Source organism: Manis javanica, chromosome 6 (assembly GCF_040802235.1).
Source record: "Manis javanica isolate MJ-LG chromosome 6, MJ_LKY, whole genome shotgun sequence".
In the NCBI taxonomy this organism is placed as follows: Eukaryota; Metazoa; Chordata; class Mammalia; order Pholidota; family Manidae; genus Manis; species Manis javanica.
The window spans coordinates 105,624,922-105,868,714 of NC_133161.1; the positions used below are offsets into that span (position 1 = coordinate 105,624,922).

The 243,793-nt window shown below is 42.5% G+C and overlaps 4 protein-coding genes and 2 long non-coding RNA genes across 33 annotated transcripts in view; 4 read left to right on the forward strand and 2 right to left on the reverse strand.

Moving 5' to 3' along the window:
- Positions 1-2,403, forward strand: part of LOC140849956 (uncharacterized) — a 19,147-nt gene extending 16,744 nt beyond the window's left edge. The window contains exons 2-3 of the long non-coding RNA XR_012132424.1: positions 1,331-1,461; positions 2,064-2,403. This is a non-coding gene — a long non-coding RNA (uncharacterized lncRNA). The remainder of the gene's footprint in view (positions 1-1,330; positions 1,462-2,063) is intronic.
- Positions 2,404-47,638: 45,235 nt separating this feature from the next.
- On the reverse strand, positions 47,639-68,784 carry LOC108408176 (uncharacterized). 3 transcript variants are annotated; one of them, XR_012132425.1, is made up of 4 exons: positions 68,704-68,781; positions 55,258-55,325; positions 54,244-54,376; positions 47,639-52,787 (listed from the first exon to the last, which is right to left on the reverse strand). It is a non-coding gene; the product is annotated as an uncharacterized lncRNA (long non-coding RNA). The 3 variants fall into 3 exon arrangements; XR_012132426.1 differs by lacking the exon at positions 54,244-54,376 and having other exon boundaries at positions 68,704-68,784; XR_005059821.2 differs by lacking the exon at positions 68,704-68,781 and having other exon boundaries at positions 55,258-64,864.
- Positions 68,785-70,373: 1,589 nt separating this feature from the next.
- Positions 70,374-73,086, forward strand: LOC140850256 (putative spermatogenesis-associated protein 31C2). Its single transcript, XM_073240007.1, has 2 exons — positions 70,374-70,529; positions 71,744-73,086. The coding sequence occupies exons 1-2, from the start codon at positions 70,374-70,376 to the stop codon at positions 72,965-72,967; spliced, it is 1,380 nt and encodes a 459-aa protein (XP_073096108.1). The 3' UTR covers positions 72,968-73,086.
- A 13,686-nt stretch (positions 73,087-86,772) lies between these two features.
- On the forward strand, positions 86,773-235,991 carry LOC118974070 (putative spermatogenesis-associated protein 31C2). Of its 25 annotated transcripts, none has more exons than XR_012132429.1 (8): positions 87,087-87,591; positions 89,191-89,306; positions 93,053-93,266; positions 93,927-94,254; positions 105,301-105,398; positions 108,474-108,748; positions 114,427-114,705; positions 115,014-121,505. XR_012132429.1 is itself a non-coding variant. In XM_073239161.1 (5 exons), exon 5 carries the CDS (start codon positions 233,463-233,465, stop codon positions 235,068-235,070), a length of 1,608 nt encoding a protein of 535 aa, XP_073095262.1. In that variant the 5' UTR covers positions 86,773-86,898; positions 231,052-231,108; positions 231,695-231,748; positions 232,021-232,084; positions 233,298-233,462; the 3' UTR covers positions 235,071-235,991. The 25 variants fall into 25 exon arrangements, 6 of the variants coding, with proteins under 6 accessions (XP_073095262.1, XP_073095261.1, XP_073095260.1 ...); XR_012132427.1 differs by having other exon boundaries at positions 93,116-93,266; XR_012132436.1 differs by having other exon boundaries at positions 93,116-93,266; positions 115,782-121,505.
- On the reverse strand, positions 132,029-138,821 carry SEC61G (SEC61 translocon subunit gamma). 2 transcript variants are annotated; one of them, XM_017666037.3, is made up of 5 exons: positions 138,691-138,706; positions 137,633-137,730; positions 137,015-137,113; positions 135,611-135,713; positions 132,029-132,199 (listed from the first exon to the last, which is right to left on the reverse strand). In XM_017666037.3, exons 3-5 carry the CDS (start codon positions 137,106-137,108, stop codon positions 132,190-132,192), a joined length of 207 nt encoding a protein of 68 aa, XP_017521526.1. In that variant the 5' UTR covers positions 137,109-137,113; positions 137,633-137,730; positions 138,691-138,706; the 3' UTR covers positions 132,029-132,189. The 2 variants fall into 2 exon arrangements, with proteins under 2 accessions (XP_017521526.1, XP_017521525.1); XM_017666036.2 differs by lacking the exon at positions 137,633-137,730 and having other exon boundaries at positions 138,691-138,821.
- Positions 212,334-217,690, forward strand: LOC140850109 (spermatogenesis-associated protein 31A1-like). Its single transcript, XM_073239893.1, has 4 exons — positions 212,334-212,655; positions 213,238-213,298; positions 213,571-213,634; positions 214,846-217,690. The coding sequence occupies exon 4, from the start codon at positions 215,011-215,013 to the stop codon at positions 217,201-217,203; it is 2,193 nt and encodes a 730-aa protein (XP_073095994.1). The 5' UTR covers positions 212,334-212,655; positions 213,238-213,298; positions 213,571-213,634; positions 214,846-215,010; the 3' UTR covers positions 217,204-217,690.
- Positions 235,992-243,793: the final 7,802 nt, after the last annotated feature.

A 243,793-nucleotide genomic window follows, 5' to 3' on the forward strand; every position in this document is an offset into this window, starting at 1 on the left:
ACTCTCTGAGGGCTCTTGTTAGAGGCAGTTTATCTGTAGATGAAACTGAAAATTTTTATCTTTATTAGCACATCTTCCTATTTATAAATACAGTAAACACCTCCATTTATTTAAACCTTCTTTAATCTTAAATTATATATGATGTGCTTCTCACAAAACTGGAAATAGATTATTTTTTTCCTTAAGTAATTGTTTCTGTTCTAATTGTTGCTGCTATTATAAATGGCAGCCTTAAAGAATAAATTTCTAACTGTGGCATGCAGAAATACAATTGATTTTTTAATATCTTATATTGGACCAATAATAAAATTCTTATTAATGTTAATGTGTCTAAAGATTATTTTTAAATAAACATACCATCTAACAATAGTGACAACTTCATGTCTTTTCAAGACTCATACCCTTTATTTACTTCTTTTTATCTTAATGTACTGAGTAGTGTCTCCAATAAAATTTGGAATAGTACTGGTGATAGTGGACACTGTTGTCTCATCCCTGTAATGTCACAGAATAATTTTTGTGAGTTTTTAAATATTCTTTTCAAATTAAGCAAGAGTCCTTCTTTTTCTAGCTTGCAAAGAGTTCTTTTTTGATGATATACACATTCTGAATTTGACCAAATACTTTTTCCACATGTATTTATAAATATTTTCTCCTTTACATCTTTAATTTTGATGCATTATTTAATTAATTTTCTGACGTTAAATAATCTTTGCTTTCAAAAACACAAACAATTTGGTGACAGATTTCATTTTATATATTTTGGATATTTTGTTCTCAATGTTATTAATGTTGGACAATTTTGCATTTATGTTTATTAATAAAATTGGTCTCTAGTATTCTTTTTATGGATTTCATGGTTTGATATAAAGTTAAGCTCAACTCTTAGGATGAATTATGGTATAGTCTCTGTTTTCCATTTTCTAAAGTGTTGTAAGACACTGAATTATCTGTTCTTGGAACACTTGATAGACCTCTCCTATAAAGCATCTTTTAGGAAGATTTTTCAAACACTGATGCAATATTGTTAATGCTTTTTAACCATTTCAGATTTTATCTTTATAGCTTACGTTTTCCAGGAATTTGTCTTACTTTGTTTTAGTTTTTAATTCACCTCTCTTCAATATCCTCACATAATTAAAAATGAGGCACAGGTTAATAAAAGTCAGGCATGGAGACGCCTATTCTCACTCCTTTCTCAGTCATCATTCTTTATTCCTTGCTCCCAAATACAATTATTTTTATTAGTTGTTTTTTAATTTGCCCAGGGTTTCCTTTTGCAAACACAACATACACAAATTTATTTTTATTGTATCTGTTTCTTCAAAAGGTGTTTATGAACCCTACACTGTTGAGCTGTGTTACCGGCAGCAGTCTGAAGGCAGATGAGGGGAGAGGGAATGGCTAGAAGATATGCAAAGGGTCGGCTCCATGCAAAGATCATCAGCCCAGGAAGGGCAGGTAAGGCACAGAGAATGGGTGTAGTCTGGGTGGGGCCACCACACTGACCCGTGTAAATAGCTATTTTAAAACATAAATAACTATTTTAATTCTATACAATGCAAGCATCAGCAGCCGTGTGGGATCTAAGTGGTGATTTGGAGCCAGGGGACTACCACACATTACTTGGGAGGTCATGCCCCGTACAAGATGAAGCAGCCACCTCAGGCTTCCTCTTATTTGGGAGATCTTGCAAATTTTTGAATTTGTGTGAGAAGTGATGTAATGAAGGAGATGTTAGAGGAGAAAGAAATCATTGGTCAGGGATGACATCCTCAAAGAGCAATTGCTGCAGAGGAGGGAAGCTCCCAGCTTCCTGTTACCATTAACCTTGTGGTGTTGTGAGTTGTAAAGAGTCAGGGGCAAAAAATGAAAAGTGCACAATCAGATACTTTTAAAAAAACTTACAAGTCTATGGTAGGCAGAACAATGCCTTTCTCCCCCCTCAAAATATCTGCATATCTATAAATATCTGGAATCTGTAAATACTTTAGGTTGCATGGCATGGGGGAAATAAGATTGCAGATGGAATTAAGATTGCTGGTCAGCTGACTTATTATCAGATTTTCCTGGGTTATCTGTGTGAGTCTACAGTAATCAGAAGACTCCTTAGAAGTGGAAGAGGGAAGCAGAGGAGATTCAAAGGGAGATATGACCACAGAAGATCAGAGAAATGCAACGTGAGGGGCCTCAAAGGGCCATTGCTGGTTTTGAAGAGAAGGAAGGGCCGCCACCAGCCCAGGACTGTGGACAGCCTGTAGAAACTCAGACGGCAAGGAAACACGCTCTCCCAAAGAGCCTCCAGAGTGAGACCAGCCCAGTTGACCTCTTGATTATAGCCCAGGGAGAACTGTTTTGGACTTCCGCAGAAATGTAACATAATAAATTTGTTTTGTTTTAAGACATTAAGTCTGGGATAACTTGCTACAGCAACATGGGAAACTAATGCAAAGTCCTCTTTACATGTACTTGTATCTTAAAATAAACTTCTTTGCTTTGCATTTGAATTTTAACTTGTATTTCTGATTTACCCAAAAAGTATCCATCTAAAACTGTATCTGGGTATGATTAAGAAGTACACAGCATGAAAATGTGGATTTGGGGCCTAATGCTATGTTTTAGGATTATAAATTTGAATCAAAGCTGAGTCCCCACATAGTTAATACTAGTGAGGGGCCCCACCCAGAGTCTATTCACAAAGGAGGTTTCCTAGGACAAAATTAATTCTATAAAAAGAAGTTGGTCAGAAAAGCCTACAAATAAAATCATAGCAGGTGGTGAAGAAAGGCAATTTTGAGTATTGTGTAGCCTACATCACAATAATTTACTCAGCCTGGTCTATTGAGGGCTCCTATCTGATTTCCAGCGAGAAGGGGAAATGTAATTGAAAATGTAAATAGCTATTTTAACTATACAATGCAAGCATCAGTGTTCAAGCCAATATCACTTAGCTACCCCTCGAATTAAGCACAGCATAAAGGCAAGAGAAAATTCTTCCCCATTCCGTATAGAGCACATCATGTGTTCATTTGCAAATTCATTCAACTTTATTGAAAGTTCCAGTAATACAGTAACACTGTTTACACTTTGGCAAGTTTTAGCACATTGTGATATTTAGCACTTCTACAGGGCCAGTGGAGGTTGCAGGTAGCAGGGCAGAGGTGCCTGGCAGTAACAGAAGGACACAGACAATACTAGAAGACTGAGAAATGGGCAGCAACAGGATGTGGGCTCAGGACATTTCCACACACTGGGATGCAGTGTCCATGGCAGGAGTGGTCAGTGGGGCCAGAAAGGAGAGTGACACATTATACTCTTCCTTGACTGAGCAATTAATAACACCCTGGAACTGGAGAGAAACAACTGGATGATACTCTGATGCATCTGGATGATGCAGAGGGGTAGGGGAGCAAAGCTGAGGGGAGAATGTAGATGCCATGCAGCATCATATGGACACAACAGGTAAGTAACGTAGCTCAGTACTATCACTTATGTACTTCCTAGCCTTAAGCATGGATGAGGAAACATAGGTTGCATAGGTTTCTGGTTTTGTAGTGAATTTTAGTAATTATTTCATATTGTCCAAACCTGTGACAAACAGTTAGCTTTAAGGACTTTTGTCTCAATCTACCATTTTCCTTTGTCAAATCATGAAAGAATGGATTTAAATGTTTAAAGACTTTCCTATGAGCAGAGTAATATTTCCTTAGAAGCAGAGAAGTGGAAGAGCTGGTCAACAGCGCATATGTACAGATGCCTGTCAGTCAATCACAACAAAGATGATGTTCCCTCCTGCAGCTTTACCAATTGCTTTTCATGAATCTTAATGCTGTATATAGTTTATCTTTATTAAAATATTTCTCCTGATCTTTGTGGACAGAAAAAGAAATTGCCAGGTTAAATTCCACCACCTAAGTGTCACTGCGTTATTTGTTTGTGGGTATTGCACCCTCCAGCATTCAGAACCTCAGGAAGGTTTTATGCCTACATATTAACAATTTTACTCTTGACTTTGCACAGACACATCACACCAGTTTTTCTGAATTAGTTCTGCAGGTTAAAAAAACAAATTCAAAGACACAGAATCTGAGGATGTGTGAGGTGTTTTTTTGCACATCACCAAATATTACGTTTTTGAAGAAAACTTCATGAAAAAAAAAGGCACTTGGTCAAATAAAAATCCAAAGATCCAGAAAAATCAGATTGTTAAATTAAATTTTCTTTAAAAATTTTTTTCTGTCTTACCAATTTTGTATATTTAAATTATCCACCTTTTATTTGCATTTCTCATTATAAATAAATGTATTTTCTTTAATTTCAAATTTGAGCCACGCAAGTGGAAACAGAGATACACTCAGCAGCTATGACAAAAAATCAACCATTTTCAACATTTTGGCACATTTCTTTTAAATATTTTCCTGTACTGTTTACATAGCTAAACTCTATATTTAATGTATGTCCATGTATGTTATTGGCTCTGTTATTTTTAGCTAAATGTTATAAAACAGAATTTCTCCATGTTACTATAAATTCTTTATAAGCATGCTAGGTGCAATAATATCTTCAACTAGAATTCATTTCATTTTAATTTGTCAAACATACAATGTTCGGCCCCCTTATATTATATGTCTGCTAATAATTATGCTGAAATGTACTTTTTCTGCATCAAGATTTTTTTGCATTATTTACTTAGAATACTTTCTAGGATGTGGAATTATGGGGGGAAAGACAGAAATGTTTCTAAATTTCTTGCCAAATTGTTTTCTAATAAATTGAAATTAATTGGCATGCACATGAATGCCCACCCTCCACATCTTTTATGATCATCTCTTACCTTTTCATCATCATTTAAGGGGAAAACAATACTTTGCCAGTTTAATAGAGTCAAGATAGTTATGATTATTTTGTAACTTGATTAATTATCTGTTTCAAAAATTGCCAATGAGGACAACTATTTCCATTACATTTTTCACTAGCAGTTTGGCCTCCTGAGGCAAGGATGAAGGCTCTCCCAGGCTTCTTGGAAGGCACAGGCTCCGGGCAGCAAGTGGGAGACCTGAGGAGTATGAGGCCAGGGAAGATGCAAAGCAATGCCAGTGCTTGTCTGAAACACAGAAGCTGCCCATTGCAAGGAGGAAATCCACTTGTCATCCGTGGAAGAGAGAAAAGACAGAGGACTTGGCAGAAAGCCAGCACCCATGCGCCCACAGTTCCTGAGGCTGAAGGCGTGGACCAGGAGCTGGGAGGCAGCCTGCAGGAGGGAAGGTGCGGAGCAGGGACTCGGGCTCCCCAGGAGACACACCAGTATGTTGATGAATTTATGTGCCTGCCAATCACCTTATATTCTTTCACACTTCACCTGTTTGAATGTTTAGTGGGGGGAATGGATTGATGAAAAATGTTTAAGAATGAGACTCACTTCCATGTTTACTTTCCTCAGTCTAGACACCAGAAGACAATAGGTAATTTTACTGAGTTCTGAAGTGAAAGTCATGTAAACCTGGAGCTCTTTACCCAGGCCAAATGGAACCATCATGTCAAGGTGATAGGCAAATATTCTGAGATCCGAAAGAGTCAGAAAATGTATCAGACTCAAGCCCTTCCTGAAAACTTGGTGTGATCACCTTAAAGGGAACAGCACACAAATGTTAATTTTGACTATTTGGACTTATTTTCAGTTTTGTGGATCTGTACAGGCTTTTCTGCTAGGTGTCATTTTTTGGAATAATATTAAGATCAGATTTCTAAGTCTAATAGGATTTACCTACCCAGTGCCTCAGTCATTTTTTAAATGTTATTTTCAAAGATGAGCTATTAGACACTCTCTCTTCTAGTATCCTAATTTTTAAACATTTCATCTGTGCTTATACACCCTTATTTCAAACAAAATAACATTTTATAATCAGTCCTGTAGCTATATTGAGGATGATTCTTTGACATTTCTGCATTTTCATTGATTTCAATGTTTTTGGCTTTTCTTTTCCAATTATAATTTTCTCTTTCTTTTGTCGACATTGACTAATTTTTATTGTTCTGGAGAAAATGCTTCAGTCACTTGTTCATGAAGTACAGTTGTGTATTTGATACTCAACATCTGAAAACATTGTAGTTTTCTCCACAAACAAAGGTCTCTCGGCTACTACCTGGCTGACACTTGCTCCTTCTCAGATGTTGGCTTTCTCTCCAGTGCAACCCAGTTGCTGTTTTGGGGAGTTATGAGAACAATTTGCTTTCTGTTCCTTTATATGTAACCTGATTGTGTTTCTCTTTTTTAGAAGACTTTCTTAGATTTTTCTAATGTGTTCAGTGTACAAATACAATGCCTGTAGCTTCCATTACAACTGTAAATTCAAGAATCATATTCTTTAACTCTGTGGCTATAACAGCCATACCATTCATTCCTTTTTAGGTGCTCCTCACTGAGCCCAGACAATGTGCTGAGGGATATGTACCCAAGATCACAGAGACAGTGAGGAAAACTGAACCAATACGCTTAAACCAATCTGTCCAACTCAGAAGCCTGTGCCAAGATTAGCTTCCCTTGGATCATGGTATATTCATGGCATCTTTCTCTAGATCAGAGGTTCTGGTTTATTCTATGTAGCACTTGAACAGGGCCACAAGGTGCCCAGGTATTCGGTTACACATTATTCTGGGGTATCTGTGAAGATGCTTCTGGATGGGAGTAACCTTTGAATTGGTGAACTAATTACTGCAGATGGCCTTTCCCCGTGTGGGTGGGCCTCCCGCAGTGAGATGAGGTCTGAATAGAACAATAAGGAATTAAGGAAGAATTCTTTCTCTCTGTCTTCAGGCTGAGATATTGATCTTCTCCTGACTTTGGCCAGGGACTCAGACTGGCACTAACACTGCAGGGTCCCCTGGGTCTCCACTGTGCATATTTCAGAACTTGGGACTTCTCAGGCTCCATAATTGCATTAGTCAATTCATATATATGGGAATTAGTTCTGTTTCTCTGGAGGGCACAGACTAATACTGAGGTAATCTGGGATCAGTAGGTGAATTTTATGGAGGCTATAAAGGCCCATGTAATTTTATTCAAATATTTCTTGGGTAAATGTCATATGTATTTTTCTGGTTGAATATCCATAATTTTCATAAAATTCTCAAAGGATTCTCCTATTTAATAAATACTAAGAAACAATGCTGTAGATTCTATTTCCTTTTAAATCTGATTGAAGGCATAAATCTTGTGTTTTCTACACTTCCCTTTTCCTTTGAACAACCTGAGCCTACTGAAGACGCTGGCATTACAGAGGCAGTGTCCTATTTGAATCTGTAGCACTGTGTGCTTTTTCCCTTTAATCTATTGTCAAAAATATAGATTTACACTTATCCAGTTTGGACTTATATGTAACAGGAATTTAAAAGTGCTCTAAGGTCGTTTTAATGGTTACTCTACAGATTTTCATAGTGTTCATGTTGTTTCTTCTTGATATGGGTAGGAGGAATATAGAAAAATAAGTGGAGGCAGGCTCCCGTCTCAGTCCTGGGGTCCGAGGGGACTAAGGAGGGTTTCTCTAGGTGTTTTCCCTCCATGACAACCTAAGTGTGATACAGGTAAAGGCGCCACACTCCTGTGGTTTCTGCACTATTTATATAGACGCTTCTCTCAGAGTCTGCATACTGTCGCCGTACAATGTGCGCCCCGTCCCCCCTGCCCCCAGCTAGGCCCTGCCAGGGGCTTCCTCGGGGGCCGTCTTTTTCTTCCACTTCCTCCTCAGGCTTGTTATTTATTTCCCTTAGAGGGGCTTGTTCCTCAGCTTTGCATACCCTCAATTTTTAATTAATTTATTATTTTGTTGCAGTATATTTGACAGAATTTTATTAGTTTCACATGTACCACATACTGATTCAACATTTATATACATTATAAAATGCTCACCACTGTAAGTGTGGTCACCACCTGTCACCAATGTTATCACGGTATTATTGACTTTATTCCATATGCTGTTCTTTTCATCCTCATTACTTATTTATTTTATGCTGTAACTGAAAGTTATGTTCTTCATGATCCCTTTCACCTATTCCACCCATCCCCCAACCCTCTCCTCCCTGGTAACCTGTTCCTAAATACAGTCTACTCTCTGTATTTATGAGTCTGTTTCTGGGTTTGTATTTGTTTGCACATTTGCTTTGTTTTTTCAGTTCCACATCTAAGTGAAATCATATGGTATTTGTCTTTCTTTGACCTATTGTTTACCTCCAGTTTGACTCCATTGGCAGTAAAGGTAGCAGAAATGCTTTCTCCTTCCTGAAACAAGATGACAACTATTCCTGATGGCCGAAGTTGCTGAAGATTTTCCACCAAACAAATCTGTCTGTCATTTTAGTAAGCATTTGGGGGAAGACAGTAGCTGAGACATAGTCACACTCACTTTCACTGGTCCCCCCTCCTACTGCTGTGGAATCAAGAAGCCCATAGAATATACATTGCGTTTATTCAACAGTATTCCACCTTTGTGGGAGAGAAAAGTAAGCATTCCCTTGTCACTGTGAAGTACCCCTACACAATGCTTTTTTCAGTTCATATTTCTTTCCTAGTACTTGACCTCTAAGCAGAAAGACACTCATAAAGCTGGTTTTCCTCACCTTTGCTCAAGAGCAGTAGCTGTCTGAGTTAGGATTTGTTCAAGTAATGGAATCTTGACTGCCTTTTATGTTATCTTTGGTACACAGGCTGAAGGCTTTATCTTTATCTGTGTCATGATTCTAACAACAAAGTATCTCTAACTAACATATATTGACAGGTAAATCATTTAAAAACAATCAAACAAGAAGCTCTTTTCCACAGTGATTACCTTTCTTAATAGTAATTCCTAAACCTGTCCATTTTAATGATTCATGAAATCACTCCCTAATAGTATATAAAACATGTACCTTCAAGATTTTCAAATTTTATTGTGGTTATAAAACTGAAAAAAAAAATGTTTCCATCTCTCCTCTCACCTGGTAAAGAAATAACAGTTCGAGTTTATGCTGCCCATAAAATAAATAAAAACAGAAACCCACACACAACAGGAATCGATTCTTTTGTCATTTCAAGAGTAGCAATAATGCCTGAATTCAGGAAGGATATCTTACAACATCTGTTTGAGAAGATGCAGTCAGAATAAGTTAAGAATATAAATGATTTTCTCATCCTTGCAATAGTTTTACATAATTTTGTATATTTATCCTAATTTTTTCATTGGGAAGACATGACTGGAAATGCATATTGGGCTAACAAATGCTGAGTACAATCATTCATAATTATTGTCTAAGATCAGAGAAGACGAAAATCTAAATGCTTGCTAAAGAAGGTCTTCCTGTCTCTCAAACCAAAGGTCATTAGCTCAATCAATCCTTATTCTGAGTTCATTATGTATCAGTTGTTCTTTTAGATTCTGTAGATTTAAAGACAGTAAGATTCTTGGCTGGGATGAAGGCAGATTAAAGAAGAGAAGCAATGGCAGACTTGTGGCTAAATAATTGTACCAGAATATGGTGACTAAAATAATGGAAGTATGCAAATCCCATAGCAATACTACGCGGAAGTGCAAGTGATCATCACTTGAAGTGGTGAGTTGATATGACTACACAGAAGATCATTTCGTAAGTGTGAAGTTCTGAGACTTTCATTTTGAGGAAAGAGGGCAGGGATGACAGGCAATGTTTACAGGCAGATAGGCAAGGTCAGGTCATGAAAGTCATGTCAGAAGGCATCTAAGCGCTGGGAGCCATCAACTGGCTTTAAGCATGACATTGATTTAGTCATATGTGCATTTTATTGTAGTACGGAGATTGAATTAAAGGCCAAAGAAGTTAAACAAAAGGCAAAAGAATAACTTAATAGAGCATTGCTGTAGACAGGTAGGAAAAGATGAAATTTTGCAATAAAGTAATGACTGAGAATTAAAGACAAAATTGAATCAGCGATGGAAAGGCATTATAAACACAAGGAAGAAACTAACATTTCTATGATTGTGCAAACAATCTTTATTCAGAAAGAAAATACAGTAACTTGGGAATTACATTAAGAAATCTGTGGCACAACCAGGTCCAGATATGTTTTGCTTTGTTTTTATTTATAAATCTGAATGAGTGTGTTAATTTTCTGCAAACTTACACTTTGAGAAAAATAATAAAATTATTTAAAGCATCAATTTATGAATCCTAGCATACACTTTTTCATCTTTTCTGTGGAAATGTATGACCACTTCTTACAATAATAAAACACTAACCTAATTTTAACTGCATTAATTCAACTCAGCAAACATTTATTACAAACTTCCTGTGTTGTAGGGAATATGCTAGGGTAAAGAGATGCAGAGATAATTAAGAAATAGTCCTTCTCCCCAGAGAGCATTTTGTCTAGTGGGGAGAAAAAAAACATAAAAACAACCAGCAATACAATGTGTTAAGATCTGTAGGAAAATGCAAAGGGATCACAAAGGCATAGGCCCAGGGGAGGTCGTGGGTCGTAGGTGACCTGGATTCCCTCTGGCCATGCAGAGATGTGCACGCAATTTTCTGAGTGACTTAGATTCCAAGTCTCTTTATCAGGAAGCAGAGAGTGGAGCAATTGTGAAGCCTCTTGCTCTTGACTCCAAGTTCTCTCTTCATGAGGGAGCCAGGCTGCGCCAAGAGACGTGAGTACAGTAGGTTTGTTTAGGATCCATGTCCAGCTGGGAGGCTTTTTCCCACAATCTGGCATCAAGTTCCCCATTAGCCTGAGGCAGTAATGAGTTTGCATCTGTTTTCTTGTTTTCACAAGTATTTTAATGGAAGGCTTGTAAAGGCTGCTTTAAAAATATTTTTACACTGAATACATAATGTTTTTTTCCTAACATTTATATTGAAGTATAATTTTCATATAAAATTGTAGGATATTTAAACTGTACATGGTGGTGATTTGATATACATATACATTGTGAAAGGATTTTCACCATCTAGGTAATTAAGACATCTATCACCTCTCCTATTTATCTTTTTTCTTTTGATGATAATATTTAAGTTCTACCCATTTGGTAAATTTTAATTATTTAATACAGTGTTATTAACTATCATCCCCTGCTTTACGTAAGATCCTTAGACCTTACTCATCCTAATAGCTAAAAGTTTATGTCATTTTACCAAACTTTTTCTGCTTGCACCCCACCTGTTCCAGTTCCTGACAACCATCTTTCTACTCTGTTTCTATGAGTCTGACTTTTTAAAATTACACATACAATGTATAGCATGTAGCATTTGTCTTTCTGATTTACTGATTATACTGATACCATGATATCTTTCTCCGTCTAGATTATTTCACTGAGCGTAATACCCTAAAGGTCCATCCATGTTGTCACAAATTGTAGGATTTCCTTTTCTCCATTTCTAAAGAATACACCATTTTGTATAAATACTACATCTTTTTTATTCATTCTTCCACTGTAGACAGTTTGTTCCCATATTTTAGCCATTGCTAATAATGCTGCAATGAACATCAGAGCACAGAGAACTCTCCGATGTCCCGTTTTCATTTGCTTTGGATATATACCCAGAAGTGAGATTGCTGGATCATATGATAATTCTATTTTTAATTTTGGGGGTAACCTCCATACTGTTTCCCATAAAGGCTGTACCAGTTTATATTCCCACCAACAGTGTCCAAGGGTTCCTTTACTCCATATCCTCACCAATACTTGTTATCTCTTGTCTTTTTGATGATGGCCATTCTAAGAGTTGAAGGGGATATCTCACTGTGGTTTTGATTTACATTTCCCTGGTGATTAGGGATGTTTGTTTGGCACTTTCCATTTTCTTCTTGCCATTTGTATGTCTTCTTTGGAAAAATATCTGTTTCATTCCTCTGCCATTTACATTTTTTATTTGGATTGTTTGTGTTTTCTTATCCTGAGTTGTATGAGCTCTTCATATATGTTGGATATTTAGCCCTTATTAAATATGTGGTTTGCAAATATTTTCCCCCATTCTTTATGAATTTTCATTTTGTTGGTGTTTTCCTTGGCTGAAAAGAATCTTTTAACTTTGATGTCGCCCCACATGTTTATTTTTTCTTTTGTTGCCTTTGCTTTTGGTGTCAAATCCAAGAACATAATTGGCAACACCTATGTCAAGGAGTTTGCCCCCATGTGTTTTCTTGTAGGAGTTCTACAATATCAGGCATTATGTTTAACTTTTTAATCCATTTTGAGTTCATTTTTATTTATAGTGTAAGATAGTGGTCCAGTTTCATTCTTTTGTATGTAATATCTGATTTTCCCAACATCAATTATTGAAAAGACTATCCTTTTCCTATTACATATTTTTGTCTCCTTTGTCACAAATCAATTGACCATGTATTTATGGATTTAATTCTGTGCTCTCTATTCTTTCCATTGATCTATGGGTCTGTTTTCTGTGAATACCATACTGCTTGTCTATTTTGTTTATCTTTTTAAAAAACCACCTTTTAGTTTCAAGTTTCATTCATCTTTCTATTGTCTTTTATTCTGTGTCATTCTTGTCTTTGTTATTTCTTTCCTTCAACCAGTTTTGGATGTAGTTTGTTTTTTTTTATTTCCTTGAGGTATAAAGTTAGATTGTTTATCTGAATTTATTTTTTCTTAATACAGGTGTTTATCACTATGAACTTCCCTCTTAGAACTACTTTTGTGGCCGCCCATAATTTTTGGTATGTTGTATTTCTATTTTCATTTGCAATATGACATTCTTTTATTTCCCTTTTGATTTTTTTTCTTTGACCCATTTGTTGTTCAAGAACATGTTGTTTAATCTCTACATGTTTGTGTATTTTCCAGTTTCTTTCTTGTAAGTGGTTTCTAGTTTCATACCACTGTGGTCAGAAACAATGCTTGATATGATTTCAATTTCTTATATTTATTAGGTCTTGTTTTGTGACCTAATGTATGATTTATCTGAAGGATGTTCCATGCGCACTTGAGAAGAAGGTGCTGTTGGATGGACTGTTCTGTGAATGTCTGCTGAGTCCATCTGATCCACCGTGCAGTTTATATCCAATGTTTCCATACTGATCTTTCTGTCTGGATGATCTAGCCAATTTGAAAATGAGGTAGTGAAGTTCCCTAGGATTATTGTGTTGCTATCTTTTTCTTCCTTTAAGTCTGCTAGTATTTGCTTTATATATTTAAATGCTCCTATGTTGGAAGCATAAGTATTTACAAATATTATATCTTCTGCTGTACAGACCCATTTATCATTTTATAATGTCTTTCTTTGTCTATTGTTACAGTCTTTGACTGCTTAAGTCTCTTTTGTCTGATGTAAGTATAGCTACCCCTGTTTTATTGGTTTCCATTATTTTCCCCCTTTCACGTTCAGTCTGTGTGCTCCCAAAGCTGAAGTGAGTCTTTACTAGGCAGCCTATAGTTGGGTCTTGTTTTTTTATCCATTTAGTCACTCAATGTCTTTTGATTGGAGAATTTAGTCTACTTATACTGAAAATAGTTATTAATAAGTATGGAATTATTATGATGATTTTGTTAATTATTTTCTGACTGTTTTGTAGTTCCTTTGTTCCTTCCTTTTTCTCTTTGTCTCTTCCTTTGTGATTTGATGATTTTCTGCAGTGGTATGCTAAGATTCCTTTCTCTGTATCTTTTTTGTATCTGTTATGTTTTTGCTTTGTGGTTACCACAAGGCTTACGTAAAACACCTTCTATTTACAAGAGTCAATTTTAACCTGATAATCACTTCAAATTCATACTAAAGCTCTATACTTTACTCTTTCCCTCCTCACATTTTATATTTTTATGTCACAACTTACATTTTTATCCTGTGTGTTCACTCAAAATTATTATAGTTACAGTTATTTCTATTGCTTTAGTCTTTTAACCATGATGCTAGATTAATAAGTGATTTACCCACCACCATTACAATCTTAAAGTATTCTGAATGTAACTATATTGTTACCTTTACTGGTGATATTTATATTTTCATACTTTTTTGTTACTAAATAGTGTCTTTTTCTTTCAGCTTAAAGAAGTCTTGTTAACATGTCTTGTAAGGCCAGTCTAGAGGTGATGAACGCCTTAGCTTTTGCTTGTCTGGAAAACTCCTTATTTCCTCTTCAGTTCTGAAGGACAACTGTTCTGGGTAGAGTTAGTTGGCAGGTTTGTTTTCTTTCAGCATTTAAGTATGTCATGCTACTCCCTTCTGGCCTACAAAGTTTCTGCTGAAATATCTGCTGATAGTGTATCATGTACATGGGGAGTCCCCATGTACAAGTTGTTTCAGTTGCTGCTTGTAAGACTCTCTCCTCATCTTTCACTTTTGACAATTTAATGATAATGTGTATTGGTGTGGGTCTTTGCATTCATCTTATTTGTACTCTCTAGCTTTCTTGAACTGGATTTTTTTCCTTTCCCAGGTTAGGAAAGTTTCAAACACAATTTCTTCAAATAACTTTTCTGCCCTTCTCTCCTCTTATCTCCTTCTGGGACCCCTATATCAAATGTTGGTCCACTTGATATTGTTCCATAAACTAGACTCACTCTTTTGTCATCTTTTTCCTTTTTGCTGCTCTGCTTAGATGAATTCCACTGCCTGTCTTTGAGTTCACTGCTCCTTTCTCCCACTTCTTCTAATTTGCTATTGAATATCTCAATTGTGTTTTTCAGTGCAGTTATTGTATTCTTCAGCTCTGTGGTTTTTTGCTTGTTACTTTTTCATATTTTCCATGTTTTTGCAGAAATTCTTACTTTGCTCATACAATATCCTCCTTGCCTCACAGCATCTCTATGACCATTATTTTGAAACTTTTATCAGTTAAATCACTTAAGTCTGTTTCTGAAGATTTTTTCTTGTTCTTTGGTTTAGAACAGATTCCTCTACTTTTTTCATTTTCCTTGGCTTTCTGTGGTGGCTTCTGTGCATTAGTTAAAACAGCTGCCTTTCCCAGGCTTGAGGGACTGGTCTCATGTAGACGGTGAACATTATCTTTCAGCCTGGCCCTTGCTTTTGGTTTCTTTTAAACCTTTGTGATTATCCAAGCTGTCCATTTTGTTCTTAGTGGTTCCCAGCAGTTAAGAGTGTGCCAAGATCTGTCAGTGTCTTAAAAAGGAGGATCTCAGTCAGCAGTTTATGCAGATTGATGGAAGCTGGACCCTCAGACAGCAGATTTTTAAAGTATATGAATACATCTTCTTCAGGGGAAGTCTGGGAGATGGCATTTCTGTCTGCTCCCTCAGTGCTGAGTCCTTGAGGAGGATGTCTGGCTAAAAAGTCTTTCTCTGTTTGTCCTCTGGGTCCCACAAAAGCAAGCCCTGTTGGCCACCAGAAACAGGCAAGAAGTTTCTTACCGAGAAGGTCAGGGTACCAGATATGTGCTCAAGCCCTTTCCAGGGAGATAATGGTGACCTGAAGCTGACCAGAGGGAGAACAACAAGACGGAGCCAACAGGCGCCCCTGTCTTCCAGAGTGGGACAGGGAGACGTTACAGATGTGGCTCCTGTCAGCCTCCTCGTGCTCCAGGGACACTGAAGTCATCTCCTAGATGGATGCTAAATTAGGAGACTGACCCCAGGCTACAACTTTTAAGATATGTAAATAGGCCCTTTCAGGGAAAGACTGAAGAGGAACATTTCTGTCTGCAGCCTCTGCACTGGGACCCTCAGGGGACAGCCGCACAGAGCCCTCATGAGCCCATCAAGAACTGTTTCTCTGCTATAGTCTCACAGGACTCATGGGCACACACTCCACAGCTTTAAGAGCTAAGTGTTTCGGGGACCGATCCATCATGTAGAATTCTTAAAGGTTGGGACACTAGAAGTTGGATCTAAATCTTCTCCTCCTCAGGAAGAAGCTGGGATGTGTGAGTTCCCCCTTGATCCCACATCACTGTGCCAGGTGTAAGGTTTACCGTGAAGTGAAGCTCAGCCTCTCCTACCCATTCTGATGGGGATCTTGCTCTGCTTTGCCCAAGTAGGAGTAGGAGCCTAAGAGTCACTCAACCAGCTTCTGGATCTCTTTCAGAGGGAGTTTTCCATGTACAGCTGTAGAATTCTACTTATTTGTGGGAGGAAGTGAGTTCAAGAGCCTCCTATGTCACTAACTTGGACCAGATCCCTCATAACCTTTGATTTTAAAGTACTCTTAATCAGAAAAAAATTTTTAAATGTTAAATTCAATGCAAAAAACATAAAAGATTAACATGTGGTTACATTAGCATGAAACATGTTCATGCCATTGGTTAAAGAGTACAGATACTTTTTAAAAATATGTTAGTATCACTTATAAATAATATTCTCTTAAATCAACAAGAAAGCACTAAGTATTCTTATAATGTTTCAAAGGAGAAGACTCATGTCCAGGTTTCTGTCATGGAAAACTGGATGAATAATGGAGTCACATATCTAGATGGAGATTATAAGGGGGGAACAAAACTTGCATGAGGGAATGATAAATTCAGGTTTGATGATAAATTCAGGTTTGTTTAGGTTGAACGTGAAGATGTGAGCTTCTTCAGTTACAGATGAATTCTTAACCTGGATCCATACATCTCCAGAGGCTGAGAGCCCCTGTGCGGATGAGAGAAATCAGAAAATTGCGTGGATGTAAAATAGAACAAGGACAGAACACTAACACTGAAAATGCCAGGAAGAATTTGAGAACTTCATGGACATAAGGAGAAACAGAAAGAGCAAAGTCATGGGGCCCAGAGACACCCAGGAAGGGGTGACTGATGACAACACATGTATCAGAGAATTCGAGTGGAAAAGGCCCCCAAAATACCCAAGACATGTGAGAGTGAGGAAGCCCTTGATGACCTCAGTGAGTGTGATTTTAAAGAGATGCTATGATTATGATAACTGTAAGTTGAAATCCAGTCTGAATACATGCTATAAACAGCGTGATTTCAAATAGATATAGAAAAATGACTGAGAAAGAAAGCTATGTCATTAAGTAGTAATGCTTACCAAGTCTGAAATTAAGAGAATTTTGCTTCTTTACATTTTCTTTACATTCATAAATTCCACAAAACATATGAAATAGTTTAAAAACCATGACTCCTTTACAAAGAGGAAAAATAAAACAACAGTCCTGTGGACTGGGAATCACCAGTTAGAAATCATTGCCAACAACAGAAGACAAAAAATAGTTAATAAACCAAATAAATGGTGCATTGCTGCATTAGAAAATTAAACATCTTACTAAAAATAGATGGATTACTTGAATAAGAGAAAAGTTAATAAATAATCAAATAATACTTGGTCAAAGAATCAATAGTAATTATAAAACTGGAGTATTTGTGATTGAAATAACAACATATTCTATAAAATTAGGAAACGTGAAGACAGGCAAAACATTGATAATTGTTGCAACTAGGCTCAGGGTGCCTTAGCCCTTGATTTATGATTCTCTCTATTACTATGTAAACTATGCATGAAATTCCTATTATTAAAAGTAAAAATTTTAATATATGTTACGTTGCAAGAAGAAGAAATTGAGACCATGACAACTCAGACTCTCTAGGCTAGTCAAAGTGAATATATATTATTTTAAATAGCATTATTTAAACAAATTAATAAAAAAACTATTCAACACAAGAATACACAAAAACAAAAAATCCCGAGGTGATTAGAAAGAAGTAAACAATGTCTAAGCACAAAAAATGAAATAGACTGTAGACCTAAACACTATTTTGTAGAGAACCAGTTTTGGGTCAGTGAACCCAAAACTGGTTCTCTACAAAATAGAAAAACATCTGGGAAATGTATAAAATAAAAACAAAGCATTTTAAATAATGCAGATATTTTTTAACGAATTACACTCCACATTTGCATGCAGTTTACCTGGATATTAACAGCACACGGGAGAAAAACAATGTAATGAGACTGAAGCGATCACTGATCCTTACAGCAGAGCTCTTTCATCGGGCAGTTATGTCCTCTCCTTTCATCTCTCAACATGCAAAACACATCAGTCAGTCTGCTCAGACTTCATAAAAAGGGGTTCATTATCTGTTCTATTAATAGTTGCCAGGTTTTTTGAATCAAGAGTTGGTTGCTCAGAATAATAAATATTTAAATATGTTGTTTTCTCCCAGTTGAAACCAAGTTTGGAATAATAAATGCAGAGAAAGTATGCAGAAAAGCACACGGAAATGACCACTTTTCTTCAGTCATGTCCAAGAGTGTTTCTAGCTCTCCCTTGAGCAATGTGATTCTGAGTCATTTTAAATATGTTCCCAATTAACTCAATCTCTCTCCCTGTCAGCCCCCTAACCCCTTCCCTAGTATGCTGAGGCTTCATTTCCTTTTGTCACCTATGTAACGAGTACTGCCATCTGCACAGGGCCTATTTCTACCTGGCTATTGCTCTGTCTCCCTGAATATTCTGAAAACATCATGTAATTACCATTAAAGTAATAAAGTCCATAATTTGACAGTTGTCAATGTCCTCCCTCCCCCAGTGAATCTGTCCGCAGGGATGGCTTGTGTTCCTTCTGTGGCTTTATCTCATTAATTAGCCAGTAAAAATGAGGTAATATTTAATGGGGGATGATTATAGTGGTTTTTGTCACTTTACAGTAAATCTTCAAATTGCTTTTAGCAATGATACTACTGACATGTAATGACGTTGAAGAAATGCAGGAAGTATTGATTTGTCTTCTTTGATTTTGTTATGTATGACTTCTCTTTGTCTGCTGACAGATGAAAATAAACAGTAGTAATGCATATACACCAGGCTCCCATTCTAGAACATCCCAACTCCTTCGAAGACTCACTTGCTACCTCTCCTTCTTTGGTGGTACCAACTAAGGGAGAATCTAAGAATACAGAGTCAATCCCCAATAGTTACACTTAGATCCATTAACATCTTGGGTGTCTGAATCTTGAAGCCACAAGTCCAGTACAAAGTTAAGGGAATTCACATATCACTGGAGCTTGTAGAAGAAGAAGGATGCCTGGTGGGACTGGTCCTAGGCTGCCACTCCCCTATATGTAGTGCACCTGAACTAGCCCTGCTTTAGGTACTCCCAGGGCCAGGATTGGTGTAAGAAGACAAAAAAAGGAAAACAGGAGTCCCATGACTTTACTTTTTTTTTTCTCCCCTCTCTGATTCAGCAGGCAGAGGAGCTGCAATTCCAGATGCCATTCTTCCTGGACCCTTTCCCTTACCTGGGTCACCAACACAGGCAGGGTATTGTTTTCTTCTGCAGCGTGGTTACTCAACTTCCGCATTGTGACAGTATGGGGCACACGGTGGCATATTTGTTGATGGGACATCTAGCAGTATCCCTGGCCTCTGCCCATTAGATACCTGGAGCACCTCTTACCTCCCTCCCAACTTACCTGTAACACCAAAAACATCTCCAGATGTCTCCATCTTCCCCTGGGGGCAAAATTGTCTGTGGTGACACACTACTTTCTACAGCATGATGGAAACATGTCCCATTTTTCCCTTCTCATTTTGATTGTTCTCCTGTATCTTTCACCACTTTCAGTATATCAGTAATACCTGAAAATCTAATCAAGACTAAGGAAATGAAAAGCATCTTTTCATGGATGCCTGGGTGGATGAGCACAGGAACCCAGTACAACTGGCTCTGTAAATCTAAATCCTGGGGTCACCAAGGAGAATTTGAATGAAGAATTCCAACTATTGGAGAGTGAGGAGTCAATCTTTTGTGAGAAAAAGACAAATTTTAGCAAATATTTAAAAATACCTGATACCATAGCCATTTGAAGCTGATGAAAATTCTAAAAATATAAGCCAAGTAGGGAGGAAAATATATGCTATGACTCTACAATTAACACTTACTGTAATTCCTTGATTATTTGTCTCTAATTACTTGCTACAAAATAATTATTTTATACATTATTACATATCTTTCAAAACAACTTTTTGCTGATTAATTAATTTTAATACAAGTATTCTTAATCTTCACAGTTCATGGCTCTGATATAAGGCTTAAAGTGACTAAGTAGTGACATGAAGTGGTGCCTCTCTGTTTTTAAATACATACAAATCACCTAATGATCTTGTCTATTCTGCTTCTGTACATTGGGGGGGGCTTAAGATACTGAATTTCTAAGAAGCTCCCAGGTGAGGCCACGCGGCTGGTCCAAGCACGGCTCTGCAAAGCTCTCAGAACCTTTGACCTGAGGACCACATCCTCAGTTTTGTGTGGGCATCATATATTGTGCCAGTGTAGAGAAAGGAAGACTTCATTTTTAAATTCAGATTTCAACTGTTAAAACTCTCTTTTCAGCAAAAGATGCTGCAAACTCTGCCCATATTTAAAGAAAATACCAAGAGAAGGCAGCTTCCAGAGCTTAAGAACCCTGACAGAAGAGAGCCGTGGTCGGGCTCCAGGATGGCAGAGCCTGGGCGCTGCGCCCTGATGAGCCCCTTCAAGGGTAAACAAGCCACAGCCCCAGGACTCTTTGTTCCAGGTTAGAATAAGGCCACAACGCAAGCAGCCAATGTGCTAGCGAAGCTGGAAAAGAGAACACCCGAGGGGCTTCAAGAAGGCGACTCCCGTTAGACCAGCAGAGGAGCTGACCACATCTGCCAAGCGCCAAGGAGCCACTATCCATTCTTTATATTTCACTGTAGTCAACCAAATACAGAAAAAAATTTCAGCAAAAGCCATTTTCACAAAGTTCTAAGATAAGCAGCTACAATAACTGCAAAAAATGTTTACTGAAATAAATGAAATGATATAAAACATAAAATATGTAATTGTAACTATTAACATATACAGTATATATATAATATATAATAAAATACTTTTAAAATAATGTTTGTATTCTTTTATGAGATGATCAGTCAGCTTCAGTCACAAAAGAGGCTCAGAAAGACATACCCACAGGTCCCAGAGACAGGAGGTGGCAGGCCTGCAGGGCCACAGGGGAGAGGCCCTGGGTGTACAGAGCAGAGCACAGGGGCAAAGGGAAAGGGTAGGCCATGTCCTATCTTGGGGTTTTTGCAGGAAAGGCAAGCAGGTCGAACAGCCTAGGACTGGCCAGTTGAATAATTTTGGTGGCCTCAGAGCTATACGAGGGTCTTTAGTTGCCTGGCACCTGGCCCTGGGATAACAAAAGCAGAGGAAATCCTGCCTCGTGGGGCCACCTGGCCAGGCAGGGAAGATCTGGCTCTGAGTTATGCACATATCAAACACATGGTCCTGTCTGGTTGCTTTGCCATTTCTAAGAATTGGCTAGCCCATGGAGGGCATATCTCTCCCCAGCCCAGAGAGGTTTTTTTAAGATGTCAACACATCACACTACAGAGAAATTAAAAATATTTACAATACAAATAATGCCTGGATTGTCCAGCTCCTTCCTTATCTGTTGGGCCAGAATTTGGTGTTCAGAACCTCCTAGATACATTCTTTAACAAAGTTCAGTATTAATGTAGCTCATTTTTTACTAAGAATTCTCAGTGACACTCTCAATACACTCCATAAATACACAAAGGACATCTTATTCCCAGATGTCCATATCCCATTTTTCCTGTTATTTGTTATTAATATGCAGCGAAATAACCTTTAACATAAAACATGTCAGATTAATTCTGGTGTCACTTTGATAGAACTGTACAATTGTAGACCAGTTTTTGTTTGTTTGTTTTCTTACCTGCTTTTATATTTCTACAGTTAGGGCTAGAGGTGCATGTGTACATGCACAGGGGCCGGGAACAGCAGGGCACAGGACTGGAAAAGGTGGAGGGGAGCAGTCAACAGAGCATGCAGGGCGTGCAAACACAAGTGAATTCTGTAATCTGACCTACGCTACTGTTTCCAGGAATTAGTCAAGTGAAAACAGTGGGCTGGTTTTCCAAAGAAGGGTGGCTGGTGTTGGAAAGGCTCCCCTGTTGCTCAGGTCCTGATGCTGGTCGGCCATCGCATCTCTGAGCCTCTGAGGGCATTTGACAAGATGATTCTTAAAGTACCTCTCAATTCTATGATTCTATGACTTTAATGCTTTTAATATTGAGAAAATGTATATGATAATGTTTCCTCTCAGCACATCACCTAAAATAGGGCATGATTAAATTACAAAATGCCAGTTTTCACCTGCATGGTGTAATTTTTTTAATGTACTTTGAGACTAGATAATTGTTCTAAGATTTCATAGACATTAGTGTTTAAAAAAATTATTTTTTCTCACATGGTGCCCTTTGGAATAATTTATTCCTGGACTTCTTCTGTCATCATCTATCTGTGATCTTGTTCCAAAATATCACATTATCAGCACATAGATACAAGTATCCTGAACTCAGAAATCCAAAAATTACAATTAGTACTGAAATGGAAAATCAAGAAAACAATATATAAGTTCAAATTTCTATCACCTTACTGAAGAAAATTTTCTTCAAAATATTTAAATTGATTTTTGGAAGTATAAACTATCCTTTCATTGACTTATTTTTAATTTTCTGCCATGTCATCACAACTCTGAGAGTTGACCATAAGGCATTATTCAAATGAATTAAGTCAGAAGGTCGAACTCCAGCTGTGCCTGATTTACCTCCACTACAAGTAAACTTATGTTGGGACATTTCCATCTTCCTATGCACATTGTCATGCTGTTAATACTTTAACACACCATTCTGTGCTCTAAGTTTTCATTAATACATCACAAAGTATCTGTGTAATCAAGAAGCTGGGTTGAGCTTTTATCAAGTTGTCACTGCAGTCATATCCAATAGATTAGGACACACCAGCCTATTTGCCTTCTTCCATCTTGAGGGAAATTTAAAGTCACAGGGGTCCAAACTGGTCAGGTATTTTAGCAGAAAATGGGCGTGTTCTCCTCAAACAGCTGCCCCGCCACTCTGACCCACCCAGGGAGCATGGGCTCTCTGCAGTCTATAATGCTGCGTTCCATCGGCACTGGGGAAAAAACAGTTTCTCCTGAATATTGAACTAATTCTTATAAGGCGACCCTTATTTACAGTCACAGATTAGGGCGATTCCCTATTTTAAACTAAACTATTGGGAGTTTTATTTTTCTTTTTGTTGTCCCCATCCTACACCTCTGCTCCTAAAGCCCTCAGGCAGGGCTGATTTCTAAAGTAACTAGCATGCATTTTCAACATGGAGAGAGAAGTATTACACAATAGAGAATAGAAATAACGAGCATTGTTGACTTTTATACTTAACACGAATTGTAGGGGAAATAGCTGCTTCCAACAAGCAGATTTCTGCTATCACCACAAACTCAATTTCTACTTCAAATGTATAATAACTAACAAATAATACTGCTAAATGTTGGCTTTAAATCATCATTTGCCTATGTGAATCATGATGAATTCAGTGATCAGCAATGGCACTATCTATTGATTATTAAATGTCAGAATAAATATACGAATGGAGTCATGGAGAGAAATATCATAAGGGTGATTATTATGATTAGTTTGGCCAAATGCAGTCAAAAATCCAAAAGGCTCTGAAAATAAAGAAGGAAGCACCCATGACTACATCCATCATAATAATTCATCATAATCTTGACTCCGCTCAAAATGCATTTCCATGATAATACTGTGGGTATAAAATGCAATTTGTCATTCAAAAAGACACCCGGTGAACCTGCTGCTGAGCAGAAAAGAAGTTTGCTCCCCAGAAGCCTGGCGAATGATTCACAAGAACCAGAAAGTAAAACTTCTTCTCTGGGCAGTTTGTCTTGAGCACTTTCTCCAGGCATCAGACCAGCCTGCAAAGGAAGGTTTAAGGAAGCAGGTCTCCATTTTCATAGGTCAGGCAATGAAGGGTGAATTTGGAGCCAGGTCAATAAACTGAAAACTGGCAAAAGACAGTCTATGACTGACTCACAAAACATTTCCTGAGACCTTATCTATAATGCATGAAAAAATTTTTCTTCAAAGACAGGAGAAGGATTCCTTGGTTAATTATCCTTTCTATGTAAGAAATAATTCTGTCAATGTCATCTTGCCACTAGTAAGTTCTCAACAGAGCAGTCTGAGCTAAATCTGTACAAGCAAGAAGATGCACTTACAAATGTTTCCCTGCCTAGGGAGCTTGGCTCAGAAATTTAACAGACCCAACTTATCCCAAGGTCAAAATATACCCTGTAGTGGACCACAGTAACCCAAGACTAAATGTCTCCGAATGAAAGATTAATTATTTTTCTATATGGTATAAGGAGTAGGTACAAAGATTAGCAGTACTGTGGAAACTATTGCAAAGTCATTGAAATCAGTGAAACTACACAGTCTATAAAATATTGCATCTATATTTGGGCTTATTCTCTCACATTTTCTTCTTCCTTGAATAAGTAAGACAAATATCACAGTTTCTCCAAAGTAAAAGGAATCCAATAAATAAGTAAATAACATTACTATCATGTCTCAAAAACATTTTGGGGTAAAAATGTACTAATGAATATTCATAGAAGTTGTTTTTCTTGCACCTTTAGCAACATTAAATATGTAAAAAATTACACCTCTGTTTTCTTTTCCTATATTTCTTCCTGTTTCATTTCTAAGTCATCAACTTTTCCACCTTTTCCTCTTCAGTTATTTAAATAGTACAGTATGCTTGTTTTCAGCTAGTTTTAATTAAAATATTATCTATGAACAGTTTCTAGCTAGATTGTCATCATCACAACAAAGAACTGAAGCAATTTTTGAGAAAATTCAGTGCCAAATCAAATTACTTAGATGAATGGTTTAATTTTACTATTTTTCTTCAACTAACTTTAAAATACGTGGGTGACTATTCTATATAGGGATTCACGGGGTACAAAACAAATGAATAGCCAAATAAAATGCTGAGAGAAGATGGGGGAGAGAGCCCTGAGCCCCCGCACTCTCAACTCAATCAGGTGGGAGGTTTTCAGCACCTACTGTGTGCCCAGCATTGCCCCAGTTCTGCCAGAAACAAGACATCCAACACCCTTGCATGGCCTGCTTTGTAAAGGAGAAGACTATGGATAAAGATATAAATGATCAGTGAATAAACTTCAGGGAATGAGTGTTATGGATAAAATCAAACAGCGCAGGAGGGGGAGGAAAGGGATGGCCCTTTATTAATGATCGGGGCCCAGGTATCTGAATAACTTGAGACATTCCAAGACACTCAAAATGCTAGCAGCTCCCAGGCTAGGAGGCCTTGGGGCTCCGGACTCCTCAAGGAGTCCATGTGACTGGATCTCAGCAGGGAGGAGAGACCTCTATGCCAGGCGAGGTCAGGGAAGTAAACCTGGGGGCCTGCTCTGGCCAACTCCAGCTGTGCCCCATGATTGAAGCAGGTGGCCCTTGAGGCCAAAGGAAGGGGCCCACCCTGATCTTGTGGACATCCTTCTAGAGCACGCTGCAGTCCCTGGTCTTGAGAATTCCTGATCCAAAGAGGCAGTGGTGGAAGGAGTGGGTGGCAACGTGGTCGGAGTCTAGACAACAGACTGTTTCTAGACTGCCCATGAACTCCCAGCTAAGGATGTAGCTGGGGGCAGTGGGAGCTCTCTCTGCACACTTGCCCTCCCTCCCCCCAGCCCCTGCCAATGTGAGGTGCAGGCTTGGGGGCCCTGATCTCTTAGGACCTCGAAGGAGGGAACAGGAGTATGCCTGTATCCCTAGGGCAGTGGGAGGCCATAGTACTTATGCAGCAGGGGGACATGGGCTACCTTGACCTTGACTTCATACATTCATTCTGCAAACATGGTTTGCATGCCTGGCAAGTAGGAAGCACTGGAAACACAGCAGTGAGCATAGAATCACACCCTGGGCTCCCAGAGTTTACCACCGAGCAGGGAAGACAGGCTTAAAAAATGATTTCAAGTGTGGTGATCACTGTAGAAAAGATTGATTTAAAAGCACAGGGGATCTGACTGTGGCGGTGAGGGTGGGGGTGCCGTTCAGGAATAATGCACTGGGTAAAGGGTTAGGGTAGTGCCAGTCAAGCAGGACATTCCAGGTCTAGACAACAGCCTGGAAGCAGGAAGAACCTGGAGATTTCCAGAACCCAAAAACAACCCTCAACCAGGAATGTGGAGCATGAACTAAAGGAATCATGAGTATGTGAACCTGAAAGTGTATGTCAGACCAAAGCCCACACCCCTGCAGAGCACACCACGGATTCCATTTCATTCTAAAGGCAACAGAAAGAGTGATAAAAGGGCTTAACTGAGAATAACATGGTCAGGTTCCATTTTGAAAAGGTCACTGACTATAGTGTGGAAACAGATGCAGAAAGACAGGGTAGAAAGCTGCAGGAGGTAAAAGACAGGATGACTTAGGGTATGGCAAGGAAGTTGGGGAGGGAAGTAAGTTTCTCAGCAGTGTGTCTGGACATAAAGGAGACTCCATAAATACGTCTGAATGCTTTGATCCTCCCCACCATTGAAATCCAGGCCTTATTTTCCATTTTGCAATTTAGGAAACGAAGATTTCTAGGAGCAGCACAATGCCTGGGTTTGCAGAGCTGGTGATCCTAAAGGCCGGTATCTGAAAACCTGCAGCGAGATGTGCATGCCCTACCAGGATGCCCCATTCACAGCCCTGGAAAAGAGGGTGAATGATAAGAGCTAACCTTCCTGAGTGCTGTGTTTCCCAGGCACAGGGCACTTGGCATGCCTGATAGGGTTCTGCCTACTGCCTATTGTGCACAGGAGATTTCAAATACAGAGAACCTCTGCCCAAGAATGCAGGCAGGGATTCCGTGCAGGAACTCCAGCAGAAGGGCGCCTGGCCCCTTAACGGCTCTGCAATACCGCCACCTGCTGTCCTGACAAACCAGACTGCACGGAGCAGTGCTGGGCCCTCCCGGCTCAGACGTGGTTTGAATGGGGTTGAGAGCCTCTTCCACGAACAAGATTGTATCTGAACTCGGACGAGGGCGATCAGTAAATAGTGAAGAGGCAGTTGAGGGAAGAAATCAAACCAGAAAGCGTTCAGTCGGCAGAGTGCAGTGCCGGCGAGGAGGCTGAGACCATCACAGTTCTCAGCCCCTGAGGAAGGGGTGGCCTCCCTCCCCAAATAAGATCCGCTGGCCAGTTGTGCTAAGTCCCTGGTCTGCCCGGGCCTGTGACCAATATGGTGACATATCTGCCACAAATGTCGACTGGGGTCCGTTGGCCAACACGCTTGGGCTCATTTCTGAAGCAGAAAAGTGCAGACTTCAGCGGCCTGACAGCACATTTACTTCTCACTCTAACGCACCCAAGTCGGGTCACAGGATATTCCAGGAAATGATTAGGAACCCAGGCTCCTTCCATCTTTGTACCACCTTCAAACCGTGGCCTCCAAGTTCACCACCTAAGGAAAAAAGAATCCGGAAGCGTGAGTGAGATGTGGTGGCCGGGCCACGAACACGCTTCAGCGGCAGGGCCTCGCTCACGCACAAGTGTTGGGAGGTCTGTTAGCTCTGTGCCTCTGGTGCCCATAAGGGACTGTGGAACGCCAGGCGGCTTGGCCACACGCTCAGACACCTGGACGTTTTTCCCATGCATAGAACAGATCAGTCTCCCAAGAGAAGCCACCCAGGGTCCCACCAGCTGCTGCATCCAATTCAGCAGCCAAGACCTCTAGGCAATCCTGCTCCATCAGTCCTGCTGGGCCGGTCTTGGGGCTGCAGCCCACAAACTGGAGAAGCTCCCAGTCTGGGCAGCTCACCCCAGCTCAGGGCACAAGGACAGGGCAGCCAGTCAGAGGAAAGAGGGACACGCAGCCGCCGACCCGTGAGCATACCAGGCCTGCGAGCAGGCACCTTCAGGCCTCTCTCTGTGGCTTGGGGGACCCCTGGTCAGGCCCTCGTGCTGCCCTCTGGGAGGAGTCCGAGGTCTGGTTTTCTCAAACCCCTGTATCCTCCCTCCTGGGAGTTTTTCCTTTTCAGTTTTGCTCCCTTACATAATTGGGTGTCGGGCAGTTTTCTTTTATAGGATATATACAGCTCTGATCCCACGTTCTGCTCAAGACCCAGTCAAAGACCTCTTAGACTATGTTTGTAGTTTCTTTAGAAATGTAGTACCTCCCAGCTTTAGAAGGATCCTGGTCTATTTGCTTTCTAGCAGTTTCCTATGGCTCTCACCACACCCAAAGCATTTCTAGACAGTTGTCAAATTTTCTTTTTTCTTTTGTTTTTTTTTCTTTTTTCTTTCTCAAGCCCTTGCCTGTAACAGCTTAACAGTGAGGAAACAACTCTTTAACCTGAGCATTGTCATGAGGCTGAGTCATCATGTAGCTTATAACTCGAAGTCTTTTTATGTCATTGGCTCATTTCCTACTGTTTGTGTTCCAGAAGAGTTGGAATTTCCAACTCTTCACAGACCCAAATTCCTGGACTTTTTGTTTGCAAACTAGCCAGTTTTCTTCTGAGCTCTTCTCATTCTTTTAACAGCATGCCAACACAGTCAATTGTAGTAGAAACATTAACACTGATATTTTTCCAACTGCTTTTGCTAGAGGTGCAGAATACAATTGTTTCCAAAGATACTACAGGTAATAACTGCTAACTATTTCCTAGGCATAGATCACCAACTTCCTAGCCACCCAACTCTTTAAGTTGATGTCAGACATCAGACTTCTGTGACTACAGCCTTTCAAAGTGCCAATTATTTTTTATGTTAGTTTAATTGTTGTGACAATTCTAAAATCTCGGTGGCTTAACACAGTAAATGTTTCTTCTTCATATCATAGTCCAGTGAGAGTTGGCTATTCATCCTCCAAGCAGTGACTCAGGTACCCAAGTTCCTTCTACCTGTGGCATGTCCATATTTGACATGCAGCCTCAAGCTTGCTGCTGAGGGGAAAGAGCTGTCCTTGTGCAGGACAGAAGTGCTAACCCCTCACCCACCAGCCCCAGACAGGACAGTAAGATGGCCCAACTCACTGTAAGGGCTCCTTGAATCCATTTATCTGTGTTTCTAGAAACAGGGAAAAAAACAATATTGGAAAGCTCTGGCAATCTTGGCCATAATGTTTATAATAATCACAGATTGTTATTTTAGTCCTTTCCCTAGAAATTTGAAGAAGAAATATAATAAGCAAATAAAATTAAGAAGGGAGTGAGAATTTTGTACTCTCAAGATGCCATTTATATTTCAGGAAAAGTACCTGTCAATAGAATTGGTAGAATGTAGAACTAACGGTGTATGTGTGTGTTGCAAGGCAGGCAGGGAGAAGGATGGATACATTGATGCTCATACATCGCTGGTACTCGTATATGTTATTCATATTACAAACATTTCCTGAGTGACTGCTAAAGGCCAGTACAAACCTCCGAAAAGGGGGAGTGAATTGTTTCAGTCCCTGCTTTTGTGGTACTTACATTCTAATATAGGAAAGACAGATACACAGATAATCACCCACTTAGATAATAAATGATTGATTTAAAAAATGAACTGCATAACAAGTACAGGACAATGTAAGAAGGCAAAAAGATAGACCAATCTTGGGAATCCTAAGAGGTTCTAAAGCATGCAGCTGGGACCTGAAAGGTTAGGGATTAGTCAGATGAAGAGATAGGGAAGAAATACCAAGGTTTCTGGCTTTTGTGATTGGCTAGGGGATGGCACCACCCTGAGATAGGGAACACTGTGTTTGTGCACAGCAGCTCTGAATGGGAAGATCATAGTTTCATTTTAGGATACATTGAGGCCAAAGTCCCTTGAGATCTCCAAGTGGAGAAGTCAAGTAGGCAGTTGATATTCACGTGAAGAGCTAATCTGACAGTCTGGAGAAGCACTGTAACCTTGGGATATGTCTTAACTGATGTCAGAATTGATACTTTATTCTGTCCTCAAAGATGTGCCTTACTACCCTTTCCCTGAGTTCATTATCCATGGGGGAAGTGCCCAGTGGTTGCTACCTCCCATGCAGACCCTGTCATCTTAGCACTATGTGTCTCTAGAAGGATGAATTTTAAATGGAAGCATTTTCACAGTGAGACAGGGACCGTGGGCTTAGACAGAGTAGGGTGAGGGCCTCCAGACAAAGCAAGGCAAGATATTTACAAAGCAATATAACAATGTAAAGTCCCTGTCAAAACTCTTGTGCTCAGCATTATGCAAAGTCAAGGAGACTTTTTCTCTAATTCTCTAGAGTAAAGATACTAGACTAGGAATACAGACATCTTCAGTGAGATCAGTTAAAGGCCAAAAGGCCAGGAGCAACTTGGCCTGGAATATTTGAGTGTTCCACAAATAAAAAAGGGTAACTCAGCATAACCCATGACTTCACTGTAAACAGCCCTGGCAAACAGACAATAACCCAGGCCACCTTACGGTCATGGCAGGTGGTACAAGTCCCCACCCTAAGCCCTCAATTCTCAAAAATCCTCAACTGCCTATAAATTCCCTAGACAGTGCACCACCCTGGGCTCTCTTGTCCCCTCCTGGCTCACGCCAGGAGCTCTGTTTGCCCTCTCACTGTATCTCTCAGTAAAAGTCTCCCTGGCTCCCCTACCTTGACTGTTTGCTAAATTCATTCTTCAACTCCGCAAACAAGGACCTCAGCATCAACAGGAAGCTCAAAGATTTTGACAAATAGTAAATTAAGGCACAGTAACAAAGGTTTCTCATTTTGAAGTATCACTTCTCAGACCAGGATGGAGGAAAGCAACAGCATTACGGGCATCAGCCACAGAGTGCAACTCGCTATTGTAGAAGCCAGGATTCCACATTAACAAGAAAACACCCAGTGAGGGAAGAAGACAAGGAAAGGGACTTGCTTTTCTATTTTCCTTTTGCCTAGTTTGTTCAATACCTCAGGCAGTGAACACTGATTTAAAATTCACCTCTGAGTTGTTTTAAATGCGTATCTTTGCTTAAGAAATGAATTTTCATTGTATGTTCTGAATATGAATACATTAGTAAGAATACATTTATTTTAACTTATTTGGTGATGACTTTGCTAAAGCTTAGGATCTAGTGTCTCTGAAACTGTAGAAAATTATTTGCAGTGACTATTCAGATGAATGCAAATGCATGAAAAGAAAACTGGTTGAAGGTCATAATACAAAGAGGCCACACAAGCAGCAATAATTAAGAACAGGCATCTATTTTAATTTCTCAGGTGTGTGTTGATGAGGAGAATTAGAACTGTTTTAATTGTTAATCTCTGAAAGGAAGGAACACACCATGTTAATTAAATTCACCGATGATAGAAAAATTGGGGGTGGAATAATCACTTCTAAAGGCAGAACAATTTTCTTTAAAACCTAGTTTTACAAATAAGAACTGGAATTCACCAAAAGAGAACTCTGTGCTTAGGGAATGCACACATGCAAACACACACACACACACACCCTAACTCTCCCCAGTGCATAGACTGCAGTCTTTACAATTTTAAAGTTGTTTCAGAAGATGCAGCAATCACCGAAAAATGGCATCTCCAATTCACTCTCTGAACAAAAATGCACCAAGTACCTGATGTACACATAAAACCGTGGCTTGACTAGTGAAATAAATTAAATAAATGAACCTTAAATAAATGAACCTCTTCAACTACATGTTGGATCAGGAATGTTTCTATACAGTCTGTATATCAATCATTAGACACCAAATTCACTTTTCTGTGACATCTCAATAAGGTGGTACATCAAAAAAGCTTAAGGGAATGAAGAGCTGGATGTATCATTTTACTGACTAAAAATGTTAAGCTATAATCTCTAGGGAGGCTCAGATTTTTGTCTTATAAACAAAGATGAAAAAATAAGTAAAATACAAGAATTACGCAATCAAGTGCTAAACAGCAAAATGACTGGCTCTCCAGACTCCAATACTAGAAATATTACAATTATCAAAATCTAGACACAGAGCAAGCAGATACCCAGCTAGACTGGGAAGCAAGACTGCCACAGAGGTGAGAGGGGCTGAGAGGTGAAGCTATGGTGTGGTTAAGGGCTCCTACCACATTCCTTTGGGAGTACAGAATTTCTGTAAATTCTGTGTCCAAATTAGCAACTGGGACAGGTGATACAACTGACCCCACTGAACCGATCATGACCGCGAGAACCAGCCACTACCTGTGGCTTCAGATGAAAATTGCTTTGTTGGTGATCTCCCAGGTGGAGGCCAGGGTGCCTAACTGGAAGCAGCACCATAAAAAGAAAGCCACCAATGGAGGATGGAGTCTCATGGCCTCCTCAGTCCCTCCTGGCATCCGTGTATCTGCAGTTACCTGTCGCCTCCTGCTCCCCCTTCTCCTCCCTCTTTCCCAAGCATAAAAAGGAGATTGAAATCAACCCTGAGTTAAGATGGGCCTATCATCAAATAGTCTCTCATCTTCCAACCTGCTGACTGGTTGTATAAAGCTCTTCTTCTACTTGACACTGTTTCTGGGTTTACTGGCTGAATCGGGGGTCAAGGAGTCCAACATTCACAATTACAATATCCGCCCTGCAATCTTGACTTAGGAAGATAGTTTACCAGCCCTCTCAGCAACCCCTCAGACTGGAGAGCTCTATTTGTATAAGAATGACTGCATAGGTAAAACTTTTTTTTAAAATTAGGACACAAAACTCTATCTGCAGAATGACCCTATTTTATAAAAAACTAGAATGAAAACTTTTGTGCCTTAGCAATGACTATCTTTAAGTAGTAGATTTTAAACCATATATTTTTTTAATTCACATTACAAATTTTCCACATAGAACTTGCAATTGTTAGAGGGGGACATGTTGCTATTTTTTAAGAAGTGCAAAGCTTTCTGACACACAGGCATTATGTTTTTCCTTTCTCCAGACCTCGTTTTACCAAGTGAGGTGCTGTTTTTTCCAGGATTGTGTCTTAGAGGTGAAAAGGAATACAGCTAGCAGACTAGACTATGGAGCAACCAGCAAAGCTTTTAATGAGGAGTAAAAAGAAAAGGATTCCTGCTAATCAGGTGGAGCTCCAAAGAAGGATGTGATGAGGGCAGCAGTGTCTAGGGATTTATATAGCTTCTTGAAAGGAGGGAGTCTGGCCCCACAGACCTAATAGACAACTGAACTAATGACATCACAACTCATTTCTGATTGGCTGAAAAGTACAATGCTTCATTTGCACCCAGCATAACCAATCAGAGCTGAGGTCTAAGTGTACTATCAAATGGCTGAGTTGAGTGCAGCTTTAACGAAAGGAAGAAGCCCACATGATTGGCTAGGGTGGGGAGCTTATTGTAGGGCTGATCTGGGTTCAAAAACACAACCCCCTTATTTTTTCAGGCTGAATTTTCCAGATGTCCAGGTTGTGGCTTCTTGTTTGTGAAGCCTTGACCCTAGGTTCTCTCCTGACTGCAACTTACTGGGGCCTTGAACTCTTATCTGCCTCACTGGCATTGCTGCTGCTGTGAGTCAGAATAGCATTGTCCAATAGAACAACAAAATTTAGCCACACTTGGAGGGCATGTTCTCTTTTTCTGCTCTAGCAAATCAGCTGTCATAGATAAAATATGTTTGAGTCCAAAGAAGATAGTCAAACAATAGCCTTTCTTGTAAAGAGAAGCAGGAATTAAAAAACAAACCAAACAATAAAGGAGCTCATTGAGCCTTCTGCCTCTGGGGTAAGAAGAACTCATTGTGTGTGAGGTTGTGCTAAGTTTTCATATTTTCTCTCTGTCTTTGATTAGTTTCCTGGCTTTGCCTAACATATTAGTGCTTAGAACACAAGGGAATTTTGTTGTTTCCACAGATCTGTAACTGCCAGATTTATACTTTATACATAATTTGAATAATTGGAAATCTCTTTGAAATACATGTATGTTTATCTTTAGGAAACTACACTGGAGATCGGGAAAATCAAATTATATGCACAATGAAGAAGTGGCAATGATTTTCTTACACGTGATTGTCAATTTACTGCCCAAGGTAGAGGCTCTGGTCACCTCACTGACCCAGGACAGAATGTGTAAAATGAGCACAGGCACTTTTAAATTCACCCCAACTACTGAAATCTCCGATCAGGGGCTTATACTTTATCCTTTTCTTTTTTTCATTAAGCTTCCCTGTTTGCAAAACCATCCACATATTCTGACACAGAAGCCTACTGGAGGCCAGGGAGGTCAGTGGGTGTAGGGAAGCCCCCCCAACACTGCTTCACCCTGGATATGTCTGGCCTTGAGAAACCTTGAAAACACAGCGTGTCGTACCCAGGAGTAAGGAGCTAGATAAGGGCCGTGAAGGCCGGATCCCTGGCCATGAAGGCCACATGCATGTGCATCTTCAATACTCATGTAACCAAGAATTAGCACTATAGCAGTATAAAAAGCACAGCTTTATGCAGAATAAAGTGGCTTCTTTTAAACACCCTCCGTGACGACTCCCGCTGCCTTCTTTGCTCTTCATGCTGTCCCAAAACCTCACTGGGAACCCCGGAACCCATCAGCGGGATCCAAAGCCTAGCAGCTCTTGCGAAGTAGTGTACGCTCACAGGCATCGTGGCCTTCAGACAGAATCCACCCTCAACGATAAAATCAAAAAGAGGAGGCCAACTAGCAGAGTATCAGAGAGTGTATCATTTGGCAAGTGAATCAGGGAACTAAGCTAAAAGCCTGAGTTGAAATTAAAACACACACAAGAAGCCTGCCTCTCCATTCCCCCCTGGCATGAGAAGGCTGCAGCACACGGGTTCCAGCAACTTTCCTCTCTGGAGCACAGAACTGGCAACAGCTCTTGGCTATGAACACCGGTCATGGGGCCGAAGAGTGGGGTGTCCCTTCCAGGCTGGCCTGGGAAAGCCTTCCCCACAGGATCCTCCATGTCCTTCTCCCCATCCCCACCCCCATGCCCGCACCTCGGTGAACACGAACAGCTGACTGCAGAAGGCTGCTGAAGATGGCAGGTGCTCCTCCAGCCAATACTCCGAACCTCTGGGCCACAGAGACCCCTTTCTGGATTCTCTAAAAACAAAGAGCCATGCTTCTGAGCCACCATACATCTTGGAGACAGTTAGCATCCCTTACTAATTGAAGTATTTACACAGAAAGAACAGTTTGGTTTGTTTGGTGATTCAGCATGTTTAATAAGCTGTTGACCAAATAAAGGCAAAGCTGTAAAACAATTATTTGCTTTTATTTGACGTCCTAGGAATTACAATCTGGAAACAGATTCAGAAGGAAACTCAAATGTATGCTCTGAGGCAAGGAAAGGGTTTAGGGATTTTAAAGTCAAAATGGGGAATTTTGAGGCCACTTACTTGAGTTGCTTTGAAAGAACTACAATTTGCTGAAGGTTTTGTAACCTACACATAAGTGGTTGCTAAGGATGTTCACTAAGCCAAACGTCCACTTAGCTGCAGGTAGCAGATGTTCAGCCAGGACGTTTATGGTTTGACAGAATACAAAGTTTAACCTTCTTCTGAGAAGAGTCAGTCCCAGAGAAGATGGCCGGCATACACCCCGTTTCTGTAGTGACCCCCAAGTCTTTTACTTTACTCTCGTTGTCATTGTTAACTCCATTTTGTCTACATTTATAAAACCAAGTTCACTTTTTAGAAAAGTCATTAAATAGAGGCAGAATATGGATATTTTATAGGGTCAGTAAAAATATTAGCTGTAAGTTCCTAATATGTTGTTTGACAGTATTTTCAAGCCCCAGTTCTGAACTCAGTTGAACATGCCTACCTACACACTTGCATTTGTGTAAATACAGCCTAACCTTGAAAAATATGAGTTTGAACTGCCTGGGGGACACTGTGCGTAAATGGAAGTTTTTATTCAGAGTTTCCAGATCTCCCAACCTGGCCTTAGTCCATTACATACCAACGGATGTTTATCACAGCAGAGCCTCTGGTAGATCTGCGGCAAGGGATGGAGGGAAAATGGCCATTCTCTCCTGCTCTCTATTCCTGGTACATGATTGGTCCGGTGTTTGCTAGTCACCAAGGACCTGCCCATGGAGTTCTTCCAGGAGACAGAGTGCATGCTGCAGCCTGAGGGGACAAACAGTGTGGGACCCGGCTAGCAAACCTGAGCAGGCTGTGAGAAATAAACCCCTTTAACCCAACCTGTCCTTCCTCTTGTCTTCCTTCAGTTTCACCATGTTCACTGGGAACTTGTCCTGGGCAGGGAACGCCCCCTTATTCCTGGAGCTACACGTGGATCTTCTTCAATAAATACAGTATAGGACTGTAAATGTATTTTCTCTTCCTTATCATTTTCTTAATAACATTTTCTTTTCTGTAGCTTACTTTAGTGTAAGAATACAGTATATAATACATACAACATACAAAATATGTGTTAATCAAATGTTTATGTTATCAGTAATTCTTCCAATCAACAGTAGGCTATTAGTTAAGTTTTGGGGGGGTCAAAAGTTACATAAGGGTTTTGACTGTGCACCCTAACCCCTGCATTGTTCAAGGTCAACTATATATTTAAATACTATTCATCTAAAACAGTTTTGTTATGTGGTTGGTGGTGATTTGACAAGAGACCAATTCAGTTTTTAACCTATTTCACATAGCTTTCACTGAAAGTTTTGTGTATAACAAGTTTGCTACATTTCACATTTGTTTTTAATGTTTTCTCCCTCTATTCAGATTTCTTTCACTCTTATTTTTGGCAGGAACAAGATTTTTTCTACCTGTGCAAGCCCCCTTTCCCTTCCTCTCCCACTTCCCCTTGGACACACCTCACACTTTTCACTTGCAGGATCTTTTGTGATGTGGAACTGGAAAATAAAGGGGGAAGTGGCCTGAGAGGCTGGAGGAGGTAGTAGCATCTTTATGTGTGTTTATATATTTTAATTTTATTAATACTTGGATAATCCTATACTTCATGTGAAGCTGGGCAGTTGAGTTGGATGGGGAAAGAATGTCTTCATACTGACCTATCTCCTTTAAGTTCATCACAACTAGCTCCCAGTGAGTCCTTAAAATGCATAACTTTCTTAAACCACTTACTCTCCCACTCTGCCGGTTGACTATTACTCTTTTCTCTGTCTCTTCATACCTCACACACTTTCCTCCCATCCTTCTTCTCTGCTAATCTGACTTTTCCACTCAAAAAGTAGAAACAATTAAAGGGATGTATCCATAGCTCCCTTTCTCACACTTACCACCTACCTGAATCTATGGTGAGTCCCTTCCTTCTCCCTGATTATGAGGGATGAAACACTGCAGCCAGTTGCTCACCTCGCTCACTAGATCTCATTCCCTCAAGCCTACTCTCTCTCTGTTGCTCATTCCCCCCTGCATCAGTAGTTTTTCACATGCTGCTGGGTCACTCCCATCACTGTGTAAACAGTGTACTTCTCCCATCAAAAGAAATCCTTCTTTCAGTGCCACTGTGCCCTCCACCTGCTGCCTGACTTCTCAGCTCCCCTTTGAAGAAAATCTTCTCCAGGGCATTATCTTTACTATACACTTATTATTTCCAACTTTTCCCCTCCATTCTTTCCAAAATCCAGTCCAATCAGATTTTCATACTTTCTTCATCACCAGTGACCTCTATGTGGCTATAGGTTTTGAGTAAATCCTATAGCAGTTGACCCTACAGATCTTATACAATTGAGATTCTTTTCAAGTTCTGAAAATGAGCTTTCTGTGGTTCTTAATTTTTAGTGTGGTGCGTTTAGGAATTTTAGGGGGAAATTAAGGGAGTTTTCCTTGGCAGCTATACCTTAGGTGCTATTTTGAAACAAACCTTTTAGGTTATATCTATCTTTTTTCTTACTTTGCATTTAAGCATTTCATGGATTGTTTTATCAAATTACTTTATGGACACTGTTGCTTTAATTTTAAGCAACAAGTTAATTTCAAGATTTTTTAAACATTTATAATATTCTAAGACTATAAAATATTTAGGAAAATTTAATTATACTCAGAAAAAATGGATATAGATCAATTGTTATTTAGGAAAATAACTACAGGTGGTTATTTAAGTTTGACTTATGATTTTTCAGTTTTACAATGGAGCAAAAACAATATGCATTCAATAGAAGCCATACTATGAATTCCGCATTTTGCTCTGTTCCTGGGTCAGTAACATGAAGTGCAATACTCCCTGGTGATGCTGGCCGTGAGCCCCAGCTCCCAGTCAGCCACGGGATCAGGAGGGTAAACAACTGATAGACTTGCAACCATTCTGTGCTCAAACAACCATCCTGTTTGTTCACTTTCAGTACAGTATTCAATAAGTTACATGAGTTGTTTGACACTTTATTATAAATTAGGCTTTGGGTCAGATGATTTTGCCTAGCTGTAAGCTCATGTAATTGTTCTGAACACATTTAAAGGAACCTAGCTGAGCTATGTTTCACAGTTTAGATGTATTAAATGCATCTTTTACTTATGATATTTCCAACTTGCAGTGGATATATCAGGACTTAACCCAATTATAAGTCATGGAAAATCCATGTAGCCTATCAAAATGCACATCATCTATTACCCTTTGGGTGTCTCTGATGAATATTAAGACACAGGGACAAAAGAGAACAAATTTGACAATATAAATACATACACTTCCTCTGCTCACTACTGATACTGTTAGTTTATATTATTCAGGAAGTTCTAGCTAATAGAAAACATCCCATCACGTAAGTATAAATGTCATCAAAGAGAAAAATTTACAATATTTTCAAGATGACTTATTACTTTGAGTAGTCTTTGAGGCACTGTGCCAGGAGCCTCATTACCCCATCTCATCCATCTCATTACCCCAAAAGGATGAAGTGAAACTTTGGAGGTACTTTAGTGGGTTAGGCGGTGACAAGATAGGAAATAAATGCACAGACATCAATTGGTTTCATATTAATGTTCCAACAAAATAGCCCAGTCAGAAAACAGAGTGGGAAAATGGGAAAAGCTACGGTTCACATTCCCCACAGCTCAGCGCATGCTTCCTGTGCTCCTCGATGTGCAGACCACACACCATCCTCACCAGGATCAGAGAGCAGGGACTTGCGACACCCAGCCAAGACTTACTTGCTAACTAAAAGTCCAGGACCACAGGCCAAGGATCTCAAATGTGACCACTTTAGACCCCAGGTAGTTCTTTTGTTCTCTCAAATTGGAGCTCCCTGATATAAATGAGGAGACGTTGTGTGGATTTGAGCAAATCATTAATACACTTAAGCTTCAGTTTCTTTATCTCAACAAAGGGATAATGTTAATACCAACATCATAAGGACTTCAGAAGAATAAGTGAAATAATGTGGATGACGGGTTTAGGACACAGTAAGTACTCAGTTATTATTAAATACTGAAACAGGAATATAAAATATGTAGAAATAAGCTTTGAAAAGAGAGGTGCAGGCCTTAAGTGAAGAAAACAAACAAAACAGCTTAGCAATACTTTCTAAGCCATACAGATTGAGAGGCATACTATGTTTCTATTTTGGCAGAAATGGGGAAAAGGAGAATGCAATATTGTAAAAAAATCATTTTTCCAAAATTAATTTTTAGATGTCAAGTAGCTCTACACAAAATACCAAATAGACCCTTTTTATAATTCAACAAAATGAAACTGAGAGTCACCTTAAAGAACATGTAGTATAGAAAATATTACCCAGTCCTCCCATTACACACATATGAAAGAAAGAATATTTTGGGCCACTTTCATTGCCAGACAGCAAAATGTACTGTTACAATACTTTTAACTGTATAGTATCATTATCAAAATGGGCAGATACATTAATGAAACTGAAGAAAAAATACAGAAACTTAATTAAGGACAAAACTTAGAATTTCAGGTAGAGAAAATGGGAATTAGTCTATACATGGTAATTGGATTACTGATTAACTAATTAGAAAAAATAAGTTCACTCCAAATTCATTTCAAAATGGGTTAAAGAGTAAAATTAAACCATAAAAAAGAAAATTGGAGTATACAGAATAATTGTGTATCTGGAAGTGTTTTGTATATTATATTTATAGAAACAATATATAAGATTAGGGAGTTTAGGAAGCCATGCTTGATTAGAGATTTGTTCCATTCCCAATGCTCTTATTATGATGTCTAGCTTTGAGAAAGTAGCAATCCCCAGGAACCCACCATCCTACTTTCTATCTCTAGTAGAGAATTTGGTTGCTCTCGGTACCACTTATCTTTTTGTGACTGGCTGGTTTCACTCAGCATAATTTCCTCGATGTTCATCCATGTTTTAACATGTCAGAATTAAGCTTCCTCCAGTTTTGTTCTTTTTTGAGATTGTTTTGGCTATTCAATTTCCCTTGAGATTCCATATGAATTTTAGGATGGGTTTTCCCATTTCTGATTAATATTCAGAAATATTACAAGCCAAGCACTACTGCACTGTGAGTGCACACCACATTTTGCTTCTCCAGTCATCCAGTGATGGACTCGGGTTGCCTCTACGTCTTAGTCATGGTGAGTACTGCTACGATGAAACTGTGAACAAACAACTCTTAAAGACCTTACTTTCAATTACTTTCAATATAGAGACAGAAAAGGGATAGTGGAATCATAGAAATTCCATTTTAATTTCTCAGAGAAGCACCAGACTGTTTTCCACAGTAGCTCTCCACTTTACATCCCCACTACAAGGCACAAGGACTCCCCATTTCTCCATATCCTCACTACAACTTGTTTTCTGATTTTTTTTATAATAACCATCCTAGCAGGTGTGAGGTGATATCTCATCACAGTCTTCATTTGCATTTCCCTAATGATCAGTGAGCATTTTTTCATGTGCTTATTGGCCATTTGTATCTTTGGAGAAATGTCTGTTGAGGTCCTTTGCTTATTTTTGAATCAGGTTGTTTTGTTGTTCTTGTTGTTGAGTTTTAAGAGTTCTTTATATATTCTGGATTCCTTACCAGATATGTAGTTAGAATATTTTTTTTCTCCCATTCTGTTGGTTGCCTTTTTACTTCACTGATTGTGCCAAAAATTTTAAATATTCAATAAATTCAATTTGTCTCTGTCTTGGTACCTGTGCCTTTGGCATCATCCCCAAGAAATCATTGCCAAATCCATTGTCCTGAAGCTTCTATCCTGCGTATTTTTCCAAGAGTTTTATTATCCTAAGGTCTTATGTTTAGGTCTGTGATCTATTCTAAGTTACTTTTGTATAGGATTTTTGGTAGAAGTCCAACTTCATTCTTTTGAATGTGGATATCCAGTATTTCCTGCACCATTTGTTGAAAAGATTGTCCTTCCCCACTCCTGCCCCTGTATAGTCTTGACACCCTTGTCAAAAATCATTCATGAGGGTTTATTTCTGGATTCTCTATTCTATTTCATTGTTCTAGATGTCAGTCTTTATGTCAACACCACGTTGTTTTGATTGCTTTGTAGTAAGTTTGGCAATCAGAAAGTGTGAGTCCTTCAGTTTTGATCTTTTTTTAAAGATTGTTTTGATTATTGAAAGTTCTTCGAGATTCCATATGAACTTTAGGATGGGTTTTTCTATTTCTGCAAAAACATCATTGAGATTTTGATAGGAACTACTCTCTTAGTAGACTTATAATCTGATCATATGTTTCTATCCATTCTGTCAATCTCTATCTGTTGATTGGAGAGTTTAATCCATTTATATTTAGTAATTACTGATAAAAAAGGAGTTCTGTCATTTTGCTATATTTTTTTCTATATGGCTTATAGCTTTTTTGTCCCTCTTTGCCTACATTACTGTCTTCTTTTGTATGCAGTTGGTTTTTTGTTGTGAAATGTTGACATTTCTCACTCCCTTTTGTGTATATTCTATAACTATTTTCTTTGTGTTTTCCATGGGGATCCATTGAAGATCCTGAAGTTATAACACTTTAATTTGAATATATATCACTTAACTTCAATAACATACAAAAACTGTGCTCTGTTACAGCTCCATCCACATGTCTTTCAGTTTTGATGTCACAAAATTGCATCTTTATACACTGTGTGCCCAAAAACATACTGCCAATTATTTTAAATTCACTAGTCTCTCAAATTATACAGAAAACAAGATTTAGAGTTATACACCAAAGTTATAATAATACTAGATTTTAGATGAACTTTTTTCTTTAAATATATTAGTCTCTTGAATCGTGTACAATATGAAATGTGAAGTTATAATCCATTGTTACAATAATGTTGGCTTTTATAATTTCCCATATATTTACCTTTATTTAAATCTTGATTTCTCCATATGACTTTGAATCACTGTCTAGTGTCCTTTCATTTCACCTCATGAAACTCACTTGAGCATTTCTTGCAGGGCAAGTCTTGTGGTCACAAACTCTTATTTATATGAGAATGACTTAATTTCTCCCTCAGTTTTGAAAGAAAGTTTTTTTGGATATAGGATTCTTGATTGACATTTATTTTTCTTTTTGAACTTTGAACATATCATTCAAATGGCTTCTGGTTGAGTGTCTGATGAGAAAACTACTAATAACCATATAGAACAACTCTTGCATGTGACATTTTATTCTCGTTGCTTTCAAGATTCTCTTCGTGTTTGGCTTCAGAAACTTTGATTATAATGTGTCCCAGTGTAGGCCTCTTTTAATAACCTTGTTTTCTGAGCCTTTCCCTAGGCATGTACAGTCACTTCCCAATTTTTCTCTTTACTCAGTTGTTTTTGAATGTGCTAATCTTTACTGTGTGGCTCCCAAAAGGAAAAGAGAAAAGCTAGGGGAGGGAGGAGGGTGCTGGCCCTTTAAATCTCCTGGGAGTCACCTCAGTGAGAGAGGAAGAGATACGCAACAATGAGGGAAGATGCAAAGACTGCCCACCTCTCTGTCTGCACCTCTGTGACTGCAAGCAGCAATCAGCAATCAGAGCTGAACCCTGATATTTAGAGTACCTGTCCTTTTTTGCCCACTGGCTCTGCAAGCTTTGTGCAAGCTGCTCTAGGAACATGTACACAGATGCCTGCCATGTGGATGGGAGTGGATAATGAGTAGCTACTGTTGAGAGCTGAAACTGACTAAAATTAACTACACTTTAAGGTACAAGTCTTCCCCTGGAAGTTACAAGCCTTCAACATGCTCCAAATTCCAAAATAGTTATATCAGATAGATTCTGCCAGTGCAATTATTGTCTAGGTGGAGAGACAGATGCCTGGTGCTTCCTACTTCACCATCTTCCCAGAATTCTCTGTTGCAATTTCACTTTTAGTAATTTTTTAAAGATATCATTGCAGATATTTTAAAAGGTGGTTGTAGAAGACTGGGCATAATAGTACAAAAAAATACAAGTGAAGCAAACTGTGCTTTCAATATTAGAAAATGGTTCTAATTATGATACAACAATATAATACTGTGACATTGAAAATTATGCTAAAAATCAAGGCATTTTATACAGAAAAATACATCATGTGCATTCTAATTTTACAAAAAATAGGGTTAACTGGTTTACAAAACATTAAAAATAGTATGACTGAGCTCTTGTAAAATGAATGTGTACCACAAAACCAGTAAATTGTAACCTTTGTGCATAAGAAAAGCCAAAGTCTGACTGTAATCATAGTGCATGAGACATTACCGTGCACTGAGAGCCAATTGCCTTTCCCTATTTATTACATAGATGCAATTCAAGTTCTTACTTTAGAGGAAGGCCAGAAAATAACTTTTGTGTTTGGCTTGGTACAGGCTAAGAAATAAAGACCTCTAAAGTATTTTAGGGAATCTCGACCATAACAATTGAAAAGTTATAGGAGAAGGGTGGGCAAATGTGTAAGGAGCCAAGAGAATTTTGTGAGACAGCAGAAGAAAATTTCTTCCATTTGTTTTGAAATTCAGCGTTATGAGAAAATTCCCAGTGGGCCGAAGTAGCTCTGCAGGCAGCCTCCCAGAGCCCCTCAGAGGATGCTCACCATGTGAGAGGGAGGAAAACACTCTTGTAAATTGGACTGAACATGCAGGCAGAGCACACAGTGATGCTAACACTCCTGACCAGACCTACTTCTAATGCCTGTCCTCTGGACCCAAACTTATTGTTTGGGGAAGGTGCTGTTCTAAGTGCTGGAGAGGCAGCAAAACCTATGTGGATACTACTCTGAGTGTGTGTGTGTGTGTGTGTGTCTGTGTGTGTCTGTGTGTGTTTGCATGCTCATGGTGGTGTTTATGTTTATACATTTAAGGAGTTCTGTGGTGAAGCCTAACATGACAGAACAAAAGAGAAAGAAACAAAATGTACTGACAGTAATTTTCTTGAAGTAGTTAAATTATTGGTGAATTTGCTTGCTTTTAAGAACTTACTTTTCTGTGTGTTTGGAGAAAATTTTGGAGTAATGCCAGTTACACTGTGGATTACTCTCCCTCTTCATAACTTACAAGAAATAACATTCACAGTAATATTTTAATAATGAGCTCACAGAATGACTGAAGAAGCTTTTGGGCAAAGAGTTTTACTGTTTGGCTGACTGGTTTCTTTCCTCTCATTTCCACATTTTGAGAGTATTATTCTTCCTGCAGAACTGCTTTGGGAGAACAGTCATCATTTCTACTGACTGCTTTTTAGAACTGAATGCTTTGGGAGCAATACTAGAGAGAGAGAAGCTTCCAGGTTTCCATTTCAATAAATTGTGCAGACTTTGTAAAAACAGTCAGGATACCTACCACACACCTGCTTCCATGAATGTGGGAGTGTAATGCAGGGAAAAGGTCCCCTGGCAATGTGTGGTGGCCCTGGTCACTGCCCATTCCCTGGTCTGAGGAAGGCGGGGGAGACTCCCACCCGGGACACAGCAATAAGGGAAGGATTCCTGTCTCTTCCGGTCATGCAAATCCTCACTTTCCTTCTGTGCTTATTTATTTATTTTGTTTTTATGTTGGTTTTTCACCTTTTGTTGAGAATTTGGAAGTTATGTGCCAAACAGTAAAAGGTAAAGATAAAGTGAAACAAAATTCGATTGTGAAAGTGTTTACTCCTACTCATATCAGCCCTGGGTCTTTAAAATAAAACAAAATCAGGAGAATTCTGGTTAAAGTGGCAGACCACATATATGTTTTACTTTTCTCTCTCTCCAAAGTCTGCTAAAATGATGATAAAGGATGTTTTACAGGATCTTAACCCACAAAGACAAACATTACAAGAGAAGAGAACAGTAGGCAAGAGGTTTCAATTAATATTTTGAAAACCAAAAGTGGATGGAATTGGGGTAGCAGCTAAGGTGATCGATGGTGTACAGCTGAGCGCTTGCAAAGGGCACCGTGGAGATGACTACAGCCCCTCGTCTCCACAGAAACCCCAGGGCTGCAGCTCCTGGGGTAGCCAGGGACATATAAAGGATGAGCAAGGGCCTGACAAAGAGGAACCTGAAAGAGCAATCCCAGCCAATCCCACAGCAGCTTCAGCCTATCCCCACGCAGTAAGGCTGGGACCGAAAGTGTGCTACCTGAAAACACTCCAAACCACGGAACTGAAAGGAACTGGGGAACATGCACAAATGGAACCACAGAAACCTCAGCCAGCCAGAAGCCTCTCTGGCCCACCCCATCTCCACCCCTCCCCATTCCACAAGACACAGGCGTCTGAAGACAGTGAGCAGCCCTACAGAAAATGCCTTTGGGCACTGAAAATTCAGGGCCCCAGAGAAAAGCACTTCCCACCACTTAATCACCCAGTGTTTCCTTGTAGGTGCTGATGAATAACTGCATAATGAGCTTATTCATCCAGCAAGCATTAAATGGTCGCCTGCACGTCCTGTGTGCTGAGAATGAGGCAGTAACAAAGCCTCTCTTGGTGTAGCTTATGCTCTTGTAAGGGGATGACGGAACAAACCTACAAGTAGACACAGGGCAAATGATAGGCGGGTATAGAGGGAGCCATGGCAGGGCGCAGGCAGGCAGTGTCGGGGTGAAGAGCCCATCAGGACAGCATAGGGAGCTCCGGCCATGTGTGGTCTTTTTGGCAGGAGAAGCATTTTGCTTCCTGGGGTAGCAGGGAAGCTAGGTCTCCCACTCTCTCAGTGGTGCCAGGACCCCCTGTGCCGATTATAGGTTCTCCCGTGAGACACAGTCATCTGGGCTGGAACATCACCCCACTAGTATCTCCTGGGGGACAACTTCCCACAGCTCCCGCACTCTCCCATCACTAAGAACCTATTTCCAGTAGGGAAGCCCCTCTGTTTGAAATACCCAGAGTAGTTATGTTAGAGTAGGCAGTTAGTAAGACAGGAGTGGCAGAAAGAAAGGGAGATGTGGAAGCCAGTCACCTTTCTAGGTGGGTTTACACCCGTTCTTTACACCCATTCCTTGCCTAAAATGAGAAATAAGACAGAGCTAGGAAATCCCCCATGCTAATGCCTGCACAAAGGACACCAAGACATGTGTGAGGACTTTGGCCCATTCACGTGATCATTAGACTCCCCCTTCATGTTTCTCCTTCTGTATGCATTATGAGTAAGAGCATGCACAGAACCAGGACAGTTATATAATCTGAACCTGTCAATCAGCTAGCCCCACCTTAACCCACCCCTCTCACTTTCCTATAAACCAACAAGTATTCAGATAAGCAGGGCTGGTCCTGACATCTCAGGCTGCCTGCTCTCTCTTAGAAAGTGTGCTTCTGCCTTGCTAAATAAAGCTGTCTGCTAGCGTTCTCATCTTGCTGCATATTCCTTGTCCCCGTGTGCTGAAGGAGGGGTGAGAAAGAGCCCTCTCTGGAACAGTTACCACTGTCCTAACTGCACCTTGATTGAGACACAGGCAATTGCCAAAATCCAGGCAGGAAAACTGTCAAGGTCTGGGCTAGATTCCATGATTACAGAGCAAAACCAAAAAACAGAAAAACAGAGACTACCTGAGCACTGAGGGGAAAATTTCCAAAAAGTTATAATTACCCTCAGAGAGATACAGAAATATATATATATAAACAATAAAGAAGAACCCAATGCATGACAGGAAAGAAAAAGTAACATTTAAAATTAAAAATATAATAGATAAAACAAAAAATCAACAGGAGGGTGCAAAGTACTACATGTTTGTATCCTCCCCAAAATTCGTATGTTGAAGCTCTAACCCCCAATAAGATGGTAAAAGGAGGTGGGCCCTTGGGAGGCAAACAGATTGAGATGAGGTCCTGCTGGTAGGGTCTCCATGACAGGATTTAGTGCTCTTATAAGAAGAGGGAGACCAGAGACTTCTCTCTTGTGCAGAATAAGATCATTAACTGTCATAAGGGTAATAAGTAGGAGTCAAGGTTGCCTCTACAACTGGCAGTTGAACAGTAAAAAGTAAGGAAGTAGAATTAGGCATCCTATAAAGGAAACTTCAGGAATGATAAGACAAATTTTGGTAAACACAAAATTATTTTTCAAAAACAAAAAAAGACATATCAAAGAAAGAATATCACAGTAAAACACACACCCACATAACTGAATTCTGCCGACACATGAGCCTAAAAGAGGAGCCCACACCCTAGAAAGGAGCACAGCCTGGGAAACTGAAAGGAGGACCCAGCTGTGCCAGGACTGAACTGAACCACAGAAACCATGAGGTAATAAATGTGGTTGTTTTAGAGCACAAACTCTGTGGTAACTTGCTATACAGCAATAGAAAAAGAATACAGAAGTCTATAGAAAAATAAAATAAAATTGAACTGATTTTTATCAAGTGCCCAGAGAATACTAATATGCTTGAAGTAAAAATATTGGAATATGTGGGAGAAAATTGTATAAACAGAGAAATCAGCCAGTCAAAGGTGAGGGATATTAATACTAAGAATATAGTAAAGATTTTATAAGGAGAAATGTTAACCATGTGGCTCAAAACTACACTTTTGTACTGTTATAAATACTGATGTTGATTTAATCATAAATTATAATGCAACTATGTTAGGTGATGTGGATTGTAGGAGACCAATGCAGGATGTCAATATACTATGTCTGATATGAACAAATCAAGAAATAAAATAATACAGCCTTTTTTATTTTAAATGAGGAGCTGTACTAGTGGAGTCAAAGGAGTCAAAGCTGGCTGCCCCCTGGGAGTGGCGGAGCGGCAGGAAGAGTGGAATGAAGCATTGCTGTTCTCTGATAAGACATTAACACTTTTGCTTGAACTATAGTCATTACGCTTGGGATCTACCTCCAGTGCATAATAGTTCATTTTCAGGGTTTACATTTTCAGGCTTTTACATTTCACGGGGTATACATTTTCAGGAATCTTGCATGCCAGTTAGTAAACAAAGTGTCATTAAAAATTGAATTGTATAAACTTACAATTAAATAGATCATATTTAAAAGGTAATAAACACTCAAAATTCATCACTTCCTTATTATTTTATTGCATTTTAGTACCGGTATACTTTTCAGGTCACCTCTGTCCACCGCATTTATGCTGAAAACATGATATAACGCGGTGTGCTGCTATGCAGTTCCTCCCAATCCATGCCCACCAGTGTCACAGTGGTAGCCTGAACTGGCCATGGTGGAACTATTTACAGCATGGAAATAAGCACATGTCTCAATTCAGAGGTTAATTAATGCATTTTTAGTGTCTAAATTCATAAACTGATAAACAAAATGTTAATAATGGAGACTAAAATTAAAATTGTGCCATAGTCATACCTGCTATATTGTGAATAGCACAAAAAATCTTAAGAAATAGCCTTCCAGTGTTTGAAAACTATTATTCAGTTCAGCAGAGAAGCTCACCTACATGTGGAACGAACTTCTTCACTGTTTAACTTTTGTCTCACTTGTTACCACAAATGAAAACATCAACCAACATTCATGACAGAACTCTACTCTCTCATCAGTTGCAACCACAGATTGGCTACAGATACAAGAGTTTGGCAAAATATTCATGAAAGCCTTCTGTGAGCACCAACTGAGAATCTGGGATTTGCAATAAAGAATATTGTGTATTGTATTACTATTTGTAAATTAATGATACACATGTATATATGTACCTTATGTACATATATAATACATACATTTTTATCCACAACACCAGTAGGATAACTAACTGAGCTCTGTTCCAAGAACTCCATGTTCCCGCGTTTTCCTGTCTGCAATTATGTATAATTTTAAATAAATAAATTGGCACTGCCCTTTCCAGAATTAAAAATCATGAGACTTTAGATTGAAAGGGACCTACCAAAGATGAAACACAATAGTAATAAATGCAGAAACAAAGTTGCCTTATGTTTCCAGATCCTTAAAAATACTCAAAATTTTACCAAGTAACTATATATTTACATATAACTCATACTGGAAATTATTAGAAATATGAACAGTATCAGTATAATAAAATACTATCATTATTTACAAAAGTAAAATTGTGAAAAATTAAATATTTACATCTAAGTAAAGGCTAAAGTAATTATAATACATCTATGTGGTAAAGATTTTGTAATTAATAATGAGACTTACATATACTTTTTATGAAATTAGATACATTTACAATAAAATACTAAGAATGCATAAAGTGATATGAAAAAATCTTAAATATTCAAAAAAAGTGGACAGAAAGTTTTTTGGAAAAAATACCAGCATGTTTATTATTATTAGTGGGAGGAATTGTTATTTTTATTTTTGCATCTTTTCACATATCAGTGATTACCCAATTTCTCCAAAAGCACTTTCATAATGAAAAAAATATAAGGGTAACATAGAAAACTGCAAAAGGAAATTGAATAGAACATTATTTGACCCTTGGTGACAGAAGAATTTAGCTCTATTTAGAAACCATGAAGGGATGAAATTAGATAAACAGGCAAAGGACATAAACTAGTGATTCATTTTTTATAAGAATATGATTCAGTAAACAAACACATGGGAAAAAACCCAATCTCAGTAGCAAGGAGGAAAACAGTATATAATTAGTCTAATTAAGAATAAGACAATGTACGGACAAATGGAAATGAAACAGTAACAAAAATATTTGGACTATAAATTGGAATGAGGCCTTTTGAAAGTTTATATTTGCATTAATTTGTGTGTGTGTATGTATATGTACACATCCACATAGACATACGTACACCTTTAATCATTATTTCTAATCACTGATTGAACAATTTCAGTTCTAGATTCTATACTAAGAAACCAATTCCAAAGCAGATAAAGCTTTCTCACAGCACAAACTACAAGACAAAAAACAATGGTAGGCTGGGTCACATGCACCCAAACATACTCATACAACAGATACATTATACACCTAGCTAAATTATATTTAAATTTTTTCATTAAAATATTTATATATGAATGGGTAAAAAATATAGTGTCATGTGAAAAAAATACAAAATTGTGTAACCAAATAAAAAATAATAACCATTAAATACTGTATGTTGAACACTATGCTCATTGCTTCACACATTTAATTTTGTTTAATCTTCAGAACTGTGTAAGTAGATATAAGTATTACCCCAATTCTGTAAATGATGGAACTTCACAAACTAAAAATTACACATGATAAAAACTGAGATTAAGTATAACAAATGTTAATTGAGGATTATGTTCCAGATTATGAGTGAGTTCTTCTTATTTAATGTCCCTGTTTTTTTTCTGTGTCCTAGAAATGGAAATCTGTTCTATTTATACCTGGGATAAAAGCAATGCACGTAATTTTTAAAAATTGGTTATTTGACAATAAAAGCATAGATCTAATGAATATAGTATACAAGCGATAGGGAAATGTTGGATCTCTAGCAACAAAGGAAAACAAGTAGAGATCATAAACAGTGTAAGTGCATATTAAGATGTATGATTTGACCAATAGAATGTGGAGAACAAGTATACATTGAAATATCATTTAATAAGATAGTATTTTTAATGCCTAGCAATTGTGTAAGAATATTTAAGGTAAATTCAAACAAAATAACTTACAGACCAAACAAAAAAATAAAACTTTAAAAATCTAAAAAGAAAATCTACAAATAATAGAATATTTCTCAGATCCGTATCGAGAGCAATCTCAACTTTGAAGCAGTATAACAAAATCACAAAGGGAGAAACAAACATCTGAATATAAAATATTTACCACCTGCAGAAGGAAGAAAAAACAACTTAAAAAGCAACAACTAGAAAATAAATTTTTAAATATTACTATTGGGAAATAATCATATTTTTCGATTTAATTTTGCATTTCAACTGATCTTTATATTAACATCCCATTAGATATCTGAAAAAAAATTAGACTATCTCTCATTCAAAACTATACAGAGGTTTGCAAATAGTAAACAAGAGAAAATATAATCCTGAGTAATAACCAAAATGCAAATTAGAGCAAAAACTGTGTCTTTCACTTCATAGCAAAAAACATAAAGACGATGTAAGCACCCAGCAGGTGCGATCACCATGAGGCCATCATGGCTCGCTTTAAATCTTACAGCCTTTTATAAGACATTTTAGGCACAAAACAGTCTCACATTATTTCACTCCCCACCTCCAGTACGGGACTTTGATTTTCTGATTTTATCCTCAGCCCAGGGAATCTAGTACCTCATGCTGTTCTCACAGCCGCGCTGAGGAGCAGATGCCAGAGCCCCCGAGCGCGGCGCAGGAGAGGGCAGAGCTCGGGCCGGGTGGCGGCCGTCGGCGCGGTTCCCAGGCCTCCCGCTCGGAGTCTGGCGCGTCACTGCCGCGCCGTCAGGAGCCAGTGAGCGCCGCCACAGCCCCCTTTCGGTAGGCCTGCTGGACCCCCGAGGTCCGTCTGCAGGAGACACCACACCTGAGTGGGTTCGAGTGGTTTGTCGCTTACAGCAAAAGCAGAACAGCCTGAGCCCAGCTCCACTGCTCGGTTCCACGGGGGAGGCTGCGCCCGGGGTTGCGAGTGACAAGCAGCCTGGGTAGAGGGTCCTCAGCTTCTGAGGAGCTGACCCACTACAGCCCTGTGGCTGTATAGCCTGCAGCTGTCCCAAAGGGACATAAAGTTGATGACCCATGCTTTACTGATGCAGTGGCAGCCTCTGTGAGACGGGTGGGGTAAGCAAGCCGTCCTGACAGAGCACGCGGGGCAGCTGATACCTGCGCCCCAGTCATCACAGGCCGTTCTACAAAGACCTGGGCCTCTGTGGCTAAGCCTTTCCCTACCTGGCCTGTGTGGAGACCTGCAAGATCATCAGGGCACTGTGTGGAGCTAATCCCCACGTTGCTTTTTCCATGTTCCATATTCTGCAGTTGTTTCCCCAGAAGGACTATCTTTCCAGTATGTCCCCCAAATGGGGAGTGGGATCTGCATCCACTTGGGACTTCTGGGCCTGTCTCCATGCAGTGTAAGTGTTGCAGGGGAGGCATGCGTCTGCTTCTGGCAAGGCTGGCAGGCGTTGCTGAGGTCGGAGTGCAGGTTGGATGAGGTGGGTTAAATAGAATCACCGAACTGAGTAGGGCCTCTCCACCTGGAATATAGTTCGCTGTTCCAGTGGAAGAGACCCCATTACCACCACCACCACCACCACATTCCACAACTCCAGCCCCATCCACGGGGCGGGACGGGCTTTACCCAGGCACTGCTGGGTTCTCTTCGTCAGCAGCCCGTAAGGCAGGAGGACTTCAGACTCCGTGTGCGGGAAGGTCTCTTATGGCAGGTGTCCCTAACACCTCCTAATGAGGCATATGTGACACTTCTCTAGATGTTTTGTGTCCCGACACCTGGGAGGTAGAAATATCAAACAGTTCAGGGCAAAAAGGCCTTGGACTTCCCATGTTTTTCACATGTGGGTTCCAATGATCAAACTATATTAACAGCAGTTCACTGGACAAAGGTACTGTGTTAGTTTCCTAGAGCTGTGTAATGAATTATCACAAACTGGGGGACTTAAATGACAGAAATGTATTCTCTCACAGCGCTGGAGACTGGAAGTCTGAGATCCAGGTGTAGGCCAGTCTGGTTCCTTCTGGAGGTTCGGAGGCCCTAGGGAAGACCTGGTTAAATGCCTCTCACCTAACTTCTGGTGGCTGCCAACAATTTTGGGCATTTTTTTCCCCTGTAGACACATCACTCCAATCTCTGGTTCCATCTTCACATGGTGAATTAGCTAGGGTATGCCTGAGAAACAGAAATAGGGCATATATATGAAAGAAGATGTGACACACATGTTCTTTCTATTACCCAGCCATAAAAAATAATGAAATCTTGCCATTTACTACAATATGGATGGACCTAGAGGGTATTATGCTATGTGACATAAGTCAGATAAAGAAACACAAATAGCATATGATTTCACTTATATGTGTAATCTAAAAAGAAAACAAATGAACAAACAAAACAAAACAGAAAGACCCACAGATACAGGAAACAAACTGTTGGGTACCAGGGTGGGGAGAGTTTGGGGGAGTGGACAAAATAAGTGAAGGGGCACAAATTTTCAGTTATAAAATAAGTAAATCACAACAGTGTTGTGTAGCATAGGGAATATAGTCAATAACATTGTAATAATTAGTATGGTGACAGATGGTGATGACTTATCACCAGGTTTGTTTTATAACAATGTATATTTTGAATCACGATGATGTACACCTGAAACTAATAGGATATTGTATGTCAATTATACCTCAATAATAAAAAATGACCCAGAATAATGTTTTTAAAGCCCCAACATAGTATTGAAGAAGAAGAACGAAGCTGGAACACGGATAGTACGCAACCTCAAGACTTACAATAAAGCTAAGTAATCAAGATTGTATGGCAAAAGAATAGACAAGTAGGTCAATGGGACAGAATAGTGAGCTTATAAACAGATCAACTATATAAATATAGTCAACTGATCACTGACAAAGGAACAAAGGCAACACAATGCAGCCAAGATGGTCTGTCTTTTCAACAAATGCTTTTGAACAACTGGCCATCCACATGCAAAAATACCCTAGACATAGACTTTACATAATCTGAAAAACTAACTCAAATGGACCACAGAACTATATATAAAATGCAAAGCTATAAAACTCCTAGAAGATACCATAGAAAATGAGTTTGGTGATGACTTTTTAGATATACCAAAAGTTCAATCTATGGAAAAAAATAACTTATAAGCTGGACTTCATTAAAATTAAAACTTTCTGTTTTAGTAGATATTGTCAAGAAAATAAAAAGACAAGACACAGCTTGAAAGAAAATACCTGCAAAGACATCTGATAAAAGATGAAAATCCAAAATATGCAAAGAAATCTTAAAATTCAACAATAAGAAAATAAACAATCACACTTAAAATGAGACAAAGGCATTTAACTGACACCCCACAAAAGGAGATACGCAGATGGCATAGAAGCATGTGAAAAGGTGCTCCATATCGTATGTCATCAGGGAAATGCAAATTTACAAAAACAATGGGCTACAGCTCTGCATCTATTAGAATAGCCAAAATCTGGAACACTGATACCAAATGCTGGCAAAGATGTTAGCAACAAGAACAAGAACTCCTATTCACTGCTAGTGGGAGTACAAAATGGAAGGCCACTGTGGCAGACAATTTGGCTGTTTCTTACAAAACTGAGCATAGTCTTACCATATGTTCAGCTACAGCACTCCATGGTATTTATGCAAAGGTGTTGAAATCATGTCCACCCAAAAACCTGTGCATGGATGTTTATAGCAGCTTTATTTATAAGTGCCAAAACTTGGAGGCAACCAAGATGGATCTGTAGATGACAGGTAAATCAACTGTCATATAACAAGACAATGCACTAAAAAGAAATGAACTAGCAAGCCATGAAAAGACATGGAGGAAACTTAAGTGCATATTACCAAGTAAAAGAAGCCAATATGAGAAGGTCACATATTATCTGAGTCCAACTATACAGTAGCCTAGAAAAGGCAAAACTATGGAGACAGTAAAAAGAAAGTCAGTGGTTGCCAGGGGTTGGAGAGCGAGATGAGCAGGCAGAGCGCAGAGGGTTTTTAGGGCAGTGAAAATGTTCTGTATGTTACTACAATGATGGATATTTGCCATTATACATTTGTCAAGACCCACAGAATGTACAAGAGTGAATGTTAATGTAAACTATGGACTTTGGATGATAATGTAGCAATGTAGGCTTATCAATGTGACAAATGTAGCACTCTGTTGGAGGACGTTGATAATGGGGGATGCTGTGCCTGTGTCAGGAGACATGATATATGGGAATCTCTGTACCTTCTTCTCAATTTTTCTGTGAACCTAAAACTGCTCTAAAAATAACAGTCTTAAAATATAAAAAACAAAACGAGCATTTTAGGTTTTAGAGTTTGACCAAATCCCATAAGTTTTTATACAGCTTTTCATTAATTTCATTTTCTCAGTAAGCTATCATTACATTTTTTCATTCCCTTTCTGGCCTAAGAGCTATTTAGAATTTGCTGCGGGGTGGGGGGATTGCACCAGAAATATGAATCAGTGAATAAATCACCTGTTTTTCTAGTTTTAAACCTCATTTTCAGCTGTTCTGTATATACATTTACAACTATATGAACCATGAAAGAAAAGCCCCAACTCATCAGAGTCCCTATTTATCTGTCCTCAGGAAGAAACAAAAAATCCTACCTCAGCATGCTTCATAGCTGTTTCCTGTCTTTCACTGCTGATGAGTTCTTGGCTAAAATTCTCCATAGCTGTGAATACAACCAATAAAGTAATATGAGATTTTTTTAGTAATACATGCCTCCATTCCATAAGGTTCCTTTTATGCTATTTTTTTCTCCATCTTATATGTACTCTAACAATTCAAATTGAGAGGAGAAATAAAAGCACTTTGGGAAACTTATTTATATCTGTTTTATTAAATTCAAACTCAATCCACAAATGCAGTCAACAGTGCGCATCAGCGCCAGAAGCTACTTGGGGAAAATTTCTTCATTTTATCCTACTCCACATTGTTAGATTCACTAAAAATGTATTGAAGAAACAGGCAGGAACACTGAATGAATTTAAATCTATTTCAGCTGCTGATTTAATCTGATAAATATGTACGTCTCTTTAGAGAGTGAACTAAAAAATAGGTTCCACAATATGTGAAGTAAAAGGATAAAAGAAAAATGCCAACATGAATGTCAGTCATTACAGCCCTTCTACCAGCAGCCTTTTGTGAGCCATTTGGTGTAGAGGGCCCTCAGTGACTAAAATGAGCTGATAAGAAGGAAAAGTTAAAAATGGGCTTAATAGAGGTTTGGAAGAAAACCAAGCAGGTATCAGGGAGGTCTTCCCTCCAGACACGGTTTGATTTAAAACACTTGTTCTCAAAACTGGCCAAAAGCATCAGTTCTACCTGTGAGCTTGTTAGAAATGCAAATTCATGAGCCCCTCTGTGACTCAGAATCCCTGGGGATAGAGCCCAGAAAACTGTGTTTAAAGCTCTGCAGGATGAAACCATAAAACTCCTAGAAGAAAACACAGGCAGTAAACTTGAGCGTCAGCATTAGTGACTCTTCCTGGATATGTTTCCCCAGGCAAGGGAAACAAACACAAAAATAAAAGCAGGAGTACATCAAACTGAAAAGCTTTCGCACAGCAAAGGATGGCAGAATTAAAAAGCAACCTAAAGAGTGGGAGGATATATTTCCAAATGATGTTAAGGGGATAATATCCAAAGTATATAATGTACTCATACACCTCAACATCAAAAAATAAAGAATCTGACTTAAAAATGGGAAAGGATCTCAATAGACATTTTTCCAAAGAAGAGATACAGATAGCCAGCAGACATATGAAAAGACACTCCACATAACTAATTATCAGGGAAATACAAATGAAAACCACAGTGAGATATCACCTCACACCAGTCAGAATGGCCACCATCCAAAAGATGAGAAATAACAAGTGCTGGCAAGGATGCGGAGGAAAGGGAGTCTCCTGCACTGCTTCTCAGTTGCAAATCGGTGCAGCCACTATGGAAAGCTGTATGGAGTGTTCTCAAAAAACTAAAAATAAAAATACCATGTGGTCCAGCAATTCCATTTCTGGAAATTTACCAAAGAAAACAAAATCACTAATCTAGAAAGATACATAAACTCCTATGTTTATGGCAGCATTATTTACAATGGCCAAATATGGAAATAACATAAATGTTCAGATAGATAAATGGAAATAAAAGATGTACATATATACAATGGAAAATATTTAGCCATAAAAAAGAATGAAATCCTGCCATTTGTGACAGGGATGGACCTAGAGGGTATTATGCTCAGTTTAATAAATCAGACAGAGAAAGACAAATACGGTTTGATTTCACTTATATGTGGAATCTAAAAAGCAAAACAAATGAACAAACAAAAGCAAATCAGACACATAAGCAAAGAGAACAAACTGGTGGTTACCAAAGGGATGGGGATGAAGGAGTAGGGGAAATAGGTGAAGGGCAAAATATTAGTGAGAATGTTAAATATCTTGATCTGAGTGATGGTTACATGAAGGTATACACATGTCAAAAGCCATCAAGCTCTATGCTAAGATTTGCACATTTTATTGTGCATACTTCAGTATAAAATTTTTTAATTTAAAAAATAAAGTAAAAATAATTACAAAAATAAATTAAGATCTCCCAGAGATTCTTATGCATATTAAAGTTTGGGAACCACTGAGTAGAGGAAGAGTTTAAATTAGACAAATTTGGTAGAAGAAGAAATTCAAGGGGTCAGAACTAATTGGGAAAACACCTGGAAATAGTGACCTGGCTTCTGGGATTGGTATAGCCAGAGCAAGACCACAGCCCACAGATGGTAGAGAAAAGGCCCGGAGAGGAGGTATAGACTTTTGATTGGCAGAATTATTTGCAGGAATTATACAGGATTTGGGATCCTAGAAAAGCTAGGTGGTTTTAACAACTTTATTCTACTCTCAACAGGAAACTGAATTGTGAAATAGGTAAACCAAAATTTAAGTCCAGTCATAAAGGTCAGAAACAAATTAGAGTCTAATAGAATCGTTAGATAAATAGGGCAGGGAAAAAAATGAACACTGCTAAGACACATACTCTACAGGCATCTAGAGCTGATCTGCTATGTATACACAGCAGGTCCATTGTCAGCAACAGCTCAGGTCCTACTGCAAGAACAGGCTGAGGGCCGTGATGTGGTGCCTGCTTTGGGCTGCACTGACTTGAAGACTATTTCCATCGAGACAGTGGCAAGTGGAAGAAGGAGACAGCTGTAGAGGAAATAGAAAACTAACCTTCCTAATTTTAGCACTGAAAATCAAGATTCTGCCAAAACTCTCAGTTGTAGGAAAACTGAGGAGTTTGGTCACCCTACAGCCAAGTAAATTTCTAATTTTCAAAGGTAAATGTAGCATTTATAATGTAGTCTTCGGTATCTTGGCACCTTGTTAAGTTAAAAATATTACTTCAATAATAACTTTAATAATAATTCAAGAGATTCATGTGGCCAGGAAGTATGCATTTCCAAATTACATAACTATTGATGTTTTGTAAATGATGGACCAAAAAAGAATTGTAGGTGCACATTATGTGCAATAGATTTTCTTTGCAACACCACTATTCAAAAAAATGAACAGGTCATATTTTTAGCTCTTAATTAATGCTCACTAGGTGGGTGGGGCATTGAAGAGCTATGGGACACCTGGCCAGGCAATGCCACTGAAACTCAAGGACAAAACCTCGGAGCAGATGTGTTGTAAATTAATTACAAGTGGATGATCAAAATCACTGAATCACAAAGTACTGGGTACATAAAGGAGATTCCAAACAGGTGCAGGGTAAGACAACCAACTCTATAATCTATCACATTAAATTTGAGGGCTTATGTCATGTTATTAGAACCTTGTAAAGCAAACCAATTCCACTTAACTTGAAAAGAACATTTCAGCTCTTGTCTTATACCTTTGATATAAATCATTAATATTAGAATGGTTTCTGGAAAATCCTTCTGAAAATTACCAGATCTTTAAATTAATTAATTATATAAAATCTATTGATATATGTAGAGGACTTGGGACCCATTCCTCTGAATCATGAATGTGTAATTATGCACTCTAGTTCCTAAGTTACATAAACAAAATGCAAAAGCTAATTGGAACTAAAAGATGGTATTATCTCTTGCAGAGAATTCAGCTGCATGGACTCAGGAATACAATGATTTGAGGTCCTCTGAAAGGCAAAGAACTTTATAAGGATGGTGTTCAAAAGCACCCCTTTACCCCCCAACTCAACTTTGTGCAGTCTGTGAGAAAAAGAGAGTGAATAAAGATGACTTCTAGAGGAGACAATTGTCCTGATAATTTGTAGTCTAATTGTTTGGATATTCTTAAGCTATCTATTTACATAGCCCAAAAGTCTTTAGGAAAGGAATAAATGGGAAATCAGTAAATTTATTCTAAAATAGCCAGGGAAAAGTATGAAAGAAAAATCTGTTTTTAATGTCTGGGTCATGTTATTTTACTTTAAAACAACAATTCCTGGGGAAGGGAGAGAGACTGCCTGGGCTCTTCCACCCCTTAAATTGATTTCAGGCCTCTGAATGATTCTTAACAACACATTTCAACAATATGTCTTGGAACAGACAAAGAAATAACCAATAATTTTTTAAAGCAAGTTTTTTCAGTTTTTTTTAACATGACAAAGAATGTTTTGTAATGCTAAATGATTTTCAACATGGACTTATTAAAGTTTCTTACTATTGATGACTTGTGGTCACTACATATCCAATATGTGAATCTCCATCAGTCATAAGATCCTGGCTCTGCCCACAGGCTGAGTGTGTGTGCACAAGATTTACACAGGATAGAAGAAGAAAGAGCACTTCTTGAATGTGAGACTTTAAACTCTCTGATATGAGAGAGTCTCCAGGGTCAGTTACAGCAGTTTTAAATAAATAAGTAGAGGATGGGTGCTTTGGATTTAGATGGTGAATAGCTAACAAAGTCAATTTGTTAAATTGTTAGCTCTTGGTTAAATTGTTAAGGAAGGATGGATGAGTGCATGGATGGATGGATGGTTGGATGAGACAGATGGTAGATAATAGGTAGGTAGGTAGATAGATGATAGATGATTGAAAATTATTCAATGGGTGAAGAATTATTGATAAGAAACTTTAAGTTGTGAGTGGGTTTAGAGCAGGGAGCAGGTAATGCACGGGTAGTGAATGGATGTGCAGTGAGGGTTGGTAGTGAGTGGATAGAGTGAAGAATAGGTGCTGAGTAGTAAGGTTGGGGAATGATGAGTGAGCATGGGGTGTGAAGTAGATTGTGGATGGAATAGTAATGAGTAGGTATGGGGCAGGGGTAGGTATGAAAGGGTATGGAGAAGGAAGGCAGTAGAGGTGGAGGTGGGACAGGAAGTAGTTAATGAGTCTGTGTGGTTAGAAGGTAAATACCTTTAACCCTTTAACCTTGAGTGAGTTGTTGAGGGGGCTAAGGAAGTAAGTAGGTAAGGAGCGAATGTAGATTGTGAGTGGTTAGGCAGTTTGTATGATACACCGTACAGTTTTTAAGTGGATGTGAGGCAAGGTATTAAAAGCAAATAAGCAGGTAATGAGGGGTTTGGAGCAGGATGCAGATAGTAAGTAGTAAGTAGTGAACAGATATGGATACTGGACCTGGTCCTTGTGAGGAGATGTATCTAGTCCATTGGACCTGACCTTGGACATGAATTTGGTTTTGGAACTGTACTTTGGACATGAATCATAAACAAAAACTTTCAGTCTAAAGCTTTAACCTCTTCACTGGACATGGACTTTGGTGCTGAGTATTGGAACAGGCCTTTTACCTCAGGCCTGAACTTCAGCCTTGTCATTATACCTGGACTTAAACCAAATTTTTCATGGATGCCGGACCTGGGCCTTGAACCTAGACCTTTAATAACCATGTCTTGGACCTAGACCTTAAAAGTGGAAATTGGACCTTGTACCTGCACTTTGGGTGCAAACCTCAAACTTGGACTTTTGACCTAAATCTTGTGCTTGGGCCTGAACTCAGACCTTAGATCTGGACTTGTTTCTTGGATCTAGAAATTGAACCAAAATATGGATGTTTAACTTAGATCTTGAACCTTACTATGATCCTGACCTTAGGCATGAAAATAGGAAATGGACATGGATCTTGGACTTAGATCTTGGATCTAGACTTGGACTTTCGAATTAGATTTTTGGCCTTGGACCTGAACATCAAATTTCAGGTTTGATAAATCATGCTTTCATACCATGGATCTGACATGGAGGGTGGAGATTGGGCCTGGATATGTCCAGGATTTTAGATTTGAAATTAGTTCTTGATCTTGGACCCTGGTATTTTCCTTTTAGCTAGAGTTTACACCTTATCCTGTGGTTTTCTCATGTAAGGATCAACTGCCCACAAAATCAGTTCAGATGTCAAGACTGATTATGCCATGCATGCACCAAAAATGTACAAAAGGTTTATTACTCACATAGTAAGGCTTTCTAGAGAAAGCAGGGAGGTTCTCCAGGATGGTCTGAATGGCTCAGAAAGCAAGGAAGTGCAAATGGATTTGGATTTTACTTGACTACTGTCAGTAAAGGGATGGGGCCAGGGTGAGGGCGTGAGCCAGGACTTGCATTGTTTAAACTTACTGCTAGTGTCAAAGGAGGGAACACATGGACTCCCTTGTAGTCTTTCCAAATTATGGGGCAAGAGAGAAAGAGAGAGGTGGAACTTGAAAGCCATCACTATTCAAATGCTAAAGATGATGTCAGAATCTGTATCAATTCAACCTCAGTAATTGACTGATGGCTGAAACATGCTATATTTCACAAAACTGAATTTGAATTTGTTCAAGTAAGCCAATATGATGTTCTCTAAAGCCTATAGTTGGAGTCAAATAAGGGAAGTGAAATTTCCATTGAATACGTGCTCAGGAACCCAACATTGTGTATTTTGAGAAGTGAAATGAGTGTCTTGACTACTGTCAGTAATACCTAAGACTTTGAGAGGATGAGAAGTACTTTAGACGGGCTCTGCATTGCAGATTTAGTATATGCTGACACATGTGTGATCTTGATTCATGTTTTGGGTAGCTCTGAGGCAAGAAATCCCAAGAGTTCTTTACACTAAGATATTGGTCTTTGAAAAGGAAATGTTGCCATTGGCTAAACCTAATGGTCAGATTATGGATGGTTTCCAAGGGTCTATAAAATGTGTAGATATGACTAATTGTTGGGCAGGACACCCAGGGCTAATATGACTGCCTAAAGTTCAGCCTCTTGCACTGAACCTTGCCTCTGGACTTTACCAGGGGCATCTAGTTAAGGGATGGTCAGCAGCAGCTCTGCAGCAGACTCCCCCATATGTAATGCTGGTAGTGCCATCCATAGAGTGTACCGACTTACTTTACTCAGTTGTTACCAGTGGGGTTCTCAGGTAACCAATGAGTCCAGAAGAGGGGTACCTTCCTCCAAGACAATATAGCAAGGGACTGAGGACGATGGGAAGACACTTTCTCCGGCAAAGTAGATATGCCAGATGGCCTATATCTTGCTTTAGCCTAAAAATTTCATCTTGACTTTAGCAAGTTTTCAGTAGCCATGACAAATGTGCAGGCTGCTGCCTCCAAGACCAAAGATATGAAGGCAGCTGGGCACACAAGAGTCCAGACTCAAGGCACATGAGAGACTCCATTTGTAGGATCCAGTATATAATGATCAGTTTTCACTCAACCGGCATATAACATGGGACCTGGGAAGGCAGAAGCCCTTGGGCAATTTATGGTTATCCTGAGTTGTCCACAGACTCAAAGAGGCAGTAGAAGAGGTTACAAAAGCCTCTACAATAAAGGAATCTCTGAGGGAAATAATGGGAGTGTGTGTTATATTGCAATTTAGATAGATTTTAAAGTCTTTTGTTGTAGGGGACCCTATTCATAACATGTCAATTAGTGAGTAACAGAATAAATGGTCTAAAGTAAAATTATAAGTGGGTAAAATTTAAGTAAAACTGTAGATCTGTAATTATAAATTATAAATGTTACCTCCAAAACCCAAAATAACGTAAAAAATGCCATGCTGTTTAAATGTTGTAGGTGATGGCAGAGTGAATAGTTATTTGTTGACAGTGTCAGGAGTAGAATGGCCTTCAGTTGACCAAATAATGCCTAGAAAACTTGCTGAGATGGTGGGGCCATGTGCTATTTGTAGGACATCCCTTTCTCACGAGTGCCTTTGTGGATATCTGTATGCCTTGAATGAGTGTGCCAGAGGGAGATGTCATCAATGTAATGTCACACCTATGTTCCTGGAGAAAACTGGATGAGGTTAGGGTCTCTCCTGCAAAGATGTATAAAGGCAGGGCTGTTGAGGTACCCGATGGGTAGCAGGTTAAGGTGCACTGTGTTCCTTCAAAGGTAAAGGCAAATTAATACTGAGTCTGTTGAAATAGGCATTGAACAGAACATATTAGGCAAATATATGACTGCGAAGTAATTGCCAGTTTCTGGGGTAGAATCAATAATTTCAATATAACTGGGTACTGGAGACCTTGATATTGGGACCATAACATTAAATAATTCATTGTGAGGCATTATTCCTTCTTTCCATATTTAAGTACAAGCCAAAGGTGCCTAAATAATCTTTATAGAATAGGTTTCGATCCTTGAAATGTAATGAGCAGTTTTAATTTATTTTGGGCTGGGTCAACAATTATAATGTGTTGGGACAAATCTACAGAGTCCTGTGATGTCAAGACAATTTTAAATACCAAAGACTTAATTTAATTTTGATATTCATGAGGTCAGAACATCCATGCCTACTGTGGGATATTTTAGGTAAAATGGAATTATGACCATGGAGAATTTAGGCAAGGCAATAGTTCTTGTTATTAAGGAGAGGCATACCTATATTTCCTCAAATTTATATATATATATAGAGAGAGAGACAGAGACAGAGACAGAGAGAGACAGAGAGACAGAGAGAGGCAGAGAGAGAGAGTTTATATTTACAACTCCTCTAAGAGTATAGAAGATACCTTATTTAAACTTAGTGAGATTCCCCAGCTAGGAAAACTTATTTAAATTTAGTGTGGTCCCCAGGTATACCTCTCTAATTTGAGCTCCAATATAGATTAAAGTTATAAAGGTTTATGAGTTGTAGCAATTAAGCAGATATTAAAGTTAATTTAGAACTTATACTGTAGAGACACAAAAGGAAATCAGCACCTTTTTAATGTCCTTATCACATAATATGTTTAGTACATTTTCTATTTCCAATTAGGCCAAACTGTGGTTCAGAGGTTTTCTGTCCAAAGTATGAGTACAGGTCTAGTTCCAAGTCCAAAATCCAAATGCAAGGAATGGATCTAAGTGTAAGGTTAAGGTGATGTCCAAGAAAGTGGAAAAATTCCAGGTTCAAGTTTCATGTCCAACAGACATGTCCAAAGTTAGGCCCAGTTCCAAGTCTAACATCCAGATCTGAGTACCTGGCCTAAGACAAGAGAACCAGTTACAAGGTTTACCTCCATGGTCCTAGGAATAGTTCCAAAGTTTAGGTCTTGGTCCAGTTCCAAAGGCCAGGTCAAATCATTTACAAACCCATGTTTAACATCTAGTCCTAGTTCAGGTGCATAGTATAGGTCAAGGATGGAGGTGCCGGTGCAAGTTCCAGGTCCAAAGTTATGTTCAGATCCAGGTGTAAGATCCAAAATAGACTGCATAAGACCAGGTCCATGGTACAAGTCCATGACAATAACCAAGTCGAAGGTCAGACCCAAGGTTCTGGACATATCCAAGCCCAAGGTCGATGTCCTATATCCAAAGTCAAAGTCAAGGTCCATTGTTCAAACTGGAGTCTGACGTCCAGGTCTAAGTTTCATTTTCCAGATCATGGTCCATATCAGAAATACAGTCCAGGCAAAAGAAACAATATTTTCATGAGTTTCAGTTCTATTCCCTGAGTTCTATTTCTAAGAAATATCTCTACATCTGAAGTCCAGGAATAGGTCTGAATTCCATTATCAAAGCCCAAGTACAAAATCCAAAATCCAGTCTAAAGGTTTATTCCGATCTGAAATTTAAGTCCAAAATCCACGTCTATAGTCATGTCCAGGTCATAAATTCAGATCTGAGGCCCAATTATGAGATTAGAGGCTCAGTGCCAAGGATCAGATAAAAGGTCCAAGCATCCCTTCCAGCCGCCGCCGCCCGTCAAAGCGGGAACGAGCGAGGGAGCCCATCGGTCAAAGCCGCAGGGGAGCTAGGGCCCCGCAGCCCCCCCCCCCCCCCCCCCGCCGCGCTCACCACGGGTTCCTGCTCCCCGCTGTATCTATTCCTTATTTTTTTTAAACACACCTCTTAGTTAGGCTGAGTGTGATCACAAAGGGGATTGTTTAAAAACTAGAAAGCCCCAAATGAGTCTTTTGCCATGCACATCACAACAGCAAAGCAAGACAATTAGAGTTCCGACGTATTTCACGGATTCACCTTTTGACAATCTGAAATTTCCTGACCAGTGCTAATGAGGTGATCTGCATGATAAAAACCTGCCATTCCTTTTCCACCAAAAACAGGTCCTCGCCTGAAACAAACCCCTCCTTTCTTTTGTTAATAACTTTACATCCCATCGTTCTTCTTATAAACACCTTCTATTTTGTACAACTCCTCAGTGAATCACTTAATAAAGCCAATTAGATCTTAAGATTTAATGGGTTGAATTATTTTTTAGCCTTATGTTATTTATATTCTCTTTTGCAATTATCATAGTCTTCCATACTTTGTTGATAGGTTGATTTTGATCATGGAATCCCCAATGAATCTACAGCATGTTTGTTTGTTTGTTTGCTTTTTAACCACAGGTCAGGTGGCATGATGCAGTTTTTATGAATACAAATCGTGTGAATACACCTAAGCTTCCAAAAATCCAGGTTCTAAGAATTAAGAAGATAATTATCTTCTTTCCATTAACTGTTTGGAATCATGTCATTTTTAAATAACATACCATCAACTCTAAAATACACTTCTGAAAAGGGATGCAACTTACAATAGATATCATTTCAAATTCATAAAAATGTGGTAGTTCTCCTCAAATTTAGTACATAAAAGGTACATTATTTCTTACTCTCCAGTTTTACTTACCTTTATTTTTAATCATTAAAAAGAAATATAAGACATTTCTCATCACCAACAAAACCTAATTCCTCTTATTCTCCTTGACAAATGATTAATTTTGGACAGATAGCTTGCTAGGCTGGCTGCCAGCTGTCAGCATTCATTCCTTGGAAGTTCCAAGTATAAACCATACTTGGTTCTAATGACTGTCTCTTTCATTGTTTTCTTTCTTTTTTTTCAGTATGTGATACTTAATTTTCCTGTATACTTCAATGTCTCAAGAAGGTTTTAATTCCTTTCATACTGCACTGATATTTTAGTTAACTTTATAGTTGTAAAATGATTTATACTCTGTTTTGTAACATCCTAATGAAATGATGAAACGTCAGGTCATCCTTTAAAGAAAAATTGATTTTGATTGACATCTGGGTTTTCAACAGCAACATTGCAGATAAGAATACAAGGCAATAACATGTTTAAAAAATTGAAAGGAAAGAAGTTTTAAGCCTTTACATTTAGCCAAGGTCTTTTAAACATGAGGACACAGGAAAAAATGTCATCAGAAAATAAGACCTCAAAAGCATTATCTCACAGAAATCAGTTTGAACATTTTCTTACAGGAAATATTGCAGTAGGAAAAAAAATAAACCTAGGAATATGTTAATAGATTTGTGGAAATAAGGATTGATGTTAGTGATGTTTGTTGTATAATTTAAAAAATACATGAAAATGTAGCGTAGCCAAAATAACCCAGAAGTACAGCTTCAGGAAATATCCCCTTGAAATAAGGGCCATGATGATGGATAGAGCAAAATCAGAGGAGGTGAGAGGAGGTAAGAATACTTTCTTGGTTTGCTAAGATGATGCTAAAATTGACACATGTAAGAAACTGAGGAGGAAATTCACATAATAATGATATAGAACCATTACAATACTAAAAGTTTCCCAATTCAAACAGAAAAATACTTGATCTGTAAAAGGGAACATGCAAAAGGTGCAGGAAAAAAGACTAAAGTTTGGAAAATAAAGCATCAAATGAGGTGATAGAAATAAATCATAATAGAACAAGATAAAGGGAAAGATAGCTGGGCAAGATTTTTAAGTGGCATAAAAAATCCGATAAAATATATTAAAAATAGTTATGGAAAAAATAAAGAGGTCAAATATGCATATAAAAAAGACCTAAGTCCAAATTTTGACAAAAGGTTAAATTCAAGATGAGAACGTCATAAAGGAGGAAATAAATGATGTATAGGCCACAGAATCAACAGTAGGTGCAGAATGTGCTAATGACTGTGCACATTCATGACAATAAAACCAAATAAACTTGAATGCCATTCCCACCAGAGCTGTAGAAAAACATTATGAGCACCGAGCTGGGGATACACATTAAGTCCACATGGAGCATCAAGACACATTCACCACGTGAATCCCTCGGTGACTCCTGACTTACTGCCGCAGAGGGGACAGAGGATGGTACCATAAGGGAACACACAGATGACTCGAAGCTCCCTCTCTTTGTTGTTCAGGTTGGCCTTGAGGCTCCAGTGGTATGGAGGGGAGGGGAAGGGAAGCAAGGCTCACCCAGAAAAAAATATGCACACTAGGGATATCTGATGAGGCTGCTCAAGACCTGACTCAGCCCCGGGGTTTGACTCCTAGTCTCATCCTCCACCACGCAGACCTTAAGGGTCTGTACTTACCCATTCCTCTTAGCTCGCCCTCACCCATTCCCGGCTTCTGGGTGTAGCACATGTGCGTCTCTGAAGGTTTGTGACCTCCCAGGATTCCCAGGTTGAAATTCTAACTCCTCAAGATGTTGAGATGTGGGGCCATAGGCAGGTGATTCTCAGCCCTTATTCAGGGGAAGAGTGCCTCATAAAAGAGGCCCCTGGAGGTCCCTAACCCCCTCCCACTGGGAACACAGTGAGGAGACTCTGGCTATGAACCAGGAAGAGGGCTGTCACTAGAGGTGACCATACTGTGGCCTTGATCTGGACTTCCTGCCTCAGAGCTGTGAAAAGTGCATTTCTGTTGTTTTTAATTGATCCAGTCTGTGGCGTGTTGTGATGGCAGCCCCACTGTACTAAGACAACATGCTTCGAACTTGTATGGAAGGTGAGGACTATCTTTTGGCAGAATAAGAATAATAATACCCATCAAGACAAGATAGGAAAAAACATTTCTAAGTAGATAATTATGGATTCTTGGATTTGAAAAAACCGAATTAGTTTGTGAAAAGAAAAGTTTGTGTGTGTGTGTGTGTGTGTGTGTGTGTGTGTGTGTGTGTGTGTGTCTGCGCGTGTGCGTGTATTGCAAGTGCCAAGAGTACACATTTTAAAGCTTTATTAACACCATAATTTTAAATGCTACAAACTTACAAAAAAATCATTTCAAGAATTAACTACTTGTAATTCTTTCATGCGTAGATTTATGAATTTTGAATAATTATTTAATTTTTTGTGTCAGTCCATCTGATTGAAAATGGGACAACGCACTGTTCATAATTCAAAAACTAAATAAGTGTAAAATAAATTTAAGTTCTGTGCCTTGGTTTATACCAGACATAAACATTATGTGGGGAAGGTGGACAGAGGAAATCCTGAGTAAGGTGATTAGGGTTGGAAAGAAGAACCTAGAAGGCCCATTAGGGTGCAGAGCCCTGAGGGACTGAATGGCGAGGGAGGGGCTGTGGTCCCCACTGCTCCTCCTCTGTCCCCTCCCCCGCCCTCAGGAGCCCTTTGTGACCAGGCCACCCTCTGTGATGCGGGCCTACTGTGCTGTGCCCAAGCACAGGCCCAGTGGTCAGTTGCCTGAGGGCAGCAGTGCGGATCAGACTATGGAGTATCCTCTCCTATCTCTGAAAAGCATTCTAGATACCTGGCTGAGCTTCAGCTCCACTTCCTGGGGGTCTGCCATCATCACTGGCATCCTGTGCGGAGTGGGGCTCCTCCTCCTGTCACTCCACTTCCACCCAAGTGATCTATACTCACCACCACCTAGAAACATCAGGAAGGTAAGGCGCCCTTGGCGCAGGCCTGACAGAATGTGAGTCTCTCTCTTCTATGATTACTGCTGCTTTTTGGAGTCAGCTGTGGAGGCTCCTGGGATGGGAAAGAAGAGAACATCTATTCTCAGGAGAGAATAAAAGATCCTCCTTCTAGGCATAAGCCAGGCCCTGCATGAGTTCTCGCAGGAGGATCTTTCTGAAGATCCCAGACAGGATGCAGGTGGGCTAAAGGGCTCCAGGCCTAAATGCCAAACCCAGGGGCCAGCGGCTGCAGCAGGGATCCTAAGAATTTGATGCCTGCAGAAGGACAGGCCCCTGAGCACTGATCCCCCAGCTGCCTTCCTGGGGCAGGGGTCTGGGGTAGGGGTCTGGGGTGGGGCTTCCTCCAGGCCAAACCAAGGGCAGTGCTGAGCCCGCAGCACCTCTGAGCAGGGGCTGAAGCGGGGCGCAGCCTGGGGAGGCAGCATGCAGCCTGACAGAGCTCAGAGGGGCCTGTGGGTCTAAGCACGTGTGTGTTTCCTGGGCAGAGAAATACACTGATGCAAGAAATCCAGGGCAGGTCTCACATAGAAAATCCTTCTTTAAGTTCTTCAAGGAAGTAAAACTGAAAATATTTTTATCTACTTTAAAAGAGTACAAGAAAGGAAACCCCAAGGCCCATTAGTTACATGTAGACAGTAATGCTCATGGACTCTGAGATCCGCAGCTCATCTAGGGATTTGAGTGGGACTTGGCCCCAACTCGTCGTGATTTTGGGTTTTTGGTCCCTCAGTGTCACCTGCAGCCCAGGGAGAAGAACAGGAGGAGGAAGAGAGGGGCAGCTCTGAGAGGTGAGTGCATGCCCGCCGTCCCTGCCCACCAGAGGCAGCCTCCATCGCTGCCGCCCGAGGGCCCAGCTCTACAACACCCCTGAGGGTGCCCATGGCAGGGACTGTCCGTCCAGAAAGGGAGCCCGTGGGGAGGCTGCTGGGCAGGAGATCTGAGCCTGGAAGCTCCCCAGATTCTGGGCTGGAACAAAGCTGGGAGGGGCCAGAAGTGGGTGTCACCCAGCACGGATGGGGTGGGCTAGAGTGGCCCAAGAGTGCCAGGTCCACGTGTGGACGTGTTAAACTTCCCTCAGGAGCTTCTCTAAGTGACCCTTGCCCTGTCCCCCACAAAGAATGGTTATGAGGGTAGCTGTGAGGGCCACAGAGGGTAATGGATATGGAAGCCCCTTCCAAATGAGAAAGCGATCCCCGTCATGAGTCTTGCTATCGATATCAGGGATCCTGTGGCCTTGGGCATGGGGGCTTGGGCTCCAGACTCTAAGCTCCCCAAAGTCTCCCCTAAAGTGACATGGATATGGCACTAGACTCCTGTAAGACCCCTAGGTCGCTGCTTTCACTACCACAAACCTGTCTCCCACTTCCCAGTTTGCAGAGGTCGCCTGCGAGAACAGGAGCTGGCAAGCAGCCTGATATTACACGTAGAATGGTAATGAAGCTTACCCTTCTCTCTCTCGGGTCCTTCCTCCCAGAGCCTGTAATGGGACTCCAGGGCTGCCGCAGCCTGGGTCTGACTTGGGAGGGGCAGCCATGGGCACAGGGGTGGGTAAAGTCCTGGGGTGGGGACAGCAGGAGCACCATGAAGTCAGTGTGAGAGCTGCAGAGGGCCATGGGCCCCAGATGCCCACCTCTGCCTGTCCGCCTTGGCGCTCCTGGCTGCGTCTGCTCCTGGCTGCAGCTTGGGCCTCCTGTCTTCTTCAGCCACCAGAGCAGGAACCCTGACAGAAGACACGATCATCGATCACATCAGGACACCCCTGGTGAGGTATGCAAAGCACACACTACTGGAGCCCGTCTGCCATGCAGGGAGCTCGTAGGCAGTGTTCCTCCCACCATGTACCCTTCAGCCTCCAGACCCCCCTCATGAAGCAACCACTGCCCCTAGCCTCCACTGCTTCACCAGGCCCACCCGCCTCCACATGTTCTGTTCATCCACACTCCTCCCTGAGTGCCTCTCCACCATCAGAGCTCTTCCTTCCCCTGGACAGCCTTTCATCCTGCCCCTTCTTCCCCTGCACCCCTATTTCCCTCTGATTTGGAATTGCACCCTCCATCTCTGACAGCCTCCTTTGCCCCACCCCCCCAACCAGACTCCTCCCTGACGCTTCCTCAGTGTGACCCAACGGCACACCCACTGGGCACTGTCCCACAGAGCCTGTCCCCACACACCCCTGGAGCAGCTTCTCCTGCCCCAGTCACCTTGGGCCTTGGTCACCCCATTTTGGCCCTGTCCTGGTGGCAGGCGGCTGCCAAAGACTAAAGCCCCTCCACCTCCTCACAGGGTGGGTCCCAGGCAGTGGCCTCATTCTGGGGAGACCCAGGCCTACAGGTAGTGGCTGGTAACCCCTCTTTGCTAAGATGTGATGACCAGAATCTCCTGGAAATAGAAATTACAAAGAGAGTCAAGATCAAGATCTGCAAGGAGAAAGAAAAAGACATATCACATCCAAAACAAATGGGCTCAGCCTACCACCTGAATTCTTTGGGGAGCACATTGAAACCACTGGGTGCTGAGCAGGACACCACAACCCCCAGCTCTCCTGCAGCACAAAAGGCCAACCAGAACAGCTGCCTGGTCCTCAGCAGCTGTCAGATCCCAAAGTCTTGGAGGGCCACCTACAGCACACAACTAACCAGCTTTTCTGGGGTCTCCCTTCCCTACATAGTGAATCCCTTGGGGCCACTGCCTGGACCTCTGAGAGCCCTTCGGCACTACACTCGCCATCTTTTTTATTCAATGTAATCTCAAAACGTTACCCAGTTCAAATGCAGGCTAAAATTTCTCCACCGTCATTCCAGTCCCAGCCTCTGTCCCAACTGGAGTTCCAGTCTCCACACTCGATTCCAAGCTTACCTCAATTTGAGCCACCAGTTCTGGTTCATGTCCATATCCCAGCCTATCTCCAATCCCCTCTCCCAAACATACCACCTTGTCCACACCACATTAGGGCCTGTTGAGTAACTTGTTCTACTTTGCAGAATAAGCCACAATCTCTCATCCGGACTGAGATTCGACACCCAGAACGGCCCACATTGCAGAAGCAACTAGAAAGACAGCGGGCTCTATCCTCTGGAGTCAAAAGGCCTCAGGAAGTCTGCAGTGTCCCTACTTCCACCCGTCCTGAGGACAGCAGGGTGGCTGCGATGCTTCCTGAGAATTTGCCCATCAGTCCTGAGATGCGGAAGGTACTGGAGCAGCACCTCCAAGAGCAGTTCATTCGCCCCCCATGGGAGCTGCCTGGCAAGATCTGGAAGACTCTGGAACAAGTTCGGCTCCAGGGTGAGTTACCAGCCACAAGTCAGACACAGGAGCCTCACCGACCCTCACGGACCGTCACTTTCCCTCGTGAAAGCAACCCGGATTCCCAGAAGGTGGGACTGTGGCACAGCCAAGACCTGGGCAGAGGCCCAAGGGGCTTCACGGTGTGTGTCCCAGAAGATCTCTCCAGGGACTCAGGAAGCCCCCTATTGGGGTTGCAAGTGGTGAGCTCAGAGGAGTCAGAAAGTGACTTGAGTCTCCCGAGTCACGATTTACTAGGGGAATTAGATAAGAGTGTAGAAAACATCCCGAAAAGACACCCAAGAAGGACATTGAGGAAGACCGGTGAAGGTCTGAGCTTGATGAGTGGGCACACATCCCGGCTTGCTGACAGCTTTGCTTTTCCGAACTTGGACACACACTCAGAAACCGGGAATCAAGGAGTCTTAAAGGGCTGGAAACCCCGTATGAACACCTGCCACGGGACCCCCTTCCTTGAGCGGGACACGCGACAGATGCTGGAAGCACATACCACAAGGTTCCGGGCGAAGCACAGGTGGCGGGTACTCTTTAAGGTCCTGAAGACCGTAAATATCTTCAACCTCAAAAAGGCTCTACCCTTGCCCATTCTGCACTTGACCTCATCACCCCCAGGCACCTGTGTGTCTGGCATGCCTGCGATAGTCAAGTTTCCTGACTTTGTGAGAAAACCCCTTCAGGCCTTTGCAGAAGAGATGGTGGAAACAGGGGAGTCAGCTTCCACCATGGGGAGGCCTCCCCTCACTCCCCCACATGTGTGTGCGGAAAAGGTCTGGGGAGGAAGCCCATTCAGTGATGACCACAGGCGGCCCAAATCCTGTCCGACTGGGCAGGAGAGCAGGCCGCCTATTCAGCGCCTCACACTCAGCACCACGGGCAGAATCTGGTGTAATGGGACTGGGTAGCAGGCCACCTGCTGGAAGGTGACAGTACTGGAGGTGAGCTGAACATCACGGTCTTTGAGGGCCGCAGAGGCATGGGAGGCCACAGGGTTCCCAGCTCTCCAGCCACCATCTAGAGTCGGCTTGCAAACAAAACCGCAGACCTTAAACGTGCGTACAAGGATTTCAGAAGCTCCAGGGACCAGTCAAAGTCCCCCCATCCATAGAAAGTCTGTTACCCTGTGCCCAGTACAACCGTTTTCCAGCACAGAGGTTGTGAGTGAGCTGAAGCCCCAGGTGAAGGTACAGTCGGGGAACCATCTCCCAGACTGTCCCCAACACACACTGCTCATCAGAGGCCACGTGGCTTCTCAGGCACCCCTGTGCCGTCCCCAGAGAGGGCCTACGGGAAAGCACAGAGAGGTGTCTGGAGCACTGAGCCCACGTCAGGCTGTGACTACGGGCCAGCCTGCCCGGGTCCAGGGAGCAGTACACCCTGCTGGGAAGAGATGCCCCCAGTGCCCACCAGGGGAGGAACGGAGGCCTCCAGAAAGCTCCTTTGGAGGAAGGTTGAGGCTCTTCTTCCATAAGAAGTTTCACCATAAAAACAACGAACATCAGGATACTCTGCGCAAATCTAAACTCTCATCAGCCACCGCCCAGAGCCAGGGATCACGCCCAAGAAGATCAATTTTGAAGAACGCGGATCCTGAGGCTAAGGAGCTGATGAGAGCAGTCGGACAGACTTTAGATGAGAAAAGGGCAGTTCTCCGTGTACTTCACTCCACAAAGTTAAGTAAACATCAACAGGAATTCCAAGCCCCAGTACGTGGGTGTTACCACTCCCATGGGCAATTCCAAGCCCCAGTACGTGGGTGTTGCCACTTCCTTGGGCAATTCCAAGCCCCAGTCTGTGGGTTTTACCACTCACATGGGCAATTTCAGGCCCCAGTCTGTGCGTGTTGCCACTCCATGGGCAATTCCAAGCCCCAGTACATGGGGGTTGCCACTCCCATGGGCAATTCTAAGCCCCAGTACGTGGGTGTTGCCACTTCCTTCGGCAGCCTGGCTACTGAGAGCCAGTGAAAATTAGTCATACACACTGTGGTCACCAAGCCACCCAGCAGGGCCAGACTTGTCCTGTCAAGGAAAGTCAAGTCGAACACCAAGAGTCCTTGAAAAGAGTCATATTCAACAAGCAGCTGGACCTGAGGAGCTCCACGTCCTTGTACCACAAGAAGACTCTGTCTTCTCCAGTCTGTCACTGCCAGGGTGGATCGGCTGTGCCACGCGTCCCAGGCCAACAGACACACTACCTGCAGCACTGTCCTCTTTGCCGTCTAGGTGTCTAGTCTGGGCAACCCCAAGGTGCTGTAACCTTTCCTCATTCAAGTCTCCAAGAAAAAATGCAAACCTTTTTCTCATTAGCACATCCAACATATTTAAGCTCCCCAATAAACATGTTTTTTTCCCTCATAAAAGGATTGTGTATTGGCTCCTGTGCTCATGATGTGCTTTGGCTTGCAGAAGGGAGGGCAGGGAGAGAGGGATGTGGGATTCTGCAGGATCGCTCCTTACCCCACGTCTCTTCCTTGCCCATATTTTCATACCACTGTTATTACACAAACAACAAAAAACTGAAAATGAGGCAACTACCCTATGAAGGTCTCATTCTCTGCAGGGTCTATTTGACTGCATTTCTCCTGCTTCCATGCCACTTTGAACTCCAGGCGGCTGTGGAGGGCAGGTGTGTGGAGGCATTACAGAGCTGGGCATCCCTCTCAGGCTCCAGAAAGTATTAGAGCCACAAGAGTGTATGTCTGGGAGGGGGTTCTGGGTCCTGAGGTCAGAAGCAGGAGAAATCTGGCACCTGGATCTCTTGGAGGGAACAGATGACACCAGCCCCCTGGAGCCCCTTTTCTCTCTGATGAAGCCTGGATTGGGAGGTGCCCTGTGAAACTGACTTGGCATAGCTTTAAAGAAATGAATGTGCACCCAACCCCACCTCTCTTTCCCACACTTTAGAGCAGCCTCAGCTAGGATGGCACCGTCAGCTGGTGCACAGTGGGGGGTGGAGCATCAGGAAGGCTGCAGGGCCCTGGTCACTCCTGTCCGAAATGAATGAACGGCCATGCTCAGGGATCACCCACCTTCCCTTGTTAGTCCTAGAGAAGGAGTTCTGGAATGAATTAAAGAGGGCCTTGAGTGTGGTGTGGGGTAAAATTGCAGTATTTCAAGAATCTCTCCCCTGGCCTTAGTCTCTTTACATACACCGCTCAGCTTCTCGCAGACTCTGGGGGAAGGCGTGGAGAGAGGCTGTTCTCTCCTCCTGTTGTGTAACTGGTCTGGCACCTGTCAGTTGCCAGGGATCTGTTCTCAGAGTTTCACCTGAAAGGGGAGGGTGGGGCAGAGAGCCCCCCGAGGAGGAGAGAGAGAGCAGCAGCCCGAAGGGATAAATGGAGCCAGCCTCACTGTGAGCGATAAACGTGTTTCTCCCATAGACGCTGAGAGTCTAGCCTTTCTGTCACACTCGTTTATTCATCCCGGGCCAGGAACACTGTCCCCCCACAGCTTCACCATGTAGTGATTATCTGACAGCTGTACACTGTGAATCTCTGGGAGTGAAGATTTGAAAACGTGGGATTGGAGGAAGGAGGTGCCCATGAATGTGCAGAGAACAAGGAGCCCCCTGGGGTCCTCCCACCATCTGCAGAAGGAAAAGTTAAGAGCTCAGTGGCTCATCCCGGCCCCACCCTGGGGTCTTCACCCTGCTCCAGCTCTGAGATCACAGTCCTAGCTAAGCCATTGGCTCACAGGGAGGGGACCAAATGTCCAGGAGGAAAGCAAATCAGAGCAAGTTCATCCCTTGACAAAGTATTCCAAGCTTGCCCATCAATCCTTGAATTCTCTTGATTCTAGAAAAGATAGTTACACATAGGTGGGGGCACTGCACATGGACCCAGGAGGGAGACGTAGCACAGATGGTGATGCTGATAGAGCAGCAACAGGAAGGGGAAGCCCCTTTGCCCTCTCAGCTCAGGCTTCCACACCATGCAGTACAGCCAGAAGTGGAGAGGCGGGATGCACACAGGGACGGCACAGACCACTCAGAGACAGTTCTCCACAGAGACCTCTTAGACACCTTCCACAGAGGCCACGTGTCTCCCAGAGATGTTAAACCTCACACAGGGCCCTCACAGTGCATCACAGATCCTTAGACAGAAACCTCATGCAGATTCTCCACAGAGATCTATCAGCAAACCTCTCAAAGCCTTCTCAGAAGGGCTTCACTAAGACCTCATCCAGAGAGCTCCCCCAGATACCTCACATGCATTCACAGAAACCTCATCCAGGGGTGGAATACGGTGACGCACTATTGCACAGAAACTCAGAACACAATGTGCACAGAGACTTGCGTCCATTATTTGGAATCCACTGCCAATACCTGCTTCAGAAATGGGAACCTTCCCAGCAAACTGCAGTTCCCTGAGATGCTACGACGTCAGCACGGCACTCAGCACGGCTCTCTGCTTGGGAGAAATGGCTGGGAATTTCTGTTCTTCTGTAATGTCATTGCATCTGAACAAAACTGCAGATTTCACATCTAGGTTTGCAAAATGAATTGTTCCACAGGTCTTCATTCACTTGCAAAGCACAACTTTTAAACACAACTAAAACACTCAGTCACCAATGAGAAAAAATATCTTACTTGTCAGTTTTAGTGATTCCACCAAATGGCAACACTGTCCCATTTTTCATTTTTGGGGGGACAGGGCTTGAGACACATTTATTATATTAGTTACTAATATAAAATTGTTTACTTTGGAAGCTTAAAAAAGATTCACAGCAAATGGACTCTAAGAATGAAATGAACCAGGAAAGAAGCATCTGGACTCACACTGGCCTCCCAGAGGCTACATAACTATCATGTTGTTCAGCTCAGAACACGTGGCATCAGAGTTGTGGGGTTTATTTTGGAACAAGTGAACAATTGTGAGGATTTTTTATGAATAAGACAAATTCCTCGTAATATTCCTATTGGGTCATTTGGCAAAATTATACTTGTTATTATTCCTTAAAATGTAGTCATGAGTGCAAATGACACTACCATCCATATTTCCAGGATATGACACAGTCCTAATGCTCAACTAATATACTTAAACTGTCAGGCTGGTAAGAAGGGTTCATTTTTTAATCACTCTATGAAATGTACATTTTGTAACAAAAGCAGTCATCCCTTTTATATTAGTACAGGGCTAATAAGGACACACTGTTTTAAAATAGTTTTGAAACATTACAAAATATATCAGTTAATATATGCTTGAGATATTAATATGGCCTAATAAAATTATTGAGGAAGGGATATAATATTATCTGAATTGAAGACAGCATACATTTAATCAATGTATGTATTATAATAATGAATGTAAGGCCCCACTTATATGTCTGCCACTTTCCAAAGAGTGCACTTTGACAAAACTACGTATTTCTCACTGCTCATCAGCAGCAGCCTGCTATCCTTGCCATTGTAAAATCTCTGCTAATGATGACTGGCCGACAAGCCTGGGTCACACGTAGGTCTCTCAGGTTACCCACTGGTATGACAGCATCCATCACAGTCCTTTCCCTAAGAAGAACAGTGCTAGCTGAGCTCTTTTGGCCTATTCAACAATAAATTCAATTTTTCTATTTCCCCATCACTTAAAAATATTATAACTGTTCATTTTACTTCTTTACTGTGTTATGATTCAGTGACATCATAAGGGAATAAAAGTATGGCCATGGATCCATCTAATATTCTACCAGATCTTTTCTTTAGAGTGCTACTAATACAGGTAGACTGATAAGAACAAGAAGGAAAAAGGGAAAAGTTCATGTAGAAATATCCTTTGCAAGGTGACTATTTTAACAGGGTTAAAACAAACGATTCTTCTTCAGTCTTTTGAGGTCACTTAAGGTGGCCAGAACATCTGGAAAAATGAAAAATGTCCATAATTAACTTATTGCTATACCACATTGAATGTGCTGTTCCTCGCTAGCAAGTGATACTGCAGTAAGCAGTGCAAAACTACACTGAACCGTGTGCATTAAAGCAGTATTCTCATCAGTTGTAGCACATTCGTCAGTCATACATTGCCTCAGATGATTGGTGCATTTAATTTTCATGGAATAAGCTTGCACCTTTAGAGGGATCAATCTATTAAAAAGATACTACTAATATTTCCAGACTCTGTGGGCAACTGTATTTTACTTTTAGTAAAATTCACAGGGGCAAATCTTATAAATATTTTTACATTTATATATACTCAGACAAAATGCATATCAAAAGCTAGATCCCTCTTGTCTTAAAAAATGTTTACATCAAAACATTTTGCTGAAAAGGAAATGATTTTTAATCTATAGATAAAACACTCTCTACATGATATTTGGGATATATAACAAATTTGGATTTAAAGTAGATTTTTACTTAAAACAGGTCTCACACTGATTTTAACAAACTAGGAACCAAGTCCGGAGGGGATGATCCGGTCCCTTTCTAGCACAGAAGTTGTCCAACACTATATTTGAGTACAAAATATGTATCCGGAAGAATTTTCACAGAAGAGCAGTGGTGGGAGGGAAATGATGCCTTTGGGCCTTGCTAACAATATTCTTCCTTCACAATTTTGTTGTGGGCCCCCCAGGCCTTGTGGCTGCTGCCTTCCTGTCCCCAGGTCCCCAGGCTGTGGCCTTTGGTGTCAGGCTTAGGGCACCCAGGAAGCTGCTTCTCTGGCGGATGTGCTCCCATCTGCTGCGGTCCCCTGGCTGCCCAGGTGTACACACAGCCTCATCTCCAGCTGACAGGTGTTTATGAACTAGCTGTGTTTCATAGAGAACAAGGCGCACACTAGGGTAATGCTTACCCGTGCCTTCCATAAACTCAAGGGAAAAGCAATCAGTATTAAAATCACCTACTTGAAAAACAAAGTGTGAGTTCTTCCCCTCAGAGAAGTTCCACCGGTCTGCTGGGGCTCCTGTACCTAAACCCCGCAGAACAAGTGGCTTACAGAGCAGAAACGTACACGCTCACGGTGTTGGAGCCTGGAAGTCCAAGGCCAAGGTGTCAGCCGGCCTGGTTTCCCTGAGGCCTCCCTCCAGAGTCCTGCTCAGTTGGTCTCATCTCCTATAAGGATTCCAGTCATACTGGATTAGGGCCAAAATCCTCTTTTCAAATGCATTCACATTCTGAATTACTGGAAATTAGAAATTCAACATAAGAAATTTGAGTGTGGGAACAAAATTCAGCCATAACAGTGATCTGCCTGAGTTTACTAGTGAACTGAGTCTGTCAGGGAGACTCCACTCGAGGTCACAGGGCTTAAGAACTAAACATGAGGTCAGAGAGCTAACATTCCACTCCCATCGCAGAAAGGAGCAAAGCCCCTGCGTTTCAGGAAGGCCCAGAGGTTGCTGCTCAGAACCATGGCGTTTAAGAACACCTCCTCCAATCTGAGGGACCTTGAAAAGAAACTCTACCATCTAAGCTCCCAGTGTAGCAAATATGTACTGTGTTGTTCTCATGACAATAAATATGGGAAATAGCTTAAAAGTGGAATTATTGTGAAGGTAGGTAGGCTTATTTATTTAAAAGTAACATCACCTTAAAAATGTGTAGAATCTGAAAAGTAAACATTTGTCTACTTTTATTCTCTTTACATGGATGTGAATCTTCATTTTATGATCTTCTAGCTAACAGGTGACAGTGACTTGGTGATGGTGGACCGTGATCTATGTAGAGTGACATCAAAGGGCGCAATAAAGAATATTGTCTTTCCAAAAGATTCTGAGGTCAAAGAGCTTTGACAAACTTTGGGTTAAGCCAAACAAATAACATTTTATTCATTTTTTGCTAGTTAGACATTGTCGGAGGCTTCATGCATGATATATAAGATGGACATATGTGTCATAATATTCCTTAAACCTGTTTGAATCCCAAGACCTTGTTTTGCTTTATGGAGAAACTGTGAAACTTTATGGAAACGCTTTTTTTGAGCTTCACGGTCCTGGCACAGGCTTTCTCCTGGCTGTCTGGGAGGGCAGCTCAGTGCTAAGGACTGGCTCATGTGTATGTGCTCTGTTTCTGGCCACACCGTTCTCCTCCCTGGCTTCTAGGATCACTTTACTGTTCAGCGGAGGGCCCTGCAGGGAGAGTGAATGCAGGCCCAGCTCCAGGGCCAACCGTGCCCTGGTCACACGGTCCTCAGCAGGCACCCGAGGCCAAGACAGTCATGCATTCCCTGACTCCCCTGGGAGAGGGTTTTGTTCAATTTTTTTCTAATTCACTCTACAGGGAGGAAGCCCGAAGTAGCTTCTGAATGGCTCAGGGCTATGCCGCAGTTCAGGGTCAAGTCTCTTTCCAATGGGCCTTCAAGCCAGGGAGGCAGCCTGTCACAAGGGCCAGGGGCCCTGCCTCTGGAGTCCTGGAGTTGATGGCTGGAGGAAAGGCTGCAGCTCTGACTCAGGGGAATTCAAGGCCAGCAGACCCTAGCTTCTCCAAGGGTCTTTGGTAGTCTTCTGCAATGGATGCCAGTTAAAACAGTATTTCTTTACCCTATTCATTCATTCTTGTCATTTCTCATTTTACTTCATGACCCAATTATTATTTTTGATGATTATGGAAATCCAATGCTTTCAAAGATTCACCCTCAAGGACTGTCCCATTAACATTTTCCATGAACAGAAATGCTGTGTGTTCCAATATTTTATCCTCCATCATTTCCTGTTCTTCTCCAGGTCTTGACCTTGCTGCCTGGGACACTTGTCAGGGATGTTTCCAAGAGTGTGTGAATATTTGGCGCTGGGGTTCCTCTGAATGAAGTATAATCTCTGATGTCTTTCTCTGTTCAAACAATTTAGGAACAAAATGAAAATATGGGCAATATAAAATCAAAATGTATTTTAATTTCCCATTCTATTAACACCCCTTTTATATTTCCATAGAGCTAAATTAGTGGCCCCTGATGACTACATGTTGTCTTTATGGGTAAGTACAAAAGAAAATCACCTTAACAAAAATGCTCACATATTTCCCTAGTGTGAGGGAACAATCTTCCATCCTTCCACTGGCAAGGACAGTTCACAGGGAGCACGACAAAGGAACTTCTCACCATATACTTGTTCTTATGCATAATCAAGGAATGATGCTATCACAGGGACCCAGTGTAGCTTCACTATAAAAGAGCACAGCCACCAGGATACAGCACTCAGCCAGGATACAAGAGGCAGGGAGATGGGGCACTATTACAGAGATCACCTTAGTGTAATCATCACTCAAATTAAAACTACACTAGCCTAAGAGCTCTGTGTTCATTTCTGGATTCTCACCAACTAGTCCAATTTCTGGCTTATGAAAGTCCTTTAGTAAATATTTTCTTACTTACTAAAATGAGTGGGTGGCAATCTAGTGATTCTGACAATAACCTCATGATTCCAATGTATTATATTTTTACTAATATCATGAAGTAAATATTGAGGAATCTGAAAGGCTTGGAGTTCTTTAAAAGAACCAAACAAGGGTCTCTGTGACAAGATTGGTATGAAATTACAAATCAATTACAAGAATACTGGAAAGTTTACAAATATTTGAAAATTCTGAACAACTAGTGGGAGAAAAAAATTAAAAGAAAATTTTTAAATACCTTGGAGAAAATTTAAATGGAAACACAACATACTAAAATTTGTGAGATGCAGCAAAAGCAGTTCGATGAGGGAAGTTCATAAACACCTACATTAAGAAAAAAGAAACATCACAAATAAGAGATCTAACTGTACATTTTAAGGAACTAGATAAACCAATACTGTTGGCTAGTCTAATACTAAGCTAGATGATATATATACAGGGTATATCAACCCAGTGTACTTAATATATTTATTTTGTTCATTACTTTAAATCCTAGAATAATTTTTGGGAGAAAGAAAGCTTTTCAAGTCTGTCTCCTTTTCTTGGAAGTGAAATTTATAGTACTGAAAAATTAAAATAGCAGGTCACCATATAAAGGTCTGAGTTGTCAGAAACACATCTGATGAACAGAGTTGGTATTCTTTTGGCTGTAAATGGAAAAGACACAAATCAAACCTGCTTTCACTCATATAATGGAAGTGATCAAGCACAGGTGTCAGTCACAGCTGAACCCCAGGGACAAACCATAGCTCTAGGACTGGGTCTGTGGGTAAAATGGTAACATTTCCAGAATATCTCGCTTGGCTTTGATGCATTTGCATATCCTCAGGGGTGGAGAGAAGTTCATCTCCATGTCAATGGGTAATAACCAGGGCAACTGAGGGCATTTACCCTGAGAGGTTAAGGGGAAGGGCTTGCTTGCTTGGTTGCGTCTTCTGGAGTAGGGGAGAGAGATGCGCTGGGCTGCAGTTTGTAAGCAATAAATGGGTTTTAAACTTTATTCCTCCCTTTGACTGTTTTTAGAGGTATTGTGCCACAGGATTTCCTGTCCCTACACTTACAGGTCTTATCCCTTCCATCCCTGCCTCCTCTGGCTTGGTTCCATTTTGTTTGTTTCTTACAGTGATTCACATCTTCTGATAAAAGGAAGGAATCCTGGTGGACACTGACTTGTGCAGGAACACCCAGGGGGCTCTATCCCTAGAGATCGCCTCTGGGTATGGGTTTGCCCCTCTAGACACTGAGAATCACATCTTTCTCCCCAAAGCTTTTTTGTTTCTGAATCTCATCAAAGATGGTCCATTTTTTCTGATCTGAGTTGTTGCTCAATGAAGAGTTGCAGATACATACAGGGTCTGGTGGTATAATTGAAAAAGATTTTCTAGGGTGTCCATATTTTCTACGCGATAGTAGAGGCATTAGTCAATCTTCCTCCATTCACCTTCCTACAGAGTGCAGATAGCCTAATTTTTAAAGACTGTGGTTTACTTCTTCCTCACATAATAGACATTTTTAGTGCTTGCAAAAGATGAGTATCGTAGCCATGTTGCATCCACCCAGCTGTTCAATGAAAATAGTGACTTTCAAAAAATATTTCATATAAAACAACTGCACTAAATTCCAAAGGTGTATGGGAGACCATTAGAGTTTCTGAAGGAGCTCGGGTAAGCTGGTCTCAGAAGGCAGGGTGGCACGGCTCCCATAGGCTCCATGCCTGGGCAGCATGGGTGCTGGAAGTGCTGCCCCGCACCCTCCGCTCCCCTCAGTCTGAGCCTGGGAAGGACTGATGCCTGGGGAGGAGAATTCTCTCCTGGATATGGAGACTGTTCAAACACTGGGAGCTCATTGCTGCTGGGTGGGAACATGCGGGCAAGCCTCCCATCCTTTATCGACTCTCTGTGAATGAAGCTGTATGTACATCTCCAAGGACAGGAAGTGATGCAGAAGAGACAATTTCCCAGTGTGCGGTACTAGTGGCAGAGAAGCTCTTCGTTCCTCAGAGCACTTTCTAAACTACTTTGTGATAGTTGTGTGGGTGGTGGTGACAGTGTTGGATTCTCTAAGAGGAGGATGCCACCCCAAATCACTCACGGAAGGCGTCTCTTGATGCAACAAGAAGAGGAATTTATTCAGGAACCAGCTAGCTGGGGTCCAAGTGTCAGCCCGACGCAGCGGGTCTCAACAAGGACCCCGAGCACTCAAAGCCAAGGGTTTATATAGCATTTTCAAAACATTTAACTCATAGTAATTTTCCACAGCTGCACATTATTCTTGCAAGACATGCATCCTGGTGTTAGGCGAGAGCAAGATAAGACCACTCCTCAATTGTCAGGGAGGTTCTGCACGATAAGCTTGGTATGTAAGATAAGCTGACCACGGTTAGCTGACTAAAGGCCACAGCTGCCCACCACCTGGTGTTCATCATTAACTTATTTTTCAAGGCCTTACCCAGTTCCAGTTTTTCTTTCTAAGTCACATACTCAGAAAATGGCTTCTAGGCTCTTAAGATGGCTATGCTTATGCTAACCTGTTTCTATTCTCTTTTAATGCTTAGATTCTACAACAGAAAATGATTTCTGTAACTGGGTGTAATTCTGGGGAGAGGAAATCCCAGGGCAAAATACCTCTGAAAACTGAAATCAGTCAAAGGGAGAAATAAAGTTTAAAATCCATTTATTGTTTACAAACTGCAGTCCAGTGCCATCTCTCTCCCCTGCTCCAGAAGAAGCAGGCAAGCGTGCCCCTCCCCTTCACTTCTCAGGTTCAGACATGCTCTTACTTGCCCAAGTAATTACCCATTGACATGCAGATGAACTTCTCCCCCCCTCCCCCACCAGGATATGCAAATGCACCAACCAAAACCAGGAGAGATATTCTGGAAATACTGCAATTTTACCCACAAGCCACCCCTCCAGAAATCTCACCTTATAATCTACTTGTTCCCTTTTTCTGCAATAGTCCCTGGGCAAGAAAACTGGAGCACTGTGACCAGACTAATGACACAACAATAGCAACAGCAATAAAGTCATGACAGTCCTCAAGCTGGAGGATTCAGCTAGGTTCAAAGTCCTATGCAGATTCAGTCCATAGCTGGTCCATTCCATAGGCAGGCAGTAGCCGAGGGTTCAGAGCAATCATCATGCAGGAGTCGCACAGGGGCAGCCATTCAGGCCAAGAGGACTATAGGAGAAAAATAACATTAAGGGTGATAAGATACATGTTTTAATGACACCAGCATGGGCAAATCCTGTCCATCAGGTAGGATACATGCAAGAGAGTGGTCTTGTGATAGGACAGTGGCAGGAATGGGATCTCATCCTCATCTAGTATATGACACGTTCACCCCCCTCTCTGTGGGAGTTACAGATGGGTCAATATATAGGGCTAGGGGAGGCGCATGCACTGGTCATAAAGATAAAACTTCCCCGCAAGATGCTCTTACCTCCTGGATGTTTTGGGTACACTACCGTGACCTTTGGGGCCATTCAGCTGTTATTCCAGGAATACACAGGAGGCCAGCTTCCAGGCCTTTCACCCAAGGTGCCAGAAGGGCCAGCCATCACTGCTCCATGTGTCGAAATGTCCAGGGCCAGGTCCATTCAACAGTGTCTCAAGGACTTAATGAAGTTAGGGCTGGCAGCAGGATGTTGCTCCGCTGGCCATATCTTGGTTTCAATAACTTCTTTGGTTTGGATGTACAATTGTATAGGAGAGGCAGCAAGGTACGTGAGCATATAATACACAGGGCTCAAAGCTCCTTTACGTGGCTTCTCATTCAAACGCCGCAGCACTGTCCATAGGCGAACTGACCAACCTCATAGGCTATTGCTGTCTGACTTCAGGCCAGATTTCAACAAACCATTGTACCTCTCTATCGCGTGCCCCGGCAAGATTATATGCTACACGAAATTTCCACTTTATTCCTAATTGCTGCACCCATTCTTGCAATGCATGTCCAGCAAAATGGGTGCCTTGATCGCTCTCAATCAACTCTGTTCCACCATTGGCTGCAAAGAGAAGCTCTAGAGCTCTCTTGGTGGTTTGCTGATATGCACAATGTGCAGGAAAAGCAACCAATAGTCCAGTAGTCATGTCCACACAAGATATGGCATACTGATATTCTTCTGATATGGGCAGAGGCCCAATATAGTCTATTTGCCACCTGACAAGGGATATTGGCCCCGTCACTATTGCCCCTTGTTGCTGTGGGACTCTGTGTAAGTCCCTCTTGGAGCACACAAGGCACTCCTTCCCGGCACTGCTGACTTCTTCAAAGGTCAGTGGCAAGCCCCCTGATGGGCTACAGCCCACATTGTCTTTTGCACCACGTACAACAAACGCTGGTGTAGCCATTGGGTCACATCAGAGGCAGGCTTTCCTTCTAGCCAGAGAGCTGGCCAGAGGCCAGAGTCCCAAATCTTGTAAACAATGGTAGTATTAGAGTACCCCTAACAACAGCCTTTACTTCTTTTCCCAAATCGATACTCACTGTTCCTGGCTTACACTCGTTGTTCCTGGCTCACATCTTTTACTGAAAAGTAGAATGGAACCAAAGGGAATTAAATTTATTGGACCTTAGATTTATTCAAAGCCTGTGCAAAACAGCGATTAAGAACACGGGGATTGCAGTCAGATATATCAGGGTGTAAATTCCTGCTTAGCACTTAACTGCTGCAGTTTGGTAAGTAACTTAATCTCACTGTCCTCATCTGCAAAATGGGGGTAATAATACCACCTTTCAATTTTTCTTACAATTAAATAACAAATCTTAATGTCTGGAACAGACTAAGAAGGAAGTTTATACAGTAGTTAATTTATCAAGTCTCTTGCCATTTCCCGGGGCCAAGTGCTTTACACACTTATCAACCCTACACAATGGATTTAGGACTGAAAAATGTAGTCAGTGTACAGTAGCAGAAATTTATGTAGCAGTGGGAGTGTGTTCATAGCAGTATATTTCCCAACAATGATGCGAGACACACTTTTCTAGGTTGAAATTTGATAAAAGCTAGGTAGAAGAAAATCCCACACAGCAGGCTCTGATGAGCACCTTAAGCTGATACTCCTCGTTTCTGAATGAGGGAGGAGCACACCTCAGCATATGGTTTGGCCCAGGAGCTCCTTTGGCAGGACGCTGGTGCCTTTCTGGGACAGTTGGCTGGGAAGGGCCATCCACCTGCTGGAGCTGGAGGGCTGAGGACCATTTATTGGCTGTTGCCCTCTTGCTGAACTCCGTGCAGTAAGCACCGCGTACGTTCGTAGAGACTTTCGCGGATAGCCTGTGGCGCCTCTGTACGAGAGGAAAGCGGGGTCCCACGCACAGGTGCCACTGTCAATCCAACCTGATACCTCACATTCTCGTTCAGCTTTGTAGCTAACGCTGGACCCGAGGACACAGCAGCCAGTAAGGGGAGGCGCCTCCCTGTGGGGATTCTTGCAGAACCGAAGCCATTCCACAGCCTTGGAGGACTGCTTTCTCCTGCCTTTGCTGGACAGCCAATAGATGACTTGCCAGGTAAGGGCCGCCAGGGCCTGGGAACCTGGAGCTCAAGCCACAGGGCCTGGAGGAGGGAGGGGTGTAGGGAGCGGCGGGCGGGGCCCGGTGTGGTCTGTCGGGGTGGCTCCGGGGTCTTCGGGGGCGGGACCTGGAGCGATCGCTAGGCCCGGGGGCGGGGCTGGGCGTGCGCGCAGCGGCGTGCTCGAGACGGGGGCGGGGCAATAGCAGCAGGCTCACCCCGTTAACAGACAACATGGCGGCGGTTGCCGCCGTTCCTTCGTGGCCGCTTTCTGTGCGCGGCTCGGCCCCGGGTGGAGGCTGCCGGGCTCCTGCACGAATCCGCGCGCGATGTGGGCCCGGGGCTGTGCCTGCGGCCGGGGGGTGGCGGCTCCGCGAAGGAGCTACAGCCCTGAGGTGAAGACCGCAGACGAGCTGCGGGTGCGGCACCTGGAGGAGACCCGAAGTGAGGGGCGCGGCGCTGGCGGCCGCCGGTCCTAGGAAGGGGTCGCGAGGTCGAGTGTCGGGCCTGCCGTCAGGGTCCGCCGGGCTGCCCGGTGGAGGCCGCTCCCCTCTTCCCAGCCGCCTCGCGCCTCTTTAGCGCTTCCTGTGCCTAAAGGGGTGCTACGGGGCAGCCCGCCTGCCCTATGGTGCGGCCTCACTCCGCGCCGAGGACAGAAATGCGCTTTGCGCCCTCACCTGTAGACGGCCAAGGTCAGTCAACCGGTGTGTGATATTTGCTTCCAGGCTTTGTCCTTCCTTTGTCATTGTTTTCTGTCAACTCGTATCTGGGCGAGAGTTTTAGAAGCTGCAGAGAGAATGCACTTTATGATTCCGTACAATCGTACACTGAAAGCTGAGCAGCTTTTCCCCCTTGTTTAGCGGGAAGAAGTTTTTCCCTTGTGCATTTTATATTAGAAAGTTAGTTTTGGGAGAATATTCCACTTAAGTTAAAACATTTTGAAACTTTTTTTCTCTTTGAGTTTCCTCTCTGAGCCCTGGAGATGTTTTTGTGGATGATACTGATCTTGCCTTTGAGCAACGTACATTGGGAGGAGACCGAGGAATTAGCAACACAATACAGGAGAAAAACTTGGGAAGGAGGGTGCTTGCCCTTTGGGAAAGATCACTGACCTTCATTCCTTTTCACTTGACGCGTTGGGAAAAGCTAAAGGGATCCTGAAAGGAGAAGTAACATTTTGCCCTTAGGCCAGTCGTTTAATTTGACATGCAGTTAATTGAGCACCTATGATCTGTTAGGCCGAAGTGCGAAATGCGTTAGGTCATGATTGCTGTCCTTAAGCAGCTGTGAGTATAGTGAAGCATATAATGGTCATCAAAAGGCTATGCTAACTTTAAAGATTCGTTGAGAGCACGTGATCATTTATATCTGGGGAGATTGAAACAGGAAAGGAGATGCTGAGGGTCAGGTTAGGGTTTTGCCAGATAAAATGGGTTCCAAGACACTGCTTACTTAGGCACTGGAATTTGACATCAGTGAGGGTTTTTAAACTAGTTTTGCCTCACTTTCTCATGTGTGAAATAGGAAAAATATCACCAACTTTGTATGGTTGCTGTGACGATTAGATGAGAACATAAATATAAATTGCTCTCTAGGTTTAGATCATAGTGGGTACTCCAGAGTATGTCACTTCATTATTTATTTATTTCAGACAGAGACCAGAGCATGGTCAAAGGCATGGGATGTGAATACGTGTGACGTTTTTGGAAAATAACCTAAGAGGAGTGTAGCTGTAGTGCGGCATGACAAGCAGAATAGTGAGAAATGCAAGCAGAAAGCAGGTGGACACTGGGGTGATTAGAGATGTGAATGCCATGATCTTTTGGCTAAGCTTGGTCTTGCTGGGATTTCAATTATATTAGGTGTATCAACAGTACATTAGATACAAAGGGAACGCAAATACAGTTGGTAATGTGCACATACTCAGTTTTGTTGTCGTTATGATCTAAGTACAGATTGAAAGAAAATTTTCATAAAGTATCTGGCAAGTCCTTAAGTTAGGATCCAAATGAAAAGAGAAGAAATCAGAGCATACAAAACAGTTTAATTAAATTCAGATGTTTTCAGTTACCTGAAATGTAAAAATCAGCTATTAGGACATCCTCATTTCATAAGGAAATTGACCCAGCTTCCTCTGAGGATCCTCAAGAATGACAGCTGAGGCTTGGCTAACATTATGAACGTGCTTTGCTTTGTTACCTAACCAGCAGTAAGCAGTGCAAAGGAAAACATGAGGTGTCAAAGGATACCGCAGGTGGAGGCGTCTCCCTGAGCCTTTGCTTCTCACACAGGCGGGTCCAAACTTCAGTGCTCTCAGCAGCCTGCCGAGAAGATGAGAACTGTCCCGGGTCAGAGGAGCCCCAAACTGCCGTCTGCTCCCTAGGCCTCTTTAGGCTGGTGGATGTAGGTGAGTGCAGAACACATCAGCCCTCATCCGTTGCCTGGGTTCCATATTTGTAATTTGTTGTGGAGGCAACAAAGTGATTTAGTTATATAATCACTAAAGTTTACTTAGTGGTTATTCTTGCAGTGTTACCCAGCCTAGTTGGAGTTTCATGGCCGCAGTCCTGGGCATGGTTTAAAGGTTTTTCCTGGTGTCTTACAGTGAATGAGTGGCCTCCTTTATAGGTCAACTGCTCTCTGATCGCTATCCTTCGTGCTTTAATCTTCACGCAGTGCTGGGGTTACCTTTTTTCAAGGCCTAGACTTCCATGCTCTGTGGAAAACCTCTAGTGGCTCCCTGTTTTCTGTAAGCCTCCCGTACAGCTGGCAGGCCTTCACAGTCTGCCCGTCTTCCTGCAGTCGCACCTCTTCCTTCCCTACCAACCTTCTCCCAAGTCTGGGAAGATTCTACTCGTAATTGTGACCCACTGCAAAGATCATCTTTGTGAACCAGGTCAGAAGACCAGGCAGAAATAGAACACACAAGCAAATGCATAGTAGGGCAGATCGTCCTTGATACCTACTGCTTCTCAGCATTCACATCTAGATTAGTAAGTCTTCCTGAGTGTCTCTGAAATTGTTTTACTCTCCTTCATTTTCTTTACCAGCACCACTCTTGTCCAAGCCAGCATCATGTCTAAAGTGGACTGCTGTAGAGGCCTGCTAGCTGGACTTACTACATATCCTCGCTTTTCTTTTCGGACAGGTTGATTTCTTTCATGTTTTTTCCCTCATGTTTTAAAAATAAATTTTCGTATATTTTATGGCAGTGAATTATATATTGATGAAGATATGTTTATTGAGATAGATATATTTATTTTTAAATTGTTATTGAGGTATCATCCACATACCCTAAAATTCAAAATGTACAGTTGTTTTTAGCACATTTGCAAAGTTGTGTAACCATCACCACACTCCAATTTTAGAGCATTTTTATCAATCCAAAAAAGAGACCCTGTCCTCTTTAGCACTTACTTCCCATTCTCACACTTACCCTTCATTCAAAATAAGACCTATTTTTCTACTTAATAGATTTGTATACTGTGGACATTTCATATAAAGAAATCATATAGTGGCATTTGTGACTTCCTTCACTTAGCATGATGTTTTCAAGATTAATCTATGTTGTAGCATGTATCAGTACTTCATTTCTTTTTATGGCTGAATCATTCCATTGTATGGATATTCCACATTGTGTTTATCTGTTCATTGTTGTTTCCACAACATTTGAGTTGTTTCCACTTTTTGGATACTGTGAACAGTGCTGCTTAGAACATTCCTGTGTAAATTTTTGTGGACATCTCTTTGCATTTCCACTTAGTAGTGGGATTGCTGGATGATATGGTAATTCTGTGATTTAACAGGCACTCTCAGGTAGTCAGGATTGTGGAAACTCTTTGACAGCTGTTTTATATATATACATATATATGTGTATATATATGTTTCCAGACAGTATGCAAGGTAACACAATATAGTGTACTTTACTAAAGAAATAATTTTTGTCTTACAAAAACACTCTTTGCAAAAGTAGTTGTCATAAAAAAAAAACAAGCAAAGTTCAGGCAGAATTAGAACTCTAAGCCCCAGAATGGTTCTTCTGAGGGATTGGGCCCCTCCAGGATTAAATTGTGTTTCTTCGAAAAGTCCTCACAGTGACAGTGCACTTGCAAGGCCACCACAAAAACACTTTGGTAATTTAAAAGGAGTCGTCCTCGTCATAGCTAACATTTTCAGACTACTGACCGTGTTCCAGGTGCTTTCAACATGTTGATTCATTTATCCCACACACCAGCTATGGAAGTTGATTGTATTATTTTCCCTCATTTTACAGATGTTAAAACAGAAACAGAAGGGTCAGGATCATATAAGAAAGAAGTGCAGAAACCAGGATTCAGAACCTGGCAATCTGGGTCTCACAGTCATTCACACAATGATTATGATATATATAAAAACTAAAAGATGTCTTTCTGTTAAAAAGTTAATGTGAACAAGGACATAAAATATGAAGTATGAAAAAAAAGAACAAAAACTTTTTCACAAAATTCAGCCGTATCCCCAACCCCCAGAGAGATACTATCACTTTTTGGAATATTACATGGTACCCAATTGAGATATACAAAATTATTACAGTGCACATTTTATGTAATGATGCTTAGAAATAGAATCTACATATGATTGTATAGAATGCATGTTCATTGAAAAACTGACATAAAACATAGGAAGAAGTGAAAATCTTTCAGTACTTCGAGATTATAAACTCTATGCCACGAGATTGTAGGAACCTGAGAGCATCTGTATATATGCAAGGGAAAGAGGGACACTGTTCATGCTGTGCTTTCTTGGTTTCCCTCCTTCACATTGAAATTTTTGTATTTTGTGGTTTTATATTATCATTGAAGATGTGCTTTCAGACATTTTACTTAGAATTTCAATGGATTTGGTGTTGATAGAGACACTAAGATGCTCCAGCTTACATCACCTGATAAAATTCTACTTTACTTCTTAACTCAGGACAAAAAGATACAAAGGTTTTGTGATATTAGAGGAAGGATTTAATGGAAAATTGATAGACATATGGATTAAGTTCTCTGGAGGGTCACTAGGGAAAGAGATATTCTAAGTGAGTTTTTCACACAGTTACTGTGAGGCTTTCTTGTATGTCTTGCGTTGACTGTTTCACTTGGAGATGTTATCTAATTTCTTGAAACATTAACTCAGAGAAACATTTTGGAATTGGTATTTATTTGTGTTTAAGGTCATCCAGTCTAAAAGTGTTTCCCAGAGAATAATCCCCGGACATTTGTCCTTCATTATGCTCCACGAAAGAAGGAGCTGTGGTTTTGGGGAAACAAATTCTCCTTTGGATTGTTGCAACTTTTGCTGAGGACTTATACAGAGGAAAAAAATAGAATCACCGGTATAATATTTTATGATCATTTTGAATATCTCAATTAGTTTTCATTCCATTTAGAGATAGTTTTTATATCTGTCATACACATGCCATGCACTTGGGAGATTTTAAATTATATCCACGGCAAATCAGCCATGAACACTGAAATTTGCATGTCACACCCACTGGAGGGCTGCAGGACCATGTACAGTGGGTCATTGGCCTTAGTTTGCCACGGCCTTAACAAAACACTTTCATCTCTCTCTTCTCCACTTCTTCAGTGCACTGGGGCCTCAGAGCACACCAGGATGTCTGCCAAAACTTAAAGGAAGCCAGGAGAGTCTCAAAAACTACAGGCTTCCCCTCATCCAGGGGAAAGGTTATTCTAGGAAATGGAACTGATTTTTCGAAGGATAAGCACCTAGGCAAAGAAAATACTCTATGAGCTTCCTTTTCACAGTGGGAAAGCCTGGCCGCAGCAAATCCAAGGAAAACGAGGATGAACGAATGGCAGGGCCCAGACAGACACAGAAGTCTGGCTGTTGTGACCAAGCCCACTTAGATTTTACTGCATTTTAAACCTCAAATCCATTTCGTAAGGCGGCCTAATCATCTAAGAGAAACAGTTTTGTGAAGGAACAGGACGCTGTGTCTGATTGGTTTGTAAAAGCATCAGGCTACTGATGTTTTAGCTGGTGCTCTGGAAAAATACCCTCTTCTTACTCCCCTTTTCCTTCATGTCAATACAAAACCATTGCACAGCCAAAATATGCCTTCAAAATCCCATGCCCCGCATGAGAGCAGATCCTTTGCTTTTGAAGGGCTTTCTCCGGAGCCTGAAGTTGGTTCCCACCAGCAGTTGCTCTGTGGCTTTGTTCAAACAGACTTGGACCTCTTGGCTCCCGGCACTGGCCATGACTGAAAGAAGACACCAGCCGCCTCACCCCCATGCTCTGCATTAGCTGTTCTCCACAAGGTGCATGTGTTTCCTCCCTGATCATGGTTTTACTGTGCCGCAGTTTTCTTTGGCCCAATGTGAGTGTGTGAATCATTCATGATCATCACTTTTGTTTTTGTTTGGCTATTTTGCTTTTTTATTTTTCAAGAAAAACTTACATAATATTGCTACATACATAATGACATATAAACATGCCAACATAATGTATATGTTATTAGCAGAAACATACACAGTCATAAATATATACTTAGGAAATTCCAGGGAATTTAAAATTTTCAAACAAATGTAAATATATGGTCTCCTTAAGACTTTTCTCTTATTAGTTTGAGTGAACAATATTTATGCAACCACAACAAAAACTAAAAAAATTACAACTAAATCTAATAATGAAGAAGAATCTGTTTTTGCTTTGTAAAGATGTATTTTCACTGGAAATATTACTCTGAGCTGACAGGGTTTTAGGGAAGAGCATTTTCAGAGAAGGCAAATGCAGAGCAAGGTAGAAAGGAATGACTTAGGAAATGATGTGGCATCTGCAAGTTTTCCTGAATTTTTTCTAACCACTTCCCATAAGGAATTTTTTCCTCCTTTGGAAGGAATACTTGCCTTGACATTCGGTATAGTTATGACTGGAATAGTACTTTTACTCCAGTATATGTATGAAATAGTCTCAGTGGTAGGGAAATTTTTCAGGTATCAGTAAATTAAGTACCAAACTGTTGTTTTCCTTGCTTTAGACAAAGTACTGCTGAGTGGTTAGCCAGAAGTTTCTTGGCTTATGGCACTAATGATAATTAGAAGAAGTAACTGAGCTGTTGCTGTCACATTGTGCATTGATGAGATGCGGTCCTTGAAACTCTCAGGATGGTTTGAATACAGCACTGAAGGTGGATTTCCCATACATCATGCTCTGTACCAACCGGTTCAGGGACAAGCTCCCATGACCTCAGTGAAGGCATAGGCACAGCATCAGCATTTCCTTTCTCAGAAGAGGACATCAACACAGAGGAGGTCACAACTAGTAAAAATGGTGTAATGATTCAGACTGCGGTGGTTTATCTCCTGGTAAGCTAAAAATTTCCTTAAACACTGTGAAAATGTTCATCAATTTAATCTGAATATATATGGGGCTCTCTTTTAGGAACATTCAGAGCAAAGATGAACAACTAAATTATGTATTTACTTATTTTTGACATTGAGAAATCGACCTTTCTTTAGACAGAACAATTGTACTTGGATTTGAGTAGATGTAAAATTGCTGACAATTGAATTTAAAGTCCTAGGAAAAATACTGTATCCAATTGAAGCATTTCCTAAGAAGTTGGCAATCACATGCTTGTATTCATTTAGTCATTTATTATCTACTCAGTTGCTGCATATTTAGTGTAATTTAATCTATGAATAATGTAGTGTTACTCAATTGATAGCAATTTACCAATGCCTATAATTTTCAGACTGCTACTTTCAACTGATTCTAAGTACAGCACTTCTAAAAGTAAAAAAAATGCAAAAGGAAAGAAGACATTTGACCTTTTTTTGGAGTAGATGATGTAATACAAGAATGACTCTAGTCACAGCAATTACCTTATGGTACCTGGAAGTGTCTTTGGTAAAACTTAGCACCAGTGGCTTAAATGGCTTCTACCTTTAATACATATCCAGTGTTCAACCACTCTTCACCATTTCTGAAATAAAGCCCTTGGCTCTGAACTGGAATCCTGGTCCACACCAACATCTTGCCTCACCTGGGTTTTGGCAATAGCTTCTGAAACTGTCTCCTAGATTGCCACCCCATCCATGATATTCTCAACACGGCAGCTAGTGGGATCCCTAGGAAATGTAACTCAAGTCATTCCTTTTCTCAAAAGCCTGCTCTTATCTTACCCAAAGGACCTACTGTGGCTGTGAGTCAGTGGGTGGTCTGGTTCCCTGTTAACATCTCTGACTCTGTCTCCTCCCATACCCCACCTTGCTCATTCCACTCTGACCCATGGGCTTCTTGTTGCTGCTAAATATGCAGGGTTACTTCACCACCCCCTACCCCCGTACGTAAGTCCCCTTTAGCCTGCTGTTGTTTCCATAGAATTTTAACATCCAACATCCTATATAATTGATACATTTTATTATTTCTCATTAATCACTTATCTTTTGTGTATTATCTACCTGATTAGAATGTAAGGTCTCAGCAAGCAGAGATTATTGTCTGCTTTGTTTTTAACAAAATAGAACAGTGCCTGGCAAATTGTAGGCACTGAATAAATATATATTGAGTGAACGAATGGGTGAATGAATGACTTAAGCTAACAGCCAGCTCATGCTTCTGTGGTACAACATGAACATTCAGTTCAATCAGTATTTGTGCAAAGCATTGATCTAAAGGCAGACGACGACCATAGACTGGCCTTTAGAGTCAGCATTGGTGGCCTTAAAGAAGGTGTGATGATAGAAATGGGCCCTGGCTCTGAAGGTGGCTAAACCTTAGTTGGCACCCCTGTTCCACTATTTACTGACCAGGGACCTCAGGCAAGTCATTGAACATTCTAACCCTGGGTTCTCTCACAGGGAAACAGGGACCGCTGGGGAGCTCACTTCAGAGGGTTGCCATGAAGATTAATGTGTTCATAAAATGCTTAATATTAATTATTCACTTAAATAATAACTGTTAGTGGTAGTAAGAATAAACATAACTTTTAAAATATAGAGTGCCTCAGTACTATCTGAAAGAAGAAACATCCCACTCTTAGTTATTACAAATAATTAGTTTTTAATTAATGATGCCTGATGAATAGAAGCTTTAAAAATATGAGGAAGAACTTGCCTTTGGTCTTTTAAAAGCTCAGGGGTGGGAGTTGCATAACTGCTGCTGTGTCTCTAATGCTCATCCTGACAGCCTTCGTCGGTGCTCCTCGAAACGTTCGGTCTCAGAACTGCTTTACACTGTGAAAAATTATCAGGGACTCCAAAGAGAGAACCGTATCTTTAGGTTGTATCTGTTGGTATTTTCTGTATTCAAAATAAAAACAAGATTTCATATAATGAATTCATTAAAGATAACAATAAGAAATGCATTACATATTAAAATAAAAATCATTTTTATTTAAAAAGCTATATTTTTAACTAAAAACTTTAGTGATAAGAGCAGTATTGTTTCAGTTCTGTCTCTTTAATGTCTTGCTTAATAGAAGATAGCTGGATTCTTGTTTCTGTTTTTGCATTAATCTGTTGCAAACTGAAAAACTCCATCGTACTCAGGAGAAAATGAGACTGAAAAAGACAGACAACATCTTAGTACTATTTTGAAAACTATGTTTACATGTGAACTTCCAAAGACATTTAAGAGGACATCCCCCAGCCCCACCCCCTAATTTCCCTGGAATGCCCTTTGAAGACCACTAGACTAGATTATGGAGATTTTCCTTTTGAGGTTTAATAAAAAGAAAATATTACATAACATTCAACTACTTTCTCTAATTTTTTGTTGCTTTGACAGCCAGTCTAACAGAAAAACTGAAAGATGTAATTTAGGCCGTTTATCCATTCCTTTTACTCTTGACCTGACAAAAACCAAGTGTTACAACAAAGGTTAGAATTAGTCTTTGTAATGAGCAGAAGTCTCTCTACCACACATCAGTTGTTCAGAATTCAGCCCTAGCCTCAACAATCTGTAATATCATTGTAGGAAGGCCTGAGAGTTCTTTGAAAATACATTTTTAAAAAATTGAGAACAGTAGACTTTTCTCTCAGTTATCATTTAAAAAAAAACTCTAGGATAAACAAAAGTAAAAGATGGCAACCAATTTCGACCAATATACCCATGGAAACAAATAGGAGAAGCCCTGCACCAGTTATTAGAAATTAAGGATAATAGTCAACATGTACAAAAAAATGGAGGTCATTTTACTAAATAAATCACCAATTGGGTCAGATTTTGGAATATAAATAATGGACAACGCGTACTTTGCTCCTGAGTCTAAGCCATGTAACCCGGACATGGGGCCTGACTCACCGCTGGTCCCGGCCTCAGTTTCTGCCTGTGTCCCAGCATCAGCCCCTCGGGCTTAGTGTTATAAAACCCTGCCGTAAATATACATGCAGCAAACTTTTAAAAAAACAAAATTTGTGGAGCTCCCTTAAAACAGAAAGAGCTGAGGCAATCTGAGAACTAAGCAGTGGGTCTAAAGAGAAGCCAGGGTGTAGATCACTGGAGCTGAACTAACAGGAGGTAGAAGGTGGGGGTGGGAGGTGAGTGGGGAAAGGATCTCGGAAAATCCTGTAAAGCTCACCTTTGCCTTTGTGCACCTGGAGGCGGGAGGTAGGAGTGTGCAAAAGTTAGGCTCTCGTTATTCAACCTGGCTATAGCCTGGATAATGTGTTCCCTGCCTTGTCTTTCTGAACCACAGCCCAACTGCAGTGAGCTCCATCTTTTCTCTGCTTAGGCCTGAGTGGGCCTGTCTGCATACCTTAAAGGAGCCTTTGACATCTGATTAATATACGTCAGGGCCTCAGCCACACCTGAGTGGTCTGTAAGGGAGCTAAAGAGACTCCCTGTATGATGCCTGTTTTAAAAAGGGATCTGGAAGAGTTTCTCTCCATTCTAGTACAAATAAACATAAATAATCAACAAGCATGTCTAGACCAGCCTGGTATTACTAATAGTGTCCTTGCTGCCCATGCCAGGGCTGCCTGCCCTGTATGGAAAGTCACTATTGACAAACCTTGGCTCAGGAACTCTCCAGGCCCCACCTCCCACTCCTTGCTACTCTTTCATCTGGTTTCTCTGGTTTCTGTCCCATGGGCTCACAATCAGATACTCCTCCGTCTTCATCCATGGTATAAGTGAACAATTTCCTCATCTGCTTCTCACGTTTGCTCCCAAATGGCTTCTTTAGCTTGATGCACTAATGTCTGTAAACAAGAAGGGCTCCATCCCAGGGATGCTCGCAGACTCCCATCAGCATTCAGCCCCACACCCGAGCTGTAGACCCCAATTAGTGGGAAGGCAGGGGCAGAATAATGCACAGAGAGAGGAGAACATCTTCAGAACTTGGAGGGAAAACTCCCTCAAATAGGTTTGCTGCAGGAAACAGAAGAATGTTTTAAATTATATTTGTTCTATACTCTTAAAAAAGACAAATTTGAGCTGAGACAAGAAGAGATTGCATGGATACCAGAATCACAAGAGCCAAATTTGAATGTTTGTTGGAGAGAGAGAATAGCAAATTTGATATAGCAATTGGTCAGATTGTTGATATAGAGAAGAAATGTGAGAAGTGATCCCAGAATATAGAGTGAAAGAATGAAATGATAACAGAGAAAGATACCAGAAGGAAAATAACATTCATACATATGCAAATGATGAACAGTCTTCCCAAAGGAGAAAGCTGGACAAAAGGAACAGAAGAAATAATTCAGGGGAAAATAAAGAAAAGAAGCTGTGTACAAGAAGAGTCTTTCTCCAGTAGTAAAAACAAATCTGAGGCAAGATTTAAAAAGTAAAATTGCCACATTATGCATGGATGAAGACATCAGTCTAGACGATTCCCGGTTCCATTTCTTGTCCTCCTCCCAACATACCTCCCACCAACACACAAACCGGAGTTACAAAGCCTGATTCAAATCTACCTCTGCCATGAAGTAATCTCTTGACTTTCTTACCAGTTACAACTGTCTTTTAAACTCCAATGATGTTTTAATATTCTGCCATATCGATATCGATTATAATAATGGAACCTCGTTGTGTTTGTCCAGATCCTCTAAGAAGCAGGTGCAAGAAAGGGATTAAATATGCAATAAATGGAATTATGGAGAAACACCTGTGAGAGAAATTAGGGAAGGGGCCAGGGCAGCTGGGACTGTGGGCAGACTATGATGCAAGTCTTACTCTCAGTGAAAGAGCAAGGGAAAGAGGGCTTTATAAGGCTGCGGGGGAGTCCTAGAGCCAACACTGGCTAGTAGAGGGGTCCTGCATCCCTCAGGAGCCAGCCTGCCTTAGAATCCTTGCTGCACTAGGTCACGGGCTGGGAGTGGTACACAGGAGGTATGCTTCCATGTAAACTCAACAATGAATTTCAGAGCACAGCAGCTAAAGCCCTTGGGTCAATTTATGTACTCAATAAATATGAATTCTACAATCAAATACCAAGCCACTGGGCACCAAGTACCAGGCTCACAGCACATAAAAATGTGCACATGCATAGAAGGCAATATGGTGAAGACTGCACCCTTACTCCTGCAGAGATCAACATTTAATGGGGAAGAAAACATGGAAATACACAATAACTATACACTTACTATACAACTAATTGTTTATTATTATACAATTTACTGCACAAGTGTTTGTGCAGCTTGTCCCCATGCTCCAGGAACACAGAGCAATGAAACAACTCTACCTGCAAAGTTGGCAGTACAACAGCAGAGGAAGTAAAGGTTAAGAAATGTAAAGAATGCCTAGGGACTGCCGGGCAGGAGTCCGGCGAGAAAGAGATCGCCGAGGTGTGACAGGCTGTGAGGATCCATCTCAAATATTTGCCACCCCATCACACACGTGGCCACACGGTGTGTGAGCAGAAATGGCCCACGGCGCTCATGGGGAAGCTTCGGTAGCTGGCCTCTGGTCTGCCATGCTTCCTGTTTTCTCTGACTAGAAAGGACCCAGAGGGGCACCCATCAGCCTGCAGTCCCGAGGGAAGGCAATGAGGATAGCAGCATCTGGCCCATAAGGGACATGTGGCATGAGTGGGAAATAAACCTCTGTTTTCACAAGCCACCAGAATTCCTGACCACAGCAGAAGCTAGCACCCCAGCCCACTCTGACTGACACCATGTGGACCGAAGGCACGGGGACAAGAAACAGCATCCGGCTTTCAGAGAATCCCCCCAGCCCCTCAGCCCGTTGGCCGGAATGTGTAGGCTCTATGATGGGTGCGATGGAGGTAGAATGAATTCTATAGAAAAGTCTTTCTCACACGTTACAGATACACTGAGTAATCCACAGGCAATGGAACCCCACTGAGGGTTTTTTAACGAGGGAAGACAGAAGCAGATCTGTTTTATAAAGTGTGCTGAGGCTGCCCATGCAGATGCCCTTCAAGTTATCCAGAGAAGAGTCTCAGGGCTAATTCAGCGAGCAGCAGTGGGCACGGAGGAAAGCAGTGGATTTCAGGGGCCTCCAGAAGGTAGATCTTAGGTGGGAAAGGAAGAGTTAGGAAGGAGCGAGGGTGGCGGGCCAGTGCCCAGAGAGAGCTGCTCTCAGGACAGCTGAGGGTGTTTGATTTTGGGAGCATTAAACTTGAAGTTCCTTCAGGACATCGATATGGCAACATGCAGTAGGTTCTTGGAAATACGTGTTTGGAGTTCAGACAACACTGCACTGAGTTACTTCCATAGCTGACTTTTAAGAGACTTATAATCTTTTCCTTTTCCCAATATGGCCACTGTAAGTTTGGCCAATAAAAGAAATGGGAAGGGAAGTGAATTGATACACCCCTAGCATAGGGCCCCAGTAATTTGTACAGGCTTTCCCTACATTTATTGGCCTCATTTATGAACTTTTTGTTAGCTTTTTCCTAGCCTTAGTCCACATTGTCATGATTGACCCTTCAAAGTCCCCTTTTGTTGTGTTTAAAATTTTTCTTTCATATCCATTCTCCACTTCCAGCTCCCACTTTACCCACAATCAACCTTTCTAATGTGTTTAATATGTACATTTTGTTCGATATGTTCTTAAAAATGTGCATTTGGTAGCAGGGGAGTAGTTCCTGATTCTTTATCTAGGTAAGCAGTATTGTTATATGTCATCGTGTTTCACACTCCATTCTCTATGGCACAGGGACAGCTTTCCTATCCGCTTTTTGGTGATGTCACCCAGGGTGACTCCTTACTTCTCATCACAGTGATGCTGCAGTGAACATCCACCTGCATTTGTCTTGTACCCTTTTGCAGTAACTTTTTTGAAATGTATACATAGAAGAGTAAAATAGGGAATATACATATTCTTCATCTGACTTAACAGATGACTCCCCAATGGTTGGTTGCCCAGCTTACCCCTCCGTTCACTTATACATGAAATTCCTAAATCCCCCATCTCTGCCAACACATGGCATTTCAAAGCTTTCTAATATTTGCCAATTTAGGAAGCATTAAATGATACCTAATCTTTTTTTAAGTTTCTATTTTAATGATCACTGATGAGTTTGAGACTCTTTCCATCTGCTTGGTCGACTTTGTTTTCCTTCTCATCCATTTCTAGTTCCTGGAATGTACTGGTTTCTTGAAAATAGAGATTAATGTTTTAGTACTGTTGTTTTTACTGATTGGCAGGATTTTCTTTTGTATTCTGGATAGCTGTCGTATGTCACATTTACACCTTTTGTCCCACAGTTCTGGCATATTCTGGGTATATTTTTCCTCTGCTTTTGAGCTTTGGAAGTTTCTGTTGCACTGATTTTCCCCAGACATGTCCAGTCTCCTGAGGAGCCCGGCAACGGCATTCTTCATTTCTGCTACAGTGTTTTCGACTCTAAAATTTCCTTCTGATTCTTTCTGAAAGTTTCCATCTCTCTCCTTATGTTACTCACCTATTCTTAAGTGCAGACCTTTTTTTTTCCACTAGAGCTCTTAGCATATTAATCAGTCATTTTAAATTCTCAGTCTGATAATTCTAAAATCCCTGCCATATCTGAATCTGGTTCTGATGTTTGCTTTGTCTCTTTGAGATAGGGTAGGTAGACAGCCAGAATATAAGCAGGGAGAGGGGCAGGGACCCTGGCTGGTGGTTTACATTCTACACATTCCATGTAAGCTATTCTGTCAGGGTGGGGGAGAGTGAGAATGGAGGGAACAGACCAGCTGACACCAGCTGGTTCCAACATGGAGATACTGACCCCCAAGTACATCACACACTCTTTAACTTAGAAAAATCACACCCCTCCACCATTAACATAGTGAAGGTCACGCCTCTGTGCTATGACACTTCCAGGGAGAACCAAACAGTCAAAAACTCCTCTGCCCAGAGTGAGTGTGGAGTAAGCCCAAACTCCAAGAAGACTCCACCTGTTCCCTTGGAAATCTATTCCCACTTAGTAAATATTATCTTCCTTTACATAAAAAAGCTCCTTATTTTGTCCTCAGGAAAACTCACTCACTTGTCTGCCTCCGCTCAACTCTCAATGTATAATTCTCTTTTCTTTAAACTCCTGTTCTCCAATAAACTCCTAAAACTCAACCACTTTCGTGTCTGTCCTTGAATTCTTTCTTGTGATGAAACCAAGAACCCATCTCTGGTAACATTAGACTGTGTTTCTTGCCTTTTGGCATGGTGTGTAATGTTTTGTTGAAAGCTGGACATGAAAAAGCTGGGTATATAGGTCTGTAGTGTGAGGTTTTCTTTTCCTGGGAAAGGAGTTAGTCTGTATTTAATGTTTGCTGTAGCTGTAGAGATCAGAGGTAAAATTTCCTCTAGTGCTTTTGCTTTTATCTCCCCTGTTGTCTTTGGTTTTTCCTAGATGCTCCTCCTGAAGTAGAGTCAGAGCCCTGTGTGGTGGTTTCAGTTTTAATCCGCTGTCATTACACAGGAGTCCTACTGATGTGGCAGCATGGTGGAGGGGAGGAGAAGCACTCTGTAATACTATTGTTTGGTCTCGGTCTTTCACTGAACCTGTGCTCCTGGGCTGTGACCTTCACCAACGCTTCTCAGCTTCCCTTCCCCTTCCTACCTGTGAAACCTTAAGTGAGACGGGAAAGCGAGAAGGAGATGGAGTTGGGTTTTTCCTTCCCTGCACATTGCTTAGGCTCTGGTAGAATCCAAGTTGTGGCTCTCTAAAAAGTTTTCCTTGAGGTGTGTCTTTGTTAAAAACAACAGAATGTTCTGGATGTGTTTTACAATGGTAATTTTTCCCTTGCCCCTACCAGAAGCATGACAGGGATTTTTCTCCGGTCTTCACTGTGAGAACCTGGTGGGGCTTCTGGAGGTAAAGGAAGGCTGGGTCCCCAGGAGCTCTTACCTGTCACGCTGCCCCATGCTCAAGCTCTGGGCTACCAGTTGCTGGCTCTGGGAGCAGCTTCTGCCCCCCATGAGCTGTGAGTCTCTGTGTCTACCTGGCTGTCTGTCCAGTCTGGGGGATACTCGTTTGCCCTGCGACCTCAGTTCTCTAAGCCATCTAAGAAAAGTTGTTGATTTTTAGTTTCTTGTGCAATTTTTCTTCTTCTGAGGAGAGGAGTTATGATTTCCAACATCTTTATATGTTGGATCAGAGACCAGAAGTTGCATGTGACACTTAGGTATCCTAATTACCTTTTCTCATGCCATCGTCTTTCAATTACCAGTAATTACCCTTCATTGAACAGAAATCCTTAATCTGTCTGTCAAAACATCACCACTATTTTTCCCTTTGGATTTATCCTCTTAAAATTTTGTTCAAGATTTTCCTGTCCTCAGTTGGAAAGATATTCTTCCATATTTTTTTCTATTGATTTTGTAATTTTAACTTTACCACTTAGGTCTCAGTTCATGTGGGATCCACCTTCTTGAATGTTGTTGAGGAATTACTCAGTTTTGTTTTTCTCCATACAGGGAGCCAGTTTTCCCAGTGGAATCTATGAAACAGTCCAGTTTTTTATCTGTTTGATTCATGGTATATTAAGTTCCTATTCACACAGCTTCCGTTTCCCAGACCTGTTTTCAATTCAAGTCCACTTTGTTCCTGTGCCAGTAGTGCAGTGTTCTGACTATGTCAATATCTAGTAGGACAAATAAATCCCTTTTCTTTCTTCTTTTTTAAACTCCAAGTAGAAATGTATTCGTGAGTAAATTTCTTCTGGGTTCACCTTCATGCCTTCTTTCTTCCATCTTTAATTCAAAAGAAACACAAAGATTCCTTTAGGAAGGGTTCCGGACAGCGAGCGCACTCTTTCTTCTGCACTTAGGGACACAGCTATTCCCGTATGCTGGGATCTGTGCTGCAGGCTGTTTTTGAGGCAGGCGCATTCCCAGCCTGTTGCCCCCTTCCTCCGGCCTGCCTCATAGCTGGGGTGCTCACCTGTGACAGCCGACTGAGGTGACCGATGGTGACAAGCTGGGGACTGCACCATTCTTTACAAAAAGCTAGCCAATCTAAAAAGACTACTCTTAGAGGCCATCGAGTACAATCAGCTTATTTCTAGATGAAAGTGCTGAGGCCAGAGTGAGGTGAGGTGCAGTTATTCACCAAGATCTCGCAGCTTCCTCTTTGTGGACCATGAATCAGGCCTTCTCCTTGACTATTAGTCCACTGCTTCACGCATTTGGTGTCCCATATGGCTTCCCTCAGCAAACAGGTCAGACAGGCTCAAAGAGGTAACTCAGAGACATCCCAAAATAACTGTGCTGTTCATTTTAATGTATGTCTCATGGATCGCTGGGAATGTGACACATTCTTTGAGTGAGTCATCAAACATGAATTAAGATCTTGCAGACAGCAGCTGGAATTTCTTTTCTTGATTACTGACAACTTCAGGCATCTTGGGTTTCAGTAATTAAGTAAAATAAAGTAGATTTCAAGGTCTACTGCAAATATTTTGAGGACAGCAAAGGTCTGACAGCAGGAAAGGGACAGAATTAGAAGCTGCAGTGACCTAATTGCACTACCATTGGCAGTGACTGATTGATTCTGTGTACACAGCTGCTTCAACCAGAGCATGGAGATAAGGTAGGCCTGTGTTGTTAGTGTAAACCTCGTATCATTAAAAGTTAATATGTGGTTTCCTTTAAATGAAGAGGCTACTCTGCCTCCAACTGGCAGATGCAACAGAAAAAAAAGAATATATATGTATTTTTTAACATCTATTAAGAAAGAAAATTAATTTACCAACAATTAACAGTACATCACAATAATGTATATTGTACTTACTACAAGGAATATTGTTAGAGTATTTTAATATCTTATGATCCTCTGCCTCAAGAAAATAGCCACTCATATTTTTCAGTTTTCCCTTGTTTGAAAGAATACATATTTTACCCATTATCATATGATATTACTGGTAAATATATTGCCCCATGGCTTAAGTTTAGAATTTTTGTGTGTGTTTGAATGTTACTTGTAGTTTGGTGAGATAATTTTTTTGCACCCCTCCTAGAACTGTCCATTACCGCAGACTGGACTGCCAAACTCATGCCTGCCTGGGCAGACGTCTCAGCCCTGGGCAACCTTCTTTTCCAGCAGATAGCTTTTCAAGTAAGTCCACATGAAATCAGTGCATGGATGCTTTACCGTCTTGGTTCAGGTGAAGTGAAACTAAGCAGGGAAGCTGTGGCGTGATGTTTGCTGTGGCACAGAGCAGGCTCGGGCTTCCTCCCGTCTAAAGTTGGTAGATGAGAAAAGCCTTCACATTTAAATCCTGATATTAAGGAGTTGCCAACGTCCGTGAACCAAGGTCTTCATTTCAGTGTATTTATAATAATAATTTGCATCAAATATCCTACCATACAGAATATATTATTATTCATTAAAATATTTTAAGCAGCTACATCAAAGGTCATTTTTAAATACAAATAATGACATAAGGAAATTTTTATTTTGAAATAAAGACATTTGAATGTAAAACTCCATAACAGATTTGACATACAGTAAAATTTAATTGAAGAGGAGGTGGCCAGTGTGTTTGTGCTTCGTGTACATATATGTATATGTACATAAAAATAGTCCCCAGAAGAAATGTCTAAACCTTCACATTATCTGGGTTGTGAATTTATGGGCCATTTTATCCTATTTCCCTATATATATGTTCCTAAAATTCAAAATTGACTACAATTATTTTTATAACCAGGAAAATAAAAAAGTATTTTTAAAATGCCTTCCACCCTTTTCTGCTAAAGGCGAGCAGGGCCAGTAAGGTCCAGTAAACTGGTTTCTGTATTAAGCAGGGTCCAATTTCACTAGAGAGCCTCACGGTGAGGACAGGGTCCATCAGACCTGGTTGCTGCTCAGTACGATCATTACAGCGGACCGACTAAGGGAGTAACATGTAACGTACCTTAGGACTTGGATCGCGTACAACCAGGCCTAGGGCAGAAGTGCAAAGGGAGGCCACGTAGCATGTCTCTAAATGTTTTGAAGTGATAAATCAAGCTAACTATTCAATAAGATATGTTCCAGTCTCCTGTGTGGAGAGGTGTGCCTCCACAATTACCTGAAGGCCAGGATAGAATTTAGAATCTGAGGATTCCTCAGGAATCTGGGACTCCATGGGACTCGGCAGCAGAGGCAGAAGCATATGCCCTCATCTTCCCTGGCCCCTTGCCCCTGGCCCAAACTCAAAAACAGGCCTTGCGGTCGTTGTGGGGACACAGGTCTGCCGTTCCAAGCTCTGTGCCTGCTGCATTCATGGCCACCCTCAGCCAGCCCTGGTGGGTAGGTTGGGGGAACCTCCTATGATAGACCTGTCCACCACCTGGAATTGGGTTTCCTAGGTACTTGGGGCCCTGGATTCTCAACAATAGTCTGGAAGATGGGTATGACTGCTTAGTCCTGCCAATCCCTTCCTCCAGTTTAGAAATTTGCTTTGGAAGGAGAAATGCCCCCATCAGTCATAACAGAAAGTCCATCCATCTCTAATTACCCAACTCAGTGACTACCAGATCATATCTGAGGTATCGTCCAACCAGCATCGTAGTGTTCACAGGCCTTCCACATGCCCTGTCAAGCCTAGTTACCTGCCTTCCTTCACAGTAACTCCCCTGCCTTTTGGCCCATCTCCCTGTCCCCATGCATGCTTGGTGAAACTATTCTCCCTAGCACATTCCCCCAAAGTATTACCTTTCAACAAACAGATTTTTCTTTTCATGATTTCAAATTCTTAAGCAAATTTATTTATTATCTTTCAAAGCAAAAGATTAGGTACAGGCCAGTTCCAGAGTTTGGGAAACTATCTAATCAGTGAGCATGGAGCCAGGCAGCTGGAGGCATCTTATAAAGAGATGATTGCATCCAGAGAAGCAAAGGGAATTTCTTTTGTGTGTACCTCTTTGTATTTTTAAGAATGTGTTTCCTTTGTTTTATTTATTATTCACTTTTTTAAATTTATACACAATAAAATCACTATTTCTAGTGTACATTTCTGTGAGTTTTCACAAAAGCATAGTCATGTGATCACTATCAAAGTCAAGATACAGAAATAGTTGCATTATCCCAAAAACTTCCTTCATACTGCACCTTTGTAATTGACCTCAAGCTCAACTCCTGGCAACCCACCAATCTATTTTCTGTTCCTATAATCTATGTTCACCCAAATGTCATATAAATGGAATCCTGCTCTGCAGCCTTTTAAGTCTGACTTCTTGTCCTTTCCAGAAACTATTTGAGCTTTGTATATTTGTTGTGTGTAGCAATGGTTTTTTCCTTTTGTCTTTTGTTTCTTTGGTGAATAGTATTCTATTGTAATGATAAAAAAGTTTGTTTATCCAACCAACTGTTTTAGTTTGATTCTATGATCTATTTTGAGTTAATTTTTAAATAAGGTTGAAGTTCATTTCTTTTTGTCTATTGATTGTTCCAGTTTAATTTATTGTAAAGAATATGATTTTTCCATTAAATTGTCTTTGTGCTTTTGCCAAGCCAATCAACTCTGTCCCATTGATGTGTGTGTATCCCCTTTTGTCAATAGCACCCTGTCTTGGTTATTGTAGTTTATAGTAATTCCCCAGATTGGTTTGATTTTTCAAACTGTGTTCTTTTTCAAAATTATTTTGGCTATTTGTTTCCTTTGCCATGCCAAATAAATTTCAGAACCAGCCTGTCAATAGCAACAAAAAATTCCTGTTATGATTTTGACTGTGGTGGAGTTGAGTCAATAGGTGAGTTTGAGAACTGACTTCAGAAAAACACTGATTCTTCCAAGCTATAACCATGGCACATCTCTCCATTTATTTAGGTCAGTCTTCTTTGGTTTATCTCATCAGTGTTTTATACTATTTAACATACAGCTCCTGCACAGGTTTTGTTATATTTGCTACTTAGTATTTAAGCATTTCTGTTGCTATTTTAAATGATGCTTTTTAAAAATATCAATTTCCAGTTGTTCATTGTCAGTTATGGTGGCTTTAAAATATCCCCACAAATTCTCTGACATTCATCACTTCAAGAACTGGAGATTAATTTCTCTCCCTTTGAATGTGAGCTGCACTTAGGGATTCATTTCTAATGAGCAGAACAAAGTGAAAATGAGAACATGTAACTGCAGAGAGCAGACCATAAAATGTAATACGGAGTTCTCTCTGTGACTCTCCTTCTCCCTCATGTCGCTCACTCTAGGATAAACCAGGTGCTATGCCATGAGGAACAGTGAGGAACTAGAGCCTCTGACCAGTGGCCAAAGAGGAACTGGGGCCTCCTGCCAAAACCGTGTGACTGAGTCTAGAAGCGGACCCTCCAGTCCCCGTGAAGCCAACATCTTGACTGTGACCTCACAAGAAGCCCTGAGCCAGAGCCAATAAACTATGCACCTTTTAGCCTATAAAAACTGAGAGATAATGAAAGTTTGTTATTTTAAGACACAATATTTTGGATAATTTGTCACACAGCAGTAGGTAAGTAATACACAAATATCTGTAAATGCTGTTGATGTTAGCATATTGATGCCACCACCTTGCTAAATCATTTATTAATTGTAGGAGCATTTTTATATTTTGTGAGTTCTCCAGATTGCCTCCAGAGACATTCATGTAATCTGTAAATAGAAACAGTTTTAGTTCTTCCTTTCCAGTTGCCAGTATGCCTTCTATTTATTTTTCTTGCTTTGACTAGAACTTTCAGTACAGTATTAAATAAGAGTATTGAGAGTGGACATTGCTATCTGTTCCCGATCTTAAGGAGAAACATTCAGTATTTGTCGATGCCCATTATCAGGTTCCCTTTTTATCCTAGTTAACTGAGAGTTTTAGCATCATCATTTACCATTAATTAATTTTGTCAGATATCTGCCCTGCATCTGATGAAGTAATCACATAATTCTTTCTTCATCAGTCTCCTGATATGATAAGTTGCATTAACTGATTTTTGAATTTTAAACTAGGCTTGCATTCCTGGGATAAACTTCACTTGTTCAAGATATGTTATCTGTTTTATATACTGCTAAATTTGAATTGTTACTATTTTCTCTAGAAATTTTGCATCTATGTTAATCACATATTGGAAGAGCTGTTTTTAGGAGAATACATTTTTAGGATTGTTATATATTCTTTGTGAATTAAGTATTTATCATTCTGTAATATCTCTCTTTATCACTGTTCACAGTCCTTGCTCAGAGGTCTGCTTTGTCTGATATTGTATAGCCATTCCCGATTTCCAGCTTCTTTTTTTTTAATTATTTGCATAGTATATCTTTACAAAACTTTAACTGTTATCCTAACCTTATGTTTACACTTAAAGTGGCTTTCATCTAATGCAGCATAGAAAGTAACACGGAGAGTCAAGCCACTCAAAGAAAGAATATGTTTCAAAGAAAGAACAATATAAACCGTAAGACAAACACTTTAATGAAATGAAAATAAGTAATTTTTCTGATAAAAAATTCAAAGTAATGGTCATAAAGACGTTCATGAGACTTGGGAGAAGAATGGATGAGCACAGTAGGAAAAGCACCAAACAGAAGTCACAGGGTGAAAAGTACATACAAAACCTGAACCGAAAAATACGCTAGAGGGGTTCAACAGCAGAGCAGATGATGCAGAAGAAAGGATGAGTGAACTAAAGGACAGGATAGAGGAACTTAATCCAGAATAGCAAAAAGAAAAAAGAATGAAAAACAGTGAAGATAGCTTAAGGAACTTATGTGACAACATGTAGGGGGTTAATAGTTGCATTATGGGAGTCCCAGAAGAAGAGAAAGAGAAAGGTGTAAAAAGCTTATTTGAAGATATAATGGCTAAAAACTCCCCTCGCAGGCATGCAGGTCCAGGAAGCTGAGAGAGTTCTCAAACAGCTGAACCCAAAGAGACTCACACTAAGGTACATCATAATTAAAGTGTCAAAAGGTAAAGATAAGGAGTGAATCTTAAAAGGAGCCAGAGAAAAACAAACTATTACATACAAAAGAAGCCCCCTAAGACTATCAGCACATTTTTCACCAGTAACTTTGTAGGCCAAAGGCAAGTGGCACAATATATTCACAGTGCTGAAAAAAAAAGAAAACTCCTAATCAAGAATACTCTACCTGGAACAATCATCATCCACAATTGAAGAAGAGAGTTTTCCAGAAAAGCCATTGCATAATGATAAAGGAGTCAATCCAACAAGAGGATATAACATTTGTAAATATTTATGCACCCAATATAGAAGTACCTAAATATACAAAGCAAATAATAATAGACATAAAAGGAGAAATGCACAGCTGTGCAGCAATAGTAGGGGACTTTAATACCCCCACTTACATCAGTGGGTGGACCATCCAGACAGAATGTCAATAAGGAAACATTTGCCTTAAACAGCACATTATACCACATGGACTTAACAGATATATATAAACATTCCATCCAAAGACAACAAAATACCCATTACTGTCAATGCACACAGAACATTCTCAGAATAGATCATATGTTTGGCCACAAAACAGGTCTTAACAAATTAAAGTAGGTTTACATATAAAACAACTTTCCTACCGCAGTGGTTGAAACTAGAAATCAGTCACAAGAAGAAAACTGGAAAATTAACAAGTATGTAGAGATTAAACAACATGTTACTGAACAACCAGTAGATCAACAAAGAAATCAAAAAAGAAAAAAATATCTTGAGAGAAGTGAAAATGGAAATACAAGTGTAGATAAAGAACCAGGCTACCTTCTAGATCTAAGACTCTTTTGTTTTAGAAATCTTGGTTGGTTTCAATGAGTGACCATTTGGAAGGCTTTTTTTTTCTTTTCTTGAGCTGTCAAACTCCTGCTCTTATGTTTTGAATTCACCAATAAAGAGCAAGTCCACAAAACCCTATGTCCCCACTCTCAACCCTAATAGAATCAGTAACCCAGGCCTGTGTGCTCTCTCTTTCTACCTGTGACCTTGCTGCGTGGACCCAGGTTTGCAGTGTAGTTTCCGCATCTCATAAATAATAAAGCTCTTGTTTTCAGTTTCTTGATGGTTGTTGCTAAAGGGCATCTTGCCATCATAATAAGAACCACAAGGCTTCGTCTAGTTGTAACACTGGTATGGAAAGGGGAGACATCTGGGAAGCGCACTTGGGCTCAGGTGCTGCCGCCATGCATAACTGATAGCAGTACTCTCAATGGGCTGAGATTAATATAGAACAGTTGGCATAGCTGGCCTGAGTGCATGATTGTCCACACAATTAGCCCAGGGAACACCCTTTAGCTGCACCTGGCTTACTAATTCAGGTAGTAACACCACTGGGACAAGGAGAACCACTTGCTGGGGTCTGTCCTGCTGCTGTGCTTTCTCAGATCACCTCTGTCATGTTGTCTGCAGTATCCCACCCACATGTCCCAGCTCCCATAATGACCCAATGGTGTCCCCAGAGTGCTGAGATCAAGGCCACCTGACCTACAGAAACAACTACATCACTACCTGTAAGCGTCTTAACTGTCAATTAATGTGCATGAGGGCCCACTGTGCCTCCAGGCCAAGGAGAGCTAAGAAGAGTGGATTGGATCACGAGGCTATTGTCACCCACCAAGGAGAGGCTGTGGACTAAAGGTGTGAGGAAAAGATTCTCCTAGACAGGAGAACAGGAGACCTCCACCTGAGACCACTGAGTTGGTGGGTTGTCCCTGGACTGTGTGTCCTAATGTAGAAGAGTGAAATTGCCTTCCAGTTGGAGACCAGTGGCACCATGAAAGGGACATGCATCAGAGGCCTACAATCTCTGTGCCACCACTTCACTCCCTGCTGTCACTCATTGTCCCCTGACTTGATAATGTATCACAGGTCCAATTCTTGGTGTGATGTTACTAAAAAAGTTAATGGACAAATATAACTATCCCGAACATCTAGGCCGTGCCTCCTAAAAACCTGAGCAGGTATCCCAACTCCTTGATGAGTGTGAAGCCACAGGGAAGCTCCCTGTGTCCTGCTAAGTTCTGCAGCCCAGCAGCATGCCAGGGTCTGGGAGTGTGCTGCAGAGGCCCAAGAGCTTTCCCAGAGACCCTGTGTGGGTCACCCTAGCGGAGGCGAGTCCCCCTGCCAGAGAGGTGGGTCGGCACACCCTGGGGAGAAGAGCGGCCACCTAGGAAGGGCGCTCACAGGGATATCATCCACAAATTTTTCCAGCAACAATATGTAAGATTAAGGTAATGGGGGAAAATCAAGGATCATAACACAGAAATCAGAAACTGTACCTTAACTAAAATTCAAACGTTTCTTAAACATTTTATGCAACAGGAAGAGAGGGGACCAGATTGGCTATTGCAGGTTTTGGGAATGGGCTCTGAATTGTCATTTGTAGTGGCCAAAATGTGTCAAATCACTGTATCCCTACAGACCCTAAAATACATTATCTTCTTAAATAACCTCCTCGGCTACATGCTCGTTTTCTCTGAGAAAAATATATAAAGAATTCACAGGCCTCAAGATCCAAAAAACAAATAACTCGATTAAAAAATGGGCGGAGGATGTGAACAGTTCTCCAAAGAAGAAATTCAGATGACTAACAGACACATGAAAAGATGCTCCACATCGCTAATCATCAGGGAAATGCAAATTAAAACCACAATGAGATATCACCTCACACCAGTAAGGATGGCCAGCATCAAAAAGAGTAAGAACAACAAATGCTGGCAAGGATGCAGAGAAAGGGGAACCCTCCTACACTGCTGGTGGGAATGTAACCTAGTTCAACCATTGTGGAAAGCAGTATGGAGGTTCCTCAAAAAACTAAAAATAGAAATACCATTTGACCCAGAAATCCCACTTCTTGGAATTTATGCAAAGAATACAAGTTCTCAAATTCAAAAGGACATATGCACCCCTATGTTTATCGCAGCACTATTTACAGTAGCCAAGATATGGAAGCAACCTAAGTGTCCATCAGTAGATGAATGGATAAAGAAGATGTGGTACATATCCACAATAGAATACCATTCAGTCATAAGAAAGAAACAAATCCTACCACTTGCAACAGCAGGGATGGAGCTGGAGGATATTATGCTCAGTGAAATAAGCCAGGCGGAGAAAGACAAGTGCCAAATGATTTCCCTCATTTGTGGAGCATAACAACAAAACAAAACTGAAGGAACAAAACAGAGGCAGACTCAGAGACTCCAAGAAGGGACTAGCGGTCACCAAAGTGGAGGGGTTGGGGAGGATGGGTGGGAAGGGCAGGAGAAGGGGATTGAGGGGTATTATGTTTAGTACACATGGTGTGAGGGGTCATGGGGAAGACAGTGTAGCATAGAGAAGGCAAATAGTCCATCTGTGGTATCTTACTACACTGAGGGGCAGTGACTATAATGGGGTATGTGGGGGACTTGATAATATGAGTAAATGTAGTAACCACATTCTTTTATCATGTGAAATCTTCATAAGAGTGTATATCAATAATACCTTAGTAAAATTTTTAAAAATTAAATTAAATTAAAATGGCATGGCCATGGACCTACCAAAGCAGGTGATGGGTTTCATCTGGACTTCAGTTTGTATGTTGCTCACATGTGCTAATGGTATCTGGCTTTGTATTTGTGTATGTGGTGAGAAAAACATATAAACTTTTTCAAACAATTGTCATAAGATAATTATTTTTAAAAAATAATGCTTTTCTGTCATGCCATAGTTATCATATAGTGGTTAATATCAGTTTCCATGCTATCCATGTGGTTCCATTAATCCTTCTGCTCATGCCTTATAAATACCTAGAAAACTATACCATGTTTAATTATGTTTATCCTTAAACTGTGTTTTTTGTCTGAAAGGTGAACTATGCCCTTCTTGTTCTTGCTTTTTACATATATGCCTGCTTATCTTTCTGATGCATTTTTGCAGATGCACTTTAGGATTTTTAAAAATTTGAAAACATGATTTTTTCACTGGCATTTGTGCCAGAACTTAATTAAAACTTTATATTAGTAAGGAAGAAAAAACACATTTTTCCGATATTAGGTCTTCTCATCCAAGACGCTTCTCATTATCTAAGCTTTCTTCAGTGTTTGTTAAGTCCTGTTTCATATTTTTCTTCTAACTAGCCCACACACTTTGTAGCTTCTCACTAAAGAGTTGTGGCAAAGAACCCCAATGCCCACATTTTTCCTCCTCCTGTTCACAGAGGAAGACGACCTTTCCCAGGTTCCCTCAGTGTAAAGTGGGACTATGAGTCTGGCTCCTGGTCAGCAGAAAGTGGATCCAAGTAAAATATAGTCTCCAGTTCTCCTGTTGTCTCTGAGTGGATGCAGAAGACCCCATGGAAGACTAAGGCTAAAACGATGGCAAAGCTACTGGAGGGATGGAGTTTTGGTCACCATACACTGTTACGAGGAAGACTGCCTGTTAAAAGTCATTTGTATTGTGATGTGAGAGAGAAAACTTTCTGTCTTCAGCAACCGAGGTACTGTTTTTCTAAATAGTTATTCTCTGATTAATACAGTATTCTTTATTTTTATCCCAATTTTTGTGAGTTATTTTGTCTTATATTTCTATACATAGGAAAGGAAAAGTATTGAAGTTTGTTTTTAGATAGCTAATCTTGTAAATTAACTAATTTATATTATAAGTGTTAATTTATATATAAGTGTTAATTTTTCACTCCATTCTCGTGTAATTGCCAGTTGGATATGAACCAAATAAGGTTCTGTGTATGTTTCTTTTGGAATAATTACAACTCATATTTCTGTTTCTTAATTTATTGAATTCCAGAAACTCTGCAATAATTATAAGAAAATGGAGATGAAGACCATCTCTGACCTGATCCTGACTTTATTGAAAAAGACATAGTGTTTTCTGCTATTCAGTGTTCTAATATAAAGATCTATATTATTTGTCATGATAATTTTATACTTTTTTTTCAAGAATGGGTATTGAATATGAGAATATGATATACATTGTTTTCCTCTGACCTATTCAATAAACTGTATACATTGATTTTCTAACATTAAACTATTCTCCTATTCCCTAGTTGGTTTTGCTAATTCAATTCTTGGAAAATAATGTTGTCTTCCATTTACTGATTGAGGAACTTATGTATCTACTTTTATGGAATTTATACATCTGTAATTTAGTTAAAATTTGAGCTTCAGGTCGGTTTGTATATATTAAATTTTGCTGTCCATATTGTTTTGAGTTTCACTAAATTCCAGAGTTTTTCACTGATAATCTAGTTTGGAGTTAAAGTTGTTCCCTTGTTGTGGCCCAGTGATACTGAATAGTTGAATATTATGAAGTAACATAAATAAGCATTAACAGATTTGTCCCCATTCTGCATAAGAATTTGACCTCCAGTAAAGCTTCTAGATCTGAGTCCCTGAGATATGATAGAAGAATGTCATCAGGCCCCAGCCACACTGCTCATTGTGACACTCAGCTGTAAACATGCATCTGAGCTAGGAGAATTATAAATGCTGAGAGAGTCACACACTTGGCCTTCCCTGAGTGCTCTGACTCCTATCATTGGAATCTCCCTTGCAGACACCCTAGAAATATGCCTAGCAGATATTACGAGAGATTTTGGCTCCTGTGCATCCTGAGGCTTTCAAGTCAAGGGTTCACCCAAATCAACCAATGAGTTTCTCATCTCTTTGCTCCTGGGGACAAAAATCTATTTGTGGACTACTGCAGGGAATACCACAGAAGGGAACGGACAGCATGTTGCGCTTCTCGTCCCGTATCTTCCTGAGGGATTGTGTGCCAAGATGGGCCAACGGTAATCTGATGTTGAACTGAGCTTCAGAAGACCGTTTGATGGATGTTGGACACTGTCCTGAAGCACAGTGTCCTTCCTCCCCAGGGCCCTAATGTAGCTCATGGATGGAATCACTAGAGACCACACTGATGATTCTGTGACGCAGCACTTCCGTGCCTTGCTGCCTCGGTCCACAGTCAGTATGCGACGGAGGCTCATCACTGTGTTGGGGGCTGGTCACTCCACCTCACATTTCCGCTTCTTGTGGTACGGCTTTCACTTCCTCCTGTCTGGAGTACTTGTAGCTGCCTTGAGGAATGCCCATCACTCCACACTGACAAGAAATTAGCCGTGGTTACTGTAAAGCCTTTATTTGATAAGTTCAATGCCTGAATTACTTGTGGCTTTATTTTCATTGTCTGATGTTATTTTGGTTATCAGTTATTTGATCTTGTTTTCAGACATGCCTGGTGATTTTGTTGGAGTGTCCGAGTTTTCAATTTAAATGACTGTATTTTGCATTTCTCGAAGTTCTTTTGGCTATTTTGCAAATCTGTCTTTTTCTTTGATTATAATGTCTATTTCTTCTTTTACATTTAGGGTTAATTAAAAATAATTCATATTTTAAAATAATATCATACTTAGTTGGCTTCTTTGAAGTTCTTTAAATATCATATTTCAGATTTTTAGCACTAGGATAATCTTCTGGTATAGTTTATTAACTATCATATGCTAAATTAAGCCATGCAGGCAAAAAATTCCAAATATAAATGTTTTTTTTTTTTTTTGAGAGAGAGCATCTCTCATATTTACTGATCAAATGGTTGTTAACAACAATAAAATTCTGTATAGGGGACTCAATGCACAATCATTAATCAACCCCAAGCCTAATTCTCAACAGTCTCCAGTCTTCTGAAGCATAACGAACAAGTTCTTACATAGTGAATAAATTCTTACATGGTGAACGGTGCAAGGGCAGTCGTCACAGAAACTTTCAGTTTTGATTATGCATCATGAACTATAAATAATCAAGTCAGATATGATTATTCATTTGATTTTTATACTTGATTTATATGTGAATCCCACATTTCTCCAAGATTATTATTATTATTATTATTATTTTTAATAAAATGCTGAAGTGGTAGTAGATGCAAGATAAAGGTAGAAAACATAATTTAGTGCTGTAAGAGGGCAAATGTAGATGATCAGGTCTGTGCCTATAGACTAAGTATTAATCCAGGCTAGACAAGGGCAACCAAACATCCACGGATGCAGAAGATTTCTCGCAAAACGGGGGGGTGAGGTTCTACACCTCACCTCTGTTGATCCCCAATTTCTCACCTGATGGCCCCCCTGCAACTGTGCCTGTCTTAGGTTGTTCCTCCCTTGAGGAATCTTACCCGTCTCTGGCTAACCAGTCATCTTCCGGGGCCATACAGGGAAATGTAAAGTTGGTAAGTGAGAGAGAAGCAATATTCTTTGAAAAGGTTAGCTTTTTACTTCTTTGCAGATTTACACCCTGTGGCTTCTATGCCCAGCATTTGTCTTGAGGTATCTTTACCACTTGGAAGAATTATGATACTCAGTAATTTTTTATATGAGGCACGAATTCTACTAAAGGGTCGTAATTAGGAAGGAAGCAAATACACATGTTTTAAAAACACGTATCTGTCAAGCTGCATGTTCAAATTACTCTCTAAGGCAGTGTCCTCTACATGAGGGCCCAGAATTGCATCTTCATTATCAACATGTGCTCCCATGATCAATTATCTTGGCAGAACAAGAGAATCATAAAGAATAGCATACAAATCCTTAAATGCTTCCAGCAAGTAATGACACTTGTAATTTCCACTCACATTTCACAGGCCAGAGCAATCACATAGCATTTAAGGGGATGGGAATTGCAATCATACTGAATGCTTAAATAAGGAAAAACCCAGAAACGTTGGTGAGCAGCCTTAGGAACTACCACCTATGGTGTTTAATTTTTTATGTGAGCTCAGTCTTTTTGGAAACCGTTCTTCTGTGGGCACTCTGTGCCATACACTATTTGAGCAGTCCTTACAGAGAAGATTTGTCTTAATTTCTGCCTCATGCCCCAGTGATTTTACAAATATAACCAGTTTTTGTGTTAATTTTCCAGCTTAGGTTTCTTCTTCTCACAAATTATTGGCTCCATGCCCACTGCTTGCTCAAGTTTAGTTTCAGTATTTCACTGGATTTTTCACCGAGAAATTGTAGACCCATTACATGAAAGATGCAGCAATCTCAGAAACAGAATAGAGAGCCCAGAAGTAAACCGAGATCTATATGGTCAATTGATATATGACAAAAGAGGCAAGAATATACAGTGGTGAAAAGACAGTCTCTTCAATAAATGGCATTGGGAAAACTTGACAGCTACATGCAGAAGAATGAAATTGGATCACTGTCTTGTGCCATACCCAAAAATAAACTCAACGAATGGATTAAAGTCCTAAATATAAGACCTGAAACCATAAAACTTCTAGAAGAAAACACAGTAAACTCTTGAATATTGGCTTTAGTAATTTATTTCTAAATATGTCTCCCCAAGCAAGGGAAACAGAAGCAAAATAAAATAAGTGGGACTACATTAAGCTGGAAAGATTCTGCACAGCAAAAGTCCATCAGGAAAATGAAAGGGCAACCAAAAGAATGGGAGGAAATATTTGCAAGTAATTTATTTGATAAGGGACTAATATCCAAAATACATAAAGAACCCATACAATTCAACACCAAAAAAACAAATAATCTGATTAAAAAATGGGCAGAGGACCTCAATAGATCTTTCTCCAAAGAAGACATACAGATGGTCAACAGATACATGAAAAGATACTCATTAATCAACAGGGAAATGCAAATCAAAACCACAATAAGACAGCACCTCACACCAGTCAGGATGGCCACCTCACACCAGTCAAAAGACCAGAAATAACAAGTGTTGGTGAGGATGTGGAGAAAAGAGAACCCTCCCACACTCCTGGTGGGAACGTCAATTGGTGAAGCCACTATGGAAAGCCGTATGGAGGTTTCTCAAAAAACTAAAAATAGAAATACCATGTGACCCAGCAATTCCACTTCTGGGAATTTACCCAAGGAAAACAAAATCGCTAATCCAGAAAGACATACACACTCGTATGTTTATGGCAGCATTATTTGCAACAACCAAAACATGGGTATAATCTAAATGTCCATCAATAGATGAATGGATAATGAAGATGTGGCACATTTATACATGGACCATTATTCGGCCATAAAAAGAATTAAATCTTGCCATTAGCAACAACATGGATGAACTTAGAGAGTATTATGCTCAGTAAAATATGAGATGGAGAAAGACAGGTACCATGGGATTTCACATATATGTGGAATCTAAAATACAAAACAAACAAACAAACAAATAGAAACAGACCCATTAATACAGAGAACAGACTGGTGGTAGCCATAGGTGAGAAGGCTGAGGAGTGTGAAATAAGTGAACAGGATGAAAAGGTACAAGCTTTCAATTATAAAATAAATTAATGACAGTAATGAAAGTACAGCAAGGGAAAATGGTCAATAATATCGTAATATCTTTATATGTTGACAGATGGTAACTGTGCTTATCACGGCAGGCATTTAGTAATGCATGTAATTGTTGAATTACTATGTTGTGCACCTAAAACATAATGTTTATATCAACTATTTTAATTTTAAAAAGATGCAGCAATCTCTGTTTCCACTTTCCAACTTACCTATCACTGTACATATTCAAATCCCTGTTGTTAGCTTTAAAACTTACATCCTTTCTGATGTCTTCATAAACCACTGTACCATCACTTTGCAAACTTAACGTGCTTTAAATGACTATCTCCTTCATTTATGTGACTTGGTATTTCCTGGCTATGTACTCAAAAACTTATTAAAATTCTGCAGTTTTATATGTTGTCTACCATGTTGCCAGAAGTGCAAGTACTAGGTATTTGTTTTTCAGTCTTCTCTACAACACTGTAATTATGAAGATAGGAACCATGTCAACTTACAGACTCTACCCACCTCTTGTTTCTCAGGGCTCAATAAGTGCTTGACAAATGAGAAATAAGTATTAACACTCTAGGATGGTGGATAGTGTTTCTGAAAGCAACCATCATTCTCTCTTTTCCTGTACATGTATGCCTCTCATCCCATTAGCAGATGCAGTCTGTTTTCCCTTCCTTGAATCTGGGCTGTGACTTGCCTTGTCCAGTAGAAATTGGTGGAAGTGATGGTCTGGGACTTACAAGCCTATGCCTTAAGAGAACTGCATCTTCTATTTTATCTTCCTTGGAGCTGAGCCATTTGGATGCAAGAAAGTCCAGACTAAAGTACTAAGTGATTGAGACCACCTGGAGAGAAGCCCTGCAGAATGAGAGGTCACCATGGATGTTCAGCCCCACAAGCTGTCACTTGCATGTGAATGCATGAGACATGAAACAAGACAGCAGAACTGCCCACCTGAACCCCAGCCAACCCATGACACTGTGAGAAATAAGAAACTGGCTGTTTAGGCCACTAAATTTTGGGATGGTTAATTACATGGCAATAAGTAATTGAGACACTTAACTAACACAGCTGGAAATGCTACTGAAAGAGACAATAGGAAAGAAAAGAGAAAAAAGACAATAGAGAATTAGACGCTTACTTAAAAATGACAATTTGTAGGGGAAAAATTCTAGAAGCTAAATTACTGTCTTTAAGGTGACATGACTAAAAGAAAACAAAATTAATTAAACCAAGGAATTTTGAAAGTTTAAAAAACTGGTTCTAAAACTCAGACACGTTGGCATTTGAAGGCTGACCTCTTCCTGGGTGAAAGGAGCAGTTTCATTTTGACGTTGCCAGCTGGTGTCTTTTAGAAGATTGGCTGAATTTGAAGTTACTTTTATCATTTGTGTACGGCCTCTGCATTTTGTACAGTGGAATTGCTTAAGAAGTAGAATATAACCTATAGCTTTCTGGCTGAGAAACTCACCACAGGCTTTCTCTTCACATTCAAGTGAGTTCAGTTCTTTGGGGAAATCTGGCATTTTAAAATAGAACAAATGATGCCACTCCAGAACTGATGCCAAACAAAGGCTTCAGCAGTAGTCACCACAAAGATTGTAACTTTTCATGCTTTTGGCATTTCATAAATTCTGATTGTAAGTTTTAGAAAAAAATGGAGCAAATTCTAAATTTTTAACCTGTTTTGTTACAGATTGTAAAATAACATAGTTCATATTATAGCACAATAATTTTTATTTTATGAGTGGCCAGGTTAGGGTAATAAAGCCATTCCATGCATTTCTACAGAACTGTCCAAAATATAAGTCAGGTTGTGTGGATTTGAACCTGGACATGGGTTCATGCCAAATATAAAGAGTCTCAGTTTTATTTTTGATGATCGCTGAATTTCTGCCAAGTTTCTATGAAACAAGGGCCTGAAGCTTTCTCTAGCCTTAACATTCTATATTTGATCTTGTAGAAGTAAAGTACATATATCACCAGTCATTATGTTGATGATTGCTTAAGCATGAAATAAGAGGAAAGAGGAGAAAACAGGGCTGCTACTCACTGTTAAGTGCATGTTGATGATATCCCTACCTTTTCATGGGAACTTTGTGAGTAAAACTGTCTTTTAGTCTTAAAACAGCTTGTCCAACACGTTTCTTCAGACTTATTCTTTCATTAAGTCATCACCTGGGTAATGGTATCCTATTGATGAAAGAAATCTATTGATACTTGATTTCCCTTTTATCTAGTAAAGGTCACATTAAGTAAACCGGGCATATGAATTGAATGCGGTAATAAATGGCTTCATCTGCAATATGCTACAGAGAGGAAGAAATGAAACTGTAAATATAGATTTAAAATAAGTTTAAGATAAATGTAAAATATTGTAGCATCTTTAGAAAACATTCCATAAATGAAATTCAAATGGCACTTGAGTGATAGGTTTCAAAGAATGGACAATTTTTCATTATCAGGAAATTTGTACTGTTAGTGCAGTAGAACAGTGACAGTTTTCTGCTGGCTTGAATAATAGGTATGTAAGCTGTAGCTATATAATACTAAGTAACTCAGAGAACAGTGAAGGATTATACACATTTTCTTTCGTTTATCCATATAATGTCATAATACTGGCTGCTCCTTTTCTCCTTGAATCCTTAACATTGCAGTCCCCCAGAACTCTGTCCCGGACTTTTCTTCTGTTGCTACACTCAAACCTTCTATCTTGACTTAATTATTAACCAAGAAGCTGGCAGTTACACAGTGAGCGCGCACACACACAGCAGTTCTTGAAGCTTGAACTCAGTGAAATAAAATAATCACACTTTCTACCAAGTCATGAAAAGAAGTGACCAATTTTCCTTTAAAACACAACTTTATTCAGTAAACAGAAGCACACAACCCACAGGAGGAGGCAAAGAGCTACAATATTTTATTGCCTTTCTTGAAGATGTGCTCTTCCCTCTGAAGGTAGTGAAATAGTCTGCATATACTGGCCAAGACTTCCCGAGTTGGTTCCTGGTGTGGCCAAGAAGCTCTGGCCCCTGATAGGGAGCCTGACCCATATCCTCTTCCTACCGGGTCAGATCTTCCCTGCCCCCCACCAAACTCCTTCAGGATCCATTTGCCTCTTTCCAAACCCAAGCCCAGGTGACAATGTATAAGGATCTCCCTTCTCTCTATGCCTATGTTCTTCCTGATTCTGTTGTGCCTGCCTTTCCTCAAGACTACCTTTGGTTCTAGAAAAGCCTGTTTTGTAAGTTTTTAATTTTAAGCTTGACCTTTGACTTTGTATAGGTCCTTTTACTCCCTCCGTACTAATCCCTTCTACAGGAAATGTGCTGCCTATGACAGGCTAGTGGAAAAATAACTTTCAAGTAATCAGGTATAAAAAGAATAGTGACAAGTATTTCTAGATTCTATCTTACTATAAATCTTCCTTTAAGCAATGTGTTAAATCCAGGAAACTTGGAGGATCAAACATTTTTAATCCTTTACAAAGACACCTAGCGTACCTCCAGTCTTTTCCTTCTGAAATCCAGTGCATCTTAAAAAGTTCATCCCTAACTCAGTCTTCTCAATGAAAACTCATTCCCACCAGATATACACAAGTAACCATAAGCTTTCTTTTATACTCTAGTCAGCACCTCCACTGCAGGAGTCGGTGGGCTCTTGATGACTGCTCCTTCATCCTCCACCCTTGCTCCTCGAAGCAGCATCCGTGTCTCCTGGGGACCTGTTAGACGCGCACAGCCTCGTCCCCCTCCCGTACTTCCTGAACCGGGATCTGCATCTGGGCTGAACCCTCGGGTGGTTCAGCTCCACGCTGAAGTCCGAGCTCTGCTCTGTGGCAGCGCTAGCAAAGTGAGCAGAGGGTCTCAGAACCCTGCATGCTCTTTACGCTTCCCCTACCCCTCCTTGCCACCCAACTCTCACTGTCTGGCCACCACTCTCTGGAAAATAGGGACGTAAAGGGCAAAATAAGGCCCTTTATCCATACTTATTTGAGAAAATCAAAATGCCCCAATCATCCCTTAATAATGGCTCATAATCCCCATGGGGTCCCCTATTTCCTTTTCTGATCCCATGTTTCACCCTCCCTTAACTCCAAAAATCTTCTATTCTGCCGTCTGGAACCCATGGTCAATTACCAGCAAATCCCCAACATGTTCTTACCTCAGAATATTTCCTTCAGCCTTACGCTGCTCCAACTCTGTTCGGCCTGTGGTCCTATCAGTGGACATTTCTTTCCTTCTCCCATCCCATCCCGTTCATCACACTGGGACTGGAGACGCAGATCCTCCTTGTTTCTGAGTGCCGCTCGAGATGACTGTCTTCCCACACCTCCACCGTCAAGCTTTCAAACTCGTGTCATCCATCAGTGTGACCCCCTTCCCTCCTTAACAATACACACAAACTCATTATTCCTTACTTGCGTTTCATTCCTGGAAGACTTTAGTTCCTGGACTGCTGCCTCTCCACCCCTACTTCAGTTATTTTAATGACCACAAAGGTGAGTCAACACACTTACCTCCCAGTTTCTTGACGTCCTCCCCTCCAAGGATCAGTATTTTTACCTGACCTTGCTTACAGATTCCCATGGTCCTTCCAATGTTATAACTGATCATTACCAATAACTACAACCCCTCTGAATTTGAATTTAAGCCTTCTACTTTCAACCACTGCTTGGGCAGTAGATCCAATCTCTTCTCACCCCTGCATTATGATTTTTCCTTCTCTCGTGAACCATTCCTGTCACTATAAGGACACATTATCATTTCTCTCGTCTTAAAGATAAACCTCTTGACCCCATCGTCCCCTTTGACCACCACCCCCTACAGAAATCTCAGTTTGTCTGCAGTTTCCCATGGATCTTCTCACATCCTTAGTCCCACCATTGCTTTCTGAGCCAATTCAAGTCAGGCCTTTGCACCCACATTCCACAGTCACTCTTATCAGGGTCACCAATAACTCTCTACAGTGCTAGACTTGTCAAATCTCAATCTTCATTTTACATAACCTCTCAGCAGCATGTGACTCCACCAGCCACCTGCTCCTTGAAGCTCTTTCTTCAATTGGCTTCCGTGCAGAGTCCGCAGGTTTCCTTCCTATCTCACCAGTGGCTCTTTCTCTGACTTGATGTTGCCATTTCCCCAGGGCTCTGTCATCAGGCCTCTTTGCTTCTCTTGCTACATCAGTCCTTTGCTGATACAATCCCATCTCCAGGCTTAAAAACATCTCTATCCTGATGATCCCAAAATTTATGTCTAAGCATCTCCAAGAAACACCAGATTAGCATATCCAACTGCCCACTCAACGACTCTAATTGACTAATAGGCATCTCAAACTGAGAAGCGCAAAACTGATTATCACCCCAGTCCACCATTATCCTAATCATCCCCATTTTATTAGCTGCAATCTTACCAGGCCTATTATTTGTCTATGAATGATTTCCCAGGATCTGTATGTTATTTTTCACAAAGGAGAAATATTCTGATTCCTATTTTATTTTCAGGTCCTTTCAGATGGAAGTAGTAAAACAGATTTCCTTTTTAAGTTCTCAGGGCATGGGTTTTAGTTGGAGTTAACTCCTCATAGAGAGAGACAGCAAAGGTTTTCGGTAGATAATACTTGGGGGTTGCCTTAAACAATGAATTTGAATTTCAAAGACTTCTTTTTCACTTACCTCCCCACCCTCTGTATGAGTACTTGAACTGAGTACTTAGTACTTCAGTATGATTGTGCAGTCACAGTCACTTTGGAAGCATCCCTATTTGGACGTGGCTGTTCATGTGACTGAAGTTACGTGAGGGGCATATCTACCCAACCACACGTTTTTTCCACTACGTAAGGCATACTACAACAAGCTGGTGACCTCCAGCTGGGAGTTCTGGACTCAGTTGGGAAGATGGGCAGTGTTTCTCAATCATGACAAATGTTAATGCCATCTAAGAATATTGTTAAAAAGTGCAGAAATCCAGGCCAGCTCCCACAGACTCCAATTTGGTAGATGTAAGGTGAAGCCCCAGGGCTCATGTTTTTGACAAATACCCAGGTGAGTCTTACATTTGGGAATGTCTGTAAAGCACTGGTCTGTGAAGTTGAGACTGGTTACTCCTGTAAGAATCCAACGTTAATAATAAGAATAAACACAAAAGGTAAAAATATAAAATGAAATTATTGATATACAGTCTTCCCTGCTATCCACAAGTTCACTTTATGCCACTGCACTTTTACAAAAGACCTATGTTAGTACCTGTCTTTGCTAACTGAAAGAAATCTGAAGAGAATTTTTGCTTTTTGAAATGGTAATTGCTTGTCGGTATCACACATTTTGGCTTACAAAAGGTTTCACAGAAATGCTTTACTTCCAGATAGTGGGAGAAACCAGTGTTCAGAGATATTACCATTAAGGATTCCTTCACTCAAACATATAAAATATGTGAAAACACCTTTCACAGTCGGAAGATATTCACAACACCAGAGACCATGTGTAGGAGGAAAAGTCTGTTGGCAGACTGTGGGGCAGGACCCAGTCACTTCAGAAACCCGTGGGCACTACCAAGGTTGAGCGTGGACATATTTTTGGTCCTGAAATTTTACTCTTGAATATGAGAACAAAACAAATGCTTGCACAGGTACATCAGAGGACACTATAGCACTGCACATTCCTAGCAGTGTTAATTGCTGTGGAAACAATTCACAATGAATGGACCACAGTTACAACAGCTAGGTATGTTTATGTGAATGTCAAAAACACTGTTTTGAGTGAAGAAGATAAGTCACAGAAGAATATAAACAGCATGGTTCCATTTATATGAAGCTCAAAAATAGGCACACTAAGTAATATATTGCTTATGCACTCATACATATAGTGTACAGCCTAAAGAAAAACAGGAGAAATCTCAGGATAGTTGTAACCTCCGTGTGAGAGAAAAGGAGGAAAATACAACTGGGGAGAGCATCAGGTACTTCTGGTGTGACCTGATTCCCATTTCCCCTCTAGTTCACAAACAAGGCAACGACTACACACTTCCTGAGGCCTTCTGGCCACTAAAAGCCAGAGCAGGGATTTGAGCCAGTCTGAGTCTGAAGCACTCTGGTCTCCTGCTCCTCATACGAAAATGCTTTAGTTATACTGTGCCTGGAACTCTTTCTAGCACTTGGCATGTATTAGGCATAACCATCGAATTTTAAAGATGAGGGAATTGAGGCACGGGGAGTGTGTGCGGTTATACATGATCACGCAACTGGTAAGTGGAGAGGCTGCCTCCCTCGGGCTCTGCTGTCTTCCAGTCTAACCTCTTCAGTCCCTCTTGGTCCATTTCCTCATCCTCTTCTTTCCCTGTACAAGTGTTCTTGATCCCGTGTAATCTCATCACCTCTTAGAGCATCAGACTGCAAGTTCTTTCCCTCCCTTCCAGCTTTACTATAATTTCCCCACCACCATGTCCTCTATACACTGCTTCTGCTATGTCAACATAAAACTCAAAACATTCCCCAAAACAGGGTGTACTGACCTCATGCAGACACCTCATACTACAGAGAAATACTGGATAACATAGGAAAACATTTAATGTGCACCCTGGATTAAAGAATGGTGCTGGAAATAAACAAGATCCTATTCTCCTTCCTCACTGTAGGCAGAGAACACCACACAGACTACTGTCTATTATCCAGGCAAAATAATAAAAAGACTGGTCCTAGAAAAATATTTCCCATCCTGGTGCTTAGGAGTGCCCACGTATAATGGTCAGCCTTTGCCAATCCTCCTAAACTTTGTTAGTTTACAAGCTCCAAAGATATGTCAGTGAGGGCCCATTCAAGATAAGAGAATACACTCCAAGTAGCCCAGAGAAAATTTAATCCCAGGAGTTAACCTCAAATGCATTGAACAAGTTAAAAAAGCAAAGGACTGGTGAGAAAATCCCTGACTTACCAATCAGGAAACCACTACCATCCCTAGGTTGAGAGGAATGACAGGAGGTGTTCCCCTGAGGTGGGGCATGAGCTTGGACCAGGCCAGGGGCCCAGACCAGAAGGGGTGTGCAGCCAGAGTACACAGCGCTACCTGGGGCTGAGAGAAGAGAACTACTCAAGGTTCTTCCCTCCTCCTTCCAGGGCCTCCCAAGAGCTGAAGGCAATTTCTGAGTTGGGAGATCTAGTTCACAGGGCTCAGCCTTTAGTACAGAGCGGCAGGAGAAAGAATGAGCCTAAGACCAAACAGGTAGATGACTCACCCAATGAACTCTCAATCATATTTTTATATTTTATTCTTAAATAGGAATAAAAACAACCCAGAAGGAAAGATAATACAAGAACAGGGTGGGGCTCAGGGCCTTCCACGTTGATGAGCACGATGAGCACATCAGTGTGGTAGAGAGGGGGCACACGCAGAGGGCATGGAAGCTCTTCACCTTCCCCCGACCTCTACCGTGCTTCACACATCCCTTCCATTTGGCTGTTTCTCAGTTGTAGGTTTCCTAATAAAGCTGTGATTGTAAGTACAGCACATTCTTGAGTCATTCTGGTGAGTTACCATATCATGGCGGGGGTTTCAAGGGAACCCCTGCATTCGTGGGCAGCTGGGCAGAAGCCGGGTTGCTGGGACCCCACTTGTAGCTGGCACCCAAAGTGAGAGGGCTTCAACCTGTGGGGTCTGATGCTAACTTCAGGCAATGTCTGAACTGAATTAAATAGGAGTCAGAAACTTGGCGTGGAAAAACGACACCTATTTTTGTCAGAAGGAAAACAATGCAGACTCAAGTGAGTGCTCTTCAACTGAAGGCCAGCTTGGCTGGGGTGAGGACATTTTCAGATAACCCAGAGTCCTGGCTGATGAGCCAGATCACGGAAAAGCAATGCTAAAAGACACCTTAGACATCACCTCCAATTTCTTCAGACTAAATGGGTGAAGTGCAATTTTAAATGTCTTGAAAGAGCTGCGACAATGACTACTGCATTTTCTATGACCTACAGTGGTCATGATTCTTTCCTCCCCAGGACGAATAGGGAAGTGGCCAGAGTCATCACCAATAGGACTTCACACCCTCTTTGTACAGCATTACGAGGTTACATACTTTCTTCTCCTGAAAAAAGCATCTTAGTCACCTTCCTATCGCCAGCACCTGCCAAGTTCTTAGCACATGCAAGGGAATCAGTTCATTGAAGTAAACTACAATTTCCCCCAGAACTTTGGTACAGATGAGAAATTCTTTTAACACAACTGGAGGCAAGCTATAGGGACGAGAGAGTGCCATATGCAGACAGTTAAGAATCCAGCCTGTACCAACTGGAGGAAGGCCAGCTGCATATAGCCTCAGTGAGAGGAAAGATGAGGGAAAAAATGACGTAGCATTAAAATACCTGTCTGTGTTCTGGGCATTGTGCCTGCTTCACCACACACACTTTTTGACCTTAGGCAATTCAGCACTGGAAAGCTGGGCGTTTTAGTATCTCTCTTTTGAAAATAAGGTTCACCTGGCTGTTTATTGCGACAAGTAGTCTGACATTTTCACTTGGTTCTGTCGTTACCTTCCCCAAAATACATAGAAATAACACAATTTCTTTCATTTCTAAACAGCTTCAGCTCTCAAAGCCCTTTTGTACCTATGAAAGTAACATTCTTCTTACTATACGGGGGCCAGGCCTTTTATTCCCAATTGCACTTCAGAGAGAATAATGCCTGAAGTTGAAGGAACTGGCAGCTTTTCTGGTCCTCCAGCCTAGGTTGTTGTTTTTTTAAAGGCCTCAAAAACATTCTAGGAAAGGGAATGCTACCCTGGCCAGTTTCAGAAATGTCTTCTCCAAGTGCGAATGCTTTCTCCCAAAGCCAGCCAGTCCCGAGCCAGGAACTGCGGTGGCCCCAGACTCATGTGGCCTTCAAGCAGGGCAGAGAGCCTTATAAATTGTACTGATGCTATGACTAAAAGTAGTAACTCAAAAAAACCGAAATTACGTTCCCAAACGGAGACACAAGGGGGAAACCTAAATTGCAGGAAGGAGAAGGGAATTTTCTCTACAGGCCAATGTAAGGGAGAGGGAAGCACAGCCAAGTTAAAAGCCCAGAACTGCCACTGTCCCAAGTTGAAGTGCTGAGGGAACTTCAACGGTGCAGATCAAGACTGTGATGCAGGCATGTAAAGCATACACACACACACACACACACACACACACACACGTATGTGTATTCTGGTATGAGAGAATGCCCACACACACATACGCTGTTTTCCGATAGTAGAGTCCTGCGACTGGAGAAGTTGAGGATTTGCTCTGTGCACTCTACTAGATAAGTGGTTGAAATTACCACATTCCACGTTACAAAAATGAGAAATTACTAAACCAGCACGAACACAATAGTTTGTTTCATTAACAGAGCAGCTACTACATGCAGACACTGCCCCAGGCAACTTGGGATTTAGCAGTGAATCGGACAGACACCTAGGTGTCTTAAAAGCTTATGAAAACAGGGCCATAAGCCAGGTTGACCAAAAAAGGCAAGGCTTATGAGGACTTCAAAAATCAGGAGTGAGAGATGCACACACACCTGAGTAGTTTTGGAGTAAGAGGTTACAGTAGAGTAAGACTAGGAAAATTATACAATTGTGTCCAAATAAATGTATCTAGACTTTTTGTAGCACATAAAGTCCTAACCAGCGTGCAACTTTGACTTTTAATCAGTTTTCTGATGTGCCTTACATGAGGCCTCTCGCCCTCAGGTTAAATTAAATACCCTTCCTTCCAAGCAGAACCTTTCTAACAAATGAGAGCAATGAACACCCCCAGTGGCACAGCTTTGGGAGTAAAGCACTGGTTTCCAGCAGTAAGAGCAACTCGATAGGAACCAGGCCTTATTCACTATCCTGTCCCATCAAGGCTCTGCCATTCTGTGGAAACTGTCAGTGTCTCCCTCCTTGGACCTGTCTGTTGATTTTTTTTGTGGTGGAAGTCAATTTTAGTTTAGTGGAACTGGTGGCCGAGTCCTTGCTCATACAGTCTAGGGGTTCATGAAGATAGTAAAACTGCCACAAAAGACATTAACATGCTTTGTTAAGCAAGATAAAACTAAGAACTTTAAAATCTTGCCCCTGAAAGTGTGGTCCACATAGCAGCCATCACCAAACAGATAGAAATGCAAATTCTCAGGCCCACCCACACCTGAATCACAATCTCTGAGGGTAGGACACGAGGATCCATGTTTTAAACAAACTCCCTCAGATATACTTGCTGTATATCATATACTTATACTTAGTGAAGCTTAAGTCCTGTTGGACAATACAAATATACTAGATCTTAGATATCCAGGAGTATGGTTAATTAGAAAAATCTACTGAATTTTTTCCTATTTAAGAAATCAGCTGTGGAGTGTGAAGTTATTCTGCCCTCTCACCAGTTCTTCAGCCATCATTTTACATGTTTATACACAAAGTATTTATGTAACAACTTACCTACCCATGTTTCTAAGAACCAGTTACTGAAACTGAAAAATAAAAAATGAGCTGCCCAAATGTATGCTATAAATGGGATTCATAATTCTTACATTGAGAAAATATTAATATTCAGAACCATTTTATCCTACTATATATTTGCCAGAAGCTAGTCTACATTTTAAAATTTCTACTGTACTTAGTATGAACATATTGCATGTGTACGTGTATATATATATATATTATTTATTCATATGCATGTATACACACACTATGACCTTTATAAAGAGCTAAATTATCCATAAAACATACCCCTTAAGATCAGAGATGGCCACGGTTATATTTTCTTTGAAGTCTCCAATTTCATTCAAGACTATCAGCATATCAAAAATAAGCAGAAAATGTGTTACAATCACTGAAAAGACTTTGCTTTCTGGAGATCCCCAAACTGAGGAATACTGCCCAACTACATCAGTGAGACACCTGCCTACCTTCACTAAGAATCAGGATACCTTCCAAGCATGTGCTGCTACCCAATTTTTTAAAAAATATTAGACATTGGCAAAGCTCAATAACTAAGCACTAAATGAACAGATTAATAAATAATTTTAAGGAGAATAAACTGTCACTATGACATTACTATTTTCTTAAAGGGGAAAGAAGATAAGGCCCCTTTTCATCTCACGTTCAATTATCAATGAATTCTTTACAAAATTCAGAACCCCAATGTTATTACTAATTAGCTTATGTTTTAACCATGATTCTCAGGAAGCTATTTCAAGTAGCACCTGAACTTCCATAGCAGCTGTGACAACTACCTGTTTGCATTTGAGTACTAAGCACAAAATTCCTTCCCCATCCTCAACTGTATCTTTACCATCCTTATTTTCTCAGTTTCTTCCTTCATGACAGGTTTATCTAATAGAGGAATGCTCAGTAAGTGCAATATTTCACATGCTCTTTAATTTCTCCTATAAACCAAACTATGAGGGATGGAAGGAAGGGAGGAAAGGAGGGAAAATAACCCATTATTCCTATCATTAAAATGTGATAATTATATGTCATAGAAAAAAGAGAAGTTTATTTTCAAATTCTTTTAATATAGAAATAGAAAATGTCTTGGAAGAAAAAAAATGAAAGCAAAACACAAAATATATAGGCAAATTTTTACTCATGAGCTTCTCAAATCCTCACTTGTTCACCAATCCCCAAGATGAAAAATACTCTTCTTAAAAGATACTCAGCCACCACTGTAAAAGAAAGAAAAATGTTCAATTTTCAGTATTTATAAGATTTTAATAATAATTATTATTTGAAATACATTATATGGTAATATTATGGAACCAAAACCAGTTACTTGAGAACCACACCTGTATTATCCCAAGACAGCATAAAAAAAAGAAACTGAACTTTAAAATCTTAGAACTGAGAAGGTCCTTAGAGATGATGTGGCTTCTGGAACAGCTCAAAAACTCAGAATTCTCCTTTGGGAAGTATTTTTAACAGTCTAGCATATCTTTCTGAACAAGATGAAAAATATGAAATTACCTATCAGGATGGTTAGTTGGTAAAGTTTTCAATTTGATGTACAATCAGCCAGTTGAAAATAAAGCATGCAGATGAGCACAGTGGCTCTCCGCCACTGTGTCTCACCATCTTCACTCAAAAAGCGGTTTTAATCACAATGAAAACAAAAACCATCTTTTCTAAAGAACTCCTGTGTTGCAAAAGCATCAACATTAAGACTGTACCCTGACTACATTTTAGTACTGTTTAGTGGTGTTAAAGAACAAAAAACAGTTCTATTACTAGATGAAAATAGTCCTCAAATACTCTTGACTATATACTTTAATGCTAAGTATTTTAAGAGCTCACGTTATTAAATTTTACTGCTATAACTTAAATACCCACAACTATATAACTCCTTTAAATTGTAAAACTGTGGATATTAATTTTGACAGCTATTAAGTATACAAGAAGAAAAAATTTCATCATAAGGTAAAAATAGAGTAATTCAGCCACTGAAAGAGAAGCTTGTGGTTATATTTTACTTGCTATCATCTCAAAACTATTTAAACAGTGCTTCATTCTCTTTCAAGCAATAAAAAAAGAATTCTTTCAGTTTCAGCTGTCACAGCATATCATGAAAAGATTACATTTTCTGATAGCTTTTCTCTCAAAGCATTTTCTCAAAATGCTTTCTTTGGTCTTCATTTTAATGTAAAAACTACATGAAGACAGGTTGCTAGAAGCAAAGTTTTATAAGGTCACAGCTGAATAACCTCTGACTGGTAATGGCAAAAGATATTTTGTGATTGCTGTGGAAAGCAGTTAGAAGAAAACAAATTATTTCAAAACCCTGTTATAAACAACTGGACTAATGGATCTCAATCCAAAAAAGTATGTGCTGAGACCACCTTGTCCCGAACAGCACTTCAGGGCACAACTTTGGTAACAAAGTAAGGGATATTCTAACACAAAGCTTGGATAAGTACCTATGTTGGACAAATTAGAAATGCTGAAGTCTTCCATAAGGGAATCTAGCAAAAAAAATTTAACAAGGATAATGTTCCACTCTTGGACTAAACCCAAACCACCTCAACTGTGCAAACCCAGGCTAAGGGAGACTGAGGCAGGTACTTGTGAGAAACTGAGCACTTCAGCCATAAGCAAGAACACACCTGCAGCAGGCTTTCAATGATAAATACTGGGTTTGAAAGGGGCTAATGAAATACAAACTGGTGTGTAAAGTAAGGAATGTGAGTGTTCTCAAAATGAGCCAGAACAAGATAGAAGGCATATGCAAAAGACAGAAATATAGGCTCCCAAGCCAGTTGGCCTGCGTTTTATAAGCTGCTCTGTTTTCTAGCCCATTATTAATCACTTCCTAGCTTAGTAAGTAATGCAACTTGAGTACCAACTCTCCATGCCTCAGTTTCTTCATGTATAAAATGGAAACAACAACAGGACCAACGTCACAGAACTGCCGTTAGGATTAAATCAGCTGCCTCACACAAGCAGGAACAGTCCCTGGCACACAGCAAGTGCTCAATAAATGCTGGCAATTACTATTACGATCATGACCATTAGAAACAGATAAAGAATCTGAAGCTATTTACTTTGTTCAACAAACATTTCTTCAGTTTTTTTTTTTAATATATATAAACAGGTTGGTCTCAGAACTCATAATCTATTGTGAAAGACAGGCCATATTAATAACCCAAGGCAGATAGTAATGTCTGGCAAAGGAGAGAGTAAAAACATAGTGCCAAGTGAAGACTGGGGGGAATATGTGAAAAGCACTTACATACCAAAGTAACAACAGAACCTTGTATGTTGTTCCAAAGGTAAAGGAACAATGAGGGGTGTTTATAAGAAACAAGAGAAGCACAGGTTTACATTGAAGAGACTTCACAGAGATTATCCCACCTCTTCTGTCTGTAACCCAGAGACAACAAGTGTCAGGTTCCCTAATTCTACACAGGTTTCTGTCCATGATTCCATGATTCCAGAACTGGTATTTCTCAGTAGTATTATAACAAAGACTTCTGAACTGATGGACATTAGGGAGACTTGGTCCTTTCCTAAAATGTCTATGATCCTAAAATATCCCCCTGTGGCACTTTTGTTTAGTAAGTATGGACACTACCTGAAAATGCTCAAGTCACTTGTTTAAAAGACAATCTCCACGAGCACCCATAAGAAAATACCTCATATTTAAGGGAGATAGTTTGCAAAATGTTCCTAAGTAACTGCTTCACCTTCCCAGCCCAAAAAATAAGCCTAGTGTCAATACTTCCAAATGGCAGAGAAGGCTCAGAGTGTAAATTCAAACATCACAGAGCAAGTTAAGTACCACACATCGTGCCCAGTCTTTGCACCAAATTTAACTGCCTAAACTTGACTACTCTAATTGCTCACTGTCATAAGGTGTCTCAGTATCTTATAGTGAATCAAAAAAAAAAAAAAAGCATTTGTAAAAGAATAAAGTAATGCCAATGTGTCTCAATCTTTACTTCTCTTCTAATATACCTGAAAAGTTACTACCTTTCCATGAATAAGAATTACAGGAGTACCACCTCCCATGTAGTTCTCATCCAAGTTGGTTTTTAGGGTTTACATGATTTAAGTCATTAATCTTTACTATAACCCAATCAGTAACAATTATCCTTATTGAATAACCTGGGCACAGAGAAGGTAAGTAAGCTGCCCAAGGCTCTGACAGCATTTAAGTAACAACAAAGAGGATCTGAATCTAAGGGATCTGGTCCAGAGTTTGAACTTTTATCACTGCAGCAATTTTCAGATGGGGACCATTTGCTCTGTACCTTAAAAATCAGTAATAAACTGCATAAAGGGGATTTGAATTTGAACATTTGTTCCATCACGGGTCGCAGTACTTTGTCATACAGTCAGTGTTTTTACTCTCTTCTTCACCTTTAAAATTTTTTATTAGAGAAAAGAGTGCCTATTTCTCACAGAGTTGCTAAAAAGTTTGTATAGATAAAATATCATCTTAATTACCAGGTACTCAAATATCAGTAGATTGGCAGCACTGAAAAGTCAAGAGACAATTGTGTATTAACACAACAGCAGGCTGCCAACTCAAATGGTCTCAGTTGTCAGCCCATCCCCAATACTTGTTCAGAAAGTTTACTTACACAATGATGTTATTAATAGGGATATGGATCAGTTTCACAAAAAAGCCAATGAATCCCATTATAGCAAATCCTATTGCTGTTGCCATGGCAATCTTCTGGAATTCTAGATTTAAAAATACAAAATTTATATTAATTTTTCACTGTCATTGCAAACGTAAAAGAAAACACTGGAGCAACAAAAATAAACTTACTGGCATTCACTTCTCCTGACAGTAAATATATCATTTCAAATAAAACATAACACTATTAATATAAGTTAACAGATTTTTTAATTTTCATATTTTATTGAAATGTAGAGAAACACAGAAATCAAGTGCATAACCATTCCAGTGAATCCATCAAGCAACAAAATAGTTTATCTTCTTAGCGAACCCGAATACCAAAAAGAAATAAAACAAGGATAGAAAAAATACAGTATTTTAAAATTTTCTAACACTGCTAAAAATATTGACTGTAACAGCACAGAACAAAACTTTTTATAAACTATAAGGTCCATTGTCCCTGGTATTATAATGAAGCCAAAAATAAGGCTTGAAAAATCAAATTGGATTAAGCACAATTTTACATAAAGGTTTCAGAACTGGTAATGTTTCCATTTAAAGTTACTTCATCAAAGAAGCTCTCCCTGTTCTCTCAACAGGGTTAGTCCTCCAAATGTGCTATCAAACCTTCATCTATTTCTTTAGTACTTACCACAGCCTTAATTACAAATTATAATTCCCATTATTTATGACTGTCTTCCGTAAGAGCAAAAATCGGATCAAAAACAGGTATGTTATATATTTTTATATGTTACACTATACATATGTCATCCTCTAATCCCTATATACCATACTCTATCATATTATATACTTTTAGATATTTACTGTATACACAATATATTATATTCTGTGCTATATTCCCAGCTGCTAACTCAGGCAAGAGTCAATAAATGAACAAAAGCATGCAAATTTTGGTGCACCTTTTATCACATGAATCACGATAAATAAGAAATTAAATTTTTTAGGTTAGCAACAAATTTGTTGTTAATTTCATCTTAAGGTTTTGGCAGAAGGGGAGAAGAAGGGACACACTGCCAGAGCATGGGGGATTCCAAACAAAAGATTTTCCAGAGTAGAATTATGGAAGATAGCAAAAACTCTATAGAGCGATGAGATATGACCAGGGCAAACATAACATGGAGAATAAGGCTGTAATAAAGAATCTTACACTCTGAAAATAAATAAAACAAAAATTTATGAAGTGTACAGAAAGTGTACAAAATTTAGGACAAAGTGACATTTAAAAATCAATAAAACGAAATTATTTTTATTGTTGAACAGGAAGTTATTAAACAGGAAGGTATTGATTAAATAAAAGGCTTAGAAAATGTAAAAATTTCATCTGTTTTCTCTTTTAATTTACCTTTTCTATCAGGTTTGGTACATCTTTTAACCAGACGAATTGAGTCCTTCACAAACTGCCGACTTGGCTCAACAAACTGCATTACCTGATCCATGATGCCTATTTAAAAAAACAAGAAAAAGACATTTGCTGGTATTACCAAACAGACAGTAAGAGCTTGCTCAGTTCTAGCAAAATGTAAATTAAACCAGCCATGAATTAATAGCTGATGTGGGTCAGTTCCATCTCACACACACACAAAAAAAATTCAGACTCTGAGCCTAAAGTTACGTTACTTTTTAAACTCCATTCAAGCATTGGAGCAAACACAGTAAGAAAAGCACAGGTCTTACCCATGTTGTTAGCCCTGACAAAGGATGCATGCTTTCAGTGTAAAAGGTAAAGCGACTGACAACATACCTATTCATTATCCACTCCTCAGTAACTCTCATTACTATTCCTAAGAAGCCAGTGATGCTAGAATCCAACATTTTCTCTTTTATTTTAAACCCCCAGAAAACAGGGTCTAGTGCAGTGAACTATGGTGCTGCAAGAGACTAGAGACTGAAGCAACTGTGGATTTCAATCTGACTGTTCTATACCACTGACCACAAAAGTTTTAGAAAGGAGCATACTTACACAGGACAGATCAAATTTTCAAAACTGCAGAGACTGACAAAACCAAGACCCAGATTCTGAGAAGTTATCAGCTCAATTCCAAGGTTTGGACACATCTTCTAAGGAAACATACATCTTTTATCGTACAAGTTATTACCTAACAGAAAAGTCATCCAAACTTAGCTTTGAGACCCACTGGTCTGAGGGCGACTGAGGCCTGTTTATTACTTGTATTTTACTACATCTATAGTTCCTTAAACAGTGGTCAGGCACATAAACACTTTAAAAAATTTGCTGAATCAATGAATGAATACCATTGTTAAGAGCACGTAGTGGTTCAAATTCCTAAGAAATGTAACCTCTCTAAGCCCCCGTTTCCACACCCAGGGTGGGCAGTCAGAATAATGTATATTAAACACTTAAAGTGCACTAAGAATTATATAAACATTCTGGGCCAGGTATGTTGAGTCCCTCCAAACATAGCAATGTCTGTTTTCTCAGTAGTTCACGTAACCCTTAATCGTCAAATCCAATGGGCTTAAGCTTTATAATAAGTGGTAATGTAAGATTTATATCCAAAACAAAAACAAAGCCACACACACGCACAAAATACACAAAACTCTTCAGTGTCGGGGGAGGGGATCCAATAACCCTCCGGACCTGCTGATCTGGAACACAGACCCGTGCTCTCGTGCCACAACACGGAGCGGCGGGTGGGAGGGGCTGGGCTCCGGCTCTGCCAGGGTCGGGCTCTCACCGCCGCCCCAAGGCCTGCCTCCCGGTCAGCGCGACAGGCGCCCGGATGCCCCGGGAGAGCGCACACAGGGGCGGCCGCAGAGCCGAACCCCGCCCCGGGGCTGGCCATGCCCGAGGGCCATGGGCTGTCGAACCTGTCCCGGGTCATCGGAGGCCGCGGCCCCGCCGTCCGCTTTCACCGGGCAGAGCGGGCGGGTGCTGGCGGCCAGAGAGGCCTTGGCGCGCTCTCGGACCCGAGCGAGGCCGCCCCAGGGGGCCCGACGCCTGGCCGAGTCACACAGAGGATGCCCCCGACCCAATTCTCTCGGGAGACAGACGCTCACCTGTCCAGCGCCTCCTCAGACAACAGAGACACGTAGCACAGGCGCGGACGAACCACACCTACCGGAACCGGAAACCGAGTCTCTGCCCTTCAGCCCGACCTCTCCTACGCTCATTGGTCCTTGGCGCGGAGGTCTCAGGGCGCAGGCGCAGCTAAGTGCAGTCTCGGCCCCGCCTTCGGGAAGAGGTGGGCTCCGCACCTGCGGTTTGGTGTCCCTTTAGTACGGGACGCGCCCCGCTGTGCGGCCCCCAGGCTAAGTGCCCCTCTCCCGCCGTCGCCCTAGGCGCGTTCGCCGCAGGAGCCCCGGGGCCGTGCACGACGCCACTCTGCCAGAGCGCATAGGTGAAGCTCTAAAATGAATTACGTGCAATGGGGTGATTTTACATACAAGTTTCTGTTTCCTGCGGTTCATCTTGCTTCGTGCACCTCCCGACTGCCCATATTGTTTGTATTATGTAATTGGGGGGTCATAATGCATCTTATAAACAATACAAGGTTATTATGACCGACCTAACCGGACATAGGCTCCCCACCCGCAAAACTTGGCCTTCCTGCAGTGTCAGGCTTGGAAACACTGCGAAACAGGCCATCGTTTGGTGTACTCCAGATTTGGTTTGGGGAGGTGGTTAGGATGTATATGGGTTGTCTGTGTGCTTTGCTGAATTATAAATGCAGACATTTGGTGGTAGCGGTGAACTTGTCAATCTTCGTTTTTATGTTTTTTAGAATGAATTATTCTTTTGACAGTTGTTCAGCGCCTGCTATGTATAACACTTTACTAGGTGCTATGATATGAATAAGGCAATAGCTCTTACCTTGGAGTTTGATGGTCTAGTGAGAGAACTAACAGTGCAGGGAGCAGTACAGACACGTAAACAAGGTAATTATAAGTCAGTATAAATGCTAGATAGTCAATAAACGGAGTGCTGTGAAGAGAGGAAAAACAAAGATTGTGGGATAAAGACAGGATTCCCTTATTGATCGCCATAGGACCCAAAGTAGATGACACATCCGCTGAAATCCTAGGCAGAGAAAGTATTCAATCACACCCCAGGTCTATCCATAATTAAAAGTTGCTCTTTGAACTAAGGCAGGGTATATATACGAATGTTGCCTTATGTATGGACCGTCTGCAGTACAGTCTGGAAAACATGTTAAAAATGTTGGTTCCTGACCTCCAGTCTACTGAATCAGAGTATCTGGAGGTTTAGGGATTAGAAATCCACATTTAAAAAAAAAATTTACAGGACGTTTTAGGTACTTCACAGAACTGAGAGTTCTAACACCCCTCCGAACTCAATCAATACTCTCAGCTTCTCTTAAGAATATTACCATTTTGTAACAAATTGATGGACCTAGGCTACAAGTCAGGTGAATAAATATTTCCAGTAAAGAGTCAATAATAAATATTTTAAGATTGGAGCCTTCAGGTCTCTGCGGTTGTAGCTCTGCTATTGTAGTGCAAAAGCAGCCATACAAACTATGTAAATAAATGGATGAGACTATTCCAATAAAACTTTATTTACAATAACAGAAGATGAGATTTGGCCCACATCAGATTTGGCCCATTTTATCAACTCATGATCCAGGCAGTGCTTGTATTAACATCACAAAGGGATAAGATCAAACAGGTTCTAGGTTCTTCTGATGTGAGAACAGTACACCAAGTGCCTGTGAAGTGGCCTTGATAAGCCTTGAAGTAGTCCCTCATCAAAATTCTAGATCTAATGGCCAGTTTAAGGGAAATACAGGGGCAGGACATATTAAACCCCACCACCAGTATGCAGTTGTCATTTATGATTTTACTTTACAAATAATATTTTCAGCAAAAATAATACATGGTAGTTGTTTTACAAATTTAGACAATGCAGATCAAAAAAAAGTTACAATGTGACCCCATTCTTCAACCTAGTGAGGTGCTTTTTAGTAAACCACCCCACATCGTAAAATAGTTAGATAATGATTGTAAAATGATTTGATAGATAGTAAAGTGCATCACTAACAGGTGAACCTCCTCCAGTTTTCTCTGTGCATATACAAATACATATCTAGGTAAATACCTAGAAAAATAGATATAAAATAAAAATGTCATCATAATAAAATTGTAAAATATTATGTTTATATTACTTAAGTAATAGAAATTCAAAGAACTTCTAAATTTCTGAACACAAGATAAAAATGTCTTTGTCACATGTAATATTGTTCCTTAGTTATAACTCTAAGGTTAAGAAAAACTGAAAAACATTAAGGTTGGAGTTAATAAGATTTTATTCTAGGTTATGTTTTAATTTTAGACAATAAAATCGGAGCCCTGCTATGATGAGAAAATTAACACAATTTTTCTCTACTTACTCCCATCCCCTCCAATTTCTGTGTTTTGCAATATTCCATAAAAGAGGGATGGCTTTCTTGGTAAAATCCGCTTTAATTCTTTTAAAACAACAAGGTAATAATTCTAAGGCTCACATGCTCCTATTTACTGTCATACTAGAAGTCCTTGCTGATGCCATAAAATAAGAAAAGGGTGGGGGGAAATCTTACGGATTGAGGAAAAAAAGAAAAAAAATTGTCTTTCTTCACTGATGACATGAATGACTATGTAGAAAATCCAAAAGAACAAAAATATCTCCTGGAACTAGTAAGCAGTTATAGCAAGATTAGAGGATATGGAATTAATATACAAAAGTCAATTCCTTTCCTAGATAACAGCAATGAATAATTGTAATTTGAAATAAAAATGCAACATTATTTTGATTAGCACCAGAGAGAGAGGTGGGGAAGAAGAAAAGAAGGCAGACTTAGCATAAATGTACCCAAATGTGTATATTAGGAAAGCTACAAAATTTTTTTTTGGTATCATTAATCTACAATTACATGAAGGACATTATGTTTACTAGGCTCCCCCCTTCACCAAGTCCCTCCCACATACCCCTTCACAGTCACTGTCCATCGAAAGCTACAAATTTGATGAAAGAAAACAAGATCTAAATAAGTAGAGAGATAGTCCATGTTCATGGATAGGAAAAAGTACTGTCAGGATGCCACTTCTTTCCAACTTGGTAATAATCACAATTCCTATCAAAATCCCAGCAAATGATTTTGTATGTCAGTAAACTTTTCCAAAATTTGTGGAATGACAAAAGACAAGCCAACACAATATTGAAGAACAAAGTTTGGGAACTGGCACTACTAGGCTCCAAGACTTACTGTAAACCTGAAGGACAATGTGGTATTGGTGAGAGAATAGACACATAGGCCAACTGAAAATAATAGAGAACCCAGAAGTAGACCCACTCAAATATAGTCAGTTGATCTTTGATGGAGGAACAAAGGCAATTCAGTGGAGTGCAGATAGTCTTTTCAACAAACAGTACTGAACAACTGGACTTCTGCATGCAAGAAATGAATCTAGACACAGACTGTACACTTTTCATAATAATTAACTCAAACTGGTTCATAGACCTAAATGTAAAATGCAAAACTATAAAACTTATGGAAGATAAGAGGAAAAAGGGTGACCTTGGATATGGTTATGAGTTTTTAAATATAACACCAAAAGCATGATCCATGGAAGAGAAAGGTAATAAGTATGACTTGATTAGAATAAAAACTGCTCTACAAAAGACACTGTTAAAAGAATGAAAAGACATGCCACAAACTGGGAGAAAATACTTGCAAAATGATCTGCAAAAAAAAAACTTGTATCCGAAATATACAAAGAACTCATAAAACTGAGCTATAAAAAAAAAAACTAAGAATAGGCAAAAGGTCTGAACAGATGCCTCACCAAAGAACATGTACAGCTGGCAGATAAACATGAAACAGGGCTCAAGATCACGTCATCAACGAATTGCAGATTACCACTACACACCTATTAGAATGGCTAAAATCCAAAACACTGACACCACCGAGTCCTGACATGATGTGGGGCAACAGGAACTTTCATTCATTGCTAGTAGGAATGCAAACTGGTACAATCAGTTTGGAAGACAGTTTGGCAGCTTATTACAAACCTAAACATTATCCTACTATACTATCCAGCAATCATGTCCCTTGACATTTACCCAAATAAGTTGAAGACATATCCACACAAAAACCTACCCACAGATGTTTATAGAAGTTTTATTTATAACTGTCAACATGGAGAGGTAACCAAGATATCTTTCAGTGGATGAATGGATAAACTTGATACATCCATACAACAAAGTATTATATTTATGAATTAAAAAATGAGCTATCAAGGCATGAAAGACAAAGAAACGTAAATGCGTATTGCTAAGTGAAAGAAGCCATATGAAAAGGCTGCATACTGTATGATTCCAAGTCTGACATTCTAAAAGGCAAAACTGTAAAGGCTGAAAAGATCAGTCATTTGCTAGGAGCTTGGGAAGAGAGAGGACAAGAAGAGTAGGTGGAACCCAAGGGATTTTTTGTGCGGTGAAACTAATCTGTATGGTACTATAGAAGCTGGTGGATACATGACAGTATACATTGGTCTAAAACACTGAACTGTACACCACCAAGAGTGAGCCCTAATGTACGTTATATACTTTAGTTAACGTATTAATATTGGCTTATTATTCATAACAAATGTACACTAGTACACAATGTTAATGATGGGGGAAATTGTGCAGAAAGAGTGGGGGAAGGGTATGGTAGTTTTCTGTACTTTCTATTCAGTTTTTCTGTAAAACTAGAACTACTCTAAATAGTCTAATAGTAAAAATAAAAACTAAATTATAAGGGTCTAGGAGACGGAAAGTAACTAATGAAAGAGTCATTCTACCATTTTCTTTATGCTGTGTGTAAAGCAACCCTGAGACGTTGGGTCTCCTCCACTCTCTGCTACCCATAATGTCTGAGATTCTGAGAAGTCCGGCAGCTCTCCCAAGACAAAACCGACAGACATGAGTTTGGCCACAAACCTAGTCATAACCAGTTGACTTACCTACAGTAGGCAGAAGTTCTGACCCCTTCACTGCATTCCCTGGGACTCGATGACATCCAATCTTGTGCTTTGTTTACACTGGGGCATGGAGAATGTTCTGGGCTGAATTGTGTCTCCCCAACATTCATTTGTTGAAGCCCTAACTCCCAGGACCTCAGAATGTGGTTGTATTTAGACATAGGGTTTTTAAAGAGGTAATTTAGTTAAAATGAGGTCATTAAAGTGGGCCCTATTCTAAAGTGACTGGTATTCTTATAAAAGGAAACTTGGACACAAGAAGACTGCCATTTACAAGTGAAGGAAGAGCCTTGGAGGAAACCACCCCTGCTGACACCTCGCTCTCAGACTTCGGGGCTCCAGAACTGGAAGACAGTGGTTTTCTATGTAAGCCAACCAGTCTGTGGCACTTTGTTATGACAGACCTAGCAAACTAATACAAATGTCAAGGTTTTATTGCCTTTTTTCTTTTCCGTTTCCTCAAAGAAAGAAAAGTTCAACAAGTATAATTTTTGTATACACAGTAATCTCATAGGAATATAAAAATCATGAAATGCTGTTTTCCACTTTTGCAATGTAGATTTAACTTTTTAGGGAGACATATATATAGAACTTTGTGAAAGTTTATATTAGAAAAAGGGAACACAGGTTTTAAACTTGTAAAATTATTTCTTGATCAGTTAAATTTTACTGTCAAGTAGTTTTATTTTTTTTAAAAGGTTCTTATGGACACTACTTCCTGAGTTCATGCATGCTTGAATATATTCTAGTGACTTGGTGGGTATAAAATTGGTTGTCATTTTCTTTTCTTTAAAATTTGGCTGAAATTAATTACTCCATTCTATTCTAGTACTAATTGTTACTAAGGAGAAATTTGACAGTAGCTTGAAAATTTTCTGTCGTATTTCGTCCCCTCTATGTGATTAAAGAATTCTTTCTCTAACCCTGAAATTCGATAGCAAACTAGATCTGCCTCAGTGAAAGCTTGTCTTTGTCCTTTGTGTACTTTCTTAATAGTTTTACCTGCTTATTCCTCTATTCACTGTAAGTAACTCAAGCCTTCTTATACTTAAACACAGTGTTAAAGTATTTCTTGGTGTTTCTAATTCATACTCATATTATTTTTGGATCTTAATTTTCCTTCAGAGTACAGTGTTCTTTTTATGTCATTCCGTTTTTTAAATTATTTCTCTGATGAGAATCATTTTCTGTTCATGTTCTCTTTAAGTTTCTTTTGTCACAGAAAATAATTGGAGAGAGTTTCCCTTCTGTTTCTTTGAGATTTCTACTCTTAGGTCCTTTATCTGTTTTCTGCATGCAGTTGTCATTGTTCTATGTATTATTTTTCAGGAGTATGTTTGTATAATTTAAATTTAAACAATCTTTTTAAATAATTGTAAGAAGTGTAAAACAAAAGCAGAGAACAGTGTGATGTCGTTCCCTTTGTCTTGCACGTTCCCTTTGGCTTTCCCTTCGCTCTCTCTAGAGCTGGCAAGTTCTCCTCATGTTTCAGAGTCCCGTTTGTCTCCTTAGAGCAGTAGCTTCGAGGCTGTGTTGTGCTTCTATTCCCTTCTCTGTAGCTTGAGGGTACAGGGAAATGGCAGCCTAGCTCTGGCTGTGTTCCTTTGCTTAGGCATGTGGATGAATGTGGATTCTGTTTTCTCTTCTGAAATATGGCCCAATTCTCTATCTTATTATTCATTTGGTCCAAAGTTTCTGTGAGGGGAAAAGTTCTGGCCTCAGACTTTTCAGTTCCATGCAGGTCTGATATCTTTCCTGCCTCTGCTCAGCATCTTGCTGTAGAGGCTTCTACTCTTGAAGATTTCTTTTTGAATTTTGCCTGAGGTTCCTGTTCAATCCCTCAAGACTACTCTTATCCAAAGTACATATTTATGGAAATAAACAATATTTTATTTTTCCCCTCTTTTCTTGTAATTCAGGGTTAAGCTTGGGAGCTGTGCCAAGCCATGCCAGAATATTTTATTTTATCAACTACTTGCTGGACTTTATGGCATGACATTGTATACTTTTCCTTATTTGGTTCTTGCTGTTGAAATTTTGCTGCTGCTAATAATTATTGTTCATTACATTAGATGCTGGAGAAGGTGAATTTTGGGCTTCTGTTTTATTTCACAGTCATTGCTATTTTAGTAAGAAGATGGGAGATTAAAACATCAGGCCCTGCTATCTTATAATCCTTTTTAACTGGGAGAACTTTTCTCTTTAACTGGAAGTACAGAGACCTCTACACTACAACAAGAAACTATTTAATATGTCCTAATTTTATCTTCTCACTTTCCTTGAACTGCTCTTATTAGCACCTACCCTTTGCTAAGAGATGCAAAGAGTAATTTAATCCTCAAGAAGGTAACTATTCTAGCCTACTGATATTACACAAATTAACATGGGATAATGCTAAGAATAATGCAGGAAAAAAACCAAACAGTAGTAAAAATGATTGAGCTGACTGATACAGTAACATGAATAGATGTCAGATATGTTGAACAAAACACCTAGTTAATGTAAGCATGAAAGAGTACATACTGTATAATTGCATTTCTATGAAATTTTAAGAAGTCAAAACTAACGTATGGTGAGAGAGCAGATCAGTGGTCCCTTGGGCAAGGGCTGGGGTGGGGTTGTCTGTAAGGGCACAAACGCACGTTCCGGGAGGTAATGGAAACGCTCTGCATGTTGATGGTGTTGGTGGCTGGGTCTGTACATGTGTCGAAACCCATTGAACTGATACGCTTTAAAAGAATGCATTTTATTGAGTGTAAAATGTACCTCGATACTGTTTTTCTTAAAAAAGTGCTCCTGTTCTCTTGTCGGAACCTCGAAACACGTTTGCAAATTTCTTTTATTAGAGAGCATTCTTTATTTTCAACAGGAGTTTGCATATTTTTATCAGAAGTATCTAAGAAAGACACAAGATGGCGATGTTACTCCAAGAAAGCATATGTATTTGCCTCCTCCCTCCAGGTCAAGTGTTTCACTTAACAGTCTTCCTACCCTTCAGGGCAAGTTATTGTCCTCGGTACTTTCTTTTCTAGATGTTTTCAGGAGTCTTACAACTATTGTCTGCATCCAGCAGCTATGCCACAGATCTTTAAACATGTCGAGCTCTCTAAGAACTTTTCTTGTCTTTCTGTTGTTAATCAAAGTCAAAGTGGCAAACAGTTCACAATAAGTAAGATATGTTCTTGTTGGGGAGACACGTCTACTACAGTCGGGTTACTCACCAAGTGAACTGTGTGAGCAGTTCTCCTTACCTGTCCGAAGGGCCTTCCGTTTCCCGACCAGCACTTTGGTCTGTACTTGAGGCGTCCGGCCGTCAGAGGGCAGTGCAGAGGCATAAATGCGTGACTGCTGAGGAACCCGCTAGAGGAACTGCTTGGGGCTTGGTCTGCAAGCACAGTGTTTAGTGTAAGAAGCAGCCGGATCCTCTGTGAAAGGAGACTGTAACCAGAGGAGTGAGCACCGAGAAACACTCTGTTCAAAGTAAAGGTGAAAAGGAAATGAATGTTTCCAGAAACCATCTATCTGATTCAGGATTTTTTCTTTAAAACATTATTTCTCAAGTAACAAAATAGTTCCTGTCAACGAGCTCTCCTGCAGATAACTATAAACTCTGGACTCCATATATCAAACAAGTACATGAAGACACAGGGAAGAGAAGAAAGCAGGCAGATTCCGGAGGAGAGTCGCTGCTTAGGAGAAAGGCGGCAGGTGGTGAATCTCCCATTTCTTGGCTTTGCCCTGAGGGCAGGCCCCCGTCTGTGCCACATGGAGGGCGAAAGCTCAGATGGTAAACCTTTTTTTGCCTGAAAGGAGATGACAGAAGTCAGGGCAGTTGCGTAACTGGAAAGTGAGGGAGAGGTGGTAAGGGAAAGGGAGGTGCGGAGCGCTCTGAGGTCTGCCTTCAGGTGGGCCCTGGACCCCGCCTCCCCGAGGTGGCCTCAGGCAGTGAGGCCCAGCACCGCGTGTCCCCGAGACCCCTGCTGCTGCATCAGGGCGCCTCCCAAGCTGCGGGGGGTGAGTGACCCGTGCTCGCCTGATCCTAATCCTTGAGCTTTGTGTATAAACCTCTCTGAGCTTTGGTTTGTTTTTTTCCAGATACTGAAGGAAACCACGCCTTTCTGACAGGGTTATTTTTGAGGATTAACAGAGAGAATGTGTGTAAAGCGCCTGGCACCCAGGGGTTGAGTAAGAGATCAGTTTGCTTCGCTCTTCTCTTTTGCGGTTTGCATGGAGTCTTTTGACTAATTCTCAATTTCTGAAGTAAATTGTGGTGGCAAACATCCAGGTCAGCTTGAGATTCTGGTCCTGAAGACCTGAGTAGTGTTCATCCTTCCTAGGAAGAGTAACCGCTTCATAAAGCGGGAGCTTGCTTCTCACGAGCTTTGACTCTCTGTGCCCCTATTTTGAACCCAGGTTGGAAGAAGAATCTGCCACATTTGTCCAGTGAGCACTACATTCTACACTCCCTGAAAAAAGAAAAAAGCCCCAGATGGCTGCAGCCTGTAGCAAATGAGCCATTGACTTCCCAAGATTATTCAGAATCACTTGCTTTTCTCAAACATTGGCCTTTCTGGCTTCCTATTTACACTGAGCCTCTCATCTTTTAATCTTCATATCTTATTGCCTCCCAGTTTTTCTCGGTGGTTACTTTTCCATGACTTTGAGTGTCATGTTTACCAGTTATGAAAGGACCACAGTCTCTCTCCTGGAATCACTGACGATTTCTCTTCCCCTACCTCTCCCGTCCAACTGGCATTTACCCACATGTCCTGTAGAGGAGCCAGTCTTTCCCCTTGCTCCCCCTGGGTCACAGTGGAAGCCTCTGGACTGCTTTCCCTGCTGCCATTCATGGCCACTGTGTTTCATGCTCCTCCAAAACCAAGAGCTAGACTTTTAAATACATTTGTCATCTTATATCATTAACCCTTCACTCTTCTTCCAGAGCTTCTTATTGAAGCTAGAAGACTGAGCCTCCTTATGAGCCCCTGATCACTTCTTCAAAGTCACTCATACTTGTCCCCTCAACCATGGTGTCCTGGCTTGCTTTCTGTCCCATAGACATTTCAAACTCGCTCTTTCATCCAAGCCACTACACTTGCTGTTCCCTGTGCCTGAATGTTCTTTCCTTCCTTGTCTGCCTGCTTTCCTCATTCCTGCTTTCCTCCTATCTCCACAAAGGGCCTTTCTGGCTGCCTGACTAGCCCCTCTGTCCCATTGCACTGTTTTGTTTCCTTTGTAGCACTTCCCACTATCAGAAATGGTCTTTATCTATTTGGTGTGACACCATGCAGTTATGATGGGAAGTTCACTGGAGACAACTTCCAGAGAAATAGTAGAGCATATACAGTTCCCCAAACTCTTGTTACCAGCTAAGGCCGAGGCAGTAATCTACAGGTCCCATGGCCAAAGTGCCAATAAAGGTCACTTCCCTGGGATGTTTGAGATATTTATGGTGTATATTTTGAGGAACAGGACAGGGTCAAGAAATACCCCCAGGACTACATAAGTTCCCTGGTTGAGGAAGTGGCCTTGTTGGGAAGGAGGATTCTTTAGAACATGGCAACTAGTAATTAGCCTGTCCTTCTGTTAGACAAACGTGCATCTTCCCTCCCAAGCTCTCTGCTAAGCTACCAAAAGCAGGGAGGATATGAGTGTCCGGGGCCATGAGGTTTTCGTCTCCTCACTAAAATGTACGCACCATAGAGACAGGATGTAATCTGTCTTATTTGCTACCAGAATACTACCTGGCACATAGAAATTTAATAAAAACATATTTGTTGAATGAATGAAAGAATAATAGCATGAGCAACAGTGAAGAAAATGACTAAAAATGAACTGAAATTTACAAGGAAAGGTCATACTTACCAGAAATTGTGTCTTGGTAGTGGATGAGAGCCTCCTGAGGAGATGGGTGTCTAAGTTTTTTGCGGCGCTGTAAAGGAGAGTAGGATCTACAGGTGAAGGTAGGCACTAATGTGACTCCCAACTACTAGGGGCTCTTTGGTTGCTTTTAAACATACCATGCTAACTTCATGCTATCCGAGACTTCATCTGCAGGACTCTGCCCATCATGACATGCGCCAATTCTTAAATCAGAGGAGCACTCTGGTGTTGCAACCAAAGTTTCATGATCATTTTTGTGAGAGGAAACGAGCACAATTCTTTGGGAGGCATGTTCCAAATTCTCTTTTTCATTCCCAGACTGCTTTGTTCATCTCACACTGAGATTAAGTGATCTGTCCTGGATTGCTTTTGGCAACAAGAGTGATAATGAGGTCGTTTCCACTATGATCAGTCTTTGGAATACTTCTCAATTGTTAAGTGAAGGAAAAGTATATGGCGAGCTAAATTCTGAGGGGTCTGACTGCCACTAAAATGTAAAATACTCATCAAGCACTCAGTGAAATCCATCTCCGGGGCATTTCTCATTGTAAGAAACTTCTTTGCAACTTAAGTCAGTGTTATAGTTACAAACATAAATCCTTGGGATAGATATTATTGATTTATTAAATTTTTATTGTTTTCATAATGTCAATTAAAAACTATAAAGTAGGCAGCACAAATCTTTAGCAGCTCCACCATGACCCATTAGTGTAGCTATTTTTCTCTCCCCATGATATCCGTTCTTAGAGCTGAGGGACTAACGAATGACACAAGATGAAGAAGCTACACTAAGTAGCTCACTATGTTTTCCTGAAAATTAAGTAATCTGTTTTAATGATTCCAAAGCAGTTTTCTTAAAGTAATGATTAGCTTAAGACAATCTGAGACTTTCTGAGATCTTACACTTTTTCCTTACAATTCCCTCCCACATCATTGCCCTGCTCTCTCCCAGCTCCTCCTTGGGCTACTTAATGACTTTCTCCTTTTTTGCTCACCTCCTCACCATTAGTTAAACTTGACAGCCAGTGCATTAGCCACTCACAATTTATGCTTATTTTTTTTACATCATGTAATCACATAGCTTCAACTTTCACTTAACTGTAGGCTTCAAGCCGAACTTTAGAATGACCTTTGCGGGCCATTACATTTCTATGTATAAAAGCAGGTGGGTCCTTTACCTGTCCTCCAAGTTGCTCACCCTCACCCATGGCTCCTCTAACCCTTCCCCCAAGCCCGTTGTCTTCTCTTAATGTCAGTGTTGTGATGAGCACCATCTACTTACCAATGTGAAGCTTCCACTTACCACCACGTTCCGCGTCCAGTCACCAAGCCGAGTGATATTATTTCCTTAAAATCTTTCTAATCCTTTACTTCTTATGTCTTCATTCTAAAGCATAACTATAACTTCAGGTCTGGTCTCTCCAAAACTCAGTAGTCACTCCACATGCACAATGCACAGAGCCGGACGGCAGCAGCCAGGGTCATGGCTCAGCCCCAAGGCCGTGCTGGACCTCGGAATGAAAGGTGGCCTCTACACTACTGGTAGGGCTCTAAATTGATTACACTGAAATTACAGAGGGTCCACTGGGATGAACTCAAATGATGATAGGAAATGTTTCTTATAGATAAAGAATGTGTAGGAATTTGGGAATAAAAGCCACAGGGGCAAAGGATACAAACCTCATCCCCAGAAAAAGGGGAATGAGTGGGAAAACAAGGTCGGAGTGGCCTGGGTTAGATCTGAGCTCCACCGTTGTTTTGACCCTGGCAAGATATTTGGATGATTCCCGTTTCACTTTCCGTCCCTGTAAAATGAAGATACTTTCTCATTCAAAGGGGTATTTTGTTGGATAAGTAATATCATATATAAAGTTTCCATCCAGAAACTTGCACATGGTAGAGTCTCTTCAAATCATAACTGTTAAAACTTAGGAACACACTTATATACTTGAAAATTAAAATACCAGTAATAGGTTTAAATAACGGTTTAAGGAAATAGTGATAGAAATGTCACATAGAAATAGACAGTATCTGCCAAGAAATAGGGCTGGCGGCCTTTCTTGAAGGAGCCCAGAGTGTCTGGAACAGGAAGTGTGCAGGCTGGTGACCTTCACCGTAGATGCAGGAGGACCACATACATACAGAATGTTGTCTGACTCCTCACCTTCTGGAAAAAGAGTTTGTCACTCAGAGCAAGAAAGGCTTGCAGATATTTTGGTCTTTAAGTAAAATCTGTCTAAGACTCACCTCTCACTTCTGCCCAGTGGCCTCTAAGTTTGAAAGCATTTCTGGCCACTCTCAGTTATTTGGGAGAACCATTGGGGAAAATACAGATGAATAAACCTTCACTCCAGGGCTGCTCCCAGACCACCACACTCACCTGGGTATGGGCTGGGTGAGGAGGGCAAAGATGATCAGGAACCCCCATTTGTGTCTCCTGCAGACAACGGGAGTACGGGAGGTTTTTAACTTGGTCTGGGATGTTAGAGATCATTTTGTCCAACACTTCATTTCCTGAAGTGGGAACCCAAGCTAAGGTGGCTGAACTGGGCAGAGTCACAGTTACTGAGCAGCAGAGCCAGGCTTGGAGCACAGATCTCTCAGCTCCTAGCCCAAAACTTTTCCCACCTCACAACAGCTGCTGCTTTACAGCATTGAGGTTTGAGAATTTTACCCATTCGTATGCAAATGTTTTGTGTGCTCTTTAATAAGACATTTTTGGTCTGCTTTTCTAATTGGGGTTTGCTGTTCTGAGCAAATGAGTGTAGATACGGAGGTATTAGAATCATCAACCTCTCCTAAAGCATCATTGTTTTTCTTTTGTTTCCATTGATGTGGAACACTTGTCCTTTTTTCCTTAACAGCCTGATTGGAGACGGCGGTACTTACAATGTTACTTATTCGTTCCCGTGGCTGATACAAGTAGTGGGATGAGGTTAATGGAATCAGTGCAGCCCAGCACCACTGCTACCCCTCTGTGGGAACGCATCCAGGGGACTTGGCTGGAGGAATTTGTTGCTACGAAACAGAGCTGTAGCTGGGCTTAGTGGGTGTTCTGGGTGGTCTCCGCATTCTGAGAAGGTTAAATGATACAGGCCATCCAGTATTACACCACTGGACTACTTTATGACTGACATATATCTTAATAAATCTTTCACTCATCCATTCAATTATTTATTGAAATCTTACTACATTCCAGGTATTCTGCTAGGTTCTGGGGATGTACTGTCCCTACTTCTTGAAGGACTGTCACCCAGCTACAGAGGATAAAGAAAGAACAAAAAAGGCTGCAGCTGCCAAGGGGAAGAGCGGAGAGCAGAGGGAAGGGACCAAGGCTGGGCATCGGTGAGTGCCCGTGTGGCCGTTCAGGCAGAGGCACATTGAGCTCTGTGTGGTAGGTGCACCATGGCAGGAGGACAAAGGTCAGGTGTCGACACACCACAGTGCCATCTGACCCTGAAACATGGACCATGGTGTAGTCAGGGTGTGGTGAGGGCCTCTGGAAAAAGCAAGGCAGGATATTTGCAGTCAGAGCAATGTAACTACACGCAAGAGAACCCCCTACCCAAACTCTGTGTTAAACATTCAGCTCTAGGGTCATTCTTCAGTGAGATCAGTTAATGTTCCCCAGATAAAGAAGAGTAGCACATGTTTATATAATGCTAATTGAAGGGCCCCCACCAGTAAGATGGCAAACTTCCGGCTTCTCTTTGGGGTCCTCAGTTCCCGCTGGCGCCACCTGAAGCCCAATCACCTTTCACCCCCCTCCCAATCCCAGCACCTAGCCAACAGTCAACAGCCCCGTAGAAGTGACACATCAATCAATTCATGCCCCTTCCTATATAACCCAGCACCTTTCCGTAATAAAGCGGAATTCTCTGGTGAATTGCTGCTGTGTGTCGCTCCTTTCCTTTCATTGGTGCCGAAACCCGGGAGACGGGACACCCCAACTGGGCCCCGTCTTCCCCCCAACACCAGCAGCAGCTTGCCCTTGTCCTCTTTTTCCGGCGCTGGCTCATCACACTCACCACTCCTCTCTGGCCTTTAGGTAAGTTTTCCCCCCGGAGTGGGCCACTCTTCCCCGAGCTATCACAGTGCCATTGACCGTGATTGTCTGGCAAGGCCCTGACGCTCGGGGACGAGGAGGGAACTCTCCCCGCCTCAGGCCTTCATGGCTGCGGCGGACCCTCAGGCCCCTCCTCCGACAGTCATAAACACACTCACCGTCCCTTCCATCAGTGCCGAAACTTTTTAAGCAAAATTTCCCCGGGGTGGGCCACTCTACTCCAAGCTATCGCAGTGCCATTGACCGTGATCGTCCGGCAAGGCCCTGACGCTCGGGGACGAGGAGGGAACTCTCCCTGCCTCAGGCCTTCACGGCTGCGGCGGACCCTCAGGCCCCACCTCCGACACTCATAAATCCCCGCCTCAGGCCTTCACGGCTGCGGCAGACCCTCAGGCCCCTCCTCCAACAGCCATAAATGAGGTGACTCCTTTGCAGATGAGAACGCTCCCTTCCCCCCCCTCCTCCTTCTGTTCCGTCTGCCGAAATCTATTCTGTCTGCCGAAAATTCCTAGCGCTAGGTACCTCGTGACTCCGGCACTCTGCCTTCTTAGGGAAGTCTGGGTGACGACCCACACTTCCTAAGAAATTCCGACTCGTATATGAGTTTCCGCAGACCACCAAGGATCATCGGGGATGCCCTTTGTCTCCTTGCGGTCTGCCTCCGGTCCGAGGATTTCCGTTTGTCTTCCCCTGTTTGTCTCCTCTGTCTTTTAGCCATGGGAGCCTCCTCATCCCTCCCTGAAAGTTCACCTCTTGAATGCCTGCTTAAGCATCTGGCTACCCTCTCTCTGACACCTGATATAAAACCAAAACTTCTCCGTAAATATTGCTCTCAAGATTGGCCGACATACCCCCTAGACAATAACAACCAATGGCCCGCAGGGGGAACTCTTGATCCTAACATCACTCGCAATCTCTTTAACTACTGCCAGCGCCTGAAAAAATGGAAGGAGATTCCCTATATTGAAGCTTTCCCCCTCCTCCTCCCCCCCCCTCCCCGCCATCCCCAAGTTCTCCTAGCCTACAAGCCACCGCCCCCGCAGAAGCCTCCCATTCACTCCCTTCCCCTTCTTCTCCTACAACAGCCCTTCTCCCTTCCTCCCCCACCATCTCCTCCCCCATCTCACCTCCTCCGCCTTCGTCCCCCGCAGATTAAGCCTGAGCCTTTCAGCCCCCCCCTTTAACTAGGTCCCGGGGGCCTCCTCCATCTTTGCCCTCATCACCTGTTTCTCCCCTGTTAGGGACTGCCTTTGTCTTCACGCATGTTTGTAGGGAGAATGGGAAAGCACCTTCCCCCATGTCTGAACGCAGCATGGGAAAGCACAAGCTAGAGAACAACCGGTGCAGTCCTTGGAAGTTATCTGTCCACAAAGACATATCTTGTCCTCGAAGATGAGCCAAGACTCCTCACTCTGAAAATAGGGAGACCTTGAAGATGTGTAGAAACACTGCCCCTGCTTCTAGCTATGCCCTTCCCCCACTTGCTGATGTGGCAGGAATGGAGAACAAAGACCATTCTGTTTACGCATTCCATAAGCAATTAACTGGAGCCCTGCTGTAGCTCAGTTAGTAGAGCATGGGACTCTTAGCCTCAGAGTCATGAGTTCAAGCCCAACTAGAGCGGCAGAGGCAAGCAGCTGGGCTGCTGGCTGGTGACACATGGGTCTGATTCTATCTTTCTTTATTTTCTTTGCCCCCATTCCGCACTTCAGGACCTGCTCAACTAGGCGCGGCTAGACGTGTCACTCCCCCACAGACTGAGCCAGAACCCTTCAGTCCCCCTCAGACTCGGTCCCGAGGGCCTCCCAAAATTATCGCCCCCCCTCCGGGAGGTAGCAGAATCCAAAGGCATCGTGCGCGTTCATGTCCCGTTCTCCTTAGGAGATTTAGCCCAGCTAGAGAAATGCCTAGGTTCCTTTTCCACTGATCCCACAACATACATCAAGGAGTTTCAATGGAACCTCCAGTCTTACAGCCTCACGCATCGTAACATTTTCATGCTCCTGGCCAATACTCTCCTCCCTGAAGAGCGTAGACGAGTTTGGGACTTTGCAAACGCACACTACCGAAACCCACAGGACTGACCCCACCTATCCCCCTGGCCCCACTGCTGTCCCAGAACAAGACCCACACTGGGATTATAACACCGCTGTAGGTCTCCACTCTCAAGATATTTTTGCCTCCTGCTTAATAGCAGGAATGAAAAAGGCAACTCGTAAAGTAGTCAATTTTCAAAAGCTCCAAGACATAATTCAAAAGAGAGATGAAACCCCCTCTGAGTTCTTAGACAGACTCACTCAAGCTCTATTACAGTATACCAGCCTGGACCCAGAAGCGCGTGATGGAAGACATGTCCTTATGACATACTTCCTAGCTCAAAGCTACCCCGACATTAAAGCTAAACTCAAAAAGTTAGAACAGGGCCCCACTACCCCACAGACTGAGATCCTAACAGTGGCCTTTAAAGTCTTCCATAACCGGGAAGAGGAGAAAGAACGCCATAAACAAAAGGCTGATCAGGCCAATTTTCAAATGTTGGCCCAGCTGATAAAACCACAACCTGGGCGCCCCTCTACAAACAAGCCCCCCCCAGGAGCTTGTTTCAAGTGCGGAAAAGAGGGACATTGGTCAAGGGCGTGCCCCTCCCCCAGATCTCCTACCACCCCATGCCCCAGATGCCACAAAAAGGGCCACTGGGGGTCTGATTGCCCAACCACCTGAAGGGGAGGCTGGACGAACAACCCCCATCCTAAGCCCACCGTAGTGGGGCTGGCAGAAGAAGATAGATGGGGCCCGGGACCTTCTCGCCCAACCATTTCCATCACCAAACAGGAGCCCAGGGTCACTTTAACAGTAGATGGTCGCCCCATCTCCTTCCTCCTAGATACAGGAGCCACCTTCTCAGTCTTGCGAGAATACGGGGCCCTACTACGCCAGCCATTACTCCTATAGTCGGGGTAAGAGGTAAACAGATTTTCCCATTAAACCCCCCCCTCTTTTATGCACAATCCAAGACAATCCCATACCTTTCTCCCACTCCTTCCTGGTTATGCCCCAGTGTCCCATCCCTTTACTAGGACGGGACATCCTTTCTCTCCTCTACATTTCCATAACTATATCCACTCCCACAGCCCCCAGTACTCCCTTTCTGATGGCCCTCATAGCCGACGACCCCCCTCTACCCAATGAAAGCTCCGGTTCCGCCCTCATACACCCTGTAAATCCCAAAGTTTGGGACATTACAAGCCCCTCTGTAGCTCTATGTCCTCCTGCCTCTATCAAATTACGTGACCCCTCTCAGTATATCTGTCAGGCCCAATATCCCCTAACCACTTCAGCCCTCATAGGCCTCCAACCCATCATTCAAGATCTCTTAAACAAAAATTACCTCAGACCCACTCACTCCCTATTTAATACCCCCATATTAGCTGTTAAAAAACCAACGGATCTTTCTGCCTCATCCAAGACCTTCGCCTCATCAACATAGCCGTTGTCCCTATCCATCCCTTAGTTCCAAATCCATACACCCTTTTATCGCAGATCCCTGCCTCGGCATCCCACTTCTCAGTCCTAGATCTCAAGGATGTATTTTTTTCTATCCCTCTGGACCCCTCCTCCCAAGATTTTTTCGCCTTCACCTGGACGGACCCATGCACCAGACATTATGAACAACTTACGTGGACAGTTTTGCCACAAGGCTTCCGAGATAGTCCCCATATTTTTGGACAAGTCCTAGCTCAGGACCTCAAACAGTTTCATCATGATCACCCCGAGTCCACTTTATTACAATATGTAGATGATCTTCTACTCTGCAATCCCTCGTGGGAACAGTCTCAACTTGACACTGCCTCTCTACTTAACCTTCTAGCTTCCAGAGGTTACTGGGTATCCCCCGTCAAAGCTCAAATCTCTTCCCCTTCTGTCACTTACCTTGGATTCCTTCTGTCTCAACAAAGAAAGTCCATTACCTTAGACAGAAAACGACTCCTCTCTGACCTGCCCATTCCCAAAACCAAGACAGAAATCCTTTCCTTTCTAGGCCTGGCTGGGTATTTTAGAGCGTGGATCCCTAACTTCTCCCTGTTGGCAAGACCCCTATACAACCTCAGCAAGGGCCCCCGTGAAGAACCATTATCATCCTCACCCCGACACTCCTTCATTAAGCTCCGTCAAACCCTTGTGGAAGCTCCAGCTCTCCATCTCCCTGATTTGTCGAAACCCTTCTCATTATACATTCATGAGAGGTCCAGTCAAGCTCTAGGAGTCCTAGGCCAATATTATGGTCCATCCTTTGCCCCAGTAGCTTATCTCTCCAAGCAATTAGACCCCACAGTTCGGGGATGGGCCCCCTGCCTACGAGCATTAGCTGCTAGACAGCTCTTGCAGAAGGAAGCTCATTAACTGACATTCAGGGCGACCCATACCGTTCTGTCCCCACATCACCTAAAAGATCTCTTAACCTACAAAAGTTTACAGACTCTCCCTCCCTCCAGACTCCTGACCTTACTGTCGTCTTTCCTCCAAAATCCTGTTCACCCCCTTTGCTATCCATACCCAAATCATGACTTTTTCCTCCTTTACTGCTCTCTCACTTTTTTTCCTCATTCCTATTGTCTTCCCCGCCACCCAAGCCTCCTTTGAATGGCGATTCAAAGTCAGACAGACTTACACACAGCATCAAACAAAAGTTACTGCCCTCATTGCCACACCAGACTGCCCTCTGAAAAGCTGCTCTGAGCCTTTATACCTCCACTTTCCTCCCTCCACCGAAGTGTTCACTAGCAGCTACCCTTATTCTCCCTGCCTTTGCTTCCTCTATAACCAAAAACAAGCCTATTGCAGGCGATGGCCAGACACCTACAGGAGATGTCCCTACTGGTCTTGCGCCATTCACTACATGGGTAACTTCCAGTACCCACAGTATTACTCCTCCAACCGTTTCATGAAATATCCCAATGGCTCATTCACCTTATCAATCCCAGATCCCTGGGACTCTCGATGGGCTGCCAGAGTCACAGCCTCAGTTTACTACGGGGGGTCCTCGACCCCCCACGGTACCCTTCATATGTCTCGAAAGTATGTTCCCTCTCATTCCCAGATCTCTCAGTTGCATCAGATATGAGACATTCTGAAAAAAGTCATTATCCAAACTCTTGACGGTGCCTCTTCATCTTCTTATCCCCGTCCCTCTTCCCATTTCTCCTCCTCTTCGTTACAGCTCATTCAGGACACCACCATCTTTCTCAACCACACCCTTAACACCGCCAATTGTTTCTTGTGTGCATCACTACAGCGCCCACTGCTGGCCACCGTGCCCCTTAATATTTCCAACTACTCCTTCCATGCAGAAAGACAACCCCTCTCCCCCCTGGCAGACATACCCCTATGGGAACCAGAATACGCAGATAATCTCACCATCCACCACTGTGTAAGCCCAACTCCACCCCCCTCCAGCGCACTTCACTGCCTCTCTATCTACACCCCTACCTCCGGCTCTAAGACTTTTACGCAACCGGGACACTTCTTTTGGTGTAGTGGCAGTCTTTTCAACTCACTGCCTCTCAACTCCAATACACCCTGCATTCTCGTCACCCTAATCCCACAGCTTACACTTTACAGCATGGCAGAATTTCTTGAGCTCCAACCTCCCTTGCCCTCATGCACAAGAAGAGCTGCTTTCCTTCCCATCATGGTCGGTAGCTCTTTGATCACCTCAGCCATTGGGGCAGGGTTTTCGGGAGAAGCCTTGGGTCACTCTCTATGGGCAGTTAGAGATCTCAACGCCAAACTTGAGGGAGCCCTGACATCCACTGCTGATTCCCTAGCCTCTCTCCAAAGACAGGTCACTTCGCTAGCTAAGGTCACCCTTCAAAACCGGCGGGCCCTAGATCTGCTTACAGCTGAGAAGGGCGGCACCTGCGTCTTCCTCCGGGAAGAGTGCTGCTATTACATCAACGAATCCGGCATTGTAGAAACTGACATCACCAAACTCACTGACCTTGCCTCCAGCCTCCACTCTGCTTCCAATTCCAACCCATTCTCTTCAATACTAACAAACCCCCTCCTCACCTAGCTCTGGCCCATTGCAGGCCCCATAATAATCATTCTTCTCGCCTGTCTCTTCTTACCCTGTATAATAAAGTTCATCAAATCCCAAGTCGGAAAAATCTCTAATCAAGCTTTCAACCAGCTTTTACTCAGGAACTACCAGCTTCTGGCCACAGAAGATCCCTCACCCTCATGTGACCTCCTCACCACACACTGAGATGGACCCCTCTCTCCACTGGAAACTGTTCCTGGAAACAATGGCCGCAGACGCCTGGCTCCTGACACCCATATCCTCTTGGCACCATTGGAATCAACAGGTCCTTGACCTATGGTTACAGGGAACCTTCATTGATTTCCAACCTGAAGAAGTCCACATCTACTCGTCCTTACTGTGGGGAGTCCTATCAACCCTTTCCTCCTGATCCTCAAGCCCTCACTCCCTTCTCCGCCCCCATTCAGCAGGAAGCAGCCAGAGAGAAAGCAACGTCCACAACCCCACAGAAGAGAAAGGGGGGAATGAAAGGCCCCCACCAGTAAGATGGCAAACTTCCGGCTTCTCTTTGGGGTCCTCGGTTCCCGCCGGCGCCACCTGAAGCCCAATCACCTCTCGCCCCCTCTCAATCCCAGCACCTAGCCAACAGCCAACAGCCCCGCAGAAGTGACACCTCAATCAATTCATGCCCCTTCCTATATAACCCAGCACCTTTCCCTAATAAAGCGGAATTCTCCGGTGAATTGCTGCTGTGTGTTGCTCCTTTGCTTTCACTAATCATTTGTAATCATGTGTAGGATTCACTTTAGCATGCTAAAAGGCCCAGGCCTATGTGCTGTCTTTCCTCCTTCAGACCTGATGAGGTGATTTACAATCTGGGCAGTTAACAATGGCAAGCAAGCCCAGCCATAAACCCATAAACAACATAATAAAGGGCAGGAAGGATTCCATCTTAAAAATAAGATTGCATTTTAATACCCAAGAAGTTAAGTAAGATTCTTAACTTAATCTTTAGCAAACAGATAACAACTCAGCCCACCTTGGGGGCTGGGAAGATGGCCTTGTTTGATCTGCTCCCAGACCAAGAAGCCGGTATCTCAAGGAGAAATCAGAACAGGAAGTTCCTTGTGTTAAGTTAATTCTAAGCATTCAGGGAACACTTAACAAGTCCACACCCCTAAGCCCTTTATCCCATTCCCAACTGCCTATAAAACCCCTGGACAAGGAACGCACCACTACCAGCTCTCTTGTCCCCTTCTGGCGCAAGCCTGGAGCTCTTTCCTCTTACTTTATCTCTAAATAAAACCCTCTCCCTTGCTTGTTTGCTAAGTTCATTCTTCGACTCCGCAAACAAGAACCCCGGCATCAACCCTGTCTTCCGAGGTGGAAGAGGTGATAATTTAAGCAGAGACCTGAAGAGTAAAGGGAGGCTGTGTAGGAATAGGTGAAGTGGTAGAGCAGGGGATTGTGGCAGAGGGTACTACATGTGCAAAGCCACTTGACAACTTTGGTACACAGGGAAGTGCAGGTCTGGGGCACAAAGGAATAAGAGCAGGACCAGTGAACGAGTAGAGGTGAGAGGAAGGAGTGGGAGCAGCTGGAAGGACCCTGAATACCATGCAAAGGCTCTTCCTGTTTTCGCCCCAGGAGTTTGCATTTGATCATTGCTCCTCTGGAAAAGCAATGTGCCAGTACTCGTTCCATTAGCCTGGCCTCAGGGTCTTTGAGGATTGTGGTTTGGAGAAGATATATGGAGAATAGTGCAGGGGTGAGGTCAGAAGACAGGGTCTGTACCCAGCAACCACAGGTCCTTGAATGGAGGGCATAATTTTCTTACTGAACCACACCCTGTATCTTACAGCTAGTGAAAGATGGCAGCAGAGGTAGGATTAGATTCTTCTAATAAAAATAGACATCAAATAACAGTAAGTGAAACAAGTAGCCTGCATATAGTCTAGGGAGGGTGTGGTAGCTGCACCATGTCCTCGGTGAAAGGGTATCTCGCCACAACCCTCCTTACCCAGAACGACTCAGGAGACACCAGCCCATGCAAGAGACTTTATTATCTGAAGGAGAGAGTGGCTGCCCCAGAGGGAGGGAGGGAGACAGAGAGAGGGAGAGAGAGGGAGCAGCAGCGTGGTGCAGAGCGTTGTGCCTTTTATTGTGGTGGATCCGCTTGGCTTGTTGCCTTGGGGGAGGGTCGGGATGTTTAGAGATAAGGTGGTGCAAGTCCCGACAAGCCCCAGGCAAGCCCAGGCATGATTTTCACCAGCTTATGTGCTTGGGACCACGGGGTAAATGGAGGATAAATTACTATATTCTTATAGTCAGTGTCCCTCCTCCTTTGCTCCTGAAGCTTCATTCCCAGCGTGTGGCTTCTGCGTTAAGACTCCTGAAGCTCCAGCCATGACAACTCATTCTAGCGCAAAGTGGAGCTGGACAGCCAGCAGCCCTTTCAGTAAAGTTGATGCTTGCACAGATGGGCCTAGCTGCCTCATTTCGGAGCACAGAGCTTCCGTGTGCTGCCCACTGGACCCCTCAGTCTGGCTCCGCGGCGCCGCAGCTGATGGAAATGTGTGCCACCACTTTACTCAGTGACTGTGTGCCTAGCAATTGCCCAGTTATTTCCAGGGCTGGTGATGTTTTGGTCCTTAAAGAAATTACTTGTTTTTAACTTATTCCATTTTAATAATTTCAGAGTTTAAAAAAGTTGCAAAAATACTACAAAGAGCTCCCATACACCCTTCTCCCAGCTTCCAAAAATGTCAGTGTCCTACATAACCGTAGTATAATGATCAAAACAAGGAACTTAAATTGAGAGAATACTATTAATACCTCTATTCACCTCAAATTTCAAAGTTCCGCGCATGCTCCTGTTCTTGGCTCAGTCCTGGACAACATTAGGTTGTCATGTTCTCTCAGTTTCCTCCAAGATCACTGTGGTGCCTTCTAAATGCATCATTCCAAAAGACATATGCTGTCTGTATATTTCCCAGTACTAGTGATTTGAACTCATCTTTTGGCTAAGGTAGTGTCTGCCAGGTTTCTCCACTATAGAGCTACTATTTTTCTCTTTGCAACTATTAAGTAACCTGTGGGGAGATAAATTGGGCAAATATCCTGTCCGTCATACATCCCCCACTGATGTTAGCACTTACTGCTGACTTGTTTGCAACAATTACTGCTGTATTTGTCACATGGTGATTTTTGTTTTTATCTTTCCAAGTGCCATCGCAGGTACCCAGTCGAAGGGTGGGTTGAGAATACCAGGGCCTCAGCTCTCCTCAAACTCCTAATCCATTAGTCGGTCCCTGATGCTTTCTCAAACCATTGATGGCTGCTGTATGGAAGCTACAGCCACAGCAAATCGCACCTGTTCCAGGTAGTCACCCCCTGCATATCCTTGATCTTCTGGGTTGCCATTTCTCCTTCGAATCTAGATTCCAGGCTTTATTCTTGGACTAAATCTTCTGGATCAGAGGTTCCAGACTTTGCCTCTTTTTGGTTTGGTGCCCCATTTTCTCTCCTCTTTGGTTTACTAAACTTGACCTTCTTGATTCTCAGCTCTGCTCAGTCCTCTGAGTTCGCCGTTCATCACTGTCTTAAGCTGTATTCCCTCTTCTAACTCCAGCTCTGCAAATCCCCCCACATATGCTGAGGCATTCCCTAATATTTTCCCTCCAGAGGAGGAAGAGCCAATATTGAAAGATCATTTAACGACTTGGAAATTTTGTGGACATAGAAAAATTGTATAAGTGATCATTTTGTGATGAAAACACCATGCTGTAGTGCACAGAGTATCATGAGAAGCAGTAAGGAATTAAGGCAAATGCTAGTAGATGCATGTCCCATTAAGGAGTATATCAAAATCTCCTTGGAGAACTAGGGATAATATTTTTTTTTGCTTATCAAAGAATGCATGAGCCAAAAAAAGGCTGAGAAGCAATGTCTTAGCACAAACTAAGTAAACTATTTTCAAAATTTATATATGAGTATAAATGAGAAGCAGGATGGGAGTCAGGGAGCCAAGCTCGTCTCAGCAGCTGCATAGAGGAAAAGCAGGAAAGTGATTTTTTAAATTGAGTCCTTACTATGCCCCAAGCACCATGCTGGGAGTTCACAAATACTAACTCATTATCTTCACAGCAGCCCTGGGAGGTAGGAGAGGAGCAGTTGATGTCCTCCTGTTAGATCGTCCTTGCAGAGCGGTGAGGAAAACACTAGGCTCCTGGGCAGTAAGTGGAGAATCAGTCCTCCACCCAGACCTTCCGCTCCAGAGCCCACATCCAGGCATTAGCAACACGCCAGACCACCTGTGAAATCAGGAGTTTTCTTTGTACTTGAGCTGCCTGCCTCGGTTGTACCGTGTTGAGGAAGCTGGTTCGGTATTGTTGGACTAGACTTGGTGACGACCCCCTGCTGATGATCCAGGAGGGCCGTTGTTGAAAGGGGCCCACACTGAGGGCCTGAACACATACGCCTGTCAGAGAGATGCTTCGCCATGCCAGCAATACCCGCATTACCACCACTGTGCCACCACGGGCACTCCAAGGCTTCCTGCCCAGGACAGAGACCGCCCTGGCTTCCAGGGAAGGGACGGCAGGGATGCCATTTGCCCTCATGCTCATCTAATGAGAAAGTTCCCGTAGGCTTCTGGGCCCACACACACAGAGTCACTCAGAACATGCAGCACACAGAGTAACTTAAGAGCAGAGTGAGAGGGAATCACACCCAGCTAGAGAGCAGAGGAGACAAAAACGGAGGCAGCTTCCAAGGGGAAGGGAAAAGAGGGAGGGCCAAGACTGACAGCAGTGAGGACCAGTACTGAAGCACCTTCTGCTGGCTGGTCACGGCCACGACTCCAGGCCCACTCCCTCACCCTGCCCTGTCCCTCCGCCACCTCCTTCCCTCCTTCCAGCAACTAAAGGCCAATGGGTTTAGTTTTCATGATTAGTGTCAATGCCCTAGGTTGTTAATACTTTAAATATTAGCCCTTAAAAGAACTAATACTGAAAATGTGGCAGAAGCACAGACTTCCACCTTCCTGTCATTTACTGCAGAGAGGAATTTCCATGAGGCGCTATCTCTATATGGAAACACAGGTCTAGCTGGCACCTTTTGTCACGTAACTCAGATACTGAATCTTCTATACTTACTCTCCTCCTTTGGCAGAAACACCCAGTAGCGAGAACTCTCAGCTCAGATTGTCCTCAGCCGTTCAGCAGGGCCTGCCCCATGGGAGGAAACCTCATCCTCTTCTCTAGAGTGGCATCAGGGTATCCCACTATTCACCCACTGGAAGAGAAGTAAGGCACTCATAAATTATTAGATTCTAAGTGGCTCCTTTTCTGAAATTAATGGCTCATGTGTAAAAGCACAGTTCACCCATCAAACTAATTGAAAAGGCATCTTGCAAAGACTTTAAGTGGTAGATTCAAACCCAGGGCAGCACCTCTCCCCAGTCCCTTCAGTCCCCAGCACCAGTGTGCTGCAGCTGCTATACTGTGGCAACGCCTCTCTCAGGCCCCTGCCCCTTCCTCTTCCCAGTCTGTATCTGGGAGCCCGGTAGCATCGTCTCCTCATCCTCCCCACTGTTCCTACCCCCTCCAGGCCTAGTTTCTCTCTATTTCTCCCATTTTTGATGATCACCAGAAAGAGGACCCTGAAATTGTGTGATGGAGGAAGTACATTAAAATGAAGAAGGCACACAGAAATCTTGCCCTGTCTGGTCTCAGAGAAAGTGATGTACCAGTAGATTTGGATCTTAGGAGTCCATTTTGCTTTGAGAAGATTCAGGAAGTTTTTAAAAGCCAAAATTTTTAAAATACTAGTTTCTATGCATTTAAGAAGATTCAAGTTGACTGTCCTAAATTATTATTGCCCAGAAAATGATGGTGGCATGAAGTTAGTAGGAGAGCACGCAGAAGGGAGGAGACACATCTGCTGGAAGGAGGAAGCGATCTCAGCAAGCCGCTTCCTGCATGTAGCACAGGACGGGGAGGCGGTCTGGGGGGAGCTCTCGCAGACCCGGCACCCTCAGGCTGGGTGACTTAACCATCCTGGCTTCAGCAAGACCTAGTCCTTCCTCCTGTGTCCTTCTTCCCGTTCCTTCTGTTTGAATTTTCCACATCATAGTTCAATCTCTGAAATTTAAAAAATAGTCGCCTATAATCCTAGCACTCTAAAAGAATTGTGTTGACTTTTCAGTGTGCTATGTTAGTGTTTGTCCATAACCATACGAATAATTGTAACCATGGCCTTCAAATATTATCTCAGACATTTTTCACATCATTGTATTGTATTCCAAATTACATTTTAATATATTTGGAGATAATTTGAATATGGTTATATATATTTTTTCTAAAACATTGTCTAAATTTAACTCAATGTCATTCATTAAGCTTTTGCTCTTTGCCATCATTGTCCAGCAATGTTTCAATAATCCCACACTAACCTAGGTCAGTTTCTGGGCTCCTATACTTTTCCCCTCATATGTGTTCCTATTTTTTCATCCAAGATTTCTTTGCTTTCAACATGAAACTTTTTGGCGTTTTTGGGTATCTGGTATAGATACTTTTCCTCTTGTTATAATTTTTCTCAAAATATTCTTCTCTTATATCCTGCAACCTTCACTTCCTGTCATATAAGCAGTTCCTTTTCTTGGTCACACCCAAAGTCGTGCCAGCATTCTAATTGTCCCGCCTCTGAAATCACAAGCTTATATCCCACTGAGCCTCCCATCCTTTCCTTTTCCCTTCTCTTCTATTCCAATGATTTTTGTATCATTGGAAGCATTTCCTAGTTTCTCAGTTCAGTCTTTATCAGCCTGAGCAAAATGACTGATCATTTTATAATAGTGCCATCAGCATTTCACTTTTCTCACTTTGTTATCTTTCCCCCAAAGCTGTGTTGCCATTTCCAGCCCTGATGGAACCATCTCTGCATGTTCTCCGTTTCTCTTCCTCAGCTGCCTAGTGCAGCTACAGGAAATGAAGTGACTGCTGACTGACATCACGATGAATCGCTGTTACTGAGCCTGTAGGATTTGTGTAAGGGTGGTGGAAGACGGAGTTGGCTGATGTACACATAGCCTTGACTGCAGAAAACACAGTACATTCTTAAGACTATAACTTTCTTATAGTCACTGTTAAAAAATTCTAGAGCAGATTATTGGAGGCATGACCATCCCCAGCTAGGAGACCACATAGGTACACTAGGGGCAAGGTCTATAAGAACAAATGACCTGTTTGAAAGAAATATTAGTTAAAACAGGAAAATATAGAAGGGAGGAGGGAGAAAGAGAGGGACACAGAGGAGAGAGCTGAGGATAGTATCTCCAAAAATGCCCATCTGCTGGTGTGTTCGCACATTTTCTTTCCCAAGCCTGCAAGTGGTTCACAGAAACAATGATGCCAGCTGGCAGCAGAGGGGCTAATGCCAGAGAGGCTAATCAGCGTCTCAGGAAGCCAGTGGTGCTGGAAGCAGGATCCCAGCTCAACTCTGAGGGTCTGTGTGCTGAAACCCTGCTCTTTGTCTGCTCCAACTCACCCTTGTGATATTTTTACAAGCATTTCAATATTACTCTAAATACTGGAAAATATTACTCTGGCTCTGTAAATCCGTGTCCGGAATGAATGCGTGCTTTTGCTTCCCTATTTCTGATCTGCAAATCCATGATTTCACCCGCCTATCTGCCTTTTCTACAGCCCGTGACTGTCAGCCACCTCAGACTCCACAGCCCTGCCCCTGACGGCTCCTCCTCCGCAGAGTGTGCTGTCTCAAGGGCCCCATGCATCTGCCTGATGGTGGAGTCAGATCCCAGGACATGGCCCTTCCCCACAGCAGCCCCTGCCCCCCCTTCTCTGCCACTCTCCTGACCTGAGCCTCTGTGTGGCCCTTGTGCCTCACCACATCTCTTAACCGCCTTCCTGTCAGTTCTTTTGTTAAAAGGCTCATTTCATCTCTGTTCTTCCAAATGATGAGAAGGCTATCTATTTTGGGAGAAAGAACGATGTAAAGTTCCGAATCCTCAGCCTGCAGAGCACAGTGGGCGCGCTGCCCACCCCCGCCCTGTGACCCCACCTCCTGCCGCCATGCCCTGGCTCCCTCGCCACTGCCCATGCCCATCTCAAACTGGCACTGCCTCCACTCACCGGACTCCTTCCCTCAGATTCAGGCCTTTGAATAATTAATGCCCTCTCATCCCATTCTGTTTGTCCCTGTAGTACTTAGCGATTCTGACCTGTTTTGGAAGTCATTTACAATTTCATTGCTGCCTGTTTCCCTGCACTAGATGAATAAAGAACAGGCCCACCAGATTTCTGGATAGCAAGTATCCATGTACCTACGAGAGAATAGGGCTTATACAACCCAGAGAAGACAAGCAGTGATTCTACAGCATCTTACTACGCTGATGGACAGTAACTATAACGGGGTATGTGGTTGGGGGAGTCTAGTAAACATAATGTTGCTCATGTAATTGTAGATTAATGATACCAAAAAAAAAAAAAAGAGAGAGAGAGAGAATAGGGCATATGTTGGGTGATACAATCAGGGTCGAACACTATCAAACTAATAAATAAACAGTGCAGTTTAATAGAGACTGAAAGTAAGCATGCCTCTGGGTCCAAAAGAGAATAGAAAAACAGGATAATGGAATGAAAATACGGTAAAAAGGATTATGAAAACTACTTTATGTTTGTTTGAAGTTTCAGGAGATTTTTCTATTTTATTAACATTTAGGATTTGTGTGGTACATTTGTTACAATCAATGAATCAATATTGATACCTTATTATTACCTAACATCCATAGCGTATTAGGGTTTACTCTTTGTGCTGTATGGTTCAGTGGGTTTTGACAAATACATGTCATGGATCCTTCATCACAGTCTATGCAGCACAGTCCCACTGACCTAAAAGGCCCTATCCGTCACCTCTTCTGCCCTCTTCCGCCCTCTTCCCACCCCCCACCCCCACAGATGCTGGCAACTAGTGACCTTTCCGCTGTGTCTATAGTTTTGCCTTTATCGGAATGGCACATAGTTGGATTCATATAGAATAGAGTCATTTCAGATTGGCTGCTTTTTTCTATTGAGATATAATTGACATGTGACATGGTATTGGTGTTTGGTGCACAACATAATGATGTGTGTATACACTGGGAAATGATTGCCACAGTAAGTTAACATTCATTGTCACACAGTTACACATTTTTCTCTTGTGATGAGAACTTTTAAGATAACACTTAGCAACTGTCAAACATACAATACAGTATTTTTAACCATAGTCACCATGCCAACAGGACATCCCCAGGACTTCTAACTGGAAGTCTGTACCTTTTGATCTTCACCCATTTTGCCCACTCCTCATACCCTGCCTCTAGCACCCACTCAGATTGGTTTCTTTTCCTTAGCAGAATGCGTTTAAGGTTTCTCCGTGTCTCTGTGGCTTGATAGCTCTTTTTTATCATTGAATAATACTCCCTTGTGTGACGGTACCACAGTTTGTTTACCCACCACCACTGAAGGATCCTTTGGTTGTTTCCAGTTCTGGGCAGTTGTGAATAGGAAACACATGTGTATCAGCCACAGGATGCTGTTCATGCAGCACTGTGACTGCCGGCCCATTAAAGATGAGGAGGAGAAGCATCTGCACACTGTGGGTTCACTCTCCTCTGCAGACTTCAGACCAGCCCTCTGATACTTGTCACGGTTATTTATCAAGGAATAAATGGGTTAAATTCTGAGCCCAGTATTTCTTGATAAACTAGCACACCCGGATACAAACAGCCAAGATGACTGAAGGACTCAGAGTCCTGAGGAAACACCGAAGGTGCTGCACATGTTCTGCCTGCAGAAGAGAGAGAGCTCAGAGGCTCTGACGGATGTCCTCAGCAGTGTCAGCGGAGTCACCAGGAAGTGTCAGCAGAGTCACCGGGAAGTGGGTGGTCCCAGCCTGAAGGGCCACGAGGAACGGAACTAGGAGCAGAGGCTAGATGTAGCCTTGGATGGATCCCAGGTTTTGAGAGCATGCTCAGGACCCCCACCCTGCTTGTTGTCCTCCCATCAAGGAGCAGGAGACAGTGGCCACATGATAGTCTGTAGTGTCAGGATTCCCCATTCCTGGGAGTCCCTAAGCACACCCTACAGGAACTTTATTATAAAAGTTTCCAGTCAAGAAATATTCTGAGTAGAAACTTTCTAAAACAATCTTGAAATTGAGCCCAGTAACCCATGTATTCTATGTCTGAAATATCACAGGATACTTTTGAAGTTACCTGAAGCTGACTTTATTTTTTTAAGTTGATTTTTAAAACCCTTAAGCACGAACACCACCTGTATTGTGGGCTGCAGCCTCCCCTGTGAGAGGCAGATGCCCCTCTGGTGCCCCTGTGTTTCGGGGAGGGTGTGCCGTGTCCTCCCGCCCCAGCTCCAGCTCTCCCTGTGACCTCCGGCAAAGTGGCCCTCAGGGCCCAGGGCCCTTCAGGGTGCGATGCAGACCCAGGCCCTTGCCTCCCTCCGAAGGCCTGAGGCTCTATAGAGCCCAGCTGTCCCACCCTGCAGTCCCTCCTGACCTCTTGAGTCACTTCTTCAGTTGACTCCCAGCCAGAGCCCAGTGCGCAAAACTCCTGAGAAACATTCCTGGTTCTTTTCTGAAACTAAGCTGCCCAGGGCCTTAACTGATGGCTGATTATCCCTTCATTTTCTGAGACCCAAATTATCCAGTATTTCCCCTGACTGATACTCCTAAATTCATGCTCTGTTATTTTTACAGAAACAGAAACTCAGGTAGAAAAACAGCTACAGGCCTATAGATGGACATCCCTGCTTGAAGATGCCAGGCCCCCACGCCTTGTTTTCTGATGCCCAGGGAGATCTCACGAGATGGAAGCCCTGTATCAGGAGGGCGATGTCCCTGCAAAGAGCAGAGCCCCGCACAGAGCACGGCTCCGTGAACCCGGCCGGGGCTCCTCGTGCAAGAGTCATAAAGGCAATTTTGACTCAAACCTGCATTTCTTTCGGCTTCAGGGGAGAACTATACACACTTTAACTTGGCTATGCAGGTTAGGAAAGTACATGTCACTGCAAGCCTCCATTTAAAGTCATTCTTTATGCTTGACACCCTCTCTGAGCGTAGTACATAGAAACAAGACGGGCTCATAATGCAATCAGTGTAATTAGTTTCTACATACTAACAAAATATCAAACATCGGCAGAGGCACCATCTTCTGCTTCATATCCCATTAATATGAATGTGTTACAGTGTTGCCCTCTAGTCTCTTGGCAAAACACCATTACATCATTTCATGCTCCGAAATCCTTTACATGTTCAGTCTGTTGTGCCAGAATAATCGAGAGAGAAAAACACTGTAACACGAAGCTGAGCTGGTGTTAATACAGAGTTACTGGCCATTTTCATCCAGTACCACTCCTGTATTTTCTTGAAATTACCCAGAATTGTAGTTTAAAGAGGCTGAGGAAAAGTCACTATGTGAGGGACTTGAGGAGACAGAGGGAATTCCAGCATTTGCCTGGCAGGTGACAAGTCGCCGACCTTGGGCGGGGTCACGGCCCTCCAGGAGCCGGAGCTGGGGCCTGAAGACCTGTGCTGTGTGGGGGCTCGCTCACCGCCTGGGGAGGTGCTTGTCAGCACTGAAAGCCTCACTGATGTAAGTCCAACTGAAAAAGGAGTGAGGTCACTTTAATACCAGAAGAACCCCAGGAGATGAACTCCTGCGGCCTCTTGCTCCCTGGGCAGACTGTTTTGTCCCGAACTACTGCCGACGGACAGACATCTTCAAAGACAACCTGAGCCAGGAAGCTCATGCTCCAGTATTTCTCAAGGTAAATTTCATTAAATGAAAAAATGTCCTGTGTGTCTGAAGCCACTCTTTCTTCCTTAGCTCTCTGTGAACACCGAGAATCGCAGGTAAGGACTTCTCTGAAAAACACATTGGTCCTTTCCTCAGTGGACTCTGATGTGGGCTTTGTGGATAAAGACTCGAGTAACAACAGCAATAACTTTATCATCACTGTCACACGGAGGAGTTGCGCCGCCGTCAGCTGCGCACCCCGCAGGTCAGCGTGGGTGCCTATGGCCTCCACGCCTCTGCTGAGGCTTCCTGTGAGGTGCACTTCCTTGTGTGCTCCTCTGCTAGTGGTCCTGCTGGCTTGCTGGTGCTTTTATTATCATCTTCCACAGTCGTGGAAACATCTTTTAAAGCAGTGGCAAACCTAATTCTAACCTCTTGTTAAAATACAAATGAGTTTGATTCAATAACCAACCCATCTGCAAATGTTTGTGCAGAGTCTACTAAATGCAATATAGTTCTTGAAATAAAAAAATATTAAAAGTGCTAACTGCACCATGAAAATTCACTTAGCTCATGTTTGCTAACCTGAGTGTGGCATGGTTAAAGAATAATTCCCAGAACTGTTTCTGTGTGGCTCTTTACTAGGGAGAGGAGGTGACCTAGCAGTGTGACCTGAGACCCACCAAGGCACTGAGAAGGCAGGACACCTGTTTTCAGCTTTGTCTCCAAGCAGAGAATCACTGTCCACATCAGTACTGGACTGCGGGGAAAAGCACTGCCTGCTTATAACCTTTTGTCCCAGAATAACCACATGGCCCTTCCTTGGGGCTGTATGCTAAGAATACAGTACGTTGATGGCCTGGGGCTGGCTGAAACCCAGGCCTGCTTAATCCATGGAAACATCTTGTTGAGGGGTAGACCCCTCAGACCAAGGTTTTATGACTTGGAGGTGTGTTGGTCCCTCCCTGCCTGTGGCCCACAGACAGAGGGGAGATGCGATGAGATATCGAAGACCTGAAAGGACCAGCCAGGGGCCTCAAGGCGTAAAAGTGCAAGAGTAGTGCTGAGAGGGCACCCTTCATATTTACTGAGCACATAAATGTTAACAACAATAGAATTCTCTGTGGGGGACTTAATAGGCAACCATTAACTAACTCTAAACTTAATCCTCTGCAGTCTCCAGTATCCTGGGGCACAATGTCTTACGTGGTATTGAAACAATAGCAACGGCAATTAGGTCACAGAAACTGTTTTGGTCTTGTTTGTTCTGTTTTTGATCATGTATCAGGAATTACAGGAAAAATAATCAAGTCCTATATGATTATACATTTGATTTCTATACTGGATTTATATATTAATCCCACAGGGGTGGTTGCACCAGAAAGATCCTTCTAGCAAAGCATGCAGTCTGCCCCCTCACCCCATACAAGCAGTTCCCTCACTTTCCACAACAGCCGTGCGCAATCTCATCCAGCCAGCGGCTCCTGGACTGCCTGTACGTATAGGCCCAACAAACCCTCATCTCTCTCTATGGCATCACTGGGTCTCTCCTTCCGTCTTTTGAGCACTTTCCCATAGCAACTCGCCAACCTGGGCGTATGGTCACACATGGATTAAACAGCTTGGCCCATCCCTTTGGGCCACCGAAACATCAGTGAGAAATCACACATCACTGGGAAGCTGGCAAAATGCTTCTTTAGCGGGATAATCAGAAGTCATTCAGGACATTTCTTTTTTTTTTATTTTTTTATTTTTTATTTTTATTTTGGTATCATTAATCTACAATTACATGAAGGACATTATGTTTACTAGGTTCCCCCCTTCACCAAGTCCCCCCCACATACGCGTTCACAGTCACTGTCCATCAACATAGTAAGATGCTGTAAAATCACTACTTGTCTTGCCCCCCACCACCACTATACATGTTAATCGTAATGCCCCCTTTCTTTCTTCCTGCCCTGATCCCTCCATTCCCTCCCGTCCTCCCCAGTCTCTTTCCCTTTGGTAACTGTTAGTCCATTCTTGGGTTCTGTACTTCTGCTGCTGTTTTGTTCCTTCAGTTTTCTTTTGTTCTTATACTCCACATATAAGTGAAATCATTTGGTACTTGACTTTCTCCGCCTTGCTTATTTCACTGAGCATAATACCCTCAAGCTCCATCCATGTTGTTGCAAATGGTAGGATCTGTTTTTTCCTTATAGCTGAGTAATATTCATTCAGGACATTTCTTACCTAGTTGGCAGAAATACTTTGATAGGCCCATGGGGTGGGGCCTCCATGGGACAAGTTCTGGTGACAACAGATCCCTAATGTGCCACTGGGGAGGCAGGTCTGGTGCCGGGGGGGTTCCACTCTTCTCCATTCCTTCCCCATCAGCGCTGAGGCTTGTTCTCCAGAAGGGCACTGACCAAAGGCAATACCCACTCCAGGGCACCAAATCCTCCTTTGCCCCGTGGGATACGGAGCCAAGCACAAGTGTTTCACTGGCCATGGCATCTGGACAAGGTGCCCCCAGAGTCCAGAAAGGACAGACCAAGGAAGCAGTGCCCCTTGTCAAGTTCTGTCTCAGCAAGGCTAGTTGAGACTGAGTATAACACCTTACACTTACACATGGGGAAAAAGTCCACATTTGATTTGATAAAGGTAAAATTGAATTTTCCCACAGAAACAGTATTGTAATATTAAGATGTATATTTGACCAATAGCATTATACAAAATATTTTGAGTAGGCATGCCAGTAATTACATTCGTTCACTCCTTGTACTTTGCTCTAGGGTCTAGGTTGGATCTGAAACACTCTTCATGAATAAGATTGTGTTACTAAGGAAATATGCCAAAACACTGTTTTGTATTTGGACTAGACACAGAAACTTCTTGTTTTCCAAAACGGTACAAGCCAGAATTGCATTCCAAAGACTCTCTTTTTCCATTTCCCATCAGCAATTAAAAAAAAAAAAGCTGCAGTTCTATTCCCCCTCTCCCAGCAGAGGCACAGTCTGCCTCTCGCTCTTACCACCTGATGTCCTGAGCACCAGGGAGGTGAGGTCAGAGCAGTGCTGGAATACGAAGGTTCTCCCCTTTCTGCTGACATCCCTGCCTCCACTCACTGTGTGAACGCCCTCCCGCTGCCACAAACATCTGTTCTGAAGCTTTAGGAAGAATATCAGTGCCCCCATCCAGGGCCACCCGAGGCACTCACAATGCAAATACGGGTTATTGCCTCTGTCTTTGCCCCTGAAAAGACTGATACCTTCCAAGGCAGTGACCACTGTCTGTGAATCTTCCTGACAACAGGTACCATGCTTGGCACAAGGCTCGAGTTCAGGCAACGTTTTAAAATCGAATGAATGAGTGAACAAGCCATTTGCAAAGATTGAGTCTGGGTAGTGTACCTTACCAAGGTCTGTATGACCTTGCCAAGGGTGGCCAGAGATTTCAGGGAGTAGCTGACTGGAAGGTCGCCAACAGAAGGACTGCCAGCCCTGGGCAGACATCCTGGCATCAAGGCAAGAGAGGCGTCTGCACTTGATCCTGGGCAATACCGACCACTGAAATCCAGGTCCAGAGATAAGAAGGCCCTAGGCCAAAAGCTGCTGGAAGTTTCCCCAGACGGCAAGAGAAGGATTAGGAGTCTACAAGTATTAGGGGCAGTGTTCCAGCGTTTTAGGCTTTTGCCCACGGTCCTGATGCCAGCAGGAGAAAGGCTGGTGTGTGGGTACCTGGGCCAGTGCAAAGTCAGAGACTCATGGAAGAGAGTTGGAGAACCCTTCATAAGCTCGGCAGGCCAGACACTCAGGAGTTCAATGCATTTTCGCTTCTGATAATTCAGCTTTGTCCTCTCAAAAGTCCAAAATCACTTGAATAAACAATGGATTGTTTTTTACAAAAAAGTACAACTCCAGTATTGCGTCACACATGTGGCCAGCATGGTCCTGGGTCAGGATTGCAAATTAATAGAAAACGTTTTTAGCCCCCTGCCTCCTCACTTCTGTACCCTTCTCCCATTTCCCATCACTCCCTACCTTTCAAGGACTCAGCCTCCCCTTAGCCAGGTCTGTCCTTGGTGTGCTACAGAAAAAGGTGACTTCTCTGCCTCGTGTCTCTTGAGTCTCAAACAGTTGTTAAGGAAGAAAGAAAGTTCATATTTCTAATTGATTGATTCACACTGAAGTGGGAATAACTCAGGTTTAAAGTTACGGGCAAGATTTTTATATTTAAACAATATCTACCCTTTAGTGAATGCCTGAATTAGTGCAAGAATTTGAGGGGATATTTCCGGGAAGAACATCTCCCAGGCCATGCCTGTTTCTCACATGCAAGGGCAGAAGCGAGCACCTTAGGGTGCAAGTCTGAAAAGTTGCTCATGTAGGTCTGGGAATCTACAATCTATGGAATCTAGGCTATTTTCTCAGTCACTCTTTGAACTCGGAACTTGATTTACTCTCTTCCCTAGTGACTGCTGTTCTGAGCTTTACTCAGACCTGGATTTAAGGACTGAAAAACAAAAGGAATCGCTGACCTCAAAGTTTTCTTGAACTTCTAAATCAAATAGATTGTTATTGTGTTGTGTAACCACAGCCCACAAAATATTAAATGGCTTGAATTAAATTATAACAATATGTATAAAAGGCTAGAAGATGTTTTACATTCTTACTTAGGTTTATCAAAGTAGGTTGAACACATTCGCCACTTATTCAGAACATTTTTGGTGGGTAAGACAGAGGAATTGTTACTTATGTATCAGGCATGTTAGTGTTTTGGAGATAACCCCAGATAAAAGAAAAACAATCAGATAAAAGGACGAAATAGCTATTAGCATGTTTTTAGCTATGAATCAATTATGAAAAAATTACATAATTTGGCAAAGTGGGAGTCAAAGAAGAAGCATGGATGGACATATTTCCAATAAACTCAGCCCATTAAAAAGTTTACAAATGGAAGCAAGAGCCACTTGCATTGAATGTTTAACACATCCTATCTTGCCTCAGTCTAATTTCACCTAATAAACACTGTTGACTAAGTAGATTTAAGTAATTGAAGATACAAGGTGTATCTTAACATTCAGTTTTTCTGTTTTCGCATCTTTTTTAAACAGTTTTGTTTCTACATGATGTTTTCCATTATTCTGAGGGATATTTTTTATTTAAAACCCCATGATGACTTTCAAGGTACACCTTGATAGAGAAGCAACCAGCTGCTGTGTACCATACCTTGCTTGTTATGGAGCCCATCATCACAACAGCTCTGACCAAGGTAATAACCACCTATCCCATTGTGGGGTGGGTGAGAGACTGGACCCAAAGGCTACGGAGTGGTGTGGCACAGACACCTACACCGGCCAAATGGGGCACATAATTACAGCAGTGCAGTGCCCTCTCTACTAGCATCTTAAGTGGAGAACTCCAACGCTTATTGGGGCCAGTGACCTAATCCAGTGGAAAGCAGGAAGAACTTCCTTTTGAGCCATTGGTATCAGAGAGTCCTTATCTGGAGGGAAAAGTCCCTATACCTGAAGATGGCTGGTTTTAAACTTTATTTCTTCCTTTGACTGATTTTGGTTTTCACAGGTTGTGGGTAAAATTGTAGTAATTCCAGGACATCTCACCTGGCTTTAGTACATCTGCATATCAATAGGCATTCGGAGGTGGAAAGAAATATGGCTTTAGTGCATTTGCATCATTCCTCAGGGGTGGAGAGAAGTTCATCTTCACATCAGTGGGTACTTACCTGGGCAAGGAGGGCTTATCTGTACCTGAGAGGGGAGGGGAGGGGAGGCCAGTTTTGCTGCTGCTGGAGGAGGAGAGAGAGAGGGGCTGGACTCAGTTTGTCAGCTATAAATGGATTTTAAACTTTATGTCTCCCTTTGACTCATTTTGGTTTTTAGAGGACTTTCCTTTGTCCCCAGGATTTCCTTTCTCACAGACTTACAACTAGTCACCATCTGACATCTTATTTTATTAGTTTGTTGTTTGTCGTCTCTCTCCCTTTGCAAAAACCCAAGAGGGCTGGAGTTACCTGTTTTGTGTACTGATATGGCCTCCTTTGCCTACAACAGCAACTGGTACAAAGAGGCACTCAAATGTTTATTGAAATGCAAAATGTATAAGGCAATGTTTGACTAAAGGATATGACCGAGAAAATCCTTTTCCCCTTTAAGACACATTTTTTTAACCGTTCAATGAACATTATAAATTTATTGTGGTATCTTTTTTGCCTTGGCTAAATTCAATACTCAAATGAAGTAATTTCATTATTCTTTGTTTAAGTATTGGCTAAATGCTAGTTAATATTTCTATTGACAAAGATTTTCAAGGAATGAAGTAGCTGATTCTAGACAGAAAAGAAGTCCAACTGAAACAGGTAACATTGTGATCACTAAAACTTACTATTCCCTTTTCAAGAAGCTAAGAATTAAATTAGCTCAGTGGGTCTCAAAGCCTGGTGCCTATAAGATAAGCACCTTCAGCGAGCCCCAGGGGCTGCTCAGGAATGAATATTCTTGGGCCCCACCTCCCAGCTGCTGAATCAGAAACTCTAATGGACCCAGTGATCTGTATTTTACTAAACCCTCCAGGTAATTTGGATGCACAGGAAGTTTGAGAACCATCAAATTAGATAAAACACTAAGATTTTAATGAAAGAGACTATGTCAAAATCATTTTTCTTTGGTGTATTAGGATATATTTTTGTCTCAGTGTTAAGTCTTTGGTGAGAGACCAGGGACAGACGCAGAAACTTTGCATAGCAAAACTGCCTGACACACCCTCTCTGCACCTGTGAGTGGACTCTGCAATCCCAGGAATCAGGAAGAGCAAGCCCATGCACGTTATTGCTATAATATCTGAATTTTAGAATAAAGATAATCTTAGGGAGACAAATAAAATTTCACCATTCTCAGGAGGTACATTATCATGAAAACGGTTGGTACCAATTCATTTTTTACCGCTGAGTATTCTACTGAGGAGGACAGATATTTGGAGTGTGAGGTACTCTGGGATAAAATGTAGCAAAAGACTATTTGGCTTCCTTATACACGCCTAATGGCTATTTCCAAGTTTAGGGAAACGTTTCTTTCTTGCTGAGAAGATGCGTTCTTACCCATCTTACCATCTTTTTTACCAATTCAGAGTAGCTACCAAAGCATCAGAGTGAACCCCTGGAGAACAGGCTGCTGTGCAGACAGGAGACACCTATAATTCTTGTTTATCAGAGTTCTTTTTCAGAGGAAGTCCCAGAATGCATTAGTCTAAAGAGTACTCCTAAGGTCTTCCAAAGAGCAATTAATAAAATAAAATACATAAACAAAACAAAGCTAATAAAGGGATTCAGTTGCTCTTACAGTTCCCTTGATTCATTTGTTTGCCTTTTCACTGCTATGCTTATGTGTAAGTCTGGGGAGAGGAAATCCCAGGGCAAAACACCTCTAAAAACCAAAATGAGTCAAAGGGAGAAAGAAAGTTTAAAATCCATTTATTTCTTACAAACTGCAGTCTGAGGCCTTCTCTCTTTCCTGCTACAGCAGAAGCAAAACCAGCACTAACCCTCACCTCTCAGGTACAGATAAGCCCCACACCCCCATTGCCCAGGTAATCACCCATTGATACGGAGACAACTTCCCTGCACCCCTGAGGAATGATGCAAATGCACTAAAGCCATACTTCTCTCCACCCTTGAGAACCTGTTGATATCCAAGGGAGATATTCTGGAAATATTAAAATTTTATCCACAGGCCACCCTTCCAGGAGTATCATCTTACAATTTACGTGATTTCTCCTCTTCTGCCCAAACTAATGACATACAATAGCAACAGCAATAATACCATGATAATCCTCAAGTCAGAGGATTCAGCCTATGCAGATTAAGTAAATGTACTTTACAACACAATGTGTCACTAAGCACAAAATATGCTTCTACATTTGTTTACTCATTCCTAACAACCATGCTGGATTACTTACAAAACTTTTACCAAACATTAGACAGAGTCATGCCTCTCTTTAAGCATCTTTTTCTTGGAAACAGCAAGACAATCATGATAATTCTCAAGCCAGAGCATTCAGCTAGGTTCAAAGTCCCATGCAGATTAAGTCCAAAGCTCATCCATTCCAGCCATCATGGGGCAGCTGCAGCCAGGGGGTGCATCCAGGACACAAGGACTATAGAAGCAAATAACTGTGATTTTGAGGGACCATTTTGCTGTTATTCCAGGAATACACAGGAGGCCAGCTTCCAGGAATTTTCCCCAAGATGCCAGAAGAACCAGCCATCACCGGTCCATGTGTCAAAATGTCCAGGGCCACGTCCACTTTATTTCTAATTGCTGCACCCATCCTTGCAACACATTTTCAATAAAGTGGGTGCCTTGATCACTCTCAGTCACTGGCAATCAGCCATATACTGCAAAGAGATGCTCTAGGCCCCTCTTGGGGGTTGCTGATCTGCACAATGTGCAGGGCACTCCTTCTGGGCTTGGCTGATTTCTTCAAAGGTCAATGGCAAGCCCTACTCATGGGCTACATCCCACATTGTCTTTTGCCCTGCATGCAACAAACACTGATGTAGCCATTGGGCCACATCAGAGGCTGAATTTCCTTCTAGCCAGTGCACCTTGGCCAATGCATCTGCTTCATCATTCCCTGCGATGCCAAAGGCAAAAGGCCAGTCACAAGATATATGGTAGGTATCTGTGCCACACCATTCCATGGCGTTTGGGTGCATTCTCTCACCCACCCTGCGATGGGATAGGTGGTTATTACTTTGGTCAGGGCTGTTCCAGCAATGGGCTCTGGTGCACAGCAGCCAGTTGCTTCTCCATCAAGATGTACCAGACCTCCGCTCATTTCAATAGTTGTGACCAGGCTCCAGCCAGCAGCAGGAGCAGCAGCAGTGGCAGAAACATTAGCCTTAGGCTCAGGTCACACGCTGCGGTCAGCGCAGCCAGCAGGGGTGGGAGGGGATTCCACAACCACCAAAGTGTAAACACACGTCCCTTGTCACAAGTGCCATTTTCCCCCATAATTTCCAGGGGCGGCCCTCCCAAAGGTCACCCTAATTATGACAGATTTTGGGATCAGAGGAATCCTCTTGACTAATGCCAGATTTAAGTCCAGGGAGAGGAAATCATGGAGCAAAATACCTCTAAAATCCAAAATGAGTCAAAGGGAGAAATAAAGTTTAAAACCCATTTATTGCTTACAAACTGCAGTCCAAGGCCTTCTCTACAGCAGAAGCAAAACCGGCACTACCCCTCACCTCTCAGTTACAAATAGACCCTCCTTGCCCAGGTAATTACCCATTGGTATGGAGATGAACTTCTGTCCATCCCTGAGGATATGCAAATGCACTAAAGCCATGCTTCTCTCCACCCTTGAGCACCTGTTGATATGCAGATGTACTAAAGCCAGGCAGGATATTCTGGAAATATTACAATTTTACCCACATTACGCTATTAAATTGTATTGTTTATCCTTGTTACTATAATTAATATCAGTTCGTTTATAATTTCTCATTATTTATTCCTCTTGCCACACACACACATACACACAAACACAGATGCTGTGCCTTCTGTCAGAAATATGCAGAATAAATAATGCAAGTTTGTTTCATTTAAAACAGGAAGCATTGTTTTGCTTCAAAGAGGTGGTTCCTACCCTCTGAAAACTCGAGCTATCCTGTTTTCTTTCAAATAAAAAATCTGTGTGTGTAATTCAACTCTAGTGTTTTCCTCTTTCTCTATTACCATTAGATAGGGTTTTTCGTAGATTCTGGCTTTGTGGTTTTGTGGGAATAAGATTCTTAACCATGCATTTAGAGACAATTTCTGCGCCATGTCATGACTCCATGCAGCCATACATATGAGTATCAGCTGGTAAGTCGGCCATGGAAAACAGCAGTGCTTGTCATCTCCACTTCTCCCCGAGTTCATTTCCTGCTCAGCACAACTCTTGAAATACTTCAAGCAAAACACTTCTGAGAATCCAACAAATTATGTGTTGATCTCATACATGGATCATTAAGTTCGTGGTTTGCCAAGAATTCATTTCTAGGTATCAGTGATAGAACAGTTGCCAAAAACATTGCCATTTAATGTTTCAGTTAAGAAGTAATTTATTTTCAAAAAAGATTTCCAGATGTTCAAATTCACCTTCCCTTTAAAAAGCCACATTTTTAAAAGTGAGTGACCTTGACTTGCAGCTACCCCATCAAGTTATATTGTCCCTATTGTTTAGTAAGTTGAAAGAAGGAGGCCTGTGATTTTTGCCTCGCTGTCCCTTAGCTCAGGAAACTCCCCGGTCAGTGGGCTGCGAGCCCACATGAACAAGCGAGCAGAGGCTGTTTGGGGAAGCCTGTGCCGCATCTGCTTCTAGTCCGTCGAGCCCAGGGAGGATTGCCATACTTCTGTTCGTGAGAACTTCAGATCCCACTGCCTCCCACCACCAAAGAAAGGAAAAGGCAGAACTTCTGAGTGACCTCCATCATTCCTTACAATGCTCTGTGTAAACACGTTTCTGGGGACGCAGACTGGGGTCAGAGCAGTATACCTTTACCACACTGCACTGACTGAATGAAAACATGTATGCATTCCATGGATGGGAGCTTTAGCTCCTGGGTCTAACACACAAAGTGGCTGTTAGTGGCGTGTTTATCACTTCTCTACTTGCTCCATGTAAGCAGGGACAGCCATTTTCAATGCCAAATGGGAAGATTGTATTTAGTTTATTTATGCTGAATACAGAGAAAGTTCTACCCTACATCTAAATTAAAGTTTTATTAAGCTACTGCTTGGCAGCTGCTTAAAAATATTTTAACATTAGATATAGTCACCTAGAAAAAAATTGTGTATTCATGAAAAATAAAACCTTGTGAAATGATCTTTCTCTGCAAATTAGCTAGCAATAGATATGCACTGGGTTAGTTATGGTAAATAGTATTCTGATTTATTGACATAAAGTGCACATTGCTTTTGGAGTTACTCCCCAATTAGTAGTCCTCCTCACAGTGTGGTGTAATGTCTACTGTGTAGATAACGACTCCTCCCAGTAGACTTCTGTACTCAGTGTATGCCTGGGGGACTAGGAAGCTTCCCTTTCGATGCTTGTCTGAGCTAAGAACTCCTCTGGCAGTTTACCATGATGATTAACATGTCCTTTAGACTAGCCGGACGTGGATTCAAACCAGTTCTATTTTTCACTACCTATGGGCTCTTGGGCAGGTAGCTTCATGTCAACTCATTTGTAAAACGGATGCTCTGCCTTCTCAACATCTCTGTGAGCAACAAAAGTAGAGTGCTTAGTGAGGTATTTGGCATGCAATTTTTGTTCAACAGACAGTATTTAGTATTGCAATTACTGTTATCACCAAATATATGCCATTGTAATAATCTACTGTGGGATTGTAAATAGGAATCCTTGAGTGAGAATGATTTACAAGGAAAGCATAGCCATGTCCCTTTATTCTGTCATCTTCACTGTAATTATCGTAAGCCCACTTCTGTTTTGCTAATGACACGGGTCTTTGTAAGTGCCCTTCCTCCAGGGAGAAGGTTTTCCCTTTTCATGGAGCAGATAGAAGTTAAGCGTCTTCAGCAGGCGGTCAAACAGCAGCTCCAAGTCATACATGCCCTTCCTACAGCCTTGCTCTGTTTTTGTCCCTGCGTCTACAGTCCTAAACTTCACCTGTTCCAGGGCATGTGCAGACCACAGAACATTGGATGTGAAGTGGGAAACGTCACTACCAGAACTCTGCTGCCAAGGAAAGCGCACTGTGTTTATAGGAAGCAAAGCAGTGCTGAACGATGGTGTATCCACTTTCAGCTCTGATGCCAAGGAGGAAGCAGCTCTTCCTGCCAAAAACGCTTAAAACATCCAACTCCCTGTTCATATCTGCCTTCGGCTTGGCCCAGGTGCACTTGTCCTCTATTATCACGGAAGTTATATTCTCCTGCATCTTCTTGACAACTCCAGGCAGGTATGCTCCAGAATTTTCTGTTTTCCTCAGAGGTAAGTTTTCCTGGATCAGATGACTTGTAGCTCTTCCCTTTCCTCTGTTCTCCTGCTCCTTTTGGATGGGTCCAGACTGGCTTATCTGTGTCACCGATTTTGCTCTGAGGGAATTAAGTCAGGCACAGTCTTGGCAGGGCGACCGCCTCTCATGGCATGCCAGATGACACCTCTTGTTCCGTGTAGAGTTAAGAGCACCCTCTCACTTGCAAAGTGATCCAGTTTAGAAAAAGCAACACGGTCCACCTGCATCCCAGCCCTGTGTCTCGGGCTGTGCATAAAGTCCTCAGTTGTACCATTGCTCCTCAGAGCCTCTTTCCTTCTTAACCAGACAGGACTCGGAAGAATAGGTTGCTTTGCAGCCCCCTGACTCTGTTTCTCTTCTCATTTCTTTCCCTGCCCGGAGTGTGCTGCCATTCAGTGGGATCTCTGCCAGTCCCCCTTTGCCGGGGTGCCTCTCCCTGCTGCTGCTGCCAAGGAGCCTGCAGTGCCCTGCCGTATCAGAGGGGAAAGCCTGCATGGCCCAGCACACAGTGTTTGCTGTCCACAAGCGCACTTCCCAGCTACACATTCTCGGGCAGGACTCACACCCCCTCCACTCCCTGCCAGTCCGGCTTCCTGAATACTGGCACTTCTTTGGCCTTACGCAGATCTAAGCCAATGGGGGTGACGTGATTGGAAGAAGTCACAGTATGGCCAACCCTGAGCACTGCTCTTAGTACAGGGTGGCTGCTTCATTTTATGTTCAGTGAAGCTGAAACATTTTGGCCTGAAAGACATAGTCACATTTTTCATCAGCTTTGCCACCCCCCATGTTATACTTGTTCCAAGAGTTCAGTGTGTAACTCCAACATGTATTTTTTTATATATCCTCATTCATGATGCAGTTAGTAAGAATTCTCATTGGGGCATAAGATAGCCTCCCTTTTCCAGGGATGTTGCTGATTTTTCTCTTGTGCCTGCTCATGGCCATTCATTCATCTTTCCATGAGACGATAGTAGAGGATAAATAAAACACCAGGAAATTGGCTCCAAGTTCACCCCAAATTCCCAACTCAATTAATACTTGGTTGAGTAACATTCTCCAATATTTCATTAAGATTTGTTATTCTGTATTCAGATGCTAGGTGGTTCTATGATTTTTAATCAACGCTGTTTACATGGTATGTAATAGAAACTGACATGGGCTGGGGCAGAAGTGGAATTTATGTGAAAGATCCTGGATTATCTCACAGAACCAGAGAAGAGCTCTAGGACTGAGACTTGAGGAAAGGAAGCCTGGGAAGCCCTGAGGCCTGGGCAGCAGGGTTAAAGGCTCTCTCTCCAGAGCGCTTCCCGATAGGTGGCGTGGGGTCAGCAGCATCCACTGTGTACAACAAGTCTCTAGACTCTCAGCCCCAAATTTACACATTCCTGGCACAAAATCTGACTGGCCCAGTCTGAGTCAAATATCTACTGACTGGCCTGGGGATAGGGTCACTTAACATGACAGGACAGTTGGCAGTAATGACTGTGGGGGACAGTTTTCAGAGGAGAGTTGGCATGGGGCAGCCAGCCTGAGTGCCGACTACTTCAGTTTTATGTGTGCCATCTCAGCTCCAGTTTGGGGACCAGAACTCTTTTTTAAATGTGGAAACTCCTCTAGCCTTTCCCTTGGCTGTCTCCTGCATCCACGCATCCAAGCCACCTGTGCTCTTTGCCCCAGGAAAGGCATGTGATAGCCAAAAAGAAAGATTATTTCAAGAGGAGAGTCCTTATGAGATGGTAAGGAAATTATTAACAGCGAACCTTCTTTACCAAGATTATAAAATGATTCCATGGGCTGGAGGTATATTTGAGCTGAAGGGTTACTATGAAAATGAAAATATGAGTCGCTCTCAGAAAGAGCAACCTGGCACTTTGCTCCCAGACCATGGCCCATGGGGGAGACAGAAAAACACTCTGATCTGTGGGTCTCAGACCCTCGGGGTTTCCTGGAGAGACAGGGAGAACACAATGACTCCCAAGCACACAGGAGCAGCATGGAGTGGCAGCACCTCAGAGCCCAGGGAGATCCTGAGGGTGGAGACGAGGGGCGGCCCCCTGTGGGAACTAACTGTCTGGACCCCTGGTCAGCTGGAGTGATTGACACACCTGAAGATGCCTGGGATGAAGCCGAGGATGTGTGAGTGAATGAATGTCAGGGAGCATCAGATGGTCACCCGTGACACTGTGGCACCAGGTAAACTCCCAGAATGGCAACACAAACCTGGATTAAAATTCAGCCAACCTGAATTGAAAAAGGAAAGCAAAAACAAAGAAATGTACACTTCTGGCAGGGTCCAGGTTATGAGCTGGGATTTATGTCTGTGACATTTTCTTGCTAAAACTGAAAACAAAACAAATGATCAAAAGAGAAATGGACTTGTAGATACTGAGAAGAGAGTAATGGTTACCATGGGGGTTGGATGGGTGAAATAGGTGAAGGGGATAAAGAGTCACAAAATCTCGATTATAACATAAATTAATCATGGGGTGAAACTACAGCATAGAGGATATAGTTAGTAGTAGTGTAACATCTTTCTATGTTGATAGTAAACTGGTTGGGGTGAGCATTTAATAGTTTAGATAACTGTTGAATCATTGTGTTGTATACTTGAAACCAATATAATAGTGTATATCAACTATACTTCAATAAAAATAAATAACTCAAATAGAGCTTGGGAACAAGGGGAAAATACTGAATTGCATGCTCTTGTAACTTTTTCTATACTGTGGATATATTTATATGGAATTAGGATCATTTACTTCTTGAAAGTTGGAGAGCCTCTACCACCAATACTAACTGCACATATATATAAACATAGCTTTTGTGGAAATGAACAAAATCTTGACAATAGTAGCCACATTTTATTTTAAAGGAATAGTATTATTTATTCCTTCTGCTTGTGTATCAGTATCATAGAAAGATAGTTTTTCCCTTATAAAGAAGTGATGAATATAAATATATATATTCATTGTTGACCAAGGAAAAGGACAGGCTGCACTCACGGGAGGAGTGTTTCAGCGGCTACACCTATGGATGGGGGGACATTCGAGTGTCCCCCGTGGGCATGTGGTACTGGGAAGGGGTGGACTGGGCTCCACTCCAAGAGAAAGAAAATTCATTGCTGACTGAAATGGCCTCACTACGAAGTGCTGTGGAAATGGTAAAGGATGTTGTGGTGGCCCGACAGGAAGCAGCAGGAGAAGGAGCAGTGGCCCGAGAAGCAGCAGCACAGGAAAGCCAGCAGCCAGGCACTGTGGGGCAGGCGAAGGATGTAGTGGAGCCGTCAGCCCCAGAAATGGAGGAGCGGAGGTTTATGAACAGGTCGGGAGGAAGCCCTGCCGGTGTCGAAGGCATCGGCCCCTCCTCAGTTGGAACCCCACCTGGCTGAAAGCTGGTGGAAAACCAGAGGGACTCAGCAACCATGGGTTCTTCCAGGAGAGGCACAGCCCCCTCTTCAGGTTGTGGGGCTCTCTGTGCTCTGCTTCCATCCCCAGGCTCAAGCACAGAAGGAAATACAGTCTGCTTCAGGAAGGAAGAATTTAAAGGGCCCCATGAAGGGCACGAGGACCCAGATGTGGGTTGGTTTGAAATGGCAGGAGCAGACAGAAGCTGAATGACTGGAGCTGTGGCAACAACTGAACTGGAGCAGTGGCTCCAGCTGCTGAGAAGGAAGCAGAAGCCAGAGATAAAGCAACAAGATCGGCCTGTGTGTCTGCTGGAGAGACTGGAGAAGGTGGGTAAGCCCAACCACGGTTCTTTACAATGTTCCAGCTGCCTTGCACAGGGCCCACTGCAGAGTATTGAGGGCTCAGAGATTGAGGGGTGAGAATCCTGGAGGGATGGAGTGTGGATAAAGTGAAGGTTCCTGTAGACAGGATTCTCACCTGGCCCTGGTTGGCTAGCTCACTGCACATGTGTGGGCAGTACGTTGTTACTGACTCTATAGAAAGAGCTCCACCCAGCCCTCTGGGTGACAAGGTGGCCGGGCTGTAAGGCTGCAGGGGAGCAGAGATGAGACTGGAGTGGTGGCAGCACCGAGGACAGAGACTGAGACGGCTGCGGGGGCAGAGAGGACCGGAGGCAGAGACTGGCTTGCTGCATGTAGCCTTACTCTGAGGGGACAGGATTCTAGTGACTGACCTGCCACCATGGGAATAAAGTTGGGTATAAACCCTTTCACCCCAAGAACATTCCATTGTCATTTCTTTGGTCTCATTGACTCCATAGTGAACTTGTCCAGGGCTGAAACCCATTGGCAAGAAAGGCAGACATAGCTAAAGTCTGCAGAGCAAACCAGCGGACCTGTTTGGCCAGGGAACTCAGGGCACAGGTCAGCTTGAATCTAGACAACAAAGTCTTATCAGCTGCAGAGCAGCTTCTCCCTCTGTGCCCAGGCAGGGAAGCATTCACAGCCTTGCTCACTGCTGAGTACGGCCTCCAGCCTGTCTAACCAGAGCACACACGAAGCTGTGTAGCCCGTGCAATAGTTCTGCTCACAGTGACACCTGAACAGAGAGCACAGCCTGTGGCTTTCCCATCTGAAGAGCAAAACCAGTGGCTCCACCTGACCAGGGAATTCAGCACACACTCTTACCTGCATCTGGGTGTGCAAACAATGAGCCATACTAGCCTTGGGTCCCATCCTGCTGCCCTGCCAGAGCAGGGAGGCTCATTCATAGTCTCTTGTTCTACTGAATATGGTACCCAATCCTGACCATCTAGTAAGCCTGCCAGAGACTCCTGGCAACCGTAGAAGCTTAGGATGGTTCTCTAACGAGCCTCACTTGGGGAGAGAACGAAACCAGCAGTTCTATAACTAACAACACATTTTCTGAAAAAGAGAGAAAGAAATTGATCCCTTTACAATAGCCTCAAAAACAATAAAGTACTTAGGAATAAATTTAACCAGGGAAGTAAAAACAAAAAGACACAAAGAAATAAAAAAAGACACAAATAAATGGAAAGGTATTTTGTGTTCATGGACTGGAGAAATTAACATTGTTAAAATGTTGATACTACCAAAAGCTATCTATAGAGTCAACACAACCCCTTTAAAGATTCCAGTGGTATTTGGAAGTAGAGAAAACACCCCTAAAATGTATATGGAATGACATTCACACAAAAATAAACCTCCACACATACAAATAACCAACAAAATCAGGAGGCATCACACTCCCTGACTTAAAGCTATACTATAAAGCTACAGTCACCAAAACAGTATCGCACTGGCATAAAAACAGAAAAATACACCAGTGGAACAAAATTAAGAACTCAGAGACAAACCCAAGCATACATGGTCAGCAAATATTTGACAAGGGAGCCAGGAACACTCGATGGAAAAAAGACAGTCTCTTCAATAAATGGTGCTGGGATTATTGTATATTCACATGTAAAAGAATGAAACTGGACTCCTGTTTGGCACCCTCACAAACATTAGCTCAAAATGGATTCAAGACTTACCTGTAAGGCCTGAAACCATGAAACTCCTAGGAAAGAACCTATAAATAAAGTTCCTTGACATGGGTCTTGTTAAGGATTTTTTGGATATGACACATAAAGCACAAGCAACAATATTAAAATAAAACAAGTGAAACAACATCCAACTAAGGGGCAAAAGAGACCATCAGCAAAGCAGAAAGACAGTCTGTGGGGTGGGAAGAAACACTTGCAGCCATGTATCTGATCAGGGATTAATATAGAAAACATATAAGGAACTCATATAAGTCAATAGCAAAGAAAACAAACAGCTCAATTAAAAAATGGGCAAAGGCCCTGACAGACAATTTTCCCAAGAAGATACATGTAAGGCCAAGAGGTACATGAAAGATACTCAACATCACTAGTCCTTAAGGAAATGCAAATTAAAATCACAGTGAGATATCACCTCACACGTGTTAGAATGGCTATCATCAAAAAAGATGAGCGATAACAAATGCTGGTGTGGAAGTGGAGGAAAGGGAACCCTTGTGCACTTTTGGTGGAAATGCAAATTATAAATATCTAAAATAGAACTACTATATGATCCAGCAATTCCACTTCTGGGAACATATTCAATGAAAATACAAATTCTAAAAGACATATGCACCTCTATGCTCATTGCAGCATTATTTATAGTAGTCAAGATACAGAAACAACCTCAGTGTCCATCAATGGCTGAATGGATAAAGACATTGTGGTATAATAAACAATGGAATATTATTCATCCATACAGGAAATCCCTACCATTTGCAACAATATGGATGGCCCCTGAAGGCATTATGCTAAGTGAAATAAGTCAAACACAGAAAGACAAATACACTATGATCTCATGCATGGAAAATGAAACAAAACAAAACAAAACAAAATTCATAGAAAAAGAGATCAGACTTGTGGTTACCAGAGGTGGAGGATGGGGAAGGAGGGAAGGAAGGTGATCAAAAGGTACAAACTTCTAGTTATAAGACAAATAAGTGCTGGGGACATAATGTACAACATGATGACTGTTACACACTGCTGTATGATATTAGGAAAATTATTAGTTAATCCTAAGTGTTCTCATAATAAGGAGAATTTTTTTTCTTCTTTCTTTTCTTTTTATTGTATCTATATGAATGATGGATGTTAGCTGCACATACTGTGGTAATCATTTCACCATATGTGTAAAGCAAACCGTCATGCTGTATGCTTTAAACTTGTGCAGTGATGCATGTTCATCATTTCTCAGTAAACCTGGGCAGGGTTGTAATTCCCGGCCGAAGCCCCTTAGATCCCTCACTTCCATGCATCTTTTCTGGCTCTCTTGCTCTCTTGTTCTCAAGTAAACAGTTCGATAACAGCTCGATGTTTCTTACTACAATAATCAAAGTCTCTTATAGAATCATAAAATATTACAGTTACCTGGAATGTCGTGGTCTTAAGTGTTGAGAACATTTTTAGTTTTGTAAGTATCTGTTGTTATCTGCTGTCTGATATTCATATTATACTCAGAATATACCAGAATGAGTATGAGAGACTGTGTGACTGACTATCTCAGCAAGTAAAATCAAATTGGTGTTTGTAGAATGAATGCAACAGGAGTACCTGGAATCCCAGTTTCCTGGCAAATGGGTAATGAGGGGAATCTTGATATAATACTTTTATTAATAAGGACATGGTGGGCATTGCACATGTATTTTTAAATCGCTTCAAACTGTAGCAGTTTCATTCCATTTCTCCTGCAATTAATCTCTTCTGAGTCACCTATTTCCCCTCTCTTTACTAGTTTATTCCCAACCTACAAACACGAACTGGTATCCCCAATCCTAAAATGAACAAACAAAACACAAACGAATAAAAAAGAACTTAACCTCCTCGATCTCGCATCAGCTCTTCTCCATTTTCATGCCGTCTTTCAGAGCCACGGCCTTGCTGGTGTTGCCGAGAACTGACGTCTCCCCTTCCCTCTCCCTCTCGTGTTTCCTCTGCAAGCGTCTCCAGCCAGGCTTCGGGCCCCAGCTTCTCGTCACGGCAGCTCGCGTGCAGGCCACCGATGGGCTCCGTTGTGTCGTGTCCGGCGGTCCCTTTGGCTTCCAGGCTCACTTGCTGTCTCAGCAGCGACAGGTAAAGACGAGCACCGCCTCCTTCCCCGAACTGCTCTCCTGGGATTTCCGTCCCACCGGCTCCGGGCTTCCTTCTGTGCGGCTGCTCCTTCTCGGATCGCCTCCCCTTGGCTGACAGCACCAGAGAATGCCAGACGTAATACGGAGTCGTTTTCTTCTTTACGGAAGCCCCTTCAAGACTTTATCCTGTCCTGAGGATTAAAATCCATCGATAGGCTTTTTAAGTCTGGCTTATTTCACTAAGTGAATAAAATGTTTTTGAAGTTCATCCGTGGGATTACAAGTATTCACATTTTTTCCATTTTTATTTCTGGCTAGTATTACATTGTTTGACTATACTACAAATTTATTTAATCACCTAGTGGTGGACATTTGGGTTACGTTCAGTCTGGGGCTGTTAAAAAGAAAGCTATATAAACATTCAAGCTAATGCTTTATGTAGACTTAGTTTTCATTTTGGAGATGAGGGTTAATGCTTTGTCAAGGAATTGCTGGGTCTTTCACTAAGTGTATATTGAACTGTTTAAGAAACACAGAAACTGCTTTCCTAAGTGACTGTGGCATTTTAGGTCCCCACCAGCCACAGTGAGGTTCCTCTTGCTCCACATCCTACCAATTGTCAGTCAAACAAAAATTTTCGCCATTCCAGTAGGTAAAGAATAATTATAGTTTCATTTGTCTGATGAGTAATCATGGTAAGCATCTGTTCGTGTACTAATTTATTATCAGTTAAGTGTTTTGCCCATTTTTAGAGGTCATTTGTTTTCTCATTATTGAGTTGGAAGCATTCTTTGTATATTCTAGATACACATCCTTTGTCAAATATGTGTGTTCAGAACATTTTTCCCAGTTTACACCTGGCTGTGTCCTACCTAAGGCCACTGGCCCTTTGAAAATGGCTAACTGTGCAGGATCCTGTTTCTATCTGGATTCAGGTGTCCATGCAGTCCCTCCATTCCTACAGGCCTCTGTGTGGTAAGAATGAGACTCCTCAGCTCTGGGATACCGCACAAACACACTTCTCTCAGACACACACTTCAGTAGACACTTCCTTTGAAAATAATCCTCCCTGAGCCATATACCGCCTTCACGGTCATTTCTTCTCTGTTCCTCGTCTCTTTGTCTCACTCTGTCTGAGACGGGATCTCTGTGAATCATTATTTTTTAAAACTCTCCAGGTGATTCTAACACACTAGCTCTTGCCAGCTGACACTTTTCAGCTTCTTTTCTAGGGTCACTCAGAACAGTCTCCACGGCTGTTTCCTCTCCTCTCACACCACACCGTAGACTACACGTTTCTCTTTAGCTCAGAAATGAAAGTCAGTATGGGCATGATGGGACACAGTTTCAAAATTAAAGAAAAGCACAGTCTACACAGTTGATAAAAAAAACTCTGAAAATGTTTGTGTAGTGTTCTTTCAGTCTTCATCCTTGAAAAACAAATAGCAGTCTATTATTCAAAGGCAGAATTCAGTCTTAAAATCTGGCAAGAAATTCAAAAGTTAATAACACACAGTTATATTCTAAATAATTCACAGTGATTCTGAAGCAAAATGAATTGATTTTTACCACTGTCCTCCAGTTCAGCAGTGTTATAAAGGATTTCATTATGGTGCAAAATACTCCTTTAAACTCTAAAATAAATTCCTTATAGAAATGAGCTTGTTCTGAAGGAGCAAATCCCATGCTCTGCACACACCATTGCCCCCATAAAGCAGGAGTCAACAGAGCATTTCTCTTAAAGGAAAACTCAATGCCAAGTGGTAGCATGGCTAAGTGGTAGGCCTTCTCAGTTCACAGCTACACGACCACAACATGACCACAACAGGCCTCCCTGGTCAGAGCTTTCTTTTCCCACCCTTGCTTATGTCCTAACCACATAGATTGTTCCAGGAAACCTCATACCCCTTAACGTGATTTCAGTCTCTATCACATCCCGAACTCCCTCTGATGCAAAGTGAACCTCCTAAAGCACAGCTCCGCTCACGTCCCTCTCAAAGTTTAAGGCTCTCAACCTATTTTACCACTGTTATCTATTCACTACCCTCCAAATTGCAATTTCAGGACCTTTGTCTTCAAGTATTCCTGCTTGTTCATTAGCTGTTCCAAAATTTCTATAAAGCAGGGACTCTGGAACAGCCCTCAGTTTGGGAGGGCTCATGGCTGCTATCAGAAGACTTTTATTGAAGCTGCACTTGAAAGACAGCACATCGATGTGATTCAGATTGTAGCTCCATTACCTGGGGCTTAGGGGTAGGTAACACATGGATATTATCATTATGGAGTTTGGAGATGCTAAATTCCCAGTTCTACTGTCCCATGCTGTGGCTACTGACTTTTTATCTCCTAAAATGCATTCTTTTGAGAGACAGAGTGCCAATGAGGCAGCAGGGACTGTGGGTTGGCTGCTTCTCACAGTATTAAAAATGTCTACAGAAGAGAAGGACACACTTCTGAAAAAGACCCAAGAAATGGTGGCACAAGAACATGAGCTGCAAACTTATATGGATTCCCTGAAGAAGGAAATGGCATCGATGTGAGAGGAGGTAGCACGAGAATGGCAGCAGCGAGGTGCCATTGAAGAAGTAAAAGATTCCTTACAGAATGAGATGGCAGTGCTGCCAGGTGCTCTGAAGGAGGAAGAGGCCAGCAAGGAAAAAAATGACTCCTGAGGGAGGCACAGGGGGAGGTGACACGAGAACATCAGCTGTGAAGCATTGAGGTGAAGGTAAGAGACCTTCTGAAGACTGAGGTAGCAATGCTGCGAGGCACAGTAGAAAAGGTAAAGGTTGTAGCAGAGGAGGCACTCAGGGGAGGGGAGAGAAAGGTGTCATCTTTCTCAGAAATGGAGGAGGTGGGGAAGGATGAAGAGGCGGTGCCAGGGGCACTGGCACCTCCTGTGTTGAAAGAATACCCAGTGGTTGTAAAGAAAATAAAGACCCAGCAGCCGAGGGTTCCCCAGGGAGAGGCACAGCCCCCTCCCCAGGTCGTGCAGCACTCTATGGTCCACCCCTACACTCAGGCTGTGCCGGTGGATTTGGGCTCCTGGTTTAGGCAGAAGCCCTCAGAATCAATACCAGCTTGGCTCTTGCATCTGTGGGACTTAGAGGTGGATGGAATTGTTCTGTCAGCATCAGAGATGGGAAAGCTGGTTTCCCTGATGGTTCAGCCCGCCTTGAGGCAGCAGTTACGAAGACTCCAGAAAATCACTGCCTCCTGAATTGGCCTTTAGCTGCACTTCATGCTGTGTTGCCCAATCAGGATGATATACCCTCCTGTCCTGCTGGACGACAGACATATGCTGAGCTCCAACAGGTGTTATGAGAGCTACGCATAAGAAATGGCATTTATAGTCCATAGAATCATGGCCCAGGTAAAGAGCCTTTCAGTACTGGGATGAGAAATATTGTGCTTCAAACAGCTCCCATATCCCTCTTTGGGTCTCTAGGGGCCATTCTTTCCCCTCACTTAGGGCAGCCCATAAGTGAGGTGATATGTACAGTAGCAGACTTAGGAGAGGCTGAAGCAATGAGAGCAAGGAAAGAAATAAGGTCTGCTACTCACAAGAAGGGCCCCATGAAGGTTACAAGGACCCAGGTGTGGGTTGATTTAATATGGGCAGGAGCAGACAGAAGGAAATTAGAAGGGAAGTCAGATAGGCTCTTACTGGGCTATGGCAACAACTGAAACCTGAGCAGCAGTTCCAGCCATTAAGACCAAAGAGGCAGAGGTCAGAGACAGAGCCACAAGTCTGGCCCATGTGTTTGCAAAAGATCCTGCTGGAGAACGAGCCAACCTCACTCGAGCCCACACAGGAAGGTCATTGGGGAACATGGTTTGACTGAGGGGAAGGTCAAGGCACCTGCCCTGAGGGACCAGGCGAGACCAGAAGCCACACGTTGAAACAGCTATCCATTGGTCCCCAGTGAACATACAACATGCCCTGTCACTGCTAGACACAGGGCTGAATGTTCACTGATCCATGGTAACCCTTAGTGGTTCCCCAGGACCCCCACTATCACAGATGGATATGGGGGTTAGGCTATCAGAGTGAAGCAAGCCAAAATCCCTTTGGGAATAGGGCACCTACCCCCAAAAGAGTATACTGAGTATATATCTCCTATCCCTGGGTATATTTTGGGGATTGATATCCTGCAGGTTCTATGGTTGCAGATCACTGCAGGTGAGTTCAGACTGAGAATACGTGTGGTGAAGGCAGTTCTGAGGGGACATGCTAGGCACCCGCCCATAGCTTTTCCTGTGCCTCCGCAGGTGACTAATACCAAACAATACAAACTGCCTGGAGGGCATAAAAAGATTGGAGAAACTCTCCAGGAACTGGAAAAGGTGGGTATTATAAAGCACACCCATAGTCCTTCCAATTCCCCAGTGTGGCCAGTAAAAAAGCCGGATGGCTCCTGGTGTATGACTGTGGATTACAGAGAACTGAATAAAGTCATACCCCCTATGGATGCTGCTGTCCCCACTATTGCAGGGCTGATGGATACCCTCAGCCATGAACCAGGAACATACCATTATGTGGGACATCTTGCTAATGCCTTCTTTTCCATTGACATTGAGCAGGAAAGTCAGGAACAGTTTGCCTTCACATGGGAAGGACGGCAATGGACTTTCGCCATCCTTCCACAGGGATACATCCACAGCCCCACCATGTCATGGACTTGTAGCCCAGGACTTGGCTACATGGGAGAAACCGCCAACGGTGTGGCTGTACCCTTATACTGATGATGTCATGCTCACATCTGATTCTCTTTAAGATCTAGAAGGTGAAGCACCTAGACTGCTGCAACATCTACAGGAGAAAGGATGGGCTGTGAACAGCACCAAGGTTCAGGGACCTGTTTTGTCTGTCAAATTCTTGGGGGTCGTCTGGTCAGGTAAGATCAAAGTTATACTAGAAGCAGTTATAGATAGAGTTCAGGCCTTTCCTACCCCCACAACTGTAGCATTGTTACAGGAGTTTCTGGGTCTTCTAGGCTACTGGAGAGTGTTTATCCCTCACTTGGCATGAATTCTGAAGCCCTCATACCGGTTGGTACAAAAGGGCATCAGGTGGGACTGGGATGAGACATGTGCATCTGCCTTTACTACAGCAAAATGGGCAGTCAAGGCCATGCAGATCCTTGAGTGTGATAGACCCATCAAGGCCCTGTGAGCTGGATGTTCATGCGACAAGACGGTTATGGCTGGGGTCTCGGGCAGTGGCTTGAACAAACTCGCCAACCTGTTCGATTCTGCTCACAGCTCTGGAAAGGGGAAGAAGTACGATACACTTTGATATACAACTGGCTGCCATGTATCACACCTTGTTGGTTACAGAACCCATCACTGGAATGGCCCTGATAAAGGCAATAATCACCTATCCCATCTTGGGGTGGGTATGAGACTGAACCCAAAAGCCAGAGTGGTGTGGCACAAACTCCCACACTGGCCAAGTGGGGTGCTTACCTACAGTAGCATAGTGCCTCTCTAGAAGTAAGTCCCGTGCTTACTGGGGCCAGTGACACATAGTAGTGAAAAGCCAGAAGAACTTGCTTTTGAAGCATTAGTATCAGAGACCCCTGTTGGGAGGTAAGAGTCCCTACACCCGAAGATGCATGGTACACAAATGTCTCCAGCCATGGGCAGCGCCCAAAATGGAGGGCCATAGCTTTCCATCCTCAGACTGAGACAACATGGATGGAAGATGGTGAGGGGAAGAGTAGCCAATGGGCAGAGTTGTGGGCCCTGTGGCTTGTGATCAGCCAGGAGCTCTCCCCTATAGTTGTTTGCACTGACAGCTGGGCTGTCTATTGGGGTCTGACCCTGTGGCTATCAACCTGGTACCATGCCAACTGGCTGGTTGGCCCCCGACCCCTTTGGGGGGAAGGATTGCGGCAAGACTTATGGGCTGTGGTCAGACTAAAACAATTACAGAACACCATGTGACAGGCCATTTGCCACTGGCATCCCCAGGAAATGATGACAATTATAGTACATCATGTGACAGGCTATTTACCACTGGCAACCCCAGGAAATGATGAAGCAGATAAATTGGCCCAGATATATTGGTTAAAAGGAAAGACTGCCTCTGATATACCCCAATGGTTACATCAGCATTTGTTGCATGTGGGGCAGAAGACAATGTGGGCTGTAACCCGTTGGTGGGGCTTGCCTTTGAACTTTGAAGAAGTTAGTAGAACCTGGCAGGAGTGTGCCATATGCTCTAAAATGGACTTACACTGTGTTCCTCAGCAACATGGGACAAGAGCTAAGGGGCCTATACCCCTCGTCACTTGACAGATAGACTATATTAGGACTCTACCTGTGTCAGAAGGATATCATGCCATGACTTGGGTGGACTCAGCTACTGGACTTCTGGCTGTTTTTCCTACCCGTTGTGCAGACCAGCAGCTGACCAAAGGAGGCCAGGAGGGTCTCTTTGCTGCCTATGGCCGACCACAGGTGATTGAGAATGATCAGGGCACCCATTTCACTAGACATACACTGCAAGAATGGGTGTGACAGCTGGGAATCAAATGGAAATTTCATGTGCCATACAATCCTACTGCAGCAGGCATGATAGAGAGGCACAATAGCTTGTTAAAATCTGAACTAAAGTCAAATACCAATCGTCTGCGGGGATGGTCAGTTCGCTTATGGACCATGCTACGGCATTTGAACAAGAGACCCCAAAAGGGAGCCCTGTGCCCCGTAGACATGTTAACACATATGGCTGCCTCCCTTATACAACTGCAAGTACAAACCAAGAAGAATCACTGAAGCTGAGGTTCAGTCACCAGAATAACATCTTGCTGCCAGCACCAACTGCACTGAACCCTGGAGACTCCATTGAGTGGATGTGGCCTTGGACATTTTGACACATGGACCAACGATAGGTGGCTCTCCTGGCACCTTGGGGACAAGGCCTGGAAGCTAGCCTCCTGTGTATTCCTGGAGAAACAGCAGAGTGGCCGCCAAAGGTCTTAGAAGTATATCCTGAATGGCCAGAAGGTAGGAGCATGTTACCGGGAGTTTTGTTTTATCATTATGGCCAGTGCTTGCACCTCCAGTAGGACTATATATAGACCCTTCAGTAACCTCCATGGGGAAAGGAGTAAAAGTATGGTATACTAGACCTGGAAGGGACCCCCTTCGTGCGACAGTCCTATCACAGGACCACTCTCTTGCATGCATCCTACCTGATGGACAAGATCTGCCTATGCTGATGTCATTAAAACATGTGTCTTATTGCCCTTAAGGTCTTTGTGGATTGGGAACCTCCTCTGGCTTGAGGATTATTATAATTTTTGTTACCTGTATCAAAATCTTGTTGTATCTTAATTTTTGTTATAGTCTCTGAGTTGTTATCCTTTGTTACTGTTGTGGAATCTGGTTACAGTGCTCCACTTTTCTCACACAGGGACCTTCATGGAAGATTGAAAGCATGTAAATTGTAAGGTGAGAATCCTGGAGGGATAGAGTGTGGGGAACTTGGGGTTCCTATGGCCAGGATCCTCACTGAACTTAAACTACTTGATGACATAACTGGCCTGTTGCTAGGCTACTTCTTCCACACCCATAGGCAATAAGCTATTATTGCGCTGTATAGAGAGCTTGGCCCAGTGCTCTGGACAGAGGTAGAGACACCAGTGCTCGACCTACTGCCAGGAGAACAAGCCAGGTAATAAACCCCAAAGAAGCATTCTACTGTCATTTCTTTGGTCACACTGAGTCCATAGTGAACTTCCCAGGGGCTGAAACCCGTTGGCAATACAACTTGTGTGGTTGTTGAAGTTACAACTACCCTAAGCTTCGACATGGAATGGGTTCATGTGTTTGAAAGAAGACAATCCACTAAAGTATAAAAAACAAAAACCCCAAAGGATAGACTCTTCAGTAAATGGTATGGGGAAACTGGAGAGCCACTCGTAAAAGAATGAAACTAGACCCCTCTGTTATGCCATTCACAAAAATCAACTCAAAATTGATTAAAGAACAACTAAAACCATAAATCTCCTAGAAGAAACATAAAGTAAGCTTCTTGACATTGGTTTTAGCAATGGTTTTTGGGATTTAACATCAGAAACAAAAGCAATGAAAGCAAAAATAAACACATGGGACTCCATCAAACTAAAAAGCTTCTGTGCAGTGAAGGAAGCCATCACTACAATGAAAAGGCAGCCTATGAAATGGAAGAACATACATGCAAACCACACATCCAAGAAGGGGTTAATACCCAAAATATACAAGGAACTCATACAACTCAATAGCAAAAAAAACAAACAACTCAGGTAAAAAAATGATCAAAAGACTTGAAAAGATCAAAGAAGAAGACATACAAATGGCCAATAGGTACATGGAAAGATGCTCAACATCACTAATCATCAGGGAAATGCAAATCAAAACCAGAAGGAGGTATCACCTCACACCAGTGAGAATGGTTATTACCACAAAGACAAAAAGTAAGTGTTGGTGAGGGTTTGGAGAAAAGGGAACACTTGTACACTGTTGGTGGGAATGTAAATTGGTGCAGCCACTATGAAAAGGAGTATAGATGGGTCCTCAAAAGATTGAAAATGGAATGAGTATATGACCCAACAATCCCACTTCTGGATATTTATCCAGAGGAAATGAGCTCACTATCTTGAACAGATACGTGTATGTTCATGTTCACTACAGCATTACTCACAATAGCCAAGACATGGAAAAAACCTAAGTGACCACTGACAGATGAATGCATAAAGAAGAGGTGGTACATATCCCCACTGAAATACATTCACCTTAAAAAAGAAGAAAATCCTGCCACCTGGAACAATGTGAATGAAACTGAAAGGCATTATGCTAAGTGAAACAAGCCAGACAGAGAAAAACAAATAATGCATGGTATCACCTATATGGCAATTAAAAAAGAAGTCAACCTCATAGAAACAGCTTCTAGAAGGGTGGTTGCCAAGGGAAATAGGGAGAAACTGGTAAAAGAACACAAACTTTCAGTTACAGATGGGCCCTGACTTAGGATGCTTGACTTACAAACTTGCAATGTTATGTTGGTGTGAAAGAATTCAGCAGAAACCTTACTTCAAATATCAAATTTTGATCTTTTCCTAGACCAACAATATGTGACACTGGGCAATGGCAATGAGCCACAGCTCCCAGTCAGTCATGCGGTCATGAGGTAAACAACCAATACACTCACATTCGTGCGGTGCCCATGTAACCATGTCAGCACAATATTCAATAAATTACATGAAATATTCAATATTTTATTATAAAGTAGGCTCTATATTGGATGACTATGCCCAACTGTAGACTCATATACATGTTTTAAGCACATTCAAGTAGGGTACACAAGTTATGATGTCAACAGGTTATGTCTATAAAATGCATTTTGACATATTTTCAACTTACGATGGGTTTACCAAGGCATAACGAATGCTATTGTAACTTGAGGAAGATATGTCTAAGATGAATAAGGTCTGAAGATCTAATTATAACATAGTAGCTATAATTGGATAATGTCTCACTACATAATTGAAACCTTCTAAGGGAGTAGATGTGGGGAAGTTCCTATGGCCAGAATCCTTTCCTGACCCTAAACTCCTTGATGATGTAGCTGGCTTGTTGCTAGGCTACTGCTTGAACACTCTAAGCAATGAGCTATTATTGACTGAGTCACTATAGAAGGAAATCTACCCAGTACACTGGGTGGAGGCAGTGATGGAGGCAGATTACAGACATGCAGACTGTGGATGCTGGTGTGATTCTAGCACTCAACCTACCGCCTGAGAACAAAACCAGGCATAAGCCCTTTTACCTCAAAATTGTTGTGTTGTCATTTCTCTATCTCACTAAATCCATAGTGAACTTGCCTGGGGCTGAAACCTTCAGGAAGATAGGAGAATTTAAGTGTACCCACCTAAATAAATAAATTAATTAGTGAGGTGGTGGATGTATTAACTAACTTGGTGGTGGGGAGCCTCCCGCAATATGTATGGGACATCAAATTATCATATTGTATATGTTAAATACTTTCCAATTTCATTTGTCAATTGTACCTCAGTATAGCTGAAAAAAGAATTCAAAACTCCAGAAATGTGAAATGCAAATACGTTGATAAAAGTTAAGATAAAAAATATTTAATAATTGGGATAGTATAAAATTATTACAAAGATGATGTATATATGTTAGTAACATGTTTTATTCCCTATTCAAAGGGGAACACATTTAATGTCAATGTTTTAAATACTTTTAACATTTATGAGAAAGGATGTTTTTTAAATACCATTTAAAATACAAACATTTTTGGCTAAAAACAAAGAAATCCTCTATCATTTAATATAACATATGAAAGCTATACTTAAGCTATACAAATGGATATCTATGAGGTTCCAGTTCTAAAGATTTACAAAGGATCATGGTGTGTGTACAATGCATCTGTAGTTTATTGATTTCACTCTATGTGTTAGATGCTTCGCCTTCTTAATTCCAATTCTGCAAACTGTATCCACATTTTATAAATGAGACTGAGAGACCATGTTCTCAAGGTCACAGTTACCTTTCCTGTTTCAATAGCAGAAAAATATATGTCTAGTAACCTAAATTAAAGAGTAGCACATGCTCCCCAACTTCAAGCTCTACTACAAACCACAGTAATCAAGGCAATTTGGTACTGTAAGAACACACCGTAGACCAATGGAACAGACTAGGGAGCCCAGATAAAAACCCAAGCATATATGCTCAATTAATATATGATTAAGAAGCCATGGACATACAATGGGGAAATGACAACCTCATCAACAACTGGTATTGGCAAAACTGGACAGCTACATGAAAGAGAACTGGATTCTTGCCTAACCCCATAGACAAAAGTAGACTCAAAATGGATCAAAGACCTGAATCTAAGTCATGAACCGTAAAACTCTTAGAAGAAAACGTATGCAAAAATCTCTTGAATATAAACATGAGCAACTTTTTCCTGAACGCATCTCCTTGGGCAAGGGAAACAAAATAAAAAATGAACAAATGGGACTACATTATGCTAAAAATCTTCTGTACAGCAAAACACACCATCAGCAGAACAAAAAGGCATCCTATCAAAAATGAACAAATGGGACTACATTATGCTAAAAAGCTTCCATACAGAAAAAGACACCATCAGCAGAATGAAAAAGCATCCTATAGTATGGGAGAATATATTTGTAAACAACGTATCTGACAAGGGTTTAATATCCAAAATATATAAGGAACTCATAGGCCTCGACACCCAAAAAGCAAATGACCCTATTAAAAAATGGGTGGAGGATTTGAATAGACACTTCTACAAAGAAAAACTTCAAATGACCAACAGGCACATGAAAAGATGCTCCACATCCCTAATTATCAGGGAAATGCAAATTAAAACCACAATGAGATGTCACCTCGAACGAGTTAGGATGGCCAACATAGAAAAGACTAAGAACAACAAATGCTGGCAAGGATACGGAGAAAGGGGAACCCTCCTACACTGCTGGTGGGAATGTAAATGAGTTCAACCATTGTGATAAGCAGTATGGAGGTTCCTCAAAAAGCTCAAAATAGAATATCGTTTGATCCAGGAATTCCACTCCTAGGAATTTACCCTAAGAATGTAAGATCCCAGTTTCAAAAAAACATACGCACACCTATGTTTATCGCAGAACTATTTACAATAGCCAAGAAATGGAAGCAACCTAAGTGTCCATCAGTAGATGAACGGATAAAGAATATGTGGTACATATACACGATGGAATATTATTCAGCCATAAGAAGAAAACAAATCCTACCATTTGCAACAACATGGATGGAGCTAGAGGTATTATGCTCAGTGAAATAAGCCAGGTGGAGAAAGACAAGTACCAAATGATTTCACTCACCTCTGGAGTACAAGAACAACAAAGCAAAAACCGAAGGAACAAAACAGTAGCAGACTCACAGAACCCAAGAATGGACTAACAGTTACCAAAGAGAAAGGAAGTGGGGAGGGTGGGTGGAAAGGAAGGTTGAAGGGAAATAAGGGGCATCACGATTAGCACACATTACGTGGGGTCGGGGGCACGGGCAAGGCAGTAGAGCACAGAGAAGACAAGTAGTGACTCTATAGCATCTTACTACACTGATGGACAGTGACTGTAATGGGGTATGTGGTGGGGACTGGATATTGGTGAAATCTAGTAACCACAGTATTGCTCATGTGATTTTATATTAATGATACCAATATAAAAACAAAATTTAAAAACAAATAGAGTAGCACATGAATTCTGTCCTGAAAGGCCATTAGCTGGATGGATAGATGTGCTCAAGTAAATGGAAAAATCCATCTCCAAATTTATATACAATCAGAAATGATTACCAAACCTGGCATTGCTGATAGAGATAAATGCAGAGAAAACTTTACTCACGTCTTCACCCATATTTTAGCTGATGTAGTTAGCTCCTCTACTTAACAACATTCCAAATGGCATAGAAAACCATCTCTGCCAGCCTTGGGCATAACTAGCCAGGATGCACAGTGCATTCTTGATTTGCTGATGAACTTAGGAAGCCAGAAAGAGTGATACCAGCCTCACTTGGAACTTGCCTCTTACATTGCGTTTGTGATATTTTTTCTTGCATTTTGCATTCAGGTTTCCTAAAATGCTATATCAGCAACATGAGGGGAAACATCTGTCTCAACTCATCCAGGTTCCAAGTCCTAATCTGATTCTTCCATTCAGGATGATTTTGTTTGGTTTAGTTAGAATTATAAAGTGGAGAAAGGAGAAATACCAAACAATCAACCACTGCCCCGGATAGTGAAGGAAGATCCAGCTTGGGAGGGTCACACCAAGAATCTGGCAAAATCAGACACAATTGTGAACATCTGTGCGACCCTCTTAGACATGGCAGCCTTCTTACACTGCTAAGCTGGAAAGTAAGCCCAGCAGATCTCTAATTACCTTTATATTGTATTCTGATAGTAGTGACCTTTTCAGATTTCCTCCTCTGGGTAATGTTTATTATATACATTCACATATTACCACATTACTGTCTCCAAAATTTATATTGTATTGTCATAAGATATTCTTAATTCTTTCATTTCTATCTCATTTCTTATTCTTATTAATTTCTAAAAATATTTTCCTCTCATCATATGTTTCTTGCTAAGCAAATCAGAGTTTTATTTACTTCCAGGATGTTTTCAGAGATCCAAATTTCGGTTATAATTACCGTTCTATTAATTGTATTTTCAACTATTACATGTATCCTCCTGTTACCACATTTTATGATAATTTATTTGTTAGAATTTCTGCTTTGGCATTTAGCAAGACTTCTATTTGTATCAAGATAAATGATGGACTTTTATAAATACCCTATGGACAAAAATAATATATATTCTCTTTTAAAGAGTACTATCTGTTATATCTTCATTAATTGGGACTTGCTGATTAAATGATTTGAATCCTTACCATGCATGCTTATTTCTTTCCTACTTAAGATGTTTCTGAAAAAATGTATATTAACATTTCATGCTACAATTTTTGCCTCAAGATCTATTTGCACTTAAGTATTTGTGTATTTGCTAATTTGCTCCATTGTAAAGTTCATGATGTTTTGATGGATCTTCTCTGTTAATTATGCATCTTGTTATTATATATCTCAGTTCTTCAGGCCAATCGATGAAATATTAACATTGTACACTCTACTTTCTTTTCATTTTCTTTTAAATGGTATGTGTTTATCTTTGTCCAATTTCAATGTTACTTTGTCTATTTTATGTGTGATTCTTATAAAGAGCATCTTATTCCACTATGCTTTTTTTATTTCCCTAAACAGGGCTGAATTGTTTCTCTTTCAGTAAGGTAATTTAGGACGCGGTGGCCTTCTCTGGACCTTGTATGGCAAGTATGCAAAGACTCCTCCTGGCAATGGCCTCCAAGCATTCAAAGTATCTGAGATCACCAGATACCAGCTTCCTCTTTGGTTGCAGGTCCGAAGCTCGTGCTCTGCCTCCAGAGGGAGCAAGGCCAAAGCTCTCTCCCCAGGAGAGCTCTGGGGACGCACCCAGCACAGGGTCTGCAGGGCTTTGTGGCTCAGGAAGGAGATCTAGGCTTAGGACAGACAGAAGAAACCTCAGATTATGTATGATGATCAAAGCCATGCGAATAGAGGAAACAACTGAGGTGTGCTAGGTGGAGTGCACAGGAAGACAACTCAAGATGGAAGTTTGTTGGACATCAACATTTCTGGACAGCTCAAAGAAGGGGAGTCTGAGAAAGGTGCCCAACGAGGTGACCTAGAGGTCACAGTGGCACGAATGGGATGTGGAATTAGAAGGAAGAGAGGATTACTAGAAGATAATGTTCAGTGCTATCAAATACTACCTAGAAGTCATAAAACAGCTTAAAATTATCTATTGGATTAAGCTTCAGGGAGCAGGTTAATCATCCTGGGTAGAGCAGTTTCTGTGAAAAAGGAACAGAGAACAGATGGAAGTGCCCCAAGGTATGGTTGAAAGTGAAGAATTGAGGCAGCACTGCTCACCTCTGTGAGTGTGGGACCTGATCTGAACTCGTGGGGCATGAAGTCAGCACTCCTCAGCTCAAGAAAATAAAAAGTCAACCTACTGATTGAAGGAAAAAAATGTGCCAATCATGTATCTCACAAGAGGTAAATACCCAAAATACATAAATAACTCACACACCTCAATAACTAAAACCTGCCAAACAATCCAATTACAAAATAGGCAGATATGACAGACATTTTTTCAAACAAGACATACAAATGGCCAGCAGGTACATGAAAAGGTGCTCAGCATCAGTAATCATCAGGGTAATGTAGCTCAAAACCATAAGGAGGTATCACCTCATACCTCAAACCTGTTCGAATGGTTATTATCATAAAGACAAGAAATAACAAATCTTGTGCACTGCTGGTGGGTGTGTAAATTGTACAGGCATATGGAAAACAGAATGGAGGTTCCTTCAAAAATTAAAAATAGAATTATTACATGATCCAGAAATTCCACTTCTTGGTATTTATCCAGAGAAAACATTAACACTAGTTTGAAAAGATATTTGTATTCCCATGTTCACTGCAGTATTATTTACAACTAAAACACGGAAACAACCTAACTGTCCATACATGGATAAACAGATATAGAAGATGTGGTTCATATATACAATGGAATACTATTCAGACATAAAAAGAATGAAATCTTGCCATCTGTGACCACACGGATGAACACGGATGAGGGCATTATGCTGAGTGAAATGTCAGAGGAAGACAGATAGATACTGCATATATCACTTATATGTGGAATCTATGAAACAAAACAAATTCGCAGATACAGATTGATGGATACCTGTGAAATTGTTTTGTTTTCACAAGGTGAAATGCGTCAAGGGGGTCAAAAAGTACAAACTTTCAATTATAAAATAAATAAGTTATGTGGATATAATGTACAGAATGGTGACTGAGTTAATAATACTGTATTATATATTTAAAAGTTGCTAAGAAAATAAGTATTAAAAGTTTCATATACTAAAAATGATTTTATAACTATGTAGAGGGATGGGTGTTTAGACTTAATGTAGTTATCATTCCCCAGTATATCGAAATATCAAATCATTGAGTTGTACCCCGGAAACTAATACAGTGTTATATATCAGTTATACCTCAATTTGAAAAATTAGATAAAGAAACCTCCCCTTAGGTCACCTTAGGGAGGCCAGCACACTTTCATGAGTCTTACCTGGGGAGTCCTATCAGGGTAAAGGGAGGAGAAAAATGCTGTCCTGTTCCCAGCAGGAAGAAGTGAAAAGTTACTCTTTTGAAATGAGCCTAGACCCCTCTATTCTCCTTAAGAACATCCTGACCTGGAGGGAAATTTGTTTATTAAAGCCTAAACCACAGAGGGGAAGGGAAATACTGAACAACTACCCTCATAGTCTTTCTATCTCCTTGAAGGGAGAGGAAGGAAGCTGCAAAGCACTTGTGAAGGTCACAGCCCAGGAAAAGAGGTTCGCTAAGAGCCCATGACGTGATGTAAGTAAGGAGTGCTTCATGTATTCCTGCACCTTCCCAGCATGTCAACAGGACCCTTGTAGAATAACAGGGAATAGCAGACAGAAGAACTGCAGGCCTCAGATGCTTCTTGAGGAGTCTCCGGGATACCCAAGTGCAAGACGGAGAGAAACCAAAATGACAGCAGGTGCAATTTTAGCCTGTGATACCACCAGGAGGTCGGCTTTGTCTCGCAGTCTGGCAGTTTTCGGCAGAGAAGCAGCAAAAGATTTGGCAGAGCTGTCCAGTCCACATTTGTGAGGGCATGTGGGCGTTGTCTGGTTTGGGCATCCCGGTTTTCCAAGCTGCGCCTCAATATCCTGCCTCGCGCACAGCTGGGGACCACAGGTTGAGGCCCAAGGACTGGGGCTCCGCGCCGCCTGAACGAGTGCTAGGGCGCTAGTAGCAGCCGCCGCCGCCGCCGCCGCCGCCGCCGCGCCTGCCAGGACCCGGCGTTCCTACGGCAACGGGATGCGCATCCGCGCCGTCAAATCGGGAGCCAAGGGGAGCGCGCGTGGGCGCCTGCAGGGCAAAGCCGCGAGGGGAGCGAGGACCCCGCAGCCACCGCTCCTAACGGCCGCCCCGTGCGCCCCCGCGCCACCCAGGGCCCCGGCGTTTCTACGGGAACGGGACTCGCATCTGCGCCGTCGAAGCGGGAGCGGGAGCGCGCGAGGACCCCGCAGGGCAAAGCCACGAGGGGAGCGAGGGCCCGGCCGCCGCCCCGCCGCCGAGGTCACCGCGCATTCCTGCTGCCCGCTGTACCTATGCCTTATTTTTTTAAACACAACTATTAGGCTGAGAGTGTGATTACAAAGGAGACTGTTTAAAAACAAGAAAGGCCCAAATGAAGTCTTTTGCCACCCACATCACAAAAACAAAGCAAGACAATTAGTTACGACGTATTTCCCTGATTCACAATCTGAAATTTCCTGACCAGTGCTAATGAGGTGACCTGCATGATAAAACCCTGTCATTCCTTTTCCACCAAAAACAGGTCCTCGCCTGCAACAGACCCTTCCTTTCTTTCCTTAATAACTTTACATCCCATCGTCCTTCCTATAAACACCTTCCATTTTGTACAACTCCTCAGAGCTCCCCTCTACTTGCATGATGGGCTGCTGCCCAATTCATGAATCACTTAATAAAGCCTTTTAGATCTTCAGATTTACTTGGTTGAATTATTTTTTCGCCTTATGTTATTTATATTCTCTTTTGAAATTATCATAGTCTTCCATACTTTGTTGATAGGTTGATTTTGATCACGGAATCTCCAATGAATCTGCAGCATGTTTGTTTGTTTGTCTGCTTTTTAACGACAGGTACAGGTGTTATGATGCAGTTTTTATGAATACAAATCGTGTGAATACACCTAAGCTTCCAAAAATCCAGGTTCTAAGAATTAAGAAGATAATTATCTTCTTTCCATTAACTGTTTGGAATCATGTCATTTTTAAATAACATACCATCAATTCTAAAATACACTTCTGAAAAGGGATGCAACTTACAATAGATATCATTTCAAATTCATAAAAATGTGGTAGTTCTCCTCAAATTTAGTACATAAAAGGTACATTATTTCTTACTCTCCAGTTTTACTTACCTTTATTTTTAATTATTAAAAAGAAATAAAAGACATCTCTCATCACCAACAAAACCTAATTCCTCTTATTCTCCTTAACAAATGATTAATTTTGGACAGATAGCTTCTAGGCTGGCTGCCAGCTGTCAGCATTCATTCCTTGGAAGTTCCAAGTATAAACCATACTTGGTTCTAATGACTGTCTCCTTCATTTTTTTTTTTCAGTGTGTGATACTTAATTTTCCTGTATACTTCAATGCCTCAAGAAGGTTTTAATTCCTTTCATACTGCATTGATATTTTGGTTAACTTTATAGCTGTAAAATGATTTACACTGTGTTTTGTAACATCCTGATGAAATGATAAAATGTTAGATCATCCTTTAAAGAAAAATTGATTTTGATTGACATCTGGGTTTTCAACAGCAACACTGGAGATCAGAAGACAAGGCAATACATGTTTAAAAAATTGAAAGGAAAGAAGTTTTAAGCCTTTACATTCAGCCAAGGTCTTTTAAACATGAGGACACAGAAAAACATGTTATCAGAAAATAAGACCTCAAAAGTATTATCTCACAGAAATCAGTTTGAACATTTTCATAGAGGAAATATTCCAGTAGGAAAAAAAATAAACCTAGGAATATGCCATTAGGTTTGTGGAAATAAGGATTGATGTTAGTGATGTTTGTTGTATAATTTAAAAAATACAACAAAATGTAGCATATCCAAAACAGTTCACAAGTACAGCTTCACAAAATATCCCCTTGAAATAAGGGCCATGATGATGGATAGAGGAGGTGAGAAGAGGTGAGAGGAGGTAAGAATACTTTCTTGGTTTGCTGAGATGATGCTAAAATTGACACATGTAAGAAACTGAGGAGGAAATTCACATTATAATGATATAAAACCATTACAATACTAAAAGTTTCCAAATTCAAACAGAAAAATAGTTGATATGTAAAAGGGAACATGCAAAAGGTGCAGGAAAAAAGACTAAAGTTTGGAAAATAAAGCATCAAATAAGGTGATAGAAATAAATTATAATAGAACAAGTTAAAGGGAAAGATAGCTGGGCAAGATTTTTAAGTTGCATAAAAAAATCAGATAAAATATATTGAAAATAGAGTTATGGAAAAAATAAAGAGGTCAAATATGCATACAAAAAAGACCTAAGTCCAAATTTTGACAAAAGGTTAAATTCAAGATGAGAACATCATAAAGGAGGAAATAAATGATCTATAGGCCACAGAATCAACAGTAGGTGCAGAATGTGCTAATGACTCTGCACATTCATGACAATAAAACCAAATGAACTTGAATACCATTCCCACCAGAGCTGTAGAAAAACATTATGAGCACCGAGCTGGGGATACACATTAAGTCCACATGGAGCATCAAGACACATTCACCACGTGAATCCCTCAGTGACTCCTGACTTACTGCCCCAGAGGGGACGGAGGATGGTACCATAAGGGAACACACAGATGACTCGAAGCTCCCTCTCTCTGTGGTTCAGGTTGGCCTTGAGGCTCCAGTGGTATGGAGGGGAGGGGAAGGGAAGCAAGGCTCATCCAGAAAAAAATATGCACACTAGGGATATCTGATGAGGCTGTTCAAGACCTGACTCAGCCCCGGGGTTTGACTCCTAGTCTCATCCTCCACCACGCAGACCTTAAGGGTCTGTACTTACCCATTCCCCTTAGCTCGCCCTCACCCATTCCCGGCTTCTGGGTGTAGCACATGTGCGTGTCTGAAGGTTTGTGACCTCCCAGGATTCCCAGGTTGAAATTCTAACTCCTCAAGATGTTGAGATGTGGGGCCATAGGCAGGTGATTCTCAGCCCTTATTCAGGGGAAGAGTGCCTCATAAAAGAGGCCCCAGGAGGTCCCTAACCCCCTCCCACTGGGAACAGAGTGAGGAGACTCTGGCTATGAACCAGGAAGAGGGCCGTCACTAGAGGTGACCATACAGGGGCCTTGATCTTGGACTTCCTGCCTCAGAGCTGTGAAAAGTGCATTTCTGTTGTTTTTAATTGATCCAGTGTGTGGCGTGTTGTGATGGCAGCCCCACTTACTAAGACAACATGCTTCAAACATACACGGAAAGTTAGGACTATCTTTTGGCAGAATAAGAATAATAAGACCCATCAAGACAACATAGGAAAAAACATTTCTAAGTAGATAATTATGGATTCTTGGATTTGAAAATACCGGATTGGATTGTGAAAAGACATGTTTGTCTGTGTGTGTGTGTGTGTGTGTGTGTGTGTGTGTGTGTGTGTGTGTGTGTGTCCAGCAAGTGCCAAGAGTACACAATTTAAAGCTTTATTAACTCCATAATTTTAAATGCTACAAACTTACAAAAATATCATTTCAAGAATTAACTACTTATAATTCTTTCATACACAGATTTATGAATTTTGAATAATTATTTTAATTTTTTGTGTCAGTTCATCTGACTGAAAATGGGACAAAGCACTGTTCATAATTCAAAATCTAAGTAAGTGTAAAATAAATTTAAGTTCTATGCCTTGGTTCATACCAGACAAACATTATGTGGGGAAGGTGGACAGAGGAAATACTGAGTAAAATCCTTGGGAAATAGCTAAAATTCCAGGGTCAACTTTAGAATTTCAAGGTTTATGATATTGGTGTGCCTCTAGTCAAGATCTCTAAAGGACAACGTGAATCAGATAATGTCTGGATGAATGGAAAAACCGGCTCCCTGACAAGGTGATTAGGGTTGGAAAGAAGGACCCAGAAGGCCCATTAGGGTGCAGAGCCCTGAGGGACTGGACGGTGGGGGAGGGGCTGTGGTCCACCCTGCTCCTCCTCTGTCCCCTCCCCCACCCACAGGAGCCCTTTGTGACCAGGCCACCCTCTGTGATGCAGGCCTGCTGTGCTGTGCCCAAGCACCAGCCCAGTGGTCAGTTGCCTGAGGGCAGCAGTGCGGATCAGACTATGGAGTATCCTCTCCTATCTCTGAAAAGCATTCTAGATACCTGGCTGAGCTTCAGCTCCACTTCCTGGGGGTCTGCCATCATCACTGGCATCCTGTGCGGAGTGGGGCTCCTCCTCCTGTCACTCCACTTCCACCCGAGTGATCTATACTCACCACCACCTAGAAACATCAGGAAGGTAAGGCGCCCTTAGCAAAGGCCTGACAGAATATGAGTCTCTCTCTTCTATGATTACTGCTGCTTTTTGGAGTCAGCTGTAGAGGCTCCTGGGATGGGAAAGAAGAGAACATTTATTCTCAGGAGAGAATACAAGATCCTCCTTCTAGGCATAAGCCAGGCCCTGCACGAGTTCTGGCAGGAGAATCTTTCTGAAGATCCCAGACAGGATGCAGCTGGGCTAAAGGGCTCCAGGCCTAAATGCCAAACCCAGGGGCCTGTAGCTGCAGCCGGGATCCTAAGAATTTGATGCCTGCAGGAGGCCAGGCCCCTGAGCACTGATCCCCCAGCTGCCTTCCTGGGGGAGGGTCCTGGGGTAGGGGTCTGGAGTGGGGCTTCCTCCAGGCCAAACCAAGGGCAGTGCTGAGCCCGCAGCGCCTCTGAGCAGGGGCTGCAGCGGGGCGCAGGCCTGGGGAGGCAGTGTGCGGCCTGACAGAGCGAGAGGGGCCTGTGGGTCTGAGCACGTGTGTGTTTCCTGGGCAGAGAAATACACTGATGCAAGAAATCCAGGGCAGGTCTCACATAGAAAATCCTTCTTTAAGTTCTTCAAGGAAGTAAAACTGAAAATATTTTTATCTACTTTAAAAGAGTACAAGAAAGGAAACCCCAAGGCCCATTAGTTACATGTAGACAGTAATGCTCAGAGACTGAGATCTGCAGCTCATCTAGGGAGCTGAGTGGGACTTGGCACCACCTCGTTGTGATTTTGGGTTTTTGGTCTCTCAGTGTCACCTGCAGCCCAGGGAGAAGAACAGGAGGAGGAAGAGAGGGGCAGCTCTGAGAGGTGAGTGCATGCCCGCCGTCCCTGCCCACCAGAGGCAGCCTCCATCGCTGCCGCCCGAGGGTCCAGCTCCACAACACCCCTGAGGGTCCCCATGGCAGGGCCTGTCCGTCCAGAAAGGGAGCCCATGGGGAGGCTGCTGGGCAGGAGATCTGAGCCTGGAAGCTCCCCAGATTCTGGGCTGGAACAAAGCTGGGAGGGGCCAGAAGTGGGTGTCACCCAGCACAGATGGGGTGGGCTAGAGTGGCCCAAGAGTGCCAGGTCCACGTGTGGACGTGTTAAACTTCCCTCAGGAGCTTCTCTAAGTGGCCCTTGCCCTGTCCCCCACAAAGAATGGTTTTGAGGGTAGCTGTGAGGGCCGCAGAGGGTAATGGATGTGGAAGCCCCTTCCAAATGAGAAAGTGTTCCCCTTCATGAGTCTTGCTATCGACATCAGGGATCCTGTGGCCTTGGGCATGGAGGCTTGGGCTCCAGACTCTAAGCTCCCCAAAGTCTCCCCTAAAGTGACATGGACATGGCACTAGACTGCTGTAAGACCCCTAGGTCCGTGCTTTCACTACCACAATCCTGTCTTCCACTTTCCAGTTTGCAGAGGTCGCCTGCGAGAACAGGAGGTGGCAAGCAGCCTGATATCACACGTAGAATGGTAATGAAGCTTACCCTTATCTCTCTCGGGTCCTTCCTCCCAGAGCCTGTAATGGGACTCCAGGGCTGCTGCAGCCTGGGGCTGACCTGGGAGGGGCAGCCATGGGCACAGGGGTGGGTAAAGTCCTGGGGTGGGGACAGCAGGAGCACCATGAAGTCAGTGTGGGGGCTGCAGAGGGCCATGGGCCCCAGATGCCCACCTCTGCCTGGCCGCCTTGGCGCTCCTGGCCCCGTCTGCTCCTGGCTGCAGCTTGGGCCTCCTGTCTTCTTCAGCCACCAGAGCAGGACCCCTGACAGGAGCGACGATCATCGATCACATCAGGACACCACTGGTGAGGTATGCAAAGCATACAGTAGTGGAGCCCGTCTGCCATGCAGGGAGCTCGTAGGCAGTGTTCCTCCCACCATGTCCCCTTCAGCCTCCAGACCCCCCTCCTGAAGCAAACACTGACCCTGGCCTCCACTGCTTCACCAGGCCCACCCGCCTAAACATGTTCTGTTCATCCAAACTCCTCCCTGAGTGCCTCTCCACCATCAGAGCTCTTTCTTCCCCTGGACAGCCTTTCATCCCCGCCCCTTCTTCCCCTGCACCCCTATTTCCCTCTGATTTGGAATTGCACCCTCCATCTCTGACAGCCTCCTTTGCCCCACCCCCCCAACCAGACTCCTCCCTGACGCTTCCTCAGTGTGACCCAATGGCACACCCACTGCGCACTCTCCCACAGAGCCCGTCCCCACACACCCCTGGAGCAGCTTCTCCTGCCCCAGCCACCTTGGGCCTTGGTCACCCAATTTTGGCCCTGTCCTGGTGGCAGGCGGCTGCCAAAGCCTAAAGCCCGTCCACCTCCTCACAGCATGGGTCCCAGGCAGTGGCCTCATTCTGGGAAGACCCAGGCCTACAGGTAGTGGCTGGTACCCCCTCTTTGCTAAGAAGTGGTGACCAGAATCTCCTGGAAATAGAAATTACAAAGAGAGTCAAGATCAAGATCTGCAAGGAGAAAGAAAAAGACATATCACATCCAAAACAAATGGGCTCAGCCTACAACCTGAATTCTTTGGGGAGCACATTGAAACCACTGGGTGCTGAGCAGGACACCACAACCCCCAGCTCTCCTGCAGCACAAAAGGCCAACCAGAACAGCTGCCTGGTCCTCAGCAGCTGTCAGATCCCAAAGTCTTGGAGGGCCACCTACAGCACACAACTAACCAGCTTTTCTGGGGTCTCCCCTACATAGTGAATCCCTTGGGGCCACTGCCTGGACCTCTGAGAGCCCTTCAGCACTACAGTCTCCATCTTTTTTATTCAATGTAATCTCAAAACGTTACCCAATTCAAATGCAGGCTAAAATTTCTCCACCGTCTTTCCAGTCCCAGCCTCTGTCCCAACTGGAGTTCCAGTCTCCACACTCAATTCCAAGCTTACCTCAATTTGAACCACCAGTTCTGGTTCATGTCCATATCCCAGCCTATCTCCAATCCCCTCTCCCAAACATACCACCTTGTCCATACCACATTAGGGCCTGTCGAGTAACTTGTTCTACTTTGCAGAATAAGCCACAATCTCTCATCCGGACTGAGATTCGACACCCAGAACGGCCCACATTGCAGAAGCAACTAGAAAGACAGCGGGCTCTATCCTCTGGAGTCAAAAGGCCTCAGGAAGTCTGCAGTGTCCCTACTTCCACCCGTCCTGAGGACAGCAGGGTGGCTGCGATGCTTCCTGAGAATTTGCCCATCAGTCCTGAGATGCGGAAGGTACTGGAGCAGCACCTCCAAGAGCAGTTCATTCACCCCCCATGGGAGCTGCCTGGCAAGATCTGGGAGACTCTGGAACAAGGTCGGCTCCAGGGTGAGTTACCAGCCACAAGTCAGACACAGGAGCCTCACCGACCCTCACGGACCATCATGTTCCCTCGTGAAAGCAGCCCGGATTCCCAGAAGGTGGGACTGTGGCACAGCCAAGACCTGGGCAGAGGCCCAAGGGGCTTCACGGTGTGTGTCCCAGAAGATCTCCCCAGGGACTCAGGAAGCCCCCTATTGAGGTTGCCAGTGGTGAGCTCAGAGGAGTCAGAAAGTGACTTGAGTCTCCCGAGTCACGATATACTAGGGGAATTAGATAAGAGTGTAGAAAACATCCCGAAAAGACACCCAAGAAGGACATTGAGGAAGACCGGTGAAGGTCTGAGCTCGATGAGTGGGCACACATCCCGGCTTGCTGACAGCTTTGCTTATCCGAAGTTGGACACCCACTCAGAAACCGTGAATCGAGGAGTCTTAAAGGGCTGGAAACCCCATATGAACACCTGCCATGGGACCCCCTTTCTTGAGCTGGACACGCGACAGATGCTGGAAGCACATACCACAAGGTTCCGGGCTAAGCACAGGTGGCGGGTACTCTTTAAGGTCCTGAAGACCGTAAACATCTTCAACCTCAAAAAGGCTCTACCCTTGCCCATTCTGCACTTGACCTCATCACCCCCAGGCACCTGTGTGTCTGGCATGCCTGCGATAGTCAAGTTTCCTGACTTTGTGAGAAAACCCCTTCAGGCCTTTGCGGAAGAGATGGTGGAAACAGGGGAGTCAGCTTCCACCATGGGGAGGCCACCCCTCAGTCCCCCACATGTGTGTGCAGAAAAGGTCTGGGGAGGAAGCCCATTCAGTGATGACCAAAGGCGGCCCAAATCCTGTCCAACTGGGCAGGAGAGCAGGCCGCCTATTCAGCGCCGCACGCTCAGTGCCATGGGCAGAATCTTGTGTAATGGGACTGGGGAGCAGGCCCAGAGGGGCGGCCCAGAGCTGTGTCCCAGTTCAGCAAAGGCCAGGAATGAGCTGAGAAAGGACGGTGGGAGCCGGTCCTCACAGGACCCCTGCAGGAACGTGATAGTACTGGAGGTGAGCTCAACATCACGGTCTTTGAGGGCCGCAGAGGCGTGGGAGGCCACAGGGTTCCCAGCTCTCCAGCCACCATCTAGAGTCAGCTTGCAAACAAAACCGCAGACCTTAAACGTGCATACAAGGATTTCAGAAGCTCCAGGGACCAGTCAAAGTCCCCCCATCCATAGAAAGTCTGTTACCCTGTGCCCAGTACAACCGTTTCCCAGCACAGAGGCTGTGAGTGAGCTGAAGCCCCAGGTGAAGGTACAGTCGGGGAACCATCTCCCAGACTGTCCCCAACACACACTGCTCATCAGAGGCCACGTGGCTTCTCGGGCACCCCTGTGCTGTCCCCAGAGAGGGCCTACGGGAAAGCACAGAGAGGGGTCTGGAGCACTGGGCCCACGTCAGGCTGTGACTACGGGCCAGCCTGCCCGGGTCCGGGAAGCAGTACACCCTGCTGGGAAGAGATGCCCTCCTTGCCCACCAGGGGAGGAATGGAGGCCTCCAGAAAGCTCCTTTGGAGGAAGGTTGAGGCTCTTCTTCCATAAGAAGTTTCACCATAAAAACAACGAACATCAGGATACTCTGCGCAAATCTAAAATCTCATCAGCCACTGCCCAGAGCCAGGGATCACGCCCAAGAAGATCAATTTTGAAGAACGCGGATCCTGATGCTAAGGAGCTGATGAGAGCAGTTGGACAGACTTTAGACGAGAAAAGGGCAATTCTCCGTGGACTTCACTCCACAAAGTTAAGTAAACATCAACAGGAATTCCAAGCCCCAGTACGTGGGTGTTACCACTCCCATGGGCAATTCCAAGCCCCAGTACGTGGGTGTTACCACTCCCATGGGCAATTCCAAGCCCCAGTACGTGGGTGTTGCCACTTCCGTGGGCAATTCCAAGCCCCAGTCTGTGGGTTTTACCACTCACATGGGCAATATCAGGCCCCAGTCTGTGCGTGTTGCCACTCCCATGGGCAATTCCAAGCCCCAGTACATGGGGGCTGCCACTCCCATGGTCAATTCTAAGCCCCAGTACGTGGGTGTTGCCACTTCCTCTGGCAGCCTGGCTACTGAGAGCCAGTGAAAATTAGTCATACACACTGTGGTCACCAAGCCACCCAGCAGGGCCAGACTTGTCCTGTCAAGGAAAGTCAAGTCAAACACCAAGAGTCCTTGAAAAGAGTCATATTCAACAAGCAGCTGGACCTGAGGAGCTCCACGTCCTTGTACCACAAGAAGACTCTGTCTTCTCCAGTCAGTCACTGCCAGGGTGGATCGGCTGTGCCATGCATCCGAGGCCAACAGATGATACACTACCTGCGGCACTGTCCTCTTTGCAGAGGTGTCTAGTCTGGGCAACCCCAAGGTGCTCTAACCTTTCCTCATTCAAGTCTCCAAGAAAAAATGCAAACCTTTTTCTCATTAGCACATCCAACATATTTAAGCTCCCCAATAAACATGTTTTTTTCCCTCATAAAAGGATTGTGTATTGGCTCCTGTGCTCATGATGTGCTTTGGCTTGCAGAAGGGAGGGCAGGGAGAGAGGGATGTGGGATTCTGCAGGATCGCTCCTTACCCCACGTCTCTTCCTTGCCCATATTTTCATACCACTGTTATTACACAAACAACAAAAAACTGAAAATGAGGCAACTACCCTATGAAGGTCTCATTCTCTGCAGGGTCTATTTGACTGCATTTCTCCTGCTTCCATGCCACTTTAAACTCCAGGCGGCTGTGGAGGGCAGGTGTGTGGAGGCATTACAGAGCTGGGCATCCCTCTCAGGCTCCAGAAAGTATTAGAGCCACAAGAGTGCATGTCTGGGAGGGGGTGCTGGGTCCTGAGGTCAGAAGCAGGAGAAATCTGGCACCTGGATCTCTTGGAGGGAACAGATGACACCAGCCCCCTGGGGCCCCTTTTCTCTCTGATGAAGCCTGGATTGGGAGGTGCCCTGTGAAACTCACTTGGCATAGCCTTAAAGAAATGGACGTGCACCCAACCCCACCTCTCTTTCCCACACTTTAGAGCAGCCTCAGCTAGGATGGCACCGTCAGCTGGTGCATGGTGGGTGGTGGAGCATCAGGAAGGCTGCAGGGCCCTGGTCACCCCTGTCCCAATTGAACCAACAGCCATGCTCAGGGGTCACCCACCTTCCCTTGTTAGTCCTAGAGAAGGAGTTCTGGAATGAATTAAAGAGGGCCTTGAGTGTGGTGTGGTGTAAAATTGCAGTATTTCAAGAATCTCTCCCCTGGCATTAGTCTCTTTACATACACCGCTCAGCTTCTCGCAGACTCTGGGGGAAGGCGTGGAGAGAGGCTGTTCTCTCTTCCCATTGTGTAACTGGTCTGGCACCTTTCAGTAGCCAGGGACCTGTTCTCAGAGTTTCTCCTGAAAGGGGAGGGTGGGGCAGAGAGCCCACCGAGGAGGAGAGTGAGAGCAGCAGCCCAAAGGGACAAACGGAGCCAGCCTCACTGTGAGCGATAAACGTGTTTCTCCCATTCACACTGAGAGTCTACCCTTTCAGTCACACTGGTTTATTCATCCCGGCCCAGGAACACTGACCCCCCACAGCTTCACCATGTAGTGACTATCTGACAGCTGTACACTGTGAATCTCTGGGAGTGAAGAATTGAAAAGTTGGGATTGGAGGAAGGAGGTGCCCATGAATGTGCAGAGAACAAGGAGCCCCCTGGGGTCCTCCCACCATCTGCAGAAGGAAAATTTAAGAGCCTAGTGGCTCATTCCGGCCCCACCCTGTGGTCTCCATACTGTTCCAGCTCTGAGATCACAGGCCTAGCTAAGCCATTGGCTCAGAGGCAGGGGACCAAACATCCAGGAGGAAAGCAAATCAGAGCAAGTTCATCCCTTGACAAAGTATTCCAAGCTTGTCCATCAATCCTTGAATTCTCTTCATTCTAGAAAAGATAGTTACACATAGGTGGGGGCACTGCACATGGACCCAGGAGGGAGACGTAGCACAGATGGTGATGCTGATAGAGCAGCAACAGGAAGGGGAAACCCCTTTGCCCTCTCAGCTCAGGCTTCCACACCATGCAGTACGGCCAGAAGTGGAAAGGCGGGATGCACACAGGGATCGCACAGACCACACAGAGACAGTTCTCCACAGAGACCTCTCACACAGACACCTTCCACAGAGGCCACGTGTCTCCCAGAGACCTTAAACCTCACACAGGGCCATTACGGTGCATCACAGATCCTTAGACAGAAACCTCATTTCCCACAGAGATCTGTCAGCAAACCTCTCAAAGCCTTCACTTAGACCTCATCTAGAGAGCTCCCCCAGATACCTCACATGGCTTCACAGAAACCTCATCCAGGGGTGGAATATGTAGATGCACTATCGCACAGAAAGTCAGAACACAATGTGCACAGAGACTTGCATCCATTATTTCGAATCCACTGCCAAGACCTGCTTCAGAAATGGGAACCGCCCCAGCAAACTGCAGATCCGTGAGATGCTCCGACGTCAGCACGGCACTCAGCACGGCTCTCTGCTTGGGAGAAATGGCTGGGAATTTTTGTTCTTCTGTAATGGCATTGCATCTGAACAAAGCTGCAGATTCCACGTGTAGAGTTGCAAAATGAATTGTTTCACAGGTCTTCATTCACTTGCAAAGCACAACTTTTTTTTTTTTTTTGAGGGCATCTCTCATATTTATTGATCAAATGGTTGTTAACAACAATAAAACTCTGTATAGGGGAGTCAATGCTCAATGCACAATCATTAATCCATCTCAAGCCTAATTGTCATCAGTCTCCAATCTTCTGAAGCATAATGAACAAGTTTTTAGATGGTGAACGAATTCTTACATAGTGAATAAATTCTTACATGGTGAACAGTACAAGGGCATTCATCACAGAAACTTTCGGTTTTGATAACGCATTATGAACTATAAACAATCTGGTCAAATATGAATATTCATTTGATTTTTATACTTGATTTATATGTTGATCCCACATTTCTCCCTTTATTATTATTATTATTATTATTATTATTTTTTTTTAAATGCTGAAGTGGTAGGTAGATGCAAGATAAAGGTAGAAAACATAGTTTAGTGCTGTAAGAGGGCAAATGTAGATGATCAGGTGTGTGCCTATGGACTAAGTATTAATCCAAGCTAGACAAGGGCAGCAAAACATCCACGGATGCAGAACATTTCTCTCAAAGCAGGGGGGGTGAGGTTCTGAGCCTCACCTCTGTTGATCCCCAATTTCTCACCTGATGGCCCCCCTGCGACTGTGCATGTCTTAGGTTGTTCCTCCCTTGAGGAATCTTACCCGTCTCTGGCTAACTGTCATCTTCCGGGGCCATACAGGGAAATGTAAAGTTGGTAAGTGAGAGAGAAGCCATATTGTTTGAAAAGGTTAGCTTTTTACTTCTTTGCAGATTTATGCCCTGTGGCTTCTATGCCCAGTACTTGTCTCGAGGTATCTTTACCACCTGGAGGAATTATGATACTCGGTAAATTCGGTATGAGGCACGATTTTTATTTAAGGGTTGTAATTAGGAAGGAAGAAGAAAAGCTATAGAGGTAGCATATGGAAGAAAACATGGGAGGATTGATTATTTCTTTGACATATCTTCTTGTAGAGTACCTTAAGTATGTATAGGTTTTAAACTACTAATTTGCACACACATATTAACATAATAGGAATATGGTGACATAAACAAAGCAAATCTATAATTACCATCCATCTCCAGTGAAGCCAAGAAAACCATTTAGGCACCCTAGGCATTTGTGAAAATTTGTCTATGGAATGATGGATATTGTCCAACTGTACTTGAACAGTCTGAGAGAAATCAGACAAATTAAAGCAGCCCATTTCTGGGATCTGTTCACATCCCATATTTTCTTTTAACCGTAGATAGTCTATAGTCATAAGATTTTGGAGCGCTACAACTTGCACCCCTCCCAACTCCTGGTTGAGTTCCAACAGTACAGATCTGGTCAAATTCATTGTCTCACTGTATGCACATGCCAGCCTAGACATCTCCCTCCTCATTCCAATGGCAAGTCCAGGAAATGGTGGGGTGGATGCAGCCACAACCGCAGCATCGCCCAGATCCCTGTGGAGGCTGTTTGTTGATCATCCCCCTGGCACAAGTCCTCCAGAGAGTGCTGATGCCGGAAGCTCCTCCTCATATCGTATCTTAGTTCATTTTCTGGGTATCCAAGCTAGGCCTTGATCTTCTGCATAGAAACAAAGAGACCCTTTGCCCACACTTTGACATGCCCTCTATACCACTGTGCAGAACTCATTGGAGGTCAGCGCAAAGGAACTTTAATTTTTTTTTTATTAAGAGAAAGGAATATTATCAGAAAAGAGTACCTCCATAGCTGATCATCTGACACCCTTTAAGTGATCAACATGAAGTATATTTAAAGCATGCGTTGATCTTTGATTTACCAATAGTTTTATCCTATCAACGAGTAATCCCCCTCTTCTTTCTTTCTTACTTTTTTTTTTTAATTTTTAATCTACACTTACATGAAGAATACTATGTTTACTATGCTCTCCCCTATATCAGGTCCCACCCAGCAACCACATTACGGTTACTGTCCATCAGCTTAGCAAAATGTTGTAGAGTCACTACTTGTCCTCTTTATGTTGTACAGCCCACCCTCCCCTTTCTCCCTCCCCCCCATGCATGCTAATCTTAATACCCCCTTCTTCTTCCCCCCCCCTTATCCCTCCCAGCCCACCCATCCTCCCCAGTTCCTTTCCCTTTGGTACCTGTTAGTCCATTTTTGGGTTCTGTAATTCCACTGCTGTTTTGTTCCTTCAGTTTTTCCTTTGTTCCTATACACCTCAGATGAGTGAAATCATTTGGTATTTCTCTTTCTCCGCTTGGCTTATTTCACTGAGCATAATACTCTCCAGCTCCATCCATGTTGCTGCAAATGGTTGGATTTTTCCACTTCTTATGGCTGAGTAGTATTCCATTGTGTATATGTTCCACATCTTCTTTATCCATTCATCTACCGATGGACATTTGGGTTGCTTCCAATTCTTGGCTATTGTAAATAGTGCTGCGATAAACATAGGTGTGCATCTGTCTTTCTCAAACTTGATTGCTGCGTTCTTAGGGTAAATTCCTAGTAGTGGAATTCCTGGGTCAAATGGTAGGTCTGTTTTGAGCATTTTGATGAACCTCCATACTGCTTTCCACAATGGTTGAACTAATTTACATTCCCGCCAGCAGTGTAGGAGGGTTCCCCTTTCTCCACAGCCTCACCAACATTTGTTGTTGTTTGCTTTTGGATGGCAGCTATCCTTACTGGTGTGAGGTGATAACTCATTGTAGTTTTAATTTGCATTTCTCTGATAATTAGCGATGTGGAGCATCTTTTCATGTGTCTCTTGGCCATCTGTATCTCTTTTTTAGAGAACTGTCTGTTCAGTTCCTCTGCCCATTTTTTAATTGGGTTATTTGTTTTTTGTTTGTTGAGGCGTGTGAGCTCTTTATATATTCTGGACGTCAAGCCTTTATCGGATCTGTCATTTTCAAATATATTCTCCCGTACTGTAGGGTTTCTTTTTGTTCTATTGATGCTGTCTTTTGCTGTGCAGAAGCTTTTCAGCTTAATGTAGTCCCACTTGCTCATTTTTGCTGTTGTTTTACTTGCCCAGGGAGATATGTTCAAGAAGAGGTCACTCATGTTTATGTCTAAGAGGATTTTGCCTATGTATTTTTCCAAGAGTTTAATGGTTTCATGACTTACATTCAGGTCTTTGATCCATTTTGAGTTTACCTTTGTATATGGGGTTAGACAATGGTCCAGTTTCATTCTCCTACATGTAGCTGTCCAGTTTTGCCAGCACCATCTGTTGAAGAGACTGTCATTTTGCCATTGTATGTCCATGGCTCCTTTATCAAATATTAATCGACCATATATGTTTGGGTTAATTTCTGGAGTCTCTAATCTGTTCCACTGGTCTGTGGCTCTGTTCTTGTGCCAGTACCAAATTGTCTTGATTACTATGGCTTTGTAGTAGAGCTTGAAGTTGGTGAGTGAGATCCCCCCTACTTTATTCTTCTTTTTCAGGATTGCTTTGGCTATTCATGGTCTTTGGTGATTCCATATGAATTTTTGAATTATTTGTTCCAATTCATTGAAGAATGTTGCTGGTAATTTGAGAGGGATTGCATCAAATCTGTATATTGCTTTGGGCAGGATGGTCATTTTGATGATATTAATTCTTCCTAGCCATGAGCATGGGATGAGTTTCCATTTATTAGTGTTCCCTTTAATTTGTCTTAAGAGTGACTTGTAGTTTACAGAGTATAAGTCTTTCACTTCTTTTGTTAGGTTTATTCCTAGGTATTTTATTCTTTTTGATGTAATGGTGAATGGAATTGTTTTCCTGATTTCTCTTTCTATTGATTCATTGTTAGTGTATAGGAAAGCTACAGATTTCTGTGTGTTAATTTTGTATCCTGCAACTTTGCTGTATTTCGATATCAGTTCTAGTAGTTTTGGGGTGGAGTCTTTAGGGTTTTTTATGTACAGTATCATATAATCTGCAAATAGTGACAGTTTAACTTCTTCTTTACCAATCTGGATTCCTTGTATTTCTTTGTTTTGTCTGATTGCCGTGGCTAGGATCTCCAGTACTATGTTAAATAACAGTGGGGAGAGTGGGCATCCCTGTCTGGTTCCCGATCTCAGAGAAAATGCTTTCAGCTTCTCGCTGTTCAGTATAATGCTGGCTGTGGGTTTATCATATATGGCCTTTATTATGTTGAGGTACTTGCCCTCTATTCCCATTTTGCTGAGAGTTTTTATCATGAATGGATGTTGAATTTTGTCAAATGCTTTTTCAGCATCTATGGAGATGATCATGTGGTTTTTGTCTTTCTTTTTGTTGATGTGGTGGATGATGTTGATGGATTTTCGAATGTTGTACCATCCTTGCATCCCTGGGATGAACCCCACTTGGTCATGGTGTATGATCCTTTTGATATACTGTTGAATTCTGTTTGCTAATATTTTATTGAGTATTTTTGCATCTACATTCATCAGGGATATTGGTCTGTAATTTTCTTTTTTGGTGGAGTCTTTGCCTGGTTTTGGTATTACGGTGATGTTGGCTTCATAGAATGAGTTTGGGAGTATTCCCTCTTCTTCTATTTTTTGGAACACTTTAAGGAGAATGGGTATTATGTCTTCTCTGTGTGTCTGATAAAATTCCGAGGTAAATCCGTCCGGCCCCGGGGTTTTGTTCTTGGGTAGTTTTTTGATTACCGTTTCAATTTCTTTGCTCATAATTGGTTTGTTTAACTTTTGTGTTTCTTCCTTGGTCAGTCTTGGGAGGTTGTATTTTTCTAGGAAGTTGTCCATTTCTTCTAGGTCTTCTAGCTTGTTGGCATTTAGGTTTTCATAGTAGTCTTTAATAATTCTTTGTATTTCTGTGGAGTCTGTCGTGATTTTTCCATTCTCATTTCTGATTATGTTGATTTGTGTTGATTCTCTTTTTCACTTAATAAGTTTGGCTAGAGGCTTATCTATTTTGTTTATTTTCTCGGAGTACCAGCTCTTGGTTTTGTTGATTTTTGCTATTGTTTTATTCTTCTCAATGTTGTTTATTTCTTCTCTGATCTTTATTATGTCCCTCCTTCTGCTGACTTTAGGCCTCATTTGTTCTTCTTTTTCCAGTTTTGATAATTGTGATGTTAGACTATTCATTTGGGATTGTTCTTCCTTCTTCAAGTGTGCCTGGATTGCTATATATTTTCCTCTTAAGACTGCTTTCGCTGCGTCCCACAGAAGTTGGGGCTTAGTGTTGTTGTTGTCATTTGTTTCTATATATTCCTTGATCTCTATTTTGATTTGTTCATTGATCCATTGATTATTTAGTAGCATTTTGTGAAGCCTCCATGTTTTTGTGAGCCTTTTTGTTTTCTTTGTAGAATTTATTTCTACCTTTATACCTTTGTGGTCTGAAAAATTGGTTGCTAGAATTTCAATATTTTGGAATTTCCTGAGGCTCTTTTTGTGAGCTAGTATGTGGTCTATTCTGGAGAATGTTCCATGTGCACTTGAGAAGAATGTATATCCTGTTGCTTTTGCATGTAGAGTTCTATAGATGTCTATTAGGTCCATCTGTTCTAGTGTGTTGTTCAGTGCCTGTGTGTCCGTACTTATTTTCTGCCTGGTGGATCAATCCTTTGGGGTGAGTGGTGTGTTGAAGTCTCCTAAAATGAATGTATTGCAGTCTATTTCCCTCTTTAGTTCTGTTAGTATTTGCTTAACATATGCTGGTGCTCCTGTATTGGGTGCATATATATTTAGAATGGTTATATCCTCTTGTTGGACTGAGTCCTTTATCATTATGTAGTATCCTTCTTTATCTCTTGTTACATTCTTTGTTTTGAATTCTATTTTGTCTGATATTAGTACTGCAACCCCTGCTTTCTTCTCACTGTTGTTTGCCTGAAATATGTTTTTCCATCCCTGGGCTTTTAGTCTATGCTTGTCTTTGGGTTTAAGGTGAGTTTCTTGTAAGCAGCATATAGATGGGTCTTGCTTTTTTATCCATTCTGTTACTCTGTGTCTTTTGATTGGTGTGTTAAGTCCATTTACATTTAGGGTGACTATTGAGAGATATGTACTTATTGCCATTGTAGGCTTTAGATTCGTGGTTACCAAAGGTTCAAGGTTAGCTTCTTTAGTATCTTACTGCCTAACTTAGCTCGCTTATTGAGCTGTTATATACACAGTCTGAAGATTCTTTTATTCTCTCCCTTCTTATTCCTCCTCCTCCATTCTTCATATGTTGTGTGTTTTGTTCTGTGCTCTTTTTAGGAGTACTCCCATCTAGAGCAGTCCCTATAGGATGCCCTGTAGAGGTGATTTGTGGGAAGCAAATTCCCTCAGCTTTTGCTTGTCTGGGAATTGTTTAATCCTGCCATCATATTTAAATGATAGTCGTGCTGGATACAGTATCCTTTGTTCAAGGCCCTTCTGTTTCATTGCATTAAGTATATCATGCCATTCTCTTCTGGCCTGTAGGGTTTCTGTCGAGAAGTCTGATGTTAGCGTGACGGGTTTTCCTTCATAGGTGACCTTTTTCTCTCTAGCTTCCTTTAAAACTCTTTCCTTGTCCTTGATCCTTGCCATTTTAATTATTATGTGGCTTGGTGTTGTCCTCCTTGGATCCTTTCTGTTGGGGTTCTGTGTAATTCCATTGTCTGTTCGATTATTTCCTCCCCCAGTTTGGGGAAGTTTTCAGCAATTATTTCTTCAAAGAGACTTTCTATCCCTTTTCCTCTTTCTTCTTCTTCTGGTACCCCTATAATACGAATATTATTCCTTTTAGCTTGGTCACATAGTTCTCTTAGTGTTGTTTTATTCCTGGAGATCCTTTTATCTCTCTCTATGTCAGCTTCTATACGTTCCTATTCTCTGGTTTCTATTCCTTCAATGGCCTCTTGCATCTTATCCATTCTGCTTATAAATCCTTCCAGGGATTGTTTCACTTCTGTGATCTCCTTCCTGACATCTGTGATCTCTCTCCGGACTTCATCCCACTGCTCTTGCGTTTTTCTCTGCATCTCATCTCATTGCTCTTGCATTTCTCTCTGCATCTCTGTCAGCATGTTCATAATTTTTATTTTGAATTCTTTTTCAGGAGGACTGGTTAGGTCTGTCTCCTTCTCAGGTGTTGTCTCTGTGATCTTTGTCTGCCTGTAGTTTTGCCTTTTCATGGTGATAAAGATAGTGTGCAGAGCTGGTACAAGTGACCGCTGGAAGAGCTTCCCTTCTTGTTGGTTTGTGGCCTTCCTCTCCTGGAGAATAGTGACCTCTAGTGGCTTATGCTGTGCAGCTGTGAACAGACAGGGCTTCTACTTCCTGCCCGATTGCTATAGGGTTTATCTCTGCTGTTGCTGTGGGCGGGGCCTGGCTGGGGCTCCTCCTCCAAAATGGTGGAGTCCCGTTTGAGGGTGAGTGGCCGGGAGGCTATTTATCTCTGTAAGGGGCCTCTGTGCTCCCTGCTGCCCAGGGGGTTAGAGTGCCCAGAGATCCCGAGATTCCCTGCCTCAGGTCTAAGTGACCTGTCCTGCCCCTTTAAGACTTCCAAAAAGCACTCTCCAAACCAAAACAACAATAGCAACAATGAGAGAGGGAACAGAAAAAAAAAAAAGGAAAAAAAACTCGATTTTTTTTGTCCTCAGGCTTCGGTCCCACGCACCCGCTCCCTGGTCCTGCTGCCCTGTCTCCCTAGCACCAGGGTCCCTGTCCCTTCAAGGCTTCCAAAAAGCACCTGTCCACCGGTCCCGCAGGGAAAAACCCTCGATATCCTTTGTCCTCAGTTGCCGGTCCCAGGCACCCGCTCACCGGTCCTGCTGCTCTGCCTCCCTAGCACCAGGGTCCCTGTCCCTTTAAGGCTTCCAAAAAAGCACTCACCAAAAAGAGAGAAAAAACAAAGGGGGGGGAAAATGCACAGTTTCCTCCGTCTTCAGGTTCCGGTCTCAAGCACCCACCCACCGTTCCCACAGGTAAAAATGCAGGATATTCTTTGTCCTCAGGCGCTAGTCGCAGGCACCGGCTCACCAGACCCGCCGCCCTGCCTCCCTAGCACCGGGGTCCCTGTCCCTTTAAGACTTCCAAAAATCACTTGCCGAAAAGAGGAAAAGAAAGGGGGAAAACGCGCGATTTCCTCCTTCCTCAAGTGCCGGTCTCAGGCACCCGCCCACCGGTCCCGCAGGGAAAAACGGGGGATATTCTTTATCCTCAGGCGCCTGTCCCAGGCACCCGCTCACCAGTCCTGCCACACTGCCTCCCTAGCACCGGGGTCCCTGTCCCTTTAAGGCTTCCAAAAAGCACTCGCCAAAAAGAGAAAGAAAAAAAAAGGGGGGGGGAAATGCGCGATTTCCTCCGTCCTCAGGCGCCGGTCTCAGGCACCCGCCCACCGGGCGCGCAGGGAAAAATGCAGGATATTCTTTGTCCTCAGGCATCGCTCCCAGGCACCCGCTCACTGGTCCTGCCACCCTGCCTCCCTAGCAACGGGGTCCCTGTCCCTTTAAGGCTTCCAAAAAGCATTCGCCAAAAAAAAAAAAAACCCGCTCCGGTTTCTTTCAGTCCGCCGGGAGCCAGGGGGAGGGGCGCTCGAGTCCTGCCGGGCCGGGGCGTGCATCTTATCCCCTTCGCAAGGCGCTGGGTTCTTGCAGGTGTGGATGTGGTCTGGATGTTGTCCTGTGTCCTGTGGTCTCTATTTTAGGAAGATTTTTCTTTGTTATATTTTCATAGCTCTATGTGTTTTTGGGAGGAGATTTCCACTGCTCTACTCACGCCGCCATCCTGGCTCCGCCCTCTGGGCAAGATTTTTAAGTGGTATAAAAAATCCGATAAAATATATTGAAAATAGACTTATGGAAAATATAAAGAGGTCAAATATGCATATAAATAAGACCTAAGCCCAAATTTTGACAAAAGATTAATTCAAGATAAGAACGTCATAAAGGAGGAAATAAATGATGTATAGGCCACAGAATCAACAGTAGGTGCAGAATGTGCTAATGACTCTGCACATTCATGACAATAAAACCAAGTAAACTTGAATGCCATTCCCACCAGAGCTGTAGAAAAACATTATGATCACCGAGCTGGGGATACACATTAAGTCCACATGGAGCATCAAGACACATTCACCACGTGAATCCCTCCTTGACTCCTGAATTACTGCCGCAGTGGGGACAGAGGATGGTACCATAAGGGAACACACAGATGACTCGAAGCTCCCTCTCTCTGTGGTTCAGGTTGGCCTTGAGGCACTAGTGGTATGGAGGGGAGGGGAAGGGAAGCAAGGCTCACCCAGAAAAAAATATGCACACTAGGGATATCTGATGAGGCTGCTCAAGGCCTGACTCAGCCCCGGGGTTTGACTCCTAGTCTCATCCTCCACCCCGCAGACCTTAAGGGTCTGCACTTACCCATTCCCCTTAGCTCACCCTCACCCATTCCTGGCTTCTGGGTGTAGCACATGTGCGTGTCTGAAGGTTTGTGACCTCCCAGGATTCCCAGGTTGAAATTCTCACTCCTCAAGATGTTGAGATGTGGGGCCATAGGCAGGTGATTTTCAGCCCTTATTCAGGGGAAGAGTGCCTCATAAAAGAGGCCCCAGGAGGTCCCTAACCCCCTCCCACTGGGAACACAGTGAGGAGACTCTGGCTATGAACCAGGAAGAGGGCTGTCACTAGAGGTGACCATACTGTGGCCTTGATCTCGGACTTCCTCACTCAGAGCTGTGAAAAGTGCATTTCTGTTGTTTTTAATTGATCCAGTGTGTGGCGTGTTGTGATGGCAGCACCACTGTACTAAGACAAGATGCTTCAAACTTATATGGAAGGTGAGGACTATCTTTTGGCAGAATAAGAATAATAATACCCATCAAGACAAGATAGAAAAAACATTTCTAAGTAGATAATTATGGATTCTTGGATTTGAAAAAACCGGAGTAGTTTGTGAAAAGAAAAGTTTGTGTGTGCGTGCGTGTGTGTGTGTGTGTGTCTGCGCATGTGCGTGTACAGCAAGTGCCAAGAGTACACAATTTAAAGCTTTATTAACTCCATAATTTTAAATGACAAACTTACTAAAATATCATTTCAAGAATTAACTACTTATAATACTTTCATACATGGATTTATGAATTTTAAATAATTATTTTAATTTTTTGTGTCAGTTCATCTGACTGAAAATGGGACAAAGCACTGTTCATAATTCAAAATCTAAATAAGTGTAAAATAAATTTAAGTTCTTTGCCTTGGTTGATACCAGACAAACATTATGTGGGGAAGGAGGACAGAGGAAATCCTGAGTAAAATCCTTGGGAAATAGCTAAAATTCCAGGGTCAACTTTAGAATTTCAAGGTTTATGAAATTGGTGGGCCTCTAGTCAAGATCTCTAAAGGACAACGTGAATCAGATAATGTGTGGATGAATGGAAAAACCGGCTCCCTGACAAGGTGATTAGGGTTGGAAAGAAGGACCCAGAAGGTCCATTAGTGTGCAGAGCGCTGAGGGAGTGGATGGCGAAGGAGGGGCTGAGTTCCCTGCTGCTCCTCCTCTGTCCCCTCCCCCGCCCTCAGGAGCCCTTTGTGACCAGGCCACCCTCTGTGATGCGGGCCTACTGTGCTGTGCCCAAGCACAGGCCCAGTGGTCAGTTGCCTGAGGGCAGCAGTGCGGATCAGACTATGGAGTATCCTCTCCTATCTCTGAAAAGCATTCTAGATACCTGGCTGAGTTTCAGCTCCACTTCCTGGGGGTCTGCCATCATCGCTGGCATCCTGTGTGGAGTGGGGCTCTTCCACCTGTCACTCCACTTCCACCCGCCGAAATGCCAAACCCAGAGGTCAGCGGCTGCAGCCGGGATCCTAAGAATTTGATGCCTGCAGGAGGACAGGCCCCTGAGCACTGATCCCCCAGCTGCCTTCCTGGGGCAGGCGTCTGGGGTGGGGCTTAATCCAGGCAAAACCAAGGACAGTGCTGAGGCCCGCAGCACCTCTGAGCAGGGGCTGAAGCGGGGCGCAGCCTGGGGAGGCAGCGTGCGGCCTGACGGAGCTCAGAGGGGCCTGTGGGTCTGAGCACGTGTGTGTTTCCTGGGCAGAGAAATACACTGATGCAAGAAATCCAGGGCAGGTCTCACATAGAAAATCCTTCTTTAAGTTCTTCAAGGAAGTAAAACTGAAAATATTTTTATCTACTTTAAAAGAGTACAAGAAAGGAAACCCCAAGGCCCATTAGTTACATGTAGACAGTAATGCTCATGGACTCTGAGATCCGCAGCTCATCTAGGGATTTGAGTGGGACTTGGCCCCACCTCGTCGTGATTTTGGGTTTTTGGTCCCTCAGTGTCACCTGAGCCCAGGGAGAAGAACAGGAGGAGGAAGAGAGGGGCAGCTCTGAGAGGTGAGTGCATGTCCGCCGTCCCTGCCCACCAGAGGCAGCTTCCATCGCTGCCACCCGAGGGCCAGCTCCACAACACCCCTGAGGGTGCCCATGGCAGGGCCTGTCCGTCCAGAAAGGGAGCCCGTGGGGAGGCTGCTGGGCAGGAGATCTGAGCCTGGAAACTCCCCAGATTCTGGGCTGGAACAAAGCTGGGAGAGGCCAGAAGTGGGTGTCACCCAGCACGGATGGGGTGGGCTAGAGTGGCCCAAGAGTGCCAGGTCCACGTGTGGACGTGTTAAACTTCCCTCAGGAGCTTCTCTAAATGGCCTTTGCCCTGTCACCCACAAAGAATGGTTATGAGGGTAGCTGTGAGGGCCGCAGAGGGTAATGGCTGTGGAAGCCCTTTCCAAATGAGAAAGCGTTCCCCGTCATAAGTCTTGCTATTGACATCAGGGATCCTGTGGCCTTGGGCACGGAGGCTTGGGCTCCAGACTAAGCTCCCCAAAGTCTCCCCTAAAGTGACATGGACATGGCACTAGACTCCTGTAAGACCCCTAGGTCCCTGCTTTCACTACCACGATCCTGTCTCCCACTTCCCATGTTGCAGAGGTCGCCTGCGAGAACAGGAGGTGGCAAGCAGCCTAATATTACACGTAGAATGGTAATGAAGCTTACCCTTATCTCTCTCGGGTCCTTCCTCCCAGAGCCTGTAATGGGACTCCAGGGCTGCCGCAGCCTGGGGCTGACTTGGGAGCGACAGCCATGGGCACAGGGGTGGGTAAAGTCCTGGGGTGGGGACAGCAGGAGCACCATGAAGTCAGTGTGGGGGCTGCAGAGGGCCATGGGCCCCAGATGCCCACCTCTGCCTGGTCGCCTTGGCGCTCCTGGCCCCGTCTGCTCCTGGCTGCAGCTTGGGCCTCCTGTCTTCTTCAGCCACCAGAGCAGGACCCCTGACAGAAGCCACGATCATCGATCACATCAGGACACCCCTGGTGAGGTATGCAAAGCACACACTACCGGAGCCCGTCTGCCATGCAGGGAGCTCGTAGGCAGTGTTCGTCCCGCCATGTCCCCTTCAGCCTCCAGACCCCCCTCGTGAAGCAACCACTGCGCCTGGCCTCCACTGCTTCACCAGGCTCACCCGCCTCCACATGTTCTGTTCATCCACACTCCTCCCTGAGTGCCTCACCACCATCAGAGCTCTTCCTTCCCCTGACAGACTTTATCCCCACCCCTTCTTCCCCTGCACCCCTATTTCCCTCTGATTTGGAATTGCACCCTCCATCTCTGAGAGCCTCCTTTGCCCCACACCCCCAACCAGACTCCTCCCTGACGCTTCCTCAGTGTGACCCAACGGCACACACACTGGGCACTGTCCCACAGAGCCCGTCCCCACACACCCCTGGAGCAGCTTCTCCTGCCCCAGCCACTTTGGGACTTGGTCACCCCATTTTGGCCCTGTCCTAGTTGCAGGCAGCTGCCAAAGACTAAAGCCCCTCCACCTCCTCACAGGGTGGGTCCCAGGCAGTGGCCTCATTCTGGGGAGACCCAGGCCTACAGGTAGTGGCTGGTACCCCCTCTTTGCTAAGATGTGATGACCAGAATCTCCTGGAAATAGAAATTACAAAGAGAGTCAAGATCAAGATCTGCAAGGAGAAAGAAAAACATAAATCACATCCAAAACAAATGGGCTCAGCCTACAACCTGAATTCTATGGGGAGCACATTGAAACCACTGGGTGCTGAGCAGGACACCACAACCGCCAGCTCTCCTGCAGCACAAAAGGCCAACCAGAACAGCTGCCTGGTCCTCAGCAGCTGTCAGATCCCAAAGTCTTGGAGGGCCACCTACAGCACACAACTAACCAGCTTTTCTGGGGTCTCCCTTCCCTACATAGTGAATCCCTTGGGGCCACTGCCTGGACCTCTGAGAGCCCTTTGGCACTACAGTCGCCATCTTTTTTATTCAATATAATCTCAAAACGTTACCCAGTTCAAATGCAGGCTAAAATTTCTCCACCGTCTTTCCAGTCCCAGCCTCTGTCCCAACTGGAGTTCCAGTCTCCACACTCGATTCCAAGCTTACCTCAATTTGAGCCACCAGTTCTGGTTCATGTCCATATCCCAGCCTATCTCCAATTCCCTCTCCCAAACATACCACCTTGTCCAAACCACATTAGGGCCTGTTGAGTAACTTGTTCTACTTTGCAGAATAAGCCACAATCTCTCATCCGGACTGAGATTCGACACCCAGAACGGCCCACATTGCAGAAGCAACTAGAAAGACAGCGGGCTCTATCCTCTGGAGTCAAAAGGCCTCAGGAAGTCTGCAGTGTCCCTACTTCCACCCGTCCTGAGGACAGCAGGGTGGCTGCGATGCTTCCTGAGAATTTGCCCATCAGTCCTCAGATGCGGAAGGTACTGGAGCAGCACCTCCAAGAGCAGTTCATTCGCCCCCCATGGGAGCTGCCTGGCAAGATCCGGAAGACTCTGGAACAAGTTCGGCTCCAGGGTGAGTTACCAGCCACAAGTCAGACACAGGAGCCTCACCGACCCTCACGGACTGTCACGTTCCCTCGTGAAAGCAACCTGGATTCCCAGAAGGTGGGACTGTGGCACAGCCAAGACCTGGGCAGAGGCCCAAGGGGCTTCACGGTGTGTGTCCCAGAAGATCTCTCCAGGGACTCAGGAAGCCCCCTATTGGGGTTGCAAGTGGTGAGCTCAGAGGAGTCAGAAAGTGACTTGAGTCTCCCGAGTCACGATTTACTAGGGGAATTAGATAAGAGTGTAGAAAACATCCCGAAAAGACACCCAAGAAGGACATTGAGGAAGACCGGTGAAGGTCTGAGCTTGATGAGTGGGCACACATCCCGGCTTGCTGACAGCTTTGCTTTTCCGAACTTGGACACACACTCAGAAACCGGGAATCAAGGAGTCTTAAAGGGCTGGAAACCCCGTATGAACACCTGCCACGGGACCCCCTTCCTTGAGCGGGACACGCGACAGATGCTGGAAGCACATACCACAAGGTTCCGGGCGAAGCACAGGTGGCGGGTACTCTTTAAGGTCCTGAAGACCGTAAATATCTTCAACCTCAAAAAGGCTCTACCCTTGCCCATTCTGCACTTGACCTCATCACCCCCAGGTACCTGTGTGTCTGGCATGCCTGCGATAGTCAAGTTTCCTGACTTTGTGAGAAAACCCCATCAGGCCTTTGCAGAAGAGATGGTGGAAACAGGGGAGTCAGCTTCCACCATGGGGAGGCCTCCCCTCACTCCCCCACATGTGTGTGTGGAAAAGGTCTGGGGAGGAAGCCCATTCAGTGATGACCACAGGCGGCCCAAATCTTGTACGACTGGGCAGGAGAGCAGGCCGCCAATTCAGCGCCGCCCATTCAGCGCCACGGGCAGAATCTGGCCTAATGGGACTGGGGAGCAGGCCCAGAGGGGCAGCCCAGAGCTGTGTCCCTGTTCAGCAAAGGCCAGGGATGAGCTGAGAAAGGACGGTGGGAGCCGGGCCTCACAGGACCCCTGCAGGAACGTGAGATTACTGGAGGTGAGCTCAACATCACGGTCTTTGAGGGCCGCAGAGGTTTGGGAGGCCACAGGGTTCCCAGCTCTCCAGCCACCATCTAGAGTCAGCTTGCAAACAAAACCGCAGACCTTAAACGTGCGTACAAGGATTTCAGAAGCTCCATGGACCAGTCAAAGTCTACCCATCCATAGAAAGTCTGTTACCCTGTGCCCAGTACAACCGTTTCCCACCACAGACGCTGTGAGTGAGCTGAAGCCCCAGGTGAAGGTACAGTCGGGGAACCATCTCCCAGACTGTCCCCAACACACACTGCTCATCAGAGGCCACGTGGATTCTCGGGCACCCCTGTGCCGTCCCCAGAGAGGCCCTACGGGAAAGCACAGAGAGGGGTGTGGAGCACTGGGCCCATGTCAGGCTGTGACTACGGGCCAGCCTGCCCGGGTCCGGTGACCAGTACCCCCTGATGGAAAGAGATGCTCCCAGTGCCCACCAGGGGAGGAACGGAGGCCTCCAGAAAGCTCCTTTGGAGGAAGGTTGAGGCTCTTCTTCCATAAGAAGTTTCACCATAAAAACAACGAACATCAGGATACTCTGCGCAAATCAAAACTCTCATCAGCCACCGCCGAGAACCAGGGACCATGCCCAAGAAGATCAATTTTGAAGAACACGGATCCTGAGGCTAAGTAGCTGATGAGAGCAGTCGGACAGACTTTAGATGAGAAAAGGGCAGTTCTCCGTGGACTTCACTCCACAAAGTTAAGTAAACATCAACAGGAATTCCAAGCCCCAGTCTGTGGGTTTTACCACTCACATGGGCAATTTCAGGCCCCAGTCTGTGCGTGTTGCCACTCCCATGGGCAATTCCAAGCCCCAGTACATGGGGGTTGCCACTCCCATGGGCAATTCTAAGCCCCAGTACGTGGGTGTTGCCACTTCCTTCGGCAGCCTAGCCACTGAGAGCCAGTGAAAATTAGTCATACACACTGTGGTCACCAAGCCACCCAGCAGGGCCAGACTTGTCCTGTCAAGGAAAGTCAAGTCGAACACCAAGAGTCCTTGAAAAGAGTCATATTCAACAAGCAGCTGGACCTGAGGAGCTCCACGTCCTTGTACCACAAGAAGACTCTGTCTTCTCCAGTCTGTCACTGCCAGGGTGGATCGGCTGTGCCACGCGTCCCAGGCCAACAGACACACTACCTGCAGCACTGTCCTCTTTGCCGTCTAGGTGTCTAGTCTGGGCAACCCCAAGGTGCTCTAACCTTTCCTCATTCAAGTCTCCAAGAAAAAATGCAAACCTTTTTCTCATTAGCACATCCAACATATTTAAGCTCCCCAATAAACATGTTTTTTTCCCTCATAAAAGGATTGTGTATTGGCTCCTGTGCTCATGATGTGCTTTGGCTTGCAGAAGGGAGGGCAGGGAGAGAGGGATGTGGGATTCTGCAGGATCGCTCCTTACCCCACGTCTCTTCCTCGCCCATATTTTCATACCACTGTTATTACACAAACAACAAAAAACTGAAAATGAGGCAACTACCCTATGAAGGTCTCATTCTCTGCAGGGTCTATTTGACTGCATTTCTCCTGCTTCCATGCCACTTTGAACTCCAGGCGGCTGTGGAGGGCAGGTGTGTGGAGGCATTACAGAGCTGGGCATCCCTCTCAGGCTCCAGAAAGTATTAGAGCCACAAGAGTGCATGTCTGGGAGGGGGTGCTGGGTCCTGAGGTCAGAAGCAGGAGAAATCTGGCACCTGAATCTCTTGGAGGGAACAGATGAAACCAGCCCCCTGGAACCCCTTTACTCTCTGATGAAGCCTGGATTGGGAGGTGCCCTGTGAAACTGACTTGGCATAGCCTTAAAGAAATGGACGTGCACCCAGCCCCACCCCTCTTTCCCACACTTTAGAGCAGCCTCAGCTAGGATGGCACCGTCAGCTGGTGCACAGTGGGGGGTGGAGCATCAGGAAGGCTGCAGGGCCCTGGTCACTCCTGTCCGAAATGAATGAACGGCCATGCTCAGGGGTCACCCACCTTCCCTTGTTAGTCCTAGAGAAGGAGTTCTGGAATGAATTAAAGAGGGCCTTGAGTGTGGTGTGGGGTAAAATTGCAGTATTTCAAGAATCTCTCCCCTGGCATTAGTCTCTTTACATACACCGCTCAGCTTCTCCCAGACTCTGGGGGAAGGCGTGGAGAGAGGCTGTTTTCTCTTCCCGTTGTGTAACTGGTCTGGCACCTGTCAGTAGCCAGGGAACTGTTCTCAGAGTTTCTCCTGAAAGGGGAGGGTGGGGCAGAGAGCCCACTGAGGAGGAGAGTGAGAGCAGCAGACCGAAGGGACAAACGGAGCCAGCCTCATTGTGAGCGATAAACGTGTTTCTACCGTTGACACTGAGAGTCTAGCCTTTCTGTCACACTGGTTTATTCATCCCAGGCCAGGAACACTGTCCCCCCACAGCTTCACCATGTGGTGATTATCTGACAGCTGTACACTGTGAATCTCTGGGAGTGAAGATTTGAAAACGTGGGATTGGAGGAAGGAGGTGCCCATGAATGTGCAGAGAACAAGGAGACCCCAGGGGTCCTCCTGCCATCTGCAGAAGGAAAAGTTAAGAGCTCAGTGGCTCATCACGGCCCCACCCTGGGGTCTCCACCCTGCTCCAGCTCTTAGATCACAGGCCTGGCTAAGCCATTGGCTCACAGGCAGGGGAACAAACATCCAGGAGGAAAGCAAATCAGAGCAAGTTCATCCCTTGACAAAGTATTCCAAGCTTGCCCATCAATCCTTGAATTCTCTTCATTCTAGAAAAGATAGTTACACATAGGTGGGGGCACTGCACATGGACCCAGGAGGGAGACGTAGCACAGATGGTGATGCTGATAGAGCAGCAACAGGAAGGGGAAACCCCTTTGCCCTCTCAGCTCAGGCTTCCACACCATGCAGTACAGCCAGAAGTGCAGAGGCGGGATGCACACAGGGATCGCACAGACCACACAGAGAAAGTTCTCCACAGAGACCTCTCACACAGACACCTTCCACAGAGGCCACGTGTCTCCCAGAGACCTTAAACCTCACACAGGGCCCTCACGGTGCATCACAGATCCTTAGACAGAAACCTCATGCAGATTTCCCACAGAGATCTGTCAGCAAACCTCTCAAAGCCTTCACTTAGACCTCATCCAGAGAGCTCACTCAGATACCTCACATAGCTTCACAGAAACCTCATCCAGGGGTGGAATACGGAGACGCACTATCGCACAGAAAGTCAGAACACAATGTGCACAGAGACTTGCGTCCATTATTTAGAATCCACTGGAAAGACCTGCTTCAGAAACGGGAACCTCTCCAGCAAACTGCAAATCCCTGAGATGCTCCGACGTCAGCATTGCACTCAGCACAGCATGGGTCTCTGCTTGGGATAAATGGCTGGGAATTTTTGTTCTTCTGTAATGTCATTGCATCTGAACAAAACTGCAGATTCCACGTATAGAGTTGCAAAATGAATTGTTTCACAGGTCTTCATTCACTTGCAAAGCACAACTTTTTTTTTTTTTTGAGAGGGCATCTCTCATATTTATTGATCAAATGGTTGTTAACAACAATAAAACTCTGTATAGGGGAGTCAATGCTCAATGCACAATCATTAATCCATCTCAAGCCTAAATCTCGTCTGTCTCCAATCTTCTGAAGCATAACGAACAAGTTTTTACATGGTGAACGAATTCTTACATAGTGAATAAATTCTTACATGGTGAACAGTACAATGACATTCATCACAGAAACTTCCGGTTTTGATCACGCATTATGAACTATAAACAATCAGGTCAAATATGAATATTGGTTTGATTTTCATAATTGATTTACATGTTGATCTCACTTTTCTCCCTTTATTATTATTATTATTATTATCTTTAATAAAATGCTGAAGTGGGAGGTAGATGCAGGATAAAAGTAGAAATCATAGTTTAGTGGGGTAAGAGGGTAAATGTAGATGATCAGGTGTGTACCTATGGACTAAGTATTAATCCAAGATAGACAAGGGCAGCAAAACATCCACGGATGCAGAACATTTCTCTCAAAGCAGGGGGGTGAGGTTCTGAGCCTCACCTCTGTTGATCCCCAATTTCTCACCTGATGGCCCCCCTGCGACTGTGCCTGTCTTAGGTTGTTCCTCCCTTGAGGAATCTTACCCGTCTCTGGCTAACCAGTCATCTCCGGGGCCATACAGGGAAATGTAAAGTTGGTAAGTGAGAGAGAAGACATATTGTTTGAAAAGGTTAGCTTTTTACTTCTTTGCAGATTTATGCCCTGTGGCTTCTATGCCCAGCACTTGTGTCGAGGTATCTTTACCACCTGGAGGAATTATGATACTCGGTAAATTCGATATGAGGCACGATTTGTATTTAAGGGTTGTAATTAAGAAGGAAGAAGAAAAGCTATAGAGGTAGCATATGGAAGAAAACATGGGAGGATTGATTACTTCTTTGACATATCTTCTTGTAGGGTACCTTAAGTATGTATAGGTTTTAAACTACTAACTAATTTGCACACACATATTAACATAATAGGAATACGGTGACATAAACAATGCAAATCTATAATTACCATCCATCTCCAGTGAAGCCAAGAAAACCATTTAGGCACCCTAGGCATTTGTGAAAATTTATCTATGGTATGATGGATATTGTCCAACTGTACTTGAACAGTCTGAGAGAAATCAGACAAATTAAAGCAGCCCATTTCTGGGGTCTGTTCACATCCCATATGTTCTTTTAACAGTAGAATGTCTATAGTCATAAGATTTTGGAGTGCTACAACTTGCATCCCTCCAAACTCCTGGGTGAGTTCCAACAGTAGAGATCTGGTCAAATTTGTTGTCTCACTGTATGCACATGACAGCCTAGACATCTCCGTTCTCATTCCAATGACAAGTCCAGGATATGGTGGGGTGGATGCAGCCACAACCGCAGCATCGCCCAGATCCCTGTGGAGGCTGTTTGTTGATCATCCCCCGGCACAAGTCCTCCAGAGAGTGCTGATGCCGGAATCTCCTCTTCATAGCGTATCTTAGTTCATTTTCTGGGTATCCAAGCTAGGCCTTGATCTTCTGCATAGAAACAAAGAGACCCTTTGCCCACACTTTGACATGCCCTCTATACCAATGTGCAGAACTCATTGGAGGTTCGCACATGAACTACTTTTTTTTTTTTTTTTAAGAGAAAGGAATATTATCAGAAAAGAGGACCTCCATAGCTGATCATCTGACACCCTTTAAGTGATCAACATGAAGGATATTTAAAGCATGCGTTGATCTTTGATTTACCAATAGTTTTATCCAATCAAGGAGTAATCCCCCTTTTCTTTCTTTCTTTCTTTCTTTTTCTTTTTTAATCTTTAATATACACTTACATGAAGAATACTATGTTTACTATGCTCTCCCTTATATCAGGACCCCCCTAACAACCACATTACGGTTACTGTCCATCAGCTAAGCCAAATGATGTAGAATTACTACTTGTCCTCTCTGTGTTGTGCAGCCCACCCTCCCCTTTCTCCCTCCCCCCCATGCATGCTAATCTTAATACCCCCCTTCTTCTTCCCTCCCCTTATCCCTCCCTGCCCACCCAACCTCCCCAGTTCCTTTCCCTTTGGTACCTGTTAGTCCATTTTTGGGTTCTGTAATTCCACTGCTGTTTTGTTCCTTCAGTTTTTCCTTTGTTCTTATACTGCTGAGATGAGTGAAATCGTTTAGTATTTCTCTTTCTCCGCTTGGCTTATTTCACTGAGCATAATACTCTCCAGCTCATCCATGTTGCTGCAAATGGTTGGATTTTTCCACTTCTTATGACTGAGTAGTATTCCATTGTGTATATATACCACATCTTCTTTATCCATTCATCTACCGATGGACATTAAGGTTGCTTCCAATTCTTGGCTTTTGTAAATAGTGCTGCGATAAACATAGGGGTGCATCTGTCTTTCTCAAACTTGATTGCTGCGTTCTTAGGGTAAATTCCTAGGAGTGGAATTCCTGGGTCAAATGGTAGGTCTGTATTGAGCATTTTGATGAACCTCCATACTGCTTTCCACGAACCTCCATACTACATTCCCACCAGCAGTGTAGGAGGGTACTCCTTTCTCCACAGCCTCGCCAACATGTGTTGTTGTTTGTCTTTTGGATGGCAGCTATCCTTACTGGTGTGAGGTGATACCTCATTGTAGTTTTAATTTGCATTTCTCTGATAATTAGTGATGTGGAGCATCTTTTCATGTTTCTCTTGGCCATCTGTATTTCTTTTTTAGAGAACTGTCTGTTCAGTTCCTCTGCCCATTTTTTAATTGGGTTATTTGTTTTTTTGTTTGTTGAGGCGTGTGAGCTCTTTATATATTCTGGACGTCAGGCCTTTATCGGATGTGTCATTTTCAAATATATTCTCCCATACTGTAGGGTTCCTTTTTGTTCTATTGATGGTGTCTTTCGCTGTACCGAAGCTTTTCAGCTTAATGTAGTCCCACTTGCTTATTTTTGCTGTTGTTTTCCTTGCCCGGGAGATATGTTCAAGAAGAGGTCACTCATGTTTATGTCTAAGAGGTTTTTGCCTATGTATTTTTCCAAGAGTTTAATGGTTTCATGACTTACATTCAGGTCTTTGATCCATTTTGAGTTTACATTTGTATGTGGGGTTAGACAATGGTTCAGTTTCATTCTCTTACATGTAGCTGCCCAGTTTTGCCAGCACCATCTTTTGAAGAGACTGTCATTTTGCCATTGTATGTACATGGCTCCTTTATCAAATATTAATTGACCATATATGTTTGGGTTAATTTCTGGAGTCTCTAATCTGTTCCACTGGTCTGTGGCTCTGTTCTTGTGCCAGTACCAAATTGTCTTGATTACTATGGCTTTGTAATAGAGCTTGAAGTTGTGGAGTGAGATCCCCCCTACTTTATTCTTCTTTTTCAGGATTGCTTTAGCTATTTGGTGTCTTTGGTGTTTCCATATGAATTTTTGAATTATTTGTTCCAATTCATTGAAGAATGTTGCTGGTAATTTGAGAGGGATTGCATCAAATCTGTATACTACAATGGGCAGGATTGCCATTTTGACGATATTAATTCTTCATAGCCATGAGCGCGGGATGAGTTTCCATTTATTAGTGTCCCCTTTAATTTGTCTTAAGAGTGACTTGTAGTTTTCATAGTATAACTCTTTCACTTCTTTGGTTGGTTTATTCCTAGGTATTTTATTCTTTTTGATGCAATGGTGAATGGAATTGTTTTTCTGATTTCTCTTTCTATTGTTTCATTGTTAGTGTATAGGAAAGCTACAGATTTCTGTGTGTTAATTTTGTATCCTGCAATTTTGCTGTATTCCGATATCAGTTATAGTACTTTTGGAGTGAAGTCTTTAGGGTTTTTTATATACAGTATCATATCATCTGCAAATAGTGACAGTTTAACTTCTTCTTTACCAGTCTGGAATCCTTGTATTTCTTTGTTTTGTCTGATTGCCGTTGCTAGGACCTCCAGTACTATGTTAAGTAACAGTGGGGAGAGTGCACATCCCTGTCTGGTTCCCGATCTCAGATGAAATGCTTTCAGCTTCTCACTGATCAGTATAATGCTGGCTGTGGGTTTATCATATATGGCCTTTATTATGTTGAGGTACTTGCCCTCTATTCCCATTTTGCTGAGGGTTTTTATCATGAGTGGATGTTGAATTTTGTCAAATGCTTTTTCAGCATCTATGGAGATGATCATGTGGTTTTTGTCTTTCTTTTTGTTGATGTGGTGGATGATGTTGATGGATTTTCGAATGTTGTACCATCCTTGCATCCCTGGGATGAATCCCACTTGGTCATGGTGTATGATCCTTTGGTACACTATTGAATTCTGTTAGCTATTATTTATTGAGTATTTTTCAATCTACATTCATCAGGGATATTGGTCTATAATATTCTTTTTTGGTGGGGTCTTTGCCTGGTTTTGGTATTAGGGTGATGTTGGCTTCATAGAATGAGTTTGGGAGTATTCCCTCTTCTTCTATTTTTTGGAACACTTTAAGGAGAATGGGTATTCTGTCTTCTCTGTGTGTCTGATAAAATTCCGAGGTAAATCCGTCCCACCCCGGGGTTTTATTCTTGGATAGTTTTTTGATTACAGTTTCAATTTCGTTGCTCGTAATTGGTTTTTTTAACTTTTGTGTTTCTTCCTTGGTCAGTCTTGGGAGGTTGTATTTTTCTAGGAAGTTGTCCATTTCTTCTAGGATTTCCAGCTTGTTGGCATATAGGTTTTCATAGTAGTCTTTAATAATTCTTTGTATTTCTGTGGATTCTGTCATGATTTTTCCATTCTCATTTCTGATTATGTTGATTTGTGTTGATTCTCTTTTTCTGTTAATAAGTTGGGCTAGAGGCTTATCTATTTTGTTTATTTTCTCAACGAACCAGCTCTTGGTTTCATTGATTTTTTCTATTGTTTTATGCTTCTCAATTTTGTTTATTTCTTCTCTGATCTTTATTATGTCCCTCCTTCTGCTGACTTTAGGCCTCATTTGTTCTTCTTTTTCCAGTTTCGATAATAGTGATGTTAGACTATTCGTTTGGGATTGTTCTTCCTTCTTCAAGTGTGCCTGGATTGCTATATATTTTCCTCTTAAGACTGCTTTCGCTGCGTCCCACAGAAGTTGGCGCTTAGTGTTGTTGTTGTCATTTGTTTCTATATATTCCTTGATCTCTATTTTGATTTGTTCATTGATCCATTGATTATTTAGTAGCATGTTGTTAAGCCTCCATGTGTTTGTGAGCCTTTTTGCTTTCTTTGTAGAATTTATTTCTACTTTTATACCTTTGTGGTCTGAAAAATTGTTTGGTAGAATTTCAATATTTTGGAATTTACTGAGGCTCTTTTTGTGAGCTAGTATGTGGTCTATTCTGGAGAATGTTCCATGTGCACTTGAAAAAAATGTATATCCTGTTGCTTTTGCATGTAGAGTTCTATAGATGTCTATTAGGTCCATCTGTTCTAGTGTGTTGTTCAGTGCCTTTGTGTCCTTACTTATTTTCTGCCCAGTGGATCTATCCTTTGGGGTGAGTGGTGTGTTTAAGTCTCCTAAGATGAATGCGTTGCAGTCTATTTCCCTCTTTAGTTCTGTTAGTATTTGTTTCACAAGTGCTGG

Bases quoted from the DNA above. Each gene is read 5' to 3' on its own strand.
- SEC61G (XM_017666036.2), bottom strand. From the start codon at position 137,108: ATGGATCAGGTAATGCAGTTTGTTGAGCCAAGTCGGCAGTTTGTGAAG. The intron at 135,714-137,014 runs GTAAATTAAAAG...TTTTAAATCTAG, and splicing joins TACCAAACCTGATAGAAAAG to AATTCCAGAAGATTGCCATG.
- LOC140850256 (XM_073240007.1), top strand. From the start codon at position 70,374: ATGGGCCCCAGATGCCCACCTCTGCCTGTCCGCCTTGGCGCTCCTGGC. The intron at 70,530-71,743 runs GTATGCAAAGCA...TCTACTTTGCAG, and splicing joins ATCAGGACACCCCTGGTGAG to AATAAGCCACAATCTCTCAT.
- LOC118974070 (XM_073239157.1), top strand. From the start codon at position 231,899: ATGAAGTCAGTGTGGGGGCTGCAGAGGGCCATGGGCCCCAGATGCCCA. The intron at 232,085-233,297 runs GTATGCAAAGCA...TCTACTTTGCAG, and splicing joins ATCAGGACACCCCTGGTGAG to AATAAGCCACAATCTCTCAT.
- LOC140850109 (XM_073239893.1), top strand. From the start codon at position 215,011: ATGCTTCCTGAGAATTTGCCCATCAGTCCTGAGATGCGGAAGGTACTG.